This window comes from Misgurnus anguillicaudatus, chromosome 12, assembly GCF_027580225.2.
Source record: "Misgurnus anguillicaudatus chromosome 12, ASM2758022v2, whole genome shotgun sequence".
NCBI lineage: Eukaryota > Metazoa > Chordata > Actinopteri > Cypriniformes > Cobitidae > Misgurnus > Misgurnus anguillicaudatus.
In genome coordinates this window covers 37,172,234-37,409,865 of record NC_073348.2, presented here as the reverse complement: position 1 = coordinate 37,409,865, position 237,632 = coordinate 37,172,234, and the positions used below count along the sequence as shown (strand labels likewise).

Below are 237,632 nucleotides of genomic sequence, written 5' to 3'. Positions count from 1 at the left end.
TTATTTCTTTTTTTAAAACAGTTACCTTTGAAAATAAAACTGCATTAGTTATGCATAAGCTAATGTTTGCTTATTTTTTGAATATTACAAAATTATAAACTAGGAGATTCAGGGCTTTAATTTTAATATAACACAAAAACATTTACTTTCGGCCCACATCCCTCAGTCAGGTTTGATTTTTGGCCCTTGGTAGGAGAAAGTTTGTGCACCCTAACCTACTACAGGATGTAAATATCCCCCAACTCATGTTTTGATGACATTTGGTCAGACATCTGTTCTTACATCTACCAAACTGATTTTGAATTTTGCATGCAACAATAGTTTGTTATCTCTAAAGGTTTGGACTTTTGTGTCTGTCACTTTACAGTCTGATCAAAGGTCAGTTTGCGTTAAAAATCTGCAAGAATTCTTATTGTTTGCATTTTAGACTTGACAGTATTTAATATTTAAATGTATTAAAAAATATATAATTTTACATTATGAAAAAGTAATGACTTTAGTACCTAGTTAATACATTCTGAATGTTCAGATATATTTTACTAGGCCACCACTGTATGAATCCAAAGATCAAACAAACTTTTTCATCCTTATTGTTTTTTTACACCCCATAATAAGAAGAAACGATGACTTTTATGATCCTGGACAGAAGACCTTTAATAAATTAATGTGAAAAGATAATCAGACAAATTATTTTACATCACAGAGGTAAAATATAAACAAAGGTGGTGCTTCTTTAAAATTTAAAAACGTATTTATTTCATATTATTTGTTATTTGTTTCACACATAAGGAAGTAGGCTAAAATTGAAGGCTGATTAAAAAATGTTTTAGACTTAGTTTGAATGAACATATATGTCGATATATAGCCTAATGTTCTCACAACAGTCTATCACGAATTTCGACATATATTTATCGATTCTTACATTCACACATCACATTAAATCTAATGAAAATCTTAAAAATTAGTCATTATGTGACGTACATCAGTTAAAGAGTTTTTTTTTTTAACAAAGACCAATGATATAAGATTCAGAAATCACATCATGAAGAAATATGATTGAGGTAAAAAGACGTTGATGCATTTGAAGAGGCTATTATGTGCATCCTTGTTTTATCAGAGCTAATTTTTATCCGATTTTTTCAACAAATAAGCTGTAAGTTAAACGACAAAATCAAATAGGCGACCGACATTTCCAATGCAACGTGTTTAATCGTCAAGGATTTTACGTGTTCAAATTATTCCTGCTTTAATCGACTTTATTTATTTGAGCATTTCCCAAAACAAAGAAAAAAATATTATGCACTTTCTATTTAGTTTTTGTTTAATGTTACAGCCGTTTAATATTTTTATTCTAACTAACTTATATCGTTTAGATTGGATTGGTTCTTTTAACCAAAAACAAAACCGTAAAATTATTTATTTACTTAAGTTATTTAGCTTGTACACATTTTGTTGAACAAAATCAGTTTATATTTGGAAAGAAATTAAATTAAATCAAAGCAACGTAATACAGATGCAAGTGGTTATTTGTTTGCTCATGTCTAAAAATATTAAAACAAATCTTACAAAATCTTGCAAACTGTGCAAAAAATATATCGTCGATCAACAAATGTATAAATTATATATATAGATTCAACACGTAAAACGTTTGAATTTTGTTTAATAATGAAGCAGAAGTGGTGTGTTGTAATGGCATTTATACTGCCACCATGTGTCGCTGCAGACGACAGTACACGTGTACTGAGTGACTATATCAATGGATTTATGTCGAAAAGAAAAATAGACGAAATACAAAAGCATTGAAATATAACAAAACGTTTTATATTACATAAATAAACGAATAAAACTACATATTTAAAAAATATTTTTTATATAAAAGAACAGCTTAAGCACACACGTTTAACCAATTTTTTTTTGTGTGAGTCCCCATTATGCATTTCTACGAGTAACTAAGCGTATTTTATCTCAGTAAAATACAGTAAGGGACTCTGAACTAAAGCATATATTTTACTGGCTTTAATTTGGTTTTCAGTTTGAACAAAACCATTTTTGTGTGTCTGATAGAAAGGGTGGGGTGAGATTGTAAGTAGGGTTGTTATACGATTTTCTCTTTAATACGAATGTCCAAAAATCTGCAACGAAACAACACACATTGACTAAACTGGTTTATTTATTAGCCTTTGTTTTGCATCACAAACTCTATACAAGTGTGCCAAGCATTGTTTAATATATTTTTGGACCATTGCGCGTCTCTCTCTATTTTATATAAACTCTTGTGATGTGACCAATAATTACTTTTGCATAAACTGTTTAAACTGTTGTTGAAATATCATCTCACGAGTCTCTTACAAAGCATCCACATAACGAGCTAATTTGGACATGCGTAAAACAACATCTATATGAGATTTTCCATCGACTTTTTAACACATTCAGTCCTGATGTCTGGAGGTACAATGAAGGCACATTATAGCCTAGATCAATAATGATGATCAGGTAAGTTTTTACACATTTTATTGAATTAAATACTCAGTTTTCACACTTGTTTAAACAAAATATATTTGGTTAGCATTTATTAAAATACGTTTAAAACCCGACTTTGTTGGTTAAGACCTAAAAAACGAATGTTTTCGACAAAATGTAGTATTTTAATGCCAAAATGTTAAACAATAAAACTTGACATTTATGTTTAGCATTCCAGTTAAAAATATAAAAAATGTTAAACGTGCTGAAATATGGTTACGCATCATTATTTATAATTTGCTAAATTATTTACTTTAATCAAACTACTCACCATCAGAAGAAAAAAACTTTTAAGTGCAAAACCTAAATTCAGAGGAGCTCCTGAGAGGAAATCTACAGTATATGGTTATTCTGCCTGGTGACAAACACAAAGCCACATCAACCATCTCATTACAAGCCTTAATTTTTTCACAATCATTGTCCACGTCCTTCCTCCAACGGCATTAAAATCCACAATATCTGGGTTTCTTTAGAAATCAAACTCGCTGATCAACATCCATCCTCATGCAAAATGTGCTAATTTTGGACGAGACATTGTTTCGAGGCTATGGTGGAGTCATTATGGCTTGATTTGCATATTGAGCATCACTAATTTCCTCAGTGTATCTAAATATGGCTGCGCGTAACAAACAAGACTACGTCATTGAACGTGACCCACTCTAGTCCTGTATCAAATGAGTGTAGAAATAACAGAAAATCATTATATTTGACTATTTTAAGTCTACTATATGATTTTTTTTTTAACTTTACATGCACGTTTTAGAAAAATGTGTATTTGAGAAAAAATAAACGGATGCGCAAAAGAGAATATTAGATGTTAAAATGGTGTGATCACACAAGCAAATCTATTATCCTTCCTCACACATTTTTGCACTCGTCAGAATTCAGGTAACTCACTTTAACTCACCTATGGTGACATTAATATCGCATTTGGTACCACGAAGAGCTCACTGTCAAACTCTCTTTAAAATGTCCTAAAGGGAAATTTGTACAACTTTATGCAATATAATATTAATTTCATTGCACGCATAATGCAGAGGTTGAAGGGGTGGATCGTGAATCGACCATGCCCCCCTTTTCCAAAACCCACCCAAACTTGCAGGGCGCGCGCTGCACTTCGCATTTGCTCTCGCGCACGGGCAGCTACAGTATGTGATGACAAACTTCTCTTCTTGTAACATCAAGTGGTTGGAATACATTTATTTTTTAAAACATGATGCCAAATGCATCTTTAGCAAAAACGTGGAAGGATTCCGTGGATTTGATGTTTAATCGAGGATGCCCGTCTATCTATTTCATATCCAGATGATTGGCGACCTACAGTATGAGATCTTTTAATGCCACGAGGAGCCCAAGAACCATGTAAGTGCTTTATGTTTATTATTCATTATTTTTAATTACATGTCACATGAAAGTAGTGCAGTTTTATTTAGTTTGGTGGATTTAAAAAAAACAGTAGTAGCATAGCTTAATAATTATTTTGTATAACTGAGTCCTTGGCATGAAAAGCAAAATTGTCGGTTAATAAACATAAAGGTTCACTTTCTAATATAATGAATTAACCGATCTTGGCCTTATTTCTTATTTTTCCACCTTATTATCCTTAATAAATATTTTTAAATATTTTCATATCAAAATAGATCATCTTTTTAATACTCTGAAGGACATTATGGTTCATATTAATAAATAATGTATTAACAAACGTTTCATTGGCCTTTAAGTCAATGGGCTGTATGGAGTGTGCAGAAAATGATGATGGATACACAAGTGTTAATTGTTCTCTTGGGCGTGACGTCACGCAGGACACGTAAGTGGTTAATTGCTTCAGGATGGTTAAATTAACAGCTACCACAAATGATCCCTGATAACGAGTATTATTTTATGGTACTGTAAAACAACTAATAGGCAACCTGTTAGGAGATTTAAATGATTTTTAAAGGCAAGCATTAATTGATTTACAGGTCAATTTAAAAGCTGAAGGAAAAGTAGCTTTGCTTGATGAAAAAGATGCCTGAATTTTTGCCATGCATATATCTGAAGAAACTATTCATATTTTCTGGTTTAGATTTTACAAATCTAAATAATTTATAAAGGCTAAATGTTTAAGTGTCGATTGTGTGTGGAGGACTAATTTAATATTTAGCATGGGGAAAATGTACCAGGCTAATGTTTTGTATTGTTATTGTTCTCAGTTCCGATGTTTTTGTGCTTATGACAATTTAAGGGTGTAAATGCAACTGAGTGATTTTTGTCTACTGCTTCTTCAAAAACGCATAAAAATAAATATATTTATGGCGCAAAAATACTTAAATTCAGTGTAACTTGATAATTCTGAAGGCATGTTGAAGTTCCAGCATGATTGTTATCATTTCTGAAATTTAAGGTTTAAAGACTAATTCATAATTTTGATATGATGCCATTTAATCTGTTTTGAAACTTTGTAAAACAAACTAACTTTAACTCTTTAGATTAGACAGACCAAACAATCTTAAAAATGCAAAAAATAAAGAGGTACAGTGGGTCCAAAATCATAATTAAACGCTGCAAAAAAAAAGTTTCTCACCGATGCGCGCCTCAAATAGTGAACATTTACATTCATGGCGACCTCTGACCTCGCGAGTTTTGTGCGGCTTTTTGGTCACAGGGTTGAACCCCACCGAGTGCGTCAATTCTGTCATCGGTGAGGACGTCACAGGCAGTGTGCCATAAGGACGTCATGATGCTCAACTGCACTTTGTTACCCTGAGCAATCGGGCCAAATGCCTCCAGATCAAACCTGCGCGCGTTTTACGCATCCCGTAATGGCGATGTTTTAAGGCAAAGACAAAGCAGGCACGTGTTTACTATACAGCTGTTGCTCTTTGATAAACGCCTTTTTTATGCCCTGCGTTTTTTGCTGCGTTTCCGTTTATTCTCTTGCCTGGATACGCAGGATTTCATGCGTACCGCACTGTAAATCCAGCCAACCTCAGACTGGAATAAACGCATTCTCTCTGATATCGATGGATGTTGCAGGCTCGCGTCTTTTTAGGTTGATCGTCATCATTTGACTTCGCGCTTCAATTAAGAAGTTGTCAAATTACACACAGGAGCAAAGTTGGACCCAATCGACCTCGTTTTTACAGGAGCCCGAGATGAAGGACGGAACGCGCCGAGGAACTTTCCATATTTTGCATGAAACTAATTACGTGCATTGGGCGACTTTGGAGTAATTTTGGATCAAATGGGTTTTTGCGCATGTTGTGCTGCCGGTGACACATAAGGTTGGGGGCGTGTTGTTGTCTTTGGTTATCTAGCTGTATGAGTGTGCTGGTCGTCATAAAGCTAGATAACCGAAAGTAAAAACCGCTTCTATCAGCATCGCAACGTGGATTTATAAATACATGTAGCTGTGTTTTAATGAAATATTGCTTAATAATTATAAACGCGTAATAATATTATTTATAAAGCTTGGACAACAGAATGCATGATAAAAAAATAAAGTACACGAAAAGGACAAAGCCTCAAGTTTGTGTGGAGCGTTTTGGTACCCACGTGTGTCTGTGAAGTATCGTTGACTCTGTTCAGTGGACTTACTGAAGCTCCTCAAATGAAATAATTGGAACATAATGGGATGGTGGAGGGAACGGGGACGGATTGGCACAGAAACTCATCGTTAATTGATGCGCTCGAGCGCACGTGGGGGAGATGATGTGAACGCCCGTGGACCCCCATTCCCACGCTCGAGGGCAAGTGGGCAATGTCTTGTCTGGGGCAGAATATGACAGACAGCCTCGTGAGGGGGGGCTCAAGTGCACCCTGCTCATCTGCATCACTGTGGAGGGTGGAACAGCAGACAGCAAGTGAATGGCTGATGTTGGAGAGCGTGTGTGTGTGATGGGAATGTAAAAATCAAGAAATAAATTAACAGGCTACTCGTAAACAATCCTGATGTAGGCCAACATAGAGACCCCACAGCCCTGATTTAGGGTCTCTCTTTCTCTTACACATGCACCCACCATTTAAACAATGCTTGTACATTAGAAATATGCCTATATAGACTTGTAAATCTTTGTCATTGTAGCCATATTTCCTGCTTAGATGACACTTTCTGACGTCACTGGCTAATACTTTAACATGTGTAGCTATGGATAAAACATTTGGTGACATTGTGTACTAACAGGCAAGTTTTTGTTTTTAAAATAATGAATATGAAATCACTTTGGTGTTGAAAATGAACTTGAATTTGACCATGAAGCACTGAGCCCTGAACTTCGTGAGGGGGCCAGACAGGTCAACCTGGACACTATGGGGTCAAGTTAAGAGGACCTGGGTTTAACAAAAAAATGACAAAGACGTGAAGAAAATATATACTGAATTTAAATACATGATATGCTTTCCTAGATGTTTAATGGAAACTTTCACTGCATTCAAATTATGTGTGTAAATAAATTGTATGGTGCCACAGACGATGCATTTAAATATTAAGTGTGTGTTTTTTAAAGGTATTATTCATTACAAAACATGCAATACCACCACTCTTGTTTACAATATTAAACAAAATGTCAAAAAGATATAGTACAATGTTTAAAGAAGATCCCATATCTGTTTAAAACCTCTATAGCTACTGTACAAGGAGGATGTGAAATACCTGGCATTACAACAAAATATAACGACCTCTGACAAAATACAAAATTCATCATTTAGAGCTCTCTGCCTGCTACCTGCCAGACATCTCACAGCCCCACTGTGAGGACCCGTGGTCCAAAAAATCCCCCATTGACCATAATAAGCAGTAATGAACGACTTCAAAAATATAATCACTGAAATTAGGCCACTTTGTCCGCGCACCATTCCGACACCTCAACGTAAAGATGCTGTAAATCATTTAGCAGTGAGAGGCAGACGTTCACAATGAATTTCGGTTAATTAACCTAAAGCTTGGGTTATGATGTGCCCACCTCCTTTTGGCAAAGCCATCATGTGCGATGAGATCGTGCGGTGATTGGAGTTTCCATGGAGATGATGAGGCGAGCCGTCTCCATATGGGCCGAAGGTGCCAGTGTGTCGTCTTGGCTGCAATAAATGTAATGAGAAAAACCATGTGTTACTGTATTTTAGTTTCAGTCCTTTGTGTTTATTACAGTCATTTGGCCACATACATTAAGGAATAATGCAAATATATATGTTTTACAACAGCTGATAGTGAGACTAGCAAATGACTTTGTACTTAATAAATGTTGAGTGGGGTCATTAATAAAATCAAGACTTTGGCATTTTGATGGAGAGACATAAAGACCTGGTTTCCTCTTTTGTTGTTGGCAGAGAATGTTATCTTTGATCCTTGATGCATGGTCTATAAATGAAAAATTGGTATCAAAGCATCATCAGAAAATCAAATATAAAATCATTATCTTTTGAAAAAATGTAAACAATTATGATCTATATGCTGCTGAGTGATGAATAAAGTACGCTCATTTCAATTTCCCATCTATGATACTCGGGCATCTCCAAGCACGTCATTGTCCACCGTAGATGCAGTGTCTCCTGTTTGCCACCATCTTAAGGCTTTGGCAGCGGAGACTGAGAGGGCAATCCCAAAATGTCTGCTGGCACACACACATTGCGCGCTTTGCATATGTCACAGCACAATGACTGCCCGTTACCATGAATACCAATTTTCTAATTAGCACCGTTTTCATTGGTTTAGCACCTTGAGCTCCAGTGTCTGATTGGTTGTAATCACGCAGCCTGCAGATTCTCAGGAGATCTGGTTTTGATGAACGTCCCGAGCCTCGTGTTTTGATTCGACGTGTAAAAACCACTTTGGCGTCGTCTGCTTTCCGATGCTGACGACAAATAAACATTGTGCGTTTTGACCAATCATTGAAACGTACATCAAATGCATTCATTTTTGTAAAGTCTTGAAGTGCTTGGAGAGGTTTTTTTTCATGCACGCATTCAAACATGCCCAACATTTCACAGCACAATAAGAGCGATGAAAGGAGTCCGGATTACTTTTGAAATATCACATTGGTGGTATGCATACGAAATGAGCGGTAGAATTACTGATTAATGGCGGGCAAGAAAAATGCAATTAATTATTAATTCACATTGAAGATATTCATGCGATATAATGTGCAACCGATCTTGGTGAGCATTTATGCATTCATTTTGCATTAACACTTATTCCATCGATCCCATATTGCCCACAACAATATTTGAAGGCCCACCCATTCACGATTTCCACCAAATAAAATATACTACATCATGGCAAGACAGATATATGTATATTTGCTTGTTTTATCCTATAGTGAACAATTTTGAAATTTGTTAAGGCCCCACTGTGGCCCCTTGATTGAGAAACACTGCTTTAGATGTCAAACTATACTGCATGTTAAAAGTACAAGAGCTTTACTCATGTCTATGAGATTATAATGCATGAATACAATTACATATTTCAAAACATTAACCATACAAACATATAAATGATATCTCTATATTAAAAACCAGATAGGTCACTACATGTACCCAATCCATTTAGCCTGAAATCTAAAATAGTGAACAGTGGATGTAATAATCTGCTTTTATTCTCAGTGTAATCTGAAATCTCTCTCTCTCTCTTTCTCTCTCTCTCTCTCTGTGTGTGTGTGTGTGTGTGTGTGTGTGTTAGGGGCCGCTGAATCTCTGACTCGCCCGCAGGAGGATGCGAAGGCAGTGTTGCCTCACGAGGCTGATGTAACTCGAGGTGAGTGCAATGCCACAGGGTAAAAACAGAGATGTGTATTCTCTGTGGATCATTCATAGACATGCATGCACGCTTGTAAATAAAAATATTTAGATTTGTTTTGGCGAGTGCATTGAAAAACAAAATCTATATGCACAAAGCTTAGCGTAATGACATGCATGCACATGCACAAGAAATAAGGCAAGCAAACCGCGAAAAGGCACAAAAAGGGATTTTGTAAAGATAATTTTCACACACTTATGATGTGATTTGCTTGTTTACAGCATCATGACCCATTGCACTAGAATTAGCATGCTTTTAAGAAAGCTAGAATACACACCAGTGATGGAGTGTGTGTGTGCATGTGTGTGTGTGTTTGAAGCAGGGTGGTATAAAACCAGGCCAAAGGCAACATTAAACCCCTGACCTATTTCTTCAAATCAACCCCACAGAATCGGACCGTCACATTAGATGCCTGTTGAAGTTCTTTATGCTAACAAACCCTAAAGATTTATCGATTATGTTTCTTTTATCAGTATTATTATGAAAGCGTGCATTTACATGAAGATGAAAATGTGTGTGTGCACGGCAAAATGATCTAATAAAACAGCATGAAAAAATTACAACCACAGGTAAAACAAAACAATAATAAATGCGTTCGTTTTTCTCAACATCTTGCTGATTGTTGCTAAATATGCACCGCTGTGCAAATATTAGCAGCTCAGCTTTTTTTATCTTGGCGGTGTCCAAGCGTAAATGTGTTTTTTGCACGTGGGATAGATTCACACAGTCTCTTTTTTTCGCCGTTCCCACCCAGGGAACAAAAGGCATGTGCATAATAAAATCATGCAAATGCATGCAAATTGCAAAGCCAAAATAGGGGTATGGATGTGGTGCTTTCCTTTGTGATGCAATCATCCCCCCCGCGGTGTACTTAAAGTGCCGGGTAAACCGCGATACAAAATGCTTTGAATGGAGCAGAAAAAGAAAAACAGGTGCTAATAATCCAACATTTTTAAATTAAAAAATTAAATATAAAGAGATATATATTTTAAAGAAAATGTCTTCCAAGCTATATGCTATATGTAAAAAAAAAAAAATTATATATATATATATATATATATATATATATATATATATATATATATATATATATATATATATATATATATATATATATATATAATCAATACTTTTTACTTTGCATGATAAATTTAACATGTATCATGCATTAATATGCAGACTTCACGTCCATCATGTACGTCTGTGAACCCCTAGAACACTAAGCCGTGCACAGAGACAAAAAAACAGCTCTTGTGATCCAGACAAGAGGGGCTTCTCACTCAGACACAATATGGCGAGATGCGCAAAGGCCCAGCGTGCAGACAGACGCCTCACGAGCGTCTTATAATGCGTGTCGACATTAACATTCTTGCATGTCTAATGCATCGCTCGCAGCAGACACACACTGTCCGGAGAGCGTGTGAACGAGGCCGTTATATCCAGGACACCCTTAATGATTTATTAATCTGCTCGGGCCTCATCTGAATATTGAAGCCTGGATGTAGAGCAGCTTTGGACCCAATGCACATTGATGTTGAGGGGCATGCGGTGTACGTCTGTGTGCCGCAATGCTGCTGGCACGAACGGCCTGCTGCATCACTACTGGTTATTCCAATACGAAACATAAACCAGATTTAATCCTAAATGGGCTTTACCATAAATTAATAAGGTTGTATTTGTTAACATTAGTGGATGCATTGAACTAACAATGGGCAATATAAATTTTCAGCTTTTTTTAAGCTTTGCTAGTTAATGTCAATACAATTGTTCAAGTTCATTGTGCATTGAGAGTTAAATATACACTGTAAAAAAATAGCTGTAATTATGCAGCTGGTTGCCAGTAACTTACTGTACAAGATAAAGACTGAAAATATTTCATGTTCATTTAATTTTGTACAAACTGTTGCCAGTAAATAACATAAATGTAAAATCTACAGTAAGTTACTGGTAGCTAGTTGTAATAATACCCAGTAATACTGTAATTTCTACAGAAATGTTTTACAGTGCACATATGTATGTATGTATGTATGCATATGTATTTATTTATTTTTTGTATATATTTATTTATTTATAGTAATATATATCTATATCTATATCTATATCTATATCTATCTATCTATCTATCTATCTATCTATCTATCTATCTATCTATCTATCTATCTATCTATCTATCTATCTATCTATCTATCTATATATCTATCTATATATATATATATATGAAGATTTATGCAAAACGAGATAAATCAATTTTTTTACATTTTTGTCAAAACATGTTTATTATTATGTTATCATCTTATTATTTTGTTTTATGGTGCTACTCAGCTGTATTTCTTAAGTTATGAAGATTTAAATCAAAACAAACCAACTGCAGTTGCATTGAAATCAATTGGACTGCACAACCTATAAAACAAGATTTCTGAACAATAAAAAAAAGGGTGGTCATCTCGTTTTGCAACGAAACTCTTCATATATATATATATATATATATATATTACTATAAATAAATAAATAAATATTATATATATATATATATATATATATATATATATATATATATATATATATATATATATATATATATATATATATATATATATATAAATACTGAAATTTACATAAATGATGTAATGCTGTTGAAATATCGCTCATTGTTAGCTAATGCATTAACTACTGTTAATAAATACAACCTATTGTTACGTGTTACAGGTGTAGTCAGTGAAATTGTTAGATATAGATCACACATTTATGAATGCACAAATTACACACATGCTATATAATTTTGGTGCAGATCTCGTGAACACCCTTGTGATTTATTTTTAGCTAATAGACTGATTTGCCGATATGCATTAATATATAAACCCAAAATTTTGAAACAAGCATAGCAAACATTTATGACCTGTCTGTGAAATCCAGGCTAAAGTCAAATAATCTAATGATGAGAAAGTTTGATTTTACTCAATCTTTGACATGACTTTACTAATATCACAGATATCAAGGTTATTTTTCACTAAATGTTCTTAACATTATGCAGATTTGATATGCATTGACATTTTGTTATTAGATTATTTTTTTTATATGCACACAAATTAAGGGTGGTTCTTAATAAAGCACATGGATGTTGTGAAGGGGGTGCATGAGGTTTCTGTGTGCCAGTCTGTGTTCAAACTGCTGCTCAGCTGAAGTAAAATTTACATGCTCTATAATACCAGGATTACTTTAGCATTTCACCCGGGGATTTACATCTGAAATGCGTTATGTGAACGTCTGCATGTAAATCAGTGACTGAACGCAGGCGCGTGAAAATATTTACTTGCACAGAAACATATGTAACCAACGTAACCCGCAGTGCTCATAAATAACATAAATATTACATTTTAGGGCTGTTATATGATCTTAAGTGTATTAAACGGGTACAAAGAAGATCTATAAGGCATGCAAGTGTCGATGGTTGCCATGTACAGATTGTCTAGTATTTATTTATCTTATTTCCATTAGGAAATGCATTTTTTTATATTTGGTGCCAATGATTAGTTTCTTGGTATAGTTTATCTTTTAAAGGTGCACTGAATAACAAAGTACACTACTATGTAGGCATACATTTTCTCCCACAAGCATTATCTCATATTAGCAAGAATTACGACCCCTGAGCTTATTAATGCATATTCATCGAGTCGGCACATATTTGCCGAAACATCGATAAGAAGTAATTTTGTAAACAGATTCGCGAACACATCCACGCAAATGCGACAGGAAAGGACAGCTCTTTGTCATCTGTTAATGCATTTCCGCCGTAGCCATTAAGTGGATATTTCAGCTGTACGTGAGACGGTGCTCTCTCTCAGGTCCCATGATGGAGTTCTGCGTTAGGAGTGTCAATGGAAAGGGAAGACAAATCGGAGGGGGTTTGGGGTGGCCCAGTCAAAGGGCTCATTGTGCCGGAGCGAGGAGCAAAGTTAATCAGGAGACCCAACAGTACTCAACGGCTGAGTTTGGGCCGGACAACTGCTTGGGTAACCATCCATTGTTCTTGGACTGAGGTACCAAACAATACCAGCATTGTCCCCGGGTCTCTCATGAGGGTGTGCTGGGGGTTTCAAGCTCTCGGCTCGAGCTGTTAAGGGCTTCGGAAGCGGATGGGAACCGGAGGGGTAAAGCCGGGCGGAGGGGGAGACGCAGGGCTCTCACAGTCCCTGTGCCACAAAGCCTTTTGGCCACGGGCTAGGAGAAGGAGAAAAATGCCAGGCCTGTCATGACATCTTCACGTCAAAGGCTCGCGAAAGACTCGTTCGGGATGAGGTAAAGGTTTGCGACAGGACAGAATGACAGAATGTCAGTTAGAGAGCCATCTTTGTCCTGTATCAATACGTCAGATAGTGTAGGTGAAAAGCATAAAGCATCAAATTGCGCATCAAATGATATGACAATAATTATCAAAATCCTAGCTGTCTGATCAGAATTTGTCTGTAAGCTTATTCCCCTGCACCTGTCAAAGGTTTGCTTAAAGTCACCCAAAAATAAAAGATCTGTCATTTAATTCACTCGGGTGTTGTTTCAAATCCCTATGATTTTTCTCTTCTGTAAAATACAAAACGAGATGTTACGCAGAATGTTATAGGGACTGACAGCTTCACTTTCTTGGACTCTTTATGAACGGTGACTGATGCTGTCGGTCGCTTACATTCGGCATTTTGCGGTTCACAGATGAAAGAAATCATATGGCCGAGGGTGAATAAAGTGCTTTTTTGGAATACTATGCTTATAACTATTATTTTCATAATCGATTAATCGAGCGATTATTTTTTCGATTAATTGATTAATCGAATAAAAACATACATATTTACTCACTGATTTTTCACTTATAGCTAAATAAAGCACTACATTAGGGTATTCACGTGTATAAAAGTGCAAAAGCCACTAGTACAGAGTTTTACTAATATAATATTTTTGATATTTTAAGAATATGAGTCAAAATGAGTCTTTAGAGATGTGCTAAGGAAATTTTGCCACCGATTAATTAACTCGTTGGTGGTGCGTGAGCATGTGACGTCACAGACCAACTAATCGCTAATGAAATTAGTTGACAACTAATGTCATTATCGATTTTTTAAGATTTGATCTATTCAGTTGTTGCAGCCCCACTTATAACAAAGACATGAAATGACGTGACTAAATATAAATTTGATCACGTTCAAAAAGATACTAATTTGAAAAAACAGTTCATGTTTATTTGTTTAATATCAAAGAAAATAGATAGCTGTCGTTCAATTATACCGTAAGATAACAAGTATTCACTGGCTTAGTTTATTTTAACATATAGTCAAAAAAAAATAGAAAAACAAACTCTTTTACTTCAGGCTGTACTTTAAATGAAAAAATCAGTATAATTTAATTGACTGGGGTGTTGTTTCAAATCCCTATGATTTTTTTCTTCTGTAAAATACAAAATGAGATGTTAGGCAGAATGTTATAGGGACTGACAGCTTCACTTTCACTGACTCTCTATGAACGATTACTGATGCTGTCAGTCGCTTAAATTTGGCATTTTGTGCTTCACAGATTAAACAAATCATATGCGTGAGGGTGAATAAAATGATTTTTGGAATACTATGCTTATAATTACGGGCTGCAACTAACGATCATTTTCATAATTGATTATTTTCATAATCGATTAATCGAGCGATTATTTTTCCGATTAATCGCCTAAACGGATAAAAACATAAATATTTACTAAATGTGATTTTTCACTTATAGCTAGATGAAATAAATAAAGTTTGTGCAACTTTAATGTAGTAAAATATCTTTAAAACTACAAAATATAAATAAAAAAACCCCGAAATGAGTCTTTAGTGATGTGCTGAGGAAATTTTGCCAACGATTAATTAACTCATTCGTTACAACGAATGTCATTATTGATTTTTATCGATTTTATCTATTAGTTGTTGCAGCCCCACTTACAACAATTCAAAGACATGAAATGAAGTGACTAACTATAAATTTGACCACGTTCAAAAAGATGCTAATTTGAAAAACACAGTTCATGTTTATTTGTTTAATATAAAAGAAAACAGATCTAGCTGTCGTTCAATTAGACAGTCAGATAAGTATTCATTGGCTTAGTTTATTTCAACATATATTCCAAAAAATCGAGCGAGAGAGAGAGAGAGAGAGAGAGAGAGAGAGAGCAAGAGAGAGAGAGAGAGAGAGCAAGAGAGATTCATCTGACACTTTGTGGCCCTCCCATGAAGGAAGGAAAATGTTACTGTAATTAGAAAGCGGCAAGTTTGGCACAAGGATAATTTCCCCCCAAACACTTTCATCTTGCTGTTCCCGCGACCGCCTAATTTTACATAATAGTAAGACACAGCCGACATGAAATCTCTCCTTAAGTCATAATGACACAGCCTCTATACGTCCCTTTAATGAGCATGTATGTGCCGAAAATGGGGGTCTTTTGTTCGTTTTAAAATCTGGGAAATTTCGATCCGGTATTCATCCAGTATTTTGCATGTGGGAAGATGGACGCTCCTACTATTGCTTCATTGTGTGCCATATCTGTTATCTCACCCCGACAGCACCTTGGGTGTACAACTTGGCGTTCTTTTGGGGATAAATTTCAGCTAGTGTGTGAAATGGGAAAAGGGGAAGCATCTGCCACCCCGAGCTATTAGGACGGGACGGAGCTGAGAGTAAGAGACGTCTGTGCTGTGGTTTGTGATTAGCTTCATTGTTAAAGGAATTTTGAGGTTGGTTGGTCTCAGATAATACTCTCTCTAATGGCTTAATATGAGCTTAGCTGAACTTGGTGTAAGGCTTGGAGTTACAGTGGTCTTACCAAATTATGAAGCAAACAGTAGAATAAAGTGTAATGATGACTATATAGGACCCCATCATAGTTTGGAAGTCTGTTGTTTATGATAGATCTGTTTAACTTATTTGGTCATTCCTTGAAAAATAACAACAGGAATGCACTTAAAGTCGAATTTACAACTTGAAAATTGATGTGAAGTTGGTGATATGAGGTATAGTAGGAATATTTCACATTCGATTTTGGAAGTAATACAGCAAAACCAGCACAATTAGAAGTCAGGAACAAAACATGAAAATGATCAATTATTATTATTATTATTATTATCTTTAAAAAAAGTCTGGATACAATCATATAATCATAATTAAACTTAGTAAAAATGGGAATAATCAAATTTCATTTAAGCTAATGTCTTAAATAACAAAAATAACAACACTGTACAATAACGTTGTATTCGTTAACATTAGTAAAGGCATTAGTTAACATGAATTAACAATGAGCAATATAAGATTTTCAGCCTGATCTCATGAGAATTCATACGTATTTAACGAGACGGCTATTTTGTATGAATTCATACGAAGTGAATCGTACAAAAACATACGATTATCATAAAAAAAAACAATAACAAAATTCCACCCCTAACTCCAAAAACACAGGCAAAAGCAAACCATACAAAATGTACAAATGTGGTCGTATGAATTAATACGAATTAGCCACCTCGTAAAATACAGTATGTACAAATTGCTATGCGATACCGTTGAGATTTTCTGCATGAATTAATCTTTTTTAATGCCAATACAATTATTCATGTTAGTTTAGGGCATACTTTAGTGCATTAACTAAAGTTAACAGTTACAACTTTTGATTTAAAATAAATTATTAATAAATGCTTACATTTTAGGGATGCAACAAATCAAATACTATTCAGTCGAAAATAGCAAAAAAAGCTTTTTTGGTGTTTGAATAAGTAAAAGACAGACTAAATTTAACAGAACAAAAACATTTTAAAAATGGCCGTAACTATAATAGACACTGCCTTAAAAATTTTTGATCAACTAAGACTTACAAGTCATGTCAACAGAGATGAATTGTCACAACTTATAAAATATAGTTGAGGAAAGTCAACTTAATTTTATAAGTTATAACAACTCACCTGTAGTTATAACAACTCATCTCTAGTCAAGATAAGTAATAGTAAGTTGAAATGACTTGTAAATCCGAGTTGATTCAACAAAAATTTTTAAGGCAGCAAAGTATTTTTTACAGTGTACATATAGCCCTTAATGTTAGTGTCCCCCCAATGTTTAAGGTGTGGTTACTGGCTTGTTTTTGATGATGCGATCAAATAGCAACTAGCGTAGATGCATTTTAAGTTTCAGAGAAAGATGCTATTTTCGGCCGAAAGGTTTAGGTTGCTGAACTTTCAGTGCATCCTTACTGAAATTAAAGGAAAACACCACAGTTTTTCAATATTTTACTATGTTCTTACCTCAACTAAGTCGAATTAATACTATCTTTTTTCAATGCGTGCACTTAATCTTTGTACAGCGCTTCATGAATGTGTTAGCATTTAGCCTAGCCCCATTCATTCCTTAGGATCCAAACCGGGATGAATTTAGAAGCCACCAAAAACTTCCAGGTTTCCCTATTTACATGAGTAGTTACACAAGTAAGTATGGTGAGACAGAATAAAACGTGGCGATTTTTTAGGTGGATAAAAAATGAGAACTATATTGTATGGCGGAGGAGCACTTTTTGCAGCACTTCGAACACCATCACTCCTGACTACCCCCTTTTCTCGCTCAAACTTCTGTCGATATTATTATAAAACAAATTTTTTGTCCGCTTAGAAAATCCCCACGTTTAATTTTGTGCCACCATACTTACTCATGTAACTACACATGTCTTTAAATAGGGAAAACATGGAAGTGTTTGGTGGATTCTAAATTCATCCCTGTTTGGATCCTAAGCAATGAATGGGGCTAGGCTAAATGCTAACACATTCACGACACGCTGTACAAAGATTAAGTGCACGCATTGAATAGAAATAGGTATGTATTAATTATTCTAAGTTGAGATAAGAACATAGTAAAATATTGAAAAACTGTGGTGTTTTCCTTTAACATGAACTAAGAGTAATAAATGCTGTAGAAGAATTGTTCATTGTTAGCTTATGAACTAATGTTAATAAATAAAACCTTATTGTAAAGTGTTCCCAAATAACTACCCATATAAGATAAATAACTACGTCTTAAATAGTCATGTCATAGCAAGAGTGATCTGAAAACATCATGTTGTGTGTACTAAAACGGGTGTGCTGGTACACAACATCATTGCTGTATGCGATATGCTGGATTAAGGTGGACAAAAGTATGCAAATATTGTTGCCCGGTTGTGTTGGGCTTTGTTTGAAGCTGTGAGGCTCACAAAATGAACAGAAGATGCACGTGTTGCCATCTGTGATACTGAGCATGGGAAACTGTAACCTTCATTAGCATAAGAATAATTGATACATTAAATTATCTTTACAGTCGCAGGGGCTTGCGTAGGAGATGTGTGCGTATGCAAATATAAAGTTTAGAAGATAAACAGAAACATAAAACATTGGCCGCTGGTAATTTATTTGATGCTTTTGGACTGCGATCAATTGATTTCTCCATGCGAAGAGGCGATTCGTGGTAGAAGCTTCACCAAAGGCCCTCCGCATAAAAAAGCGCTATTGTTGATTTTAAATAAAGTGTTAAATGGTTAATCGTTATTCACAAGTAAACAATGCAGTTTTATCTTTTAACTAAATATATAGTTGGGTGATTCTCACGAAAACTTGGTTTTAAAAATGTCAAGCATGAAAATGTAAAAATTGCTTACATTTACTTTTTTTCCCACCAGACATTGAAAAACAAAGTCTGGAGTAAATGGGAAAATTAATTTAAAAACGTTTACTTATCATTTAACAATTTTTGTAACATAATTTAAAAAATTAGTCCTAAAAAATCTCATTACCGCAACAGTCAGAAAACATCAACACTGACATATTTTCAAAATGACATGACAAACCTGAAAGAACATAATTTGGAGATTCTGCACATGCATTTAAAATCAAAGTATTATGCTTCTATTAATTAAATTAACATTGAATAAGCATCTGTTGCGGTAATGATAATCAAAATGTCGTGTAAGCATTCTGACAAGACAATATTTCAAATTAACTGTAAAAAAATTATCTTATCTGGTAGCCATCTTGAAGTAACTGGTCCATGTGCTTGGTCACTCAAAATCAAACTTTATTAAAATTCTGTATGTGTGCTTAAACTGTTCTCAAAAAGTGTTGCGGAGGATGAGAACATCAGGCATGGACACATCATTTTCCTAATTTTTCTTCATTATTATTATACATGAATATTCAGTAAATGTTTTTTCTGTCATCTAAAGTAGTTTAGCAAAACATCCATTTATTTTTTTTTCTTAATATTTTTGTGTTCATTTAATTAAATTACAACATAACGCATGTTCAAACACAGCCGGACACATTGCGGTAATGAGAATTTCAGCAGAAAATGAGATAAAATTTACAATTATAAATTCTTATGTTGAAATCACACATTGTGCAAGGTAGAACACAGTATTGTGTTAATTCTGATGCTTTTTAATTTTACTATATTACACAATTTAAAGCTAAAATCATTAGTTCCGTGGTGTTTCAATGGTTTCGTGAGAATCACCCAGGAGCTTTTTCTTTGCATCTGTATTCATTATGTATCAATTTTACTTTAAGTGACTCCTTATTTATTTAATAACTTTAACTACAGTTGAAAAGCATCAGTATATTTGTAACACTTGATGCTAGCTCATTTATTCTGGAAAATCTAACACTTTGAAATTTGGACTTGAACTTGATATATCAAACGTGTTTCATAATAAAAAATAGAACAAAAGTCTCAAATATAAATCAAACATTTGGATACGCAACTGATATTTAACTCTAACCATCCCAAAAACCTTGCGTCTTTCTCAATGCATTGATCAACAAGCAAGCAAGGACCCGACAAACACACAGAGGCTGCAAGCACTTTGTAATTCATGTTATATACAGAGATGATACAATAATGTTAAAAAAACAAAACTGCTTTGGAGATTGGTATACACACAAAATCACACGGTGAGCTTGCATCTCGCTCTCTAATGAAAGGACAACTGTGGTTTGGTGGCGAAGGCATGTGAAAGCTGAATATCTGACACCTTCTAACACACTTACACTTTACAAAAAATACTAAAAATAGCATACCTGAACAAAAAAAGGTAACTAATACCTTTCAATGTGTTACGCGCAGCACTGCAGGCATTTGAGGAACACGGTTGCCCTTGAAATGAATGTACTGTACTCTTTTCTTTACTATAGACAGACACACATTATATTATACAGTATCATACACACACACACTATATATGAAAGCCATGCGAGCCATTAGTGCTGTAATCATTTATAATCATGAAAATGAGAATATAAAGTCAGCGTCATGATCAATGATGGGTTAATTTAACGTAGAAACGAACATTTCCGCATCTCATAAAGCGGTACGAGGAAATTTCCTATAGCCACAGGCCAACCGGACATTCACGAAGAACAAATTAAGCAGGAGGAAAATCAAACATGAGAGAGATATCAAAAAAACGAAACTAGAAAAGGAAAATCTGACAGGCACATATCTGTCTTGTACGGAAGTGGATGACAGAACATCAGGAATTTAGACATGTGCCCATGAGGAGCATCTTTACTCATACAGCTCTTGATTGGTTATTTTTATCGGGTGAAAAAACGACTCAATAAAAGTAAAGGTTTAATATTAGGCACTGAGTACATGTCCTTTAACTGTGCAAATGTTTGTACTGTATGTTTAACGTGTTGTTATTCTTTTCTTTGTAGGAGTGGCAGAATGATTGAAGGACGAGCTCAAAGAATCATGGGAAGGATCTGATCTGGATCTTCATCTGTCACTATGAGAAAAAAACTCACAACTCAACATCTAAATATTTGTGAGAGTCCTAATAGATCCAGATGATTCAAGAATATAATATAATATAATATAATATAATATAATATAATACAAATATTTCCATGGCTACATTTTTGTTGTTTTTCCTCTTCAAATAAACATTAATGTTTGATTAAAATAATTTTGTCTTCATGGTTACTGTTATCTCTCTCTCTCTCTCTCTGTGTGTGTGTGTGTGTGTGTACCTGGTAAACACAATTTACCCCACAAAGACAGGAATATATCACTATTTTTGACCCTGTGGGGAAATTTTTGGACCCCATGAAGAAAACAGCTTATAAATCAAACTAAAAATTAAAAAATGCAACAATTTTTTGTGAGGAGTTAGGTTTAGGGATTCAAGTTAGAGAATAAAATATATACAGTTTGTACAGAATATAAGTCAAAGTGTGATGATTACATTCTCTGAAACAAAAGTACAAAAGTTGTCACTGGGACGATAGCTTTTAAAAACAGAAAGGGCCCTATTTTAACGATGTGAAACGCAAGTGCGAAGCGCAAAGCGCAAGTGAGTTTGTGGGCGGATCTTGGGCGCTGTTGCTATTTTCCCGGCGGGAGAAATAACTCTTGCGCCGGGCGCAAATCAATAAGGGGTTGGTCTGAAGTAGGTTCATTATTCATAGGTGTGGTTTGGGCGTAACGTCAAATAAACCAATCAGAACGCTATCCAACATTCCCTTTAAACGCAAGGGCGCAAGTTCCATGGCGGGTTGCTATTATTATGACGGATTTACCAGGCGCACGCCAGGAGTGGTTCACAGCTGAGGAGACCGACGTTCTTGTAAGAGCAGTCAAAGACAGAGAAGTTGTTTTGTATTGGTATAGGAGAAACCCGCCCAAATCAGCGTCGGTTAAACCGGCGTGAAAGGAAATAGCCACAATTGTCTCATCAGCTGGCATCCCCATCGTTGCGCCAAGTGCTACAATGATGTCAGGAGACGGGGGAATCCCAAGCTTGCCAGCATAACCCGGGCACGGCGTGTAACGGGAGGTGGATCTGCCTCTACACATGACCTGACGCCAACAGAGGACATCGCTGCGTCCACCCTCACCACTGAAAGGGTTTGGGGGCTTTGAAATCGGACCAAAGAAACGCAAGCAAGGTCCAACCCCAAAGTACACTTACAAATCAAGTTCATATACATTAAGGTTTCTTATGAAAACATTTTAATTATTATTTACATAAAATAAACGTAATACAGCCAATCAACAAACTTATGAAAATATTTTTATCGTTATTTGCATGAGAATTTTTTAACGCAGCCACACAATAAATAAAAACTATCACCACAATGCTCACCACAATGATTTCCCTTATCTCATGTGTTAATATTTTTTATTGTAACAATTTATGATTTGCAAAAATAACTGTTGCATCTGTGTAGATTAGATAAGCAAAGTGTCTGCGCGTTGTGCACGCTATACATTATGGTCAAGCATGTGCCCTTAAAATAGCATAATGAACAACGCGCCACTGACTTTAGACTAGTTTTTTTTGGTTAGTAGCGCAATTGTTTTTTGAAACTGCAAAATAGCATCAGGGATGGTTTGCGCCACAACACGCCTCCGTTTTTGCGCTGAACCGCCCAGGGAGCGCAAGTTCATTCCCTAGTTTGCCGACGTGCGTCTGTGGAGGGAAAAACCCACTGTGCGCCGGTGCAAAATACGAATGATACATGCGTCACTGACAAAGTCAATTGCGCTGGGTGCAAGATAGGGCCCAAGCAGTATGTATCTCTAATGGCACTTTTTTTCATTGCATATTACCCCACGGTTATGTTTGGGTCAGCTTACTTTTGGGGGCTTTTCCACTGGGTGCAATACGTAGTATCTGATACTTTTTTTAGTACCACCTCGGTTGAGTTTCCAAGAGATCCGAGCTGATACCAAAAGGTGACGCGAAAACGCTGTAGATCACTGATTGGTCTGAGAGAATCGTCATTACCAGCGTCATCGCTATAATGTAAAAGATTAGCTTTACCTTCATGCTAGCTTGCGCTGTCTCAAACAAACATGTTGTCATCTGTGCTCTGCTATAAATTCCCAAACTCCTTTTTAGCGATGAAAAACATCCACAGGTTGAGAATCAGGAACACCATACTACTTTTTTTTCCAGACTTGAAGTTTGTGGCGGCACATTCGCGACGCGCACGTCCGCATATATGCTTAAATGCAACTTGATTGAGGGTTTGTACAGAAATTGTCATGTGAGACCAATTCTAATTTTGTGGCGGACTGAGAAATAACGTTAAATGAATGTATGGGGATGTATTCCAACAACGCTCTCACTTGTATGATGTCACAGCAGTAGGCAGGCAAATATAACGACACAAGTATAATCCCTCCTACTCCGAAGTGTACTAAACTCGATGGAAAAGCTAACCAAGCCAAAGTGATGTGAGCTGACCCGACCTGACCCAAACCGTTGGGTGCTATGCAATGGGAAAGCGCCATTAGGTACCAATGTTTTAGGTACTTTTTGAAAGGTACCGCCTCAATGACAACTTTTGTACATTCTTGTACCTTTATTTCTAAGAGTGTATTATGGGGGCCAAAGTATAAACACCCTATAATTAAATGTCAATACAGTCTCCACTATTGCAAATTGTTTATAAAAAAACAAACAAATAGTGTATGTGTGCATGTGAATCTTATCATCATGATCTCAATGGCCCAGACATGTAAAATTTATAAAGGTATATCAGTGTGCATGAGTGGCTTATATGAACAAAACCTATTTCATAGAGATATTCTTAACCAATGGCCATCATTATACTTCAGTACACATGATACTAAACAGAATGAAACGGTAATTCAAGCTACTGTTATTCCGGTTTTACTCATTCAAAGACCTTATGCAAAGTGATTATGTATTTTCTGTTGAATCAAGAAGCGGAAAATATCAGCCAAAATAATAACCAATAGCTTTTAGTTTGCATCACAGCTTGGTATTGATAATTAAAGGAAGAAGGAGGCAAATATTTGTATATGACAGTCCCTTTAGGGAAGTCGCACCACTAGGTGACCATGTTTGCAACGCCTCTTAAATATTATCAACTTGAATGGACACAGACATATATCTCTAAAATCACAATAATTAACATACTTCTGACCAACAATTCAACCTGACTTCTACTGTACCATAACGTTCGTTTCTGAAGCTCAAACTGTGCTAGAAAACACCTTTTTTAAGGTCATTTCAGCTATTGCGTATGCGCACAGGTTGGCAAATGCCTTATGAGACCCCTCCCACAGAAAATCTTTGATTGGTTGTTTTAACTGGAAGGCGGGACTTCCATCACCAGAGCGGCCATATTGAGTATTTGTGCCTTTTTCATAGTAATGCAGGTTCATTTCACAAAATTGGAAATGTTTATCTGCTAATGTTATCTTCACTTTCTCAAAGTGAACTACACTATAAAAAAATGCAGCATGAAGTTAAAACAAGTCCATTAAACCTTCTATTTTAAGTTTTGACCTGTGATAAGTTGACATAACTTATAAAAACAAGTTGAAATTGTTTAAAGAGCTCCTATGGTCTGATTCACGATTTTACATTTTCTTTGGTATGTAAGTGTGTATTAGTAAATGTTAACGATATGCAAAAGGTACGAACTCCAAAGTAAACGTTGACGCGAGTTATCGTCTCCAATGTAAATCTCTGTTATTGGACTACAACAAACACACGATTGTAGGCAACAGTTAACTTCCTTATCATAATTCTTCCCGCTTCAGACTCGGAGCCTGTAAATTAACTTCTGTCAGCATTGCATTGTCAGCGAATCTTTCAAACATGGTAAGGAGCGTCACATTTCCGACTGACGTCAAAGGTATTCAGGCCAATCACAACGTACAGATTAGCTGGCCAATCAGGGACACAGAGCTTTTCAAATCCATGCATTTCAGGAAAAGATTGAAATCTGGAGCTACAAAAATTTACAGTATGTGGAAAATAATGTGTATTATATTATATTATATCAAATACACAAAATAACGTTGTTTTTAGCAATAAAATAGGTGCTCTTTTAGTTAATTTTTTTATTTAAAGTAACATAAAAATATATGTTGTTGTTTTACAGTGTAGTTGTCCTTAAAAGCAGGACTAAAACACAAGACTTAAATTATAACTTTTACAGCACTTTAAAATCCATGATTAAAATTAGCCTTCAAATGAAATCGTTTTCTTAAAAAGAGAACCACATTGAACGTAACTGTATTAAAACAACTACTGTACCTCTTGACTATCAGCGGCTCTCTGACTCTTTAAAAATATAATTATGAGGTATACTTGACATTTTAAACGTAATCTTTCTGAAAACTCTTGAATAAGGTCCTGTTTTAATAACAGCTTAAACTTAAGAGAGTACTTTTACATTTAGGCATTTGGCAGATGCTTTTTAAAAAAAATACTTACAGCGCATCACAAGGTTAACATTTTCTATCAGTTTGTGTTTTTGAACACTAACTAAATGCCTTATTAAAATTATTAGGAAATATTAGTGCCATAGAGTTGAGAGAGGTTCTTGTACTCCAGTACACAGTCAGCACATACAATATGATTCTGACCTTTATGTCAACAATCTGCTTTTCATGATCCTCACAGGAGGCGCTAGTGAAATACATTTTACAGTTTGCTCTACTGCTTGGACTGAAGTTTAGGAGAACCATAAGGTCATCCCATGATGGTTATAATGAGGTTGTCTGTTTTCTATGTATGGAGCCCATATTTACTCCTAATAAACCTGAAACAAGCATGTCCAAATAACCAACAGAGGTTAACAATGCACTTCTAGATATTAGTGTACAACTGTTGAAAACAGACAACAGAATTGGGCAACATATTAGCTATGAAGTGTGCACATTGCATGTCTTTCTTTAAAGCACAGTAAGCATACACTCCAAAAAAAAGTTGGATTATTTGTTGGGTTGTTTTAACCCATTTTTTGGGTTATTTCAATCCAACAGACTGAGTTTGTCCCTTTTAACCCAACATTGGACAGTGGAAAGACATGAATGACGTCGGGCGCTTTTCCGCTCTCAGCCCTCCTTCAAATGCTTGTGCTGTGGCTGGCGGCAAAAGCCACAATTGGAGATATGTACTTAGTTATATAAGACTATATTAGTGTATTAAAGAAAAGTAAACATGTTTACAACATTAAAAAATAATGATGAACAAAACAGATGTTATGTACACATTGTGCTGCTCTTATCTCAAAATTAAGTCATCTGTCACTTCTTATTTTAAAGGAACACGCTGACTTTTTGGGACTTAAGCTTATTCACCGTATCCCCCAGAGTCCATACATACCCTTTTCATCTCCATGCGTCCCGTAACTCTGTCTGACGCACCCACTGCTAGCCTAGCCTAGCTTAGCACAAAGACTGGAAGTAAATGGCTCCAGCTAGCATACTGCTTCCATTAAGTGGCAAAATAACACCAACTTTTTATATTTATATGTTGTGATTTGAATAGTCACAGTGTGTACAAATAACAACGTCATATGAGACACAGCCAACTTTGAGCCTTATACATACTGGGAACTATATTCTCAGAATCGACCTCGGGCGGAGTAATATTGATGGAAGTTTGAGCAAGAGAAGGGGAATAGTCAGGAGTAATGATGTTACTGCGCACCGAGATCGAATTGATGCAAACTAAGAGCTCTTCTGCCATACAATATGCAGAGTTCCCACACTTAAGTTAACTTCAAATTCAAGGACCTTTCAAGGACTTTCCAGGTCCAATACCCTCAAATTCAAGGACTAAATGTGGGGACACATTTCAAGTGAGAGCAAGGTTACGTTGTGTTATCTTTTAAGATACACTGTTACAGTTCCCTTTCGAGGGAACTTGCGCTGCGTCACTGCGGTGACACTTTGGGGACGCCTCCAGGGGTAAGTGCGTCTGAATTTGTATATCAAATTCAACCAATGGTGAGGCTTACAAACAAAAACAGGGTGATGCAGGAGCCAAGAAGTATATCGCTATCTGAAATATTGCCAAAGATGGAGTTACAAGGACGCAGGAAGTATGGCAAGGGAGACGCAACGTCTCGTTCCCTTCTCCCTTCTCAGGGAACAACAGTTGCATACGTAACAAAGAACAAACAGAAACCAATAGTAAACTCCAACACAATAGTGATGACTTCATGAACTTCTTTACTAACAAAATTATGTTTATTAGGGAAAACATAGAAACTACGCAAGCAGCCACCACTCTACCCAATAGTACATTTTCCACTAGATTACCAAACGAACATCTTGAGTCATTTAATCCTACTACAATAGAAGAGCTCTCTAAACTAGTAACGTCATCCAAATCATCGTCCTGTATACTAGACCCCGTTCCCACAAAATTACTAAAAGAGGTATTTCATGTAGTGTCAGACACGGTACTTAATATCTTTAACTCATCTCTAGAATTAGGATACGTTCCAACAGCTTATTAAGACCGCTCATTAAAAAACAAAACCTTGACCAGGGAGATCTTAATAACTTTAGACCAATCTCAAATATACCTTTTCTTTCTAAAATATTAGAAAAAGTAGTGGCAAGCCAGCTACGCACATTCGTAGAAAATAATAATACATATGAAAAGTTCCAATCAGGATTCAGGCCCCACCATAGCACAGAGACAGCGCTGCTTAGAGTTACAAACGACCTCCTATTAACATCCGATCGTGGTGAAATCTCAATCCTTATATTACTAGACCTTAGTGCAGCCTTTGACACAATAGATCACACAATCTTACTCAATAGACTAGAAAACTATGTTGGCATCAGTGGTCAGGCGTTAGCCTGGTTCAGATTGTATCTAACCAATCGATATCACTTTGTTTATGTAAATGAGGAAGAGTCATATCACTCCCCCGTTAAATACGGCATACCTCAGGGATCAGTTCTAGGCCCTATCCTATTCTCGTTATATATGTTACCTCTAGGAGACATTATCAGGAAACATAACATGAGTTTTCACTGCTATGCGGATGATACCCAGCTTTACATCTCGTAGCATCCAAGCGAAACCCACCAGTTTTCTAAGCTAACAGACTGCATTAGTGATATTAGGGACTGGATGGCACAAAACTTTCTTATGCTAAACTCCAATAAGACAGAGATACTTATTATTGAACCGAATCGCTACAAACATAATATGTCAGATTACAAGTTGCCCATAGATGGCTGCACTGTGGTGCCATCTTCCACGGTTAAGAATTTAGGCGTAATGTTCGACAGCAATCTATCTTTTGATAGTCATATCGCCAACATCTGCCGCACAGCATTCTTCCATATTAGAAATATCTCAAAAATACGCCATATGCTGTCTGCATCAGACGCAGAAAAGCTTATACATGCTTTTATGACCTCTAGAATAGACTATTGTAACTCGTTACTCGGGGGATGCCATGTTAATCAGGTAAACAAGCTACAGCTGGTTCAAAACGCCGCCGCAAGAGTGCTTACTCGATTTAAAAAGTATGACCACATCAGTCCAATTCTGGCATCTTTACACTGGCTACCAGTTAAATATCGCATACAATTTAAAATATTACTAATCACCTACAAAGCCTTAAATGGCCTAGCGCCCTCGTATATTAAAGAACTACTATCAGAATACAATCCATCACGTAAACTGCGCTCACAAAATTCTGGTCTCTTAATTATCCCTAGAATATCAAAAGTGTCTAAAGGTGGTAGATCCTTTTCCTACTTAGCCCCTAAGCTCTGGAATGATTTACCAAATAATGTTCGAGTATCAGACACAGTCGATCAATTTAAATCTAAACTTAAGACATTCTTCTTTAACAAAGCATTCACATAAAATGTCAAGTAAATGTACTTTTCCCGCAGTAGTTAGTTTGTCTAGAACAAAGCACTCACATACCTCATATGGGTAATATACTATTGCCGCAATAGTTAGCCTGTCTGGAACCGAGCCGACTTGAACCACTATAATGTTTGACACTTGCATTGCATGCATACGGCCCGTACGCTCATAGAATTCTGTTTTTCTCTCCCTGTCTCGTCCTCGACCACGAGGACCCTGAGACAAACAGACCCAGTTCCGGTTGCTGTGAAGATCATTGCATCACTGATCCACTGGCTGTCCTTCAACGTGATGACCAGCCGATGCCCGACCAACGACCACCGGCTAAACCAGTTTAATTCGCTTACCCGCCTCCTATCCCTACCGTTTCTATATATATATATATATATAAATATATATTAACTCCTCCCAAGGGTTTTTGTCCTTCTAGGACTTTTTCCCATTGGGTTTTTTTCCTAGAGGGTTTTTAGTCCCAGGGAGAGTCAGCCAACTTTGGCTTAACTTAGCACTTTACTGTATACGTTACATTATTAATACGCTCGCTTGTACGGTTTAACCGCTTTCTCTACTTCTTATATTATCTATTGATTTTCTGTGTTCTCCTCTACATCTTCTCATGTAAAGCTGCTTTGCAACAATTAACACTTGTGAAAAGCGCTATATAAATAAAATTGAATTGAATTGAATTGAATTAACCAGAGACGTTTTCATGTGTTAAACACAACTATGCAAAAAAGCATTTTGATATGAATCAACATTCAAATACAGAAGATATAAGCATTTAAAGCAAACAGTTTAGCACGTGTGCTTAAAAAGTCTAGAATTTTTAAGATATAAAATTCACAGAGAATAATATGGATTTGTTTTCAAGAAAACTTCTTGCATAAAAAAGATTCAATGACCTGTATCTATGCATGTATTTTTCAAAAACTTTGAAGCGCCTTGAATTTTTTCACCCAGATTCACAAACTTTCAAGGATTTCAAGACCTGTGTTAGTAAAATATTGAAAAAATGGTGGTGTTTTCTAATCCATGATTTCAGAGTTTTTTTGTCCTGTGGAAATTTGTAAAATTAAGTATGTTTTGATGGCTGAATGACCACCATCCCGGTACAAAACAACAGGTTTAAGCACAGCCTCGGTTTGTAATCAACATGCCGGCGACTGAATAAGGCAAATAGCGATGCCATAGAAGAACCATTTTTGGTTCCCCAAAGGTTCTTTTGGCATTGTGTAGCACCCTTTTTTAAGAGTGTATATCTTTAAAATTGTAAATGTGTAATATAATATCCTGTAATGCCACTTGTCAGCAAAGAAAGTAATGTTAAAACTCCCATACAGTTCAAAAGACAAGTGGATGTTATTCAACCAAACAAAACTAAGCCACCTGTCATATTTTCCCACTAAAGTAAGACCTCAGTCATCCAGAGACCGGATCGACGGCTGCATCTCAATGGATCGTGGGTACGACGGAGCGTCTGGCTGTGTGCAGGCCGTGTTTGAGACAGACCATTGTCCCGCCACGGCTTCAGACCGCACTAGAGTCTCTCCATCATTCTTAGAGTCAGACAAGGCTGAAAGCTTTTCACATTCACCGCCACCTCAACTCACTCCCCACTTCACCGCAGCAATGCATGATACCGGCTCACTTCAGTCCAGAGAGAGGCCAGACTGCAGCTGCCCGTCTGGGCCCGCATGAAAGAACGGGGTGTTTTTCGCTTGGGGCAGAGAGGGGAAGCCGTGAATGGCCTTCCAAAGAGAGACGAGGCATATTGAAAACTATATTAAATTACCCTGATTAACAATTTAGCCACGAACACGCGAGGAAGGGAGGGCTTCTATTGGCAGAGCCAAAGCCTATTCACCACCAGAGCGGCGAGGTCGAAAGGTCCCTCAAGTTCACAGGCTCTGCGGCTTTGTTATGCTAACACACGATCTCAAATCAGCGGCCAAGTGGAGTGTGAAATAGAAATGATTCCTTGAGAACTTTCAGCGAGTTTGTTGTCCGCACCACCCCGCCTCCCTTTCCACGACACCGGCGGCCTGTCTGCTCCGACGCTGCGTGAAGAGCAACTCCATCCATTATGGGACACAAATCGACAATTACATGTAGCGCATATTGTCTGATCATTTCTAACCGTTTCTATTGTCTTCGACTTGCATTCATGGATCACAATTTAAAATGTCCTTACAATGTGTTACGCGAATGAAAATTAAAATAATTATTTACTCAACACAATACCATGTCGCTTTCATTGTATAGATTAAAAAATCCACATCTACATTTAAAATGTTATGCACCTATAATATCTGACATGTAATTTTTGACAGAATATTCATATGAATGCTGTAAACTAATGTATCTCGGTCCTTTGGGAGATGTAGAGCCACATCATGCTAGTTAATGATGGGTCAACCATTGCTTGCATTCAGGTCAACATTTCTTGACCTCTCAATGATAGGCAATGACCCTTTATGATGTTCAGTGGATTATGTCTCTCTTGGGTCTCATCTGCGAGTCATTCATTGATACCAGAAGGTGGAGGTCAGTATTAGGGTGGTATAGTTGGACATCAACCATGCTGGGGAGAGATGAAGCCAACCAGCCAAAAACTTGACCCTTGGTCTAAACTTGACAAAAAAATTGTTCACAGTAAAAATGAAAATTACATTTGTGAAAGAAAACCATTTGTATTTCGAGCGAATATAGTGAATGATACGCTGTGTTTAAGTATAAACGCACACCAGCTTTAGTAAGTAAAGCCCTATTCGGACGTGATCAGTTTTATGGGGGTAGATAAATTTATGTAATTTTACCAAAGGACGTCTGTAATATTGATGGTTAATTCGCATGGGATTAGAAATCTCAGTAAAACATTAAGAAGTGCGAGAGGTAACTTGATTACGCAACGTGTCACCTCCCTCGTCGTCACGTGCACATGTTGCTTCCTGTTATCACATGATATGCAAACACACAGCATGGCGCCAACGAGAAAAACTTGAAATTGGACTTGTTCCACTGCCTAGTACGCTAGTGAATGCTTTTTAACGATACATTCACGTGGGGCGAAAGCATTAACGCTTGACCGAAGGCTTGTCTGAAGCGTGGCCAACAGCTAATCACAGTGGCCACAACACATGCTCCGGTCTTTCATAAACGTAATTGGCTGGCTATGCAGTAGGTTATTTGCATAAGGCGATCTGATTGGCTGACGCATGTGTTGGCGCTTGAAAAGTTAAGAAATGTTCAACTTCTGCCGCGAGCAACGGCAGTGACGTGAAGTTGACGGATCCACAATTTAGTTTGGCAACGCATGACATCACCCATTAAAAGTGAATGAGAAGCGTTAATGCTGTGAATGTACCGCAAGCGCTTCTATAGACAGTTTCATCGGACGCATGTGATACATGTCTGGATCCGAACCTTTCTTCCGGTTTCGTTTTTTTAATGGTCTAACTAGTTGCTAAACTGATCTCTTGAACAAATGCCTCGTCAAAAATAACAAATGTTTTGGTTTCCTATGTAATCTATGTGTTGTTGTTTTGCTTGTTATATAAATAAACTATGTTTAAAGTACTTTGTTGTTATTTATTATTAGCGGAGTTTACCGGAAGTTACTGTGAACCGCGACAGCCGCTTGTTTATGTTGTTACTGCTGAAACCGTCTATATTCAAAAAAACTTGCTAAATTACAGGAAACACCAAAACTTACGTTTATATTTACAGCTGGACTATTCGCACAGGATTAGTATTACAGTACCTTATCCGGACCTTTAAACAGAAAGTAAAAGTCGCCGTAATCTTTACTGGCATTGTCCGTAATGATTACCGATTCGACGGGACTAAAATCACTGAGCTCTAATAAAAAGTGCTTTACCCCACCTCCCTATATAAAACTAATCCCATCTGAATAGTACTTATGACGATCACTAGTTCTTACAAGTCTCGTGACTAGTCATCATGTATGCTGTTTTCTCTGACAAATTGGATAATTTTCATTTGATCTTTACCTCACCTAACAACAGACCAATCAGCTGTAAATTCAAGACTTTGTCAACAATAAAATTAGCAAATTCCTATTTTAGCATTAACATAAATACATAGACATGAAATTCATCTGAAAATGTTACTGGATATTTTAGATTAGTGAAATACTTTACACATATTCACTGCAAAAAGTGAAAAGCTGGATCAACTTTAAATTACATTAATTGGTAACACCTAAAAAATAAGTAAAAAAATACTTTAAGTGAAAAATTTAAAGAGCACCTATTTCATTACTAAAGAGCAATGTTATTTTGTGTATTTGGTATAATACAATTTTTTCGCATGGTTAAGGTGCATTTTGGTAGCTCTAGATTTCACCCTCTTCCTGAAACGCACAGATTTTGTACAAAACTGTCCCTGATTGGCCAGCTAATCTGTACGTTGTGACTGGCCTGAATACCTTTGACGTCAGCTGGAAATGTGACGCTCCTTACCATGTTTGAAAGATTCGCTCACAATGCAATGCTAACAGGAGTTAAGACCGTGAGTCCAAAGCGGAAGGAATTACGATAATTTCGGTCTAGTCTACATCACCAATCCCAAAAAGTAAACTGTTGCCTGCAATCCGTGTGTTTGTTGTAGTCCAAGAAAAGAGATTTATGATGGAGACGATAACTCGCATCATCGTTTACTTTGTGGTTTGTACTTTTTGGATATCGTTAACATGCACTAATACACAAAGGAAATGTAAAAACATGAATCAGAAAACTGGTGCTCTTTAAGTTGAAAAAAAACGGAATTGTTTTGGTTTTACCAATTGAAGTAATTTCGTAAGTTGATCCAACTTTTCACTCTACACTATATAGTTACGATTTCTTTAGAAACAAAAACTGAATTTGTCAATGACACACAAAACTGCTTTGATACTGTATAATGGCCAAAATATAACGATTACAGTTTGATCAATCTGTAATTCATCCATAATTATTTGAATGCAAATACATTTCATGTTTAAAAAATATTTTATCATAGAAAAAAATGTATATGACGCTATCGTCGTTGATTATAACATTCTAGTGGCGTTGTGTCATTTGCTCTGAATGTGGATGGGGTGTTGCTTCTCTCTCTCTCTTTTGGGATAATTGCCAGAGAAAATTGCGCAGCAATTTTAGATTTATGTAGCACTTTGAATACTTCCTCCCCCTCTCAAGTCTGATTGGTATCCAGCCGCCTGTTACCATGGTAATGACAAGATCATTTTCCTGTAGCTCTTTGTGAGTTGGCCTTTCTCAGATGACAGGTTAAGCAGACATGCTTGACCTGTGGGGGCAGATCTTTTGCCACCTTTACATTATTTCATCTCACCAAAGAGACAAAGAATGAACAAAATTCAAATGTTGTGAAATTCACGAAACGCGGAGCAAGACTGCCCTTTACAAGTACAGCATCAATTTTCTTACAAAAAGTGCCATGGTACTATAATGGTAACCAATGATAATACCATGGTATTTACATAGGAATCCTAGAATACCATGCATACGGTACACGAAACATTTTTGATTAGTGTTGTGTGTAATATATATGCCATTGAATTGGAATATTGATCCCATGCTAAATTAAAGTATTCCTAAAAAAGATTCACAGTTTTCTCCCTATATACCACGATCAGCTGCATTAATATTAAACATTAAATAATGAAATTCACAACAAAGTTACTGCAGTACTGTACAATAACAGTATGTAACTTTATATACAGTAACTAGTAGTGAAACAATGGTAAAATTGCTGTGCAAGGTCGCACATTACCACTTAAGTGAAGTAAATAAGCTTAAATAAGGCACATGGTAAATGATGTCTGTTAAACATATAACATTTAGCGTACATGAGGGAAATCCAAATATATTATCTTGACATAGTTTACAATCCCCAAAGCAACAATTGGATCTCATACTGTTTAAAAGAGGCCACTGGTCACCTGCTGACCTAAACCCAACATAACAACCGTAAGATTGGCTCATCAAGCAAGAGCTTCATACTATTACTGCTTAAAAATGCAATGCAAATTCCAATTACAAATATTATGAAAATCAGTTGATCACCATTAAAACAATTACAAATTCCTATTACAGTAGGATTTAACCCTCAATCGGTCCTTGGGGTCTGTATGACCCCATACGACATTTCATTGGTTAACAAAAAAGGTTCCCTTCATCTCAGAGATGTACAACTTTGTGACTTTTCCTAAATAATCTATCTTTACATACACAAAAAAACTGGGCTTGATTCGGTTGTTCTAAAGGTATGTAATTTTTTTTTATTAATCTGTCCCTTGGGGTCAATATGACCCCAATTGAAAGTGAATGGGAAATGCAAAAAAATTATTTTTTTCCATTTGTCCAAAAATAAATATCAATAAATCCAGCATAAATCTGAAAATGTTGACACAGAAATGAAGGCCTGGTACTTGTGCACAAATGCAATGCAAAAAACACATGCTCACACAAACGCACACAAATACACACACAAACACACACAGGTATGACTGCCACAGAGAGCATTTGTGTGGAATTTGGCAAATAAAATCAGTCACAAATGCAGAAAATAACACATAAAGGGGTGTGACCTAATGCACACACCTGAACACTCACAAACACGCTCACGCACGCACACACACACACACTCTTTCTCTCTCCTTCTCATGCACACTCTCTCTTACAAACACACACGCGCGCAAACACACACACACACACACACACACACACACACACACACACACACACACAAACGCATGCACACACAAACACATGCACGCACACAAACACACGCATGCATGACTACCACAGAGAGCATTTTTATAAAATTTGGCAAATAAAATCAGTAACAAATGTAGAAAAAAGATATAAAGGGGTGTAACCTAATGCACGCACATGTACACTCTCTCTCTCTCACACACACACACAGACACACACACATGCTCTCTCCCTCTGCCTCTCACACACATTCTCTCAAGCACACATGCTGGCTCTCTCTCTCTCACACGCACGCACACACACACACTTAGTCAAATTTCTATGACATTTTGTAAAAACAGACAAAATGCCTCAAAAACTATAAAAAATTACCTTTTGACATACGATTTATTTTTAATATCCTTTCTAATGTTTACATAAACATAAATTTACAAAATGTATCACAAAAGTAATGATTTGACCAATTGTCCATATCCAGGAAAATGAATGGGTCTCTATGGGAATCTGACGGTCTAAATGTTTCAATTCCTACACTGGAATTCTTTTATGTTTTTTTCTAAAAAACGATTCCTGAATTCAACACCTCACACCTATATCAATATCTAAATATCAATTTAAATCAAATTTAGATCATAATTTATGTGAATTTTCATAAAAAAAATGATATTTTTCAGGCAAGCCAATGGTGTAGTTGAGGATTTTAGTGGTAAACCGGTACAAAAGTACTTCAAATCTCTCAAAACACAGCGTTATTGTATAGATGATATATTGATATATTATTTGTATAATAAAAATTTATCTTTTTCTTACAATTATGCTTTCAATTTTGGGGTCATATAGACCCCAAGGGCCAGAAGTGTAAACAGAAAATGAGGAGCGTTTAAGGGTTAATGGTGTTTTTGGTTCCGATCTACTAGATCCTACCAATACAACCCAACCCCACAGCTTCCATTTAAACCAATGCAACCTCCATTAAAACAATTCTGTATTGGCTTTGCATTGTTTCTTTTTCAGCCTTGATGAACCTGAGAACACGTAATAAACCTACAGCAATACAATTAAAGCACATACAAAACCAAACTTTCTACAGTAAATCCAAGCCAGATGTTGATAAAGTGTGTGGAGAGGGGAAAAAAGTTACGAATGTTAGAAAAACGCATACTTTGTAATGCAACAAGACTATGGTAATTTAACAAGAATACATTTGGGAAATACTTTTAATCAAGGCACCTTGCTATGCTACTTTTTTATTGACGTCAATCTACAGGATACGTGCAGGTAAATATCCACTTCATCCAGAAGTCTCTGTATTGTAAAATATCCCATTCATGTTTTACTGAGTGAAGACCTGTTCTAACAATTTTCCGAATCCTTGTGTAAACTCTAACCATACATTATAAGGCGCATTGAAAACTAGTAACGATGCAACAATATTGGGGAGGGGCAAAACTTACCTATAACCACATTGAAGTGAATGAAGGAGCTGTGTTTCTGAATTAAACAATCATAGTGTTTCCAACAGTAAGTAGCATCTGTTAAAAAATGTAAATGAAAAACACACTTCTCAGTCAGTTTTGCCCCTTCCAATATGGCGTCACCATTAACCCACGATTAAGCAGCCAATGCATCCAAGGCCCTGTCCCAAATGGCCCCCTAAACACTTCTACAAGTCTGCACTTTAGTGACATAACGCCCCTTTGAATTTAGGGAAGAAATCTGCTGGCTCAGGAAAAGTCTGCATCAAGGGCGCATCGACCGTAAAGGGGGCACCCATGAGCACCCTTTTCAAACCTAAAATGACCAATTGGACACCCTATGGTCTCGTGGACTTAACAGACACATGCACATTTTGCCACAAGACTGCAATAAAGTGGGATGCAGCTTCTTTCTATGCATTCAACAATTCAAACACACTGCAGCCCAGATCGACTACTCATACCATGCCACATGAAATGATAGTGGTGTCTTTATACACCACTGAAAATATAGTTAGCCATTTTATATTGCATTTCTTTAAAGAGATCCTCCTAAACGTTTACCATTTGACAATTTTGTGATGTGATGTACACATTTTTCTTCAGAAACTTTGATATAGGGGTCAGAAAATGATATAGGGGTTTGTGTGCGGACCTCTCCGCGGGTGGTAACAGCTCTGGATCCGGAGGTTGGGTTCTGACATTCACTGAGAGTGCTGCTTCACAAAAGACCTTCACAGCAGCTCTACAAACCTAATTGTTAAGCCTGAAAGCCGAGTCAATCCTGACTGGCACCCAGTAATCAGTGTCCAGCCTCTTTGTTTTAAACCTAAACCAGTGCTTCTCAACCTAACAGTACACTTAAGCATTTTAAAGTAAACTAAATGTCCTTACAACCAAACATTAAAATAAGTCATGGGCTGCAAAGTTGTGCCAAAGTATTAAGTGTTGGATTGAATTTCTATTCAATTTTACATTTATGCATATGGCAGACGCTTTTATCCAAAGTGACTTAAAGTGCATTCAAGCTACATATCTGTAAACATACAGTACTGTGCAAAAGTCTTAGGCCACCACCACCAGAGTTGTTGTTGTAGAAGTTTAATGTCCATCCATATTTATTTTTCAATCTATTTTATTAAGACACAAACAGAAAATACAAAATTAAATTTTCAGGACTAAATGTCTTCTTAAGGCATCGTCGGTGTTTAGTGTGAGCTCTCTTGGCACTAAACACATCTTAACCATTTTTGAGCAGAATTAAGTAACTAAAGAGACTGAGAAACAACTATATATGATCACTAAAACATTGCAAACACACCAAATCTAATTGAGGCATGGTGGCCGAAGACTTTTATACAGTACTGTACATGTTTCTTGGGAATTGAACCCATAACCTTTCAGTAAAATGCTTTACTCATTAAGCTATTTGAACATTTGTATGTATATTCCAATAATTTACAGCACTAGGTCATATTAGCTTACCTTGGAGGTTATGGCAATGTTTATTGAGTATAAAAACCCATGGTGTTATTGTTCATGCTTGGCTAGTTTCTAACAAAACATTGTACATATGCTCTTTTTTAAAAACTGGTGTTTGTTTTGCTATTCAAACTCTATAATTGAATTAATTTTTTAATAACTCAGGGTTCCCACACGTTAGTTAACTTCAAATTCAAGGACCTTTCAAGGACTTTCCAGGTCCAATACCCTCAAATTCAAGGACTAAATGTGGGGACACATTTTTTTAAAGTGAGAGCAAGGTTATATCGTGTTACCTTTTAAGATACATTGTTACAGTTCCCTTTCGAGGGAACTCGCGCTGCGTCACTGCAGTGACATTTTGGGCACGCTTCCAGGGGTAAGTGCGTCTGAATGTGTATATTAAATTCAACCAATGGTGAGGCTTAACGATAAAGACAGGAGCCGTTTCTCAATATGCGTTCTTGTCTGTACTTGCGTTCTTGTGGACTTGTGAAACGTCCTCAGTCGCGGCCCAAGTACTGTTCCAATTCAAAGTTTGCATCAAGCCCAAGTTCACATAAAATCCCCGGATGTGTTCTTGATCCGCTCATTTTATCGAGGATGCATCAGAGGAGACGTGTGTGGACTTATGACAGCGAAGTTTCCCAGAATGCATTTCGCGTCAGGAGTTCGTTCTTCTGAGTCTGAACTTGCAAGTTCGAACTACGAAGGACACAAGTCCGAGTTTGGCGTACTTGGTATTGAGAAACGGCTAGGGTGACGCGGGAGCCAGGAAGTATATCGCTATCTGAAATATTGCCAAAGACGGCGTTACAGGGACGCAGGAAGTATGGCAAGGGAGATGCAGCGTCTCGTTCCCTTTAGGGAACAACAGTTACATACATAACCCGAGACGTTTTCATGTGTCAAACACAACTATGCAAAAAAAGCATTTTGGTATGAATCAACATTCACATACAGAAGATATAAGCATTTAAAGCGAACAGTTTAACACGTGTGCTTAAAAGTCTAGAATTTTTATGATATTATCCTACACTACACAGGGAATTATATGGATTTTTTGCATAAAATAGATTCAAGCACTTTCAATGACCTGTATCTATGTATGTATTTTCAAAAACTTCACAGGGCCATGAATTTTTCCCCCCAGATTCACAAACTTTCAAGGACCCGTGGGAACCCAGTTTTAGAAATTCGTTTTTTCATACACCGTCTTTTCCTTTTCTTTAAAAGCTCATGCACATATGTGTGCAGATAAAAACATTATTAGTAGATTTTGTGCAAGAGCATTAGTAAAAGATCTAAATGCTTAATGAAAAGAAATCCCAGGTCTTTAGAAAACCCCGCGTTCCTTTACTCCTGTCCCTCCAGCTGTGAAAACCCCAAAGGCCTTTTGGTGCTCAGGGGGCGCCGTTTAATACAACAGGCTGAGCGTTTCTCATCCAACACAATGCGTGATTGTAAATTATGACATCAGCAATCACGCTACTACACGGCGTGGCCGTCATACTATATAACAAAACGACCCGACAGTGCAGACAGATGAAAACTACACTGGGACTTCTCTAGAAATGCCTGTCAGATTTATTTCAAACATCAGGGGCTCCCTTATTTCACCCAACCCTTATTCATCCCAGACGCGTCCAACGTGGGAAGGGAGCCTGCAGCGGTCGACCCGCTGTCTCCAGGGCCAGTTGCCAGGGTACGGGCCAAAACTATCTCTCTCTGTCTGGCATCCAACAGCGTGACTCCTGGCATGATCTACGCAAGGTACAGCTGGACGTATAAAGGCCGTCTTTGGAAATAAAAGCGCGGGCCTCTTGTCTTGCACGGGGAGGACAAAGACGGGAAAAAGGACGCGCAGCGGGTTTTACTGTACTAATGCGTGTACAAGAGAGCATGTTCTAATAATGCATTAGCGAAATGTAAAGAGGCTGTTCGCTCTCACATTAGACATTCACATGGCAGCCCCCCTCCCGCTCGACGCGAATGCTAATTAGCGCTCGGCTAATGAGCAAGGTCCTCCATTAGCACCCTGAGGCTGGAGGTTATTAGCATTATGGGGGTTTGTATAGCAGCATTCGGCTTTCTGTTCCTCAGCTGCTGATTTATAAAGATTTGCTTCCTGTCAGGGCAAATTCACTTCCGTCGTTGTGTTCTGTGCGAGGGGTTGGTCAGCTATAAAAATCCATCTATCTATCTATCTATCTATCTATCTAACGATCGCTGCCCTCTTTTTTATTTTTTCCCCAAACCCTGTGCGTTCTTCTCTCACACAAACACTTCATTGAAAACTCTCCGGCTCCAGTCGTGTGTTCCAGAAAAACTCCTTACAGACCCAGCAGGCCGGAAAATTGGCCCACGCTGTCACAGTTAGCTTAGCTGATCCTTATTATCCACGTTTCCAAGGGAGCTATTGGTGGGTTTTTATCCAACGTACCGGGGAGACGCCCTGCAACCCAGTGGCCGAATGCCGCAGACGAAAGAGAAGGTTCAAACGTTAATGGCTGTTCTCCGCATGGGACAAAGAGCTTTACAACGCGTGGGAAAAAAATGGTCCGCCGGCTTTCTGATACTGGGAGAGTCGACGCTGACCCGAAAGGTCAACCTGCGACAATACTTCAACCTTTGAGACAAAGCCTTTCTTTTACGGCTACGTTCATCACTCACGGATCGGTTGTGTTTCTGTCTGGTGCGCTAACACAAGAGCGTACACACATTCACACATTTTTACAACAGTGCCTTTTGTCTGACTCGTCTCAGTATTTTAACGTATTGCAAAAATTATTTAATGGCAATTTAACAGCAACAAGGGCGTAAAAACTGTAAACTCATCCCCTTGACCTTAGGGACTCACGGACAACATGACCCTGCCAAGTCCATATGGACAGACAAAGACAGGTCAAGTGAAGTCTGGTCAGTCTCTTTATGGACACCAGCAAACAGAAAAAGTGAAGTGACCACCACTCATAAAAAGTCACTGAAAATCCACTCGGTCAACTATTGGTTTGACCTGCTGACCTGCGTCCGGTCGTAAGCACACGCAGCAATTATTCAAAACACATGAGTCATAAAATAACATTAATAATAAAAAAAGATATATATATTGTGCAAAAGTGACGGCATTTATATTTTAAGAGTAGATTTGTTTTGATAATTAAAAAAGAAATTTGGGTTATTTTTAACCGAGCATTGGGTCAAAAGGGACGAACTCCACCCTTTGGGTTGTACAATAATTTAACCTATCCTGAGTTGTTTCACCTTGTTGGGTGAAATATACACATTTTCTGGGTTAATTTAAACCAACACCTGGGTTTGTCTAGTTTTGACCCAACGGTGCATGCACATATATCTTCTTAACACAAAACTTAAATTGATTGAGTGAATTAGATGTCAAGCCTCGCCTAAAAATTTAAAGGAATTCTTTAAAAGAAACTATTTTGCTGAATGCTTGTAGTTTAAAAACAGATTAAACTGACCGGCATTAAGTTATCCATTAGATAATTTAACACATTACAACAATAAAAAAATATGAATCTGTCATATTAAATTATTTACTTTGCCATTGAGTTTTAAAAAGTGGTTAAACTTCAGGTAGAATTACAAATGATACATTTATGACAGGGTGAGACATGATTGTCCCCCATGCTGTCTCCCTAAAATGCAAATAAATTACAGGCCTTTCATTAGCATATTGTTAAAACCATCTGTGAACAATAATTATGCATTGAATGGCAAGTGAATGGTTGACGTCAATGTAGCTATTGTGTGTCCTAAAATCCTGCTTGTTCTAAAGCAATTCAAGCTTTTGTGGCGTCTTCACCAAACTAACCACAATGCACTGCTTCAACCAGAATTTCTTGCTATGCATTTGTACTATTGGATTTTTTTGCTAATGCAAAACACCAATCTGGAAAAAGATAGATGACGTTCAATATACAAAAATATTTTTATGTGACTAATAGTGGCAAAGAGTATGTGCTATACACTTTTAAAAATAAAGGTACTTCACAATGCCAAAAAAACCTTTCTGTTTCAAAATTTTTTTTGTAATAAATAAAAGGTTTATTCGGTTATAAAAAGGTTTAAAAGAAATGGTTCTTCTGACAGTGAATAATTATTTGAGGAACCAAAAATGGTACCTTCACGCACCTTTATTTTTAAGCGTGAATAACAAACAAACAAACACTATAATTTAATCAATTTGGACTTTCTTTGCTCATGCGCTGAGATGTTGTAAACTCAGAATGGGCTCAATGACCGGTCCCGTGAAGAGGTGGGCCGGTCTGTTGGTTTTGACCTCAATGAATTAGGCAGGTTGTTAGAGCACCGAGTAAGAAGGGCAGCTGTTTGCGGTACTTCGGTCATTCAAAGCGGATGGATTACAGGGCGGTAGTAATGCTAGACCCAGCGGTAGGCAGTCCGGCTGCCCAAAGGGAGGTCAGGGGTTAAATGGTTTGTGTCAAAGAGCCCGAACCCCATAATTGAAAAAAGACCTTGTCCTCCTTTAGTTCACAAACCAGTAGAGTGGTTAAGGGCACGAGGTCTACTAACAGGATGACATATGAAGTCCACTGGGCGAGAGGTCATCAGTTAAGGATATTTATAGACCTGTTGGACTTCCACATTCCATTAATCATCATATTTACTGATAAAATTGAATAAAATGCATATTTAAACACACATAAAGAACAAGGTGCGCTGTGAAAAAATATTTGCCACCTTAAAGTTTGAAGTTTAATAAATGTCAATTTACAGGTTATTTTAACTTATATCATTTATTTTGACCAGACATGAAATTTATTATAAATGATCAAATATAGTTGAAATAAGTCAACTGCATTTTATAAGTTGTAGCAACTCATGACTTGTCATGAAAAATAATAGTAAGTCTGAGTTGATCAAACCAAAAATTAAGGCAGGAAATAATTTTTACAGTTTGGTTTTGGCTGTAAATAATCACCAAAAGTGTCATTATGGAAAAGCAATAATCAGCGACGATTATTGTCACCCTTAAAAATAAATGTGTTTCAAAAGTAAAGCAAAGAACATATTTAATACACAAATAGTCAAATTTTTGTAACCTTTAATTTTACACTGCAAAAAAATATTTTTTGTTTTACTTTAACTTGGCAAATTAAGTTAAATCAACTTTCAACTTGTTTATAAGTTATGTCAGCAACAATGTAAAAACATTTTTGCACTTCAATTTTTAAATGTTTAAAAGTGATGAGTTGATGTTATTTATAAAATAAAGTTGAGTTAGCTTAAGTAATTTTAACTTATTTTGTTACAGCAACTCATCACCAGTCAAGATAAAAAAGCAAAGTTGAAAAAACGTATTAATCCAAGTTGATTATACTTAAAAATGTAAGTGCATTTTTTTCACAGTGACTAAACTGTAACAAGTGAAAAGCTGAATTAACTTAAAATATTACTTTAATTGGTAACACCTAAATAAATGTACGTTTTTTTACTTAAAATGACACTTTAAATTCCCTTTAGGTGAAAAATTTAAGTACAAAAAAACAGTTACACTGAAAAAAATGATTCATTCAATTTACACAATTTTTAAGGGTGGTTGCAAACAATTTATTTAAGCTACATTAAAAAAATAGAAATAAAAAATAAAACTTTTGTTTAAATGTAGCTTAAATAAATTGTTTGCAACCACTTACCTTAAAAAATTTAGTAAATTGAGTAAATTAAATGTATTTTTTCAGTGTACCCATTGAAGTAATTTTTTAAGTTGTTTACATTTTTCACGTTTTAATTGACTTGCATAACCAATTTGATTCAGCTTGCACGTGTAGTCATTAAGTATTTGCCTGGTAATGTTTTAGATTATTAAATATGATGTTTGGATCCGGTCTGAGATCTCCACACAAAAAATGCTGTCTGTTAAGTCATTGACTTCAATTTGTATTCAGGCATTATGGTAACCATAAGAGAAAATCATAATGGGAGTTTAATCTTCATGCCAAAGCCCCCCGTCCATCCCAGAATGCACTGGGGCCTGTTTAGCAGTCACATGTCTCAGTCTACAGAGCAAGCTTAGGACACACCTGCAGTTTCCTTTTTATCTACAGCCAAACGTGCCAGCTTGAGGTTTCATACCAAGAACAGAGAAACTCCTCGTGGTAGCTGACAACACGCAAATCTTTTACATCATAATATTGCTCTCTTCCCAACCAATGGAGAGCTTGAAAAATCTTGCTTAATAAAAATTGGGGTTTTATTCTCAGGGCCATGCCTTTGTTATTTAATCTCAAACTAAGTATATCGTTTTCTGTTCTTTTTCTCCGTCCGCTTGTTGATTTTCTTTCTGACATTGATTTAATGATTGCTGGGAAAAGATAAACGTTAAATCTTTTGTCTGAAATGTTAGTAGGAAGGATTTTTTTCCACGTCTCTTTACTCAGTCCTGCTGTGCCCTGTTTGGCTCTTTTGAAAGAGGAAAATAAAGAGAAAAGTGAGGCAGGAATATGGGCTATAGAGTCCCTTCTGCTGACCAACTGTGTGCTGTCAGTGGGTGCTTGTAATCTCCATTGTGTCTCTCAGAGGTCGTCGTGAAACAATTAAATCACTCCGCCAAAGTCCTGCAGCTCTTTCAGGCTGCTAAAACTGGGTTTGTACTGAGCTCAGTGAGGTAATGTGATACTATTCAGTACAAAATGTATATAAATTAAATCAGAGTTTTACATGTGTATGCTTATACTCTACACATATTATGCTGTCAATAAAGGTGCTAGACCTAAAAATCTATAATACAGTGACAGCTATGATGTAAAACCTGCAGCTCAGTGCAAAAGGTCACACATACGGATAAAAATGTATACCTTGTAATGCAATATAAGTCACTTTGGAAAAAAGCGTAAATCACTGCATGGCACCCAACTACACACCTAATGTCAAAAACTAGCAGAGGGATTGCAATTAAATAGTTTTAACGAGAAATGTCCTTAAATATATTCATAAATACTTCGGTTTTTAGTCGCTTGTATTTCTAAAGAAACCCTTTAATATACACTAGATTATGGTGTTTACAGCAGATAGTGCTGATATTCTATCATGAAGCACAATGCTGTCATCTAGTGGCAAATCTGTGAACAGCAGGTTTTGACAAAACCATTATAAAAGTGTAAATGTGACCCTGGACCACAAAACCATTCACAAGGGTTCATTTTTTGGCATCATCTATAAGCTTTCCATTGATGTATGGTTTGTTATAATAGGACAATATTTGGCTGAGATACAACCATTTCAAAATTTGGGGGTGCAAAAAAATCTAAATATTGAGATAATCGCCTTTAAAGTTGTACAAATGAAGTCCTTAACAACACATATTACTAATGATAAATACATTTGGATGTATTACCAGTTTACAAATTATCTTCATGGAATTTATTTAATATCCTAATGATTTTTGGCATGAAAAAATCCCAATGTATACAATATATTTCAGCTATTGCTACAAATATACCTGTGCTACTTATGACTGATTTTGTGGTCCAGGGTCACATATATATAAAGTGTCTCTTTATATAAATATATAATAAATATATAATCCAAAATCCTCCTGACAATCTTCTCAAACACAACATATAAAAAAATCAATGTTGGGTCCTTTCAAGCATGATTTTCTATTTTGTAACGTCTGTAAAATGTTTAAAGAACTTAAATTCAGCTTTTGTGTTAAGACCACATCTTATGTAGTATAGATAACCTGCCTCACCTGTCATGTTATTTCACATATCGAAAGCCATAATAAACATGCATGCATTTTACAAACAGATCATCGTTACATTTGTGAAGGTTTGCAACTTATCTGTGTCTGCTGCTGGAGTTCTGCGACCACCAGATGTGCTGTGAAAGAGAAACAAACGATTCATTACAACCAAATAATGAATATGAACCTCAAACACTTGATAATGATGATGTATATCCTTTATCACACCTGCTGTGTGTCTCTTTCTTTCTTCTATATGTGTGACATATAGCTGGTGCACAGCAGCAAAATCATGGACCGGGTCAGTATTGAGGTGCTCTGAGCGCTCGGATAGCTCTAGAAAAAAACAAATATATGTGTGCAGTATCAGTTGCATTTGAGATGACAGTAATACTTCAGCTGTGGGCTTGTGAGTAAAATCGTTGAGCAGATTAAATGTTGGTATTATAAATCAGGGGACCTGAAATTGGGCAGGGCTTAAGTGTCCCAAGTACAGTAAGTAAATGATGATAAATGCAATTAAACAACATATATACATAATTTTTATAAATTTTTATGTAAGATTACTATTTTTAGTATACAAAATAAAATTGTGAATGTTACCCAGTGGAGAATTCAGCGTTCTAAGCTCCCTTGCGCCCCCTGGTGGAAAAAAACTGTTATAGAAAACTATCACATGAAATTTGCTGTCACATAGGGTCAGTTTCCCAGACAGGGTTTAGATTAATCCAGGACTAGACCTTAGTTGTTTTAGGATATGTAAGTAGTTTTTACAAACAAACCTTACAAAAAACTATACTGGTGTGCATTTTGAGACAAAACAAAGATACTGATATGTTTAAGTAAGGTTTTTTGAAATTAAAGCAGCTCAAACATGCATTTTAGTCTGGGCTAGGATAAGCCTTGTCTGGGAAACCGCCCCATGACAAAACAATTCACAGATTGATGTCCGAGAACATCAATCTGTGTTTAATATTACTTGATGAATGGATTGTTATTTTCTTTGTTTAAATGTTTTGCTTTTTATGCATTCTTGTGTTTTTGTTTCTTTTGACTACTTGCATATGTGTGTGTAAGCAACCATTGCCTGTAAAGCACCACGAGAGCCTAAATTTATGAAACTATGAGAGGATATTTTAGCAGACCTAAAAAAAGTATGAGCATTTCAAATTTGTGATTTACGAGTCTCAAACACATTAATTGTTATTACAGGTTGCTTTCTGAAAATTTAAATTTTCTACATTGGCCCCATTAGTCCATTTTTGAATACTAAACTGCAAAAACATTTGACATTTGGGTGATTCTCACGAAATCCAGACTTAAAAGGTGTCCAGCATCAGATTATTTAAAAAGCCCTTGAAGCCAATTTTTTTTGCACATATAAGATTAAGGTCTGAACTTACTATAACCATTATTTTTAGTGGATTTAAAACATATTTCCTGTAAAATTATTTACATTTTTTAAGATTTTCATTATAAAAAATTATCATTACCGCAACATGATACTACATTAAATATTTACATTTACAAACTCATGTTTCAGTAATGAGAACTAAAAAGTTGTCTAGGTACAAAATTTTAACTTTTATATGGAGAGAAAAAATAAGAACTGCTTACCTGGTAGCCATCTTGAGTGTCACAGTCAATTATGTCCCTTCCAACAATTTTTTTTTTAAATGTTAGTTCATTGAGGGCTTAAACAATGATTGAAAATTGTTGCGGAGGATGAGAATTTTTTTTCTTGGAGACATTTATATTCCTTATTATTGTCTCTACATTTACCAATAATCACCAAATATATGTTTCTTTACTGTAAATGTTTGTAGTATAACATGCACTGAAGCTTTTATTTTTTAGATTTTTTAATTATAAATATTTCCATGTCAAAGAACCCAAATCCAGTAATGGACACGTTGCGGTAATGAAAATGTTCCTCCTTAAATGTGGAAAAACAACAAAATTAGTTTGTATGTCATTTGAAATCATGTGCAAAATAAGACATGAAGAGATATTTGTAACTGTATGCTTCTTATTTTGATACTCTTACTTTTTTTATCAAAATGTTGCATGACACCTCATAAGTCTAATTTCGCGAGAATCACCCATTTATGATATTTGCATGCAAGTTATACATTTTACATGTATACATTTTATCAGATGTGTGTTTCTTATTGAAACCCATGACCTTGATGTTGCTAGTGCCATGCTCAAGAAGTAGACATATCCAATAAAATAAATGTGTCCCATCTAACAATCATTATGTAAACATGCTGATTATAGCTCCACCTTATGGCAGGCAAGTGACATGACCAGGGACTGGGATTTAGACTTATAGTTTTTCCTAATTTTATGGAAAAAAATGAATTGATAAAAATACGAAGACAAAAATTCAGTATAAACAGTAAGTCCCTATCACTAATCTTAAAATTGCCCCATAGGATATTTCCTAGAGACTCATTTAGTTGTATATATATATATATATATATATATATTTATATATATTTATTCAGAGTTTAATCAGCAGAGTCCTATTACCCATAAAGCCATTCAGCAACTTTAGTTTGTAGTAAAGGCCTTGACACAAAATGCTGAACAGACATTGGAGATTTGTTATGCTATATGTGCTTAGCCTAGTGACTAGTCTAAACAAAGCACACTGTAAAAAGATGCAGCATGAACAACTTGGTTTTGCAAGTCAATTCAACATACTATTTTAAGTTTTGACCTGTGAAAAGTTGACATGCATTGAAAAAAATATAGGGATTTATTAATTTGTCTAAGTTGAGGTAAGAACAATAAAATATTGAAACCCGGTGGTGTTTTCCTTTAAGTCGCACAGGTATATTTGTAGCAATAGCACAATATATTGTATGGGTCAAAATAATACATTTTTTATGCCAAAATCATTAGGATGTTATGTAAAGATCATGCTCCAGAAAGATATTTGGTACATTTCCTAACGTAAATATATAAAAAATGTATTCATCATTGGTAATGTGTTGCTACATTTTGACAACTTTAAAGACGATTTTTTTTTTTGCACCCTCAGATTTTCAAATAGTTTTATCTCTGTGAAATATTGTCATATTCTAACAAACCATAGATAAATGAAAATCTCATTATTATTATTTTTTAATTGACCTTTATGACTGGTTTTGTGGTCCATGGTCATATTAACAGTACACGTTGTGGTAATGTCCTCCCATCATGACCTGAAGGTAAGCATCAGTTTATACATGTATTTACTGTAGGAAACTATGTCCAACTATAAGACATAGATAACTATTCACGTACAGTGGACAAGACGACAATACAAAAAATTCAGAACATATAAAATATTGTGCATCCCATAATTGACAAGTTACCTTTAAAGAAAATGTTGGGAAACTGGGACCCATCACAGGCCAGCAAATGGGCAACACCCAAATCCATCCCAACCCAAACAATCCTTTCCAAACCTGCTGGCTGTCCGAGTCACCACTGAGAAGGGATCAAGCTCCTGATACCACGTGTTGCCATCATTGTCACCCTAGAAAGTTAACAACAAAAGCTATCATAGTTCAGATGGGTTTCCCCCATAAAAACACAAGTTTAACTTGTATACCAGTTTAAAGAGAGCTAGAGATGCTTGACTCTACCGCCTGTGTACTATCAGAGTCAAAACAGCTACATGTCTTCATTGTGCAATGCAAGCTCATAAATTGCAACACAATTTTATTTATCTAGAAATAAACATCAGACAATTCGAGTTTAGATAATAAAACTGCGTTTCCAGATACATTATACAGTAGACTACGTAAAAGAAAGTGCACATACAAACGACGGCTTGTGTAGCGAAGTTGTGGCAAACAAAGTTCAGCGTTTGATGTTTGTTCAGCTCCTCGACTTGCTAACACCAAGACAAAGTTCTTGTGAATAAATTGGGAAGGGTGTTAAATTTGATTTTTAAGCGACCTGTATTTTTTCTGAAGATTTGTTTCGTGAGCCCATCGCGCTTCTGACCAGCGAGGCGTGTGCCCGACACGTGCAATTTAACTTGTTCGACTTCGACAGATGACGTCAAAGTTCCGCGAGAGCAGACTCCTCCATTTTCTTTCTCGAATCGCTCTCGCGGTACTTTGACGTCATCCGTCTGTCAGTTCTTGCTGCGCTGTATAAAGTCGAGCAAGCGTTTTACAACAAATTACCACAGTAAACAGTTTGGAAACATACCCTTTATGCTGCGTTCCAAACAACTCGGATTTAGGGTATTTCATACCCCAAAATACCCCGTATTTAGTAACATTAAAACATTAATGTTACTAACGATGTAGTTTCACCAAAACATTAGTAACATTCAAAGAGCGTAAGTCCAGACATTATTTCCGGGTTAAGATGGGATATATATCTTCAATCCGATATGTCTGGAACGCAGTATTAATACCAGACTTATTTTTTGCTACTGGAAAATCATAATAAATCGATATGAGATCTCGTTTACAAAGTAAAATGAGCTTTCTTACATTATTTATTTTAATTTTATTTCTCACTTTATTTTGATTCGTTTTATGGCATTAAAAAGCAGTTAAAGTGATAAAAGTGTCCACGAACTATATTAAGTGACGCAATGTTTTTTCTTTTAATATGCACGTGATATGATAGTTCTCCTGCAGATGGCGTCAGACACCCGAAACTGTGATTGACAAAGGCCGTTTCTCAATCCGAGGGCTGCAGCCTCCGGAGGTCACATTTGTAGGCTGCATACATCATCAAGACTGTCCTTATTCAAAATATTAACAATTATAAAGTTGACTGTCATTCTTAGCTAATCGTAAATTGTTTTAATATGCTTATGATTTGCGAATATAATGCGAATTGTAAAACTTTAATAAACCAGGCTTGATGACGTATGCAGCCTGCATATGAGACCTCTGCAGGCTGCAGCCTTTGGATTGTCAGGATGTGTGAAAGGGTTAATAATACAATTAAAAAATATTTTTACAATATGTATTTACGATAAATAAATCATTTTCTAGTCACTAAAAGCACATGTCATGTTATTTAGCCTAATGTAAGTGATGAAAATATAATTTTTCCTAAAAATAAATAAAATGATAAAAAGTAAGACTAAATGTATTTATTTGTAATTTCTAAGTTATCAATTTCATTTTTTTTACTTTTTAAAACTTTATTTATAAATGAATACATTTGTAGGTGTGTGATTTGTGACTTTAATCTGTAAGGTTATAATATACAGGTTTGAGGACCATCTTAACATAAAACTGAAGGTTAATTTTTCACACCGGATATAATGGTTGGACAAATTTAACACATGCCTGGACATCAGGAATATTCACAAAAATAATTGCCCCTCTTCTCTTCTCTTCAGTGGATGCTGTGTGTGTCAGTGTTCATCATCACTGCAGTAAGAGAGGCAGCACAGCATCACATGGTCATCGGTCATCCTTCACTCCTTCGGTCCACACTGCGTTTATATCCGCGCATCTCAGCTGGATTACGAGCCGGTTTGAGCTTTTACAGGAGATCGGAGGACATGCACAAGTTCACTGTCATGGTGCCTTTGTTTTTGTTCCTGGTCCTCCGCATTGACGCGTCCATCCCACATCCAACATCCGCGGGTGAGTTGACTGGACAAAAACTACTTATGTTTACAATACGGCTCAGATTGACACAATGCATCCATAGTTAAAGTTCATTTACATTTTCAGTACCGACGTCCACTTCAGTGTTTATTCAAATGTCCTCAGGCATAATTCATGAGGGAGATTTGAATGAGATGTCGGGTTAGCCTATTTTGGGCATATGATGTTATCTGCACCACTTGGCTGTTTTAAATGCTATAGGAATGCATGTTGTTGTGTTTTCATCTTTGATGTACTGTGAGGTGATTCAGAGGTCATTGTGCACGAATCAATAGAGACATCAAAACATTGTTATCATCCCCAAGGTTAAACCAGAGACCTGGTGTGTTTTTAATAAACGAATGTGGTGTGATTCTGTTAAATGTCATTCATCTGTTGCTGACCTTTAAAGGGAGACAGACTCAATATAGACAGACACCAGAGTTTGTATTGGAAAGGATCTCGGTTTAGGTCAGTGTTTTTAGTTTCAGGCTCTTGTTTTAAAGTCATACGGGTCATTCATTATTAAATTATGGCGTATAAACTCATCACATTTTGTTCTTCCCAAATGTTCTTACGTCTAGAAACATATTGGTACCTAGTCCTTAAGGTTATTTGTATAAAGGTAAAAAATAAAGAAATGGTTCAATGGTTTGGGAACCCAAAAAATATTCTTCTATGACATCATTGCAAGAACCCTTTTTAGAAAATGTATGATGTCATCATACATATAAACATGATATTGCATGTCACATGGTAGAACCATTAGTAACAATAACGGCAGGTTTCGGTGAAAACTATACTGTGTGGTTATCATGGTAACTTTTTGTGCAAAATATAAGAGAGCTTTAAAGATATTCCTACCAGTGTTTGTTGCCTTATTCATAAATAAAGTTGCTTTTGAACTACAGTCGCCCTGTGATCAATGTAGCACAGCAGACACGGCTGACAGTCTCATAGTTGTGAATTTTATTGCAGTGGAAAGCACAAGCGTGTAATACAATCTGAGTTTTAAGCCCACTTCAGACCCGTCAGTGTTTGTTTCTTCACCCGCAATGCTTTCTCTAATTTTCCACCTCGCTTAATCTTTCCCATTTCTGCAGCTTTGGCATTTTGTCATCTTTAAACATCTGCGCTACACCTTTAAGAGTCAGCAAGCGTATTGTGAAGTTTGGCCCGGCATCTACACCTGTCTAAACACTCATTGTTATACTACAGATTCCTGTGGTTGAAAAATTCAGGTCAATGGCATCCCATATTACAGTGCATTAGCCTAAACAATCATTCAAAGTGCATTACAAGGTAGATGTTTAACAGTACTGTATGTGTGTTACCTGGTAATGCTGATGACACAGCTTGTCTCTCATTGCTTTACATAGACAGTGCACTGATGTTATACCTCTTTATGTTTCGTAGGTGAGGTGTGTGAGCCGGTTCCTTGTGAGAACGGTGCCGAGTGTCCCAACACGCCAGGCGATGAAAGTGTTTCTTGTGAGTATGGAGTTTGATTCTTTAATAGATCTGTTTTGCGTTCATTTCAGTGTTGCGATATCTTTCATACAGTATAGATCGTTTATGGTGTGCTAAGTCTGTTGTTTAGTATCAGTCTTTGAGGATGACATATCAATAAATCTGACTTTTTCATGTTTAAATTCTATAATTGGTTCCCCAGTGCTTCTATCAACCTAGAAAATGTGAACAAGACGAACCTAGTAACTTAGTTTTGGTAAACCATTCTCTGCAAGCATGTGAAAAAATGTGTCACTGAAATTTGTCCACCTTGTGATGTCAGAAGGGGATAATACCGCCCCTTAATCTACACTATCCAACCACAGCTCTGCCATTTAGTGCAGAGAGAGAAATAATTGAGTGTTTGCATTTCATCAGCTCATTTGCATTTAAAAGGACACACCCAAAAACGGCACATTTTTGCTCACACCTACAAAGTTGGGACACTAAAGATTTATTATACATATTAAAAAAGTCTTATGAAATGTCCCCTTTAACACTTTTTAACACGAAGTGGTCAGCACATTAGCTTTTGCAGAGAATCCACGTTTTAAGCACCATTTTGCTTTCTTTATTTGTCCAATCTTTATCCTTGATTTATAGTTTTAATAATCCAAGAACTTGCTGAATTCTAAGACTTATCTTTTGTTTTTTAACAGCATCAGGCTGGGAAGAAGCATCTGTAATTGGTGAGTTTATTTAAAACCTCCATTTTGTATATCCAGTAAAAAGTTGACGAGTTTATGACGCATGTGCATAGAGATTTTAGATTTGAATGTCATATTACACGAGGCAGATGGCTAATGCTCATAGTATGAGATGTGAATATCAATTACATCAGCTTGAATTTTAATACATATTAAACATCTGCTTAACGTTTAACATTAAAAAAGCCACACTTTTTAGGGTCTGACGACCACAGAAACCAGTGACATGTAGTGTGTGGTCAAGAATGTTAAATGAATTTCACTTACAGATGCACCTGCTATAAACTATATTGTATAATACTGTGTTTATCTGATTCAGGGCCCTGTCGCCCGAATCCGTGTCACAATGGAGCCGTGTGTGAGATCAGTGAGACGTACCGCGGTGACACTTTTGGTGGATATGTCTGCAGGTGTCCATTTGGCTTTGATGGTGTCCATTGCCAACACAGTAAGAAGCTATTTTTACATTGCTGAAAGTAGAGTAATGCTTATATCATTTAAAGGGGACATTTCACAAGACTTTTTAAGATGTATTATAAATCTTTGGTGACTCCAGAGTATGTATGTGAAGTTTAAGCTCAAAATACCATATAGAAAATGTATTATAGCATTTTAAAATTGCCACTTTGTAGTTGTGAGCAAAGTGCCGTTTTTGGGTGTGTCCTTTAAAATGCAAATGAGCTGACCTCTGCACTAAATGGCAATGCTGCAGTTGGATAGTGCTTATTTAGGGGCTGTATGATCCCCTTCTGACATCACAAGGGGAGCCACATTTCAATTACCTATTTTTTCACCTGATTGCAGAGAATGGTTTATCTAAACTAAATTACTGGGTTGTTCTTTTTTACATGTTCTTGGTTGATAGAAGCACTGGGACCCAATTACAGCACTTAAACATGGAAAAAAGTCTGATTTTCATGATATGTCCCCTTTAATGTTATGCTGTGTCCAGCTTTTACTATTGTGTGTACTTTGTAGTTATTTGAGAAAAGCTTTTTATGTTCTGATATCCATACACTGAAAAAAAAGGTCAAAATACCGCACGTCACAGGGGTGGTACCCTTTAAAAAAGTACAGTCCACCTAAAGAGTAGTACATATTGGTACCAAATATATACTTATCTGTACATATTAGGACATTTTTAAAGGGTACAACCTCAGTGATTACTGGGGTACATATTTTGACCATTTTTTAAACAGTGTAAAGGTTTGGCAGGTGCCTGATATATAAAAAAATGTACATTATGAAAAAAATTAAGCTACATTTAAACAAAAAAGATTAGTAAAGTAAAATAAAATAGAAAACTTTTGTTTAAATGTAGCTTAAATAAATTGATTGAAACCACTTACCTTAAAAAATTTTTTTCAGTGTATGTTATTGTTAATTCAATGTTATTTTAATGACTTTCTGCAGTGTTCAAAACTAAGGGGGGCCTGGGGTTGTCTCGGACCTCCTATAAGCATTGAGGGACATTAATAAATTAGGGGATCCCCTGGTTTTTATGAAAATACTACATAAACGAAAAATTCTCATGCTGTTAGACTTAGATTGGGTTAGGGACTTTTAAAAATGTCTTCTCAAACTATTATTTTACACTAATTTGAGGGGTAAAAATGGTTAGGGTTTGAGTAAAGGGTAATTTGGGGTTACTTGGATTAAAACGTTGATCAAGGATGAACAAAAAATGTTGACCCAGAATCACATCTTAAATCATGGCAACCCTATAATGACGGGGGGTGAGGGGTTAGCTAGGGGACCCCCCATAATCTTTGAAATAATTCGAACACTGACACAGTTGATGGTACCCATTGAATTCCATTGTATTTGTTTCAGAAAAAAGAAATTAATACAGGTTTGGAACAACATAAGAATGAGAAAATCATGACAGCACTTTCATTTTTGGGTGAACAATCCCTTTAAAATAGAAGATGCATTATATGTTTAAAGCATGATTTCTTTTGCAACCTAGCTTTACATTTGGTTGCGCCCCTAAATGCCAACGCAGGAAACAAGAATTCAATCGCTCAAAAACAAACCATTAACAGAAATGAAGGTCATGAAAATCATTCAGTCCCAAACTAGTTTTGACCAGTCCTTGATTCCAAATCTTACTGTTGATGGTAGATTTTGGAGGTGACAGAAGGTGCAAATGGGTTTGGTTGTAGCCATTGCAGATAAACTAAAAGCTTTGGCTGATTATTTGGCCAGTTACAAACTGCAGTATGTTTATTCTCACTTACTGTACATAACGGTCTCAATGGTTTAGTTTGGTTATTTCCATGATCCGTTTGGTTCACATAAAAAAATCTATGGTTTGGTATTGTGTGTTTAGTGATTGACAGGGATATAATAAACAAAGACCTGTAAAAGGACATTTTAATCTCTGCACCGTGAAGAGCTTGTGTTGATTTTGTGTTATTTTTTATTCCCTGCGGTTACAACAGACCGTCTACATTATTCATTGCTCTGGGAAAGAGGGGATGCTCCTTTCGATCCACATTCGCACACATCCCTCACTGACCTTCATTCACAACGTCCCCTGAATTGACTTCTAAGCAAAGTCTATAATTAATGTCAGGCTAAAAGTGTGATTTTAAGATAAGAGCTAGAATAACAGATCTACAGGCAAAGCTGTTTGGGCTCAGTTGTCATCACCTGCTTACGTGATAATAATTAGACTTCACAGTGTCATTGAACTCCTTGGATCATTTGTCTATGTTATAAAAACACAAAGTCAATCTTTCCTCACAAACCTGTACTGTAATGACTTGTAAAGACGGAAGCAAACGCAGGTGTAAAAATGAAACAATGTTTATTAAATATAAACAAAGAGAGAGTATTCAAAGTCAAATGCGGAAGTAATCCAGTCCGGTGTTGTTGTTGGCAATGGTGACGATGACTACGGTGGAAGTAGGTGTTTTGAGTGCGACGTTGGTGGAGTGGTGAGCAGTGGTGAAATCCAGGCTGACACGGAACATCCACACGAAGACGACGACGACAATACACATCCAACTGAAACACGTAATCCAAAGCACAGGGAACAACCAAACAACACGGAGACTGAGCAAACAATAGAATCTGGCAGGGAACAGAAAGTCAGGTGAGTTTTTATGGAGATGATGTAATGATGAACAGCTGGAGCGAGACAATCAACACACAGGTGAAAGGGATCGCTCTAACGAGCACATGGCAGGGTAAGTGAACAACACACACACACAAACATGACACGGAGGAAAACAATGGATTTTCCTACCGTGACAGTACCCTCCCCCCTAGGAACGCCCCTCGGCGTTCCCAGCCTGCTTTACCTGTTGATTGAACTCATCAATAAGGCGGTGATCCAGTATGTCCCGAGCAGGAACCCACCTTCTCTCCTCCGGACCGTAACCTTCCCAATCCACCAAGTACTGAAATCCGCGTCCCCTCCGTCTGGAGTCCAGAATACGGTTAACCGAATAAGTGGTTTCCCCATTAACGATACGAGGCGGAGGGGGAACCGGGGTATGCGGATTAAGACGGGAAGAAATCACCGGTTTAATTTTGGAGACATGAAAGACGGGGTGAACCCTCCTGTACGCAGGAGGAAGGCTAAGACGCACTGTTACCGGATTAATGATTTTGGTAACAGAAAACGGGCCAATAAATTTGGGAGCAAGTTTATTCGAGACGGAACGCATCGGAATATTCTGGGTAGAAAGCCACACTCTTTGACCGACGACGTATCGGGGAGGCTTCGACCGGTGGCGATCGGCCTTGGCCTTGGTGCGTGACCTTGCCTGGAGCAGAGCTCTGCGAGCTCTGATCCAGGTGCGGTGGCACCTCTGGACTAGTGCGTTTGCGGAGGGAACCGACACCTCGGATTCAGTACTGACAAAATTAGGTGGTTGGTACCCTAAACTACACTTAAATGGAGACATGCCCGTAGATGACACCGGCAGAGAATTGTGTGCGTACTCCACAATTGAGAGTTGCTGACACCAGGACGAAGGATTCTTGGAAACCAGACATCGCAACACCCTTTCGACGTCCTGATTGGCTCGCTCGGTTTGACCGTTGCTCTGGGGATGAAACCCGGATGAAAGACTAACAGTCGCCCCTAGCAATTTGCAGAACTCTCGCCAAAATTTGGACACAAACTGGGGACCCCTGTCAGAGACCACGTCTGTCGGGAGGCCATGTATTCGGAAGACGTGGTCAATGACAGCTACCGCTGTTTCCTTGGCTGATGGTAATTTGGGCAAGGGAATGAAATGGGTCGCCTTCGAGAACCGGTCCACTACGGTCAAAATCACCGTATTACCCTTAGAGGGTGGGAGGGCGGTAATAAAATCTAGCGAAATGTGGGACCAGGGTCTCGAAGGGACAGACAGCGGTAAAAGTAACCCATCTGGAGGACGATTGGAAGTCTTACCAACGGCACAAACCGAACAAGCCAAGACGAAGTCGTGGACGTCACGAGCCATACCAGGCCACCAAAATCGTTGCTTGACTAGAAACCTAGTTCTACTAACCCCTGGGTGACAAGCAACACTGGAACTATGACCCCACTGGAGAACGTCTGACCGTAACCCTTCCGGCACAAATAAACGGTTCGGTGGGCAGCGAGCCGGGGGCGTTACCCCTTCTAAGGCTGTCAAAACCTTCGATTCGACCTCCCATCTGAGCGCAGAGATAATGATTTTCTCTGGTAAAATAGGCTCGGGAGTAGCAGTACGATCGGAACGCTCAAAAAGACGGGATAAAGCATCGGGTTTGATGTTTTTGGAACCCGGCCGGTAAGAAAGTGTAAAATCGAAACGTCCGAAAAACAATGCCCACCGAGCCTGCCTGGAGTTAAGTCTTTTGGCAGTTCTAATGTATTCGAGATTCTTATGGTCCGTCCATACAATGAAAGGTACACCCGACCCCTCAAGCCAGTGACGCCATTCTTCCAGTGCTAGCTTGACCGCCAACAACTCTCGATTGCCAATGTCATAATTAACTTCCGCAGGAGATAAACGATGGGAAAAATACACGCAAGGATGAACCTTTCCGTCTGAGGATGCGCGCTGGGACAACACTGCTCCTACCCCCACCTCTGACGCGTCGACCTCCACTATGAATTGACGTGAACGATCAGGGGTTACAAGAATGGGAGCTGAAACAAAGCAGCTTTTCAGTTTGGCAAACGCAGCCTCAGCTGCGTCTGACCACCTGAACGTCAAACCAGGGGAAGTCAAAGCGGTCAGAGGTGCGGCTAGTTGGCTGAAATTGCGAATGAAACGCCGGTAAAAATTGGCGAACCCCAGAAATCTCTGCAGGGCCTTGCGAGACTCTGGGGATGGCCAATCTACCACAGCCTTAACTTTCTCAGGATCCATGCGAACACCCTCAGTCGAAATGATGTGTCCTAAAAAAGAAACAGACTGTGCATGAAAAACGCATTTTTCCGCCTTGACAAAAAGCCCATTCTCTAACAACCGCAGAAGCACTCGTCGTACGTGTTGCAAATGTTCCTGGAGAGACGAAGAAAAAATCAATATGTCATCCAGGTAAACATATATGAACTGGTCTACCATGTCTCGCAACACGTCATTAACGAGTGCTTGGAAGACTGCCGGCGAGTTCGTGAGACCGAAAGGCATCACGCAGTACTCAAAATGGCCACGAGGGGTGTTAAACGCAGTCTTCCATTCATCCCCCTTCCTGATGCGAACCAAATGATATGCATTACGTAAGTCCAATTTAGTGAAAACGGACGCTCCCTGCAACCTCTCGAAAGCTGAAGACATCAACGGCAAAGGATAAGTATTCTTTACCGTGATGTTGTTCAACCCTCGGTAGTCAATACAAGGTCGCAAGGATCCGTCCTTTTTCCCCACAAAAAAGAACCCCGCCCCCGCTGGAGAAAAGGAAGGACGAATGAACCCCGTTGCCAGAGAATCAGAAATATATTTCTCCATGGCCTCCATCTCCGGAACAGACAGAGAGTATAACTTGCCCTTAGGCGGAAACGTACCTGGCAATAAGTCTATCGCACAGTCATAGGGACGATGAGGAGGAAGAGAATCAGCCCGCGACTTACTGAACACCTCCTTCAGGTCATGGTACTCCGTGGGCACGGTAGACAAATCCACTGCTTTCCCCTGAAACACAGACTCAGACACAGAAACACAAGCAGAGACAAGACAGGACTTATGATATTCCTCGCTCCAGCTGGTAACAGAACCCAGTTTCCAGTCAATTCTTGGGTTATGGGAATGAAGCCACGGATGACCAAGAACTATGGGAGAGAGAGCAGTGTCAGTAATAAAAAATGAAATAGTCTCTGTGTGGTTTCCGGAAGTGATGAGTGTGATAGGTGCTGTGGTGTACTTGATAGTGGGTAACTGATGTCCATTGAGGGCGAAGGGCGCAATCTGGTGGGTGAGTGCAGTGAAAGGTAACTTGAGCTTACGTGCTAGTGAGCTGTCGCTGAAGTTGCCCTCCGCCCCCGAATCCCGACGTGCGTGCCCCGAGTGTGACATAGTGGACCACCGTAGTCTCACCGGAAGGAGAGTGGATGTAGTAGAGGTCTTCTGTGCGGAGATCCTGCCCGATAGTAGCCTCTGTTTTACTATCGGGCTTGGTCTTTTACCGGGCACCTCTGACATTGGTGACCCGACTCACCACAGTATAGGCAAAGACCCAAGGATCTCCGCCGATTCCTCTCCTTCCAGGGTAACCGAGCTCGACCCACCTGCATGGGTTCCGGATCTGAGAGACCACCGGCGGAAACTTCGATGGGAGGATCCGTGGACTCCGCTTGACGTAGGGGCAGAACTTGAGTCTTCCTTCTGGCAACGGTAGACAGGCGTGCGTCAACCCGGATCGCCAAGTCCACCAGACCGTTGAGCGACTTCGGTAATTCCGCCGTGATGATCTCTCGATGGATCCGATCCGCCAACCCATGCAGGAAATGGTCCCACTGCGCTTCCTCGTTCCACCTGCACTCCGCCGCCAGGGTACGGAACTCGATGGCATAGTCCGAGACCGACCGCTCCCCCTGCTGGAGATCCGTGAGGAGCCGGGCGGCCTCCCTCCCGGCGACGGAGCGATCGAAAACCCTCTTCATTTCTTCGGAAAGCGAGGCGAACGAGGAACAACAGCTGTCGTGGTTTTCCCATACCGCCGTCCCCCAGAGGGCAGCCTTGCCCGAGAGCAGTGAGAGCGTGAACGCCACTTTGGTCTCCTCGAGCGAGAATGTCCGGGGCTGTTGGGCGAAATGTAGAGAACAATGAGAGAGAAAAGTACGACAGTAGTTGGGCTCACCGGCATATTTCTCCGGGATCGGCAGTCTCGGTTCCTGGATGAAACTACCCCCTGGAGGTGAAGATGGTGCGGGCGGCATGGGTGGCGCAGTGGGAGGCGTGATGTTCGGAGATCGCTGAGAGAGCTCGGAAACCTTCGCCACCATTGCCTGGACGGCCTTCCGCATGTCCTCGATGGTTTGATCCTGATGATCCATACGAACCAGAGATCGCTGGAGAAACTCTTCCAACCCGGAGATCGGCTGGCCACCTGCTGCTTCCATGTTGGCCAGATTCTTCTGTAATAACTTGTAAAGACAGAAGCAAACGCAGGTGTAAAAATGAAACAATGTTTATTAAATATAAACAAAGAGAGAGTATTCAAAGTCAAATGCGGAAGTAATCCAGTCCGGTGTTGTGGTTGGCAATGGTGACGATGACTACGGTGGAAGTTGGTGTTTTGAGTGCGACGTTGGTGGAGTGGTGAGCAGTGGTGAAATCCAGGCTGACACGGAACATCCACACGAAGACGACGACGACAATACACATCCAACTGAAACACGTAATCCAAAGCACAGGGAACAACCAAACAACACGGAGACTGAGCAAACAATAGAATCTGGCAGGGAACAGAAAGTCAGGTGAGCTTTTATGGAGATGATGTAATGATGAACAGCTGGAGCGAGACAATCAACACACAGGTGAAAGGGATCGCTCTAACGAGCACATGGCAGGGTAAGTGAACAACACACACACACAAACATGACACGGAGGAAAACAATGGATTTTCCTACCGTGACATGTACATAATACGACAGGAACTAGATTTTCCCTTAAAAAATGTTGAGGTATCTCATGTGTCTGTGCCTTCGTAATAACAGTTTATTAGTTGCTGCATGTGGTTTCAAAGTGGTCGAAAGCATTCATTGTTCACTATGTGAGTTTTTTGTCAAATTGAACTGTATTGTTTGAAGCTGTCAGTGCGTTCTGACATTGTATGTGATCAAACCGGTCTCTTTCTCAAACAAACTATCTTTACTAAATAACTAGAAAATTACTGTTAAGACTGAAAGAAATTACTATCAGATATCATTTGACATTTTTACAATTTGCACATATACACTGCAAAAAATGATTTACAAGAAAATTCTTAGTATTTGTGTCTTGTTTTCAGTAAAAATATCTAAAAATTCTCAAATTAAAATGCTTTTTCTTGATGAGCAAAATGACCCAAGAAAATAAGTGATTTTGTGCATAAAACAAACAAAAAAAATCTGCCAATGGGGTAAGCAATTTTTCTTGAATTTTTCTTGAATTTAGTTTTTAAGAAAAATTTTCAAGATTTTTTTGCTTACCCCATTGGCAGATTTTTTTGCTTGTTTTATGCACAAAATCACTTAAATTTGATTTTTTGGTCTAAAAACTAGATTTATTTTCTTGGGTCATTTTGCTCATCAAGAAAAGCATCTTAATTTAATTTAAGCATCAAATTTTTTGATATTTTTACTGAAAACAAGACAAAAATACTTAGAATTTTTTTCTTGAAAATCATTTAGTGCAGTGTAGGATTTAATTTGCACTACAAAAAATGACTTTCTTACTTAGTATTTTTGTCTTGTTTTCAGCAAAAATATCAATTTTTTTTTAAATTAAGATGTATTTTCTTGATAAGCAAAATGACCTTGGAAAATAAGTCTAGTTTTTAGACAAAAAATATAAAATTTAAGCGAATTTGTGCTTAAAACAAGCAAAAAATAAATAAATCTGCTAATAGAATAAGAAAAAAATTCTTGAAATAAGTGTTTATGAAAAAAGTAAACTTATTTAAAGAAAATTTTTCTTATTCCATTGGGAGATTTTTTTGCTTGTTTTAAGCACTAATTTACTTAAAGTTGATATTTTTGATCGAAAAACTAGACTTATTTTCCTTGGTCATTTTGCTTATCAAGAAAATACATCTTAATTTAAGAATTTTTATATATTTGTACTGAAAACAAGACAAAAATCCTAAATCAGAAAGTCATTTTTTGCAGTGTGGGGATATCATGGGTAAAGAAGGATACATCTTGGCATGGCTGGATGTTACACAAACATTGGCTCTGGACAAGAGTTTCAAAGAAAGTTACCCCAACCGAAATTACCCAATTCACTTTTTACCCAAACCCGACATGCATAAATATTTTTTTTAAAGAAAGACCTGACCCAAAACAAACCAGAAAAAAAATTTGACCCGAACCAGTGGCATTTTTTGGCCCTGAATGTAAACGGCACCGACGTGTGTGCAGTCTCGCACGCACCAGTCAGACTGAAAGATACCCTGTTGGCCTCGCATCCAATTTGGCACAATGCTTCATTTATTTTCCCTTGTTATTTGACGACAACACCAAGGTAACCGCTAAAATGTGCATTTTAAAATTGATTGACAGTTCTGTCTCAAAGAAAATGAACCTACCGCCAGGCACACAATGTCGCAAGTGCTTTTGGCAAACAGAGGGGGGTTGGAAAAGGACTCGATGCACACACACAAGATAGTTTAAGTCTACTCGGGTCTGTTCATAAAATAAACATTCATTTTAAATTACCTGACCGGTGTCCATGAAATTTCCTGACCGGTGGAAATTTTTAGACCCGAACCCTTTCGGGTCAGACCCCGGGTTTTCGGTTCAAATTGAACCCGTGAAGACCTCTAGCTTTGATGTTTTCCTAAAACTGTCCGGAAATTTGGACACAACCGCAGCACAGCCATCTCAGGATCTAGCGGAGACCTCTGATGTGTGAAGCCCCACTGACTTCATTAACCTACTTGTCCTGGCACAACTAAGGATGCTAAATTTACAGTTTGCATGTTTTAGAAATGAAATACTGGATGCATCGAATGGCTTCATGCTTTCCCAAGCCAATTTTAAACTCAAAAACACATACTGTATTAGGTCAGGGGCTGTGTGTTCACCTCTGTTGGGGTCCTGCAGTAACACCACAAATTCAGAGTGACAGCTGACCAACCCCCTTTCGGTTCCTCACACCAATTTGCTTGCTTCACTGCTTGTGCTGTGGCCCCATGAAGAAAATTCAACCAATCAGGACGCGGGTTTCATCTCAACTGACGGAGGTGGTTGGATGCACATGACGGGTATGAAAGCCAGCGGTCACCCCCCACTCCGAACCTGCCAAAATAAAAAACAATACATACTGTATTCTTACTGTACGCTATGCATGATTTTACACAGACATTCAATCTGTTCAATGTTCCTGATGTTATTCTTTTAAAAAAGGTTAGCCATTTATAACAAATAACATTTACAGAGAGAAGCTTAATAAAACAGCTTAAAGCTACATTACCAAAAACCATTTAGTTCCTTAGTGCAAGATGGAAATTTGTACTGTTTAACTTTCCTGGAGCTAATAAATAGTTTCACTATTTTCCCCCTTCATTTATGACAGACAGCAATCTAGACATTTATTCAGACCTACAGTATTAGGTTTTTGTCATGTTAGGTCTTTGTACTCTTGGCATCACTCTGTGAGAGGATCAGCACAATCTAACATCATGACAAAAGATCCTAAAATCCCACTTTTGCTCTCTTCAACCATCCGTTCAGATCTCATGAGATGACCTTGGATTTAGACCGTTCCAGTAATTCATGTTGTTGCCCTCCAGTGCTTTTCTACTGTGGTAAACCCAAAGGTGCTATTAATCTCTGCTAGATACCTGGGAAAATGAGACCTAAATTCCTCCGTGCAAATCCGCAAGTTTTGCTCGGATGACCCCACGGCTTGCTGTCTGTAACAAGTCTCCTGAGTTCCTTTCCAGCAGAATAAAAATCAAACCTGAAGCTCAGTAAGACTTTACCATAGAGGTGTTTTTTTAACGCAGAAAACTGATACAGGACAATCACGATGCGATTGAAGAACCATTTTTGGCTGAATGGTTCCATAAAGAACCTTTACCATTAAGAAGTTTTATTATTTGTAGTGGAGATAGTTTTTTTTTTAAATGTCAAATATAATATAAATATATAATATAATATAATATAAAAATACAGTTAATTTATTATAGTATTTTAAAATTGCCACTTTGTAGTTGTGAGTAATAATGTGCCATTTTTGTGTCCTTTTAAATGCAAATGAGCTGCTCACTGCACTAAATGGCAGGGCCATGGTTGGATAGTGCAGATTAGGTGGCGGTATTATCCCCTTCTGACATCACAAAGGGAGCCACATTTCAATGACCTATTTTGCAGAGAATGGTGTACCAAAATTAAGTTACTGGGTTGTTCTTAATCACATTTTCTAGGTTGATACAAGCACTGAGGACCCAACTATAGAACTTAAACATGAAAAAAGTCAGATTTTCATGATCTGTCCCTTTTAATGGGTACATATTATGCCCATTTTTACAAGATGGTAATATAAGTCTCAGGTGTGTCCATTTCAGCTCAAAATACCCCACAGATCATTTGGCGCTCTTTTTTGTGCGTGTACCTTTAAATGCAAATGAGCTACAGCTTCTCACTCCATTACCAACAGAAAGTAACTACGTTTCCATTACCCTTTAAATTGTCCAAATTGACATTGCAAATTAAAAATACGGCCAATGCAAACATAAATTTGCGAAAACTCTCATATGTCGCAAAAAAGTTTATACTCTTGCATGGGTGTGTACCTTTAAATGCAAATGAGCTACAGCTTCTCACTCCATTAACAACAGAAAGTAACTGCGTTTCCATTACCCTATCAATTGTGCAAATTGATATTGCGAATTGAAAATACGGCCAATGGAAACACTTCAATTTTGCGAAAACTTGCATGTGTGCCAAAAAAAAGTTTTTACGCTTGCATGTGTGTGTGTACCTTTAAATACAAATGAGCTACAGCTCCTCACTCCATTACTAACAGAAAGTAACTGCGTTTCCATTACCACTTAAATTGCGCAAATTGGCATTGCGAATTAAAAATACGGCCAATGCAAACACATCAATTTTGTGAAAACTCGCATATGTGCCAAAAAAGTTTCTACGCTTGCATGTGTGTGTACCTTTAAATGCAAATGAGCTACAACTCCTCACTCCATTACCAACAGACAGTAACTGCGTTTTCATTACCCTTTAAATTGCGCGAATTGACATTGCAAATTAAAAATATGGCCAGTGCAAACACATCAATTTCACGAAAACTCGCATATGTGGCAAAAACTTTTATACGCTTGCATGTGTGTGTACCTTTAAATGCAAATGAGCTACAGCTTCTCACTCCAATTACCCGCAGAAATAAACTGTGTTTCCATTACCGCTTAAAATGCGTAAATTGACATTGCGAATTAAAAATATGGCCAATGCAAACACATCAAAACTCGCATATGTGGCAAAAAAGTTTATACGCTTGCATGTGTGTGTACCTTTAAATGCAAATGAGCTACAGCTTCTCACTCCATTACCAACAGAAAGTAACTGCGTTTCCATTACTCTTTAAATTGTCCAAATTGGCGTTGCGAATTAAAAATACGGCCAATGCAAACACATCAATTTTGTGAAAACTCGCATATGTGCCAAAAAAGTTTCTACGCTTGCATGTGTGTGTACCTTTAAATGCAAATGAGCTACAACTCCTCACTCCATTACCAACAGACAGTAACTGCGTTTTCATTACCCTTTAAATTGCGCAAATTGACATTGCAAATTAAAAATATGGCCAATGCAAACACATCAATTTCACGAAAACTCGCATATGTGGCAAAAACTTTTATACGCTTGCATGTGTGTGTACCTTTAAATGCAAATGAGCTACAGCTTCTCACTCCATTACCAACAGAAAGAAACTGCGTTTCCATTACCGCTTAAAATGCGCAAATTGACATTGCGAATTAAAAATATGGCCAATGCAAACACATCAAAACTCGCATATGTGGCAAAAAAGTTTATACGCTTGCATGTGTGTGTACCTTTAAATGCAAATGAGCTACAACTCCTCACTCCATTACCAACAGACAGTAACTGCGTTTTCATTACCCTTTAAATTGCGCAAATTGACATTGCAAATTAAAAATATGGCCAATGCAAACACATCAATTTCACGAAAACTCGCATATGTGGCAAAAACTTTTATACGCTTGCATGTGTGTGTACCTTTAAATGCAAATGAGCTACAGCTTCTCACTCCATTACCAACAGAAAGAAACTGCGTTTCCATTACCGCTTAAAATGCGCAAATTGACATTGCGAATTAAAAATATGGCCAATGCAAACACATCAAAACTCGCATATGTGGCAAAAAAGTTTATACGCTTGCATGTGTGTGAACCTTTAAATGCAAATGAGCTACAGCTTCTCACTCCATTACCAACAAAAAGTAACTGCGTTTCCATTACTCTTTAAATTGTCCAAATTGACATTGCAAATTAAAAATATGGCCAATGCAAACCCATAAATTTCGCGAAAACTTGCATATGTGGCAAAAACTTTTATACGCTTGCATTTGTGTGTACCTTTAAATGCCAATGAGCTACAGCTTCTCACTCCATTACCAACAGAAAAAAACTGCGTTTCCATTACCGCTTAAAATGCGTAAATTGACATTGCGAATTAAAAATATGGCCAATGCAAACACATCAAAACTCGCATATGTGGCAAAAAAGTTTATACGCTTGCATGTGTGTGTACCTTTAAATGCAAATGAGCTACAGCTTCTCACTCCATTACCAACAGAAAGTAACTGCGTTTCCATTACCCTTTAAATTGTCCAAATTGACATTGCAAATTAAAAATATGGCCAATGCAAACACATAAATTTCGCGAAAACTCTCATATGTGGCAAAAAAGTTTATACGTTTGCATGTGTGTGTACCTTTAAATGCAAATGAGCTACAGCTCCTCACTCCATTACAAACAGAAAGTAACTGAATTCCCATTACCGCTTATATTGCGCAAATTGACATTGCGAATTAAAAATACAGCTAATGCAAACACATCATTTTCGCCAAAACTCGCATATGTGGCAAACATTTTTATACGCTTGCATGTGTGTGTACCTTTAAATGCAAATGAGCTACAGCTCCTCACTCCATTACCAACAGACAGTAACTGCGTTTCCATTACCCTTTAAATTGCGCAAATTGATATTGCGAATTGAGATGAAAACACTTCAATTTCCCATACTCCCATATTTCACAAAAAATTTGTTATGGGGCATACACACCAAACGCGAGTTTAACGATTTGTGTGAGTAGATTACATACAAAGTTAATGCAAAGACGCGATCAAATGACGCAATGCAAATGACGCGTATTGGGTGGGGCAATTGCCGCGAATTCGCCTCAAACGGGCCTTCGCACAAGTTGAAAATGTTGCTACGCATTTGGTGTAGCATCACGCTCGCATGAGGTGGTTTTTCAGAATTCGGAAAAGGTGTATTTCACAAAACTGCAATGGAAACAGTTTCTTTGCATTTTCAGGTCACCTGATGCAAGTAAGTCACATAATTATTATTTAAAGATGAAGCAGTATGAACTAAAACCTCCCAGAAACACCTCAATATGCTCCCAAGTATATGAGGTTTCTTGTTTCTTTTATGTTTGGATAACACTGCTACATTTCTTTTGATAATAATGTACTATTACCTTGGCATTAATGTTTGGAAATACTCTTACGTCTTACGTAAATAATGCCTAGGTGGATGTGATATTAGTAAACCTACCAACATCAGTCAACGTGATGTTTGGAATGACTTATGGCAAGTGACTAGACACATCATCATTTAATGAAAACGCCGTAATTTCGCAATAGTCTTTTGTAGACATTTAGAAATAACGCTAAAGTTTTGCGCAAATCTGTAATGGAAACCCAGCTAATGAGTGCTTTTAGTTAAAAATATATCTGATTTCTGTGAATACGGCCTGAGACAATAGTATCTTTAACAAACACATTTAGAAAAGCTTTGGGGTAAAATTAACCAGTCACTATGTGGGCGGGGCTTGATTGTGTGATGTCACATTAACTAAATGAAAACATGCTAAAAACAGCATGTCTAATGAGCTGCTTTGGTTTAATGGGGATAAAAAAAAAGTAGGAGAGGGTTGGTTTTTTCATTGTAGGCTGGTTGTGTTCACACACTGCCAACACACATTTATCTTCAAACACCTTGTTATATATAATTTGGCATAATGTGCCCTTTAAGAGTGTATAAAAAGACCTGTTCTGAGCAATATTTCTTCCTCTGGTTATTAGGACTCCATTTAAACCCTTTTTACGTCCAAAGCGTCTGAAGTTTTTGAATTATCCGTAATTTCTCTCTCGAAAATCCAGATCATAAAAAGCAAGTGAGAGCAAGCCTCTCTGCCAATTTTACAAAAAATTTCTGGGACCAAAGTGCTGTGTGAATGGGGTTTTAGTCTTATGAGTCATGAAAGAGCAACAATAGGAAATTTTGTAACTGTAGTAAATGAAATAAGCAGTTACATGTTAAACGATATGATGGAGAAGGTCATGATCAATGTGGCCATTTAAAAGATAATGAAAAATTTTACCTGACCCTTTGGAGCTTTACCAGGATGAATAATTTAATGCTGAATTAAAATGACTTCCTGCCGATGATTTACGTCTGCTTGTCTTTTCTTATATTAATGAGTGCGAGACGAATCCATGCAAAAACGGAGGCAGCTGTACGGATCTGCGTGCAAACTACACCTGTCAATGCCCAGACGAATACATGGGGAGAAACTGTCAGTACAGTAAGTGAGAATAAACTTCATCGCCTCATTTAATTAAAGCCAACCCCTTAAATATTCATTAGCATACACAACAAACTATAACCATATTCTGTACGTGCCAACTTTTGGATGAAAGCCACTGCCTTCAACCATTTAAAAAGGTTAATATGACATTGGCTGAGTAGTGCACAGCATTTTGTCATGCCCATACACCTAAAAAAAGATGTTTTGGGCCAAAAATATATTTTAAATATATGCTAAATACATTTTGTAAAAGGTAAAGCTTAATTAAATATATTTTTATATTTAAAAATATATTTAGTTTTAACCTTCATATATTGACATATATTTCAAAATGTATTTTAGGGGCAACAAATACATTTCTAATTTTACAACACATACGGCCAAAAATATTTTTTCTGGCCAAAATATAAAATATATAAAGTAAAAAATGTATAAGAATATATTAAATTATAAGTATATTTGTAACATATAAGGTTTTTCTTTCAATGCGACAACATAAATATAAATAATTTTTATTTTTAAAATACATTTAAAAATGGCCAAAGACAATTTTAAAACATATTTGTTTAGCCATTTTTTTGGAATATATTGAAATATATTTATGTATATATATATATATATATATAATTTTTTTTTTTTTTGCCGTATGGGACACGTTTAGTTGGAAAACAGATTCTGTTTTGCTTATTTTTCTCCATACTACACATTTCCTATTCGTATACGTGCAATATAACTCCTCATAAATTGATGCACAAGCTACAATTCAATAGAGAATACGAAGATTCAGAAAAGATGCTCGCATCTGTGTCTTACATCTATGAACGTACAATTGAATAAGTTGAAGATTGCCATCATGCACTCTCAGTTACACGGCTCTCAGAGGAGCTTATATCAAGTTACACCCCTCGATAAGCTTTGATTTGCGATCATGTTGTCTAAACAACCGAATAAGAGCTCCCTGTGAACCAGTCTCCAGCTCCTCTTCATATCTCCCCAGATGATACGATCGATAGGTGGGGATGGTTCGAGCTGTGTTAATGTTGTCCCCTGAGTTTCGGCGAGCATGCGCCACCTCTCCAGATAGAAAAAGCTGTGACTGCAGGGACACCAGGGAAGATATTTCAGTTTTAGAGAGTGAAGTCTGCATATCTCGGTGTGACAGCGAGAACACATTACTCATCGATGAATGCATGATATGGGATGCAGAGGTGTCAACCTGACAGATGTTTTTGAGGACATTTTGATGAAAAGCTATGTTGATATTCGGCCTGTGTTGCAGACCTGCGAATACGAGACCGACAAGTTCAACTGTCCACACAAGCTCAACCAATGTTGAGGATTGTTAAGTCATAAGGAATATTGTTTCTGTGTCCAAGCCTTCACTCAATTTAATAGTGGATATTGTTTAAACAGCTTTAATTGAGCACTATTTATTCATATCACGCATTTAAGTGAAAATTTTATAAACTCACAGTGCTGTCTCCAGGCTCATGGAATCAGCAATATATTATTAATTCATAAAAAATCCATGTCCATGAGTCCATGTCTGGTAAGAAAAAAATAGAATCAGGGTTTTGGTAGTTTTGCATTATGATATGAGCTTATATTAACGCGTTTTTTGAGAATGGTTGTACCAGGAAGCGGACGTCAGACTTAACGGATTGCTCTTTCTTGGCTCAGGAGGCTCTCACTAAAATTTCTTAAAATGAAAAAAAAAATGTTAGAGAAACGCTTTCGGACACACTTCAAAGGCAGCATGTTTGAACTACAATACAAATTTTTCGCTAGAAATGCAATTTAAAGGTGTAAAAAGTGAAAATATACATTTATTTACATTTATTAATTTGTGCTCCAGTCGCAATTTTATTTGTTTGAGCTCGACCAATCACATTCCCAATGCACGCACACACATAGAATTGTGGGATAAGATCTCAGGAGTCAGGAAGTAAACCTAACATTGGATTCGGATACCTTTGAATGCCTGATACCTTCCTGCCTTGGAATGCTGCCGCAGAAGGCAGCAATTTATGGGGCATACACACCAAACGCGAGTTCAACGATTTGCGCGAGTAGATTACATACAAAGTCAATGCCAAGACGCAATCAGCCGCGTCCTTGCGCGGGGCGATGCGAATGACACGAATTGGGCAGTGCGATTGCCGTGAAAACATGTGCTATTCACCTCAAATGCGCCTTTGCGCAAGTTGAAAATATTTAACTCAAGCAAAAAAATTCGCATGACACAAAGTTAAATCACGCAAGTAATGTAGAGCAAGCAATGCGATGCTACGCATTTGGTGTGTGCGTAGCGAGTTTTCGGACACAGCCATTATATTCGTAGACGCCTCATGACAATGGAAGGAAGCGACATCACGTCGTCCATCTTTTTTTACAGTCTATGGGTTGAACGTAATCCAGCGTCGCCGCCATATTGGTCAGGTCTCCTCACTCTATGCCATAGATATGTACACTAGATGTTGCCTTGGGGTTCTAAGCATGCGTCAAAACCGTCGCCATCTTGAAACAGGGGTCTTGTCATAGGAAGTAGTTAGGTAACGCTGCTATCTCTCCCTGTACTTCGAATTCATGGACGATGGCGGGCTTTTGTTCTGCGTATGGATGTTAGGCCTACTAGCACTATGCATTATAGTTAGAAAAGGTAGATTTTCATAATATCAAAACTTAAATTTTTTTCTGCACTTAATGCTAAATACATGTCTGACCGTTGGAGAGAACCCCCCCCCAAAACCTTGAAAACCGCATTCATGATGATTTATGGTGATTTTATTTCCGTTACACCATTGCCTACAATGACGATGATGAAGGGCTCCTCCGTTTCAAGATGGCGGCTCTATTTGACGAATATGTTCCAATGAACTGCTGTAGCCAAGGCGACATCTAGTGTACATATCTATGAATCTATGCTAGCACCAGAGTCAACGGAGAGCGAGCAACTATGGTTTTTTAACTCAGCAACTTTGTAACGTCCCGCCTCTTTACCCATTTTTGGATATCCGCGAGTGATGCGCGGCCAAGATGGCGACGGCAGGCAATACCTACTATTGGCTTAAAGGGACAGTAAGTAGCGTTTTAAGTGAAAGGTTGGTTGTTTTTAGGCACATGACCTGCAATCGCTTGCGGCTTCCAGCACTCTGTCTGTAAAAAAACGCCAGAAAAAATCGGCGAACAAAGCAGCCACATATCGTCATTTGCGATACACATAAAACTCGCAAAAATCGGCCGGATATATCGGTCTATCACTAGTCTATGGTTATAACAAAGTTTTAAATGCCCTTCTGAATGATCAAAATATATAATGCACTGTAAAATAAAAAGTATTTGTTAAATGCTTAAAGTTTTTTTGAATTCTAAATATTATAAATGAAGAGTTTCGTTGCAAAACGAGATAAATCCATTTTTTAACATTTTTGTCAAAACATGTTTATTATTATGTTATCATGTTATTATTTAGTTTTTGGTGCTACTTAGCTGTATTTTTTAACTTATGAATGTTTAAATCAAAACAAACCAACTGCAGTTGAACTGAAATTAATTGGAATGCACAACCAAAAAACGCGATTTCTGAACAATTAAAAAAACGGTGGTTATCTTGTTTTGCAACGAAACTCTTCAAATAAAATCTCTGGGTTTACCATATCTTGCATCTTCATGTCTGTTGTCTCAGAATGTACCGGACCTTTAGGGATGGAAGGAGGGATCATTTCGAATCAGCAGATAACGGCGTCCTCCACACATCGCCCTCTGTTCGGCCTGCAGAAGTGGTTTCCGTACTTCGCCCGACTTAACAAGAAAGGTCTCGTCAATGCCTGGAGCGCAGCCGAAGGCGATCGATATCCGTGGATTCAGATAAATAGACCTCGTTTGGACTGCATTATCCTGTCAATCTTTCTAATTCAAAGTCGACATGAAATTGACCACAACATTTGTGTCCATTCACTCTCTGCTATTGTGAATCACTGGTGCATGTTATTCTGCGCTTTATACAAAGTGACTCACAGACAGTGCATCACAAGCTATACATTTTATCAGTATCAAACCCATGACCTTTGCATTTTCAAAAGTTTATTTTGCTACACAAAATTGAATTTTTCAGTTTAGATTTTTTCTTGGGCCATCATTGTCTCCAACACAGCAGGTTCTGACGGGGATAAATTATCGCCCCACAGGACTTCATTCATTCATCTCATGAGCTGAGGTGGTTGATTTTGTGCTGTCTTCTCGCAGATAAATCTTCAGCGCAGGATGAGGGTGACCGGACTCATAACGCAAGGAGCCAAGCGAATCGGGAGTCCGGAGTATGTGAAGTCATATAAAGTAGCATGCAGTGAAGATGGAAAGGCCTGGAGCATGTTTAAAGTCAAGGGCACGGATGAGGACATGGTAAGACGGGACACAGCGTTCGTTCCGGATGGGATGAGAGAGCCTGTGGGGATCATTTTAAATTAAGAAACTGATTTTTATTATTAGACTATTCTCATCTCTTAAAAATAAAGGTCTTTGTCTGGCAGTATGGCTCCAAACAAAACCTTTAACATTCAAGTTCTGTTTTGCAAAATGTTCTATAAAATCTATTATTAACCTGTTTGTAAATGATCACAAAACCTTATAAGTGACCCTGAATCACAAAACCAGTCTTAAGTAACACAGGTATACTTGTAGTAATACATTGTATGGGTCAAAATGATTTTCTTTTATGACAAAAATCACATTAAATAGATCAATGCAGATTTGTGACGTTTCTTTGTATTTTTATGTACAGATATTCACTGGAAACACTGATAACAGCGGCCCATCTGCCAACTCATTCAGCCCACCGATCGAAGCGCAGTACATTCGCATTTACCCACAAGTCTGCAGAAAACACTGCACGCTGCGAATGGAGCTGCTTGGCTGTGAACTGACAGGTCTGAGTCTTTTTATATTTTTAGTCTTTTTTATCAAAGACAAAGGTGAGAATTGAGGAGCTGAGATACAAACGCCGCTAAGCGACACAATCATACGTCAAAAATTAGATAATGAGTGCGTTAACATGCACAGAATAATCTCATGGAAATTTGTGTTATAGTCACGAAATATTTGATTAATTTATTTGTGTTATTAACATGATTTTCCTCTGTTTTTCGTGCCACTGGAGCATGAATGTCTTTTGCATGTCACTCACCATAAATTTCTATAAATAATTTTCGTGTCTGTGGCACGACTTTCTTTATCGTGTCATTTTATATTTTGTTTTTCTCATTGTTTTTTCCTTTTTTTTACCTTTGTTGCTTGGGGTTAGAATCACTTTCTGCGACATCCTAACCCCAACCCCAACTCCAGGCGAGAATAGTTTTAAAAGTGGAAGAAAAACATGTAGAAACCACATAAAATTGCATCCTAACACAAACCCCGAATCTAACCCTAAGCCCAAGCGACGATTTAAAAATAGTAAAAAACAATGAGAAAAAAAATAAAATGACATGAAAGTCGTGCCACAGACACAAAAAAAAAACTGCAGAAAATCGTGTCAATAACATGAATAAATTGATCAAATATTTTGTGACTATAACACGACTTGCCTGCGGATAACTATAAAAAAAATCAACTTATTATAGAAACCTGTTTTCACGCATTTACATGCAAATCAATAAACCGGCTATGCAGAAAACTGTATTAACATGGGATTTTGACGTTGCTGCCTATAGTATTGTACATGTAGTAATTCAAAAAGCCGACGGGAAATCTGTCTTAAGCTATACTGCTGTATCTCTTCTGAGGTCGAGCGCAGACTTTTATGCGTTACTTTTTATTTCCATGCAGACACATGCGCATATGAACAAAACTGCGAGAAAGCTGTTAAGGTGTTTACATGCAACGCAAAATCAGGGTAAAAAGCAAAAATAAACTACCTGTGCCGATCGGTTTTTGCTTAAGCAGTTTATGGGCTTTCCCCAATAAAAGAAAAGCGTTTTATGTGTTTACATGACCCCACACACTTTCAGTTTATTAAAGGTGCAGTGTGGAAATTTTAGCGGCATCTAGTGGTGAGGTTGCGAATTGCAGCCGATGGCGTAGTCCACTGCTCACCACTTGCTTTTGAAACACATAGAGAAGCTACGGTAGTTGTCACCGTACAAACATGTCATCTTCGGAGACAACTTGGGAAAAAAAATTGTCCGTTAAGGGCTTCTGTAGAAAAATGGGAGCACAAAATGGCAACTTCCATGTAAGGGGACCCTCTTTGTATGTAGATAAAAAGGTCTCGTTCTAAGGTAATAAACACATAACGGTTCATTATGAAAGGTCTTTGTACACCCCTGATAATATAGTTTTGTATATTATTTTGGATTTCTGTCAAGAGATCCTTCTAAAAATTACATACTCCACCTTTAAGCATAATCGGCGAAAGACTGCATGTAAACGCACTCAATGTATTAACCAAATGCTTTCGGGCCACGTATAAAAACGCGTGGAAAACGTTAGGCGCATAGTTTCTTATCACATGACCTGCGGTGCGCTTGGGGCATTCTGAAAAGTTGAGATGTTTTTTACTGAAAAAAATTAGCGCGTCGCACCGCGTCACTTCCATTATGAGTGCGCAGAGCGCGCACCTACATTTGAAATAACGAACTTGAGTGCGCAAAAGATGCAATATGTGAAAGGCCCCTTATACGGTTATTAAATACTTTCGCTTCAAATCCACTTAATCCTGCCCACAGGCCAATCAGAAATACCACTTTGTTTGGCAAAATCCATTAAGAGTTTGCAAAAAAAAAGCTAATTTACCAGAAAACGTGAGATGTACTGATATGTAGAGGGTTTTTCATCGAAGCTCTTCAATTACATCCAGAGTCTTTATTATTGTTTTTCCAAGGATGCTCGGAGCCCATGGGGATGAAAAACGGACACATTCAGGACCATCAGATCACCTCCTCCAGTGTGTTTCATACCCTAAACATGGACATGTTCTCCTGGGAACCCTCCAAGGCCAGACTGGACAAACAGGGCAAGGTCAACGCATGGACTTCAGCTTACAACGACCAATCGCAGTGGCTGCAGGTAAATAAAAGTATACACGGTACAGTGGAATTACAATACCTTCATTTATATGCTGATGTTAAATCTTACACTCTTTGAAATTGTAGGGTATGCCAAAGACAATAGTCCCTTTCACACATACAGTCTTTACTGGTAATTTACTGGTAAATTGCAGTTAACATGTCATGTGTGAACAGAAAACTTTCCGGTAAATCAGTGCTCCCAATTTACCAGTAAGACAGGTTGTAAGATTAACGGTAATTTGCCGGTAAGCGCTGTGTGTGAACGAAAAATATAGCATTACCGGCATTTAGATGACGTCAGACCGCGCTGACAGATCAGAAAGCCAATCAGAAAGTTTTTTATACAGGTGACGCGGTTTCCCCCAGACTGTTTACGGACGTTTCCACACACATGTTGCTTAAAAGTCGAGCACACCTGAAGTTAACATCCACATTTCTTCACCAAAGTTGTTTAAAACAGCTTACCATCTAATTGCCAAATTGCCGACGTCCGTAGCACACCATCTGTGAAGCCTAATGTGCAAATGCGCAGGTTCCGTTTGACGCCGCCTAACGCAATGTTGTTTGGTCACGAGCAATTTCGCAACCGTTTGCCACAGATGTGAAAACAACAAAATACGGACCGTGGATATTAAGTCATAACCCGCCGTTTACAAATACGACACGGACGGAGCTCGCCGGCCGCGCGCCACAGGTAACTTCCGCTTTCTCTCCGAGTTTACTGGTATTTTGATACTGATGTGTGAATTATGTCTTACTGGTAAAAAGACGGATTGTCACTGCATATGTGAACAGCACATTTTTGTATTTACTGGTAAATTCATTCTGGTAAATTCATGGTAATTTACCAGAATTACTGTGTGAAAGAGGCTATAGTCACAAAAGTCATTTCAGCCTATAAAATCATTTAGCGATACAATTATTATTATACAAATATATCTTTTTTGGGGGGGGATGTTAGGTTTGCCACAATATAAAACCATTGCAATAAATGCAACCCCTGACTTTTCGTTGTACTTGGAACACATTTATCTTCATGCAATCGATAGATTGATCTTTCATTTTACCTATAATCCTCCATGCACACACTTCTCTAGGTCAACATGGGGTTAAACTTCACCTCAATGTCACTAACATCACAAATCAAACTGTTAATGCTTTCATTAATGGCATAAAAACCATTAAACTGAACATGTTTTTAGATTTGAGGGCTGTTATGTCTTTAAATAGACTACCAAGGTCAACAAATTGGATCCGGGAGACCAACCTAATATATGTATCACATTACACCTGCATGCTCGCAAAGCTGAGCTTAGCCAATCAGAGTCTCCTATGAGATTGCACAACTGCTGTGAATGCTTCTCACGTAAGTTCAGGTCAGGATACACAACACGAGTCCTCATGAAATAATCATACAGAAGCAGTGAAAGCGAGAAAGAGGAAGTATGAATTACTTAAAATATGGGATATACAGAAACATTAAAGGATTCAAATTTAATTCATAGTTTAGGATCAAGATTAGTTGCGTTGCGAGTGATAGTGATGAACATCATATGAAGGACCTCCACTGTTGAGAGGAAAGCTGTGATTTACTGTGACGTTCATCACCTAGCACTAAATTCAGGTGGTATTAAAGCGACAAGAGCCTGAGGGAAGGTGCCACCAAAGCAGGTTTAAGATTTGTTTGGCCATCAAACACCTCTTTGGTCGATCGCAGAGGTATAACCTACTTTAAAATGACACTTTCATGTCTACACTGCAAGCGGCTGGTGCAGCATGTCTCAGTTTCTATTTCTGACATGCTTCACAAACACTTCATTTCTTCTGTACAGGTTTTATTTGACTCAAGTCTCACAATCAATAGTTTAATTTTGACAGTGTAGACAAGAGTTGAGTCCAAAAGCAAACGTTATCATTCATGCATCTGACAGATTACTTTATCTAAGGGACTTGCAGTGCATTCAAGCTATACATTTTTTATCAGTCTGTGTTCCCTGGGGATCGATCCCATGGCCTTTGTGTTACTAACGCAATGCTCTACCAGTTGAGCTACAGGAGCACTAGTTGTGTAAAATGTTTTTATAATACCGTCTCTCTCTCACAGGTGGACTTGCTGATTGCCACTAAAATCACAGGAATTATTACCCAGGGAGCTAAAGACTTTGGGCGTGTACAGTTCGTTGGTTCTTATAAACTGGCGTTCAGTAATGATGGAGAGCGCTGGTTCATATATCAGGATGAAAAACAGCGGAAGGACAAGGTGGGACCCTTTGATTTATCCAGCACTTTGCAGCGCATGTCGACATACCTGCTTTCAGTAAATTTACAACGGTAGCCGTATTCTCCAGCAAAACATCAGGAGCAACACTTGAGAAGCTCAGATCCAAAAGCCGCTAAACACCTCCTAGGTCAAAAATGAAATAACGAATTATAACCAAATGCTCTCGGGGCGTATCATACGTTCTTAATTCTTAAAGCTCCCATAACATACGTTTTTTTGCATATGTGATGTTAATCTTGAGTACCTATAGAGTAGTATTATCTCCAAAAGGCTTATCAGATTTATAAAATACAGATCAGCTTTACCGATTCTTTCCGATGATGCACGGAAGGAGGAGTCACGAGCTGCGGGAGGAGCGAGTCAAGAGTCATGCAACACTTTATACAACACTAGATAACTTATGATTCACTACATGTTTGTGCCGTTTATATTAATATGCACTTAAGTGCCGATTTCCAAAATAACACAGAAATCTTACTTACCGCCTGCAACTCATGAACCGGTTGGGACTTTTCAACAAAATCCAGCTTTAAACACTAACACGCAAAACTCCGCTACCCCGGATAAACAAACTTTGACTTTTTTCCATAAGGCTGGCTTTCTTCTCCTTACATTCAAAAACACACTTTCTTCTTTCTTCATGAGTATGATATAAAAAAGCTGTCACGCAAAGTGATGCCTGTGACTTCTAGCGTCCACGGTTCTCGCTCTACCGCTAATTGACGTGCGGGCGTGCTTTTCCGGGGGAAGTGCCCATAAAAATAAATGATAAGTTACGTCTTCCCATGATACGTAAGATGTTCCCGTATTTAAAAAAAAAACTTTAAAACAATTAAGCAATTGAGAAAAGAGCTATATAAATAAAATTGAATTGAATATGTTTATTCAATACTTTCGCTTCAAATCTGCTTAATCTTGACCTCCAATCCATTAGGAGTCTGATAAAAAAATGCTAATTTACAAGACAACATGTCAGACGCACTTGGTTTTACATCTGAGCTCTTCAATTAATATTTGCGTTAACCACAGTCAGCAACTGATAAAATGACAGAAAGATTTATATTAGTTCATTTACAGAATGATAATAATAAAAACAAAAAAATTTAAATGAAATGTTTATACATTTAATAGTAAATTAGATATGAAGTATGTTTTATGATACGTTTATGTTAATTATTTAATAATAAAATTTACTATAAAATTAGTAATATACTTTACATTTGTTTTAAATATATTTTTACCTTTTATAAGGATTTTAAAAGTTTTCTATAAAAATGAATTCATTTTAAAAAGTAAAATATACTGCCACCCACTCCCAGACATAATAAAAGACGACATCAGCAGGAGCCAAGAGAAAATTTGAAGCTCTCAGCATTTTGAGACAATCTTCAACCTCTAGCTGAAGTTATCACCTCTATGCTTCCCGGCCAAATTGGCGGCCAAAAGCTTTTCTCAGCATGTAAACTCCAGCAAGAATCCATTTATGAGGGAGAAGTGCTGTCTGCAGAGTCAAACATCATAATTTTTACTCTTATATATATATATATATATATATATATATATATATATATATATATATATATATATATATATATATATATATATATATATAGGGTTGGGAAACCTGTGCTGAAATAATGCATTAAATCGTGGCTTGCTGGAATCACAGCTTGCAATTTTTACCTAGTGGATAACAAAAGGCCAAAAAAATTCATAGACTGACAGTGATGGACAGACCCAGAACTAGCAGCCACTTACAACACTTACATTACAGAAGCTTCAGGAATGTGTGGTTTGGGCAGACACGAGTCAACACCACTCAGGCAAATTTGCTAAATGAAAATGAAGGCCAAGATCTTTTTACAATTACATGCACATAGTGATGTACTTCTTGTAACACTTCCCACAGTAAATAATACACACCTTATTTAAAGCGCACAGATTTGATCGTGGGTATGCAGAAATCCACGACAACATTCATATTTTTAAAACACTCTTTGAAAAGTTGTGGAAAAGTGCATATAGCGCCCCGTCGGGGTCTGAGCAGTCATATGCACATTTGCTTTTCTGAGTATTGCAGATTTTTGGAAAATAAGCCTTTCTTGCCACTCACAAAGGATGTGGATGTTGGCAGACACTCTTTATATGTCAATGACATGAATTACGCATTGTTCACATTTGAGGCGATCCAAAACTGTTCAACTACACACCAATTTAGGGATGGGACGGTATGAAAATTTCATATCATGATTATAGTGACCAAAGTTATCACGGTTATCAATATTATCATGGTTTTGTTAAAATGAGATGGAAATGTTCAAAAAGAACTGATAAACACACTGAAACATTGAAACAAGTTTTATTTTTGAAAATTACAATTTAATATTTCATGTCCCTGAAATTATTTTTGTGGTAAAAAAAACAAATCTGTTTAATAAGTTTACCATGAATGAATACAATACATCGTCCTTTAAATGCACTGCAAAAAAAAAAAAAAAAATCACGAAAAAAATTTCTTAATTAGAAAATTCTTAAATTAAGATGTTTTTTCTTGATGAGCAAAATGACCCAAAAAATAAGTCTAGTTTTTAGACCAAGAGTAACAAATTTAAGTGATTTTGTGAATAAAAAAAGCAAAAAAATCTGCCAATGGGGTAAGCAAATTTTTATTGAATTTTTATTGAATTTAGTGTTTAAGAAAAATGTTCAAGATTTTTTTGCTTCCCATTGGCAGATTTTTTTTTTGCTAGTTTTATGCACAAAATCACTTAAATTTGATATTTTTGGTCTAAAAACTACTTATTTTCTTGGGTTGTTTTGCTTATCAAGAAAAAGCATCTTAATTTAAGAATTTTGAGATACTTTTACTGAAAACAAGACCAAAATACTAAGAATTTTTTTTCTTAAATAATTTTTTGCAGTGTGCCTTCTTGTGCAAAAAAACTATGTTGCATGTGCGTGCCTCCTTCAAACTGATTCTGGTTGGACAGGATTTACTGCGAGTTTTCAAAATCACGGTAATCAAACACGGTTGTAATGATAATTAGATTTTAAACGATAATACTAACCGTCAGGACATTTTATCGTGGTTAATCGTGAAACCGGTAATCGTCCCATCCCTACACCAATTCAAGATTTATAGATTGTCTGAAAGTGATCCATACATGCGTTTTCTGTGCGTACTGTGTGTTCATTGTATCACACGTACGCACTTTGAGAATTGTTCATAAGATCAAATTTAGGACGCTTTCTACGCAGCGCTTTATAGATTTCACATCTGGAATTGATCCGTATGTGCGGTTTTTTTTTTTGTGCATACTGTATGTTTGTATCACACGTACGCACTTTGAGAATTGTTCGTATGATCAAATTTAGGACGTTTTCTATTAAACACTTTTATAGATTTCACATCTCGAAGTGATCCCTATGTGCGTTTTTTTTTTGTGTGCATACTGTATGTTTGTATTACACATACGCACTTTAATAATTGTTCATAAGATCAAATCTAGGACGCTTTTTTTATAGATTTCACATCTGGAAGTGATCCGTATGTGCGTTTTCTGTGCGTACTGTATGTTTGTATCACATGTACGCACTTTGAGAAATGATCATGTAAGGGACTCACAGATCGTAAGATCAAATTTAGGACCCTTTCTACGCAGCGTTTTATAGATTTCATATCTGAAAGTGATCCGTATGTGTGTTTTCTGTGCGTACTTGTTTGTATCACATGTACGCACTTTGAGAATTGTTCATAAGATCAAATTTAGGACGCTTTCTACGCAGCGCTTTATAGATTTCACATCTGGAATTGATCCGTATGTGCGGTTTTTTTTTGTGCATACTGTATGTTTGTATCACACGTACGCACTTTGAGAATTGTTCGTATGATCAAATTTAGGACGTTTTCTATTAAACACTTTTATAGATTTCACATCTGGAAGTGATCTGTATGTGCGTTTTTTTTGTGTGCGTACTGTATGTTTGTATTACAAATACGCACTTTGAGAAATGATCGTAAGATTAAATTTAGGGCGGTGTCTACGCAGCGCTTTTATAAATTTCACATCTGAAAGTGATCCACACGTGTGTTTTCTGTGCGTACTGTATTTTTGTAACACACGTACACACTTTGAGAATGGTTTGTAAGATCAAATTTAGGATGCTTTCTATGCAGTGCTTTTATAGATTTCACATCTGGAAGTGATCTGTATGTGCGTTTTTTTTTTTTGTGCATTATGCATGTTTATATCACATGTACGCACTTTGAGAATTATTCATAAGATCAAATTTAGGACGCTTTCTACGCAGGGCTTTATAGATTTCATATCTGAAAGTGATCTATATGTGCGTTTTCGTTGTGTACTGAATGTTTGTATCACACGTTACGCACTTTGAGAATTGTGCGTAAGATCAAATTTAGTATGTTTTCTATTAAACACTTTAATAGATTTCACATCTGGACGTGATCCCTATGTGCATTTTTTTTTGTGCATACTGTATGTTTGTATCACACGTACGCACTTTGAGAATTGTTCGTAAGATCAAATTTAGGACGTTTTCTATTAAACACTTTTATAGATTTCACATCTGGAAGTGATCCCTATGTGCGTTTTTTTTGTGTGCATACTGTATGTTTGTATTACACATACGCAATTTAATAATTGTTCATAAGATCAAATTTAGGATGCTTTCTACGCAGCACTTTTATAGATTTCACATCTGGAAGTGATCCGTAAGTGCGTTTTCTGTGCGTACTGTATGTTTGTATTACACGTACGCACTTTGAGAAATGATCATGTAAGGGACTCACAGATCGTTAGATCAAATTTAGGACGGTTTCTACGCAGTGCTTTTATAGATTTCACATCTGGAAGTGCTCCGTACGTGTGTTTTTTTTTGTGCGTACTGTATGTTTGTATCACACGTACGCATTTTGAAAATTGTTCATAAGATCAAATTTAGGACGCTTTCTACGCAGCACTTTATAGATTTTATATCTGATAGTGATCTGTATGTTCGTTTTTTGTGCATACTGTATGTTTGTATCACACGTACGAACTTTGAGAATTGTTCGTAAGATCAAATTTAGGACCCTTTCTATGCAGGGCTTTTATAGATTTCACATATGGAAGTGATCCGTACGTGCGTTTTTTTTTTGTGCGTACTGTATGTTTGTATCACACGTACGCATTTTGAAAATTGTTCATAAGATCAAATTTAGGACGCTTTCTATGCAGCGCTTTATAGATTTCATATCTGAAAGTGATCCGTATGTGCGTTTTCGTTGTGTACTGAATGTTTGGATCACACGTACGCACTTTGAGAATTGTTCGTAAGATCAAATTTAGTACGTTTTCTATTAAACACTTTTATAGATTTCACATCTGGAATTGATCCCTATGTGTGTTTTTTTTTTGTGCGTACTGTATGTTTGTATCACACGTACGCACTTTGAGAATTGTTTGTAAGATCAAATTTAGGACGTTTTCTATTAAACACTTTTATAGATTTCACATCTGGAAGTGATCCCTATGTGCGTTTTTTTTGTGTGCATACTGTATGTTTGTATTACACATACGCAATTTAATAATTGTTCATAAGATCAAATTTAGGATGCTTTCTACGCAGCACTTTTATAGATTTCACATCTGGAAGTGATCCGTAAGTGCGTTTTCTGTGCGTACTGTATGTTTGTATTACACGTACGCACTTTGAGAAATGATCATGTAAGGGACTCACAGATCGTTAGATCAAATTTAGGACGGTTTCTACGCAGTGCTTTTATAGATTTCACATCTGGAAGTGCTCCGTACGTGTGTTTTTTTTTGTGCGTACTGTATGTTTGTATCACACGTACGCATTTTGAAAATTGTTCATAAGATCAAATTTAGGACGCTTTCTACGCAGCACTTTATAGATTTTATATCTGATAGTGATCTGTATGTTCGTTTTTTGTGCATACTGTATGTTTGTATCACACGTACGAACTTTGAGAATTGTTCGTAAGATCAAATTTAGGACCCTTTCTATGCAGGGCTTTTATAGATTTCACATCTGGAAGTGATCCGTACGTGCGTTTTTTTTTGTGCGTACTGTATGTTTGTATCACACGTACGCATTTTGAAAATTGTTCATAAGATCAAATTTAGGACGCTTTCTATGCAGCGCTTTATAGATTTTATATCTGAAAGTGATCCATATGTTCGTTTTCTGTGCGTACTGTATGTTTGTATTACACGTACACACTTTGAGAATGGTTTGTAAGATCAAATTTAGGGCGCTTTCTACGCAGCGCTTTTATAGATTTCACATCTGGAAGAGAGATGTACGTGCGTTTTCTGTGCATACACATGCATACGCATTATACTACATTATCGATTTGCTGTCACTTAGCTATGTTGCATGTTTGATTCGGCAAATGTTAATTATCATCCTTTAAGCAGAAAGTGTTATTTCACATTTTCAATCAAATTCTGTAAATGCAAGTATAAAATGGTTTATTTTATTTAACCCACAAAAAAATGAAAGGTCAAGTTGAGTGCAGTGCATTGTGGGACACTATATTTCACACAGTTTGTACAATGGACATTTGGCAAGCTTAGTAGGTCATTTGTTTTTTATGCATGCGGAAAATTTACTTGCATAAGGTAAATTCTGAACATGGTGCAAGTCCTCTAAACACACATTAGATTTGTGTTGGATATTGTTAGTGGTCCAGTGTGGGTAATGTACTCACTGTTAATGAGAGATATTTTACTCCAGAATAACACTGAATAGATTCTCTCAGTGGACCAATCTGTGAACAACGTCCTTTATCAAGCGCTATTAAAAGACCACAGGTTAAAAGTGTATGACAGGCTCTAATCCAGCTATACACAACCTAATTTACCACCCATACAGAACATGGCCATACTTTCATGAAACATCTTTTAATACCGAAACAAATTTTTTAAAATATCACAATATATTTTTGTGTTATCAACAGATCTTCCAAGGAAACTTTGACAACGAAACGCACAGAAAGAACGAGATAGATCCGCCGATCTTCGCCCGATTCGTACGGATTGTCCCGTGGTCATGGTATGGACGCATCACAATGCGAGTGGAGCTTCTGGGATGTCCAGAAGAACAGTGAAATGTTCTTCGCTTTATGATGGACTGTCACATTTTAAACATTTTTAATGCTGATTCAATAAGCTTGGTCTTTGATTAGTAAGTAAATGATCTTTTGATTACATTTTATGAGGATTGTAATAATTTTTTGCGCTGTAAATTGTCAAGATGCTTTACAAATGTTGAAGTACTACTGCTGTCAGGTCTAAGATCTCCTGTTAGGATAGTGTATGATTTTTTTTATTTAAAAGGTTGTGAGAAGGTGAAATATTCGGTATATAGTATACGTCTTTTTTAAATGAAATCTAAATCAAAGATTGGAAAGTACATACATTTGTGAGAAGACGTACAGTATAACTTATATGTATAATATGGCTTTCACATACAGTATAAGTGAATACATACATTATTATCAATAAATAAATTAATAATTTCTTATCATGAATGATCATGTCCACATTATTCACTAAAAAATGTTTGTTCTTATAAACTTTCATCAAATTTGAAAAAACTTTGTTCCTCTAGAATGACTTTTCTTTCGTCTGACGTCAATATGCTAACCGACAAGTGCTTGAAAGACACAGCTGCACAATTTGGGAATAAATAATAATTGGGAATTATCCACTTTCATGATAAAATTAAGTCCAGTCCCACATTTTGGCCCTGTCCCAAATGGCACCAAAGTGCAAGCTCAGGTGCATATCAACAGAAAAGGGGGCGCTCATGAGCACCCTTTTAAAACCTAAAATGGTCCTGTCCCATATGGCCCACTCCGGACTTATGGAATTCCTCAGAGTCGACACTTTGATGACATCATGTTGTGCAAACCTTAGCGACCCTTGATGCGAGGCCACGAGGGTGCACCGGAGTCATATTTTGGGACAGATTCAAGCGTCACGCAAGAAATAGGAAGAGAAGTTGCCCATCAGTGTGAACTCCTCCCTTCTGTCGTCTGATTGGTCTGATTGCTCTTTCGCAAGGACTTCTGGGTTGGTAAAGTGCGCAAAGCCTGCTGCAGTGCGGGTTTCGCTGAACACTGCATCAAGGGTTCAAAGGGGGCGCTGATAGGCACACTTCGGAGTGTAAAAATTACATATGGGACACCCTACAGACTCGTAGACTAAGGGAGCACACGCAATTTAAGACCACGAGACAGGAAGTACACATAAAGTGCATCATTTGGGACAGGGACAGGGCCAATGAAGATGGACGCGCACGGGGGCGTCGATTGTAAGTCCATGAGGCCGCAAGTCCACATGAAGTGCACCATTTGGGATACAACCACAGTTGTCACTGAATTCTTCGATTGCTTAATTTTGTCCATCATTGAAGTAAACCACAGTTAATTACAGTAAAATACAAGTTCTGAATCAAACGTGTTTTTTTACATGGTTCTTTTTTAGAAAATGCTTTCTTAAAAACATAGCTACATATTTTATTATATATCACAGGACAGTTGAGTCATTAAACAGACCTAAGTACACTGCAAAAAATGATTTTCAAAAAAAAAATCTTAGAATTTACTTGTTTTCAGTGAAAAATCTAAAAATTCTTAAATTAAGATGCTTTTTCTTGATGAGCAAAACGAGCCAAGAAAATAAGTCTAGTTTTTTAGACCAAAAATATCAAATTTTATGTGATTTTGTGAATAAAACAAGCAAAAAATCTGCCAATGGGGTAGGTAAGCAAAAAACCTTGAACATTTTTCTTAAACACTAAATTCAAGAAAAATTTAAGTAAGATTTGCTTACCCCATTGCCAGATTTTTTTGCTTGTTTTATGCACAAAATCATTTAAATTTGATATTTTTGGTCTAAAAACAAGACTTAATTTTCTTGGGTTGTTTTGCTTATCAAGAAAAAGCATCTTAATTTAAGAATTTTTGTATATTTTTACTGAAAACAAGATAAAAATACTATTTTTTTCTTGAAAATCATGGATGATACTTGATCAACTATTAGGGGTCACTTTAAAAATAAAAACGTAAAATTGTTGTGGCAGACCTTTGTTCGTGTATATACAATAAGTGTGAATATGTATTGAGGTATTTCGTGTCCTTTTCATTTTTCGCTGATGGCTTCGCTTTGCACACTTCAGTAAGCACAGCGATCACATTGAGACTCTGATCTTCTCTAAAAAAAGCTTTTGGTATTCAATATTCATGCACGAAAACCAACGGTACAAAGATTGTTAAATCTCTGATAATGTACATATAAGATGGTTAAGATTCTTTTTTTGGGGAATTTGCACAGTGGCTATTGTTTGCCTGTCCAAGGTTGTTAACCAGCTTGACCAGTACCGGCAAAATCAGTTTTTTGTGAGCCAACAGTCCAGCTAACCAACTACCGAGACCAAACTGGATTAACAAGACATGTCAAATCAGCTAAAATCATACAACAGAAAGAAAAATGTCACATAAATAATCATAATAATAATAATAAATGGGATTATTGTGAACCAGTTCCATCATCCATAAGAAAATGTTATGTAAAGTCAAAATGCTGTTTAATCCTATTTATGTTTTTAACACGTTGGCAGATGATTTGCATCTCTGCACATTTAAAGTTCACACTTGAAGAAGACACATGGCTTCATTCACATGTAAACATAATCCAAACAAACAGCAGATTCGGACAGCCTGACACAACACAATAAACGACAACACAAATGAAGGAAGTGCACAGGACCAATTCAACCAATCTAGATGCTTCGGAGACATTAAAAAACACGGTTATCTCACAGCTGAAGTCTGAAGCATATCTGTGCCGATGAACATTAAAAATGCATAAAGCATCTTCAGTGTGCCTTGATAATGTCAACAGCAAAAGCAGAGCACCCAGCATTTCAAAAACCTGGAAACATGGAAACTGCTTTGCCACGTAAAGGTACAAGAAGTTAAAGGCAAAGTGTACAATTTTTGAAAGCCAATGTTGACATTTGAAATCACCTAAACATACACGGCCCTACCCCAATAGAATCTGGACCTTCTTTTGATTGACCCGCCGCACACATACGCAACCCCGGCAAGGATACCGGTTAGTAGACACGCCCCTTACTGATGATTGGCTACAAGTGTGTTTTGGTAGTGTGTTTTCAAACATTGTGCACTCCGCCTTTAATTTGAATAATTCCAAATTAAAAATCTTTTTGGTACACGCGTACTGTACGTGCACCGATGGATTTGTAACCACGTGTGCTTTACACATTGGTTGCGCATACACGTAGGAGTATGCAGGCCAAAAAAGATACTGTAATTTGTTACAATGCGCATGCATTGAACGTCTGCGTCTACATGTCCCTAGCGTCCCTACCAAATCAACGCCTTTGCATGATCAAATGCTGAGTGCTGCTCTATTTTGCATCTTGTCTAACATAAGCGGTAGGTAAATTCATTATGAAAAATGTAAAAAATAAGACAAAATTGTGAACATCATACTGCCATAGTGTGAATATTATATAATCATGTAATCCATAAAAAAGTAACAGTAGTCTGATTACGAGTATTTTAAAATGAAGTTCTTGATTTTTGGCATCTGGTTACGTAATACAGATGTCAGATACATGTAATCAGTTACTACCCAACTCTGCACCCGGGTGGAATCCTTTCTAAAGGTACACTTCTTTGTGCCCAAATGGGACATATAGGACCATTTTTAAGGGTAGCCTACCATCCCAGCGACAAAGGTAGATGTTAAATGATCAGTAAATAGACTGAAGATTGATGTTGAAATTTCCGGATAAATGCATTTGCCAAATGCATAAATGCGAAGGTCACAGGATACTCAACTAAACTGCAAAATTTCACTTTGAACAGTGCAAAGTCTATTATACTGGTGTACAAAAAAAGCACAAAAATGTTTAAAAATGTAGAGAAATAATTAATTAATTTTAAAAATATCTGATCTGTGAAGGACACATGGCACTTCAACACTGGGTGTAAATTGTAGCCATGCAAATCATTTATAAAGAGGCCAGATCTCAAGAGATGAGTCCTGACTAACAACTTCATCACCGCCTAAGCCGTAAGAGCTCATAGAAAGCACTTCAATACAGGATATTTGCAAAAGAGTCATAAAGAAATTATAATTATGGGACTCCGTTGAGAATGGCAAATCATTCAGTGTGATTTTTTAATACCACATGCAAAAAACAAGTATGCATGTGATTTCAATGAGTACATGGGTCATAATATTGATCCTACAAAGGTTCATTCATCATTTATACTGTCAATTTAACTATTAAATCAATGATGTATAAACAACAGTGATTGCAAGTGGAAAAAGTGCTGAGGTTTTGGCTTCCTTTTGAGTGAATTACGCTTACCTTTTTAAATTTCAACGTACTAAAGGAAATATGTCTAAATCTACTTATACTTACCTTCTTATTCAAATTGTTAGTATTATTCAAGTAAATAGATCACTCCATTAATTCTGTCCTAAAGAATAGCTAAAGAAAAGATGTATAGATGTATGGTTGCACTATAAGTAACAGAGAACAAGACCTCCATCTGCTGGTGACTAGAGGTAAGAACAAGTGACCAGCTAAGCAATTACTATAAGACCATGTTCATATTTATCTATAAATATTTTGAATTATAAATATTTATACATACAAATTAATAAATTACATGCACATAACCCTTAAAGTCTCAACATCTTAAATCTCTTTGTCAAAATGACTGAGACATCACGTCAATACACGCACAAACACACATAATCCAGAACAGAGATACAGGAAACAGTCATTTCTCTGTTCGCTCTGATAGCTTTGGTTTCATTCATTCAGCTGTCAATCAGACAACAAACACCAGGCACCAACCCTGGAGACAGGATGTGATGGACAATCATTTGGAAGTTGGGACAGAGCTCCTACAGACCCTTCTGTCAAAACAAAGACCCCATTCACTTGTCTGTGTGTCCACCTTATGCAAGTCAAGACAGAGCCTGCTTGACCATATCTGCATACAATAGATTCGCTTTGACCTGTATTAGTTTAATGATAATGAGATGATACCACCCTGATAGGAACGGAGAAAATTCGTGTTAATGTGGACTTCAAATTGGAACATAATACCTACTCTGGTATTTCATGTTGTCTAATTTATGTTCGTATACTTTATATAGTTGGTTTAAGACAATGAAGGTGTGATCCTGTAGCTCATTTATAGACCACTTCATGGGATTGATTTCCAGGGAGCACACATTATAAAAATGTATAGATTGAATGAACAGCAAGTTGCTTTGGATAAAGGCATCTGCCAAATTCATAAATAAACAATCGACATTAACAATAAAATAAATGTTTTTTTTTTTTAAGTATTTTGATTGAAGTGTGACATCTCTTTAGAAACGATATCCTATGAGCAACTGTAAAAAGTGTCTTATGGCTCTAAAAAAAACCTGTGGAAGTTTCCTGACACGCATTTAGCCAACTTTAGCTCAACATGGAAATCGAGACAAATATCCCGTTCATGGCATCCACAGACAGAAATTCACAGAATGTTGATTTTTGAGGCATAACTCGTTTTACTGGACAAGTTTTTGTGTAGACTGCCCGACCGGGTGTGTCTGCTGGAAAACTGCTGACTACTAAAAATAATTAACGTTAAGTTATGGAAAAACCAGTAGTAGATAAATTCCTTGTAGTCATCTTGGAATAACGGCTGAATGAAAAGTATAGAACAAAATGTGCATAAATTCACTACAAACAGAATTATGTCATTCAAACAGTCAATGAAATTCATAATATTTCACTTAAATATAGATGTTAGGGCGCACTCATATCATACCTAACCCAACCAAACTGTGCCCGAATGTGATGGTCCCTACTCCCCATTCAACATTAGGATGCAATTGTTTTGAAGAAAACAGGAAGTAAATCGCTTTCTTAAAGGGCACCTATAGTCCGATTAACGATTTTACATTTCATTTGGTGTGTAAGTGTTTATTAGTACATGTTAACGATATGCAAAAGGTACAAACCCCAAAGTAAACCATGACACAAGTTAACGTCTCCAACGAAAAATCTCTTTTCTTGGACGACAACAAACACATGGATTGTAGGCAACAGTTTACTTCCTGGGATTGGTAATGTAGTAAAGACAGACATTATCATAATTCCTCCCGCTTTGACTCACAGTCTGTAAATTAACTCCTGTTAGCATTGTATTGTGAGCGAATCTTTCAAACATGGTAAGGAGCGTCACATTTCCTGCTGACGTCAGAGGTATTCAGGCCAATCACAACATGCAGATTAGCTGGCCAATCAAGGACACAGAGCTTTTCAAATCGATGAGGTTTGCCTTTCAGGAAGAGAGTGAAATCTTGTGCTTGAACATTTTGAGTTTACTCGCTTCATTCGCACGTGTCAGCCGCGCGTGCAATTCTAGTCATCGAGACATTCACATGGAAATTCGCGTCATGGGAGGGGCTTCTGCGACTCGCTTTCTGTAATCATGTCACTACTAGAGCAAGCTCCTTATTGGTTAATGCAGCACATTTTTCCACCAAAGTTCACATTTTTCAACTCGGCAACGCTTAATTTGCGCCATTCGCGCAAACTAGACGTTCCCTTTGACTTAACATTGAAATCACTCGCGCTTGACGCCTCTACCGCGGCTGGTCTAAACGCACCATTAAAGGCTCTCTAAGCGAATCTGTGAGACGTTAGTTATTGTTGACGTTTGAAACGGAGCGTAGCTAACTCCTCCCCCTCCCTTCCGTGCTTTCATGAACGCGCCCAACCCCCACCCCCAAATCCTTTTTGTCGTTTGTTGGCTGGAATACTTTGTTTTGTTTTGTGATGCTAGGTTTGGCCACTTGTTGATATTGGCGTTTGTGAAGCCTGGGCTGTCTACAGAGATTGCGTTTTTTTACAGTTTGATCAGCGGACAGGCAGCAAGCAGATAGTGAGATGTTTCCGGGATGTAACAAAAAATGTTTTATGGTCTAAAACGCTTCAATTCGCTTAGAGCGCCTTTAAAGGTTCAGATTTTAAAGGTGCTGTGTGTACATTTTTAGTGCCATCTAGCGGTGATACTGTGAATTGCAACCAACGGCTTAGTCCACAGTTCAACCCTCCCTTTCGAAACGCATAGAGAAGCTACAGTAGTCACCACAGGACAAACACATCATTTTCTGAGACAACATAGTGCCAAAATGCACTCTGTAGAGCAATTTGTCAATTTAGGGCTAATGTAGAAACAAGTTGGCGACTTCTATGTAAGGCTGGACGAGAGTCCTGTTTTATCTGCCGTCTGTCTGACATGTGGATGTCATCTTTTCGGGCATGTGTGTTCACTGATAGATACATGAACGATCCTCTTCCTCGCTCAGCCTGAGGAGAGAAACCGTCTGTAAGAACCGAACATTGACGAATAGTTTTGCTGTTGGCAGTGGGCAACCTATGAATCAGTAACTTAATTGTGAAAAAACATCTATTTTTAAGGTGATGATTTATAATATATTTATATATTACAAATATGTTTGGCAATTTCCTCAACCTTTTCTGAAAGAACACTGTGTCATATGGAAACCAAATGGGAAACATTTCCAAAACAAAAATTGTATTAAGGTGTAATGCTGCCATTTTTGGGCACTGGTGGAAATGTCTCATAGTGTGTTTAAAGAAAATAACCAAAATAAAATTGTGACCTTATCTTTATACAAGATATTAAAAAAGCTCCCATATATAGAGTGTATAGAGAATCCATACATTCAGAGTTTTGTTTCAACTGTTTTCAAACACACATGCTTGTAATTTTAAGTAATCTTCTTCAGATGTGTTTCATTAGGGTTAAAACATAACCCTAGGAGATGAATAGCCCTGATACTGAATCATACTGTACCTGGGACTGCATGTGCATGCATAGGTCTTGTACAGTGTAAACGGAAAACCAAATTCTGTATAATTGGAAAGCAATGCTAGTTTTTATTTGTTGTTTTGTTAAAATTAGTTTAGACAATTTATAGTAGATACTCACAAAAGTCATAGCCTACATGCATGCAAATATGTTTAACAGCTTCTTAAACCCAAACGTTTCTGCTTTGCCCCCCAGCAATTCAGCAGGCTATGAAGAAAGTTAACCACCGATCTCATGGGGCTACGTATCTAAATTCCTGGAGCCTCAGTTTTTTCGTGAATGAATCAGACCTTGTGGCCAACGCACAGTACCTGCTTTCTAAGAGCAAACCTGTGCACTCGGTGCCTCGGAGAAACACAACCAGAAGACATCGTTCAATGCAGGTTTTTAGCAGAAAGGTGTCTTTGTGTGGCCTGGTTGTAAACAGCAGCGGCTTTCATGCATGCATACCAAAAATGCACATGTGTGAAGTTACTGCCCCGTCCACAAGTGGAACATGAACGCTTTTATTTCTGCCCACTTTATTAGACGGATGTTTGGAGCATGTGTTAACCCCGACCAATTTGCTTTGATGTTGAGCTCAGATGTTTCCCTGTTTATTAAAGGAGTAGTCCACCCCAAAACTGCGATCCATTGACTTGTTATAGTAGGAATAAAAATGACTATGATCAAGTCAACGGGGAACAATTTTTGGGTGAACTACTCCTTTAAATCTTGGGGCAAAGATATATGCAGTATACTATATTGACAATATACTATACAGTATAAGGAGGGATTTGATAAGTTTCTATAACTATAGTTTTACTCTAAACAATGGGCAAATCCTCAATTACAATGACAAATTTGTTTTAATGTTTGTTAAGAATTGCATGACTATTTGCATGTATTTTTTGCTTTTGCAGTTTCCACCTTCACAGTTTTTACAACAACAGCGCTATATGAAAACCAACTTGGTTACATTTTCCCTTCCAGAGCTACAAATATATGAAGGTGTAATGTTGGCAGAAATGTCCTATAAAGTGTTTAAAAATATAACTGTGACCTCATCTATATACAATGAAAATATTCCAGCCACTAAATGAGACAAGGTCATATCATGAGTTGTTTTAAGACTATTTACCATATTAGGGTAAAGTCATGACGGCATGCTTTTCTAAAAGTTAAACATTATGTAAACCACTGCAGTCAGTTCTGAATTTTGACCATATCTGGTAACACAGGACGACCCTGGATAGTTCACCCAAAAGTGAAAATTCTGTCATCATTTTTCATCCTTGTGTTGTTCTAAGTCTGTATGAATTTCTTTTTTCTGATGAAAACAAAAGAAGATATTCTGATAAATGATGGTTAGCACACAACTGATTGACTTCTAACCATTGACTTCTATAGACGTATCATCAGACGCAAATGCGATTACACATCTGAATGTAACTTATCTTCCGGTCTCTGTTTGTTTAATGGTCTGACTAGTTGCTGAAACTGAACTCTTAAACAAATACCTCGTCGCAAAATAACAAATGTTTTGGTTTCCTAAGTAATCTACGTGTTGTTTATTTTGCTTGTTATATAAATAAACTACTTTAAAAGGACTTTGTTGTTATTTATTCTTAGTGGAGTTTACCGGAAGTTACGTGTTGATCACGAAAGCTGCTTGTTTATGTTGTTACTGCTGAAACCGTCTACAGACGGTATCATCGGACGCACGTGCGTTGTCGCGATTACACATCTGAGTGTAAATTATCTTCCAGTCTCTGTTTGTTTAATGGTCTGGCTAGTGGCTAAACTGAACCCTGAAACAAACACCTCGTCGAAAATAACAAATGTTTTGGTTTCGTAAAGATGAGGGGAGACGGGGATCACTGCGACACTGTAAAAAGATTTCATAGAAATGATGCTACGTTGACACCAGCCACGGTAGAGGCGCGAGTGAAGTCAATGTGAAGACGCGTTGACGCGCGTCTGGAGGTCTCGCGGCACGAATGAGCCTATTAGCATGGCATGGTAGATGTGATTTCGCCTCGTTTGCGTGAATGGCGCGAATTGAGCGTAGCCGTGGCAAACGCGCAAGTTGAAAAATGTGAACTTTACAGAATGCGAGCGGAGTCGCAGAAACCCCTTTCATGATGTGAATTTCCACATGAATCCCTCGATGACAAGAATTTCATGCACGGCTTCATGCACGAATGAAGCAAGTAAACTCAAAATATACAAGCGGCAAACTAGACGCCGTAGGCGCGAATTTGACGCCTCAGCTGGTTGCCTGTAGATTTAAATTTACAGTATTTTAATTACCTGCAACAGTTTGTTCAAAGTTAAATGAAATTTAAACATTAGCAAGCCTTTATCTTTACAGAATAAAACTAAAATAACAGCCTCAAGCAAAGCATTCTAGGAAACAAAATCTGACGAAAAAAACGAAAAAGTTCAATGAGGATTTTTGGTTCCCAGAATGCTTTGCATGAGGCTGTTGTTTTTTATTCTGTAAAGACAAAGACTTGTTAATGTTTAATGTTCATTTAACTTTGAACAAACTGTTGCCAGTAAATAACAAATTTTAATTTACAGTAAGTTACTGGCAACCAGCTGCCAGTAATTTCTACAGAATATTTTTATAGGTTTGGCAGCCGATTTGTAGTTTACATTGTTTAAATTATATAGTACACATTTTACAGAGTAACGTCAGCTCAGTGTCGTTTTTTTATATGCTTTAGCTATGATATATGAAATAATGTAATCTACTTATTGTTTATTTTGCCTGTTATCAAAAATAAACTACTTTAAAAAGACTTTGTTGTTATTGATGCTTTGCAGAGTTTACCGAAAGTTACGTTTGCTCCACGAAAGCTGTTTGTTTATGTTGTTACTGCTAAAACCATCAATAGTAGGAAAAACAAATACAATGGAATTCAATGGGTACCGTCAACTGTGTGCCTACCATCATTTATCAAAATATTCCATAATATTAGTTTTTTGTGCTACTATGGAAGTCAATGGTTACAATTTGCTGCATGTTTACCATCCTTTATTCAAATATCTTCGTTTGTGTTTATCAGAAAAAAGAAATTCATACAGGATGAGAAAATGATGACAGAACTAATTTTTGGGTGAGCTATCCCTTTAATGGAAACACGTGACAACCTGCCCCAATCAACCCCATAGCTTTAATCTGCCGTCATGTTTGATCATTGTCTTAATGTTTACACAAATATAAGAAATGTAGTTTAAGGTGTATAATTTCCAGCAAATGCTTGAAACCAAAGTCATGGCTAAAGAAACAAGCACCCAAACATAGCCCTATTGCTAAGAAAATTGAAAAACATATATAATCTTGCCGTTAGTCTTCTTAAATTTCACCGTAATCGTAACAGCAACTGGTGACGCACTTAGCACCTCTTTTCATTTAGTCCCGCGGGTTCTGCCTCTTGCCTCACTCACTACGTGACGTGTGAAGAGGCGCGTGTTCCTGGGATGCGCGACGCGTCAGAGATCATTCAACGGCACGCGCAGCTCCGTTACACAAGGTAAGAGCTCAACTCTCCTTTACACACTAACTCCTCTGACACTTTAATCGTTTAAATACGGACAAAAATTTAGATTAAGTGGTATTTCAAAGAAGAAAATATCTGTCGAGACAAACAAAGCACCTGTAACAGAGATTCTGCACGTTCTTTACTTACTCTTTATTTATAAACGTCACACTTTTAGTTTATGTTTAGAAACGATGCACGTAGTGTAGGATTACTTACGCAATGCATGTTTTACCTCAATGTTTTAAAGCAGGCCAATAGTAAACACGTCAAATCTACAGTGTGACACAAATCTTTGGCATCTTCAAATGTAATAACTATTTGCCTTGGTGGTGTTTTGAGGTCTCACAGTATTGGAGTACCCATCTATTCTGGACTCCTATTGGATGCTTTTTCTTCATGACTGGGAAGTCATCCATTTCAAAATTCGTTTTAAAATGTAAGTTTAGTAATAAAATAAACCAACATGTTTGCACAACTATATATATTTTTAGATATTGAAGCATACACCTTCAGATTTAAAGTTTTGTATGAGTAACATTTTACTCTATTGACTCTAATGTAGTATAAATCATTTATAAACGTCTCTCCAGAACGATTGTACTCATTGGGCAATTAATCATGCATTTTAATATCATAGAAATATAAAAAGATTTATGAAATGCTGATAAAATACCAGCATATTTTTTAAATGAATTATTTTGTAGCTTAAAAAGTCAGACATTAAACTAAGAGGGCCAAAAATGTACATTATTATTTGTTAAATAATGTGCATTGACTCATATTCATAATTCTTGTTTTTTGTTTTGTTTTTTATACATGGGTACAAAGTAAAAAAAAGTTGAAAACTTGGTTTTGCAAGTCAATTCAACTTACTATTTTAAGTTTTGTCCAGTGAATAGTTGACATTACTCATAAAAACAAATTTAAATTGTTTAACTTAATTTTGTAAGTTAAAGTAGCCTAAAAAATATGTTAATTTGACAAAATGCTGCATTTTTTATGTTGTAGTTCACAACTGACATGGTTGATATTAAGCTGGTCTCTGAATAAACACTTTAGGACATAAATAGTTCATAATAGTCGTTTAACATCATACACATCAGTTTAGCACATGCATCATATGCTCCTTGTCAACTATCCATACCATTGTCATAATGATTCATCCAGTTAGTTATTGTGCTTTATGTCTCTTAATGTCTTTCTGACATTTGCCAAAATCTTAAGATTTAATTGCTTTCATGATAGCTACATAAGTCATGTCGCGCTCAATGTTTCCCTCAAATCAATTAGTGGCTTTTTAAAGCGGTGTAGCGGTTGACTCAATTCATCTGAATGGCCCTATAAACACTAACACAAACAACTTTCCCTTGTTTTTAATCAATGAATTATGAGACAGTCTGGCTCCAAAGCGGAGCCCACATTTTGGCCAGTGAAAAGCCTGCTTGTTGAGCTCCTGCGAATGATCTTACGAGGTGAGATGGGCGCGTACAGAGCGTTCGCTTCAATAGAGGCAATAGTAGCAAAAAGGAAACAGCTGGTTAAACATGTACCGGGGGCCGTGAGTGTGTGAAGGTATAAATTAATAATGCATGGCTTTATTTAACACATGAATGAACTGCTCTGTTGCTTGGTGAGCTGAGTTTGCCATCTATGGGTTTGGAGCAAAATCCGAAAATCTATTTAGGCTTCCTTCTGTAGCATCACTAGACACAACACTTTATAACTTATCCCAAAGAACAGAAGAAGAAGTTAAGTATTGACAAAAATGCACGTTGCCACATTTGAGGTTTGGTGGTGGTTCATCAGATCTGTCTAACAGCTGTTTAGCTGCTGATTTCGAGGTGATGTTGCCAGATTTTTCAGTGTTTGGATCCATTGGTCTGTGATGAGCATGGCTGAACTCTGACCTTTTCTGAACATGGCTGCCAAAATGCATCAAACTAGTGGATTTTCCAGGTGACCTTTCATCTCTGGTCTCTATAGGGGTGTGATGTAGAGCGGGTAACCCGTGGGGTTGAATTTCATTTTACCCATGATTTCCTTCAGGTTAATGAATAGCATTTCTCACTACATTAGAGAGTTTGTTCTTTAGACTTGATATATCAGTGCTGTTTTATTAGATGTTTAAAACTGTAAGCTTAGTTATGTTCTGTTTACCTATGTTTAACATCAGATCAAAGAATTGTTATATTGTGACCATTAGATCTGGGCTAATGTAAAATGTAATAATTGACTGTGTGGCTTATTGATGATTATAAATGTTGTTGATGTTAAAATGTAAACAAAATAACTTATTCAAAGCAATATATTGGCTTTGGGGTGTACACTAACGGTGCATTCACACAGGACGTAAGCATTAACGCTTCCCATTCACTTTTAATGGGTGACGTCATGCGTTGCCGAACTGAATTGTGGATCCGTCAGCGCCGCGTCAGTGCCGTTGCTCGCGGTACAAGTTGAACATTTCTCAACTGTGATTGGCTGTTGGCCACGCTTTAGACAAGACTTCCGTCAAGCGTTAACGCTTTCGACCCGTGTGAATGTACCGTAAAGCATTTAAACACGCTAAAAATGCCAGGTGGCACTCACTGTGGGCGCTTGCCAGCGTATTTTTAGCTATGCCCTTTAGTTGCGATAATTCTGCTTTGTTTATCAGTCGCTGAAGGATGCGCTGATTGTTTGTTGTGATATTTGTCCCACCCCTCCTCCACTGTGATTGGACGGCAGAGTGAGAAGTGACATTGACGAGCTGAGCATAACTTACACCCAAAGTTAATTTTTTTAGCGTGGAAAAAACGGCGAGCGCGGATGGCGAGCGCAGAAAATATACAATTGAAAACATATGCCAGTGTAAACACCTTGGTGTAGACGCCCCCTAAGGGTGCTAAAAAGGGATCTTTACAGGTCGTTTCCCAAATGGCGCACTTCATTTGGACTTTCCGTCTCGTGTCCTTAAATTGCGTGTGCTTGCTTAGTCTACAAGTCCGTAGAGTGTCCCATCTGTCTTTTTACACTTCAAAGTGTGCTCATCAATGTCCCCTTTGCACCCTTGATGCTGTCTTCAGCGAAGCTCGCACTGCAGCAGGCTTCACGCACTTTACCAACCCAGAAATCCTTGCAAAAGAGCAATCAGACCAATCAGACGACGGAAGGGAGGATTTCACACTGATGGGCAACTTCTCTTCCTATTTCCGGTGTGATGCCCGAGTCTGTCCCAAAATACAACTGCGGTGCGCCCTCGTGGACTCGCGTCAAGGGTCCCTAAGGTCTGCACTATGTGATGTCATCAAAGTGTGGACTCTGAGGAAGTCCATAAGTCTGGAGTGTGCCATTTGATGCAATTAAGGAAACAATTTTTGGTTCCGCAAAGAACCATTCAGTCAAAGGTTCTTGAAAAAACATGTATTTCTCATCTTTTCACGGTCACAATTGTTGTGCAACAGAAAACCATTTCACACAGAGCATTAAAGCGATAAGTGCCTCTGTATGAACACAAACACGGGATGGGGACCGCAACATTGCCGGGGTCAACGCGGAAATGCTTGCGTAAGGGGCGTGTCGTAGTGAGGACGTGCGTGTTGTTACAACAACATAGTTATCGCTCAACTCTTTGACCAAGGTTTTTTTTACCAGGGGTTTTAAATGCAGACCAACATTCCTGATAAAAATATTTGAAAACTGAAATGAAGCAGAGATTAGGGAGCTCCTAACTTTCCGCATTGAAGCTGAGATTGTTCGCCAGCTTAATAAAATGGCACGTGTGGGCTAGTTTATGATCAGAATCAGAAAACCACCAGCGTGGTTTATCGAGCAAGAAATCAGAGATCATTAGCAAGCTTAAGATGCTTTGGAAAAAATTCTTCCAAGTGCACGATTACAAATACATTATACGTCACGCTGTGATGTCACGTGTCTTTGCGGGATCTTTATGGGATGTGTGATGTGTTCATAGATTCCAGAAAATCTTTCAAAATCATATGATCCCACAATCAGTTTATTTTCCTGAATCTCAGTGTGAAAAGGGCTAAAAGGTTTCTGTGAATGTTTAAGGTTCTTTATGGTATCATACAGCCTGACACAGAACCTTTTAGGAAGTTTTAGGTAGTTCTTTATGGATCCAAAAATTGCATTTAAAACTCTCTGGGTCTAATTGAATCATAAATTTTTAGAACAGGGCATCCAGAGAGTGACTATAAGAAAGGTCAGATGGCATCAAGCCTTTTAAGAAATAACAATCCAGACACATTGAGGCCGAGTTGCAGCACTGAGAAAAATGTTTACTTTGGACGGAGGACATCTGAACTGGACATGCAGGGAGACTTTGGCTTGCGCAAGGTTGACCCTCTTTGAGGACACCTACGATAAAATATTTCAGTTCCACATAAATGTTTCATTGTGCTTCATTATCCATCAAGCTTACAAAGCTGTTTAGAGAAATGAGATACTGGTCTCCATCTGTTTTCTGTTTAGAAATCTGCATTTCTTGTATCGCTTTATGGATGCGAAAAGCAAGATCTCTTTTTTATGATTTCAATTTATAAAAATAACTAGGAAACTGAATGTGTGGGAGAGCAATGATGGATGCAGGTATGCTGAGGATGGGATGCAGAGATGGTTATTTTATTTATACATCGTTCAACACTGAGGGTTCTTTGTGTGTGTTAAGGTGGCGCGAGGGTGATGTCAAAACCCGCAGAACTCTAATGAGATGTAGGGTGGGGGGACCGCCGTGAACACGGCCCGTGTACCGTTGGAGGAAAATACTCAATGAACGGTTTATTTGCGGTACAGACTTTCGCATTTAAATAAACAGCCATTCCTGAAAGCAACAGGACTGCTCCTTACAAGGCTCTTTTAACCTAAATAAATAGGTCCTTGTTTTTAAAACTAAGATGTGTAATTGTGGAAATAATAACTATTTTTAAATGGTTTCTAAAGCGCTCGCCCATTTGCCATTGGTCAGACAAACACACAGTGTCACCTCATAGAAATACTATTGGTTGAACCAATGTTGCGCTGGCTGGGATGGTTAAATGAATATAGCAATGTTTGAGTACAGCCACAGAGTTTTCTGGGAAATTCAAACCGAAATGGCTTACTTAAAGTTGTGTCTGTATGTTTAGTTGGCATACGCACAGCATGTTTTGGAGTTGTGTCTCTTATTGAACACACCCAGTTCAAGTTTGTTAAAGAGATGATGGGCTGAATCAGGTGTAGTGAAACTACTGTAGATTTTCAGTATGTGATATTTTTATGCAGACCTGCGCATATGGGCAGCAATCGGATGTGATATCACGTGCTTGTGTTGTTTATTAGTTGACACATCGTGATTTTGGTGCACTTGTACCGCTACTGTTATGCGATTTTTTTTCAGTGACTCCTTTACCTGACGTATTGATCATCTGTTGGTCACATGTCTTCATGTGATACGAATTCACATGTCAGAATTTACCAAACTTGATTAAATGAGCAATGAGTCTGCATTTCCGTTCTGCAGCATTTGCATGTATAATATATTAATGGGATTCAAAGGAAAAAAGTATATTGTGTATGCGGCATTAGACAAACAAGATGTTAAAAATTTACAAAACTTAATACAATGTTGTACCATTATTGTACCTTAAAGTGATAGTTCACCAAAAAAAAGAAAGGAAATCCTGTGATGATTTCCCTACCCTCAAGTTCCAAACCTGTATTTTTTGTTCTGTTGAACATGAAGATATTTTGAAAAATGTTAATAACCAAAAATATCTGGTGCACCATTCACTTCCATAGTATTACTTTTTGATTCAGTGGTGCCCCATATCTATTTGATTGCAAACTTTCTTTAAAATATCTTCCTTTGTACACTGAAAAAAATTATTCATTCAATTTACTCAATTTTTTAAGGTAAGTGGTTGCAATAATTTTTTTTAAGCTACATTTAATCAAAAGTTTTTTGTTTTGTTTTGTATTTCTAATTAGTTTTTTGTTTAAATGTAGCTTAAATAAATTGATTGCGACCACTTACCTTAAAAACATTGAGTAAATTGAATAAAACATTTCTTTCAGTGTATTCAGCAGAATTTGGAAAAACAAAATTAAAATTTTTCGGCGAACTATCCCTTTAAGGACCTATTGTGTAACGTTAAAGGTACAGTTACATTTTTCATACCCCTAACATTTAACTAAAATAGATCCTTAAAAGTTACACTTAAGGGGGTCGCACACCGAACGCGCAGCTCAGCGCCGCGCCGTTCTAAAAAAATCATACACATTGTTTTCAATGAGTATACGCACACCGGCGCCGACAGGTGGCGCCTGTCCGTGCCACCCAGCTACGACTCAGGAAGGTGCTCAAATCCCTGTTGCGCCACAGAGCGCCACTCACATAGTTTAACATTAGATAACATCATATTTGTCCCAAATCATTAACAATTAACATTGGCTGCTAACGTATACTTTGCATTTTGTAGTAAACGCTATCTGACAAAGCTTGCGCTATTTAACGTGCCCTTCCGGTTTACAATACTTCCGAGTTGTCCTAGACGCAACTCGATGCGGCGCTGAGCTGCGCATCTGGTGTGGGACCCCCTTTAGTACTATTCGCATGGAATTAGTATTGGGGTCTGGGAACCTTGTGTGATTTAGAAATTACCTCCCTACATCTGAGTTTCGCGTGGCCCGTTTGCAAAGGATAAGCATAGCATGTACATTTTCTTAAATTTACGGACTTATTTCCCAGATATGATGTTGAGGCTTTTACGTAACTCCTTGTGCCGTTACCATGTTAAGCAGAGTTTTTGACCAAATCAACCGCGTTGCGAAGCTGCCGCGTCGAGCGTCAGTGGATTCTATTTTAGAAACGATTCTGCGATGTCGCGACTGACAGCCTAAACTCAGAAGTTTTAAATAATGACAGTTCTAGACATTCAAAATATCAATCATTAAACCTTGGCGAAGAGAAACTGATTAGATGTTTAAAATCAGAAATATATCACCAATATCACAAAGTGATGTATCTCTGTATGTGCGCTCCTCAGCTGCAGTGCGAGAGGTGCAGAAATAGAGAAAATTTAAATAAAATGGTAACAAAAGCCTTGAAAAATGATATACGCCCTCGCCAAATTACAGAGATGCCGATTCGCACGGGACTTATCACAGAACCTCGGTGTTTAGCGAAATATGGTAGGTCATTTTTACTTACAGATTACAGACATGGTAGATTCAAACAGGATTAAGATGACAGACGACCTCCGCAATTATTACAAACTAATAGAGGTCACCAGGTAATACTTATCCCGTGCGAATAGGGCTTTAGGGTGTAATAGTACCCAAAGACATTACAATGTGTTGTATACCTGAAAAGATACAAAAGGAGGGTAACGCCCCAGTAACAGAATAGGTACAGTTTTGTACTTTATTTTCTGACAGTGTATAGTGGGATTGGGAAGCACTGGCTTTAAATAGATAAAATTATACACATCACCTTCAATAAAAAGTCCACCACAGTTCATCATCCATTCCTCCCACTTAAAGCCCATATGAGAGGTGTTGTTAATGCCCAGGTAGTGTTGCCAAACTCAAAGGCTCTTTATGTGAGGAGTACAGATGTTTCCCTCATGCTGGACTCTATGAATAGAAGGTATAAAGTCTTACATGGAAACTCAGTAATGAACAACAATAATGAAATGGATATATACCCATACAAACAGAGAATGAAAATCACATAAATGTAATGCTCACATGAGATAAAGACTCAAAATAACTCTTTGTTATCAAGATTATAAGTGAACATTAGTTCCTGAAGCAGGCCATGTGGCAATGTAACAAGACATTTGGCAATAATGCATCACTGTTAGTTAAATGGTTACAATTGCATAATGACTTCTGTTTTCTTTATCATTCCAATAAGCCAGAGGTAGTACACAGTATATAGTGTGCGGTAAACTAGCGTGCATTTACACACATGCTTAATTTGTTGTATACTAGAATCAACAAGAGTCTTTGTATAGTTGAGAACAAAGTGTCCCTATTGTTCACACTGAATGACTGAACTGTTTACTGACCTTTGCATATTGTTTCTCAAAATGTTTAGATGTGAACTCAAAAATATTTATTTTAAATCCAAGAAAACCTCAGAGATGATCTATAACCCAAAACATAACCCAATAGCCTAAAAGAAAATTCATGTAGTAGTATACTATAAAAATATTTTCAAAACATGAACCTGCTAAATACACAATAGAACAAATCACTGTGTTTAGTAATACATTTACACGGCACCTGCTAAATAGTTATGTAATGTATGTAATGAACTCACTTTAGTGAGTGTGAAGGTCAAACACATGCCTAAAACATGTGGCAAGATTGTGACATAGGTCTTAAAGAGTTGAACTGGGAGTGATGTGTCGGATGCTGAAGTGCGTAATGGGTTGTTCAATACTGCCGTCAATGGGGCCAGTCTTACATATGCTCGTGCTAAAAAAAACCTGTAGAGGTGTCACTAGCTCTTTATGTTCTGCTTACAATAAGGCCCGGTTAATTTGCTTGGAAAATTTAACACGTGTCAGGGTGAAGCTTAAAGTAATTAGTGCTACCCTTAAAACGCCTGTACTGTGGATTGAATCTTTGTACTGCAGTATTTCATTACACTCCAAATGAAAATGTACTTGTACCTGTCATAAGGTTTAAACAGTCTGGTAGGTTAAAGAGATTTAGGTATTTCAGGCATTTTAACCTGTTCCATTATAGGAATATCTAAAAACTAAAGCCAGAATTCAAATAATATTCAAAAAGGCTTGTGAATGTGACTACTGTATAATGATATTTTGGAAATATTGCGATTATACTTCATCTCATGTAAACACAATACTTTGATCAAATAATGCGATGAAGCTCATAATCGCTGCAAGTATAATCATATTAAAACATGCGACGTATGCTGGTTTTAAAGAGCATCTATTTTAATGCGAAAAAACAATGTTATTTTGTGTATTTGGTATAATGCAATGTGTTAACGTGGTTTATGGTAAAAAACACATTATTTTCCACATACCGTAAATTTTTGTAGCTCCAGATTTTAGTCCCTTCCTGAAACGCACAGATTTGAAAATCTCTGTGTCCTCGATTGGCCAGCTAATCTGTACATTGTGATTGGTTTGAATACCTCTAGCGTCAGCCGGAAATGTGACGCTCCTTCCCATGTTTGAAAGATTCGCGCACAATGCAATGCTTACAGGAGTTAACTTGAAGGCTGCGAGACCGAAGCGGGAGGAATTATGATAATGTCGGTCTTGTCTACATCACCAATCCAAGGAAGTAAACTGTTGCCTACAATCTGTGTGTTTGTTTAGTCCAAGAAAAGAGATCCTTGTAACTTTTGTAATATCATTAACATGTACTAATACACACTTACGCACCAAAGGAAATGTAAAATCATGAATCGGACAATAGGTGCTCTTTAAAAATATTAGTTGACAACAATTTTTACACAACTTTTTTGAGTTAACTTACATTTTTAAAATTAACTCAAAATTTTAAGGTAATTTACATTTATACAGTAAAATTTTTTTGAAAACATTTGGGATAATGTAAGTATACGTGAAAAAATATGTGACCCGTCACGGAAACCAGTGACACAAGTCAGCAGCACGACTTTCGAGATAATGAGAAAAAAAGTTTTTTTTCAAAATTTGTGACTTTCGTTTTTTTGCAGAATCTGTTAGTTGAAATCACGAAGAAGCCTCTCCATGTTTGAGATAGCAGTTTTTGTATATTTAAAAGCGTACATTTTGTGGTTGAAATCGGCTTGTTTTTCCGGAGATTCTAGCGTGCAACGGGGGGGGGGGGGGCGTCATTGTCTGTGTGTATTTACATACCCCTCCCCCAAAGGGAACAGCGTGGTTACTTAATAGGGTTATTTTGCCCAAAAAATTAAAATAATGTCATTAATGACTCACCCTTATGTCGTTCTAAACTCGGAAGACCTCCGTTCATCTTCGGAACACAGTTTTAGATGTTTTAATGTTAGATTTAGTCCGAGAGCTTTCTCTCCCTCCATTGAAAATCTATGTACAGTTTCCATGTCCAGAAAGGTAAAACATTTTCAAAGTAGTCCATGTGACATCAATGGGTCAGTTAGAATGTGTTGAAGTATCGAAAATACTTTTTGGTCCAAAAATAGCAAGAATTACGCCTTTATTGTCTTCTCTTTTGGTTCTGTTGTGAACCTCGTGAAGTCCCGTTACTGTAATGACCCGGCTGAACTGTTCCTCAGACATGTTTGCTAAGTTTTTTTTTTCAAACTTACAGCATGCGTGGGGCTCCCAAGACTGTAATCGAAGCTCGGGCGCACAAAAAAAAAGAAAAAAAAGCTGGGGCGCAACAAAAAACAGTCAGCCGCTTCGTACGTCAGCCGCATCACTCGACTTTATGCAGCGCCGCAGTCGTTTGACGTCAAAGTACCGCGAGAGCTCTTCAAGAAATCTTACGAAGTAGTTTAATTTCAACTGGACAACAAATGGATTTATTGCGTTTTGGAACCAAACTCTTCATATATCTATATTTCACGGATTATATGCATTTGTGAACAAAAATGGCCATTGGATTATTCACACATCTGAAACAGACTGGATTCGACTTTTGATAAACACAAAGGTAAAAAGTAATGTTTATTTTTGCATGTTGTCATCCGGACTTCTGTAACAAAATACTACATATGATGCTAGAACATCTGTATTTCAAAACGGCTTTACAGGGGGTATGGCTAAGCTAAATGAGATGTAAATGAGCCTTATTGTCTCCCCCAGCTGGATAGAAGAGTACCTTTCCTCTCTATTTTTTTGGTTTGAGTTTTTCTGAGCTCCTACATTCAAATGGCCACAACTTCTCCAAATCGTATCAGATTTACACATTGTTGGAAAGCTTAGAAACTGCACTTTCAGAATCTGTGAATCTGTGAATCTTAAAATGCCCCAGATCCGACTTTTGTCCATACTTTCTGTGACTGGTCACATATATAAAAAAATCTTCCATACTGTGCCTTTAAACCTAAAATATGACCCTTTGGTTTAGTACAGAGTGTCACTGTTAAATGGCAACATTGAAAGCACTTTAATAAGCATTTCTGTATTACTGTAAATAAAGGGCCTTTATAGTTCCCATTCATATATCTGTCATCGGCATGATGTCTAGTTTACATAGACAGTCGTTCAAAAACACCGTCACTTTGAAGTTTGTCAACTTTTCGTCCCCTCTCACTGTCTGATGTCATAGAGATGAAGGGTTACCGAGCACTTTGTAGAAACACATTCATTAAACATGAGTCATAAAAAATCACCGGTCTGCTCTGGATCTAAGTGACAAGATGTTTCTGTACTCACTCGAAAAGCAGCGGTGCCATCTGTACAGGTCTGCTGTAGATTCAGCGGGTTTACTGCCTTAGGCGCTCCAATTACATTATTAGCAGAATTTCCTGGCACACATAAGCAACCCATTTAACACAACATAGACAAATCCTTATCTCTTATACATGTGCATTACAAACATAATTAGTGTAAAGCCATCTCAAAATCTCTTCAATATGTGTGTACTATTAGGATTTTGTTTAAGCAAATCTAAATACTAGGAGTTTACTTTAGTCTTACGACAACGAGAAAGGATGGATTCTTGCAGTTAGATTCTTGCAAACAATGAATGCGTCTTTCTCGGTTATTCCTTTAGGATATGTTAAACATGGCATTACAATCCTCTATTGTGACAGTCAGGTGTTTACTTGGGAAATGTTGTTGCATCATCGGTCAAGCATCATCAGAATATCCGAATATCTGCTGCTTTTGATGTTCTCACAGTAAACAAACAGAAACACAACTGCTATCGCTTAATCTCAAGATCTACTATCAAATGAGGAAGGGAATAGCCTTTGTAGTGATCTCAGACGACTCTTCGAATGGAGCACTTAAAGAGATTGTGTTTTGGCACGAAAGCGAACGAGGTCAAAGGGGAACGAGGCTCTGGCCAAAACAGATCCGTAATCTTTCAGAGTCACACAGCTGCTCAAGAACCATTAAGAGTTGTTGGGTGACGCAAATGAATGCCCGCCAGTTTGTGCCAAAACAATATCCAGTGACCATTGTGTGGTCAAACTAAATTGTGCGTACAGTATGCAAACCTGATAATGTCTAGTGGTGGTTCTGATGAAAGACGTTTTATTGTCTTGGGAATAGGGGACTTTACGAGGCAAGTGCTATGCATTAAACATTAACATTTACATTAGGAAAGTTCAGCGCAGTGCAGCTGTTGTAAAAACAGCTTTTAAAGGATGTTCAGTCACTTGCATAAAAGCCCATTTAACTAAACATTTTACATCAGTTTAAAAAAACAAGTGAAAGGTTAAGGGTTTGCTGAAAGTATTACCAAACGAGGAACGGAAAGTTCAGCAGAATTCCTAAAACAATTTGTGCTTGAGTTAAATGAGATGTGTCCCATACTTTGTTAAGATGACCCCACCAGTGACCCCAATAAAGGATTATTCCACTTTCATAAGAAAATGTTCTGATAATTTACTCACCTCCATATCATCCAAGATGTTTATGTCTTTCTTCAGTCGAAAAGAAATTAAGTTTTTTGAAGGAAAACATTCCAATATTGTTCTCCATATAGTGGACTTCAACTGAACCCAATGGTTTGAAGGTCCAAATTGCAGTTTTAATGCAACTTCAAATGGCTCTAAATGATCCCAACTGAACCATAAGGGTCTTATCTAGCGAAACAATCATTATTTTTGCCCAGAAAATAAAAATATTTACATTTTAACCACAACTTCTCGTCTTGCACTAGTCCTGTGATGCACCTCCATGAGGTTACATATTATATAATCATGTCAAAAGGTCACGTGACGTACGCAAAAATACCATTTCGGTGTTTACATGTGTGTAGAAAAAGGACCATTCAGAAGTTGGTGTATGTGACATTAATTAATGTCTTTGTGTCCGTTTATTGTTTAAAATGGTCCGTACGTGTGCCTTTCGCATCTGTCATGTGTTAACTTTTGAAGTGATAATGTAAAACTTAAGGTCGCGGATGTGCAAGGCTCACCGTTCCCACACCTTAGTTAACTTCAAATTCAAGGACCTTTTAAGGACTTTCCAGGTCCAATACCCTCAAATTCAAGGACATAATGTGGGGACACATTTCAAGTGAGAGCAAGGTTACATCGTGTTACCTTTAAAGATACATTGTTAATGTTCCCTTTCAAGGGAACTCGCGCTGCGTCACTGCTGTGACACTTTGGGTGTATATGAATGTGTATATCAAATTCAACCAATGGTGAAGCTTAACAACAAAGACAGGGTGATGCGGGAGTCAGAAAGTATATTGCTATCTGAAATATTCACGCAACATTACCTTATTAAAAAGCACGCGATCAGTCCAGAGGATTAATATCCAAAAAGGGCAGATTGTCTCCGTTTCATCTACCACAGTGGTCATTTCTAAAGCAGGACGCTTTTCAGAAAGTTTTGGTTTTGCGTCGTCTTTCTCCGTTTGTCCAAAAAGAGCTAGATGTTTATGGTTAGGGTCAGAGGCCATCAGCGAACGTCTGTCCGGATATGCACGAGACGGACCGCGTCATCTTGCGCGGACACGCGCGCATCTCCGTTCAGCTTCCAAACACGCATACAAATGATTTCTCATACAAATGATTACTTTATCAGACCGTCAGGGCAGCAATAATTTGTGTCATTTACAGGACATTCACAAATTAAAAATAGTAAAAGTGCTCATGGCGACACGCACCATGTATTAACAAATATTTTTTTATTTTAACTGATAATGTTAATCGGTCATAAATTCTTACCTTCGGTTAACGGTTAAACGGTCAATGTGAGCATCCCTAGGTTCAATTGAAGTCCATTCTATGGAGAAAAATCCTTGAATGCTTTCCTCAAAATTTCTTTTCGACTGAAGAAGGAAGGACATGGACATCTTGGATTGCGTGGGGTGAGTGGATTATCAGGAAGTTTTCTTTTTAAAGTGAACTACTCCTTTAAGCGTCCACTATTGGTTAAAGGAATAGTTCACCCCAAAATCAAAATACATGCTCATATTTTACTCACCCTCAAGCTGTGTATGTATGACTTTATTCTTGTATTTAGCCAAACACAGTCAGATATATATTAAATAATATCCTTGCTCTTTTCAGCTTCATAATGGCATTGGATAGTTTCCCATTTTTAAAGCTCCAAAAAGCACATCCATCCATCCATCAAAAAACAAATCTATATGGTTATTAAATGTTTTCCAAGGTGAAGGGTTTTTGTAAGGAAACATTTATGTTTGAAAAATTTTTTAACAACAGCCGTACATGTGCTCACAAGAGGTCAGGAGTCAGGACTGAATAATCTTTGAGGAACCAAAAATGGTTCTCCTATGGTATCGCTGTAAAGAACCTTTAAAGCACCTTTATTTTTAATAGTGTGCAGAAGAAAGTCATACAGGTCTTTAATTTTTAGTTTAAATATCCTTACAAGTCCCTGAGCATGCTTTCTTCCAAACAAAAATTGGCATTATCTACATGCATTGGCAGGAAAAACCTCAATAATTTCTGCAAAAAACGGATTTAAAATGAAGGCAGCAACAGCACTCCACCTTAAACCTACAAAAACAATAAGAAAAAGATTAAGAAGCACGAGAATATTAAGTCATTGTTTACACTGGATCGTTCTGAAGTAAAGTCACCAATCAAACTTGGAGCCGTTTTTTGGCAGCCGTGACTTCAACAACTAGGGATTTTTCCCCATTGGGCGCCTCTTCCTAGAAGATAAATTGTTTCAAGGCTGATATTGTTCTAATGCTAATGTAAATTAACTGGTGGGCTGGCATTGTATCTAAACCGTTCTCGTGTTCACAATGAATCCCAGTCGTGTGTTTTAGACCTAGTTTACACATTTGAAAAGGCACGGGTTGTTTTCCCTGTGTTTGACCTCGCTGGACACAATAGGTTGTCACAAAGGAATGTAATTGGTGACAGTGTTCTCTGTCAACAGCGGCGTTGGTGGTGAGGACAACAGTTAACAATCTGTGTTTGGTTAACCATCACCCTGCAAAACATAGCATGTTTGACAGTCGCTACACTAAAAGGGTTGTAAGGTTGTTTGGGTGGGAACAGATACTTTTAGCTGTGTCATAAAGTTGGCTCGTGAGGCCATTTTAACACAGCAAATGCATGCTGCTTAATTTATTACCTTAATGTGCTTAAAAATGTTGTTGTTATATTTATGCATATGGCTGACTTTTTTTTTACTTGGCATCCAAATTATTAGAGCCAAATTATTGGGCATTTTCCAAACTATCGGTATCGGCATTCATAATGGCCAATTATTTAATATTTAAAAAAAAATGGACGATACAGCCAACCATGTTGTTATTTATCAGAACTTAACAGAATTTGTCTCCAGTCCTATTCAAAGTTCTATTTATGAACCAAGTCTTTTAAAACTGGTAACTTTGATTTGTTTGTTGTTGTTGTTGCGTTTTTGTTCAAAGGCCGTTACGTTACATACCTTAAAGGCGGAGTCCACGATGTTTGAAAAACGCTTTGGAAAAGGAGACGGGCCAACTACCAAAACACACTTATAACCAATCAGCAGTAAGGAGCGTGTCTACTAACCGACATCCTTGACGGGTTGCGGATGTGTGGGGCGGGTCTATCAACAGAAGGTCCAGATTCTATTGGGGTAGGGGTGTGTTTGTTTAGGTGATTTCAAATATCAACATTGGCTTTCAAACATGGTGTACTCCGCCTTTAAGTTTGTTTTTTTATACATTTTATTTATCAGAACTTTAATATATTTTGATGTTCCTCTGTTCTGTTGTGACAATAAAAGAAACAAGTTTAAAATGCATTATCATATTATTTTAGTTAAAACTCATAAATAACTACAAATAACTAATGTTAGGGAAATCTGTTAATGTTTTGTTGCGCATTTCTGGAAAACAAAAGGTAAAAAATATCGGCCGATATATCGGATTTTAAAACCAACAAACATTTGTATCGGTATCGGCCAAATTATACACTTTATCAGTATATTTGAACCTACTGTACGACCTTTGCATTGCTGTTCCAATTGAGCTACAGGATGTGCACATGTTCCTGTGTTTATGCATGAGCAATGCAAAAGGTTTTGGGTTCGATCCCATGAAACATGCATTTTGATATAATGCATGCTTGCAATGCACTGCAAGTCTTTTTAGAAAACACCATCATGCTTAAATATAAAACTAGTACTGTGTACGTGCTTAAATAAATGCCCAGTGATAAATGTCAACCGAGTATCCTAAATGTCCCCATGATCTGACTTTGTCCGTACTATGGTGACTTATCTCAAAAGAGGGCACTGCATCTGCAAATCCTCATTGTTATCAGCGGTAGCTTCCTGGTATGCGTAATGACTGTTTGCAGGCTAGATTTGGGGGGTTGGCTACTCTGCAGAGCAGTTCTGCTGACTGCAGTAGAGAGGTACTACCTCAGTGCGTCAGCACATTGAAATGAATGAAGAAGTAGCCGATCAATCAGTGTAACTGCAGAGAGAGAGAGAGAAGTCTACATACTTTTAAGCCTTCATCTTTTGATTAGACGTCCTCACACGCGTTAGCGGCCGGGAGCAAGAGCTCCGTAAGATGGTAAGTCCTTTCTGAATTCAGTCATAGGAGAATGCTGTTCTGTACGGGGGGACGGTTTGTGCTTTAGAAGTGAGCCTGTGAAGTTTTGTGCTAGTTTGCCGTACCGAGCATCATCCGTGCACTTTTCACACTATGGAGGAAACTGGCGTTTGTATTGCTAATTGGCATTGTGGTGTTATGCATGAATAAGTTTAAAGGTGGTTTTGTCAGTAATCGTACTACTTAACGTGAGTGGCTAGGTGAAAAGGACATAAGGCTGCGTACTGGTTTCTGCATGACAGGAGACTTACTGCAGATGGAAACGTGCAGGGGACCTGGTGCATGTCACACAAAATCACAACAATTACAAACTGCATGGCATTGTTAAATTAAGCTCTTAATTAATAAATATGTGAATCTGTACATATATAGATCATGTCAAAGAAATCAAACTTTGATGCTCCTAATCTCAAAATTAGATTTTGAGGCTTTAACCTTGATTTTTACATATATGCACTGTTGATGATGGGTTTGTGAAATGCACACTCTCACTTCCCCCATCTTCCCCTCTCTATATAGTGAAGTGATCCCCCTGCCCCCCGGTGCTACAAAACAAAATGATTTTTCTGGTAACCTTCTGCCTCCTCTCCGTGAGCCGAGCGGACAACTTTGAGGCGGCGTACAGTGACCTGGAACACTACAGGACTATATACACCACAGGTAAGTGTACAGTATATGTATTTGTGACTGTGCTTTAATAGGGAAAGTAAAGAGATGGGGGTGTAGTGCCCATCCCCAAAATAATTCCCCTCTAGCTATACAGAGACACTGTAATTATCTCACTAGGTGTCGGCTTAGGTTATTCGAACCTGTCTGGCTACTGTCATGGGACGCATTTTAGTGGCTGGAATTTCTTACTATAAGTAGTAAATAATTGATAAGGTTTGGGATTCTATATTTACTCCCTATCAGGATCTGCTTAACAATCATGATCGGTTTCTACGAGCAACTATATGTTTAGGGCCTTTAAAGGATTTATCAATTTTCTTAAAAAATATATAATTTACTCGCCACCATGTCATCCAAAATGTTGATGTCTTTTTTAGTCCAGTCGAGAAGAAATTATGTTTTTTTGAGGAAAACATTCCAGGATTTTTCTCATTTTAATGGACTTTAATGGACCCCAACACTTATTAGTTTTAATGCAGTTTAAAATTGCTGTTTCAAAGGACTCTAAACGATCTCAAATGAGGCATAAGGGTCTTATCTAGCGAAACGATTGTCATTTTTGTCAAGAAAAATAAAAAATATGCACTTTGAAACCACAACTTCTCATCTTCCTCCGGTCGTGTGACGCGCCAGCGCAATCTCACGTAATAACGTAATGACATGGAAAGGTCACGTGTTACATATATGTAACGCACATTTGCGGACCATTTTACACAATAAACTGACACAAAGACGTTAATTAGTATAATTCGACATACAACAACATTGGAACGTAACTTTTTCTCCACACTTGTAAACACTGGGGCGTAGTTTCGATACGTCATCCGTGACCTCTTGACGTGATGATGTATTGTGTGAGGTCGCGCTGGTGCATCACACGACCGGAGGAAGATGAGAAGTTGTGGTTTAAAAGTGCATATTTTTTATTTTTCGTGCCAAAAATGACAATCGTTTCTCTAGATAAGACCCTTATGCCTTATTTGGGATTGTTTAGAGTCCTTTGAAACTGCAATTTTAAAGTGCATTAAAACTGTTAAGTGTTGGGGTCCATTTAAGTCCATTAAAATGAGAAAAATCCTGGAATGTTTTCCTCAAAAATCATAATTTCTTTTTGACTGAAACATTTTGGATGACATGATGGTGAGTAAATTATCTGGATTTTTTTTAAATGGACTAATCCTTTAAGATTTCCACAATGCAGAAAACATGGACGGAATCGAGACGAGTGCCGAATTGTACAGAATTTGGAAAATTGTATATAAACCATTTTTTAAAGCCATTATAACTTAATTGTAAATATCAGTTTGTTGATAAAAAATGATAGAAATAAAATGATAGAAATGTGTGGAAACATTTCACTGTTTGTTGGACGCAAAACGGTCACGTGATCAATGTTGGATTTTACTATAAAATTTGAGAAAAATAAAATAAAACGGATTTTATAGGGTCATATGGTACATATTAGTATATAATCACACTGTGCCATAAACAAAACCAATGCAAATCTTACTATGGTACTATTTTGATTAATATGGTATGTTTGTTGATATAGACAGATTTCTTGCACATTTATGTAAACAAGAGATTTGTTCACCTTCATCAATCAAAGCCTGAATGTGTTTTTCATTACTTGAGAAGTATTATGAAAACCAGATGACTTTAGCTATAGTTGCACAGAACTGGATGCAACAACAAAAACATTTTGAAGATTGTCTCTTTAGTTTTTATCTTATTATGTGTTTTTTTTACCATCTACAATGGCAATATCCAGTTGTAAAGACCCTGTATAGATTAACCGATCTTTTTTTTTTAATTTCCGGTACCATAACAAACTCAGGACTTCATTTACATGACAACGTTGTAGTAAAAACTGAAAGTTTTTTTTTGCATTTTTTAATAATGGCACTGTCAAAAATCTCTGTGCTTACAAATATCCGCAAATACGACTAAAACGTAGTATTACGTGTGCCTGGCCAGTAGATGGCGATGTTACTTTGTACAAAAACATCAAACACCAACATATGCATTTATTTACAGATCGATAAATACAAACAATTAAGGAAGCAAACGCATTGAGCAGTTTTGTTTAGATGGACGATGAGGTAGGTTTACTGCAGCAAGTGACGTTGGACCATAAAGTGGCAAAAGCATGAAAGTCGCAATGAAATTGAAATGAAGAAGTGTAATTTCACTAGTTTTTTGCTACAGCTTTCCACACAGCCATACTGTATGCTTTATAAATGTTTCGTTGTTGAAGAAATATATTATCAGTACAGTTCCTCCTCCATCATAAACATTAAGGGGATTTTTCATTTCTCAAATAAAAGTCCAGCAAGCATGATGATTCATGTATTTGCATAACAAAACAGACCGTAGCAATGGCCAATGACGGATTCACGCTGTTTCGTTTATGAAACGCCTTTAGTTATTGGCGACTGACCAATGCTTTGGGACAGGGGAATTTGAGAAATCCCTAGTTAAAGAGCCCACCAATACTAATATAACTTGAAAAGCAGGGAGGACACATAGAGTCCCTTCATTGTTTTGCTATTTTATCCTATCTGGGATGTGTGCCATGACTATACAGACTTTTTCAATCTGCATCACATTATCTTGTCCAGCACTACTTGCTCTGAATATTCCTCTCTTTCTCTCTCTCTTTTAGAAAATGGCCCCCGACTATCAGTTGACACAACACAATCCACAGTGATCTCTCAACGCGGAGGCAACGCCACACTGCCATGCAAATTCAACCGGGATCCCTCGTCCCCCCCGAACCCTAAACTAAGGATAAAATGGACCAAACTTACTTCAGACTACCTGAAGGAAATCGACGTGTTCGTAGCTATGGGCTACCACAAAAAGAGCTACGGTCGCTTCCACGGCCGCGTACATCTCAACGCTGCCAGTGAGAATGACGCTTCGCTCGTCATCAATGACATCACACTGGAGGACTATGGGAAGTACAAGTGTGAGGTCATTGATGGCTTGGAAGACGACACGGTGGTCGTGACTCTTGACCTTCAAGGTAAGGACCCTTCATGCATTTTAAACACAGAAGTGTGACATTTCAAGCCATGCAAATCGAAATGTCTAGCTGTTACAGCATCTTTGAATGCTCTAAGCTAGTTTGCTGTGAGATAACAATCGGTTGAATTGACATTTCTGCACTATAAACAATACTGAATGGTTTTATAATGCACAACAACAACTTATGAATGAGGATTATCAGCATGATCCTGATGCAAGAGATATCAAATAATGGGACATTGTCCCCAATGCGTCCTTTTCTGCACTAAATCTAAATTAATTGGGAAAACATTAATTTTTCTGATTACATAAACTATTCACAAATCACTATTACTTACTAATCCCACTAAATCATATTAACTAGCTTGCAGGAAAGTTCATATCTGATGCTTTGACGTCCTTCCCACAGGCATATTGTTCCCATATTTTCCAAGACTGGGCCGATACAACCTGAACTACCATGATGCCGAGAAAGCTTGCACAGGGCAAGACGCCATCCTGGCGTCTCCCGAGCAGCTGTACGACGCCTGGAGAGATGGGTTGGATTGGTGCAATGCAGGATGGCTTAGTGACGGATCAGTGCAGTACCCAATCACCAAACCCAGAGAACCATGTGGAGGCAGTAACACCGTTCCTGGCGTGAGGACTTATGGGACGCGTAACAAGCAAAAAGATGTATATGACGCCTTTTGTTTCACTTCACACTTCAAAGGTTTGTCCTCAGCACTATGTCATCCAAATATTTGACAATCTTGGTGATGAATCCAGTCATTTAAAAATAATAAATAATTCTCCCATTCTTTTCCAGGCCGTTTCTACTACTTGATACAGCCTTTCAAACTTACATACGACGAGGCGGTTCAGGCGTGTCAGAAGGATGGCGCTCAGATCGCTAAAGTCGGCCAGATGTACGCCGCATGGAAGCTGCAGGGCTACGACCGCTGCGATGCTGGCTGGCTGGCGGACGGTAGCGTGCGCTACCCAATTACACGTCCACGCCGACGTTGCAGCCCAACGGAGGCTGCTGTGCGTTTCTCTGGGTTCCCTGATAAGAAGCAGAAACTTTACGGCGTGTACTGCTACAAGGAAGAGCCAACCGTATAACTCGCGAACTAAGTGTGATGGTGTAAGAAGTTAGTTTGAGCGCATTAAACTGTGACAAAATCTCTAGATACTGTACTACAGAAGGATTTGAATATAACGTAAGTGATGGTGTTTGTTGGAAGTGAAAGGTTCTGTAGGATCAGGGACCTCAGGTGTCCTCTCAAAAGTCAAGACTTCACCACAGGACGCCAAACAGATCAAGAAAATTATTTATAGGATGTTGCAAAAATATACCAGGGGGGCTGGATTCACAAAACATTAAGAATTGTTAACTACACAAAAAATCCCCAACAAAAATCATTAAGTTCTTATTTTAAAAAAAAGTTAGAAATATTAACAAAATTTATTTTTTTCTTACATTTTCTTTAAATTTAAATAAAATCTATCATAAAAAGTTTAATAAGTTTATTGTGTTGTTTCAATTATCATACAAATGTGACGCATATAAAAATTGAGAAATTTAATTTTAACTTTTTTTTACTATGTTTACTCATAATAAGAATTGGAGAGGGTCGCAAATATTAGGTATGGCGATTTAAGTACTAGCCATGTAGTAATACCATAACATTTTATTTTTTTCCTCCTTGTAAAATTAAATTGTTTAACTGCCATATCATGTTTATATATTCAAAAAAAGATTACATGGTGCTAGATACTCTAAAAAAAAAACGTATACGCTTAAGTCTATCACCAAAGTCTATCATCTTTCTCTTAAATGTGCATTGTGCAGTCCTTCCAGAAGAACACAGAGTTTTTTTGTGATTGTTGCGGGCAAAAATCCTCGATTTTGCGGCACGTTTTCTTAAAAAATGCGATGGAATATGCGGGATATTTATGCGATGGAATTGCGGGAATTTGCGAAAATTGCGGAACTTGCAAAAACTGCGGAAACTTGCAAAAGCTGCAATAATGTTCACGTCACATAATCACGTCACTTCATAACGTTCCCATGGCAATAGAGGACACGGCTGCGCTTTTGGGAAGTAAATGCAACATTTTTCAACTTTCTGCTAATATATATGTGACTTTTTGCTACGAAAATGCGGAGATTATGAAATCATGCAAGCTCCGCATATTTTGTGCGCGGAAATATGTAATTAATGCGGCGAAAGTGCGTCGTATTTGGAAAAAATGCAGCCCCGCATAAATATGCGGACTTTGGCTGATTATGCAATATATCGCGCGATCGTGTTTTTCTGGGGGGACTGATTGTGTAACTTTTAGAAGGATCTTTTGACAGAAATGCAATATAATATACATAACTATATTATCAGTGGTGTATAAAGACCTTACAAAATAAACTGTATTGTTTTTATTACCTTAGAATGAACCGTTTTTATCGAAATACACCACGGGTTACCTTACATGAAAGTCGCCATTTCCCGCCACTAACCGTAGCCCTATTGGACAAACGTTTATAGAGCGCGTTTTGTCACTACGTCTCAGAAAATAACATGTTTTTCTTGTTGTGGCTAGCGTAGCTTCACAATGCGTTTTGAAAGGGAGGGGGTGAGCTGTGGACTGAGCTGTTTGTTGCAATTCACATTCTCACCACTAGATGCCGCTAAAAATGTACACACTGGACCTTTAGGAAAAAATTCGTAAAAAATATTTAGATATTTTCAAGAGCTGCACTTAGAAACATTCTTTTGAACTTCTTATCATTTATCTTAAGAGCGTTCTCATTTTTTCCCCTTTAAGAATTTTTGTGAATCCGCCCCCTAGTCCGAACGTTGATTTACAGCAATGCTAAAAAGAGGAGATATCTGGTTAGATATTGCATTAGAGATCCACTGTGTGCTGTTTCATTTAGCATGCAGTAGCTGAGGGATGTCCTAAAAACTAAATGACAGTAAAGCTTTAACACATTAGACTGCTACCTATCTGTTAGGAACATCATATCCCATTTAAACAGCATGATGAAAAAATATTGTTTTTTGAACAAAATTCAATGGAAGTGATAAATGCCACAATTTTCCTTTGCCATCCTTACAGGGTGCTTTAATTATTATATTAAACATGTACCTTTTAAAATTTAGTTTGAAAAGATTTTATGTGGACCAAGCCATGTTGAGTCTTATATAAATCATATTGTTAGGAAGGAAAAACATAACTTTTGTATTTTAATAGTTTAAAAAAATCTGTGTTGTTTTTTTGAAGTTATGTTAATGATATTTTCTTTGAAAAAATGTTTATAAAATGTCTCCCGTACGACTCTGACAATGTTTGCGAATTTCCGGTTCTTACCACAGTCAACAATACCAATATCTTGATTTATTTCTAATGCTTTTTATATATTTGTGTTCTGTTTCACACCTGATATGATCAACTTATGAAAGCGTAGAAAACATATTGTCAAACGTATCCTATAGCAGAGGTGCCAAATGTTAAACGAGTTACAGTAGTCTGCTAGACAAAGAAAGCACACAGCACATTTTCTAGTTATGAAGACAAGTAGTTTTAGTCAATGCATGTTACAGTTTACAAAGTTTAAAACTGAGGTGTCCAAAACGACAACAGTATTGTGTACATGAATAACAGCACAATGTGAAAATAACAATTTATTTTCTACTGTAGAGCAGACCTTGCAGGTAAAGGTTTAAACTAAGAATACAGAAAAGATAACGGCACAACTAAGTGCATAGTTAGCATGCAGCATTCAGTCTTTTACTTGACTATGACGCAGTAAACCTTTAGAGAAACATGACCATCTGTGGCATTTGGAAACCATTTAAAACAGACTGCCAAACTAAGCAAAAACAAGACATTTGATTACGGTTGTAATTCTAAGTTTATGCAACCAATTATAAACTGAAAGACTTTTAGCTGCTATATGGAATTACGAGTTTAAAAAAAACACATGGCTCTAAACATTGGAGCCGTTTCAAAATACAATTGTATTCACACACTTGTTTCATTATTCATTTTGCTTTCACTGATTTTGGCAACTGTACATGTGCCTTGTTTACAAGATTTCAGAATCAATTGTAGAACTGGATGCTTAGTCACTTCCTTACGGGCAACGTTCATCATTGTTTTATGTACATAATATATAATTAAAGGTATGATTTGACTGTATCAATGTGGAAATCTATTTGACATAAAAAGTGAAATAAACTATAAGTTAAATATACGTGGTTTTTTATAGGGCACCTATTATGCAAAATCCACTTTTACAAGGTGTTTAAACATACAGTAAATGTGTGTTGGCACAACTTGGCAGTGTGTGAACACAACCACCCTACAATAATAAAAAAAAACACCCACCCTTTTTTTAATCCCAATTACACCAAAGTCTCTGTTAGACATGTCGTTTTGATTTCCTTGTTTATGTGACTTCACACTGATAAAGCCCCACCTACGGCCACTGACTGAGTCCTGCATTACCATGGTTTCTGCCATCAATGAACTGCCCGCTGTTCACCATATCTCAATAGTGATATACTTTGTCTCAGACTGTATTAATCAGATCTATTTTAATCGAAAGCGCTCACTGTCTCTTTTGGTAAGGGAGTGAGGAGCTGTAGCTCATTTGCATTTAAAGGTACAGACACAAAAAAGTGAGTTTTTGCTCCCACCCCAATAGAGGCATTTTGGACATGGTATTTTGAGTTTAACTTTCATAGACAAATTCTGGGGACAACTGAGACTTATAATACATCTTGTAAAAAATTGCCATAATAGGTGTCCTTTAAGCTTATTTAGAGCTACAACAGAGGTCCAGTTTTACGTCACAAGGCATGTCACTGGGGTGATACCCCTTAAAAAACTACACATGTGTACCTAAAGAGTCCATATTAGCAACTCAGAGGTACATATTAAAGGGCACCTATATGGTTCGGTTCATGTTTTTACATTTCCTTTGGTGCATAAGTGTGTATTAGTACATGTTAACGATATGCAAAAGGTACAAACCCCAAAGTACGCGCGTTATCATCTCCAATGTAAATCTCTTTTTTTGGACTACAACAAACACTGTAGGCAACAGTTTACTTCCTGGGATTGGTGATGTAAACAAGACCGACATTATCATAATTCCTCCCGCTTCGAAATCAGCCATAAGTTAACTCCTGTTAGCATTGCGAGCGAATCTTTTAAACATGGTAAGGAGCGTCACATTTCCAGCTGACGTCAGAGGTATTCAGGCCAATCACAACGTACAAATTAGCTGGCCAATTAGGGCCACAGTGCTTTTCAAATCGATGAGTTTTGTACAAAATTTGTGCGTTTCAGGGAGAGAGAGTGAAATCTGGAGTTACAAAAATGTACAGTGTGTGGAAAATAATGTGTTTTTTAACCATAAACCACCAAATACACAAAATAACCTTGCTTTTTAGCAATGAAATAGGTGCCCTTTAATACCTTGTTGGTACCAAATATCTGTACCTAAATGGTGCATATAACAACTTTTTTAAGGGTACTTCCCAGTGGGAGCTTGGGACCATTTTTTGTAGGCCTACATGTCTTTTGCGCTGCTAATGCAATACTCTAACGTTACCATCTGAGCTACAGGCACAGGACATTATAATGTAGACCTGATGTTTAAAATGTTTTTAATCAAAAATCCCCGATAGCATAAAGGCTGCAAAAGCTTCATTGTTGTCACATGACCTGACCATATTTCCTCGAGTGGGGCATATTATCTTTTGAATGAAAACAGCTACTTTACATTTTTAATCCAGGCTTGAGTAAAATGTCTCTTTTGGCAGTCCAAATAAAACAAAATGTTGTGTCTCTTGTCTCTCAGAAGCTTTAGAAATGTTATCTCTAAAATAAAGTGTAAACACTGTGGACATCAACATCTTTACCTCATATTGATTTCAGAGATGTCGCATTTGTGTAAATAAAAATGGACCAATTACATGATCCTTACGCCACACGTGAGTGTACGTCATGTTTGCGTCATTTACAAACGCAATTATCTATCTTCTTTGTAACGTTTATGATTTCTGTAGTCTCTTACCGTCAGTTTTCACAGCAGGATTACTAAATTCACGTCAGCCCGCTTCAAACGGCAGGCGCGTGTTTGAGACGTAAAGTTCAACGGGTTTTCCCGCGCGACTGCAGTAGAAATTAAAAAGAAACGACCAAATACCAAACATCAAAAAGTTATGTGAGTCCCCTGTATTATTTTGTGAAACTAACTTTAGGTTTTGATAATATTAATATAGCCTACTATATGTCGTATTATAAAATGTATGCTATAATATAATGTACTCTGTATGACTGTGGCCGTGTCTCAATCCGAAGGCTGCAGCCTCCAAAGGTCGCATTTGCATGCAGCATACGTCATCAAGACGGTTTTATTTCAGAATATAAACTATTATAAATTTTACTATTATTCTTATAATCGTAAATTGATGTAATATGCTTATGAACTGCGAATGTAATGCTCAGTTAACCTAAATAAACCAGGGTTTGATGACGTATGCAGCCTGCATGTGCGACCTCCGAAGGCTGCAGCCTTCAGATACGGCTAATGTGTGTGGGTCCGTCATTGTAAAACAGGGCTATTCAAATCTTACCCTGGAGGGCCAGAGCACTACAGAGTTTAGCTCCAACCCTAATCAAACTTACCCACCTGTGATTGTCTAGTGATCATGAAGACCTTGATTAGCTTAATCAGGTGTGTTTGATCAAGGTTGGAGCTAAACTCTGCAGTGCTTCGGCCCTCCAGGGTAAGATTTGAATAGCCCTGTTGTAAAAGATTGATTTTGATGACGTGTTAAACGTTATACTGCCCTCTATCGGAAAAAAAAGCCATCGCACAATGCTCGAGAAATCAAACACGTCATGAAACGGTTGATAATATTCCAATAACACTTTATTAAAAACAAAAAATCTCACAGTTCGTTCATCGTTAAATTGTATTTTCAGCAATAAATTAAACTTCTATGGCTTCATGTATAACATTTGTAATAGTGTCCGACAACAAAAACGGCTAGCACATTCAACCACACATACAGTATTCATATTTTACCATGACATTCATTTTTTTATAAAAAGGTAAAAATGGTTATATATTACAAACCACATATTTAAAAAAAAAAAAAATAGGCGATATATCTTGATGCCATATGTAAATTTGATCATGAGAGTGCACCGTGGGTTTTGTTATTTGGATGCTGATGATGATGATGTAGGTTTTCAGTCAACAATTGTTGCCTGTGACATCCCTTTCCCAACCCATCAATACAAAACAATATGACAGCTTTTGCTGTTACTCCTCGTGCATGCATACTTGTCTGTTTATTTGCATATGAAACGTGGCATGTAAAGTTGAAATAAAAGTTAAAGAGTTATAAACAGTCACCATTCACAGCTCTTCAATTGTGTGATCAATATATCTCCTATATACATTACAACCAATGTACGTCGAAACAAATGGATTTAATTTCTATTGCATAGTCAAAAATATAAAGTACACTCTCTTGGGTGGATGATTTTGTGTTTTCTTCTTGCAGTCCCTCAGGGTAATTCACATCTCCACTTTAAAACATTCATCAGGCACATAATGTATGATTTGGCTTCGTCCCTTCGGACCGAAAGATTTCTCTATCTGTTGATCTGTTTGGAGATCAATGTTTGGTGTCTGTTTTTGACCAGTGTTGACTGACCTCTGTCAACTCGTGGAGACTCTTGCCGTTGTTGTTGTAAAAGTTATTGTTTTGATGTTTGTGCGCGTATGCCTTCTGGTAAGCAGACGCTGTGGAAAAAAGAAAACGTAAGCGTTATTTTAAGACACATGGGAAAGTTTGCGAATGATCATGTGGTATAATTATGTTGGCTTGACAAAGCCAACATACTGTTCTTCGATCTAAGCTTATTATTATTATTATTATTATTCTTCTGGTCCACACTTTTTCTAACAGTAACTCCTCCTAGAGCTTTCAAGCTACACCCACAAAACTTTACAAAACTTTTAAGACTGGTACGTAGATTTATGCTATATCTTTTCTAACTGATGGGACCTACCGAATTCCTAAACGGGGCGCTCAAACACCCCAAATTTTACATTGACTTAACATTGCGACAAACTTTGACGGGTCATAGCTGCAAGCGAGAAATTTGTAGAAACTTGTGGGTTACCACATTTGAAGAGGCTGGCAGGCTCTGTAAGAACATACATCACATTGGGGTGTAAGTCTCACCCCTGGGGTGTAAGAGGCACCCAAATTTCCCCATTGACTTATAATGGGGCAAGGAACATGCCCATATAAGGGAATAAAAGCGTCCCAGATGGAATATCTTCACTTTAGAGTGTCGTAGAGACATGGGGGTGGGCTCATTTTACTCAGGCATCCAATCAGTCTCTCTGGATCGTCTCATAGCTGTTAAGCCACGCCCCTAGCAACCATTTTTGGGTACCCTAGCAACATCTCCCATAGACTGCCATTATAAAATGCCCAAATGGATATCTTGGATAATTCATGTTAGCATCATGCTAGCTTCATGCTAATTCATGTTAACATCATGTTAGCTTCATGTTAGCATCACGTTAGCTTCATGTTAATTCATGTTAGCATCATGCTAGCTTCATGCTAATTCATGTTAGCATCATGCTAGCTTCATGCTAATTCATGTTAGCATCATGCTACCTTCATGCTAATTCATATTAGCATCATGCTAGCTTCATGCTAATTCATGTTAGCATCATGTTAGCTTCATGCTATTTCATGTTAACATCATGCTAGCTTCATGCTAATTCATGTTAGCATCATGCTAGCTTCATGCTAATTCATGTTAGCATCATGCTAGCTTCATGCTAATTAATGTTAGCATCATGTTAGCTTCATGTTAGCTTCATGCTAATTCATGTTAGCATCATGCTAGCTTCATGCTAATTCATATTAGCATCATGCTAACTTCATGTTAATTCATATTAGCATCATGCTAGCTTCATGCTAATTCATGTTAGCATCATGCTAGCTTCATGCTAATTCATGTTAGCATCATGCTAGCTTCATGCTAATTCATGTTAGCATCATGCTAGCTTCATGCTAACTTCATGCTAATTCATATTAGCATCATGCTAGCTTCATGCTAATTCATATTAGCATCATGCTAGCTTCATGCTAATTCATATTAGCATCATGCTAGCTTCATGCTAATTCATATTAGCATCATGCTAGCTTCATGCTAATTCGTGTTAGCATCATGCTAGCTTCATGCTAATTCGTGTTAGCATCATGCTAGCTTCATGCTAATTCATATTAGCATCATGCTAGCTTCATGCTAATTCATGTTAGCATCATGCTAGCTTCATGCTAATTCATGTTAGCATCATGTTAGCTTCATGCTAATTCATGTTAGCATCATGTTAGCTTCATGCTAATTCATGTTAGCTTCATGCTAATTCATGTTAGCATCATGCTAGCTTCATGCTAATTCATGTTAGCATCATGCTAGCTTCATGCTAATTCATGTTAGCATCATGTTAGCTTCATGCTAATTCATGTTAGCATCATGCTAGCTTCATGCTATTTCATGTTAGCATCATGCTATCTTCATGCTAATCATGCTAACTTGATGCTAGCTTCTTGTTAATCATGTTAGCTTCATGCTAGCTTTAGGCTAATCATGCTAGCTTCATGCTAAATCAGGCTAGCTTCATACTTAAACATACTAACAGCCAGATAGCCTACTAAACTATACATCTGTCAAACCTTTTTAAACGTACAGGCTACGCTTTGTCAAGCCAACATAAAGTTTGTCAACAAACTTTTCTATCTAGTTTCATTTAGCAATTTCTGCACCATCAGAGGAACTAAACAGGATCTGTTTACATTTTGCATTTATGCATTTGTATACATTTGCATTGATGCATTTGGCAGATGCTTTTTCCCAAAAAACGACTTATAGTGCATAGACAACATACATTTGTATCAATATGTGCATTCAATAGGACTTAATGGCAGCATCATTTTTGAGTTACAGTAAGTAACCACATGGAAAACGTATTAAATAAAAACTTAAATAATTTAATGAAATACGTACGATTTAAGCATGTGATTTTGGGCGTCTCCCAGTTGCCGTCCTCTCTGCATCTGATGGTGGGTACGTGTCTCTGAATGAAGCCTTTCTTGCAATGGTATCTCACCAGCGAGTTCACCTCGTAGCGTGGCTTCAAGCTGCCGTACATATGGGTGTCCTTCATGACAGGAGGCTGACCGCAGGACACTGCATGAGAGACAGATAGAGGTTAAACACAATGAGCTCACAGTCGGCAGCGAGAGACACTAACACCTGGTTGAGTTGGACGCCTCACCTGTGCCCTTCTTGCAGGTGAAGGTCAGGTGGTAATTACACGGCACATCGTTCCACTGCCCGTTTTCGTGCCAAATCATCACCACGCAGTCTTCGCCCGCAGAGAAGAAGTTGTCTGGCTGACCCTCTCTCCAGTTCTCATATTGCTACAGCAGACAAAAAGAAGTCTGGTGAATTTATCAAGCATCATAGTCAGTGCACAAAAAAGAGGGTGATAGAAAACTGGTTGTGCAACACAGCAAGTGCCCACACGAGGGCGCAAAGATCAAACCTATAAAAGCAAAAAAGCACAAATCTGGCAGGGTAACATGGGACTTTCCTTCATAAAAAAAAAAGGGATGGTGGGTTATTGAAACGTAATATATTTCCTTTGCAATGCATACAAGAACTTTTTGTCAGGATCAACATGTGAAGATGAATTATTTATGCACATCGTATACTGTATATTAAACCAATTATTTTTAAACTGTAAAGTGATTGCAACAAAGACATAAATGAGCCCTCTGTACTTGTGTGGCTATTTAATGTGTAACAGTATTGCTTGTTGTACAATTTTACAATTCAACATATTTGTAGTATGCATGCACTGTATACAGGGTGCAGTGTGCTATTTTTGTGTGCATGAAACACTTAAAATTAATACTTTTATGTATTAATGATTTTCAAGAAAAAAATGTTCTAAAAATATCTAAAAATTCTTAAATTAAGATGCTTTTTCTTGATGAGCAAAACGACCCAAGAAAACAAGTCCAGCTCCCAGACAAAAAATATCAAATTTAAATGATTAAGTGATTTTAAGTGCATAAAACAAGCAAAAAATCTGCCAATTGGGTAAGAAAAAAATTCTTGATTTTTTTCTTGAATATAGTGTTTAAGAAAAATGTTCAAGATTTTTTGCTTACCACATTGGCAGATTTTTTGCTTGTTTTATGCACAAAATCACTTAAATGTTATATTTTTGGTCTAAAAACTAGACTTATTTTCTTGGGTCGTTTCGCTCATCAAAAAAAATACATCTTAATATAAGAATTTTTAGATTTTTTGCACCATCAGATTCCACATTTTTAAATAGTTGTATCTCGGCCAAATATTATTATGTCCACTAACAAACCATACATCAATGGAAAGCTTATTTCAATTTATTTTTCAATTCTGCTTTTAGATTATGTATTAATCTCAATTAAAAATATGTACCCTTGTGACTGGTTTTGTGGTCACAAAACTGTATTTGGTATAACTCAGACTGATAGATACCTGTAAACTACAGCAAGAAACATGATCTGAATCATATAAGCTCACATGACTTTCTTGCTTAGTATTTTTGTCTTGTTTTAAGTACAAATATCTTTCTCGATGAGCAAAATTACCAAATTTTTGTTTAAATTTAAGTGAATTTGTGCTTTAAACAAGCAAAAAAAATCTACCAATAGGGTAAAAAAAACTTTCAAAAATTTTCTTAATTCTAGAAATATTCACAAAAAATTCCTTACCACATTGGGAGGTTTTTTTTTGCTCGTTTAAAGCACAAATTCACTTAAATTGTATATTTTTTTGTCTAAAAACTAGACTTATTTTCGCTGAAGAATTTTTAGATATTTGTACTAAAAACAAGACAAAAATACTAAGTAAGAAAGTCATTTTTTGCTGTGCTTGGTTTACAACAAATAACCGTTTGTTAGTCATTACAGCACACAGACACAGTGTGCTTACTGTAGACTCTAGATCAAAACACCTGCACCTGGCCATCACCTGCATCACAGGTGTGCACCTATGGAATGAAGATAATAAGGTTGAAAATGAATTTAGTCTTACCATAGGGTTTCTGTCGGTCCAGCGGAAATCATTATCAAACATTTTATCATTTAGCCCAATCCACTGGTAGTCATGTCCCAAACCTAGCAAGAAAAAAATAACAAAGTAAATTAGTGTTTAATTCTTGCACTGAATGCCAGAAAAATCAACTTTGAATCTTATTTAATAGATGTTTAATCATTATAATTAATGTAATTAAGCTACTTAAAGTAAGTTGATGGAGCATCATTTGAAGTGGCCTTTCTAGATAACCTGGCTGAAGTGGTAATAGCGGGAAATTGCGTGACGCAAACAAATCGCTTTAGTGCCTCAAGCAGCTGAGGGGAGGTTTGTTTAGTTTAGAGTCAAGATCAACGTCAAGCTTTCGCAACATGACTAAAGCATCGTTCAATCTGTCCTAAAGACCGGCTGCTGGTTTTGCACCCCACTGAGCATTGCTTGCGCACCGCAAAAGGTCATGGGTTTGATACTATACTGATACAAATGTATACCTTGCAATGCACTGTAAGTCGCTTTAGATACAAGCGTCTGTCAAATGCATAAATGTAAATCATTAAGTATCATACTTGGGGGTTTGATTGAGCCACTAATAGCACAAGCAATAGTGACGTTTCCGAATATCACATTGGATGTGGTTGTTTAAAGGTGCAGTGTGTAACTTTTAGAAGCATCTAATGACAGAAATGCAATATTATGTGTATAAAGACCTTACATTATGAACTGTTTTGTGTTTATTATCTTAGAATAAGCAGTTTTTCTCTCCATACACTGCGGGTCCCCTTACACGAAAGACGCCATTTTGTGCCACCATGTTTCTACAGTAGCCCTTAACGGACAAACTGGTGTAGCACGCGTTTTGTCACTACTGTATTTTGTCACTAAACATGTTTGTCCTGTGGTGACTACCGTAGCTTCTCTATGCATTTCGGTGAACGGTGGACTAAACTGTTGGTTGCAATTCACAATCTCACAGCTAGATGCTGCTGAAATCTACACACTGCACCTTTAAATGGTAAACTTACGATTTACAAAGGTCTGCTCCTCCTGAGATAGGACGCTGGTGAGATGTCCACCCTGAATACGGCACTCTCTCTCTGCCGCTTCCCATGTACGCCGCTGTGTAAAGTACTTATAGCAGTGACTCTGAAACTTGGACCAGCCGTAGTCGCAATGTTGGGTATCTGAAAATTTGGATGCATAAATTAAATGACATAGATAAACAAGAATGCATATAGCAAGGATGCAAAGAGGAAGATAATATCAGAGCTTATATCTCCACTTCGTTTTGCATTTACCAGCCTGGATTTCACAGACATGGTCACATATATATATATATAAAAAAACACTTTAGTGTAGACACTAAGAAAGTCTTTTTGTAAATAAAGCACAAACGTAAGCCATTTTCTTCTGCATTTTCCATAAACGAAGTCTTTCAGATCGAGTATAAATGGGTTGTTGCGGTCTGTATCGCGGACACACAGAAGCGCGTCTGTTCTGAGCTCCGGCAATAATCGGGTTAACCTGGTTCTGAGAACTTTTCATTTGACGACATACAATGAAGATCATCAACATTATGCTTGGACCGAAGCCCCCCAGAGACCCCGGCTCTCAGTGTGAAAGCTAAATGCAAACAATGACATCTAATGAGGGTGGAAAGAAAACAGCAGTGAAAGAGGCCAAGTAAATCATTTCAGACGCACGACCCACAGTTCTGTTTTCTTTCACTGATTGCTCTCATTTAAAGCCTCTTTTGTCCTTTGCCCTCAATATCCAGTAGATCCTTATTACAGCAGAATTGCTCTCATTATAGCAGTTAATGGACGTCAATGCGCAGAGAAGTCAAGTGCTGTAAACTGTAAAGTAAATTGCTAATGTTTTCAAACAAAGGGTCCAAATTTGTTCTAGATATCTGAGATTAGGAGTGCAATGTAGATAGTAGTATAATATATCTTTTATCAGGTTGTAATTCAGAATTACATTAGATTTCTGACTGATGGGGTAAAATGCTTGAATGCTTTGCAATGACCTGATGATTAACACGTACTTATACTTTTTTTTTGCAAAATAACCATAATACAATACAGTAATACCCAATTTAAAGCATCAGATATCAACCTGAATGTGTGAATTATGCAAAAAAAAAGTTATTTTCAACCCAGCATTGTTTTAAAAAGGAATAAACCCCCAAGAAAATTTATGACAAAACAATCTCAAACAAAACATATTAAAGGGACACTCCACTATTTTGAAAATATGTTAATTTTCCAGCTCCCCTAGAGTTAAACATTTGATTTTTGCAGTTTTGGAATTCATTCAGCCGATCTCCGGGTCTGGCGCTGGCACTTTTGGCGTGGCTTGGCGTGGTCCATTGAGTCTGATTAGACCATTAGCATCATGCTAAAAATAACCAAAGAGTTTAGATACTTTTCCTATTTAAAACAGCAGGCTCAATGATATTAATCAGTGCCGGAAAATTTTTGGGCACTGCATAATATCATTGCGCCTCCTGCAGCCATGTTACGGCAGCAAAGTCCTTGATATTTTCCATATCTGCCTGGAAAATCGCATCTTTTAATTTTTCGTCTGAAAAATATCGAAAGTCTTTGGTTATTTTTTAGGCCGATGATAATGGTCTAATCAGATTCAATGGATTATGCTAAGCTATGCTAAAAGTGCTAGCGCCAGACCCAGAGATCGGCTGAATGGATTCCAAAACGGTAAAAATCAAATGTTCAACTACAGGGGAGCCGGAAAATGAGCCTACCTTCCAAAAAAAGTGGAGTGTCCCTTTAAACGATACATAATGTATGATCAATGTATGTATTTTATAAAATTTCATAAAAATGGGGCCCCCTTGGCACTAGGGATGCACCGATATGGAAATTTTGACCGATAACCGATAACTCTTTATATTTGGGGGCCGATAACCGATATATATATAGGCTGATAAATATTCATATTATTTTCATAATGAAAAACTCCCAGACCGCGGACATCTTGTCTTTACGCTAGACTAGTATACTCTTCTTAAGCCCGCAACACGTGTTATCTTTGTGCTATGTCACAGAAAGCACCAATCAAAACTTCACATGGCCAGCAATGAGCAAGTGAAGTGGTTCAACAAACCAAAATAATCCATCATTTATCGGCTCTCATTTATCGGCCTCATTTTGCTATCAGACCGATAATATTAAAATAAGCAGTTATCGGCCGATAACGATATGTCAGCCGATATATCGTCCATCCCTACTTGGCACCATCTCACAATCCCCAAGGGTTTAAGCACCACTGGAATAAATAAACCCAGAAAATGTTTCTATTTGACCCAACAATGGGCCAAAACAACCCAGCATTCTGGGTTGAAACAACCCAGCATAGGTCAAACCACAGACCAACGGGTTGGGTTCGTCCCTTTTTTGACCCAATACCTTTTTAAAAAAAAATGCTGGGTTGTCAAAAAAAGGACAAACCCAAACTTTGGGTTATAAATTAATCCATGCTGGGATGTTTAAGCCCAAAATGCTAGGTTGTTTTAACCCATGGCTGGGTGAAATATGGGGGTTTTCTGGGTTTATTTAACCCAATGGCTGTTTTTTTTACCTGGCTGGCATTATTTAGAATTTATTTTATTAATATTCATCACATTATTTCATAAAGTAATGGATTTGGACTTATTACTTCTCTTGTACTCTTCTTTAGACTTCTCATGTACTCTCTCATAAATCAAAGAGCTGTTGTTCCTCCCTTTTGTAAGAACCATTGTGGGCTAAACAGTATGCTTTCATAAAGAAACTTTCATATGTGAAGAACCTTTCTGTTTCCTTCTAAGAACCTTTGACTGAATAGTTCTTTGGGGAACCAAAAATGGTTCTTCTATATGGCATCACTGTGAAGAACCTTCAGTAGAACCTGTGTATGTGGTTGAGGTTGGTCAACTGATTTAATCCTCTGACTGTAGTAAACTACATGTGGTAAACTATGTTTAAATGTTTAACTATGTTGTAAGGTATTGTTTAAATGTTCAATGACGCAACAAAAACTTACTGAAGATAACTACAGAACCGAGTTCTGCTGTTCTGATCTTCTGAATTTGAAGCCTGAGAAAACAGATGTTCTCAGAGGTAATGTTTATGCATGTGTGTGGAGAAGATTAGCTCTGCTGACTAATGTCAGCAATATTTGGATGAAGCTGGAACCAATCCATTTAGGGACCAACACCCTAGTGAGCATAAACGTCTAGTCCTGAGAAGGTTAATAGCGCTCTTCACAAAGCAATTTTCCAAGATGGCTCACATACGCAAGTCCTCCGATTACTTTCATTGTGGAAAACTAGAGTCCTGTCACAAGAATTACCCTGAATGAGATGGAGGCGTGCGTATGGGAGTTTCTACAAAATTCCCAAAGTGGCGTAGAGATTATGGACCCTTCAAGAGGTCTGGAGTTTGACACAGTGATGTATTAAAAGATTTCAGATGCTGTCATGGAGAAGACCCTTGCGGGGGCTCTATGAATAAGGGGGCCATCACCTTTCAGAGAGTGAACAACCAAGACGGGCCAAGAAACCCAGTCAAAATTAGTCCCAGACAGTCCTGCCATACTGTACGTCATCACAGCAGAGCGACTGGACTTCATTATCCTCAAACACTGCGCAATATCCACAGCCATGTGAAAAACGTTACTTAATATTTTCTCTTCTCTCTTTATAAAGGGTTATTTGTCATAATACAAGCCACAATAGAAGGTCCAAAGGGATGTTCCCATGTTTGAAGTTCTTTAAAGTAATTCAAAGGCTATACATGCATTTTAGATGGACAATGGGCACTGACAGTAAAATGAGGCTCTCAGTCCACATCAAATATATTTTGCATATGCACATGTATGTGATTTTGCAACTAACATAGGATTTTCTTTTATCCTACACAAATTTAAAAAATACTACATATGGTTCTTCACAGCGATGCCATAGAAAAAACATTCAGTTAAAGCTTCTTAAGAGAACCATTTCTTTACATTTTATAGTCTAAAGAACACAGAGTTTATAGTTTAGTTTCCAGAGTATTACCATAACACTTAAACATCTTAGGATAAAACATGTCACAGTCCTGTCTTCCCTGTTTCCCCTGTCCAGGTCTCTTATTTTGAAATTCTTATGTTTTGTAGTCTATTGTAGTTCTTTTGTTTTATTGGTCCTAGTTCATTTCCCACCTCTGTATAAAAATTCCTTGTGTTCTCTTGTTCTTGGTTGGTTATTGTTTGATGTTATATGTTCTCCTGTCTGGTTCTCATTGTTACCTGTCTTGTTATTTATATTTTACTCATAAAATGCTGTTAGTGACGTTTAGTGATGTTTCGGGTCTTTATGGCTCTTCATCAGACTAACTAAGACAAAACGTCACTAAATAAAATCATGTAAATAGGGAGCTCTTCGCTGTGTGGATCTTTCCTTTATTATTTGTCAGTAAATGAAATGCATTTTTTTCACAAATGTCACTTAAGGCATGTCATTGATATTTGACAAAATGTATGGTCTTTCGCTGCAAAACCCACTCAGTGCATGCAAAAATCTGTTCTTCATTTTTTTCCAGTCCAGTATTCACTGTCCTTTCTGAATAAAGGTAAAAGGCTCAGAAATTTACTACTAATATATTCGTTAAACCTCCTTTAACCAGTTAAAAAACTCTAGCACTTTGACGTACGTGCTCCACTGTTCATTCAATTCTTCTTCTGTGCACTTAGAGGACTTTGCTGAAAATGTAACGCCAACAACGCAATATTTCTGAATGGCCTGAGGCCAGGATTAAGCAGATTTGAAGTGAAAGTATTTGCTGAGCATTCAGTCAATATCATTATCAGTTTTTGATGGAGGTGGCATTAAGCAGCTTTCGCATCTGAGCTCTTCAAATATTTTTGCAAAAACTATATATTTCTATATTCACATTTAAATATATGAGTCAAAACACAAAACTTTCAGTTGAAATATATATTAAAATGTAAATCAGGGCCTTTATTACATTAGGAGAGCAACCAAAAAATATTACACCCATTTATAATGGCAGTTGCAACACTGCTGTAAAAACAACAGTATGCAAAGTAGGCGTCATTTTTCTGTGTTAATAAACACACCACAGATCACTTCACTTGGTCCTTCTTTTCTCATTTGAGAATAATGTTAGAGAAGTAGAGCTGGGCAAAAAATCGCCCTGCAATTCTCATGCGTGTATCATCAGTAAAGCCGTTTCAGTGACTAGTAGCAAATCGTCATCACCCGCCTTCAGATGGAACGGCATCCACCACACAAAGCCGCACCCCACAGAGAAGCTAAGCAAAATCGCGTTCACAATCAGAGATGATCTTCCACGATTATGAACACGGTTTTGCCCAGCCTTCAGTGAAACACGGCTCCGTGTAGCAAATGCTGCACCATCTGAAAGCAGGTGATGGCCATTCACAACCAATCACCGAGCCGGCTCCACTGATGAGACGCATAAGTCTCAGTTTTTTTTTCCGCCAGCTTATAGAGAAGTTGTGAATTTGAAGATGTATAACTTGCAGATAGTACTGCTGTTCTGTCTGTGATACAACTTATTGTCCATGTTGCCAGCAGGCCTATAGCAGTATTGTGTTTTGACTCATATTATCCCACTTTATTCTGTATTAGAAATGATTTCATACCTTGTTCACAGAGAGCTCCAAAATAGCTGGGCAGACAGACACATGAAAAGGAGTTTGGCCCATCAATGCAAGTAGCTCCATTATGGCAAGGGTTTGTCTGGCATTCATCAATGTCTGCAGTTAAATAAGAATACATGCATGTTATATAAGCAGCAGTGGGCTAAATAGTGTCACTAAATTTTGATAATTTTCTCTACGCACCAATTTCACAATGTCCTCCGCTAAATCCCAGCATGCAGACGCAAAAGTTTCCTCTGTCAATAGAGTAGCAAGTTCCACCATTTTCACACATATTGACCGAGCAATGCTGGAGGTCTGAAATAAGAAGCAGACATTTACAGTATTATTTTAGTAAACCTCAGAATGAGAACTGTGGTAAAGATTTCCTATACTAGAAATGAAATTTAATAAGATTATGTGATACTGTACCTTGTAAATCAACACTGCTGCTCTCTAAAGTGTAGCTGACATCAGTCCAAGACTCTGGTTGACTTGTGGTAAGCTCTTTTCTTGGTTGTGGTTGTGACTCTACCATGGAAGGACCTCCTGCATTTTCATAATCTAAATCTTCTGTGAATGGCACGGTTGTTGGAGATTTGATGGTAGTGAGGTCTTCTGTAACCACTTTTTCATCCAAGATCTGGACGGATTCAAGCAGTCCTTCAGAAACATCTGCGATGGAAGGACTGGAAACTGGAATAGATGATGTGAGAGGTTTCTCTGTGGAGTAATCATCTTGTTTTGTCTCCTCTGATGTCTTCACTGAGGCTGTTGCCTCCTCTGAAGGGGGCAGTGATGATGTTGTCTCCTCTAACGTCTGCATCTTGGTGATTGTCTCTTCTGACGTCTCGTCTAACATGTTTGTCTCCTCTGGTGTCTTCACTGAGGTTGTTGTGTCCTCTGAAGTCTGCACTAACGTTGTTGTGTCTTCTGAAGTCTGCTCCAAGGTTTTTGTCTCATCTGATGGTGGAACTGAGGCTATTTCTGATTTTGTCTCCTCTGAAGTCTCCTCTAACTTGTTTGTCTCTTCTAATGTCTTCACAGTGGTTGTTGTCTCTTCTAAAGTTTGCATTGAGGTGGTTGTCTCTTCTGACATCTTCACTGAGGTTGTTGTGTCCTCTAAAGTCTGCATTGAGGTGGTGGTCTCTTCTGACATCTTCACGAAGGTTTCTGTCGCCTCTGATCCTGACGACTCCACTAACGTGTCTGTCTCCTCTGGTGTCATCACTGAGGTTTTTGTCTCCTCTGTAGTCCGCACTAGGGTGTCTGTCTCATTTGATGCCTTAACTGAGGTGCTTGTCTCATCTGGTGTCTTCACTCTGGTTGTTGTCTCCTCTGGTGTCTTTACTGTGGTTGTTGTCTCCTCTGATGCCTGCACTGAGGCAGTTGTCTCCTCTAAAGTCCGCATCGAGGTGGTGGTCTCTTCTGACATCTTCACGAAGGTTTCTGTCGCCTCTGATCCTGACGACTCCACTAACGTGTCTGTCTCCTCTGGTGTCATCACTGAGGTTTTTGTCTCCTCTGTAGTCCGCACTAGGGTGTCTGTCTCATTTGATGCCTTAACTGAGGTGCTTGTCTCATCTGGTGTCTTCACTGTGGTTGTTGTCTCCTCTGGTGTCTTCACTGTGGTTGTTGTCTCCTCTGATGCCTGCACTGAGGTGTTTGCCTCCTCCTCTTCTGGTGTCTGCCCTGAGCCTGTAGTATCCTCTGAAGTCTGTACTGAGGTGTTTGCCTCCTTCTCCTCTGGTGTCTTCACTGTGGTTGTTGTCTCCTCTGGTGTCTTCACTGTAGTTGTTTTCTCCTCTGATGCCTGCACTAAGGTGTTTGCCTCCTCCTCCTCTGGTGTCTGCCCTGAGCTTGTAATATCCTCTGAAGTCTCTACTGAGGTAGTTGTCTCTCCTGAAGGTACTGCTTGGATAAGAACCGTTTCCTGTGAGGAAATTGCTTCAGGAGCATCAGTTGGGATTGCGGTCACTGAACTTAGGGTTGACAACATGGGTGTCGTCTGTGTTTGAGTAGAACCAAAACTCAACAATGTCATGTCTTCTCCAGAACCCTCAAGTCCTTTTTTATCATCATCAGTTGTGGCGATCTTTGTTTCTTCAGTTTGTTGAATAGGAAGAGACGCAGCAGTAGAAGCAAGGAGAGGATCCTTTGTGAACACTTCGCCCGGCCGATCGCCAGAGCCCATGTCCTCAGTAATAGTGAAAATGCTGGTTGTGTAATTTTCGATTTCAGGCACTAACAAACGACTAGTTGTCTCCTTGTTTTCGCTCTGAGATTCGTTGGTAAAGGCAGAACCTTCTTCGGAGACTCCCTCTATTTCAGGAGACAATACCACACTGGGTTCTGTAGTGGACATGGCCAAACTAATAGGTTGTTGTTGCACTTCAGTAACAGTGCTAATTGTGAAGCTATGAGAAGAAAGAGTAGAAGCTGGTGATGATGTTGGATCTTTCACTTCGTCAGTTGGATATAAATCTTGTCCTGAGCCATCTTCTTCAGCTGAAGTCGATCCCTCAAAATCTTCTGCATCTGGGTGCTTTTTTACATCAACAGCGCCAGCTTCTGATGGTTCTGCATTACTTTGAAATGTGGGAGAAGGTCCCTTAGTGAAGCACTCTACGTTAAATTTCTCTGTAGTCTTTTCCGGTTCACCAATTTCTGTCTCATCAGTAGCCACTACATCTGGACCTTGAAATTTCCTTGTTGGGAACACATCATCCGCAGAACCTTCTGTGGTATTAAGATCTTCATCATCATCTGGCCGCATACCGGAACCACCTTCAGACATTGGCATGCTAACTGTTGCAGCCTCTGAGGACTTCTCATGGGTTGGGGATTTGGTTGTATATAGGAGTGACTCTGTCTCGGGTATAATTTTAGAGCTTTCTGTCGTTGTGATATGGGGATCGAATGGGCTTCCCTCCGTTGAGACAGATTCCTCAATCTCAGATGTGATGCTCTCCGCCTCCTCTGTAGTCACGTCTATCTCGTAATCATGGAGGGTTTTTTCTGTTGGTGGGATAGCGGTATCAAACTGGTCTCCTCTAGCCTCCTGAGTTTGTTCAGTGTCCGGTTTCAAAGTCAGCTCGTATTTTCCATTGATGAAACTTAGTTCTGGAGTGATGTTAACAGAAGTTGTCTCGACATCTCCGCTGGCCAGAGGAGACTCATTTTCACCAGATGCAAGAGGTACTTGGGGAAAGCTCCCTGGTTCTTCGATGAATTTTAGAACATCTACAATTGGAATCAGAACAGAGAAATGACATAATGCAAACAAATTTAAACTAAGTATTTTATTAACTTTTAATAGCTTAGAAACTGCCATGATTGGCAAACTTTATAGCTTTGAAGGAAATATGTCTTATTCCATATTCCATTTAGTGATACATCCCAAAGAGACCATAAAGTCAAAAAGTTTTTATATTGCAAAATATGGTATAATATTAATAAAATGTCAGTCTAAAAACCTTTTTCATTTTGAAACTTTAATTTCGAACTAAAGTGATTCCAGCTACTGGCACATTAGCTGGGTTTCCATCACCCTGATTTTATGCACATTTTGAAGTATCGCATCACAAATGTGTGATAGAAATGCCAAATTTCTTAATTTGCAAAAAAGTATTACACTCCCTTGAGGTGGTTTTTGACTTATGCGAAAATGGGTTAATGTGAATAAACCCACGTGACTGATCGACTAGCTGTATCAGCTGATGTTGTCTTTTTTCCATATATGGGTCTCGACGATGCATAATGCCCTTGCATTATGCATTCAGTTTGGCAATTATAAGGTTGACTGCTAGTAAATGTATTACTTGCCCAATTGTAACTAAATGCTGTCCCATGCCTTGTTTTATTTACTGTTTGTTACTAGGTTACCAATACCACCATCATTTGCTCGAACAACTTGATGGAAACGCACCTAATGCGCATTTGTTTGTTTTCCTTTTTTTGCAAATTTTGAAGATTCGCTCCACATTTGGATGGAAACCCAACTATTGGCTGTATTGAACACAGATCTTCAATAATAGTTTTTCCCGTGGTGCACACGCACGTAACATGGTAACCTGATCTGCAGACTGGCTGAAGTAAGGGAAAGTAATTAACTCAGTGTGATTACACCGCTGATTGATGTTTTAAGGGGCTTTGCCATTTGACCCTGGAGGTATTTGTCTGTGGCTTCAAGAGCTACGTTCTCCCCGTCTTTCTCACAGTCGACGGCCCTGATGTTTAACAAGAGCAAAATGCCCCTTTAACCGTATCAAATGGTTTAAATGGGTCAACCGATTAATGTAGATTTACTGGACCTACAAGACAGGAACACCAACTGCATCTATTTACAGAAGTTTATCAACATCATCTCTCACTCCAGCAACACTGGGAGTCAATTAAGGTCCTGGGAAAGCATGGAAGGCCGGTTTCCCTTCTTCTCTGGATGCGGGCAGAACCTCTGGCATTCCTTTATTTATGGTTTATATAAAGATTTGGCACAAACCAGCCATCTATGCAAGATCCAGGTCTGATGTTTGCTTGACAGCAGTGGGCAGTTGGACACAGCCAAGCCTGACCTCACTCATTTTTATCTTACCGTTTCCTAAAATCAGTCCGTCATTTACAACATGCTGCTTTGGACCAACAACAATCACAGGGGAACAATAGTGCAGCAAAAATCAAAAGGATGAAGTTTAGGATTAGTTTTTATCATTTCCTTGCCTAGACACATCAGTGATGATGACCTATTTTGTTGTACTGAAAACGTGATGTCTACGAAATCTTACCTGTGTGATTTGCCTTGAAAATGTCCAAAAATAAGACATTCAGAAATGGATCCTGCTTCTCTGTGCTTAGAGGAAGGTCGACGGCTGACGTCGGTTCGACAAACTCAGGATGGACGACTTCTTCATTCAAACCTGGCACTATCGTGGTGGATGCTGGAATGAGCAGGTCTTCTTCAGTCGTGTTGTCTGCGGTGGTTATGTTCTCTTTATAAACGATGGCTGGTCTTTCTGGCTCACTGACAAACCCTGGCATGGTAGAAAGCTCAATCACAGGAGTGTCCACGTCTCCGCTGCTTGCCTCAGAGCCACTGAATTCCACATTAGGAGTGTCCAATGGTTCATCCCCTGTGGTGGGCTGACTAGGTAACTGACTAGCGAATGGTGAATCTGAATAAGGAGATAAAGGTACTGACTGTACCACAGAGCCATCTTTATCTTCATAGTCACTGAGTGGTGTTGTCACATCCCAACTTTCCTCATTTTCAGACGGTGCAACTGTGACAGCTTTTAAAGTGGTGACTGTGTCACGTGGAGCCATGCTTGTTGAGAACATGGATGGCGGCTCTTCTGTGAAATCATGGGTCTGAGTCGGTGTCTCCTTTACGATGGAGATGGGAAGGGTTTCGGGGATCAGAGCTGTGGTGGGCACAAATGTGGAGACAGTTGTGGGTACAGTTGTGGGTTCCCTCGCTGAAAGAAATTGAAAGGTGGAAAGATGTTACATTTTGAGGAAAACTGTGCCTAATAAACCTAATCAATTAGCATCACAAACCAAACAGAAAGTTTTACCCAAATTCCAACTTGGTTGGTTCAAATCTTGAACAGTCAGCGTAATGTTTTAAACGAGCCGAGACTCATAATCTCTACACAATATACTGTGATAAGTCGACTAAAATAAGAAAACGGTACAGTAGTTTATCCAAAAAAGGGAGCAAGCCGTGTTTTAACGTTGACTGCGTTAAGTCTAATCACTGCCAGTACAGTCAAGATAATCGAGTCATGGAAATCTTCAAAATGCCAACAATAGCAAAACAGTCTAAGCATTTCTTTGGATATTTTGGCTCGTAATGAGTTATTTTAGGAAAATGACGTGCTATGACAGGGTAAAGCTTGACAGTTTATATCTGTTTTGAAACTCTAGTTTCCTTTCCAAAGCTTTTTTGGCTAGATCGCATTTCTTCCGACCAATTGTTTTGACTCTGTCGCGTAGGTAAATATTCTTAAATATAATCAAGGTTTTGGAAAGCGAGTTTGAAAGTCGTCGGTTTCTCACGAATGATAAATCAAATCCTTAAAACTGCTGTTCACGTGCATAAAAACTCTTTTATCGACCGGTTTTAATTTGGTCCAGTAAGGCAGTGGTTCTCAAACTTTTTGGCGTGTGCCCCCTCCCATGTATAGGGTACATCGCTTCTCTTCCCCCCAAACTAAATTTATGACATGAAACAATCTCAAACTTAGAATAAACATATTAAATGATAGTGCTGTGCCTTATTTTTCTGAGGTTTAACTAAACAGAATTTATGATAAATTAATGTATTTATAAAACTGGGGCCCCCTGGGACCATCTCGCGCCCCCAGTTTGAGAAGCACTGAGTTAAGGAGACTATAATGTTAACTCATTTTTGTTCATGCACGTATAGCTGCTGGGCTCTCACAGACCTGTTGATGGCTTTCCAAAGATCTCAACACTACAGCAAACCCATTCATGACATCATGCATGGCAGTCGGCCATCGGCTGCACAACACTCTTATATCAATACTTGGAACATACACGGTGAGATTTAAAAGCTTGGGAACACAAGTAAAATGAATTCTGGTAAAAAAAAAAGTTTAATAAAAATGTACCATTCGAACATCAAAATATCAGTATTTGGTTTCATTTATTTTATTATTTGGTATCGTCTATCTTACCGTACCAAACACAGTAAGGGCAGTAAGGAAAGCATGGCGCCAAAGTTAAGTGTCATAAATTTGCTTATATGTGATTGGCGGCCTGGACAAAGTGCAGACTTTTTCGTTCTACACCAAAATTCCCAAACTTTATTTCCAAATGTTCAATCTGGTCCAGACGTTTGGACCTCACCGTACATATTTTAGCAATTAACACGAGTAAGTGTTGAGATGCTGTGTGCAACGATAATGAAAACTTTAATTGTTCTCTGTTTACGGCTGTTTATCGCGTTTGCTCATTCGTTGTCCTTCTGTGTCTTAAAAACTGAATAATGCTTAAGATATGCAGAGCATTTTGGGTAGACAAAGGTCCACACCCTCTCTTTCTCTATCCTCTCTCCATCATTCCCAGACTTACTTTACTTTCTTTCACTTTATATTTTCCCTTTCTTAATCCATACCTCCATCTTCGAACCATAGGACCTCACGACAAAACTATAGAGGCAAACCATTTCTGTCTAATAGTCTCGGGCTCAGTATTTTGACAGCCAGCCAGCTGTTATACATTAGGGATGTGTCCTCTTTTCTCGACAGTCATTACTGATTTAAAACACAAGGCATCTTTTTTCCCCTCATAAACTCCCAGTGTTTTCGAAACAGCACTGCGTCCCCCCACAAGTCCTTGTTTGTATATGATAGAGGGGCACTCTTGCCTTCCGCTCTTTTTCTCTGGCCTACCCCGAGTGATTTTGTTTGTTTTGCGGTACTCTGCGGTAAAAGCTCATTTAAGTGAAGTGCTTCAAGACCCGTTTCATGAAACAGGCCGCTGGTAACAGGAAAGCCACGAATTCCCCCGAGACGGGGGCGAACAGGAGATACTTGATGTAAAATCGGATTAAAAGCACGTCAACTGCTGATTTTGTGTGGCCTGTTTCCATTTTGCTTCTGAGGTTGTGCAGACAGCGTGTTTAAACAAACCCCAGCAGGACAGTTACAGGGTTCAAAGGCCGTAGTCACGCGCTGACCAGAAAAAGGGTCAGTAAATTTGTCATGTTAAGGCACAGATTTGAGCGAGACTCAGGGTAGACGTTTAGCAGCTGAGGGGTTGAAATCTGAGGATGCCCAGGAGAGAAAAACTTGTTTCCACCCAGCTCGTTTAAATGGGGGAAAGGTCTGCATTGAGCCTGTAACTCACATCTGTTATGATATCACAGCTAAACAGACACCTCCCTATCTGACAAAATAATGCTGTGAGAAAAATCTCCTGAAACATATTTCTTTTAACATAAAACAATACCAAATAATGTTTTCATATCTATAAATCAAATTGATTTCACCCAATATAAAAATACTTCCTCAACCTAACATGACATCTTAGATGGTGTGAGAAAAAAATATTTTGAGCTTATAGCAATCAAGATGTTGCTTATCCATGGCAACATACAGATACCAGTTGCGGTAAAATTCAAATATGGAGGCAAGAGTAATAACTTTGAATCTAATTTGTTCCTGCATATCACGATGAAACACACATACGACTAGGGCTGTCACAATGATTAAATAATCATCTCATCGCGATTGTTTGACCTCATTGCGATGATTTCAGATCACCGCAATGATTGCATATCTCTCTAAAAAACACAAGGGGGAGCTGCAGCGTCTGTATAAATGAGACCGTATCTAATGGCGCTCCTTGACTGACAATGTAATGCGATACATTCCAAAGCCATTTAATACAGTGGAAAAACAGCATTTAAAGAAATGCTGCAAAACTTTGATAGGCAGTATGAATTGCCACGTAAAACATACATTTCCAAAGCAGCAATTACAAATTTCTGGATGTTTTTTTGTTTTGTTTTTAAAAAGATATATTCATTAAATAAATGATTTTAAATATGTGTACTGTCAGGTAAACCTTGCAAAATATTTCATTTAAATAATGAATTCATTGACGAACAAAAAAAAAAAAATTAAACGTCAAAGCCCTAAAACATGGAAATGAATTGTCATAATGGTCACAATTTATTAGACAATTACCGTCAGCCAAATTTCATAAGTATGACAGCCCTACATACCACAACTAGTCACGAGACCCACAGGAATAAGTGAGATTCGAGGTTATAGATGTGCCGCCATATTTGATTATTATTTAATACACTGATCGGTACACTAACATGAATATGCAATGTATTGATCGCTAAATAAGTGCAAATTTGAAAAAGAAAATAAACAAACAGGTGGCACAATTCCCGAAAAAAAGATTATTCACGGAGCATTTCCTTATCAGCACATAGGTGTTCAAATTTTTTTTAAAATATGAAAAAATTGTCGGAAGCTTAGTGGTGATGACATACTAGTCAAGCGAATGTGTTGTAGTAAGCTTTTAGTTTCTACTTAATCAATTTAGACTTAAAATTCATAAAAGTTGTGTTCATTTGTGAAGATTATATCTTGATGGACAAAACGTGTGAATATCATAAACTTTTTTTTAGATAATCCAAAAGCTTATGGAAAAATCCTATTGACTTTTTGTCAAGGGAACCCATGTGAAGCCAACTTCCAAGTTGGCCTACAAAAATACGTCAACAATTTTCAAATTTGGATAAACTATGCCAATTTTAAGCCATATGGGTTTTTCTGCATTTTTTTGACAATTTTAGACTTTTAAGGGCTCATTATAGTTGTGCGAAACTTTTGTTGTGCTATGCGTCGGTTTTCATACTTCTGCGCCGCAAACTTGTGCCTGCAGTCCGCATAATAGGAATGTGCATGGCTACGCAAAGCCTACGCATAGCCTACGCGTAGAACCTATGCACGATTGTAAATTACACTTTAAAGGTGCAATGTGAGACTTTTAGTGACATCTAGTGTTGAGGCTGTGAATTGCAACCAACAGCTCAGTCCACGGCTCACCCCTTTTTTTCGAAACGCATAGTGAAGCTACGGTAGTCACCACATGACAAACACGTCAATGTACAGAAATCGTAGGGAGAGAATGTGCTATGTATGCGCTGTTTATTACCTCATTGTAAGGTAATAAAAACAATACATTTCATTATGTAAGGTCTTTTTTTACACCACTGATAATATAGTTATGTATATTATATTCTTCCACATTGCACCTTTAATTTCATATTCTCCTGTATTTATACAGTACTGTATTTTATTTTAAAACTTTAAATTTGGCTCATCCAATCAGATTTAAAAGTTAGAACTATCTTTTAAATATCAATTAAGATGAATAAGTAAATTTAGGTATACCTTACCTTTAAAGCAAAAAGCTTTAAGCTTTTGACTCGGTAATGGAAATCCTGTCTGGTTGAGGTGGCGATACAAAGTCCTTACGCCCAGTTGTCCTTTGCCGCACTTCATTCTGGGTACAGAGACAGGATAGCGCGCGCTGCCGTCAGACAGCCAGCCGTAGTCGCAGCGGTCCATGCCTTCCCTCCAGGCTGCGTGCAAATGACCTGGAGATGCCAAAACTGCATCCTCTCTCTCACACGCCTCTCTGGCTTCATCTAGAGTCATCTTAGCATCACCAGGAGCGAAGAACACTTCACCTGAGGTCACACATACAATAACATCATCATTAACATTCGCTAACATGAACTAACAATGAACAATACTTGGTTAATCTTTGTTAAGTACGGGATAATGTACTAAGGGATGCCTGTTACATTTTCCTAATTATTACACGGCTATTTACCTCATGGATAAGGAGCATTAAATATTGATTTAAAATATTTTATGAGCTCATTTTTAACAAATAGAGACCTTTCGCCAGGAAACCCTTTTACTTTCGGTTTCAAGATAAGACTGGTTTAATCATAGGGGCAGTTTTCCAGACAGGGTTTAGATTAATCCAAGACTAGGCCTTAGTTATTTAGGACATTTAAGTAGTTTTTACCAACAAACCTTACAAAAACATTACTGGTGTGCATCTTGAGACAAAACAATGGCACTGATGTTAAAATATGTTAGTAAAAAGTGATTTTAAATTAAGGCAGCTCAAATATGTATTTTAGTCTGGGACAACGATAAGCCCTGTCTGGGAAACCGCCCTATGATGTCATATATTATAAAATATATATTTATATTTCATTTTTCGGTAATATTGAACTGTACCTGTCAAAATTATTTACAGCATCCGGGCTACCGGTTATTAGTTTATCTGGGAATAACAAACTTGTAAATGTGGTGACTGGCCAATCAGAATCAAGCAGCATTCCAACGAGCCATGTAATAATGCTAGTTAATACCGATACACTTATCTTTTGTTTATGTTATTACGTTGTCCAATAACTAATCGTAACAGATACAATGTTTTAGTACTAATGTTGAAATTAATATAAAATAAAAATTTATAAATGCTGTTTGTTCATTGTTAGTTCATGTTAACAAATGTAGGTGATGTTAAATGATATATTTTATCAAGTATTTTTGTGCATATTAGTGTATTAAATGGTAAGCTGAGCTCAAATAAATCCACAAACGGATCTATTTTTGTATTATGAGCATTGCCATAGAAACAAATAATTTACAAAGTCCAAAAATATGAACAAGCCTTAAAGATTTAATACAAGATAAATGTTGCTTTCAAGCTTATACTGCAAAAAATGATTTTCAAGAAAAAAATTTACTTAGTATTTTTGTCTTGTTTTCAGTAAAAATATCTAAAAATTCTTGCATTAAGATGCTTTTTCTTGATGAGCAAACGACCCAAGAAAATAAGTCTAGATTTTAGACCAAAAATATCAAATGTAAGTGATTTTGTGCATAAAACAAGCAGAAAAATCTGCCAATGGGGTAAGCAAAAAATCTTGAACATTTGTCTTAAACACTAAATAAAAAAAAAAAAATCATTCGCAGATTTTTTTTGATGTTTTATGCACAAAATCTCTTAAATTTGATATTTTTGGTCTAAAAACTAGACTTACGTTCCTAAGTCATTTTGCTCATCAAGAAAAAAGCATCTTAATTTAATCATTTTTAGATATTTTTACTGAAAACTAGACAAAAATACTAAGTAAATTTTTTCTTGAAAGCCATTATTTGTAGTATTTTTAGGAGTTAATAAAGACCATTTCAGTTTAGTCTAAGGTTTAATATTAATAAACAGGTTATATTAAAACTCATCTCTCTTTGTAGATAACAAGGCAGAGAGCCACAGTCGCCATATCATATCAGACTGCATTTTCTCAGTATCTAAATCTAAACTTACCCTGAAGTGTCCCAGCATAGCAGTACACATCATACGTTTCTGTTGGATCTCTGATTCCATATGTTTTAACTCCTGGCTTCATTATCATATCTCCATGGCAACCTTCCCTTGGCCTTGTTATCGGGTATCTGCCGGGAACAATCCGAGAGGCGGTTGTCATATCAACAGTAATGATGGCAAGTTAACCTCACAACACAAGAGATCAGATCGTGTGTGGCTTAAAAATTCACCTGACAGTTTGGTCCGCCAGCCAGCCGGCGTCGCACTGGTCGAACCCGTCCTCGTAAGCCGCATATAGCTGCTCAACGGTGGCAATGGTCGCGCCCACATCGGTGCAGGTCTGCTTGGCGCTTTCGAAATCTAATGTGTAACGACTGCTGTTGGCACGATAATGAAATACAACACCTGTGAAGATGGATGAGAAACAGAAGGGAAATAACAAAGTTAATATTTTTAAACCAAAAGCAATAAATGAAGCTTACTTTAAATAATATATTGTCAAAAAAAAATGGTCCCTACTGGTGCAGTACCAAAAAGTACATTTGCACCTAAACAGTGCATATTAGTACCTCACAGGTAGATAATGGAACCAAATGTATACGTACAGTGTCTGTATACATAAATGGTACATATTAGGACCTTTATGTGCCCCAGTGACAGCTTGTTTTTGTGATAAATGCTTCAAAATCCCATCAAAACATGGCATGGATTAAATGTGACCTATGGTGAACGCAGATGTAAAGGATTAAACTATTATATAGTCTTTCTAGGACGTTAGATTTCTGATCTTTTCGAATTTGGGATCACATGTTCACTAAAGATTTGGTTTAAACATAAAGGACTTCTACAGCGTTTCCATCCTAATTTGCTAGATTTGAGGGCTGCCTTTGTACAGGCCACTGAAATTGGCACAACATGAAGCCATTGTGTGGCAAAATTGAAAGATCATTGTATTGTTGAGCTGTTTGGGGATCTGTTGTGTCCAAAACAGACGACGATTAGAATAACAATCACTTTTACAGCATTGCACAGCACTTTCATCCAATCCAAACCTTTTATATCACTGTTTTAACTCATTTACTTTAAAGGTGCAGTGTGTAATTTTTAGAAGGCTCTCTTGATAGAAATGCAAAATAATATACAAAACTATATTATCAGGGGTGTATAAAGACCTTTTATAATGAACCCTTATGTGTTTATTACCTTAGAATGAGACATTTTTATCTACATACCGAAGGTCCCCTAACATGGAAGTCACCATTTTGTGCCGCCATGTTTCTACAGAAGCCCTTAACTTTTTTTTACAAAGTTGTCTCCGAAGATGACATGTTTGTCTGGTGGCAGCTACCGTAGATTCTCTATGCGTTTTAAATGCGATGGGTGAGCAGTTAACTGAGCCATTGGTTGCAATTCCCAACCTCACCACTAGATGCCACTAAAATTTACACACTGCACCTTTAATGCATTTTATCTGAAGCAGCTTATAGCGCAAGGTATAAACGTATCAGTTTGTGTGTTTCCTGAGATTATTTCAAACCCATGGCCTTGACATTGCACCATGCTATAAAAGTTACAAATATCTAAAAAGCAATGCAATAGAGGAACCATTTGTGACCACAAAACCAGTCATAAGTTGAAGCAATAGCCAACAATACATTGGATGGGTCAAAATGATTGATTTTTTAAAGCCAAAAAGATTTTTCATGAAGCTAAAATTAACACTTATGGCTGGTTTTGTGGTCCATGGTGACATTTTGGTTACTTGACCTCCTAAGACCTGGTGTGTCCACATACGTGGACATCAAATTTTTTGTTGTTTTCACCATAATATTGAATTCTGTGTAACTGGAATCTGTTGTACACAAACGTGGACAATTACACTGCTTCATGTTCAAAGAAAAATATTTGGTTATTATATTTATTGGTTCTTCCTAAACCCAAATAGCTGGAAGAAATCTAAAATGCAAGCCAAACCAAAGCTCGGGTCTAAGGAGGTTAAAGTACAATTTAGTTCAAAGTTCTTCGAAGAACCATTTTTTACACTATTTTTTCAACCTTTTTTGTTCTTAATGAAACCATTCAGCCAAAAATGTACCAAGCACCTTTATTTTTAAGAGTATAAAGCTTTTGTCTGCCAAACCACTAGTTTCACAGACAAGGGTCTTTAGTATTGGTTTGGTAAAAAATTCATTTTCGTTTTTGCTCTTTTTAGGATTTAAGTGAGTAAATGAATTTGATTTGCCAAACCCTTAAACATACCATGCAGTCTGGCTCGGTTATATCTCCTTATATGGATATCTCCAGCCTTTTTTGAGGTACATTAGCAATGTTTCTGGCCGAGCAGCAGCAGTTTCTGAAAACTCTTTTCTCGCTGGGATGGCAGCGTGTTGTCGGCACGCCGCTTCTCTTGAGTACCAATCAACGCTGCCCAGACCCAACAAAGAGCATTGAGTGTATTTGGCAGGACGGCACGCGGCTCTCTAAACGCCTATAACACTCCAACTGCACACCTGAGCCAGCTGAACTCATGCATGTACTGAATAACTTATGGTAGTAAACCTGAGACAGATCTTTTGCATTGTCCCTTAAAGGGACAGTTCACCCAAAAATAAATTACTTTGTTTTGTTGAACACAAAGAAAGATATTTTGAAGAATGTTAAAGGACTAGTTTGGTATTTAACACTTAAAGCCATGTTTTCAGATTGTTTATGATGAAATAGAACAGTTTGGACTGAAATTTCGACATATGCCGCTGCCCCGAGAATTTTAGGGTGTTTGTGTTTCACCTCCCACCTCTACAATGGGTTTAATGGTGCACTGGAACAATCCTTCCTGAAATGCATTAAACTTTCGTTTACAAAGACGTGAAACTCAGCGAGTGTTCAAGGGTGTTCACTGATAAAATCGCTGCAAAGGATGCTTGCCAACAGGTGTTTTAGCATTCGTTGTAAACTTGTGGACCTATTTTTCCAAACACCTTACAGCTGTACATTCTTCCGCCGAGAGCTTGAATAATAGACACTCCAGCCCAGGTGGTGGTGATAATCCGCCTTTGCCAATTGCAAGAATACAAACAAAGTTCCCGGCGCGGAGTAATACCGTACCTCACAGCACATCTAATACAAGTCAATGGAGTTGGACAAAAACTACAATAAAACCTGTTGGAATGCGTCTTTTGCAGCGATTTTTGTGTGAGCATATCAGTGAACACCCCTGACCACTCGCTGAGTTTCACATCTTGGAAATGAAAGTTTAATGCATTTTAGGAAGGATTTTTCCAGTGCACCTATAGAGCCATTATAGAGGTGGGAGGTGATACAAGAAACACCCGAAACTTCTCGGGCCAGCATCATATGTCCAAATTTCAGTCAAAACCGTTCTATTTCATCATAAACAATCTGAAAACAGGGCTTTAAGTGTAAAATACGGAACTTGTCCTTTAATAACTAAACAGTTCTGGGGCACCATTCACTTTTACTATGGAAGTCAATGGTGCCCCATATCAGCTTTGTTACAATTATATTACAATCACAGATTTGGAACAACTTGAGGGTGAGTAAATGATGATTTTTATTTTTGGGTGAACTATCCCTTTAAGTTGTAGTTTAATGCAAAAATTGTGGTTAGTTTCAGAGATTTACAGTGGAATGTTGTATATGTTAACTCAAGTAATGTTTAGGTCTTGTGGTATAGTTTCAAAACTGTTTATTTTAACTTTTATTGCATTGCCCCATTACTTTATTATAAGTGCATTACTGTCACCGGAGTAGAAATATTTTTTTGTAGTTATCAACACAGTGCCAGATGTTTAAAGCATACATTTAATATATATGTCAGTTTCGAAATGTATAGAAAAGTTATGATTCCTTCAAACCTTCGTTTCTAAGAACTACAAACTATTTTCCCCCACATCTCTTCCCCCTATTAAAGAAATAAAAAATACAAATAATTAATTATTCCCGGCTAATATTTTAAAACACAATAAGGCCTTGTTGACAGTTTGACACGATTCCAAACTCTGAAAGTTATTTTCCAGACACTATGGAAAAATCTATTCCCTCTTTTCTCCTCACCGGGACACCGATCCGTTTTGGCTTCTCTAACTAATGACATCATCATATGTGCTTACAACAAGAGTACGAGCGCAGCACATCTGACATGCGTTGATGAATGCTTTTGCCAATGGGAACATTCGCCAAGCATTGTACCTCTGTATTGTGACGTATTTTGGAGAGAACTAAATATTGAACGAGTGGAAATGTAGGTCAGGACTCTATTGGGAATTGATTGGATTGTGAAAAGTGGGCGTTACAAAAGAAAAACTTGATGACATCTTTAAAAAGGTACAGTCATTTTAGCCTATACCCATAAAATAATATTCAAACTTTGTTGTATTATGTGCAAAGAAACACTAACCGCTGACACCCAGGGTGACCAAAGCTTGAGTGTCCTCAATGCCACGAATAACCTCACAGCGGAAGTCCCCTGCATCACTGGCCCTGAGCTTCCCGATGGTCAGAGACGCGTCGCCCACATCCTCCGGGTGGCTGGGCACCGATACCCTTCCATTGAATTCTGGCGCGATCTTGATGTACCCATTCTTGGCCACCACTACAATGATTTCCTTTTCCCCATCGACTTTAGTCCACTTGATACGGAGTTGGTCCTGATGGGATGGCGTGGATGCTGCGGGGGTGCTGTGAGTGCCAGTGGGTTGAGGTAGGATGGAGAAATGGCAGGGCAGGACCACCTGCTCCGCCAAGGACCCCCGAACCGGCGGACTTTTCTCCACCCTCATCCTACGTGCTGGGTCTGTGAAGAAAGAAAGTTGATGGATGCTTTGCACAGCTGGCATTTGTTTACAGACACATCATATGATCTCAGAGGCAGATCTTCTTTTGTAAGCTTTTACAAACAGTCGTAAAACACAACAGCGTTACAGTCCCAGAGCGACACCGAACTCAACAACAGTGATCTTTGTGGGTGTTCCTATAAATGTGAGTACAATTTGACATTTATAAGCATTGACACTGAACAGAATTGCTTAATGAGCGTCTGTGTGACGATAGAGACTCAAATGAGAGTCACCGTTTTTGGGTGTGTCCTTTAAAATTCAAATGAGCTGATCTCTGCACTAAATGGCAGCGCCGTGGTTGGATAGGGCAGATTAAGGGGTGGTATTATTATAATAAGATCCCCTTCTGACATCACAAGGGGAGCCAGATTTTCACATTTTCTAAGTTCATAGAAGCACTGGGGACCCAATTATAGCACTTAAACATAGAAAAAGTCAGATTTTCATGATATGTCCTTTTTAAAGGGTGTGTTTCTTTTTTTTAATCACCAATAATGTCTTTATTCTTTACAACACAATGATAAAACTATGATTTGATGTTTGATATTGAAATTCACATGCAAGTGTTATTACACTCTAAACAACCCAACCCATTATTTTCTGGGATTATTTAACCCAGTGGCTGGTTTTTGATCCAATGCTGGGTCAAAATAACCCATTTTTAGTGTAGGGGAGAGTGTAATGCAAAACCTTTATTTTTATTTCATGGGACATTTAAAGGTGCAGTGTGTAAATTTTAGCGGCATCTAGTGGTGAGGTTGCGAATTGCAACAATGGCTCAGTCCACCTCGCTTTTTAGAAACATTTACGCACAACCGGGGCAACGTTATAGAATGTCTCTGAACAGGTTCACGCCCACTTTTGGGGGAAATCAGGCTGGACCTTCCATTGGCTTCCATTCAAAGTGGCGGAACAAAGCAACCTTCGTACACAGCCGGCAGGCGTAAATAACTTATGAAATCACTCAGATTAAACATGTTGAGTAATTATCTGTCCACCCTGCCTGCCATAGAGCGCGAAAGATACATTAACACATTTTATTTGGTCAATATAAAAACATGTCTCTTTCATTCTGCCAGCATCAAATTTGTGTAACAACGCTCCCTATTGGCCAGAGGTGTCTTACCCGGACATTTACTCGTACCTCATCATCGAGTCAACAGGGAAGCAAGTGAATGATTTTACTTCGTATTTGAAAGTTACTTCGTATTTATTTATTATGTCTTTATATTTAGAGTAATGAGTGCACTTTTCCGTCGAGTCATACAACTAACTGGCTTAGCGATTTTTCCAGCAATCACTGGATGGCGTTATTACACAAATTTGACGCTGTGAGAATGAAAGAGACATGTTTTTATATTGACAAAATTAAATGTGTTAATGTATCTTTCGGGCTCTATGGCAAGCAGGGTGGACAGATAAATACTCGACATGTTTAATCTGAGTGATTTCATAAGTTATTTACACCTGCCGGCTGTGTAAAAACGTTGCTTTGTTCCGCTTTTTTGAATGGAAGCCAATGAAAGGGCTGCTTTTTTATCCCCCAAAAAGGGGCGGTGACGAAATTTACAGTCAAGTTCCCGGATGTGCCGGTAGTCCGTATAGAGAATCTACGGTAGCCGACACCAGACAAACATGCCATCGTCGGAGACAACTTAGTAAAAACACTTAGTCCATTAAGGGCTTCTGTAGAAACATGGTGGCACAAAATGGCGACTTCCATGTAAGGGGACCCTCGGTGTATGTAGATAAAAATGTCTCATTCTAAGGTAATAAACACATTACGGTTCATTATAAAAGGTCATTATACACCCCCCATAATATGGTTTTGTATATTACTTTGCATTTCTGTCAAGATATCCTTCTAAAAATTACACACTGTACCTTTAAGTGATTTAGGGGCGGTTTCCCGGACAAGGATTAGACTAGTCCTAGACTAAAATAAATGTAAGAGCTGTCCAAACTGAAAACAACTTGCCCCGACATTTTAAAATACATCAGTGCCCTTTGTTTTGCAGCAAAATACACAAAAGTAATGTTTTTAGTAAGGCATGTTTGTTAAAGGGGACATATCATGAAAATCTGACTTTTTGTTTAAGTGCTATAATTGGGTCCCCAGTGCTTCTATCAACCTAGAAAATGTAAAAAAATATCAACCCAGTAACTTAGTTTTGGTAAACCATTCTCTGCAAGCATGTGAAAAAATAGCTCATTAAAATTTGGCTCCCCCTGTGATGTTAGAAGGGGATAATACCGCCCCTTAATCTGCACTATCCAACCACAGCCCTGCCATTTAGTGCAGAGATAAGCTCATTTGCATTTTAAAGGACACACCCCAAAATGGCAAATTTAAATATGATAATAAATTATCTATATGGTATTTTGAGCTTATACTTAACATACATACTTTGGGGACAGCAAAGATTTATTTGACATCTTAAAAAGTCTTAATTAAACTAAGGCCTAGTCCTGGTTTAAAATAATAACTGTCTGGGGAACCACCCCTTAAAACTGTGATAAAACATTCAAATATAGCAGGCAGTACTTGTCATCCTCCTCGATGTCATTAGCTATAAACATGATTTAGTAGACAAAAAGTCTTAACTGATTGGAGGTCAGTTTACATTGATTACTCAGATTAAAGCTATAAAAGGTCTAACACATATTCATTTGAAAGAAGTGGATAAAAACTCACCATCCTGAGACACAGCACTGCAGACACAGACTAACCAGAGGATGTGTTTAATGTCCAATAACATCTCCAATCTGTAAAGAAATAAGATGATTACATTGCAGTCCTAAATGTGGGCTCAGGCTGTTTTTGTTCCAATCTTGAAACACCCCTTTTCTATTTTTTGCACTATGGTTGGGTTGAATATGAAGTTTATCTCTGTTCAAACCATATTTTTCCCAACAATGGATTAAAACAACCCAGTATTTGTCTCCCCTCACAAATGAACATTATCTATCGCTTTAATAAAGCATGACTCTTCCTGTAAGGCATGTTCATGAATGCTTCATTCATAGTTAAGTAAAACACAATAAAGGTCCCATTAATGTTACAAGAATAAGATCTCTGATCAATTAATGGTGGAAGATCTTTGTGTGACAGCTGTGGACTGACAGTGTCTATACACACCCTTGTAGCATATAATACACACCATTAAACACTAGAGAGCGATACATCAAATATCTTGCAATGATGAGAGCAAACCTAATTGAATATAAAGCTAATCTACAAGCAATCCAAAGCTTATCTAAATACTGGCACCATTGATATCAGTTCTCCTCGTAAAAGGCAGTATGGTCATTAAATAGACAATAAGATAAGATAATAATGTCATACAGTCATGCCAAACGCATCAGCATTGTAATGTTATAACAAAGGGTTGAGGTGACCACGAGCTCAACTAAGAAACAAAGAGATGCTTTGAGGTAAATATTTTTAATAAATGTAAAGTATTGAGATCATTCAATAATAAAGATCACTAAGATGCGATGTAGGCTACTGTATATATAAAGTGCAATAAATGATCATCATATGAAATTAAACAAAAGGCAGCACAACAAAGAGGTACAATAATAATACTTACTGTATTGTTATGTTTGCCCAGCAGACAATCTTAACTTCGGCTTCCCCAAATTTAGGAGGTTCCTGCAAAAACGGGCAAGTATCTCTGATGCTCCAGCACCAGTGAACAACCTCAGTGCTTTTACTTCCACTGGTGCCAACGAAAAGAACGGAGACATGAGCCGGCAGCAAGTTCAAATGGCATGTCCACCCACGATTTCGTCAGTTACCATAGGAGGAGCAGAGAGTGCCCACCCAAAACGAATCTGATCCATTCCTGCACAAGAACAGCTGTGATGCTTCTCTGAATCTTTAGTCTTGCATCACAGACCAAACGAGCACGAGCGAGCGGCTTATTCGGTGTTTAAAGACAATTCATGAGCAGCCTACAGTATACGAGACCGCTAACTTATGAGCGCGCAAAACGGTTTGCAGTAATATCAAAGTAAAACGCGCGTATCATCTTAACAAAGCGTTTCATACAGTTCCCAAATGAAAGAAGCACTCATCGTACAGATTTCAAGCACAAAACCCTCGCAGCTTCGGGACGCGTGGTCGTGCGTAAAAGCGCATCTGCGGGTCAGCATCTGCGAGTGCGCACTGATAATCAGACCACGGGAAGGTGATGATAGAGTAACAAGGTTATTAAGGGGTGTGAAGGTGACCAAATTAGTCTTTAAATGTGACCTGGCCAACCCTGCATGCTTACAGGAGCTTGCCTGAGTTTTTACATGGGGGGAGAAGGTACCGTTATCTTTTATCTCAAACACATATTTTGTAGGCGATTTAAACATAAACTGTGCATCTTATATAAATATATATATATATATTGTCTGTGGCCTTGGTAAGTACCTACAGTAATGAGGTGCGTCCAGTCACATTATTATTGTGGGTTGCTATGAGTCTAGGTGGTTGCTTACTGGGCCAAGTCAAGAGGTGTCTAATCCAGAGTTACTACAGCCACATAAAGGTTCCTTAAAGGGATAGCTCACCAAAAAAGCAAAGTTGTATGAATTTCTTTGTTTTGATGAACACAAAGGAAGATATTTTGAGCAATGTTTGTAACCAAACCTATCAAAAGCCCCATTGACTTACATAGTATTATTTTATCCTACTATGCAAGTTAAAAGGCTTTTGATCAGTGGCACTCGTGCGAAGTTCGTCACAACATGTATGTAGCCCATCATGTGTGTGGTTCCTTTTTTAAAATATGTGTTCTGCGCTTTGAGAGATTGTGTGTGCATCACGTGTCTTGTCAAAATAAGTGCCTGCTGCAGATGCGTCTAAAGGGTTTATGATAAAAGAGACGCTCACGTTTGCCAGATACTCGCATAATCTCATGCCTAATCAGAGTTTAGTGTTAAGGGAGTGTCTTGCGTGTTTTTGTGAACGTTAGCGTCTCTTTTATCATAAACGGTTTTGACGCGTGTGCGGCACGCACTTATTTTGACAAGACACGTGAGGCACACAGGATCTCTCGACGCGCAGAACACACATTTTGGAAAAAGGAACCGCACACATGACACTCCGAACACTTATTTTGAATTAGCGCCCCTCGGATGAGCAGTCACACTGCAAAAAATGATTTTCAAGAAAAAAAATTCTTAGTATTTTTGTCGTTTTCAGTAAAAATATCTAAAAATTCTTAAATTAAGATGCTTTTTCTTGATGAGCAAAACAACCCCCAAAAAAGTCTAGTTTTTAGACAAAAAATATCAACTTTAAGTGACTTTATGTGCATAAAACAAGTAAAAAAATCTGCCAATGGGGTAAGCAAATTTTTCTTGAATTTAGTGTTTAAGAAAAATGTTCAAGATTTTTTTTCTTACCCCATTGACTTTTTTGCTTGTTTTATGCACAAAATCACTTAAATTTGATATTTTTGGTCTAAACACTAGACTTATTTTCTTGGGCCGTTTTGCTAATCAAGAAAACGCATCTTAATTTAAGAAGTTTTAGATATTTTTACTAAAAACAAGACGGTTACGAACATTCTCAAAATATCTTCCTTTGTGTACATCAGAACAAAGAAATTCATACAGGTTTGTAACAACATGAGGGTGAGTAAATGATGACAACATTTTTATTTTTGGGTGAACTACCCCTTTAAACTTTGTTGCGCTGTATGGTTCCAAAAAGTATCTTTAACATCCACACTGTCGAAAAATGCAGCATGATGTGCAAGTCTTGGTTTTTCAAGTCAATTCAACTTACCATTTTAAGTTTTGACTTTTGAGAAGTTGACATCACTTAGAAAAACAAGCTGAAATTGTTCATTTGTTAAGAGCAATATAAAAATATGAAGAGTTTCGTTGCAAAACGAGATAAATCCATTTTTTAACATTTTTGTCAAAACATGTTTATTATTATGTTATCATGTTATTATTTTGTTTTATGGCGCTACTTAGCTGTATTTTTTAAGTTATGAAGGTTTAAATCAAAACAAACCAACTGCAGTTGAATTTAAATTAATTGGAATGCACAACCAAAAAACGAGATTTCTGAACAATAAAAAAACGGTGGTTATCTCGTTTTGCAACGAAACTCTTCATATGTTGATTTGACAAAAAATGCTTTTTTTACAAGGTTCTCTGAGGAACCAAATCTGTTCTTCTCTAGGATGGCTGTGCAAAACCCATTTTTGTTTCTCTATAGTTTACATTTTTCACTTAATTCATAATTGTGAATACTAAAATTCATGTCCAAAAAACAAATGGGGTGCATGGGGTAAGTCATACGTACTAATCTCAAACCCAATATATACAACAACATTCACAAATACCACAAATTCACTCATAAAATAAATGAAAAAGACTTTACTTGCATTTATTACATGTACTTAAACACAATTTACAGATAAAATAGCCTTATTTTACTCTTCATTTTCGGCTCTTTATAGTAAAAATGTATTCATATTTATTGTAAAAAATAGTTTAAAATGTATAATTTTATTACTTAAGTTTAAAAAAGTCAGTGTTATCATGATTTGCAGAAGGTCAGAAATCTTCAAACAGATCATCTGGATCAGGTACAGCCGGAGTCACGGCTGGTCTCGGTTGGACATTTGGAGTTCTGCTCGTTTCTGCTTTGGCCTCTTCTGTCGGCTTCTCTCTAAAATTACAAAGTGAATGAACAACCGTCAACCGAAGGTGAAAGGTTAAATACATAGCAGAGCCCATTATAAGTCATGACACTGAAGTAAATTCTTACTGCTGCTTGATTACAGTGACCCAGTCAAACATGATGCCGCCTGAGGCACGCTACCCCATAAAAGTCCAAATGTTGCACACTTCACCGTCATAAAGCACCCTTCACAATCAATTAAATGTCATGAGGTTTTAGTATCACATATTTACTGATTTTGTAGGTTGCAGATGTGGACGATGAAGTTGTCACTGTTGACATAGAAACTTTAACTTTCTGAAGTAGGTTCTGGTATATGGTGGGGTACAAAAGTCTTAGACCTGGTGACAATCTTTTTGCATTTTTCTACTACAAAATCGGCAATTCCGTGCAAATGTCCATCTTGCCATGAAAAAAGTTTTTACCAAAAGGTTTGAACCATAAAATATAATGGATCTCATGGATAATGGATCGCATGCACACCAAAGCGTTTAGGTTTTCGATTGTTTCCAATGAAGGCACAACGCTTTTCAAAAACACCAGCGGCTGGCAGGTTTTGTTTGCGCTGAGCACCGAGAGTTAAAAAAAATTGTGAAACGGGTGAAACGCTCAGCTCGTCGATGTCACTTCTCAGGCAACCGTCCAATCACAGTGGAGGGGGGCAGGAGAAATACCACAACAACCAACTGACTGATAAACAAAGCAGAAGTATCATAGTAATCAAAGCGCTTAGGCGAAGAAACATTGGCAAGGGCCCACAGTCGGTATCCGCCTGCCATTTTTAAATGGCGCATTTAAAAGTTTTGGGTCTGCACGCCCCCTAAGGGGCCGTTTACACAACAACGTTTTCAACTAAAAACGGGAAAGTTTTGGCAGTTAGTTTACACGACAACTGCGTTTGGGTCGCGAAAATTCAAACTCAAGTGCAAGTTTCTGAAATCACCGTCTTTACCCTTTTCATGTAAACGGCAAAAACGCATATCAGTGAAAGCGATGATGTTAAGTGATCGTTTTGGTTACAAACATTTCTCAAATGTTCATCACAACAAAGAAATGTATACAGGTTTGTAACAACATGAGAGTGAGTAAATGAAGAGTTTCGTTGCAAAACGAGATAACCACCGTTTTTTTTATTGTTCAGAAATCACGTTTTTTGGTTGTGCATTCCAATTAATTTCAATTTTCAATTAAGTTTGTTTTGATTTAAAACATTCATAACTTAAAAAATACAGCTAAGTAGCACCATAAAACAAAATAATAACATAATAATAAACATGTTTTGACAAAAATGTAAAAAAATGGATTTATCTCGTTTTGCAACGAAACCCTTCAAATAATGACAGAATTTACAGTTTTGGGCCTTTGGTAGTGTAAGTAACATCACCCTTCACTGGCTTGGGATGCATTATAAAGCATTTTTAGTCGTTTTTGCTAAATTGTTCATAAACACAAAAGGAAAAACTTTTAATTTTTCACTACAAATGTGTCGTGTAAACGTAGCTTTAGAGTCCAGTGCGAGGTTTGTATTTAAGTTTTCAAAAAATGTTCAAATTATTTTTCATAATTTGGTAAGTGCAGCTTCCAAAATTGTCCAATCTAAAACAGAGAAATGTCACATTCGTAAAGTTGTTTCTTCTTAAAGGAACAGTATGTATAATTGTGGACAAAACTGATATTGCAATCACAAAACTTGTGGCGTAAACTGGTACTGCAATCACACAACTGGTGGCCAATACACAACATGACAACATAAACATCAGTCGAGGGCTGCAACTCCATCTTTTAAATGACAATATCCTGGCTGGACCAATATTGTAATTGAAATGAAAATGATATCAGGGCCATTTTATGATTAATTGATATAAATTTCTTTCATACTGTTCCTTTAATAAAAGCGCACATGAAAAATAAAATAAATATAATTTGTTCTTTGAAGAGCCATCCCTTCTCCATTTGTCGGGTATTATTGCTCCTGGTTTGTGCATTTAATATGCAAGTATGTTGCCTCCCAAAAATGGTGTCCTTTTTGTCACATCCATAGCATGTGTATATTTCATCTAAAATAGAAAACATGAATATAGTCTAATATTTTTATTAGGTCTGGACTCTGTTATTAGGGGTTTAGGAAAATATAAACAGATGGTTCAATATATTGATAACAAATACAATCACTGAAAAATTATATTGTAACATCTGACATAAAAAATGTCACATCCTTAAGGGGGCGTGCACACCAAAGTTTGAGGCCGACTGACAGCTTTTTTCATGGTTGCTGTGATACTTCTGCTTTGTTCATTAGTTGTTGTACGGTGCGCCAGTTGGTTGTTGTGATGTTTATCCCGCCCCTCCTTCACCGTTATTGGACGGCCATGTGAGTGACATTGACAAGCTGAGCTTTTTACCCAAAGAAGAATATTTTTTTAACTCTGCGCTAAGCGCACAAAAACGCCAAGCGCCTGCTTTTAGCGCAAAAAAACCGCCAGCTGCTGGCTTTTTTTAAAAAAGCGCAGAGCTTCCATCGGAAACAATTGAAAACATATGTGGGCACCAGCGTAATAGCTTTGGTGTGCATGCCCCCTAACACTGGAATTGGTCATATTATATTATCATCATAACAGCTCGACTGAGAAATTGAACTGTAATCTGATGTTATCTAGCATAGTTTTGAGAATTTGAGATTTTTTTTAAATAAAGATTAATTTGACAATGTCTAACCATACACATAACATTTCTTGATATCAATTTATTTCCTAGATTTTAAATGTAGCCTTGGGCTTTCCAAACCCCGTGTAAATGTGATAAAGCAAGTTTATTTTAAAGTTATTAATGTAGAGTATGAAGTCACAAATGTAAAGTTTTCATTTCTTACAATATTGTGATGAAATGAGCACGTCAAGCAATGCTTCCTCAGCAATAAAGTAAAGAAAAAGGTTAAGCTGCAGTAATTCCCTCAGGATCTTGTCTAGAAGACCTACGGAGAGCGTTTTCAAAGCACTAGAAGAAATCAGGTCACAGGGAAAATAAATGAGATTTATGGTCCCGTAAGCCTGTTAATTTCAGGATGTGCTGAGGATCATGTAGCCTTTTAAGCAAAGCTTGTCCGGTGGCGCACTAAAAAACACATGGACAATATGGCTGGTATTAAACATACATGCACAGGACAGAAGGGTTAGTATGCTCGCCACACATCCAAGTGGCTCCATCAGTAAAAAGTCTTAAAGTCCAATGGTTCACAATAAGTTCAAGGAAAACCCTTTAAGAAGTTTTGCTACAAAAAAATATCGATCCAAACATTTTTATTTCTACTGTAAGCTTTTTATCTTTAAGGAAAACTATTGCTAAAACTACACCCCCATTGTTAAACTATTACAGCATGTAGACTAAAACTTCTGCTATCCAGTTGGTTCAACCATTGGTAGAGACGGGTTGTGTTGATTTCATGAGGAAATGCAACTCATATGGGAAAGTTTGAGTAATGCACGTCTGGCTGGCGGTTGGCAGCTGAACTGAGAATGTCGTACACACACTCCAACACCTTTATTTCCCGACTGTTTTACAGGTCCTGGAATAATTAAAACTAGGAGTTTTGTCGACTGGATTCATGGAGGTGATGTTCGCTGCGTTGCCAGATGTGAGCTGGAAACAGCGTGTTTGGCCAAATCAACGACCGTGACTGATGACCAGTGAAGCAGATGCAAATAAACACGACCGGGAGACACAGGAAACGATCATGTGTCTGAAACTGTGGAAAACCACCAAACAATGACCGGCACGTGATGGTTAAGTAAAAGCATTAGTATGCAGAGATCTACACACATCAATAAATAATACATACATATGTCTCATTGCTATGATGCTGCTACAATAAGGTGTTATGATAAGATGCTTGAAGACATTTTAAGAGTGTTCCTATGAGGTTGCTAGGGTGTTGTGAATGTTTTACAATGTTCAGGCAAAACTATTGAAACTTCAGTCCTTATATCATTGTCATTTATGTTGAATTTTTTACTCATCGTCAGATGTGTCTTGAGATAAGTAAAGCACTAAATTTGCCTAAAACAAACCTTAGCAAGCACCGATATACACTGATGAACCGTTTTAATGATTACCATTAGCTAATATTTAAGAAAAAAATAACCTCCTTTAAAGGGACACTCCGCTTTTTTTGAAAATAGGCTCATTTTCCAGCTCCCCTAGAGCAAGCGTGCCGCACAAGCCCTGAAAAGTGAAGCCAAAACGTCTCGATCGCCCCCTAGTGACTGGTCCCAGTATAGGTCATAAAGCCCGCCTCCCCATGTTTTTCAATGGGACCAACTAAACAATTTACTTACACTTCAATTATCTTTTTTCCGAAGCTGGTTTCTGTCATTACTGTAGTTTTTATCACGCTGATGTAAATTCAAATGTTTGTTTTTAAAATAAGTTTGTTTTTAGTTAGTTATTTAATACTATAAAAACGGTGGTTTCACGTCATGATTGACAGCTGTGAAATGCGCATTCTGCGAGGGCGGAGCCTTGCTTTCGCGGCTTTACTTTCTGCTCACTACTGCGCAGGACTGGTCCCAAAATAGCTACTCCACAGACTCAAGACCCAAGATGTCAGCGCCGTATCGGGACACTGACGGCTTCACGTTTCACCAATGGAAGAGAGCGAATGGGCATCGTCCATCTTTTTTTACAGTCTATGCCCTAAACATTTGAATTTTACTGTTTTGGAACCCATTCAGCTGATCTCCGGGTCTGGCGCTACCACTTTTAGCATAGCTTAGCATAATCCATTGAATCTGATTAGACCATTAGCATCACCCTCAAAAATAACAAAAGAGTTTCAGATTTTTTCTATTTAAAACTTCACAGCAAAAAATTATTTAACCCTTTAACTAGCGAAGCCCTTTTTGAGTGGGGAGTTGGTGAAAAGGAGATATACACCTTTAAATTAATATAACTCTGGCTTTTTTTGGTCTAGAAGCCTAATTTTGGTTTTAATTTTGGTATTTTTTTGTTTTAAAGAAGACACTTCAACGTTTTTTAGGGAAGTGTCTGGAGGTGAAAATATTCATTTGTTTAAAAGCAGTTTACATTTATTTATAATAAATAAAAATGCAATATAGTATTATTTTTAATACATAAAATTGTCAAAAAACTGAGGTTTGTGCTGGTTTGCTGTGAGGTTTGCTGCATACTTGTGTCACAAATGAATAAATTACAGTTACTGCATTATTATTACTGCTAAAAGGTTTTGAAATATGAAAACTAAATTCTTAGACCTTTCCAACAATATATAGTTTGTCGTGATAGATTAACCTTTACATAGAAAATATTGAAATAAACGTAGGTGTCCCGCTCACGGGACAGCGCCAATTAACGGGTTAAGAAAAAAAATTCTTAGTATTTTTATCTTGTTTTTAGTAAAAATCTCAAAAAATTCTTAAATTAAGATGCTTTTTCTTGATGAGCAAAACAACCCAAGAAAATAAGTAGTTTTTAGATCAAAAATATTGAATTTAAGTGAATTTGTGAATAAAACAGGCAAAAAAATCTGCCAATGGGGTAAGCAAAAAAATCTTGAACATTTTCTTAAACACCTAATTCAAGAAAAATTTGCTTACCCCATTGGCAGATTTTTTGCTTGTTTTATGCACAAAATCACTTAAATTTGATATTTTGGGTCTAAAAACTACTTATTTTCTTGAGTCGTTTTGCTCATCAAGAAAAAGCAGCTTAATTTAAGAATTTTTTGATATTTTTACTGAAAACAAGACAAAAATACTATAAGGCAATTTTTTCTTGAAAACAAAAATAATAAACTTTAAGTAAATTAATGCTTAAAACAAGCAAAAAAAATCTGCCAATGGAATAAGAAAAATTTTCTTGGAATAAGTTTACTTTTTTCATAAACACTTAATTCAAGAAAAAATTTCTTATTTTATTGGCAGATTTTTTTTTTTTGCTTGCATTAAGCACAAATTTGCTTAAATTTGATATTTTTTGTCTAAAAACTAGACTTCTTTTCTAGGTAATACATCTTAATTTAAGAATTTTTAGATATTTTTACTAAAAACAAGACAAAAACACTAAGTAAGAAAGACATTTTGGGGCCGATACCGATTTAAACACTTGTGTACAATACTATACAGTTGGTCTATTAGCAAGTTTATTTCTGCATCAAATTATTTTTACTGAACATGGATTGGATCTAATTAACATTCAACTGGCCAACATAATAAGAGAGGCACAAATTAAGCTAAAACAAATATAATAAGACATGACAATGTTCAAAGGTGGTTTTTGCTATTCAGCATTTCAGTCTGTTTCTTTTGTTGTCCAAGACATTTGAGCCAGCTCAACAAAGGTTTTCTGTCGGTGCTTAAGTACAGTGCACACCAGAACATTACATCATTTTAATTAAACAACAGACATGCAACTCATTGCCTTTATGCGGTTAATTAATAAACAATCGGTATCGGCCTCTCTCGTGCTTTTGCCGATATGCAGATGGTTTCAAATTCATCAAAAATCGGCCGATAAATAACGGCGGCCGATGCATCACTACTTTACATGTAACCCTGTCTTTGAAATACATGTTGACGTCTTATAATCTAATATTGAGATTAAGACCATCAAAGTTTGATTTCATATTAATTTAATCTTTCACTTGACCTTTCTCAGTCAATACTCAATATTTACTGTTTTTTACATTATGTAAGATGATTTTAGGTAGAAAACAATTAAATCACATAAAAAAAACAGTTTTAGGTTTAAAGTTTCACTAAAATGATTACATTGAAAGACATTTTATTTTACATGTCTGAAGCTGAGTAATATTTGTGAGCTTTAATAAGCCTCACCGTGAAGGGGAAATGGAGTTCATTAAAAGTTAACAGCGTTCACGTAAAGCATTCACACACTCTTAAAGATCCTTCTCCTGGAAACAAACTCTTCCTTATTACTAACAGGTTTGTATCCAGCGGTGTGCCTATAAAATACTGCAACGGTAATCGCGTAAGATGGCGTTTGAGCGGATCCTGCTGTGGACAAACCCTTTATTCTCCTGTTCTGGCACAATGTAGTGCGTCTCTCTATAAAATACTACAATAACAACAATCAGGAAAAATATAAATGCAACTGCAATACAGCCTGCGTCTGCCAAACTTTCACTTGGAGGAAAGCTGTAAAAAAATAACCAGGAGACAAAAGAGAATATGAAACAGAGTAATTAAAGGTCGTTTCTTCACTGTAAGCCAGCGGGGACGTTTTGTCTGTTTTATATAAAGGCCTAAGATAATCTGATCTGATCTCGCCAAGACTGATTTCAGCACATCGTGCATTAACAAAACACACCATTTCACGACACGATCTGGAACGCACCATATTGTTTTATCCATCTTTCATATTTGTTCATATGTGTCCTTTCAAAAAGTAAACCTAAAGAGATCATATTAGTATCTTGAAAGTACATATTGGTACCAAAGAGTGCATATAAACATATGTAACAAATGTAAAGATATCTATACCTAAATGGCAGTGTAAAGCACTGCATTAACATAAGTTATAGGTTTGAATACTACAGAGAATACAAAAATGATAAAAATGTCGAGCTTGCATGCACCGCAAGTCTGCCAAATGCATACATGCAAAACGCATAAACGTGTAATATTTCACACATTATAAAAGTTCAGAACAAAACCATGTTACAGACACCTGCATACCTTGACATCTGGGCCTTGTATTGTTAAACTCAAGAGTTTTTATATCAGTGTAAATCACATTCGGGTCTCACTCAGCACCAATTTCAGCATTCACACTCCTGTTTAAGAGACATGAAGTAAAAAAGGCGATGGACAGAACAGATGCTCACTGAAGATTAGCTGGACCTGCAACAGCACAGGACTCATATTTAAGAGGAAGTCTTTAAAAAAGTACTTCAAAAACAGACGACACGCTCAGTTGCTAATAAATCCATTTGTGTTCATGAGCTAGCACGCTGCTGAGAGCTAAACTACAGATTTCTCCTACACACTACAACTAAATGAAATCTTAATGAGAATTTAATGAGTCTTTATTTTCAGAGAAACTGATCAATTTTTCCTATTTGTAGCATTTATAAGATAAAAGGTGCAAAGAAAATGGTGGATGCTTTTATCCAAACTGACTTACAAGGTATTCAACCTATACAATTTTTTATCTGTATATGAAAAGCTCAGATGCAAAAGCCCCTAAACGCCACCTCTGTCGAAATTACGTAATTATATCGACCGAATGCTCTTTGTGTTTGTCAAATACTTTCACTTCAAATTTGCTTAATCCCGGCTTCAGGCCATTCAGAAATACTACTTTGTTAGAATCCATTAAACGCCACAGCGAGTCCTCTAAAGCTAGAAGAATAGTTACATTTTTACGCATAAGCGAGAGTCCGCATTGTGTGCATGACGCAAATTTCATAATCAAAATAGTATGCGCAAAATGATTTTTGTTACAAAATTTAATGCAACACCTGGGCTACATACTACAATCTCATTTACGTGCATGCGCAACCTACGCGTACAGGAGAATTTAATTTCAATATATATATATATATATATATATATATATATATTAGGATACTAACTGAATTTTTGAGCATTTTACCTTAGGACAGTGAAGAGTGACTGAAGAAAGATATGCTGCGATTGCAAAACACTCATGGATCACATATTAACTTGGATCTCTTAACAGTCCTTCCAGAAAAATCCAGAGTTTTTTTGTGATTGTTGTGGGCAAAAATCCTTGATCCTGCCGCAAATTTTCTTAAAAAATGCGATGGAATATGCAGGATATTTATGCAATTTTATGCGATGAAATTACGTGAACTTGCCAAAATTGTGTGAACTTGCCAAAACTGTGTGAACTTGCAAAAACTGCGTGAGCTTGCAAAAACTGCATGAGCTTGCAAGAACTGCGCGAGCTTGGAAGAACTGCGCGAGCTTGGAAGAACTGCGCGAGCTTGGAAGAACTGCACGAGCTTGGAAGAACTGCGCGAGCTTGGAAGAACTGCGCGAGCTTGGAAGAACTGCGGAAGCTTGGAAGAACTGCGGGAGCTTGCAAAAACTGCATGAGCTTGCAAAAACTGCGCGAGCTTGCAAAAACTGCGCGAGCTTGCAAGAACTGCGCGAGCTTGGAAGAACTGCGCGAGCTTGGAAGAACTGCGCGAGCTTGGAAGAACTGCGCGAGCTTGCAAAAACTGCGCGAGCTTGCAAGAACTGCGCGAGCTTGCAAGAACTGCGCGAGCTTGCAAGAACTGCGCGAGCTTGGAAGAACTGCGCGAGCTTGGAAGAACTGCGCGAGCTTGGAAGAACTGCGGGAGCATGCAAGAACTGCGCGAGCTTGCAAGAACTGCGCGAGCTTGGAAGAACTGCGCGAGCTTGGAAGAACTGCGCGAGCTTGGAAGAACTGCGCGAGCTTGGAAGAACTGCGCGAGCTTGGAAGAACTGCGCGAGCTTGCAAAAACTGCGCGAGCTTGCAAGAACTGCGCGAGCTTGCAAGAACTGCGCGAGCTTGCAAGAACTGCGCGAGCTTGGAAGAACTGCGCGAGCTTGGAAGAACTGCGCGAGCTTGAAAGAACTGCGCGAGCTTGCAAAAAAATTTAAAAAATGCGGCCCCTGCAAAAAATATGCGGACTTTGGCTGATTATGCATTGAATCATGCGATCGCATAATCATGTTTTTCGGGAAGGACTGAAGTTTTAAGTACTTGAATCAGAATACAACCTGAATGTAACACAGCGCCCCCTATTGTGTGCTTCACTTTCTTTGTTTTAATATTTTGATTTCTGACTTTTACCATTTGCAATGTTTCTGTTTTTGTGGCAAAAGACAGTCAAATACCATTGAAATACTACTGAATAACAATAAAATGACATTTGTGAAAATAAAGGCATTTCAATTACTGACTAATAATCTTTTTTATTGGATCTTGATAACAAATGCTAATTTTTGCATCTGAATTCTTCATATATGCTCCCTAGGAATCGCCCCTTTAAGAAAATTAACAATGTTAATGGTTATTTTGTGGTAAACATGGTTTTTTTTGTTTTACTATAGTAAAAACATGATAAATTTTCATAAGGGGAACCCATGACCTTTGCATTGGAAACACATTGTTCTTCCAACTAAGCTATGGGAACACACATAAATATTCATATTTTAGACACACATGCTTCGTGTCGAAATATTTGGTGTTGCTTCTTACAGCCGAATACAATTACTGGTATATGATGTGCCGGTTCCACACAGTCTGTGTTATAAATATGAACGATACCTCAAACCCTGATGAAAGATGCCTGAATCTTTCCTACCATATACACAGTGAAATCAGATCAGCTGATTTGTCTGATTTCATTTTGCTCCCATGTTTCTGATCTAAGCGACCGAAGCATCACGAATCAACAAGTCTTCGTAAAGTAAAACTACAATTGTCATCTGTTAAACTTATCTTTGTGTGAGATTGCGCTAAGATTGTAAACAGTGCATCTGAATTTACACACATGTAAATATCTGTGTAAACATGTGGCTTGATCAAGGGCTTCTCCTGTGCAGCGACCATATGGAAGTCATTTGGACGCAACCGAACTCTTCGGTGCTGTAGGGAGAGCTTTGATGATGAATAGAGAGTCATGAGGAAATCCGTAGGTAAGAGAAAGTCACGTTTGTTTGGTGAACGCAAAGCTGCACGGCAGCTTTAAAGCACCTCGGTGTAAGAACACGGACGCCCGTCTCGTACCCCACTATCTTTGCTTTCTGATTCATACTGTGGGAATTGTCGGCGGGTTGGGAAAAGCTCTTATGTTTCTTTTAAAATGTTACTGATGGATGACGAGAAGCTCTGGATTTGGTTAGGAGCCCGAAAAAAAAGCCCAGAAATGAGGAGAGGGTGGTCAGACGTTATTGCGCTCCAGGGGGTTGTACATAAATGTCAGACTACAGCTATATGAGACCGGATTATTGTAGACTTTACCCTATAGAGAGCAACTGCTGGAGAACAGACCCAAGCCATCATAGCCCATGTATTTCGCAATGTAATTTACATTTGGCCATGAGATAAGATCGTTTCTTAACCATCTGATGCATATGTATAGAATGTGAGCATTTTACACGAACCGAACATTAGCATCACGACACAAACATGCTTGGTCATGAATCGAACAAATAAATAAAAACAATGAAAAGTTGTCTTGATTGAACAACTTATATCTTTGTTAAAGCTTGTAACATGAAAAAGATTATTAGATAATTGATAATATTGTTTTATTACAAAAATGCGTGTCATGAAAACTGTCAGGAAATGTTTAAGTCGTAAAAGCAACAAAAAAATCTGAAATTAAATTTGCATAAAGGCTTCATTTTCTTTAGGATTATTGCATTGTGACATTGTTTAAAATTTTTTATTTTATAGCAAATAAATGATTAATCACGACTAATCGTTTTCAGAATGAAAGTTCTTGTTTGCATCATATATGTGTGTGTATCGTGTATAATAATACACAGACATGTATATATCATTTTAAGAAAAAGATAGATGTACATATTAGCATTAATATTTATACATAATATTAATTATATATAAATACAAAAATGTATATATATATACTACAGCTGCATAACAACTAATCGCAACTAATCGTTTGCTGAATAAAAGTTTTTGTTTACATTATACTGTATATGTATTATGTATAATAATAATTTATATATAATCACACATGCATATTTATATTTAAGAAATATTTACATGTGTATATACATTTTTATATTTATATATAATTTATATAATACTGTATATAAATATAAATAATTAATAAATACACATTTTTTCTTAAAATTATACATGCATATGTGTGTATTTATATATACATAATTATTATACACAATACACAATATTTTGCATAAAGGCTTCATTTTCTTTAAGATTATTGCATTGTGACATTGTTTTAATAGTTTTTATTTTAAAGCAAATAAATGCTAATTATTAGGGCTGCATAATGATTAATCGCGACTAATAATTTTCAGAATAAAAGCTCTTGGTTAGATCATATATGAGTGTGTATTGTGTATAATAATTATGTATATATAAATACACAGACATGCATGCATAATTGTAAGAAAAAATAGATGCATATATTAAGTATATATATATATAAATAAACTTTATTCTGCAAACGATTAGTTGCGATTAATCGTTATGCAGCCCTACAAAAATATATATTTTTTATTAATTGAGAAGATACAAATTCACGTATGCAATAATGCTGATTCGAATGCAATATGTGTCCAGACAGGAAGCATTTTATTACTGTAATACAAAAAAAATGCATTGTAGTAATGAAAATGAGGACAATACAACATCACAATCCAATCTCCCTGATCCTAAAATTATTTGAAAAATATTTGTTTTACTTTTTGTCATCTGACTTTTGGGAAAGTCATGAGATTTTCCCAGAAAATAACAAAACACAAACTGACTGCTGGATTCATGCACACGAACTGGGGCTGATTGTTGTCTGTTGTCATGTTGTACTGGTTCCATCTCTAGGCAGGTGTTGGGAGACTGTGGGAGTCTGTAAACCAGAGCCTAAATGAATCCATCTTTGTCCCTTTGCCTGCCTGACTGTCTCTCTCACTCTCTCTCTCTCTCTCTCTTTCTCATCTGTCTTCATCTTGTCTTCTGTAATGGTTATTTAGGCCCCCAAATGTTGTATTGCGAATTCTGGTGCACCTCTGAATCTTCTATTATTGTTTCGACTTTCTTTTCTTTGACCTGGTTAGGAGACACGTTAATGAAAGGCATACCACGGAAACCAAAGCCTCTTTTGTGCAAGTCAAGAGCGCGAAACACATGGATTAAAGGTGAACACATGATGTTCTGTAGCCAAATAAACAAATGACCTGTCTCCATTCTTTTCAGACTTTGCTTGAGAAATGTTTTAAAAATGGTCTTTACTGGAACAGATGTCATGGCACACAGTTGCCATCTGCATCCCAGGCGTCCAGCGTTTCATGCTTTGCGGCACTACTCTGTCCTGGGGCTCGTTTTTTGGCTGCGCTTGAGAAGCCGCTATTGGTGATGCTCATCCACGGTCCGTAAATTGACAATGAAGGCTATTTGCTTTGAGATTACAGACGTTGGCGGTGCGATACACGTGCACTGGTTTGGAAAGTGACTGCATAAATCACACTCATTATTTACCTCATAAAACGTGAGAGGTCACTTTGATAGATACACTTACATACAAAAAGATGAACATTCACTTTCCCCACTATAACATTTTCATCTGAAGGTGAACTGTCTCTTTAAACCCGCTGGCCATGTAAAACCGCAGAAAACAAGGCCAATAGTTAGGATCAAGAAGCGTTTGTGCTCTCTCCAAGGCACAAACTGAACTGTAATTAGTCGAGGCATCCAACGCCACGCGCCTGTTTCATTCCAGTAAGAGAACGAGACGATGATGGGAATTCTGGGAGAACTCCAGCTGGATTTCTCCAAGGATATAAAGTGGCATATGCAATATGATTCTCTGAAAAAGTCAGAGCCACTTTCCACGGCACAGACGTCTATTACTGTTTGGAAACTTTTACAGCTGTGGGAGAGATCGGTTTGCGGAAAGAAAAAAAGTCTAACGCAAACTATCGGTCAACACCTGACATGCGAGTACCCGCAGACCCAGTTTGGCGTCGAGGCAACGTTTTGTCATACACCACTGCAGGGCCCACGGACGTCACCACATTAAGAGAGACGAGCATTTGCTGTGTAGAGCCGGACAAAACCAAACTCTCATTCTAAGACTTATAATTTACTCAACCGCAAGCAATCCGAGATACGCCTGTACATTATCTTTTAGACGAAGACATTTGGAGTTATTTTAGTAAATGTCCTTGTTCTTCCAAGCTTTATAGCGGTAGAAAACCGGGATCAGGGAACAACTTGCGACTTTAAACCCCAAGAAAGTGCATCCATCCACTCCAATGGGTTAATAAAGGTCTCCTGAAGGTAATCGATGCGATTTTGTAAATATCCATGTTTAAACTTTATAAACTATAATAACTAGCTTCCGGTAATGACGCCATCTTGGACTCGGAGTGTCACTGCGCAACGTAACTATGGCAACAGGCACTCACTAAGTTAAAACTCACTCGTCCAAGATGGCCTTGTTAATGAACGCTATTTATTATAGTTTGATTACCCATAGAAGACTTTTATTAACCCATTGGAGCCATGTGGATAATTTCTGTGAACAATGGATGCACTTTTTTGGGTTTTAAGTCGGAAGTTGTTCCCAGATCCCTGTTTTCTAACATTATAAACAGGGTTCCCACACCTTAGTTAACTTTAAATTCAATGACCTTTCAAGGACTTTCCAGGTCCAATACCCTCAAATTCAAGGACTAAATGTGGGGACACTTTTCAAGTGAGAGCAAGATTACATTGTGTAACCTTTTAAGATACATTGTTACAGTTCCCTTTTGAGGGAACTCGTGCTGCGTCACTGCGGTGACACTATGGGAACGCCTCCAGGGGTAAGTGCATCTGAATCTGTATATCAAATTCAACCAATGGTGAGGCTTAACGACAAAGACAGGGTGACGCGGGAGCCAGGAATTATATCGCTATCTAAAATATTGCCAAAGACGGCGTTACAAGGATGCAGGAAGTATGGCAAGGGAGACGCAGCGTCTCGTTCCCTTCTCAGGGAACAACAGTTACACACGTAACCCCAGATGTTTTCATGTGTCCAACACAACTATGCAAAAAAACATTTTGGTATAAATCAACATTCGCATACAGAAGATATAAGCATTTAAATTGAACAGTTTAACACGTGTGCTTAAAAAGTCTTGAATTTTTATGATATTATCCTACACTACACAGGGAATAATTTTTTTTTTTTTTCAGAAAACTTGCATAAAATAGATTCAAGCACTTTCAATGACCTGTATCTATGTATGTATATCTTCAAAAACTTCCCAGGGCCTTGAATATTTCCCCAGATTCACAAACTTTCAAGGATTTCAAGGACCTGTGGGAACCCTGGATAAAGCTTGGAAGAGCAAGTATATTTCCTAAAATAACTTAAAAAGTGCTTGTCTGAAAGTTGATGGACATATGTATCTCGGATGGCTTGAGGGTTTGTAAACCATGAGATAATTTTAATATTTGGCTAAAGTATCGCTTTAACCATTACAATACACCTAATATGAAAAAAACATGGAACATGAATGTTGCAGGGATCAGATGGATTATAGTGACCACAGACTAAAAAAAGAACAAAAACTGGATTTATTTGGAATGACATAACGTTGCGGGAGTGATGGGAGAACTGTTCCTTTAACACGTAACAAATGTCTACCATGCAGATGTAAATAAAGCGGTGCATGTCTCAGCACGTCTCACATATGTACGTGCACGCATCCTCAAGTAGAAGCAAACCACACACATTATACCAGATACAAAGAAAAGTGAATCACTCGGGAACAGTTTCAAACTTGGAAAGTTTAGTTTCATCTCTTAAACGGTGAGATTATTTTAGCACTTTCTCAGGCTTTGACTCCCTCAGGTAGCATCAATAAGAAAGTTACTCAATGCAAATCTAAACCATTCGGGAGATTTTTAGTGTACAATTATGGAACTGCTGGCAATTTTTCTACTAATACTTAAAGTAGCCAAGGAGAACCCGATGGGGTTTCCAGTTGAAAATCACATCTATTTTTGTATATCTATAGCAAAATAGGATGATGATAATCATGATGTGGGAAAACAACTTCTTTCTAACTGAAAAGAACAATGCAGCCAGGACTGCATAAAATTGGCGCAAAAGTGGGGTTTATTGGTATCAAATTGAGCATTAGAGAACATCCCTTCAGGATTACAGGTGAATTACAGACTGATATACTGCAATAAGAAATGTAATCAGAATGAAAATGTCAATGTTTATACCTGGATCTCTGCACCAGCGCAGCTCTTTTGGCCTCAGACTCCAGCTTTTGGAGATGACGATGGCGTCGTTTGCGGCAGGGAGCTACATCTGTGATATCATTTAGACTGTCGTCCATCGGACTGTTTTCAGGCATCTCTGTTAAGACAAAATATATGAAGAGTTTAGTTCCAAAAACGGCTTTTTTATTAGTTACCACCAAAATCCATATTGTATCAGGTCAGTATTAAAAAAATCAATTCTTCATTTTATGCAAAATCTGATATCCGCCATGTCATTTTTTTCATCCTTTTTTCCAAACCGCAACAAACGCCAGTCCTCCTTCTCTGCAGAATGCAATAAATCCACTTAATCAATTACAGCGCACTATTCCACGCATTGTAAACAATAATGGCGGCACATTGAATACACACAGAATTCTAGTTTTCCTCATCTACTTTGTACTTCTTGATCAACAAACAAATAAAAACTAAATAATACTTTTGATGGCTTTGATAAACCTGTGGTGGTTTTCTGTGGTGGGGAGGAAATGTTAGCCATCAAAATCAAATAATTTACGCGAGAGGCGAAGGAAAAATGCCGGCTGTTGCTTGTTCTCAAACGACAGCATCAAGCTTCTGTCATGCTAACACATTGACCCCAGGGCATCTTATGAAAAACTTTATTATTTTACTCAAAGTCAACGAAAATCGAGCAGGACCAAAACATTTTACAGCCGATCGCTTGTCAAAAAAGTTCAGTGATGACGTCGGATGACAGCAGGAATGACAGTGTTCTTTATATGACAAAGTAAGTGTTTTGATTAATGCCATTAATGTTTATTTTTTTTAATCAGTGGATACTACTAGTCAACTAAATGAATATAACATGGCAAAGATAAATGAACATTTATATATTGATTTAATAGATTTATAGCATTTTGAAAAAAAAGCTTTTCATGGATTTATTGCATTTTATGGAAAAAATAATCAGTTTTTAAATAAATCTTTAAAAAAGAAATTATGGATTTTAATTTTTAATGTTATTGTAACTATAAGATGCTATGTGAAAGTTTGTAACAGAAAATTGTGGTTTTCATCTTGTCAATTTCTTGGTATAGAAAAGTTTAATCCGCTTACCCGCTTCCTATCCCTACCGTGTTTATATATGAAGAGTTTCGTTGCAAAACGAGATAACCACCGTTTTTTTAATTGTTCAGAAATCTCGTTTTTGGTTGCGTTCCCAATTAATTTCAATTCAACTGCAGTTGGTTTGTTTTGATTTGAACCTTCATAACTTAAAAAATACAGCTATGTAGCACCATAAAACTATATAATAACATGATAACATAATAATAAACATTAATCCATGTTAAAAAATGGATTTATCTCGTTTTGCAACGAAACTCTTCATATATCAGTGGTCTCCAACCTTTTTTCAGTGGAGAGCTACTTTCTAAAAAATAAAAGTGGTCGAGAGCTACTTGTGTCACATAATACCTAAATTTGTGAGTTAATAGACACTTGTCTTGCTTCACAGTGTTGCGCGGATTGGCCGGTTGCCACCGCGCGAGTGCGCAGACTTATCTGTTTGTTTTTGAATCATACATGTTAAATTACTGATGTCATATGATACGCCGGTCTACACAGCTCAATGCGTCGTCAAACATGCAGCCAGTCTTTACTACCACAGGCACTTGTAACACTAACTAGACATTCAAATGAGCCATAACCACAGAAAAATAAATAAATAAATAAACCCACGAGCGAGCTACCTGCAATTAAGACAAGAGCTACCAGTAGCTCGCGAGCGACATGTTGGAGACCCCTGATATATATGAATATATATATATTAACAGTGTTTCCCACAGGATTTTGAGAGACTGTGGTGGTGATGACGTCACCAGCTAATTAGCATATATGTGACGTCATCATGTCGTGTTTGCGTTTGATCTAGTGTTGGCACCTGAAAAATGTTTCACTTCTACTCTTTGATCTGTATCTGTATTTGATCTGTATTATATATCAAATTATATTTTAAGCCGAATTAAGCTGTTTTAAATAGTGAAATAAAAATGTAAATGGGAATCATGAACATTCTATTTGTGGGGGCCAGTGTTGATTCTGTGGTGGGCCACCACAAATAAATCAATGTATGGGAAACACTGTATTAATCTCTCCCAAGGGTTTTTGTCCTTCTAGGAGTTTTCCCACTGGGTTTTTCTCCTAGGGGGTTTTTCATCCCCGGGAGAGTCAGCCAACTTTGGCTTAACTTGGCACTTTACTATATACGTTACATTATTACTACGCTCGCTCGTACGGTTTATTCTTAGCCGCTGTATTCTACTTCTTATATTATCTATTGATTATTCTGTGTTCTCCCCTACATCTACTCATGTAAAGCTGCTTTGAAACATTTAACAATTGTGCAAAAGTGCTATATACATATAAAAAATATAAATAATTTTTTACCCAAAATAGTCAAAATGGATTTATTTGTGTTTGGAACCAAACTCTTCATATTCAGGTTAAGCAAATGTACATATGAAGAGTTTTGTTGCAAAACGAGATAAACCCATTTTTTTTTATTTTTGTCAAAACATGTTTATTATTATGTTATCATGTTATTATTTTGTTTTATGGTGCTACTTAGCTGTATTTTTTAAGTTATGAAGGTTTAAATCAAAACAAACCAACTGCAGTTGCATTGAAATTAAATGGAATGCACAACCAAAAAAACGCGATTTCTGAACAATTAAAAAAACGGTGGTTATCTCGTTTTGCAACGAAACTCTTCATTTTTAAATTATACAGTTTTTATAGACTTATATCACAATATAAACAGTAAAAAAATACACACAAACAAAAGCCTGCAATGTCAATGTCAATCTCCTCAATATCATGGAGGTCTAACTTGAAATGATTAAAAATAATGGCAACTTCAGCTCTTTTTTCAACCAATTTCAACCAATCATCCCCTACTGATCTGATGGTTCGATTCATTAAACAAAATGACAAGATTGATTGCTGTTTGTAAATATATTCCCAACCACAATGACTCTTTTGCGCTGTAGAGACTGAACCGGATTAATGGAACATCTGACATCCAGAGTTCAGGATGTTGGCTGTAACTCCACTAACGGGATCATCATGATATGTTAAGCATTAACATTAAGCCAACTACATGCATCTGTCCTTATGTGATGTGACACTGAAGTTCAACAGTAGCTTGTTTTCTAATAGACTTACATACTGCTGGTTACTTGTTAAATGTGGTTTCCAAAACAAGAACCCTTGATCCTATCAATCACATTGCAAAGGCACGATTACCAGCCCCATTAGCAGAAATGGCATTTGAGGCTCCATCATTAGGCCGATGGTTCTGACTGTTGGTAGATTGGACCTTTGACTATTGGTCTGTTCCTAATTTTAACTAAATCTGGATGAAGCGCCCACTTAGACGGGAAGGTGTTGTCTGACAAACATGAAGTGATATTTTACGTGAAGTTTTGAAATCGGATCTTGCTGTGCTCAAGAGTATTTATTGCTAAGTGTCTCAAACTAAAACTCTCGACATATTTGGAAGATTAATGCCACAACCTTGAAAACTAATCAAACAGCATGGCTCAAAAACATATATTGTAGAAGTCTGGAAACCTGTAAAAACAACACTGACTGTGTAGACCCCCGTCTAGGTTTTTTTCCCATTCTTTCTGGGCATTAATTATGTCTTACATTTATGGTTAAGCAGGAATTTCTTATCCAAACACTTTTGAAAAAATCCAAATGTTCTCCCAATAAAGATTCATTTACGTTGTTGCTGTTGTTGTTGTCAATGTTAGTTATCTGTTGAATCTAAATTTAATGTTCGTCGGATGATGTTTGTTCATTGGTATCATTGTGTTTAGTGTTGAGGTCTAAGTGCATGACGCAGGGTTCAACACAATCTGTTTAGGCTAAAGATTTTAAGCCTGATTTGCACAATTGGCGATCAAAAGAGGACGTGGCCCGATTAGTGTGTTACCGCAAAAAAAAAAATTAGTCCAAAAAAAAACCTCGGTGTGTTGTGTCATTGAGATTAGGGATGCACGATATATCGGCTGACATATCGTTATCGGCCGATAACTGCTTATTTTTCAATATTATCGGTTATCGGTCTGATAGCAAAATTAGGCCGATAAATGAAAGCGGATAAATGATGGATTATTTTGGTTTGTTGAACCACTTCACTTGCTCATTGCTGGCCATGTGGAGTTTTGATTGGTGCTTTCTGTGACATAGCACGAAGATAACACGTGTTGCAGGCTTAAGAAGAGTATGCTAGTCTAGCGCAAAGACAAGATGTCCGCGGTCTGCGAGTTTTTCATTGTGAAAATAATATGAATATTTATCGGCCTATAGATATCAGTTATCGCCCCCCAAATACAAAGAGTTATCGGTTAACGGCATCGGCCCAAATTTCCATATCGGTGCATCCCTAATTGAGATTATTTTGCTGCTCCCGGTCGCGTTGGAGCCTCCCCGATCCCAAATCGGGCCACTTCCGACATGATAGCCAATGAGAGCGTGCAAGCCTCAACCTGATGTTGCATGCTTTTATAGCCAAAACAAGAAACTCACAAACATGACATGAAAGAGGACTATTAAAAAAAATTATATCGATGTACAACTATGGCAACAGTACAAGTGCTTTTATAATGCGTCATACAAGAACTACCACAACATTTTTTTTCTCAAGCCACGCTTGATCTCACGTCACTTCGAAATCATAACTACCATCATCATGTGTGTGGTCTCGCAGTCTGGTTGAATCATCCAGTGTGTGAGTTCTGAGGATTATGTTGTTAAAAATCTTTTGACAGTGTCCGTATGTCTTTGGTGAGGCTTGAACTCAATATTTTTTCTATCTAAGCTCAAGCAGGCATTAGTCATTAGGATGTAATTGTTTTGAAGAAAACAGGAAGTTAAGCCCTCTTTCAACAGAAGAGCCCATCGTAATAAGTTTTTGAGTCTTTTGGGATGTGATGACACACAGCCCTCTCACATGCCTAACATATTGCTTAATCGATCCATCTCTTAAGCTGCTCAGACACTTTTATGTAGGTTTTTACGGAGGCAGACGATATTGAATGACTGTTGCGCAACTGACGTTGAGTGAACTCAAAAATTAGCTTGTTGCTTAATTATTTTAAGTTGGTTTAACTTGAGAAACGTGGCATTACTTGGCCCAAAAGTTAATTCAAAAAAGCTAATTTTAAGTTAAAGGTGGTGTGTGTACATTTTAGCGGCATCTAGTGGTGAGATTGTGAATTGCACAAACAGCCCACCCCTTGATTTCAAAACGCATATGGTAGCCGCCACAGAACAAAAACGTCGTCGCCTGAGACGCTAAGAGGACCCGCGGTGTATGTAGTAGGGTTGTGCCGATAAGCGATAGCATCGTGTATCAACGATCGTCAGACATTTTGCTAATAGTTAGATAGTTGGTAGGGGTGGCACGGTTCTGCCCACGGTTCGGATCACGTTTTTCGGTTCTGTACGTTTCTTCTTCTTGTTTTTTTTTTTTTAAACGTTAACACTTCAGAAATTTACTTTAGCATATAATATATAGCTTAATTATCCACAATTTAGGATACAGTATTAACAAAATTGTTTTATCACTAAATCATGCACAAACTGAATTTGACTTGACGTTAAGCACGTTATTGGGACCATCTCTAAGGAAAGCTAGGTGAGATTTTGATACAGCAAGAGAGAAGACATTGATGACATGCTTTTCATTTATTTGGCAAAAAAAGAAGAATGTTTATTGCTATCTCTGAACTGAAGAATTAACTTGCATTTATCAAACTACCAACTTCAGTGTAGCAGTGTAAGCCTTGTTTATAATCGACGCGTCCACACGAGTGCGAGGGTGCGCGTGGCAAAAATGATGTCAACACGGAGTGGGCGGTAGTCCCCGCCGAGTGCGCGAGACCCAATTTCGCTTGGCGGTGTGCACGTCAAATTTTGTAACTTTGCACGAGTTCCAGGCGAATTTGGCCGTGCATGACACCTCATCACGCCGGCACCCAGTCTGTGCGTCGAGTATAAACACCTCCCCAAACGGAGAGGTGCTCGCGCTTTGGAGCCACACGAAAGTATACAAGGCTTCAGGTAACATACGGGCACGAGGGTTCATTGCGCATGCGGCAAACTGTGCGACACACACGCTCCGAACCGTGCCAACCCTAAGAGTTGCGGTAGTTATTATTATTATCATCATCATAGTTTCACTTTAACACGCGCATTGAATGCTTTTCCCCACATTAGAGGATTTGTGGGCTTTACTTTGCACGAGAGAGTTTGTAATGCACGCGTGGACTCAATTTGTGCGTCTTTGACTCTTGTTCGGAAATGAATGCGCACGGCATAGACTCCCTCTAGCACCTAAACTTGTAATACGCGTAGCACTGACATTTCCTTGCACTATAGAGGTTGTTAGGCACGCAGAGGGTTAAATCCAACGGGTTTGTTGTTCCCACTCCCTGGCACGCAGGAAATTTTAGAGCGCCTTTATACACCACTGATAATATTGTTATGTATATTATATATACATTAAGGCAACACATAAAAAAGAAAAAAACAAGGTGACAACAACACAACCAATGTAAATTAGCATCCTGACCACACGAATAAATACGCTTCATGAGAGACGTAATGAGAAAGTGTGTTCTCTTTACACTATGTTGTGTTTGAAGGAAAAAAAAAAGCCAATCACGAGCCAATCCGAGGAACTATACTAAAGAAAGTGGCTGACGCCCAGCAACCATACATTACAATTCATACTGTTTACAAGTCAGGTGACTGCTGGAAATGTGGGGGAGATTCTAGATTTGGTGTTTTACAACCTGTTTTTACTCCACAGGGCTCACACATGGGAAAACTGAGAAATTGTGCAACTCTCAGACTAAATCATCTGTGACTCCACCTAATTTCCCTTTTCTGCTTCAAAAGTGACTCAACAGACTGGACGAGCCCCCAAATGTGGCCTTCAAGTAGTCAGATGTTGAAATCAACCAAAAGCCGTTTCCAAGAAACAAACATAGCAGATGATGTCATAGCTGGGATCTAAACCACGCACGTAACCGATGACGGACACAGCAAAGGGGTGCAGAGGAAACGATGATGTGTGCGTGCATGTGCAGAGATAACTACCTGCGGGCTTTGCAATTATTTTCTGACCTGGTCGTTTGATGTTGTCCGCGTAGGGCCCGGTCTCAGGCCGGGATCAGTTTTGGCTAATGAGAAGCTCAAAGGTTTAAAAAGTACAAAAGCTGGTTCATCCAACCACCATCAAATGTTTCTACCCGGGGTTCTCAGCAGGAAATGGAGGTCGTGTAAACCCCTACAGCATACGTTGATGATGCTGGCTTCTCTATAAACCAACATAACAACAACAATGTGTGTAGAGTCTTTCGCTTTTTAGTTGAGATCTCATGACGAAGTGAGAACCAATTAAAAATAATGACAGGCGTGGGTGGGAAGATTCATCATCTTATTTCACATTTTATATCACAACAACAGTATATATCACATTATCAGTCAGTTTTAGTGAAAATTTAATAAAGAAAGGTTTCAGTCCCTCCAGAAAAACGCGATTATGCGATCGCATGGTTCGATGCATAATTATCCAAAGTCTGCATATTTATGCGGGGGCTGCTAATTTTAAATACGCCGCACATTTTGCCGCATAAATTGCAGATTTCTGCTCGCAAAATATGCGGGGCTTGCATGATTTCACAATCCCCGCATTTTCCTAGAAAAATTCATATATATCTTAGCAGAAAGTTGAAAAATTTTGCATTTACTTCACACATGCGCAGCCATGTGCCGTTGTCATGGGAATGTTAGAAAGTGACGTAATTACGCGACAGGAACATCAATCAAAAGCTGCAAACAATTTTTGCAAGTTCAAGCAGTTTTTGCAAGTTCCCGCAATTTCATCGCATGAAATTGCATAAATATCCTGCATATTCCATCAAATTTTTTAAGAAAACATGCTGCAAGATCAAGGATTTTTGCCCGCAACAATCACCAAAACAATGCTTTGTGTACTACATAACAGTGTGATATTCAGGGTTGCCAAGTCTGCAAAATTGGGCTACTTTAACACCAGTTTAGTGGGATTTTTCATCTCCACTGGTTTATGTGACTCAAATAATGCGATATTTAGTCCGTCGAATGCGAATTTTAGCAGATGAATCCCGCCAAAAGCGCAATCCCCGGAAACCTTTTTTACCAGAGGACCCCACTTGAAATGCATTTAGGCTAGTTTTAATTACCGATTGGGCAGGTTTTGCTGTGAAAACCTGGCAACCCTGGTGATAATTTATTCCTATTTATGGAAATTCTAGTGAATTGTATACTAAACAAATGAAATGATTTAATTTAATTGTTCGAAAAAATAAGATTATTAATGACAAATAAATAAATAAATCTGCATTGCAAAAACTTTACTTTGTGTAACACTAAAATTTAAAATAAATATAAAAAATAATATGAAGTAAATTAAATTAATAAATTAAATTAAAAATAATAAAACGAGCCACAATTAATTCTGCGAACAAATGGTATATGTTTAATAAGGTTGTTTTTTATATTAATGCAGGTTTTGAAAGCCTAACTCTTTATCCTCACAATGTTTTAATAACATATAGCACACATGCATATACTTTATTTTTTGTATGCATGTATATATACTGTACTTTCAGTCATGTTGTTTTCATTTTGAAGATGTAAAAGGTTTGTCAGTCATCCTAGATCAAATCATCACTGCGCCAACATCAGTCTATGGATGCCATATGTTTCAACCAAAAAACTCTCTGGGAGAAAAGTCCCCCAAATCTTCTAAACAATGTTAAACCATACTAAAATATGACTTTCATTTGACTTTCTTGGCAGGATTTCAGCTGTAGGCTCTGTGAGTTTGATCCTGAAGTGCATTTGCAATCTGAATCATAACAAACATGTAACCGTGTCCAATGTGCACACACAAGAGAATTTGCCAGCAGTTCCCACAAATCACATACAAAACTGATATGTTAAAGACAAAGGAAATCTCAGTTCTGAATAGTTTAAGGTGTCACCTTTAGCAGGAGCGTTTTGGTCTGGACGTCTGAGTTCCTGATCTTGTTCTTCTTCTGTGCTTCCTCCATAATCACTCTCCTCCCCTGGACTCTTATCTGCTGCGGTTTCACTCGCCTCCTGATCTTCACTTTCAGACTTTTTCTTTCTACAAGAACACAGCGGGATTTTGTTTAATAACACACATAGGGGCGGTTTCCCAGACAGGATTTAGATTAATCCAGGACTAGGTATTATACTGGGACATTTTTACAAACAAACCTTACAAAATATATTGGTGTGTAATGTATCTTGAGACAAAACAATGGCATTAATATATGTTAAGATGTCTCAGTACAAGGTGTTTTTAAATTAAGGCAGTCAAACGTGCATTTTAATCTGGGAATAGGATAAGCCCTGTTCAGTAACCCGACCCATAATGTTTATTTATCCATTTACACCAAGGGATAAAATAGTATGCCAGCTGTATTTTAAAAGAGCATAAAATACTTTTGGTAGGCCAAAGTTTTAGGCCCCCATCAGTTTTGTTGTTTTAGCAGTTTTAATGACTATCCTTATTTATTTTGCTCTTTTATTGATACAAACATAAAATACAGTACACAAAATTTAAAAACGCCACAATTAAAAAAACAGCTTCTTCTGGCAAAAGGCAGTATTTAGGTATAAGTGATCTTGCAGGGTCCTGCTATTCCTTTTTTAATGACACTATGTTTTTTAATACTGCATACACATTTAATGGATTTACTGGTGGTATTATAATAAAGAAACTGAGATATAATTATATATGATCATTATAGCATTGCAAAAACCACAAATCTAATGGCGGCATGGGGCGTAAACACCAAACGCGAAATTTAACGGTGTGCACGAGTAGATTACCTACAAAGTCCATGCAAAGACGTGAATAGATGAAAACTCGTGTGGGGCGATGCAAATGGCGCATTTGACACAAAAACACGCGGCATTTTCCTCAAAAATATTCAAAGCGAGCGAAAAATTCGCATGACACGAAGTTAAATTCCACAACGAATGTGATGCTTCGTGTTTGGTGTGAACACAGCATAATGTGGCATACAACCTTAAAAGCAAATTCAACGATTTGCATGAGTAGATTACATACAAAGTCAATGCAAAGACGTGAATAGACGAAAACTCGTGTGGGGCGATGGGAATAGCGCAAATTGGGTGGCGCGTTTGACGCAAAAACACGTACTATTTGCCTCAAAAATATTCAACTCAAACAAAAAATTTACATGACGCGAAGTTAAATCCCACAAGTAATCTTGAGCAAGTAACGCGATGCTTCGTGTTTTGTGTGAACGCAGCATAATGTGCCGTACACGCGAAAAGCAAATTCAACCATTTGCATGAGTAGATTATATACAAAGTCAATGCAAAGACGTGAATAGACGCAAACTCGTGTGGGGCGATGGGAATAACGCAAATTGGGTGGCGCGTTTGACGCAAAAACACGTGCTATTTGTCTCAAAAATATTCAACTCAAACGAAAAATTCCCATGACGCAAAGTTAAATCCCACAAGTAATCTAGAGCAAGGAACGCGATGCTTCGTGTTTTGTGTGTATGCAGCACAATGGGGCGTACCAGAGGTGGGTAGAGTACCCAAAATCTGTACTCAAGTAAAAGTACAAGTACTTATACAAAAATGTACTCAAGTAAAAGTAAAAGTATCAATCTAATTATTTACTTGAGTAAGAGTAAAAAAGTATTAGATGAAAAAACTACTCAAGTAGTTAGTTACTCGTTACTTCTGATCTGATAGAGAAGTAGCGCAAAAGCACTGAATTTCAGACTTCTTGGAGGGTTTTCACAAATCTCTCCTTAAGAGTCTCATTGTTCTGCTTATATACAAGTAAAGCAGCCTATCTCAGTCCTGCAATGGGTACATTAACATCACATAATGTGTCGTTTGAGAAAAAATCTCAAACACACACACACACACACACACAGATGTTTTTCTGACGGTTAACTCTGTATTTATTTTCATGTTCACAACACAAACTTGTCAGCGTCTGCCTTTAATCATGCAAACAGTAAACAAATAAGAACGTGTGTGTCTGTTTGTTATCATGTTTTTATATGAATAGGTTATTTTCATTGCCATTAAAGTGCAATTACTGAACATAAACAGGAGCTTAATAAAAATGATCATTTTAGAATTTCATATGGAACTTACAGTATCTGTTTTTGCAAATCATCTCTACATTTATTATAATATATAATACATGTTTCTTTCAAATCAATCTTTATTCTTTTATTTTTATTCATTCATTCTTTAGGAAGGATTTAAATAAAATACAATCCCGTTTTTATTTGAATGTATTTTCTACACATTAGTGAGGTGTCCGGATTTGTGTATAAATGCAGTCATTACATTATGCTGTTAAGTTTGTTTAGTTGTGGGGAAATGATATGGAAATGTGCAGATGTGAACGCGCTGTTTGTATGGTTTAACTTACATTAGGATTTGTAATCGCTTGCACAAGAGTGCATATGGCAAAAAAACTCGGACAGTGTGTGAAATGACCATTAATACTGTCCAAATAGACAATACTGTGACACTTACTTCAGGCTGGATCTTGAATTCCTGTACGCTGAGATGTCAGCTCGTTTATTGAACAAAGCACGCATCACATTATGAAACTATTCTTTTTGACCTCTTGGAGTGAAAACATAGACCGAACTTGAAGCCACGCATGATCTGCCTCCGATAACTCGCACAACGCACACGCGCCCTCATCTGCTTCTCCCATCATCTACGCGCGCTAAAGGGTGACCGCGCGGTCGCGCGCTAAAGGGTGACGCAGCCTGTTTCGCGCAACTTTCGAACACGCCCTATAAACTTTAAATATATATTCATTAATTATTACCATTTGACAGTAGCGCAGTAACGCCGCCGAATGTAGCGAAGTAAAAGTACAGTTTTTTCACTAGAAATGTACTTGAGTAAGAGTAAAAGTACCCATCCTTAAATTTACTCTAAAAGTAATAGTTACCCGAAAAATGTACTCAAGTAAATGTAACGAAGTAAATGTAATTCGTTACTACCCACCTCTGGGGCGTACACACTAAATGCAAATTCAACGATTTGCATGAATAGAATACATACAAAGTCAATGCAAAGACGTGAATAGACGAAAACTCGTGTGGGGCGATGCGAATGACACGAATTGGGCGCCATGATTGCCATGACAACAGGCGCTATTCGACTCGAGTAAGTTGAAAATATTCAACTCAAGCTAAAAATTCGCATGACACGAATTTAAATCCCGTGAGTAATCTAGAGCGAAGTGCGAGATGCTTTGCGTTTGGTGTGCAGACAGCATAAGACTTTTGCACAGTACTAGAAATCACCTATAATAAAATATTAGCAAAAAAATCAATACGATTAGTTCTCAAAGAAAATTTGTGACCCTGGGCACAAAATCATAAAAATCATACGGGTATATTTGTAGAGATAGCCAACAATACATTGTATGGGTCAAAATGATTGATTTGTATGCCAAATATCATTAGGATATAAGTAAAGATCATGTCTGATGAAGATATTTTGTAAATTTCCTAATGTAGATTTATCATTAGTAATATGTTTTGCTAAGGACTTAATTTGGACAACTTTAAATGTGATTTTCTTAATATTTTGTATTGCAACCTCAGATTCCAGATTTTTTTTAATGGTTGTATTTAAGCCAAATGTTGTCCTGACAAGCCATCCATCAATGGAAAGTTGGTTTCAGCTGCACAAAACTGGAAGTGATATGTATTAAAGTAACATTCTGACGGGATTACCTAATAAAATCGAGTTTCTTAACAGTGGAAAGCTGGAAAAGTTGAACTGAGAAAACTTTTACAATACGACAGTGCGTCAGAAGATCCCTCATGTGAGGGTGAATCATAATAAAGGGTCACAGCTGGTCATTCAAATCCTTACCTCAGTCGATCCTCCTCCATAGACTGCTGAAATTCGTCTACTTTCGCCTGCAAAGCTCGGATTTTGGCCTTCTTCTCATTTAGAACCAAGACAAAGCGGCTATACAATTCCTTCTCCAGGGTCTCCTTTCCCTGGACGTACTTCTCCATCCTGTAAAGGGTGAAGACCAGTAAAACCATATCCGTCAACCATGTCAACATTCTATGCCGCTATAATCCAATTTAAATTTCATGTATTTCTCCCAAATTTTTATTCTTTTTCATAAGAACATCCCACTGGGCGTATTTATAATGGTTGCTACATTCGCCTACGATAAAGCAGGCGGCAGTATATCTATAACATCAAACGAAACTCGTTTTGATTTGGAAAATTTTCCTTATTTTCAAATCCCAGAGGGGACAGGGATGGATGGATGTTTGGTTGGTGGGTCCAAAATGGGTTTAGACTTTAGATTTTACGTTCTTGTCCTGATGATTTTACAAAAATATTTTACGAACATTAAGTGGCGACCTACCAACCACAGTACTAAACTTTCAACTTGTAACTACAGGAAAATATTGTAGAGTTTAAGACTCACAGCTATAGACAAATATCCCTAAAAAGGTACTACCCTGGGTATTTTTCTATTCTAAGTCTTTGGGAACGAGAATTGCACATCATACACTGCAAAAAATGATTTCAAAGAAAAAATTTCGTAGTATTTTTGTCTTGTTTTCAGTAAAAATATCTAAAATTTTTAAATTTTCTTGATGAGCAAAATGGCCCAAGAAAATAAGTCTAGTTTTTAGACCAAAAATATGAAATTTAAGTGATTTTGTGCATAAAACAAGCAAAAAAAACTGCGAATGGGCTAAGCCAAAAAAATCATGAAAATTTTTCTTAAACACTAAATTCAAGAAAAATTCAAGAATTTTTTTTTTTAGAAAAAAGCATCTTAATTTAAGAATTTTTAGATATTTTTACTGAAAACAAGACAAAAATACTAAGACTTTTTTTCTTGAAAATATTTTTTTGCAGTGTACATAACACAAATTAGGTAATACTTTACATGTAGGGGTGTTCATAAGACTGACATGACACCTTCATAATCATGACATGACAGGTGTCATGATCATGAAGGAGATTTTATGCACATTTGTTCAATTATGTCATTTTTAATGCAAAGATGAAATTGGTTCAGATGTCTTTGTTATGACAACTTGACATAAACCAATACATCATAACCTGTCATGAATCTGTCATAAACATGACATAGCAGAATAATAATCATGAATATTTTTCTTGACCTCAACTACAGTGGTACAAATTGAACTTGTCATTAAAATGAACTTGTCAATTAAAAGTGTTAATACTATATCAAATAATTTTAAATACCTTAACAAAATGCAACAAACACGTCAAAAGATTATACTTAACTTTATGTGTGTGCACAATACATAAAAACTGACAACTATCAGAACTTGTTCTTCCTCACACAAAGGCTTCTGAAATTTTCTGACATAGAAAAAAAATAAATTTAATTCATATTTAATTCATTTAATGTAATTAACTGTTTTCCAGTGATATGGACCCAACGCTGCATGGCATAACACATTATTGTACCGTCTTCATTTAATTTTAGGTGAATCGGTCTCCAAATGCAATACAATATTATTTTATCAATTTTATTTAGTATTATTATTGGATGATTGATTTTATTTCTTTAACACCTGAAGGAAACTTAACAAAACATTATGAACTGAAGAATATTCATGATGCTGTTATAAAACTATTTGACCGAGTATTAACACTTAATGACAAATCATATTTGTATCACTGGTAAAAAGTGGTCAGTTATGTTGTCTTGGTAATGTCAAGTTGTCATAACAAAGACATCTCAAACAATGTCATCATTGCATTAAAAATGACATAACTGAACGAATGATACTTAATGACAGTTGTCATAAATGTGCAAAAAATCTCCTTGTCATGTTCATGACACGTGTCACATCATAATCATGACATGATTATGAACGTGTCATGTCAGTCCTATAAGAAAGGTGCTACCACAAAGGATTATTATTAAGTGAGATAATCTGAGTGCATATTATTGGTTTATTCTGACCCTATCAGAATAGATCTGCGACTCAATAGTTGAACCACTGATTTATTGTACTACCCATGTTGTTTTATATATGGATTAACACCCACTTATTTAATATGGAAAAAAATAGGAGTGTCTTCGAACTATGACTCCTGTGGACCATAAACACCCCGGACTAAATACTAAAGTCCTTGTTGGTTAGCATTACGAATTCTCCATCATTCTTGTTTTAGAGATGTTGGGAAGCGTGTCGGTACATTGTGGCTGATGATGTCACTGCTGCCGATCTGCAGAGAGGAAAAACTGAAGCACATGTTGAAGCACCAGACACGTGTGTTGCCGCCATGGTCGACCAGGGATTCCCTTGTTTTCCCTTATTTACGCCACCACCCACCCGAGTGCGTCATGTGCCCTAAATACCCCAAAACCAGCTGCAAAAAGCCCCTTTGTTCTTAACCGTTCACATATCTACTATTCACTTTTTTTAGTGAGTATCATAGGAAACACAACAAAGCAACCACTCTAAAATACAGCCAAGATACTGTTTCGTTTTAAATAGTGAGAGATCATGCGTGGGGGATTCAACGGAGAAGCTGTATACAGCTTAAATAATGACGTCAAGTTTCTTTGAAATGCGTCTTGTCATTATGAAACAAAGATTTGATGATTTCAAGAACAATGAAACTAACCAGGACAGCATTTCCTCCACAATAGTCATTTATGTATGTTTATCCCTAAAGTCAACTTGCAATGATGCACCAAAAACAAAGTTTACTCTGATCTTGTAAACATAAGTATAATAGTTTTCATATTGTAAAGCCGATGACTGCAGTGTTGGTGAAGACCTACTCGGTGGTGATGTGTTCTTGTTCTCGTCTCAGTTTCTGGTTCTCTTCAAGCAGGTGCCGGTTTTTGGCCTGCAGATGTTTGCTGAGCTCCAGGCTGTGAGTAATGAGCTCCCTTATGACTTCAGTGGGTTCAGGCACAGCCTGCAGGTCCACCACACCGAGCTTGAACTGAAACCAACAGAGAGAAAGCAAGATTAATAATAGAAAGATCTGGTTTGTCATGTTCGTGTTTGTTGTTGTGGAATGGTGACTGGTTTGGTTTGAGGCTTCAATCTTTGGGAAACAAGACTGCTAAAAGTGGGTGGTCAGTGTCTTTTCTCTGGTTGTCTAACACCTGGATAAACACTCGGGAACGACAGCCGGGACTCTTGTACTGATAAGAGAAGCTGACTGCTGTGATCTTAGCCAATGAACCACAGTCAGCCTCTGATCCTGAAATAGATGACTACTACCAGAATACACACGGGACGGTCGTGCTCCTGTAGTATGTGTCAATCTGTCAGCGATAAGAGCGACTGCTTCAAGACAAGAGCTATAAAGATAACAGACCGCACAGAAAGCGGTGCACAAGACAATACAATGAAACTTAGATTTACTGACCTATTAATACCTGACAACTTTAAGCAACAATTGTGCAGATCTTTATCACCATGTTCTGCAAAACTCTTCTAAGTGGTCACTTAGGAGATGACTCACAATGCACAGGGACATTAAATAAATTCAGGATTTAAATGTCTTGAACAAGATAATCTGATCTTTACAGGGACATTGAATGATAATTAGAGATGCACCAATATTAAAGGATAAAAAATTCTGGATAATTTACTCACCCCCATGTCATCCAAGATGTTTATATCGTTCTTTCTTCAGTCAAGAAGAAATTCGTTTTTTTGAGGAAAACATTCCAGGATTTTTATCCATTTAGTGGACTTTAGTGGACCTCAACTAGCTGTGTGAAGCCCCAGCGTGACCTTACGTATTACATAATCACATCGAGAGGTCATGCGTTACATATGTGAAATGCACACTTGCTGACCATTTTAAACAAATGTATCATTTCACATACAACAATGTTGCAACGGTCCTCTTTCTCCACACTTGTAAACACTGGAGCGGTAGTGTCGCAGACGTCACGCGTGACCTTTCGACGTGATTACGTAATACGTAGATCAAGCTGGTGAATCACAAGGCTAGTGCAAGATGAGAAGTTGTGGTTTAAAAGTACTTTTTTTGGCAAAAATTAAGATTGTTTCTCTAGATAAGACCCTTATGCCTCGGTTGGGATTGTTTACAGCCTTTTGAAGCTGAATTGAAACTGCAGTTGTAAAAGGACAGTTCACCCAAAAATGAAAATAATGTCATTAATGAATCACTCTAATGACGTTCCAAACTCGTAAGACCTCCGTTCATCTTAGGATCACAGTTTAAGATGTTTGTTATTTAGTCCGAGAGCTTGTTGAACCTTCACATGACTGCAGTGACGTGGATGACGTGTTATCCTCAGACATGTTTGCAAAGTTTTTTTTTCAAACTTACAGCGTGCTTCTCCCTCAGACTGTAAATATAGCCCGGGCGCAAAAAAAACAGCTGGGGCGCACCAAATAACACGTCATCTGCGCCACTGCAGTTATGTCACTTTAGTATCGCGCATGCGCTTCACAACAGATGCGGAAGAGAAGACAATGCTGAATAAAGTTGCTATTTTTGGACCAAAATGTATTTTCGATGCTTCAACACATTCTAACTGACCCACTGATGTCACATGGACTACTTTGATGATGTTTTTATTACCTTTCTGGACATGGACAGTATACCGTTACTAGATTTTCAATGAAGGGTCAACAAGCTCTCGGACCAAATACAAACCATCCCAAACTGTTTTCCGAAGATGAACGGATTTCTTACGAGTTTGGAACGACATGAAGGTGAGTCATTAATGACATTATTTTCATTTTTGGTGAACTATCCCTTGAAACTGCATTGAATCTGTGAACTGTTGAGGTCCACTATTTGGAGAAAAATCTTGGAATGTTTTCCTCAAAAAAATTTATTTCTTTTCGACTGAACAAAAAAAACATAAACATGAGTAAATTATATAAAAAAAAGAAATTATGAAAATGGAATATTCCTTTCAATTTTTTCAGCAATACCGATAGATGATTATTCAGACTGATATCTGCCGATAGTTTGGTGGTTATATTAACTCACATTAACTAAATTAAAAAAAAAGAATTTTCTGAATTAGGGATGCTCCGATCAATGCCGATCTCCACTAAAAATACGTGGCCGATCACTATTCTGACTCGGACATCCGATCTTATATTCACATCTAATTCATGCACTACGGCTTTTCATCAGTAAGTCCTTATCGATCTGAAATCGCTGTTAGTTAGAATCGTTTATAACATGCATTTGAAAAAGCAGCACTCATCAAACATAATTATTATACATATTCTTTATTATCATGAAAATACCTGAAAAGGTTTGAAGAACAGCAATATAAATATATCCTTCAGATTTATTTTGGAGCTGCGTGTCATCATAGCTGCGCGTGTATTGTTCTTCGCCTACAGCGCATATTGAGTTTGTGCACGAGAGCGCCCTCTGGCTTTTGGATGTAGCGACATTTTATTGTAATTCATTGAGAAGCATAGCAAGCATTATCGGCCGAACGATCAGAGCATCCCTATTCTGAATGTTATTCGTTCATATAATGACCGTTAATATTTAATGCTAAACTAATGATGTTTCTTTACATTTTGTATATACAGAGCTCAAATCATTGCATTTTCCTGTTCTCTTTTAAATGAGAGGATATATCAGCCATGACTATCGTCTTGAATCAAAAATTGGTTTTATCGACCGATACCAATTATTGGCTGACATATTGGTGCCTCTCTAATGATAATGGACTAAACCTTGTATTGTTCAGCAACACAAGATGTTATTCAGCTCTCTAAATGTTTGCTTTTCTGAGAGACATACGGATTGAGCAACCTTCTCAACTCTACATTCTACGCAAGACTAAAGTGTAAATAGCAACTCTTATGTCACAGTCGCATTTATGAAGTGCTTAATGAAAGAATCAACATGGGACAGATTTCATGACGCACATTCGTCTGCACTCACACTCACTTAACTTATTTTCTCCAGTCAGCAATGAGCTAAGAACTTCCATCTCTCAAAACTGTTCTGGATTCAGGTTCCTGTAGCTTCTATGTAACTTCATCTATTTCTTTAGTTAAACAATATATTATTCTAAATCATGCAACATATGAAAGGCAATTGGAAAAAGTAGAGCTGAAGTGAGGAGTGAGTAACAGTTAATACACTGTCAAAAAATGGTCCCTAGCTGTCACTGGTGCTGTACCCTTTCAAAAAGTACACTTTTGCACCTAAAGAGTTTATATTAGAAACTTACTGTGCATGCACACAGCCAGAGATTTTGTCGATGTGTGCCACTAGTCTCTTTCAATGAGATCATTCCTAATTTTGATTGTCCTAGTAGCAACTATAAACAAATGAGTAACCATCCTCTCAGCCAATGCCGAAAGACGGATGACGTAAACTCCAATGCTTTACTCTCATTGGTTGTCGCTCACGAAAGTCACTTGTCATTTGCATAAAGTTAAACTGTTTTCAACTTTGTCGCATAGTTGGACACGCCCACTTTTGTCGGCAGATATCACCACACTTCCACTGAAATGAATTAGATTGCATTGCTCCGCCATTGCTAATTGCTGGGGGTGTGCACGCAGCTTTACAGATACATATTGGTACCAAAGAGTGCATGTTAGTACATACTGGGACCAAATGTATACATGTCTGTATGCCCCTGTGACAGCTAAAGACCATCTGTCATCTCCTTCATGTCTCCCCACACCTGAATTTAATGACTTCATTATAAGTAAGTAAAGGGATATGGACAACGTCAAACTAAAAAAATAAATAATAAAGTTTCATAAAAGTGGTATCTAAGTCTTTAGAACGTGAGATATGATAGCTGTGTTATAAACGGAGCAAAAATGTATTCACTATATTTACTAAAATCTTCATTTATAAATTATCAATCATGTCATGATTCGTTACAATTTACAATCATGCAAATTTGACTAAAAATAATATTTGACAGATGCAATGAAAAATAATTTGACTATTGTAAGCGTTGTGCTGCATCCGAAATCGCCTATTTTTATACTATGTACACTGTAAAAAAGTGAAAGTTGGATCTATAAATAAAGTTTTTCAACTTAAACTCTTATCGCCATTGACGTGTTAACTCGTCAATTAAGAAAAAACGCTTCCCTGCCAATGACGAGTTTTTACAGCAATCCATATATCCGCTATTATCCACTAGGTGGTGATCTTACACAACTTATATAACCTTGAAGCATCCATTGATCCAAAAACAGTAAAAACTCTTGTTAGTGATCAGATTCAGAATGATGATCAAAACACAAAGTCCTTTACAAACTTTTTCAGCGTGCGGCCCCCCTTGTGTACAGTGCATTTCTTTGCGGCCCCCCCCAAAGAAAATTTATGACAAATTTGTGCTAAAATGTAACATTTTTATTAAACAAAACATATAAAATGATTCAAAGTAGTGCTGTTGGTTAGTAGCCTTATATTTTGGTTTAATTACACATAAAATTAATGTATTTTATAAAATCTCATAAAACTGGGGCCCCCCTGGCACCATCTCGCGGCCCCCAGTTTGAGAACCACTGCTTCACAAAAAAACTTTCTTAAAAAAGTATCTTAAAATTTTGTATTTTTGAAGAAACCTACCAATATTTGAGAGGTGATAAAAATATAACTTTTTTTAAAAAGTAGAGGGTCTGTTTTTCATTTGATATATTGTATGTTTATATATTTAAAGATTTTCTTCTGGAAGACATTAAACTTTTGTAAAAATCATTTAAAAAATGAAATTTTTTTAAATCCCTGGCAGGGTAAGAAAATTTTATTTACAAAGAACAATTCCCGCACACTATCTGCTTGCTGAAAAATTTTTATTTAATGACAGTTGCGTTGCAACGTTTCGATCAACTGATCTTCATGCCTGATGAAGATCAGTTGATCGAAACGTTGCAACGCAACTGTCATTAAATACATTTTTTTCAGCAAGCAGATAGTGTGCGGGAATTGTTCTTTGTAATTTTGAGACTTTTTGTCGTCTTATCCTACGCACCTATTGACTTCAGATGTGCGACGCTAATTTGTTTAAGAAAATTGTATTTGAAAAAAAATTTTTAGGTGTTCCCAATAGACCGAATTCACAGTATCTGAAAATAGTAGGCGAAAAGTACCCGAATGACCTACTACTACCGGCAAAAATGTGAAGTGTGCATTTTTATTTTATTGTCCCTTGAGCTCCCCATGAGAGGAGTCACCCAACGAAGAAAAATAAAGAGATGCGTCTTCGTCATATTTAAAATTGTCGGAAAGCTGTAACACGATTCTATTCAAATGTAAATACAAAAGGAAAACAGTTGTTCTGTGTGGTTAAATGGTGCTTATTTAACATTATCAAAGTTAATGGCTCACTTGCTGTTATGACAATGTATGTCATGTGACGTATCAACATGACGGCAATATTATATGCAAATTTTATTCATATTCGTACTATATAGACCGTTTCATCGGGCGCACGTGTGGTGACATGGTCTTACTAGTTGCAGAACTGAACTCTTAAACAAATACCTCGCGAAAATAACAAATGTTTTGCGTTCCTATGTAATCTACGTGTTGTTTATTTTGCTTGTTATATAAATAAACTACTTTAAAAGGACTTTGTTGTTATTTATTCTTCGCAGAGTTTACCGGAAGTTACGCGTTGACCACGAAAGCCGCTTGTTTATGTTGTTACTGCTGAAACGGTCTATAGAACATACTGTTTTCACAGTTACTTCATCTAATTCAGTACCTACTGTCGCAGTATGCGATTTTGACGCAGGGTTTCAATAAAGCATGCGTTACACTGGCCACTTTTATCAAAAAAAATTTTCAAATGAGCACCAAAGAGAATCTAATCTGTTAAACTTAAAATCATTGAGTCTGGAATAAAAAGTTAATGCTAATTTTTGGCTTTATCTTTCTAACAAAAAGTGTATCATGGAAAGCGATAATTTCCCCTTAAAATAAAAGTTTCGATGTAGACAGACTTCATCATTCACAACACAAAGAAGACTTCAGGGAAAAGAAGAAACAAAGTTGAAAATGGCCCCTGTGAGGAACACTCATGTATCTGATGACTGACATGAAGTGAAGTAGTGAACGTGACCAAAATCCAGTAGAGTCGAGGAAACGTAACATTCCTCTAGTGAGGGACTGAGAATGACCCCTTCACAGAGCGAGCATTGTTTCTTTACATGGCAGGCCGGTCTGGAAAGTATTAGACAGTTTCATCTCTGCAATCAGTCAAGTGGCCGGTAGAACACGAGCAGATGCCATCATAACCCCACGAGGACGCTGGGAACCAACCTCAGTCTGTCCCTGTGGGAAAAGTCGTTTTCTAGGTGCCAATCCAGCACTAAACCACACACAGAGCTGTGCGGACCTCCTGAAGATCTCTAGGAGGCTCCGAGCATCTAATCGCCTTCCGTCACTGTGAACAATAACAGATTTGTAGGAGGCTTTTGGGTCAAATCACGGATGTTGATAATGAGTAGATGTTTCGTGCTGACGTCAGACCTCATTTGTTCATTAGAAATAATTGTAGGTTTCGTTTAGGTCCAGATTAAAAGATAAAAAAATAGTTAAATGAATGAAGGGCATTTCCTTTGTAAATAACTGACTAAAACATCTCCACGTGTGTTAGGTAGATGTTTGGTTTTGTGTAGACCAGCGCTGAGATGCAGAACATGAGTTCACATCTCTGATCCTCAACACGCAGTGACACGAACACTTCCACATGTTTTACAGAAAGACTCGCTTCAGTGCCAACATGTGAGAAGTGATTAACAGTTAACAGCAAGATGAACAAGACACGAAGCAGAGGAGTTTCATCAGTGATCTGATAGCAATTACGGCTTTTACAAAGATGTGGAGGGCCATTGAGACTCAACCAATGGCAACTTTTAAAATCCCTTGTTTTTGCTGATTGTTTGTTTGTTTGTAGGACTATTTGAAGAAAAACAATGGTATTATTTTTTGGGATTTGGCACTTGTGTCCGCATGAGAGATGCTGAGAAAGTAATGAAGGAAATTAAATCCTTTGACTTGCAGATGGTAAGTTTTTGTGTGTGGGGTGTTCGGTTTAAACCAGATCCATCTTTCCTGATTAACCATTCCTCCTCGGAGCGGCCATGTGCCCCATCACGGACTTAAAGAACGGCAATGTGACACAAACAAGATCCTGGAAAGTACTACTATTAGCTTGAGCTAACCAAGTTTGTGCAACAAAAAAAATCACTATTTGTATAATCTACTGTATGATTGTCTTGTGTATAATATAACATGCATATGTATACAGTATATGAGGAATTTGGATGCAAAACCCTCTAAGCACATCTGATGGTTTCTTGAAAATTAGCATATTTTATCAGACTCTTATGTTTAGGTCCAGTAACTTTTCTCTTTAATGGCAATGAAAATGTTATTAGTCAGTATCTATGCCTTATTTTCACAAATGTCACTATAGTCATTTTTTAGGTATTTAACATAATGGATGTTAAATACCTGTTAATGGATGTAGTGTTCATGACATTATAGCAGGCACTTTGCAGTTCGGGCGGCCCGCCTAAGCTGGGAAACCCTACCGCCTTAACTAGGTCGTCCAAAATAAATAAATAAATAAATTTGCTGAACAAAAGACTGTCAAGGGCATCTCGAAGAATAGCCCGGACGTGTTCACACCGCGAGCGGGAATGCACACCACACGGCCAAATGGGAAAAGACGTGGTCCATCACTTTCTGGAGGATAACTAGTAGCCAGTTGATAAAACATCTCGGAGAATAGCGGGGACGCGCTTCACACCGTGAGCATGCACGTGCGCAACACGGCCGAAGCGGTCCGTCAACTGTCTGGAGGATAGCCAGTTGATAAAACGCGTGTCCGTGAGAACTGAAAGTGGACTTATGTTTTGGGTTTATTTAAGCCTGTTATTGTATTAGTCTATAATTCTTGCAAATTTAAAGTAAGTTAGCTGGTGATTGACACCCCCCCGGCCACGCCCACCCAACCTTAACACCTTAAATAAGAAATTTCCTGCAGTAAACCCTGCACAGGTTTGCGAAAAGCTTTTTTGAAGGCAATAGTAGGCAGAGCCTGCCGTTGCCATCTTGCCCACGTGTCACTGGGCAACAATCGGGGATAACCAAAATTAGTAAAGAGGCGGGATGTGGGTGAAGCTGAGGTGGCTGATTACTGAAACCACGCCATCCTAGCTCAACGGGAGTGACAGTTCACCTGTCACTCAACTGGCCACGACTCTCAATTATCCAGAACTTTAAGGTTTAATATTATTTAAACGGATGAGTTACAAATTAGCTATATAGACCAAAAACACTTTTTGTACCAGGCAGTAAACATATTTTTTCTGCTCTAAAGATGGGCATTTTATCATGGGAGTCTATGGGAATTGGCTCCCTTGTGGAGCCAGCCTCTAGTGGTCAGTCGATGAATTGCAGTTTAAGTTATTCTCAGAACTGTTAAAAGATGTCTGTGTCTCATATGACCTTGTTATTTGTACACGGTGTGACTATACAAATCACAACACATAAATATGAAAATGTTCACGTTATATTGTTATTATGCTAGCTGGAGCCATTCACTTCCAGTCTTTGTGCTAAGCTAAGCTAGCGGGGGCTGCGTCAGACCGAGTTACAGCACGCACGAGATGAGAAAGGTATGTATGGGCTTATCTAACTCTGGGGGATACGGTGAATAAGCTAAATTCCCAAAATGTGGGCGTGTTCCTTTAAACAAACCATAATGCAGACTTTGGTTGATTAGGCGTTGAATCATGCAATCGTGTTTTTCTGGAGGGACTGATTTTAGAATCCCTAGTCATACTTCTGTGGTTATTTTGATAAAAGTAACGCAAAAGTAGTGTAACACATTACAGTTCAGAGACAGTTATATTGTAATGTAACTAATTACTTTCAAATGACAGTAACATGTAATAATGTATTACATTTTGGAGGTAACTTGCCCAACTCTGTTCATCAGATTGTATAACCTCACAGTGTGCGATTGTATTTTACCGCTGATGGTTCACCTGCGTAGGTCATCGGTGAGGGTTAATATGTGCTTTGCGAAACAGAAGTCAGTTCATCCCTAAATCTTTAAATGCTTACTGTAATAAAAGTGCCGTCTTCAAACGAGCTGTCCTGGCAGGAGAAACACCTGCTTTCACAAAACTCAACCTGAAAATTTACACGTGACTCTTAAATGCCCTTCTTTCAGCTGTTTTACTGAAGAATGCCACAGATGTGTCCTACTACTGTAACCACAAACAAAACACAGCGTGTCATTATGTGCCTGCGGTATCACAATACTAAACCAACACAACATAGCTCGAGTATGAATTGGGTGAATCGTCCTAAAACATATCAAACCCTCAAATTAAAAGAGAAATGTAAAAGATTATATAATGAATATGTATAAAAAACATATTCAGACAATACCGACACAGCACATTCATCTTCATTTATCATTACTGTGATGCAAAAAAGTGATGACTGTATTGAGACAATGATTTTTACATAATTTACACATTAGCATGTACGCATTTGGCAGACGCTTCATACATTATTATCAGTATGCGTGCATTCCTTGGGAATCAAACCCATGAACTGTGGCGCTGCTACTGCAGTAATAAAAATCTGCATAAAAATCATAAAAATGTGACCCTGCAAAAAAAAATCATAAAACAGCTTTCATATTATTATGCAAAATATAATTACATTATTTCATGACCGTTGAAACAAAAAGTTAAAATAGCATGACGTAAAAGCGGCACAACACAAACGTTTTCGCTTATATAATATCGTACAGCACGTTCATGTCTCAACACCTCATTTATAAGCTGACATCTTTACTGAACAGTACCAACGACAAAGCAATGCTTACATAAGAAAGTTTTAAAGCGCCGGTCCGGATTTTAAAAGTGTAAACGGAGCCAAGGAAACGAACAGCACGACATTAACCATCCAAAACAGCTTTACTCAAGAGTACAATAATGTATAAACTACAGACACATCTGTGAGACTTTACAGAAGCCTTTTACATACGTTCAAGTCAAAAAGAGCAGAAACCTTTCCCTCATCAAGATTCTCACCTGTGTCAACAAAAAAACATATGAAGTTCGTTGCGAGATTTTAGATCCTGGTTATGTTACGCACAATGTTTCTAGGTGACATAACAGGAGGTGATGATGTAATATTTGTTCCCTTTACATGGACGGCTGCTGTTGAGCTAAAACACAAAACATTGCTGGCCAAGTCATGAACGTCTAAAGGAGATTTTTACGCACATTTGCACGTGGAACTGGACTTTTATTTGCCTGTCAGGGGGTCAGCTTCTCTTTTTCTCAAAACTACTTGGCATTTCCAAATAATCACATCTGCTGTGACGGAAAACAGTTTTTTTTTGCGATTATATCTAGAGAAGCAACATGGAGTTACTATGGTAGTAAGTAAGACTTTGATGTGAAGATAATGTCTGTTCTTGAGACAGTAAAGACCATTACAAGACTACTATTATAAACATGAACCGCGTTTAAAGGGGAGAGGGGGTGGTGTAGCTACAATATACAAATTTTTTTTTAAAGTAAACCATAAATACAAACTAAAATTTAATTCATTTGAAATAATGCTATTAAATATGGAAATAACTGATCGTAACCATAAACAGCTCTCTTTTGTCCTTGCTACAATCTATAGACCTCCAGGCCATCATGTAGATTTTCTTAAAGAAATATCAAATTTCCTGTCTGACCTCGTAGTCACTGTAGATAAAGCACTTATCGTTGGTGACTTTAATATACATGTTGATAACCCAACAGATACATTAGGATTAGCATTTATGGATATTCTAAATTCTCTCAATATTAGACAAAACGTGACAGGGCCAACGCATACTCGTAAGCACACATTAGACTTAATTCTGTCACTCGGGCTCATTATTAATGAAATCGAGATATCACCTCAGAGCGATGCAGTTTCAGACCATTGCCTTGTCTCATACACGGTACTTCTAGATATGATCACTCGATCCACAATACGCTACCGACTAGCCAGAACAATAATTTCCACCACTAAAGATAACTTTATTAGCACTCTTCCAGACCTGTCCCAAATGAAACATGTAGCAGATAACCCTGAAGATCTAGATATTGTAATAGAAAACCTGAACAGTATTTGTTCTAACACATTGGATGCCGTAGCTCCAATTCGAAAAAAGCGAATCAAAGAAAAAACGCCAGCTCCATGGTATGATCATCACACAGCAGCACTCAAAAAGGCAACTAGGAAAATGGAAAGAAATTATAGAAGCACAAAGTTAGAGGTATGGCGTGCAGCATGGAAAGAGAGTGTTAAACACTACAGACAGGCTATAAAAATCGCCAGATCTATGTATCTCAGCAATCTTATTAAAGAAAATCATAATAACCCTCGCTTCCTCTTTAGCACAGTTGCGAAACTGACTAGAAATAAAGAACAAACAGAACCCACTAATAAACTCCCACACAATAGTAACGACTTCATGAACTTCTTTACTAAGAAAATTATGATTATTAGGGAAAACATTGTAGGTACCCAAGCAGCCACCACTCTACCCAGTAATACATTTAACGCTTGCCTACCATACGAACATCTTGAGTCATTTAAACCTACTACAATAGATGAGCTATCTAAATTAGTAGCATCATCCAAATCATCGTCCTGTATATTGGACCCTGTTCCCACAAAATTACTCAAAGAGGTATTCCCTATAGTGTCTAACCCAGTACTAAATGTCTTTAACTCATCATTAGAATTAGGCTACGTTCCTACAGCTTTCAAACTAGCAGTTATTAGACCGCTCATTAAAAAACCAAACCTTGACCAGGGAGATCTAAATAACTTTAGACCAATCTCAAATCTCCCTTTTCTGTCCAAAATATTAGAAAAGGTAGTGGCAACCCAGCTACGCACGTTCTTAGCAAATAATAGTACGTATGAAAAGTTCCAATCAGGATTCAGGCCCCACCATAGCACAGAGACAGCGCTGCTTAGAGTTACAAATGACCTTCTCCTAACATCCGACCGTGGTGAAATATCACTCCTTATATTATTAGACCTTAGTGCAGCCTTTGACACAATAGATCACACAATCTTACTTAATAGGCTAGAAAACTATGTTGGCATCAGTGGTCAGGCGCTAGCTTGGTTCAGATCGTATCTAACCAATCGCTATCACTTTGTTTATGTAAATGAGGAGGAGTCACATCACTCCCTGGTTAAATACGGCGTACCGCAGGGATCAGTTTTAGGTCCTATCCTGTTCTCATTATATATGTTACCTCTGGGAGATATTATCAGAAATCATAACATACAGTTTCACTGCTATGCAGATGACACACAGCTTTACATCTCCTCGCATCCTAGCGAAACACAAAATTTTTCTAAACTATCAGACTGCATCAGCGATATAAGTGACTGGATGTCACATAACTTTCTTATGCTAAACTCCAATAAGACAGAGATACTTGTTATCGAACCGAATCGCTACAAATATAATATGACAGATTACAAGTTGCCCATAAATGGCTGCACTGTGGTGCCAACCTCCACGGTTAAGAATTTAGGTGTGATGTTCGACAGCAGTTTATCCTTCGACAGCCATATCTCCAATGTCTGCCGCACAGCATTCTTCCACCTTAGAAATATCTCAAAAATACGCCATATGTTGTCTGCATCAGATGCAGAGAAGCTTATCCACGCTTTTATGACCTCTAGAATAGACTATTGTAACTCGTTACTCGGAGGATGCCATGCAAAACAGGTCAACAAGCTTCAGCTAGTTCAAAACGCTTCTGCAAGAGTTCTTACTCGAACTAAGACGTATGACCGCATAAGCCCAATTCTGGCATCTTTACACTGGCTACCAGTTAAATATCGTATACAATTTAAAATATTACTAATCACCTACAAAGCCTTAAATGGCCTAGCACCCTCATATCTTAGAGAATTATTATCAGAATACAATCCATCACGTGCATTGCGGTCACAAAATTCTGGCCTCTTAATTATCCCTAAAATATCAAAAGTGTCTAAAGGTGGCAGATCCTTTTCCTACTTAGCCCCTAAGCTATGGAATGATTTACCAACCGACGTCCGAAAATCAGAGACAGTAGATAACTTTAAATCTAGACTTAAAACTTTTCTCTTTAACAAGGCTTTCAAATAGTTGTTTTAACAATGGTACTTATCTCCTAATAGCTAGCTTGTACAACCTAATAAATAAATAAATTAATGAATAAATTAAAACCTTTTTTTTTTTTTTCGTCAACACTTCAAAGCATGGTAAATCTCATTAATACTCTTTAGTAATATGCTGAAACTTTGAATTGGTTTTCGACTGAGTCTTAACTGCCAAATATGGCCGGCTTGCAATTTTGGCCTTTTCCCATGACCTTAAAATAGTATGTCATACAGAACCGTTTGCCACTGTACGTTAGCATTAACGACGGCAGTGGGGCCTCTGGCCTTAGTCAAACGAGTTCTGTTTCCGTTTCTAAAATCATTAACTATATGTAATACCTTAAAATAGTATGTCATACAGAACCGTTTGCCACTGTACGTTAGCATTAACGACGGCAGTGGGGCCTCTGGCCTTAGTCAAACGAGTTCTGTTTCCGTTTCTAAAATCATTAACTATATGTAATACACTTAACCAGCAATAGTTAGCCTGTCCGGAACCGAGCTGACTAAAACCACATTACTGTGTGACACTTGTTTTCTATGTGAACGGCCCCTACGCTAATAAGATTTTGTGTCTCTCTCCCTGTCTCGTCCTTGATCCCGAGGACGAGACAAACAGATCCAGTTCCGGTACATGTGAAAGTCGGCACACAACTGATCTACTAGCTGTTCTTCAACGTGATGTCCAGCTGATGCCTGACCAAAGACCACCGGCAGAACCCACTTAATCTCCGCTCAATCTCCTTCCGTTTCAATGTGTATATATATATATATATATATACCTCCCAAGGGTTTTTTCCTCCTATGACTTTTTTACTTCCCCGGCTAAAATTCCGGGGGTTTTTTCTCCTAGGGGGTTTTTCAACCCGGGGAGGCAGCCTTTTTGGGCTTAACTTCTATACGTTACATTAGTAATACGTTTGTTTATAATATTGATTTATAGCCGTAGCAAATTTAACTGCTTGTGCTATCGTTTATTATGTTGTGCTATCTGTCGATTTTCTGTGCTTTTCACTGCATCTATTATGTAAAGCTGCTTTGATACAATTACCAAATTGTGAAAAGCGCTATATAAATAAAATTGAATTGAATTGAATTGAATTAGTATAAATCTTCTTTTACTTACCTTACTTACATACCATAATAACCTAACCTAACATCTTTTTATAAAAATAACTGTAGGAAAACCACATTATTCGGCTGTAAATGATGCTGGATGAAGTGTACGCTCAGGGAAACAACAAAAGGGTTCTCATTATTCTGTCCTTTTATTGGCTGCTTTTCCTTTATTATTCAGTGCCTGATCTCACAGAAATGTACACAAATTTTATGAGATGGCTAGTTCGTATGTATTCAAACAGAGTAAATCGTACAAAAAAAGTAAGATTATTAGAAAAATGAGACTATAATGAAACCCCACCCCAACCTTAACGTCACGGGGCGAAAGCAAATCGTTAAAAAATTTATCAATGTGGGCATACAAATTCAAACGAATTAGCCACCTCATAAAATACGTACGTGATTTTAAAGATGTTATAAAAGAAATAGAGAAGAAATATAGAAGTATGTTGGAGCCAATGGCTTTCGCACTTTCGGCGCACGAGTTCAACACTGTTCGACTGTCCAAAAAAATATAAAAGAAATATACAATGCGAATTTTGTCCTTGAGTCAAATATTTTTAACATGCGCGAAGATGCGTTTGAGGTGAATACTAGCGCTTTTTCTTTTTCGCGGCAATCACATCACCAGTGTGAGTTTGTGTCTTTGTATTGACTTTGTATGTAATCTACTCGCGCAAATCGTTGAATCCACGTTTGGTGTGTATGCCCCATAAGTATAACCAGCCTGGTCTCACAAGAATTCGTACATATTTTACGAGTTGGCTAATTCGTATGAATTCATACAAAGTTAATCGTGCAAAAACGTACAATTCTCATGAAAAGAACAACAACAAAACCTATCCCCTAACACTGCACCTTACGCCAACGTCACAGGGGTCAAGTCAAATCGTACAAGATTTACGAATATGGATGAATAATATGAATTAGCTAACTTGTAAAATATGTACGAATTCTCGTTAGATAGCGTTGGTATTACACACCAAATGTGAAGCATGGCATTCCTCGCTCTAGATTACTCACATGATTTAATTTCGTGTCATGCAAGTTTTTCGCTTGAGTTAAATATTTTAAACGAAGAAGCGAATAGCGCGTGTTTTTTAAGGCAATTGTGCTGCCCAATTCGCATCATTCACATCACATCGCGTGAGTTTGCGTCTTCGCATTGATTTTGTATGTAATCTACTCGCGCAAATCGTTGAAACCGTGCTTTAGTTTACTCGCAGGATTTAACTTTGTTTCATGTGATTTTTTGTTTTTAGTTGAATGCTTTGAACTTGCGCGACAATGCATTTTTACAGCAAATAGCGTGTGTTTTTGATGCAATCGCGCCGCTCAAATCGCACCATTCGCCCCAAGCGAGTTCACGTCTATTTGCGTCTTTGCATTGACTTATGTAATCTAATTGCGCAAATCATTAAATTTGCATTTGGTGTGTAAGCCCCATAAGCTTTTAGATTCAACTTTTTTAAGATCACAAGAAACATGTAGTGTAAAAAAGTTTAGAAATGCTTGACTGAATGCAGTTTTCTTCTTTTTCTTACTGTTAGATCTAAAGGCTTATGCTTAAATGTTTTATAAATATTGTGCCTACCTAATATTTTAACAAAACTAAAACCGGTGTGCAGCATGCATGAGCACGGTTTAAAACATATCCCAGCATGCACCTCATAATGTTGGTTGAAAGAATGACCAGAGTAAGGAGAGCTTGTAATCCAGGTTATAAAAACCTGGCTTCTTTTAAAATTAAAATTAGATAATGTTAGTACATCAAAAAACACTAAGTGACATCCTTTTGTACATAATACTCATGCCTCCCCTTTAGTGTAATTTTATCAGTTTAATAATACACTCTTATTCTAAAATGGAGAATAATAAAAGATGATTAAGGGCTCAGTCACACCAAAAGCGTTTATAGCAGTTGCAGGCGCCTTTTTTGAATGATATTCTATGGGCAGGGCGCGTTTGCGCGCTGTTTATGCGCGCCGAGCGCCTTGCGGTTTTCTGCCGCCTGCCGCGCACGCGTTTTTGAAGGAGCGCTGAGAGCGGAGGAGCGCCTGACGTCATTCGCGTCTTCCATTGTCCAATCGAATGAGGGGAGAGGCGGGCCTTACGTTGTGGCGAGGGAAGTTTACAGTTGCTTTGAAGAACCGGACTCCACTCGCTCACTCTCTCCTGCGTGTTTGTGCTCCTCTCATCCTCAAACAAGGTCAGAACAAGCGCCCTCTTTTTAAAGTTTCTGCTAATATGACAGTTAACAGCAAAAGAGCGCTCACGCTTCAATATTTGATTGACAAGACAGCTGACTCGGTGGTTGCTTAGCAATATGAAAAGCCGCGCTGCACTGCTCTTTTTTAAAAAAGGTAGTGCGTCGCGCCTTGCGTTTGCAAGCGTTTAAAGCGCTTTTGGTGTGACTGAGCCCTAAGTGTATCCAAATCTTTGACTGGTGAAATTGGTAGCTTTTTTTACTGGTACAGTAATGGATGCAGTACGTGAGATAGTCCTGATCTTTATAGTTTACAGAAACTTTCCAGACACTGGTTTTCCTCGGCCCCCTCTGGCCTGGCAACAGATCAAACAGGGAAACCTCTTTTATACCGAACAGAAGAGCGGTAACTTTCTGGGAATGGTTAAGTGTTGAGAGCGATTTTGGTCAATCATGGGCCCAACAGAGCTGGAAGCAAGCGGATATTATATGGCCCCTTCTCTCATCCAAGAAACAGTTGTGTTCTCACAGAGAGAAAAGTGAGATACATCGATGAGCGAATCAATGAATAATGGATGAATAAATGTATCGATAATGGACGGATTGATGCATTGATGGATAGGTGCATGATGGACATAACAACAAATAACTTCCCTTAAACTTAGACATTATCACACGGGTGTTCATTTTAATCCCTGGTTGCACCCCATGCGCTTGTGTGTCAATCAGCACGACTATTACATCATGATATGTAGTGTAGCGATCTCTTGCGTGCCACTCACCGAAATATCGTTCTGCACCCTCTCATAAGACAGCTGCATCAGGGGGCTGCCGGGTCTCAGGGGTGCCAGGTGGAAGCTGTACTCCCCCTCCCCTATCTGTCCCTCTCCGGTCAGGGCCAGGTGTAGATCCTGAACATACCGCTCTCTTTTCATATCTATGTCGCGGGCTTCCCGGGACACGTCCTCTTCTGAGACTAACCATACAACACAAGCATTCAAAAAGGCGTCGATTTTTGATACAAAGCACAATGTTCAACACAGTTTTGTATAACACAGCAAGCAAGCATTTCTTATTTGTGTCTCATAATGGCACAATTGGTTTCTTGGGTATACGGTTTCTTGAAATGTTATGTTTTGATTTTTTACCTTCACCGCTCCACGCAGACACGCCATCGGACAGAAGAATGACAAATCCAGATCCGAGATCCTCGGCCCACTCCAGTTTGAGAAAGAATTCACGATCAGGCTCGGAGGCGATGGAGATCTTACGCACGCTGGTGCTGTGATGCATGCTGTATAATTACAAAACAAAACAAAAAAATACAGAGCTACAACACAAAAAAAGTGACCAAATGTACATTTGAAAGGGGGAAACGCACCTATTTATTCTTTGTGTGAACTGTTTTCCATATTCTAATACATCATATTTTATTATATACCATATCTTGTAAATAATTAGGGTCGCAAAAGTCCAGAAAGTTTGGAAACTTTCAATACAAAAATGGAAATATTTGGGATTTATGGCACACACTTTCATGTTGTGAAAGTTATGTTTCTATTAAAGGTGCTCTAAGCGAATTCACGCGTTTTAGACCATAAAACATTTTTTGTTACATACGGCAAACATCTCCTCACTATCTGCTTGCTGCCTGTCCGCTGATCAAACTGTAAAAAAACACAATCTCTGTAGACAGCATAGGCTCCACAAACTACAAAAAAAAAACAAAGTGGCCAAACCTACCACCAGAAACGATAACAAAGTGTTCCAGCCAATAAACGACAAGAAGGATTTGGGGGTGGGGGTTAGGCGCGTTCATGAAAGCGCGGAAGGGAGGGGAGGGGGAGGAGTTAGCTACGCTCCGTTTGTTTGAAAACAGTTCAAACATCAACAAAAAGTAACCTCACACAGATTCGCTTAGAGCGCCTTTAAAGTTGGTGCGTGTAAATTTTAGCGGCATCTAGTGGTGAGATTGTGAAATGCAACCAACAGCTTACCCCTCAATTTCAAAACGCATAAGGTAGCAACCACAGGACAAACTATTTGTCATCTGAGACAACGTATGGAAGAAAAACGAGCTCTACAAAGCAGTAGAAAAATGACGGCAACTTCCATGTAAGTGGACCCGCGGTGTATGTAGATAAAAATGGCTCATTTTAGAGTAATAAAAACAATACAGTTCATTATGTAAGGTCTTCATACACTACTAATTATATATTTATGTATATTATATTGCATTTCTGTCAAGATATCCTTCTAAAAGTTACACAATGCACCTTTAATGTTTGTATATAAGGAGCTCAAATGTAAAGGCCTCTAAACATCACCTCCATCAAAAATGAGATAATTATATAAACCAAATGCTCTCGGTGCATATTATACGTTCATCAAACACTTTCAAATACTTTAAATCCGCTTAATCCCGGCCTCAGGTCATTCAGAAATATCGGTTTGTTGGCAGAATTCATTACGAGTCTGATCAAAAATGCTAATTTACAAAAAAAAAACATGTCAGACGCACTTAGAGTGTTTTGCATGTGAGCTATTCATATATTACCCAAATGTATTTAATTCGTTTCCATATCCAAATCCCAAATTAGTTTCCAACCCTGAATATTTCCAAAACTCCCCAGCTCCGCCATCCTTAAAATATTACATAATGTATATAATATCATATACATACTTACCATATATACAATAATTCCATTTAAATGCCATACATTTATTATGGCATTCATTAATTAATATTTCCAAAATTACCGCCACCCTAAAAATAATACGTGAACGCCAGTGAGTGAAATGTGAGGAACCTTTGACCTCTGAGGTCAGAGCTGACAGTATGCAGTGCTGAGGGGAAAGGTGAATGACTACAAACACATTAAAATGCCTGCTGCATGTCAACCTGACAATCAATGTGTCAGAAATCTTCAATAAACAGGTCACATCTGCTTTCCTCCTGCTGTGCATCACTTTTGACTTTTACTATTTTCAAAATGACTTTTGGGAAAACTAAGAAACGGGCGGAAATGTCACTATCCGAGGACCGACACAGCGCACGCTACAGGGCAAATGAAAGCTCGAGTCTTTGAAACAGGAAAGTCATTCATTAACTATGGTAACATCTGCACATAGGTGATTTTCTCCCTTCGGTAATGACAGGTGCACCACAGCAACTAAGAATATGAGAAGGTGCTTCTGAGCTATAAGACAAAGAATCCTCTTAAAGTAACAGTTCACCTAAAAATGAAAATCTAGTCATTAGAATACCTCATGTTTCATGCAACTGCAACGAATAGAGATTAGAGACATTTCTTAAAACCACATGCAAAATCAGCATGAAAGTATCATAAAAGAACTTTAAATTCAATCATACCCCAAAGTTATTGATTTGATAATAGATAAATAATTTTTTTATGTATTTCTAGCATACAAAAGACGTCATGCAGCTTTAGATTGGTCAGGGTGACCAAACAATAACCCAGTTTTCATGTTTGGATGAACTGTCCCTTTAAGATGTAACTAAAGTAAAGTGGGGTTAGGGCCAAAACTTTAAACATTTATCCACACACCTATGTTTTATCCAAACTAAACATCCAACTGCAAGATTTATGTGCATTGTTCCCATTTTTCACATCCAAAACTCAACACTTGATGATGGATGTGTGACTCGGCCACTATCTCTCCAGCGGCGTCTGCCTGGCCTCGCTCTCAAGGTAGACAGTGACAGATGAGACAAAGCTGTTCATTAGACACCAGTAGTCCCTTTATGAGATCAGATCGCAGAATCACCTTCCATACATGGGAATTTAGGATTAAGATGTGACACACTGTGCCAAAAATCCCATAGACTAAAACTGAAGAAGGGACCCAGAGTCATCTCTAGAGACCAGACTTGTTGGTGGTATATTTTGCTTTGGACCAGTAAAAATGTAAGATATTGAACATAACAAGATGTGGCACTGCTATTACTATGCAGCGCTCAACATGGCCAGTATGTCGCCGGAAGTCCCGCCTTCCAGTTTAAAGAACCAATCATTAATCGATACAGACTGACGATTCTCTGGGGAGGAGCTCTGTACAAAGTCTCATGGGCCGTGTGCCAACCTGTGCGTATGCGCAGTAGCTAAAACTGCATTAAAAAGGTGTTTATAGAGCAATTTGAGCTTAAAGGAATAGTCTACTCATTTTCAATATTGGAGTGTGTTTTTGCCTTGACTGGGAGCTGTTGAGTCATCCCTCTGTCTTCTGTGTGTGTGCACGTGGGCGCTGGACCGCGCTGCGACGTTGCGATGGCGTTTGGCTTGGCCCCATTCATTCAGTGGTACCATTTAGAGATAAAGTTAGAAGTGACCAAACACATCAACGTTTTTCCTATTTAAGACGAGTAGTTATACGAGCAAGTTTGGTGGTACAAAATAAAATATAGCGCTTTTCTAAGCGGATTTAAAAGAGTAACTATATTTTATGGCGTAATAGCACTTTTGGGAGTACTTCGACTCGCCTGAAAAGTCCGCTCCCCTTCTCACTCTCATAATGGGAGAGGGAGGGTGTTACTGCGCCGAAGTACTCCCAAAAGTGCTATTACGCCATAAAATATAGTTACTCTTTTAAATCCGCTTAGAAAAGCGCTATGTTTTATTTTGTACCACCAAACTTGCTCGTATAACTACTCGTCTTAAATAGGAAAAACGTTGATGTGTTTGGTCACTTCTAACTTTATCTCTAAATGGTACCATTGAATGAATGGGGCTAAGCTAAATGCTATCGTAGCGTCGCAGCGCGCTCCAGCGCTTACGTGCACACACACAGATGATAGAGGGATGATTCAACAGTTCTTAGTTAAGGTATTAACATATTTTAATATTGAAAATGAGTAGACTATTCCTTTAAAGGAGACATTTTACCAAAACATTTAAGATGCAAGTCTTTGGTGCATATGTAAAATTTTTGTTAAAAATACCATATAGATAATTTATTATAGCATATTAAAATTGCCACTTTGTAGGTGTGAGCAAAAAATGTGCAGTTTTTGGGTGTGTCCTTTTAAATGCAAATGAGCTGATTAAACGCAAACACTGATCGCCATAATGATGGTTTGTTGAAATTGAAACTTAATTTTGCGGTCAATTGTTTTTTTTATTAAATGCAAACACTGATCGCCATAATAGAAACAGAAGCTATGAGACAGTTGATGTCAGGCAGTGGCGTAGCGTTTGGGCATGCAGGGTATGCACGTGCAAATGGGCCCAGGTCAATAGGGGGCCCGCCCCAGCTTTTAATTTAATTTTTTTTTCAATTTAATTTTTATTTCTGGCTGCAATAAATATATTTTTGTATGCATATCATGTGTAGTGATTTCTTATTTCTCCATAATGTCTAATTTCTCCGTCATTTCTTGTTTGCGTTTATTATTTTTTTTGCACTCCGCGGCTGCCGACTTAGGGCTGTCACAATGATTAAATAATCGTCTCATCGCAATTGTTTGACCTCATTGCGATGATTTCAGATCACCGCAATGATTGCATATCTCTCTAAAAAACCACAAGGGGGAGCTGCGGCACTTGTATAAATGAGACCATATCTAATGGCGCTCCTTGACTGACAGTGAAACAAGATACATTGCAAAGCCATTTAATACAATGGTAAAACAGCATTTAATGAAATGCTGCAAAACTGTGATAAGCAGTATGAGTTGCCAAGTAAAACATATATTTCCAAAACAGCAACTTCAAATTTAGGGAATTTTTTTTTGAAATATATATTAATTAAATAATTACTTATAATAAGTGTTATGTGTATTCATATTTACTGCCAGGTAAACCTTATATTTAATTTAAATAATCACAAATTGTTTCATGAACAAAAAAAAATCTATGAGAACTAAACGTCAAAGCCCTAAAACAGCAAATTAATCGTCATAATCGTCACAATTTATTAGACAATTATCCGCCAGCCAAATTTCATAATCGTGACAGCCCTAGCTGCCGTAGACTACTACGCTATAATTTTTTTACATGACGCATCGCTGCGCCTAAAAAAAAAAGAAAACAGTGTGAGAGGTTAATATAGCGGCAATCTACATGAAGATTAAGGATGGGCGAATATAAACATAAAAGTGGGGCCTTAAAGAGAAAAGAGAAGGCGGAGAAGTTAGTCACGAGTCAAAAACTACCTAAAACATTTCACTTTTCTTTACTTAAATCTACCCTTTAAAGTAAAAAAGTAAAGTAAAAATATTTGACTACGTTATTAAAAGTATATGTTGTTAACGACCTGCGCGCCACAGTTAACAGTTCCAACGGGCAAGGTTGGGGGTGCTTTTGCTTAAGGGGGCCCGTAATTTTTTTTGCGTATGGGCCCGGGACTGACTTGCTACGCCACTGATGTCAGGTTTAACTGTTGGTCAGAAATATGTTGTTTAATTGTTATTTTAGCATGTGATTTCAAAGATCTTTCCCCATTCAAGTACATAGGACTTTAGTCTTGCGTGACTAAAATAACTGCCCAGAGGGATTGGTAAATACATCTAGAAATCATCTAAAAGACTCAGGGGTGTTTTCCTGGACAGTGTTCAGATGTTTTTTCAGATGTGTTAAGTAGTTTTAACAAACGTTACAAAAAACAATTATGGTGTGCATCTTGAGACAAAACAATGACACTGATTTTAAGTTGTCAGTACAAGGTGTTTTTAAATTAAGGCAGGTCAAACATTTCCAAATATCCGAAAACATTACAGCATCATAATTTCTTCAGAAAACCATGCTCGTAACTAATAGATTGTTGTGGGAAAACAGAATAATGTTCATAAACCAACTCCTATGCTGGACACTTAAAATGCTGTAAAGTGGACAAAAGCTGGACAGGAAGAGATTTAATATGGCGGGTTTGGCTCACACATCCACTGCAAGTTATGAGAGATTATTGGTTGCTTAATAATATAACAGAGACCTTCTGGACGACACACAGCCGAGTGTAATTAAAACACATTCCACTCATGTTTAAGTCTTTCTATCGTTGGCCCACAGCTGGTCACAACCACCTCAACAAACCCCTCTTGTCCCAACAAGAATGACATGTTATAACATAACCGATAGCCATTTGCAAAAAAGTTACAGTAACCATAAAAACAGATTTCCTGTGTAGTAATAAAAACAAATGTGGCGATATGTAAATTCGATACAAAAAATGCTTCCATAATCCATTAACACTTGAATGAATGAAACGAGATCCACATCCACCCTAAAAGAAAAAAGAAAACCATAACTTCCGACTTTCCCTATATTTTATGACTCCATCTGATTTAGTCTATATTCTCATGTCTATAACCATGAATAGACATATTCATACTCCACAAAGCTCTATAGCTGCGGATCTGACAAAGATTTCAATGTCACCAGCAGTTGCAAAAAAAGTAATGAAACCATTCTCTGTCTGACTTTATGTCTAAGTCTATCTATAAGGGAAAAGTCCCATGTCTAGTGTTTAATGGTGTTCATTCTCAAAACAAAAAAATTTAAACAAATGGCTTGTGTTTTGTAATGCATTGACAATCTGCATTGACAGTCCTATACCATATCGTAGGCTTGTTTCACACCGGACGTTAAAGCCGAATCGGTTTATTTGTGACCCAGGCTGTGGAAACCCAGCTCAAGTCTTTTGTGTGTGATTTAGGGCTGCATAATGATTAATCGCAATTAATCGTGTGCAGAATTTTTTATTACACCATATACACTGCAAAAAAATGACTCTCTTACTTAATATTGTTGTCTTGTTTAAGTAAAAATATATAAATTACAGGTATAAATTGGGTATAAATTACCTAAGAAAATAAGTCTAGTTTTTAGACAAAAAATATAAAATTGAAGCAAATTTGTGCTTAAAACAAGCACACACAAAAAATAAAGCAATACAAGCAAAATTTGTTTTAATTAAGTGTTAATAAAAAACGTAAACTTATTACAAGAAAAACTTTCTTATTCCATTGGCAGATTTTTTGCGTGTTCTAAGCACTAATTTACTTAAAGTTATTTTTATTTATTTTTTTGTCTAAAACTAGACTTATTTTCCTAGGACATTTTGCTCTTCAAGAAAATACATCTTAATTTAAGAATTTTTCTAAGACAAAAATACTAAAGTAAGAAAGTCATTTTTTGCATTGTATGTGTGTACTGTGTATGATAATTATGTAAAAATAAATACACAAATATGCATGTATAATATACATTATAAGTATTAAATATTTTTTAAATGTACACATATGTATATATACAGAATAATTATACACAGTAGTACAAACACTTATATGATGTAAACAAAAAACTTTTATTCTGCAAACAATTAATCTAATGTAAAGGTCATTCTGTGAAATATAACCTTGATATCTTGAAATCAATGATTGAAATTAAACTTTGATGCTCCTAAACTCCTCAGCCTGGATTATACAGACAGGGTCGCATTTCTGCAGCAAACAGAAGATCAAAACCTGAACCCATCACCTGCTCCCTGTCTCAAGGGTAATGCTAATTAATGTCAATATTTATAATACCCTGTCAAAGCAAAATATCTTGTCAGGTTTGCTCCAAAGCTGTTAATGTCTCCTATTGTGATCAATACTATTGTGATCTATTGTAACATCGCAAACACAGTGGTGTCCGGAGAAGTGGGCATACAATTCATTTATGCCCCCATATATATTGTTTTAAGTAGAAGTGGGTATACCCCATGCCAACAAAAATTATGTATACCCTGCACTACATCACTGCACAAGCATATTAGGCAGATTCTTACATTTAACATGTAATTGGTAGTTCATGATGATTTCACAGCAGTAACACCAACTGCAGTAACTATGATATTTTGGAAGAAACTCTCTGTGGTTACCATGGTGAATTTGTGTGAGGGGAACAAAACCACAAACAAGATTTCACGAGGGCAGTCTATCACAAGTCACTGCTGCTATTTCTGCTTATTAAGATCTTATTATCCAGTTTCTATGTTTATGTGCACAGAAAGCGATTATTAAACATTATGCAATATTAGTGCAATGACGTGTTTGACTTTTAACACGTAACAACAACGTTGCCTCATCAACAAACATTACAAAACAAACATTTACAACAAGTGCGTTTTCACCTTAAACACAAACACATAACAATCACATAATATAATAAATAAATCTCACCTCATCCTGAGACAATAAAAGTTTACCGTAAAACAAACGATTTTTCATTCATAGTTGGTTTCATTTCCGTGACTGTTTTGACGCTTCGCGCTTCCAGGCTGCCGTACAGCTGACGTCATCTCCGCCGGGTACCGGAAGTGTGAGTTGTCTGGCGAAGATATCGAGATGGTGAGTTTCACAGTGTTATTTTGATATTTTATGTATACATGTGCGATAGAAATGACGTGTCGGGTTGTTTAAATTCGTGTGTATGTCACAGTATGCTGTCTGTTGTAGCGATAGATCTGTTAATAGCGCAGTGAAACAGCAACAGATGACAGAAGCTAAATGCGCTGTTAGCTTCTGTAGTTGTGCAGATATATAAACAGAAGCCAGCTGAGATTGAATCAGTCTGTCGATAAATCTGTTTATTGGTATGTCGTGTCCAGTGTTTAGCTGTGATGTATTTTGCTCCGATCTGTTGAGTGTTTTCGTCGATCTGTTGCTGTGACGTGGCAGTAAGAAATGAGGTTTGAACTGATTGCATATTGACAGGAACTCGTACTGTACAAACTGTTCTTTATGTAACATCTATCGTTTCTTTTATAAATCCTCATATAAAGCCGGCTGTTATTTTAACGCTAGTGTTGTAACCCCTACTGAAAAATCCAGCTAAGACCAGCAATGCTGGTGAGCTAATTTTAGCTGGTCTTCCAGCTTGGTTTTAGCTGGTATTGCAAGCTGGTCTAGCTGTGTTTTGGTCACTTTTTAAGCTGGTCTAGCTGGACTTAGTTGGTCAGGCTGGAAGACCAGCTTGACCAGCTTTGCCAGGCTGGGAGGACCAGCTACTGCCACCTTAAACCAGCTACCAACTTATGCTGGTCTTTGCTGGATTTTTCAGTAGGTACCTAACCCTGCATGTGATGAGACGTTTTCTCTTACATTAACATTCATATTTTGTTAATGATATAGCATTGCTTCACGTTATTCTAAAGGAAATAGTATGTAATTCTTTATCAACATTTTAATAACTTTATTAACTCTCGAAATGAGAATGAGAGTTTTTTTGTTTTGCTGACATCACCAATGCCCCTTTATCCACTTTTCTCTAACTACCTGGCTTCAGTTTTGTATGCCACGCCTACTTTTCACAGTCAGTATTTTAGTTATATATTTAATTTTTATTTACATGAATGCATTGAGCAGAAAACTTTATCCAAAGTGCATTTATTACGAGCTATACATTTTATCATTATGTGTGTTCCTTGGGCTCGAACCCACAACCTTTTGCATTGCTCACACATAAACACAAATTGTATGGTTTTGTATGATTCACATCACATGACTTCACACAAGTAAAATAGGTACCTTGATCATGTAAGACATTTGGCATACATTTATGTGTGTTCCCTGGGTTCGAACCCCATGACTTTCTGTGCTGCTAAACTAATGCAATGCTGTACCAATATATAGGGGCATATATATGACAAATGCATAATTACAAGGTTCCCTTTATAAATCTCATTAATACAGTAAGTTGATTGTTTTTCCTGTTTGTTTGTTTTTTTGCAGTCTGCCATATTTAATTTCCAGAGTCTGTTGACGGTCATTTTACTGCTCATCTGCACCTGCGCGTATATACGAGCTCTAGCGCCCAGTCTGCTGGATAAAAACAAAACAGGGTATGTTTACTGTCATCTAACATATTTAAAAAAACACATCATCTGAACACTTATGTATTTATGCCTTGAATCAAATAGTAACTATTTGTTGGCCAGTCGATGTTTGACAAAAATCTAATCTTGATTTTTAACCAAGCGTAAACTAAACTTATTTCTTTTTTTAATTGTCTGTAACATAAGTGTGATCAATAAATGTTTGTTTGGGGGAGATACAGTGCGATAACGTCGGACTGAGGCAACAATATGTTTGCCACATGTCTGGACTTCTCAACAAATCCATGCTTTTCCAAGACAAATTAGCTCAATATTAAAGTAATAGGTTTTGCATTCCCTGAACCTCTGTACAACTGGGCCTTGTTTGTTGCTGTAGCGTTTTTACAGTGGCGTGGTGCCCAACTTGTTCGTTTGGACGTTTATATTAAATTACCGCAAAAGTAATCGTGGACAGAAACTCTGAGTCGTAATGTAAACGCTCCAATATTTTGATGTTACTCCAACTCCATCATGTTTATACAATTGTTGCAAACCTACGAAAGCCAGCGAGCATTTACTCGAGAGTAACGTGTTAAAGCTTTGTTTAATTCCAAGAGAAAGATACACTTTTCTTCTCGGGGCTGCTGACAGTAGATGTTCTCGCTGACAGTTGTTTGTTGTTGTCTGTTCATGCCAGATGCCCGTAGATCTCCGCTCTGTCAAGCGTCTGTTATGACATTTTAGCCCCCGTGAAGCTCATCCGTCATCTAGTTTTACCCTCTCTAATCTTCTGTAAATGCCTTCTAGACAGGGAACCATCAGACAGAAGCTACAACAAGACTGTGACCTGCTTCCCTTCATTTACTCATCATATCATACTTGACTAATAAAGCAGGAGGTGATTCAGTGTCAGATGTCCCACGTTCCCTTAGGCGAAGCATTCCTGTCTGTTCCCATCAGATAGTTGAACTTCTGTTCTTATTGACTATTTTCAGACCTCCTGCTGGATTTTGTAAAAAAATTATGTCATAATTTTATATTACAGTATACTGTGCCAAAGTCCCAGAAATGGTTTTAAGCTGTAGTTTGTAAATAAGAAAATATATTTCCAAACATTATTTTATTTAAAGAAGATGTGTTTGTTTAGGGTTTGAGATAAACTTTGCAGGACAGTGGGCCTCCAGGACCAGAAATGCCCACCCCTGCATTAAGGCACCTTTTAAACAATGAAGAATGCCTTATTGACAGTCATAGAATACAAGACAGCATTATAATCTTCAACATTAAGATAGTCCATGCATTAAAATAATAATATTATAATTATATTTTCCAATTTTTAGAAATTATCACTTGTAATTTAAAAAGAAGAGTTTTAAGACATGATTTAAAAGTAATAAGACGATCACTTCTGCATGCAGGTTGACATATGGCTCAGCCTTGGGTTTTATGTAGGGTTCACATCAGACGCGATAGAGGCGGCAAGCGCGAGTGATTTACATGTTAAGTCAATGCAAAGACGCGATTAGGCCTCCTGCGGAAGTTGAAAAATCTGAACTAACGCCGCGTTAACCAATCAGGACCTTGCTGTAGTAGTGACGTGATTACAGGAAGCGTGCGGTGTCTCAGCAGAGTCGCAGAAGCCCCTCCCATGACGCAAATTTCCGAGTGAATGTCTTGAATGACTAGCATTTCACGTGCGAATTAAGCGAGTAAACTCAAATGTTTAAGCATCCAACTACACGCGAATAGCGCGTTTTTGCCGCCTCTAACACGGCTGGTCTGAATGCACCATTAGAATGCTTTTAGTCAATATAAAGCAATTTTGTATTATTTTTGTGTGTTAATCATTAATGTTTGTGCATTGTTTCCTTCCACGTATAGATTACTTGGAATATTCTGGAAATGTGCAAGAATAGGTGAGTAATGCCATAAGAACTGTCACATAACGGTACATTCACACGGGCGTAAGCGTTGACACTTCCCATTCACTTTTAATGGGTGATGTCATGCGTTGCCGAACTGAATTGTGGATTCGTTGGCGCCGCGTCAGTGCCGTTGCTTGGGGCAAAAAGTTGAACATTTCTCAACTTTTCAAGCGGCAACACGTGCGTCAGCCAATCAAATCACCTTATGCAAATAACCTAGGCAGAGCCAGCCAATTACGTTTATGGAAGACCGGAGCATGTGTTGCGGCCACTGTGATTGGCTGTTGGCCAGGCTTCAGGCAAGCCTTCTGTCAAGCGTTAACGCTTTTGCCCGGTGTGAATGTACCGTAATGGGTATGTGCATATTTACTATTTTGGTACTAACTCTCTTGTTACCGTTTAGGTGAGCGCAAAAGCCCGTATGTGGCGTGTTGCTGTATCATAATGGCCTTCTCGATACTATTTTCGGAGTAGCCGCAACCATCGGAAGATTTGAAGGTGGCCGAGATGATCCAAGAACAGCTACAAGATTCAATAACAGGGAACAAGATGTGTACTTTGCCAACGTTGAGACTGTCCCAGAACTGGGATTCGGTTGAATCTCTGTAGTGATGCATGTGGAGATCAGCGCTTCTGAGCACACCCTGTGCATTTCTCAGTCCTCCTGGACCTATTTTTGTAAATACAAATTGTCTGTGGTTTCCATGTCATCGTTCCAGTAGTCATTGACTTTTACGCTCAGAGCCATTTTGACACATTGAAAAGTTTATGGGCATCAGAAGGCGGAAAATCTTTTCATCAAAAGTTTTAATATGAGATGTTTGGGGGGGGTATGAATATCATGCTTGTAAAATCATTCATTTAAATCTGTGTTTTCAATGGAGACGTTTGCATTAAAAGATTTATTACTGATGAGGGAGAAATACGTTTTGATTGAGTCGGTATTTCTATAAATATGTTTTTTTTTATCATAGACAAAATTAACAGTCGGTGGAAATAAAAATGCTATAAATAGGTCAATGTGCTAAATAGCAGAAGTATTTACCAAACGTAACATCGTTTATCTTCTCAAGCAGCCTGTGGCTTAACTATATAAACTTGTGAATGTAATTTTTTCGTTACTTTATATCATAAAATGCTACATTTATCTTAAATCATTAATAACATGAGCGGATATCAACAAATCATGGGAAAAGGATTTAAAGGAAATCATTTGGAGGCATCTGCATACAGGATGAACTGAAGATGTTTCTGGAGTGATTATTGTTCCTGGCAGTAAGTGAGATCATGAATCTTTCAAAACTAAGCCATGGATTAACAGAGTAGTAAAAGTTATGAATCACTCACCAAACTCTTGGGACTTTGAATTTTTTTAATTCAAAATTTTCCTTTTAAAGTTCTTGAGGTTTTTCAAACAAACTTTAGGTTTGATGAACATTTTGTATAAGTTGCGAGAATTATTCTTCTTATTAGTGGGGATTGCTTGGATAAGAATCACTATTGTTATTATTATTGCACATACTATCAATAACCAAAACCCTAAACATTGAAGGGCATCTCATACCCCATTTTGTGTTTCAAATGCCTCATGAATGATGCTTCCATACAAAGAGAGATGTGCAATAATGTTTCAAAGTGATCAGGCTTAAGAACATCTGAAAATAATACAAGCACAAAACCTAAATATCATCTAAGAATATCAGCAACCATTCGGTACAGTAAAAAACTGCCTGTGATTTACAGTTTTTACATTTAACATAATGCAATCTGTGATATCTTTAAAGGAGACATTTAACAAGACTTTTTTTAAGATGTAAAATAAATCTTTGGTGGTCCCAGAGTACATTTCTAAAGTTTTAGCTTAAAATGCCGTATAGATCATTTGGATAGTGCAGATTAAGAGGCGGAATTATTATAATAAGATCCCTTTTTGACATCACAAGGGGAGCCAAATTTCAATTACCTATTTTTTCAAATGCTTGCTAGGTTACTGGGTTGTTTTTTACATTTTCTAGGTTAATAGAAGCACTGGGACACGATTTCAGCAAACATGGAAAAAGTCAGATTTTCATGATATGTCCCCTTTAATATTGACTGAGTAAGGTCATGACTCATGTCAAAGATTGAAATAAAACTTTGATGCTCCTGATCTCGTCATTCGATTATAAGACTTTAGCCACAATCAGGGTCACAAACGTGTGCAATAATCACCATTTGAATGTGATTCATGTTTTAGGAGGTCAACCTTGTGGTGTCCTCTTCGCACAGAGCAGGAAAAGCTCTTTTATGTGTCCTTAACAGCCACTAAACATTTATGCATTCAGTGAGATGACTTTAAGAAAAGCCTAGAGGAAGTTAGCCCAAATTCCCGCAACACGTGTCAGCGCAGAAGAGCATCTCTACGGGGTACGAGACGGCCTGCAGCTGCGGGGAAGAGGCGCTACTCTGTTTAAAAGTGAGACTTCAGAGCTATAGATGGTTTTCTTGTAAGGCCGCTCGTAAGTTAAATGTACGTCACTCGACGTTAAAAGCGAACACTTGGTGGGTTGTAAAAGCAGTGGGGAATCATTTTTAGATTTTGAACTTTACAAATCTTAACTAAAACTGATAAAAAACTTTCTTTTAAAATAGAGATGAATGTTTTAGATCTGTTGGCAGCAAGCACATTTAAATATGTCATTATAAAAGCTATTGGTTCATTGAAACAAACTAATCCAACCCAATACCCCCAAAAATATGATATAATTTAGTTGTGGTAGTATTTGTGTTCTTATTTAGCAGACACGTTTATCAAAAGCAATCTCACAGGGACGAGCAATGGAAGTTCTTGCACAATGCAGGATTTGGCCTGAACTTCATTCTTGATTTCCCATGTCTATTTACAAACAGTTAGTTCCAGTCCTTCATTCTGATTGGTTAATAGCTGTGTTTTATTTACGATAACACATCTATGACTGCTGCACCCAACAATTCTGTGTATCACTGCACCCTTAGCAACATAAACATGTGTGAAACATTCTCTTAGCGTTCACAGTTGGTCAGGGACTATTTTTTCCAGTGGAAGGAAGACACAAGAAATCATTTGGGAGATTTGTGTATTTTTATTGCATAGGGTAATAAAAGTAGCCTACCTCCCAAGAGTCTGAAACGGCACAAACACGCACAGTCAACGGTTGAGAACATTTTCCTTAGCTCTCATTGGTGCAGTACCCTTTCAAAAAGTACATCTTTGCACCTAAAGAGTGCAAAGCAGTACCTCAGGGGTACATATTGTTACCAATGAGTGCATATTGGTACCTCAAAGATAAATGTTGGTAGCAAAGAGTGAGTATTAGTGTCTGTGAAATACAAATTGGTACCAAAGAGTGCATATTGGTAACTCGGAGGTACATATTGGTACCAAAGAGTGCATATTAGTACCAAAGAGTGTATAGTGGTACCAAAGAATGTATAGTGGACCTCGGAAGTACATATTGGTACCAAAGAGTGTATAGTGGTACCAAAGAGTGCATATTAGTGTCTATGAAATACAAATTGGTACCAAAGAGTGCATATTGGTACCTCAGAGGTAGAAATTGGTACCAAAGAGTGAATATTAGTGTCTATGAAATACAAATTGGTACCAAAGAGTGCATATTAGTATCTGTGAAATACAAATTGGTACCAAAGAGTGAATATTGGTACCAAAGAGTGTATAGTGGAACCAAAGAGTGTATAGTGGACCTCAGAGGTACATATTGGTACCAAAGAGTGTATAGTGGTACCAAAGAGTGCATATTGGTACCTCAGAGATACATATTGGTACCAAAGAGTGCATATTGCTAGCTCAGAGGTACAATTTGGTACCAAAGAGTGAATATTAGTGTCTATAAAATACAAATTGGTACCAAAGAGTGCATATTGGTAACTTGAAGGTACATATTGGTACCAAAGAGTGCATAGTGGTACCTCAGAGGTACAAATTGGTACCAAAGAGTGCATATTGGTACCTCAGATGTAGAAATTGGTACCAAAGAGTGAATATTATTATCAGTGAAATACAAATAGGTACCCAAGAGTGCATATTTGGTACCCTCCGAGATACATATAGGTACCAAAAAGTGCTTAGTAGTACCTCAATGGTGCATATTGCTACTAAAGAGTGCATAGTAGTACCTCAGAGGTACATATAGGTACCAAAGATTGCTTAGTAGTACCTCAGAGGTGCATATTGGTACTAAAGAGTGTATAGTGGTACCTCAGAGGTACATATTGGTACTAAAGAGTGTATAGTGGTACCTCAGAGGTACATATTGGTACTAAAGAGTGTATAGTGGTACCTCAGAGGTACATATTGGTACTAAAGAGTGTATAGTGGTACCTCAACAGTAAATTTAGGTACCATAGAGTGCATAGCAGTACCTCAGAGGTACATATTGGTACCAAAGAGTGCATTTTGAAACCTCAGAGGTACAAACTGGTACCAAGAGTGCATAGCAGCACCTCAGAAGTACATATTGGTATCAAATGTGTACTCGTCTATACCTAAATGGTACATATTAAGGTACTGGCCCAGTGACAGCCAATGACTGTTTTTTTTCTGTCAGTGCATTTCTGTCAATGCAAATTTATGTTTTTTGAAAACCTCATTCTGAAGCGCACGAGACAGCTATAACATTTCGATGTTAGCTAATGAATTATTTGGAGAAGTTTTAAAAGCCCGTCCATGGATGCCTGCTTCACACAAACGATTATTAGATTATTTTCAGGGCTTTCTAATGTTACACACCTTGACTCCAAGGAGGTCCTCGTGGCGAGCTGAGATCAGATGAACTGAAAGGACTGTATTCATTGTCCCTGCCGGCCGTATGACTGATTTGTACTCAAAACAGGATGTAACGTTATATTCTCCAAAAGTGGAATGAATGAGGCCAAATGTTTTATCAGCAGATCAACTGCCACAACACATCGCACGCATTACGTCTTGTTAAATATTGACCGGCCGTATATGATCACCGAGAGATACTGTCCCGCGGTAGATGTCATTTAGACAGAGTGAAGTGGGTTTAAAGTCAACATTTAATCTATAATAAGAGCCAGTAATACAACTACAACACTACACTATAGTGTAAGTGTATAAAGCTAAAAAGAATAGTTCACCCAAAATTATCAACTTTGGTATTATTTACTTATCCTCATGTCAATATCTAACAATTGAAACAACAGCGATATCCACAACAAAAAGTAGAGGAGCAAATGTCTTCAGGACACTTAAAATATATGACACAAGTCGAGGGGAGTTACTTATTTAACGCTTTTGGGTCCCTCGGTCACCATCCACTCCCATAGTAACCAGAAACAACACTTTTTTTAAAATCTGAAATATAAAGAAAGACATTAGGGTTAAAATGTTAATTAAATAATGACAATGTTTTTGTTTTTGGGTGAACAACCCCTTTAACTAGAGTTGTTTATTTACACAAATGTTTCTTTCTGACTGAGATTTAATTGCTAGATGTTTATTTCTCACCAAGATTTAATTGCTACTTGTTTACTTCTCACCAAGATGTAATTGTTAACTGTTTATTTCACAAGTAAATTCACTTCACTTTTTGGTGCCTGTAGCCATTTCTGCATCCAACTGTGCCAGGTAGTACAACATTTTCTGCGCTCCTATTGGTTGCCACCACTTTGCATTGTTTCTCTTAAACCTCAACTTCTTAAACACATCTCAAATCACCAACTTTTATTTACAATGAATGACTTGAAGTCAGTTCATGTTATAATTCCTTGTTAATGCGAATTAGACCCAAAATATAAGTTGCATTGCATTATCACAGTACAAGAGACACAATACATCACGAGAGACCTCGGAAAAAGAAACAATACGTTTTGGCTAGCAAGGGAAGGCTTTCAACCCCCTTGTTGTGTTAAATTGGAAACAGGAGCTTTTAAAGTGAGGGTTCCCATGAATAGATTCTCTGTGTATTGTTATATAACTCGGCCCCCTACAGATGAAACATTTAAAATTGCATAATAAGCAACACATGAGCAGATCTGAGCTGGAGACGTCAGTCGTCTTTGGCGTAAAGCGGTGCCCCTGGGGATACGTTTGCCCTCTCCACGGGAAGCAGAGCTAGGCACACATCATCAGCTAAAGTACACGTTGCCCGCGGGCACACCGGTGATGCAGTTTGGCCCGTCAGTGGTCTGAGCGTTTGAAGACGGCAGGGGGTGCGCTGCTGTGGGGCATCAAAAGTGATCCTGGAAAATAATTTCAGGCTGCTGTACGTGACCTCCTACAGTACTTATACAGTAAACCCAATCCACTCCGTCTCTCGCTCGCTGGTTAGTAAGGATTTATAGCAGCATTTCTGTAAATTACAGTTCCTTACGTGACCGCAGGGATTAGTGCCTTCTTATATCGACACAATAAAATTACTATGAGGTCCAAGTGCAAATGTGGGTTCTTAAATTGTAGTCTAAATTACAGCAGATAATGTTTTACTGTAATTATCAGACAATTTTTCACTAGTGTAAGCTTTTTTTGGAGATTTATTTTTTGAAAAGGAATAGCCCCCAGTTCGAGCTTTTGTGCCTTTATTTCTTACAGTGTAGGTTCTTCTGATTATTGTATTGGTTCTTCCTAGGTTATTTGGAGAAAGTTTGTTAAAAAGAAAGGTTCTTAAAGGGATAGTTCACCCAAAAGTGAAAATTTTGTCATCATTTATCATCTCAATTCGTTTCAAACCTATATACATTTCTTTATTCTGCTTAACACAAATCAATATACTTTGAAAAATGTTTGTACCCAAACAACATGTGGGGCACCACTGACCTTCATTCGTGTTTTCTATCATGAAAGTCAATGGTGCCCCAGATCTTCTACAAACAAAACATCTTTATTTGTGCCGAGCAGAATAACGAACTAAGTAAATGATGACAGAATTTCCATTCCTGGCCGAACTATCCCCCCAATGCACTCTTACCATGGGTTCACACCAGACGCGGTAGAGGCGGCAAAAACGCGCTATTCACGCGTAGTTGGATGCTTGAACATTTTGAGTTTACTCGCTTCATTCGTGCATGAAATTCCATTAATTCGAGACATTCACGTGGAAATTCGCATCATGGAAGGGGCTTCTGCGACTACGCTCCCTTCCTGTAATCACGTCACTACTAGAGCAAGCTCCTGATTGGTTAAAGGATTAGTCAATTTTCTTTAAAAAAATCCAGATAATTCACTCACCACCATGTCATCCAAAATTGTCGATGTCTTTCTTTGTTCAGTCAAGAAGAAATTATGTTCCCCGAGGAAAACATTGCAGGATTTTTTTCATTTTAATGGACCCCAACACTAAACAGCTTCAATGCAATTCAAAATTGCAGTTTCAAAGGACTTCAAACGATCCCAAACGAGGCATAAGGGTCCCACCCAGCGAAACAATCCGCATCCTTGACAAGAAAAATTAAAAATATGCATTCCACAACTTCTCGTCTATATCCGGTCCTGTGATGCGCCAGCAGAACCTCACGCAGAACGTCATCACGTCAAGAGGTCACGGAGGACGTATGCGAAACTACACCCCAGTGTTTACAAGTGTGGAGAAAGAGGACCGTTCCAACGCTGTTGTATGTCGAATGATACTAATTAATGTCTTTGTGTCCGTTTATTGTCCGCAAATGTACGTTTCATGTTTGTAACACGTGACCTTTTCACGGCATTACGCAATTACGTGAGGTCCCGCTGGTTTAAAAGTGCATATATATTTTTTTTTATCAAAAATGACAATCGTTTCGCTAGATAAGACCCTTATGCCTTGTTTGGGATTGTTTAGAGTCCTTTGAAACTGCAATTTTAAACTGCATTAAAACTGTTAAGTGTTGGGGTCCATTAAAGTCCACTAAAATCAGAAAAATCCTGGAATGTCCTCCTCAAAAAACCCAACCTATTCTCGACTGAACAAAGACATCAACATTTTGGATGACATGGTGGTAAGCAAATTATCTGGACCTTTTTCAAAGAAAATTGACTTTAACGCGGCGTGTGTTTTTGCCAAAGTTCCGATTTTTCAACTCGCGTGTTTCCGGCGGCAACTGTCAATTCGCACGAACTAGATACGCGAATGAGGCGGATTCGTGTCTACCGTGCAGCGCTAAACACCTCATTCACGCCGCAAGACCTCCAGACGCGCGTAAACGCGTCTTTACATTGACTTAACATTGAAATCACTCGCGCTTGATGCCTGTCTGGTGTGAACGCAGCATTAAAGAGAACATTTTTAACAGCTTGAGAAAGAACATTTAAGACATAAGATATTTTACATCAAGCTGAAAAAAACTTTTTAGACAAGCTTCAGAGTGAATTGAATATACTATAGTAGATTATAAAGTATGATTGCTGTATCAAGAGAGATTTTTAAGCGCAGTCACAGGAGAGACATCTTGCACAGTTTTTTATTTGCAGAATATCATTATAAGTTTAACTCAATTAAAATGTCATTAGAGGTTTAATTGCTATTGCTCAAACTTATGGTTTGAGATTTATAAAACTTAAGTATTAAAGGAATAGTCTACTCATTTTCAATATTAAAATATGTTATTACCTTAACTAAGAATTGTTGATACATCCCTCTATCATCTGTGTGCGTGCACGAAAGCGCTGGAGCGCGCTGTGACGCTTCGATAGCATTTAGCTTAGCCCCATTCATACAATGCTACCATTTAGAGATAAAGTTAGAAGTGACCAAACACATCAACGTTTTTCCTATTTAAGACGAGTAGTTATACGAGCAAGTTTGGTGGTACAAAATAAAACGTAGCGCTTTTCTAAGCGGATTTAAAAGAGGAACTATATTTTATGGCGTAATAGCACTTTTGGGAGTACTTGGACTCGGCGCAGTAACACCCTCCCTCTCCCATGATGAGAGGGAAAAGGGGAGCGGACTTTTCAGGCGAGTCGAAGTACTCCCAAAAGTGCAATTACGCCATAAAATATAGTTCCTCTTTTAAATCCGCTTAGAAAAGCGCTACGTTTTATTTTGTACCACCAAACTTGCTCGTATAACTACTCGTCTTAAATAGGAAAAACGTTGATGTGTTAGGTCACTTCTAACTTTATCTCTAAATAGTACAATTGAATGAATGGGGCTAAGCTAAATGCTATCGAAGCGTCGCAGCACGCTCCAGCGCTTACGTGCACACACAAAGATGATAGAGGGATGTATCAACAATTCTTAGTTAAGGTAATAACATATTTTAATATTGAAAATGAGTAGACTATTCCTTTAAGTCATCCCTGTGGCACTCTATTGCTAGTAATAGTGCTCAATCTTGTTTTTGTTCTTGTACAGTCTCCTTAGTAACCACTCAGAACATCTTAGCCCATAAACCACCCACAAACCCTTAACAAAGTGGCAAAATAAAGTAAAACCTCTGTCTTCAGTTAAATCATTGTGCCACGGATTTAATTCACGTTGGTGCCAGCATCTCTTGCAGTAACAGTAGGCCACGTCACACAATCATACGATTGTTTCTGTGTTGCCAATGGACCTCTAAAACAAATAATGAGCAGACAATATTTCTTTATAAACCATTTAACGGGGCATTACTCAGCGTAACAGAGGAGAAGTCAGAATTGGCCAGCGTCTCTTAAAAAGATAAATTTCTCTTTGACGGTAAATGTGCCTACAGCATAAAACCACTTTTCCAGCATGTTAAAACTGGGTGAGTTTCAACCGTTGTATATCTTCTTGCACAAGAATGTTTTTAAAAGGAGAAGCCGTGGCAGGGCCACGAAGGGGACGTTTTATTTCCCCCGGCTGTAAGTGCCGTCGGGGGGAATGTGAGAGATTTCGGTGGGGTCTCTGTTGATTTAATCAAGTTAGCTTAGTTTCAGGCTGAATATCACTTTGGGGAAAGGTAAAACCAAACAATCTAACAAGTTGCCGTGACTGCCAACACGTGAAAATGATGTGTTGACAGAATCATGTAAAGTACATTTAGGAAAGGAATAATAACGTTTGCCGATGCAAAACTCATTATCACAATGCTAAGATATTGTGGGTGGTACCCAGGTCTGGCGGATGCTGAGCTTGTTGCTATGCAGTTGCCAAGGAGCCAAAAATGGTGAAAACCCATCTAAAGTCATTAACTTTTTTGACGTTTGGTAAAAATATAACTTTGATAACCGAGTAAGATCATGTTAAAGAGTGAAATCAGTGAGTGAAATGAAACTTTGATGCTCCTATTCTCAAAATTAGATTTCACAGAATGTCAGACAGTAAAGAGTCTGAAAGGCCGAAATTGTAGTGTGACGCACACATGACCGTACGCACATGCCTGTAATTTAAACAACTCATCCTTGAGCATCAGTCAAACGCAGGAGGGCTTTTTGTGAGCGGGCCTCTTTGAAACAGACTGTAAACTTTAACTACTGCCATCTTATATTTCACATAGAAAGCAGGACGTCCTTCGTACCAATGAAAACCAGCTGAAAGTGAAAGTCGTTACGAAACCTTCACACAAATCATGCCGTGATTATATTATTGTGCGGATATTTCATTACGCACCTTTTGCATCACCAAATACTAAAAATGCTGGTAAACATCCATGAATAATAATAATATATAAATATATTAAATGCTGGATCGGTCCCCTTTCACAGAAATGCACAAAAGAGGCACATTAGTACCTCAAAGGTACCAAATGTCTACCTATCCGTATACCCGAATGGTACACATTAGCACCGTACAGGGCGCAACATGTCCAGATCACACGCTGATAGTTGTCTTTTAAAAAGGACATTTCCCCCATAAACCCCTAGCGCCCGCCTCTCGTCTCTGCAGGTGTGTTTGCCGTCCACCTACGGTGTCCTTCCAGTGCACTTTTCCAAATCTCTTCTTGTTAACCAGGGTCTATGTCAACTCCACCAGGGTCTGATTCCCTCCATATGGGACCCCTTCCCCGTGCTGTGATCCAAACCCGAGGGGGGCATTTTAACAGGACCTGCATGGGACAAGCGTGGAGGAAACCGGAGGAACATTACAGGGCAGACCTCAACTTCACTACGCACAATCTGACATCTTTTGACATCTCGGGTGTCAATGTGGAAGCATTTTTCTTGACAGTTTTCAACAATCATCATATACATCTGATACCGTCGTTTGTCTTGTGCTATGGATGTCACATCCTTCAGCAGGGCTACATGAGATGCAAGACTTTGGATGGTAATGAGAAACAGATGCCCGGAGCAGAAAAAAAACGAGGCTGGTGAGAAAGAAAGAGAATACAAAAATTGGCAGGAAAATGTTCATTCGGAGACTTGCATCATCCGTGACGTCAAACGCTTTTCGGGTTTGTGTGGATCATTACTGTTGTGCACACTTTGTCTACGTGCAATTTACCGTATTATATTAACTCTATAAATAAATGCTTTGACTTTTTGAAAATGTCACACGTGACATTTATAAAGTTTACATCTATAAGTTGATTAGATAAAGATGAGCAGAAACTACTGGGGTAGACTTACAATCCTATGAGAATCATTAAAAGGGAGTCGAGTCTGCGTGTGACATTGCTGTTTTTGTGTAGTTTGGGATATGAGGACATCTACTGGTCCTAAAGCAAACAAATCTTTGGTTCGTTCCAGCACGACAAAGAAGACGGAGTCCAAAAAGTCTTCAGGCCACTGACAAAAAAGATCCAGATTAGTGAAAACAAAAGGCCTTTTTTTAAAACACGATGACTAGATCATTTAAGTGTGAGTCAATGTTTGAGATGCTAATAAAGACTTATATAGATATAAAAAGAGTCTTTGTTTAAAAGATCTGCATTAAAAGTAAACAAAATCAAACTCTGGAGTTCCCATCGGTCCCCAAAACATCAATTTGTGCATATAGATCCCAGCGAGCAAAAGCATCATTTCACCGACTAAAAGTTAACTATAGACCCGATATAGTCCAGCTATGAGTAAACCACTTCTAGCCAAAATAAACTTGCATTTGGTTACATGTCTTTTTTGCCTAAATAACTTTTGAGATGTTTGATATTCCATCATGTAAGCAAAGTCAAACGTAATTACAAGGTATTTGGTTTTATTTATTCATTTGATTTGTTTTTGGCCTATACTTAGACGTCTTTTAAACTACCCTTCGACTTTCACATGGCAAACGACTAGGAATTATAGTTTCTGTTAGCTATACAACAAAAAAACTTAAGACGACTCTCTGTACTAGGCTGTGGTTTTCTCTTCCGCAAAATAAACTGTTCAAATTGAGACAAAAAGTATTTGTCAGATGTTATTGGAACACGTCCATAGTTGATGTGATGGTCTACACCCGTGGTTACCCCGCCACGGGACACCCGTGAGAACTGACCTCATACATTCACTACAAATGACCTTGAGTCCAGCTGTTTAAACTGGGCATCTATTATGCAAAATCCACTTTTGCAAGGTGCTTGGACATAAATGTGTGTTGGCACAGCCACCAAATGGAAAAAAGCCCACTCCTTAATTTTCAAAAATCATTAGGGATGCTGCTTTGCGTTAATGTGACATCACACTGATAAAGCCCCACCCACAGCCACTGACTGACAGTCATGCATTATCATAGCTTCCACCCGAAATTTAACTCTGTCCACTCCAACAGTGAGATACAATTGTATCAAATTGTATTAACAGGAATCAAAATATATTTTAATTGAAAGCACTCAGTAGGTACGTTTACATGCAACCAAATAATTTGTTTAGAATCGTATTGATGGCTCAATCGTATTAAAAAGCCTTTAACTCAGTTTTGAATTTTATCCAGAGATCAAACGTGAACTTGACGAGAGATGCTGTCCGCAGCGAAGAGTTGCCATGTCCTCTGCTTTTTCATGTTTAGATTTGGGCTAGTTTAAACTGTTTCCACCTGTTGTTGTTTTTTCTGCTGGTTAAAGAATAAATGATTTCGTTGAGTAGTTATTGACATTTGGGCTGTGGACAGTTATTTGGGATGCTTGGGCTATTTTTGAAAGTCCATTTTAATGGTTTTGATATGCAAATCTGGCAACCCCAGCTGTTCGATTCTATAGAATGTACATGTAAACAAATACTTAAATCAGATTGCAATGTTTAGAGTGCATGTAAATTGTATTGTCGTAACCTTCAATCGTATTAAATTCAGTCGGATTGACAAAATTTTGTGCCCCTTACCAAAAGAAAAGCTGTAGCTCATTTGCATTTAAAGGTACAGACACGAAAAAATTGTGTTTTTGCTCCCAACCAAATAGGGGCATTTTGGACGTGCTATAATAAATGATCTGCCGGGCATCCCAAGCCGAAACCTCACAAACACATTCCGGGCACGCATGAGACTTATATTAAATCTTGTAAAAATGACCATAATAGGTGCCCTTTAAATGACACAAACAGTCCTCTGAAAACCTATTTTGATTGCGGATGAACTTTTTCATTTTCTCCTACAATGCCATTTGTACATTTTAAGTGTCTCGATTGTCCAAATGCTTGTAGATCTACATCACGCGGCATCTTTTTGATCAAATGTTTCAACTCCAACACAATAAGCGCCACATTAGGCAACCATATGTTTTCAGTTGTTGTTTATTAAATGTTGGCATCAGTGAACCCTTGTGAACAATGATGTCTTTTAGAGGATGCTGAGTTTTTTCACAGTAGTTTAGGTCTCGGAGGATCTATATTTGCATCTTTGTTCATCTCTCTCTGTGTGTATAAGCATACAAAGAGGTTATTACAATCTTATATCGGTGTGTGGTATCGTTCTGAGCAGATCATTTGGACGTCTATGTTCAAGCACACAAGACCTGGAAGACTATCAGTAGTTCCTTCACGTTTTAATAATACCTCAGCTCATTGGCGTACACTTTGATGTTATATAATATAATGGTTTGATATAACTGTAACTTTATCAGACCTGACAAGTCGAGCATTTATGCGTCTAGACTTATGCTCTGGGCATTGACGACAGCATACAACCTCTATTGTGTTTTTATTTCATTAAAAATCAACTCTGCAAACACAACCCAAAGGATTTGGAAGGCAACATTTACAGACCCTTTTCTTTCGTGCGCATTACAAGATCTGACCTCGTTCTCACGTATCTGGGAAACCGAACGCAGATGCTTTTGTTCTGCCAAGAAAATCTGCTTCATTTCCCTGGTGAAGATGTACGAAAAGTAGGTTGTGTTCGGTTTTATTGTTATCCAAATTTCATCATGCTGGAAGACAACTTGTTGTCGGAGTTGTTTAGAGTGGAAATTGTTTTTCCTGTCTGGGACATTCTTGCCAGATAAAACATTCCCACAATAAATAAACTAGTGGACATTTCTTATATTAATGACTTTACAAAAAAACATAACACAAAATAAATTTCACTTCTACTTTTAATCATCAGATACTTTTTTGTGCATGTGAACCAGTCTGTGAAAACCAAGCTAGTCATATTTTAGTGATTTACTGTTTTCTACATAAAACCATCCTACATAAACTTGATATCTTTAAAGGGGCCATTTCACAAGACTATTTCAAGATGTAAAATACAATTTTGATGTCCCCAGAGTACGAATGTTAAGTTTAAGCTCAAAATACCATATAGATCATTTATTATAACTATTGCCACTTGGTAGGTGTGAGCAAAAATGTGCCATTTTTGGGTATGTCCTTTAAAATGCAAATGAGCTGATCTCTGCACTAAATGGTAGTGCTGTGGTTGGATAGTGCAAATTAAGGAGCTGCATGTGCATTGTGACATCACAAGGGGAGCCAAATGACCTATTTTTCACATGCTTGCAGAGAATGGTTTACCAAAACTAAGTTACTAAATTGATCTTTTTCACATTTCTAGGTTTACTGAAGCAATTGGGACCCAATTATAGCACTTAAACATGGAAGAAATCAGATTTTCATGATATGTCCCATTAATACTGACTGAGTCAGGTCATGTCAAAGATTGAAATCAATGAGAGAACTCAAACTTTATGCTTTAAATAACAGAGAGGAACGCATTCAATTAAGCATTACACGGTCAAAATATGTACCCCAGCTCTAACTGTGGGGCAGTGCCCTTTAAAAAGGCCCTCATATTGTATTTACAGTACCAATACTGTAGGCAGTGATGCAAAAATAGGGTATGCAGTATATGCCCCTAATTCTCCCTAAACCAAACTGTGCAGAGTCTGTCACAGGGGAGACGTCGTATCTTCAATACCTAAATGTTTCGAAATAGTGAAAACTTGTATCTTGTTATAGGCGGTTTCATCAGACGCACGTGTGGTGACGCGATACGCGTCTGGTCCAAACTTTACTTCCGGTTTCAGGTTTATTTAATGGTCTGACTAGTTGCTAAACTGAACTCTTAAACAAATACCTCGTCGAAAATAAAAAATGTTTTGGTTTCCTAGGTAATCTACGTGTTACTTATTTTGCTT

At 37.6% G+C, this 237,632-nt stretch overlaps 6 protein-coding genes and 5 long non-coding RNA genes across 22 annotated transcripts in view; 5 read left to right on the top strand and 6 right to left on the bottom strand.

The window, feature by feature from the left end:
• Window positions 1-3,622: 3,622 nt before the first annotated feature.
• Window positions 3,623-21,214, top strand: LOC129446535 (uncharacterized). The gene is made up of 3 exons (XR_008645205.2): window positions 3,623-3,882; window positions 9,173-9,247; window positions 21,019-21,214. It is a non-coding gene; the product is annotated as an uncharacterized lncRNA (long non-coding RNA).
• Window positions 6,891-8,781, bottom strand: LOC129446536 (uncharacterized). Its single transcript, XR_008645206.2, has 2 exons — window positions 7,799-8,781; window positions 6,891-7,575 (listed from the first exon to the last, which is right to left on the bottom strand). It is a non-coding gene; the product is annotated as an uncharacterized lncRNA (long non-coding RNA).
• A 25,189-nt stretch (window positions 21,215-46,403) lies between the features above and the next one.
• Window positions 46,404-50,416, bottom strand: LOC129446537 (uncharacterized). The gene is made up of 4 exons (XR_008645208.2): window positions 50,219-50,416; window positions 49,768-49,931; window positions 46,631-46,738; window positions 46,404-46,539 (listed from the first exon to the last, which is right to left on the bottom strand). It is a non-coding gene; the product is annotated as an uncharacterized lncRNA (long non-coding RNA).
• A 1,342-nt stretch (window positions 50,417-51,758) lies between these two features.
• edil3b (EGF-like repeats and discoidin I-like domains 3b) lies at window positions 51,759-87,135 on the top strand. Its single transcript, XM_073874523.1, has 11 exons — window positions 51,759-52,020; window positions 53,440-53,514; window positions 54,192-54,221; window positions 54,559-54,687; window positions 70,116-70,229; window positions 73,918-74,105; window positions 74,484-74,633; window positions 75,013-75,157; window positions 77,107-77,291; window positions 79,398-79,553; window positions 86,563-87,135. The coding sequence occupies exons 1-11, from the start codon at window positions 51,774-51,776 to the stop codon at window positions 86,710-86,712; spliced, it is 1,569 nt and encodes a 522-aa protein (XP_073730624.1). The 5' UTR covers window positions 51,759-51,773; the 3' UTR covers window positions 86,713-87,135.
• Window positions 63,844-124,673, bottom strand: LOC129446543 (uncharacterized). Of its 6 annotated transcripts, none has more exons than XR_012372648.1 (9): window positions 124,549-124,673; window positions 114,971-115,057; window positions 114,672-114,873; window positions 109,445-109,536; window positions 105,550-105,692; window positions 79,602-79,697; window positions 78,561-78,691; window positions 77,019-77,285; window positions 63,844-64,671 (listed from the first exon to the last, which is right to left on the bottom strand). It is a non-coding gene; the product is annotated as an uncharacterized lncRNA (long non-coding RNA). The 6 variants fall into 6 exon arrangements; XR_012372647.1 differs by lacking the exon at window positions 63,844-64,671 and adding an exon at window positions 74,545-74,676; XR_012372649.1 differs by lacking the exons at window positions 63,844-64,671; window positions 78,561-78,691 and adding an exon at window positions 74,545-74,676.
• Window positions 97,916-122,716, top strand: hapln1b (hyaluronan and proteoglycan link protein 1b). 3 transcript variants are annotated; one of them, XM_055207690.2, is made up of 6 exons: window positions 98,036-98,072; window positions 98,421-98,517; window positions 115,302-115,442; window positions 118,117-118,479; window positions 118,891-119,193; window positions 119,290-122,716. In XM_055207690.2, the coding sequence occupies exons 3-6, from the start codon at window positions 115,340-115,342 to the stop codon at window positions 119,583-119,585; spliced, it is 1,065 nt and encodes a 354-aa protein (XP_055063665.1). In that variant the 5' UTR covers window positions 98,036-98,072; window positions 98,421-98,517; window positions 115,302-115,339; the 3' UTR covers window positions 119,586-122,716. The 3 variants fall into 3 exon arrangements, with proteins under 3 accessions (XP_055063662.1, XP_055063665.1, XP_055063663.1); XM_055207687.2 differs by lacking the exon at window positions 98,421-98,517 and having other exon boundaries at window positions 97,916-98,072; XM_055207688.2 differs by lacking the exons at window positions 98,036-98,072; window positions 98,421-98,517 and adding an exon at window positions 114,584-114,743.
• On the top strand, window positions 124,636-164,619 carry LOC129446544 (uncharacterized). 2 transcript variants are annotated; one of them, XR_008645210.2, is made up of 2 exons: window positions 124,636-124,698; window positions 164,341-164,619. It is a non-coding gene; the product is annotated as an uncharacterized lncRNA (long non-coding RNA). The 2 variants fall into 2 exon arrangements; XR_012372653.1 differs by lacking the exon at window positions 124,636-124,698 and adding an exon at window positions 128,883-129,022.
• vcanb (versican b) lies at window positions 125,392-157,951 on the bottom strand. The gene is made up of 15 exons (XM_055207683.2): window positions 157,681-157,951; window positions 156,783-156,853; window positions 153,649-154,044; window positions 149,462-149,636; window positions 149,232-149,359; window positions 147,277-147,570; window positions 142,118-142,807; window positions 137,766-140,576; window positions 137,538-137,651; window positions 137,337-137,450; window positions 131,687-131,845; window positions 130,665-130,747; window positions 128,854-128,998; window positions 128,583-128,765; window positions 125,392-126,291 (listed from the first exon to the last, which is right to left on the bottom strand). Exons 2-15 carry the CDS (start codon window positions 156,844-156,846, stop codon window positions 126,164-126,166), a joined length of 5,484 nt encoding a protein of 1,827 aa, XP_055063658.2. The 5' UTR covers window positions 156,847-156,853; window positions 157,681-157,951; the 3' UTR covers window positions 125,392-126,163.
• Window positions 160,455-218,801, bottom strand: xrcc4 (X-ray repair complementing defective repair in Chinese hamster cells 4). 2 transcript variants are annotated; one of them, XM_055207685.2, is made up of 8 exons: window positions 218,671-218,801; window positions 210,612-210,757; window positions 210,246-210,439; window positions 192,730-192,896; window positions 189,798-189,947; window positions 185,849-185,994; window positions 176,745-176,880; window positions 160,455-160,769 (listed from the first exon to the last, which is right to left on the bottom strand). In XM_055207685.2, the coding sequence occupies exons 1-8, from the start codon at window positions 218,706-218,708 to the stop codon at window positions 160,655-160,657; spliced, it is 1,092 nt and encodes a 363-aa protein (XP_055063660.2). In that variant the 5' UTR covers window positions 218,709-218,801; the 3' UTR covers window positions 160,455-160,654. The 2 variants fall into 2 exon arrangements, with proteins under 2 accessions (XP_055063660.2, XP_055063661.2); XM_055207686.2 differs by having other exon boundaries at window positions 218,645-218,784.
• Window positions 218,676-223,115, top strand: tmem167a (transmembrane protein 167A). The gene is made up of 4 exons (XM_055207692.2): window positions 218,676-218,812; window positions 220,196-220,305; window positions 222,160-222,194; window positions 222,607-223,115. Exons 1-4 carry the CDS (start codon window positions 218,810-218,812, stop codon window positions 222,675-222,677), a joined length of 219 nt encoding a protein of 72 aa, XP_055063667.1. The 5' UTR covers window positions 218,676-218,809; the 3' UTR covers window positions 222,678-223,115.
• A 13,455-nt stretch (window positions 223,116-236,570) lies between these two features.
• The window catches only part of atg10 (ATG10 autophagy related 10 homolog (S. cerevisiae)), a 29,501-nt gene continuing 28,439 nt past the window's right edge, over window positions 236,571-237,632 (bottom strand). For all 3 annotated transcript variants that reach the window (XM_055207701.2, XM_055207699.2, XM_055207698.2), the window contains exon 8: window positions 236,571-237,632. This exon is cut by the window's right edge and continues 2,768 nt beyond it. The gene's annotated coding sequence lies outside the window, so the exon portion shown is untranslated.

Bases quoted from the DNA above. Each gene is read 5' to 3' on its own strand.
- hapln1b (XM_055207687.2), top strand. From the start codon at position 115,340: ATGATTTTTCTGGTAACCTTCTGCCTCCTCTCCGTGAGCCGAGCGGAC. The intron at 115,443-118,116 runs GTAAGTGTACAG...TCTCTCTTTTAG, and splicing joins CAGGACTATATACACCACAG to AAAATGGCCCCCGACTATCA. The intron at 118,480-118,890 runs GTAAGGACCCTT...TCCTTCCCACAG, and splicing joins CGTGACTCTTGACCTTCAAG to GCATATTGTTCCCATATTTT.
- edil3b (XM_073874523.1), top strand. From the start codon at position 51,774: ATGCTGTGTGTGTCAGTGTTCATCATCACTGCAGTAAGAGAGGCAGCA. The intron at 70,230-73,917 runs GTAAGTGAGAAT...CTGTTGTCTCAG, and splicing joins GGGGAGAAACTGTCAGTACA to AATGTACCGGACCTTTAGGG. The intron at 75,158-77,106 runs GTCTGAGTCTTT...TGTTTTTCCAAG, and splicing joins GCTTGGCTGTGAACTGACAG to GATGCTCGGAGCCCATGGGG.
- tmem167a (XM_055207692.2), top strand. The intron at 220,306-222,159 runs GTATGTTTACTG...TTCCACGTATAG, and splicing joins CTGGATAAAAACAAAACAGG to ATTACTTGGAATATTCTGGA. The intron at 222,195-222,606 runs GTGAGTAATGCC...GTTACCGTTTAG, and splicing joins CTGGAAATGTGCAAGAATAG to GTGAGCGCAAAAGCCCGTAT.
- xrcc4 (XM_055207685.2), bottom strand. From the start codon at position 218,708: ATGAAACCAACTATGAATGAAAAATCGTTTGTTTTACG. The intron at 210,758-218,670 runs GTAAACTTTTAT...GTAATTATACAG, and splicing joins GAAAAATCGTTTGTTTTACG to CATGCATCACAGCACCAGCG. The intron at 176,881-185,848 runs GTGACACCTTAA...TTGTCTTAACAG, and splicing joins CCAAAACGCTCCTGCTAAAG to AGATGCCTGAAAACAGTCCG.
- vcanb (XM_055207683.2), bottom strand. From the start codon at position 156,846: ATGTTATTGGACATTAAACACATCCTCTGGTTAGTCTGTGTCTGCAGT. The intron at 149,637-153,648 runs GTTAGTGTTTCT...CCATCTTCACAG, and splicing joins GGTCACCCTGGGTGTCAGCG to GTGTTGTATTTCATTATCGT. The intron at 142,808-147,276 runs GTAAGGTATACC...AATTTCTTTCAG, and splicing joins TAAAGCTTTTTGCTTTAAAG to CGAGGGAACCCACAACTGTA.